Source organism: Bufo bufo, chromosome 6, assembly GCF_905171765.1.
Source record: "Bufo bufo chromosome 6, aBufBuf1.1, whole genome shotgun sequence".
NCBI classification, from domain to species: Eukaryota; Metazoa; Chordata; class Amphibia; order Anura; family Bufonidae; genus Bufo; species Bufo bufo.
In genome coordinates, this window is record NC_053394.1 from 51,289,275 (window position 1) to 51,577,632 (window position 288,358).

At 44.9% G+C, this 288,358-nt stretch overlaps 2 protein-coding genes across 2 annotated transcripts; one reads left to right on the plus strand and one right to left on the minus strand.

Moving 5' to 3' along the window:
* Window positions 1-26,961: 26,961 nt before the first annotated feature.
* Window positions 26,962-158,990, plus strand: CPXM2 (carboxypeptidase X, M14 family member 2). The gene is made up of 15 exons (XM_040436613.1): window positions 26,962-27,675; window positions 27,855-28,187; window positions 65,777-65,875; window positions 77,501-77,610; window positions 85,528-85,667; window positions 114,248-114,332; window positions 129,422-129,572; window positions 130,423-130,511; window positions 131,024-131,147; window positions 136,462-136,658; window positions 137,323-137,502; window positions 140,187-140,484; window positions 145,722-145,861; window positions 148,082-148,181; window positions 157,677-158,990. The coding sequence occupies exons 2-15, from the start codon at window positions 27,875-27,877 to the stop codon at window positions 157,925-157,927; spliced, it is 2,277 nt and encodes a 758-aa protein (XP_040292547.1). The 5' UTR covers window positions 26,962-27,675; window positions 27,855-27,874; the 3' UTR covers window positions 157,928-158,990.
* A 27,182-nt stretch (window positions 158,991-186,172) lies between these two features.
* GPR26 (G protein-coupled receptor 26) lies at window positions 186,173-207,668 on the minus strand. Its single transcript, XM_040438260.1, has 3 exons — window positions 207,001-207,668; window positions 186,925-187,038; window positions 186,173-186,404 (listed from the first exon to the last, which is right to left on the minus strand). Exons 1-3 carry the CDS (start codon window positions 207,666-207,668, stop codon window positions 186,173-186,175), a joined length of 1,014 nt encoding a protein of 337 aa, XP_040294194.1.
* Between the last annotated feature and the right edge of the window lie 80,690 nt (window positions 207,669-288,358).

A 288,358-nucleotide genomic window follows, 5' to 3' on the forward strand; every position in this document is an offset into this window, starting at 1 on the left:
TAATAGATTTTCAAATCATGAAATATCTCATGCATAACCTAAAGTATTAAAGGGGTTGTCCGAGTTATGTAAAAAAAAAAATGCACTGTAAATCTGATGGGCAGCAATATATACATAAGATAAGCAAGTTTTGTTCTGGCCCTTTTGTTTACATGCAGTTGTAGAGCTGTGGGGCGTGTAACAACAATGGCTGAGGTTTTCCTCATGAATATTTGTGGGTGTCAACAAGGACTGCCTTTTCCCCCTCCTGCTCTGCAAAGGGAATGAAAAAAACTGCTGCCCTGTCTGCAGTCTGACTGCTGGGATACTCATGTTGTATGTGTGGGACTACAAGTCCCAGCTGTACAGTACAATGACATTGCTGATACACACAGGATCTTCCCCCTAAATGTCCCTTTGCAATGCTCTACAGACACTTACTGTCACAGTCTCTCCCGTGACAGGGGTCAGAAGATCTAAGAGACTGGCTGCACGTGATGTGATCTGACAGCCTCTTTGGTTTCTGTGTTGTTGCTGGTTATGACCACACCTCTTGTTTCAGGTGTAGATTAAGTGGTCATTCCAACTCCTCTATTTAGTCTGGTCTCACCCATCATGCTATGCGGTTGATAGCTCCTTTCTGGTTGTGGAAGTGCTGGTGTTTGCTTCTCTTCTGAGTTCCTGCTCGTCCGCGTACTTCGAAGTTAAGAGTCTTTTCCCTATTTCTTGATTGTTGTATTCCCCTATCTTTTGGTATTAGGCCTGCAGAGCAGGGAAAGAAGCTGACAACACAGGTCATGTGACATCAACTAACTAGGAAAACGGGGCCACTGGACATAAAGAAAGTGAACTGAAAACCCCTTACATTTGGTTAGTTAGAAACATACAAAGAACAAAAAATAGCCTGGACAACCCCTTTATAGGAGATACAGGCACATATGCAGGAAACAAACATCAGGTTGATTTATGTGTAACCATGAAGATGATGACATTGTTCCATATTTTCCCCTGGTCCTTGGTACAGTCCACATTTCCGAAAATATGGTTCCCAGCTGATAACCAGCCAAAGGTGGCGTCATGGCTGGCAGGGAGTCCAGACAGTCAGTGTTTGGCAGGATTACAATATATATTACAGTGGAGGCATATAGTAACCCTCTAGGTCACAAAGTGCACTGTGACAGTGCAGCACAGAAAAGAAACGTATACTGATAACAAATACCAAGCACTATGTAAAATGAGAACAAAGTTACAATGCATTGGAAAAGTCTTCAGACCCTTTCACGTCTTTCACATTTTATGTTGCTCCTTGTGCTAAAATAACAAAATGTTTCCCCCATCATTCTGCACTCAGTCCCCTATAATGATAAAGTGAAAACAGAATGTTAGAAATGTTTGCTAATTTATTAAGGAAAAACAAAAATTTTACATGGACAGAAATATTCAGACCCTTTGCTACGTCACTTGAAATTTAGCACTGAGGCCTCTCATTTCTCTTGACCATCTTTGAGATGTTTCTACACCTTGATTAAAGTCGCTTGTGGTAAATTCAGTTCTTTAGACATGTTTTGGAAAGACACAGCCCTGTCTATATAAGGTCTCCCAGCTGAGAATGCATATCAGTACCAAAACCAAGCTATGAGGAGAAGAGAACTGCCTGTAGAGCCCAGAGACAGGATTCTATGGAGGCACAGATCTGGAGAAGCATACAAAAATTTCTGCTGGATTTAAAGTTCCCAAGAGCACAGTGACCTCAATAATTCTTAAATTGTAGGAGTTTGGAACAACCAGGACTCTTCCTAAAGCTGGCTGCCCCACCAAACTAAGTAATTTGGAGGAGTATGGCCTTGGTAAGAGAGGAGACCAAGAACCCAATGACCACTCTGGCTGAGCTCCAAAGATCCTGGGTGCAGATATGAGAAACTTCCAGAAGGCCAACCATCACTGCACCACCAATCTAAGCGTTATGTAAAATACACATGAAAGCCAGCCTGGAGTTTGGAATTAAAAGCGCCTAAAGGACACTCCGACTATGAGAAACAAAATTCCTTTGTCTGATAATAAAAAGAGAATGACAGTAGGCACACAGCCAAGACAACACAGGAGTGGCTTAGGGACAACTCTGTGAATATCCTTGAGTGGCCCAGCCAGAGCCCAGACCTGAACCCAATCAAACATCTCTGGAGAGACCTGAAAATGGCTGTCCACTGATGGTCCTCATCCAACCTGACAGAGCTTGAGAGGATCTGTGTCATCACACCCAAGAAGACTGAAGGCTGTAATCACTGCCAAAGGGGCTTCAACTAAGTCCTGAGTAAAGGGGCTGATTACTTATGTCAATGAGAGATTTTTGTTTCTACTTTTTAATAAATTAGCAAAGATTTCTAGCATTCTGTTTTCACTTTGTCATTATGGGGTACTGAGTGCAGAATCATAGGGGAAAATGTTTTCCCCAAGGTGTTTTTTTTTTCTTCTTCATTTTTTTTTACTCGTGTGATATTTTAAAGGGTTTCTATCACTTCGTATGACATAATTAGCTCTCAGACACTAGCGATCTGCTAGTGTCTGCTCTGGCCAACCATCCTAATATAACAGCTTTTGGGGCAGCCGTTTTGCTAAAAAAATAACTTTTATAAATATGCTAATGAGCCTCTAGGTGCTATGGGGGCGTCATTAGCACCTAGAGGCTCCGTCTACCTTCATACACAGCCACCGCCCAGCGCGTCCCTCCAGCCCGCCCATCTCCTGCTGAATGCGATCCTCCGTGTGACGCAGCGGACGAATTCTCGCGCATGCGCCGTGCGCGGCTGTATTCGGCGCATGCGCAGTGAATGTCTGACCGCTTCCCTGCTCAGACATCTCCACTGCGCCTGCGCCGATGATGTCATAGTGCTCCAAGGAACAGGCGCAGTGGAGATGTCTGAGCAGGGAAGCGGTCAGACATTCACTGCGCATGCGCCGAATACAGGCGCTCACAGGGAGGATCGCATTCAGGAGGAGATGGGCGGGCTGGAGGGACGCGCTGGGCGGTGGCAGTTTGTGAAGGTAGACAGAGCCTCTAGGTGCTAATGACGCCCACATAGCACCTAGAGGCTCATTAGCATATTTATAAAAGTTATTTTTTTAGCAAAACGGCTGCCCCAAAAGCTGTCATATTAGGATGGTTGGCCAGAGCAGACACTAGCGGATCGCTAGTGTCTGACAGCTAATTATGTCATACGAAGTGATAGAAACCCTTTAAGAAGAACTGGATGGACTTTTACACTTTCCAGCTACATGAAGCTTTTGAGATCTGATCATCTTTCCCAGGTGAAACAGAAGAGGTTGCGGCGGCCGCTTCTCACTGCTACTGTCTGCAGGATGAAAGGTCCCAGCTTCACTATATAATCCGGGGCAGGCCCAGCTCCCAACCCTGATTCAGAGAAGATGTGGAATTTAACCAGCGCTTTGCCACGTAGAACTTCCTAGAATAAACTGCCCGGAATGAATAAAACTAGGGAAATTTATCCCACTGACCATATATCCCCCCCCTCCCCAGTAAAGTAGTTCTGTACTTTTTCCATATCTCAGTTTTCCATTCTCCAAGTGTGACCTTCATTAGACTTGGCAGCGTGTTTCTACTGTATGTAGAGGGATACGGAGAAATAGGTTGGAGGCCTCTGTAAGAAGTAACAATATTGTATGGATGGTTGCTTCAGACGGCGAAGAAGACAAGAAAGGCAACAAGTCTTCTTCAATTAGTTTTTTGCTAAACTGTAGTTGTTTGCAGCAGGTTTAGGTGGGAGGTCTGCTTCTAAATTGATGCTCCGATGAATACTGTCAGAGCAAAGAACCACCCTATTCCTGTGAGCATATCCTTTAGGCCTTATGCACACGACCGTTGCTGTGTTCTGTTCCGCAAAATGGGGTTCCGTTGTTCCGTGATCTGTTTCCGTTTCCGTGTGTCTTCCTCTATTTTTGGAGGATCACCAGACATGAAGGAAAGTAAAAAAAAGTCTAAGTCAAGTTTGGCATGCAAATGATAGGAAAAAAACGGATGCGCGGACGCGGATGATAATCTTGTGTGCCTCCACGTTTTTTCACGGTCCCTTTGACTTGAATGGGTCCGCAAACCGTTTTCCGTGAAAAAAATAGGACAGGTTATATTTTTTTGACGGACTGGAACCACGGATCACGGACGCGGTGCATCAGCCGAGTTTTCAACGGACCCGCAGAAAATGGGTCCGCAGAAAATCACGAAAAACGGAAGAATGGACACGAAATAAAGCAACGGTCGTGTGCATGAGGCCTAAAATGTATCCTTGTATCCATGTTTAGCATACAGTTTTGTGCTGTTTACTTGCAGTTTATTACAGACGCAATCTTTTTACTTCCATTTACGCTGGCATTTCTGCTAGTAGATACGCCAAATTTATGACGGGACATACACCTTATCATAAATCAGGTCATGGTAGCCTGTTGGAAAAACTGGATGGCGTCGTTTTTCCCCCAACTTTTGCTTCTTTTCCCAGGAGTAACTCTAGTAAATTTGCTGGGGCCCTGCCCCTGCCACGACCCCGCTCCGGCTCGCCACTCTCTAAACACACATATATGTGTTGAATGCGGCGTAAAAAGTCGCAAAAAGGTGTCATCTGACAATTTTATGGCAAAAAATCATAAAAATGTTAGTAAATGACCCCCGGTGTCTTTAAATGTTAAACGTGATGCTTTGCACTGTGTTATGTGAGGAATGTGCCCTGTCCTGCAGTGTCGCACCTGTGTACATTCAGGTTGTTATATAGCTGAAGCCAATGGGTCAGGATCAAAGTGGAGAGGGTGAAGCAGTTGCAGAGAGAGCAGAGCCGCTAGGTGTAATGGTAACGCCCCCGTTGCTCCTAGAGGCTCATTTGCATATAATAAAACATCATGTTTCTCAGCAATGCGGATACATATGAACATGGGACCAACACAGATGCCTTCAGCTGCCAAGTGCACATGTAACAGGTCAGCCGGTGTCATAGGTGCAAAACTGCTGACAGATGGACTGCTATACACAGGAACGCTCACCAGACTAATAATAATCCGAACTTAGAAAATAAAAGATTTTAAGTCCGGCGTGGGTAAGAGCAAAGTACGCATGCGCGAAGATATCCCAGGCCGGCAACCTCAGGCAAGAGGGATGTATGCAAGGGAACGTTGAGACCGGTAGGAAATATCGTCTCCCGCTTACAGCAGGCGTCCATAAGCATGCCCTAAATGGGGACATATCAGGAGACTATTATAATATCTATGGTCCCTGTTGCTTATATTTGAAAACGCAGCATTGCACTCCCGATATAGTCCACAAATAGAGGATAGACTGTGGTGTGAACTGGTACTCTATATAACGTGCCGCAAAGCACGACATCAAAGAGCGGATAATATAAAGTGGATTGTCTAAACCCAGCCAAACATTGCAGGAATTAAGGGTACTTTCACACTAGCGTTTTTCTTTTCCGGCATACAGTTCCGTCCTAGGGGCTCAATACCGGAAAAGAACTGATCAGTTTTACCCTAATGCATTCTGAATGGAGAACATTCCGTTCAGGATGCATCAGTTCAGTCCCTCTTATGTTTTTTGGCCGGAGAAAATACCGCAGCATGCTGCAGTTTTCTCTGCGGCCAAAAATCCCTTGCCGGTAGGCCAGATTCGGCATTAATTTCTATTGAAATGCATTAATGCCGGATCCGGCCCCAAGTGTTCCAGAAAAACTGATCCGGTTTTGCTTTAAAAATGAGAAAGGAAAAAAAATACCAGATCTGTTTTTCCGGATGACAACCGGAAAGACTGATCCGGTATTGCAATGCATTTGTTCAGACAAATGCACCCGTTTGCGTCCGGATTGCCGGAACTGCCTGCCGGAATCCCCTGCCGCAAGTGTGAAAGTACACTAAGCCATAAAGACCGTCGTTATCATTGACACATGTGAGAGGGCCGCATGTGATTTTAAAAGGACCGTGATTGAGTTGTTGAGATTTACAATTATAATTATGGTATTTTATGGGGGGGTTAGGATTTATGAAATGTATGTATAATTTGTAGATGGTTATTAAATGTATCTACTGTGAGCAAACCAGACTTAATGTGAACAGAGCCTATGGTGTTAGTAGGCTGCCTGCCTCTCCAGTTTGTTCAGGGACAGGGTAGCAGTTTGGGGCTTCCACTTGTATAGTATTCATACCTTTTCCAGGTACGGTACTTTGGAAAGACAGTTGCACATGACCTTGCTGAAAAGACGCGTCCGTGATATTTTTGAGGTTGTGGTACCTGACTAGATTATTTTGGTGATAATTATCATAATTTTACTGCTCACAGTAAATGCTGTAACTAGAGACATTGGTTACAGCCAGTAGGCTCCCTTCTCGGTTTTATCTCATACCATTGCACACCCTTTATACTGGGAATGGTAGATCTGGCTCCTACTTTCTCTCTCCCTATTCCTTGCAATAATCACATACTGCAAGTACTGGTTGTAATGCCTGTAGAAAGCCCCACCCTGGAAATGTCCAACGCCCACCTAGGAACACCCACTTGTGGGTAGTGCCTACACAAGCCCCACCCATTTTAGCCTAGGATAGCCTGAGTTTGCCAGGACACTCTCTGAAAATTTGGGACAGTCTTTGCAAATTTAGGACTGTTGGCAACTATGCGGCCTGTGCCGGTTCTTTACTCTCTGCTGCTATGGTACATATAAGCCACTAGCCATGAAGCACCTGTTAAAGTATGTATCCAGCTATGAATGAAAACTCACCTGTGCTCCTGAATCCTTCCATCCCATTTCAGCTCCAGTACTCTCCTGCCTTCTGCTTCTGGCACAGGAAATGGAGTAGAAATCAGACAGCTACTTCCTGGCAGCCATATTGGCTAAATAATGAATTGGCTTAGTTGGGCTGGTGTTACACACAGTTTTTTATTTTTGGTGTCTTTTGTTTAACCCCTTTAGGAACCTGCGATTTTCTGTTTTATTTTCTCTCCCTCCCTTCCTGGAGCTTTTTTTTTTTTTCATTCACAATGCCGTATGAGGGTTTTATTTTTTGCAGGACAAGTTGTACTTTTTAATGGCACCATTTACTATTGCATAGGAATTAGTAGAAAGCTGGAAAAAAAAAATCTAAATGGGGTAGAATTGGCAAAAAAAGGAATTCCACCACGGTATTATGGGTTTTGTTTTCACAGCATTCCCTATGTGGTAAAACGGACCATTTATGATTACACCACATTTCTATTTATTTTTTTCTTGTGTTTTAATATTTAAAAAAAATGGGGAAAAATGTTTTTTTTTCTTTTCATCACTATATTCTGACCCCCATAACTTTTTATAGTTATGTCTATGGAGCTATATGAGAGCCCATTTTATGTGGGACGATCTGTAGGTTTATTAATACCATTTTGGAGTGTGTATAACTTTTTGATCACTTTTTATAAAAATAATTTGGGGAGTGATATTACGCTGTTTGCCATAAGGGAATAATATTTTTTTTATTTTAATGGTACAAGATGTTTTATTTTTTTATTGTTTATTTAATTTAATTTAATTTTTATTTTAGGGAAAAGAGGATGACTTGAATTTTGATTTTATTTTTATATTTTTGAAACCTTTTTTTACTTTTTTCTTTTACTTTTTTTTTATGTCACCCTAGGTGACTATAACATGCAGTTATTAAATTGCCTCTTGTTTTCTGTAATGAATATCTATTCATTAAATAATACAGGATTAAGTATATTGTAATGCAGTGCTGCCACCTGCAGGCCTGCATTGGAATATATAGTAATGAGCTTGGAAGCCTTGTACAGGCTCAGGTCTATTACTAGTATGGGACTACTTCCCCAGTCTTAGCCAGGGGATGGCAGTCCGGGCCGGGAAGTGTGGTGCCCTCAGCTCTATGTGGAGGAATAATGTTCACTGCGGTGCCGACCTAGTGTGGAATCAGCAGCGCCGCTGTAACTCCAAATGCACCACTACAAGTATCATGAAATGTTTCCATGTAATGCATCATTAAATGTATCACTATGTGTATTATGAAACTCACTGTTGAAACAATGTATGTAATCAGACCATGGAGCGCTTGACCCTGCGCATTACAGAAAGTGTCAGACACTTAACATCATTTTGCCACTGATCACTAAAAGATACCGTCAATTAGGTTCATTATACCAAACACGCCCACCCCACCCCTGAACCTCCCCCATTTTAACCCGCCAAAACAGCGTCCTAAATATCCCGATCACAAGTGTATCTTTATTCTGTATATTGTCCTGACGAAGGGGGCACTTTGCCCTTGAAACGCGTTGACTATAATAAAAAGAATCTTATTCATCTTAAGGACTGATTTCTATGCCTGCAGCGCCGGATAGTGGTCTGACATTTTTAAGAATTTCTTGGTCCTGGTTTCAGCACTCCTAGACGTCGTGGTCACATTTACCATGGCATCTGAATAGTTAAAAACTTCCAAAAATCACAATTTGACCAGCTAAGAGAGTCTATTGGCCTCACTAACTGGGACAGTGTTGTCTGCAATAAGAATGCAGCCACAAAATGGGATATTTTTAAGGACATTCTAAAATCTAATTGTGAGAGGTACATAGCTGATGGAAATAAAATGGTAAGGAACAAAAAAATAAAACCAATGTGGATAAATAGAAATTTAAAGGGAGCAATGAATGACAAAAAGAAAGCATTGAATAAAACAGGAAGGTAGCGAGGAAGCATTGAAAAGCTATAAGAAAAAAAATTTGAATATGTAAAAGACAGATAAAAGTATCCAAGCTGGAGACAGAGAGATTAATTGCCAAAGGAAATAAAACCAACCCTAAAACAGTTCTTCAATTAAAGAAATGGTAAAAAGTTTAAACCAGAGAGTGTTGGCTCTTTACAGAGTGATGAGGGGGGAGTTGCAGACAGCGATGAGGAAAAAACAAAGCTATTAATTTTTTTTCTGCACTGTATTCACTGAGGAAAATGAACTGTGAAATGAAATGCAGAATGTAAAAGTAAACTCCCCATTGAAAGTGCCCTGTCAGACCCAGGAAGAAGTACAGCGGGGTCTTAAAAACATTAAAATAGGGCCAGATGGCATAGACTCCTGTACCCTAAGAGAATTAAGTAGTGTAATAAACAAACCTTAATTTCTGATATTTAAGGACTCTATATTGACAGGGAGTGTTCCACAGGATTGGCGCTTAGAAAATGTGGTGCCAATATTCAAAAAGGGGTCAAAAACAGAGCCCGGAAACTATAGGCCGGTAAGTCTAACATGCTATCTTGGAGTACCTCAATGAAAATAAGCAAATAACGCCGTATCAGCATGACTTCATGAGGGATCGGTCATGTCAAACTAATTTAATCAGTTTCTATGAGGAGGTAAGTTCTAGACTTGACAGCGGCGAATCAATGGATGTCGTATATCTGGACTTCTCCAAAGCATTTGACACTGTACCACATAAAAGGTTAATATATAAACTGAGAATGCTTGGACTGGGGGAAAATGTCTGTATGTGGGTAACTGGCTCAGTGATAGAAAAGATTAACGGTACTGTCACCGCCAGTTCTGTGAGAAGGTCTGTTAGACATTCTTCTCTACCTCTTGCATGAGGTTCTTTGTTTTGGTTTCACTTTGTCATCTCCTTTTCTTCTCCCAGCTGTCACCTATTTACACTAATTGTCTCCCTTTATATTCCCTCCCATACTGTCTCACTTTGCGGTTTATACTTCTTCCTGGATGAATTGTTCACTGCTGGAGGTTGCTACTGCTGATTCCTCAGATAAGTCCTTTTCCTTTATTTGTGTTTCCATGCTGGCTTGATTCTAGGTGACCCTGACTCCGTCCATATTAAGTGCAGGGAGCCGGTGGTCATGTCCTCTCACTATAAAAGGGTTTTCAGGTGTCGCACAGTATAAGGTACGTGGGCATGCAATCGTCTACCATAAAGACCTTTGCATGGGCATAGCAGTCAGGGAGAGCTCTAGGGGTTTTATAGGGCTCACCCATATGCTCCTTAGTTTGTGATCAAGCCAGTCGGATGTTTATTTATAAGTTCCAGCTTTCTGCAACACCATCCGTGACATTATAAACCGCCATAACCGTCTTAAGCATGGATCCGGTTTCAGCCTTGATTGACCGCATGCAAGGTCTTTCGCTGGAGGTAGCAGATCTCCGTAAAACTGTGTCTCAGTTTCAGGTGACCGGTTCTGCTGGCGTTCATGGAGTTTGTTCCAAGCCTAAGATCTCGCTTCCAGATACGTTCTCCGGGGGTAGTGAAAATTTTGTTCGCTTTAGAGAGGCTTGCAAACTCCATTTTCGCCTACTTCCCCATTCCTCTGGTGATGAGGAGCAGAGGGTGGGGATCATCATCTTGCTGCTCGAGGATAATGCTCAGTCTTGGGCCTTTTCGCTGCCGGTGGGGGTACGGCCCCTCCGATCGGTGGATGAATTTTTTGTAGCCCTGGGGCAGATATATGATGACCCGGATCGTATTGCTCTGGCTGAATCTAAATTGCGTCTTTTATGCCAGGGTAAACAGTCTGCAGAGATACAGTACAGACCAAAAGTTTGGACAAACCTTCTCATTTAAAGAGTTTTCTTTATTTTCATGACTATGAAGGCATCAAAACTATGAATTAACACATGTGGAATTATATACATAACAAACAAGTGTGAAACAACTGAAAATATGTCATATTCTAGGTTCTTCAAAGTAGCCACCTTTTGCTTTGATTACTGCTTTGCACACTCTTGGCATTCTCTTGATGAGCTTCAAGAAGTAGTCACCTGAAATGGTCTTCCAACAGTCTTGAAGGAGTTCCCAGAGATGCTTAGCACTTGTTGGCCCTTTTGCCTTCACTCTGCGGTCCAGCTCACCCCAAACCATCTCGATTGGGTTCAGGTCCGGTGACTGTGGAGGCCAGGTCATCTGGCGCAGCACCCCATCACTCTCCTTCATGGTCAAATAGCCCTTACTTTCAAAGTTTTCCCAATTTTTCGGCTGACTGACTGACCTTCATTTCTTAAAGTAATGATGGCCACTCGTTTTTCTTTACTTAGCTGCTTTTTTCTTGCCATAAAACAAATTCTAACAGTCTATTCAGTAGGACTATCAGCTGTGTATCCACCTGACTTCTCCTCAACGCAACTGATGGTCCTAACCCCATTTATAAGGCAAGAAATCCCACTTATTAAACCTGACAGGGCACACCTGTGAAGTGAAAACCATTTCAGGGGACTACCTCTTGAAGCTCATCAAGAGAATGCCAAGAGTGTGCAAAGCAGTAATCAAAGCAAAAGATGGCTACTTTGAAGAACCTAGAATATGACATATTTTCAGTTGTTTCACACTTGTTTGTTATGTATATAATTCCACTTGTGTAATTCATAGTTTTGATGCCTTCAGTGTGAATCTACAATTTTCATAGTCATGAAAATAAAGAAAATTCTTTGAATGAGAAGGTGTGTCCAAACTTTTGGTCTGTACTGTATATTGTTCAGAATTTCGGAGATGGGCAGCTGATACTGGTTGGAATGATGCTGCACTTCGAAGTCAATTTTGCCATGGTCTTTCGGAAAGATTGAAAGATGCATTTGCTTTTCATGAGAGACCAGCATTGTTAGAATCTGCCATGTCTCTAGCTGTTCGTATTGACAGGCGTCTTAGAAAGAGAGAGAGGAGACTACTCCTTCCTGTCATATTCAGTCCAAGGACAGTGGGGCTATCTCATTCAGTGTGCAGGGGTCTCAGTCTCTCTCAATCCCCTCTGAGGAGGAGGCCATGCAGCTGGGTTTGCTTGCCTCTGATAGTAGAGGATTCAGCTCTCAGAGGAGGGTTTGTTTCTGTTGTGGGGGTATAAATCATTTGGCTAATGTTTGCCCCTCTAGGAGATTCTTGGAGTTTTCTGAGGGTAATAAAAGAAAAAGAAAAATAAAAAAACCCTCTAAAAACTTTCCATTTGCTACTATTGGCAAGGTTGATGCGGAAATTGAAGGTTTGACGTTTACTTGTAGTTCCCGTTTTCTCCTACCTGCCAGGGTGGCGCTAGACAGCAAGAATATTGTTTGTGAGATTTTTGTAGATAGTGGAGCAGCTGTCAATCTCATTGAGAATGAATTTGCAATAACGCATGGTTTCCAGGTATGCACTTTGGAAAAGGATATACCTGTTTTTGCTATCGATTCCGCTCCACTTTCTCAAAGATCGTTAAAGGGCATAGTTCACAATATCCGTTTGACTGTGGGTGACGCTCATGTTGAGGATATGTCATGTTTCGTCTTAAGCGGATTACCTACTCCTCTAGTGTTGGGGCTACCCTGGCTCACTAAACATAACCCCACCATTGATTGGCAAGCAAGGCAAATAAATGGTTGGAGTGAGTTTTGCAGAGAGAATTGCCTCACGGCGTCTCTTTCAGAGGTTTCTACCAAGACTGTGCCATCTTTTCTCTCTGAATTTTTGGATGTGTTTTCCGAGAGTGGTGTCCAGGAGTTGCCCCCGCACCAGGAGTACGACTGCCCTATTAATCTCATCCCAGGCGCCAAACTGCCAAAATCACGTTTATACAATCTCTCCCAACCTGAAAGAGTCGCTATGCGTACTTATATCTCTGAGAGCCTGAGAAAGGGACACATCCGACCTTCGAAGTCACCTGTTGCCGCAGTTTTTTTTTTTGTTAAGAAAAAAGATGGTTCTTTAAGACCTTGTCTGGATTTCAGGGAGCTGAACCATATCACGATTCGTGACCCTTATCCGCTTCCTCTGATCCCGGACCTGTTTAACCAGATTGTTGGGGCTAAGGTTTTTTCTAAGTTGGATTTAAGAGGGGCATACAACCTGGTCAGGGTCAGGGAAGGGGACGAATGGAAGACGGCCTTCAAATACCCCTGAGGGTCATTTCGAGAATTTGGTTATGAACTTTGGTTTGATGAATGCTCTGGCCGTCTTCGAACATTTTGTGAACAGCATTTTTTATCATTTAATGGGGAAATTTGTACTGGTGTATCTAGATGACATTTTGATTTTTTCTCCTGATTTCAAGACTCATCGAGACCACCTACGTCAGGTCTTGTTGATTCTGCGGGATAATAAATTGTACGCTAAACTGGAAAAATGTGTGTTTGCGGTTCCGGAGATTCAATTTCTTGGTTTTCTTCTCTCCGCTTCTGGTTTTCACATGGACCCTGAGAAGGTCAGCTGTGCTTGATTGGGAGCTTCCTGAGAATCAGAAGGCGCTGATGCGGTTTTTGGGTTTTGCCAATTATTACAGAAAGTTCATTTTGATTTATTCCTCTGTTGTTAAGCCACTCACTGATATGACTAAAAAGGGGGTAGATTTTTCTTCGCGGTCGGTAGATGCGCTTAAAGCCTTTTCTACTATCAAAGAGAGTTTTGCTTCCGCTCCCATTTTGGTACAACCTGATGTCTCTCTACCGTTTATTGTTGAGGTGGATGCTTCTGAGGTAGGTGTGGGTGCGGTCTTATCTCAGGGTCCCTCTCCTGCCAAATGGCGACCGTGTGCCTTTTTCTCTAGGAAACTCTCCTCTGCAGAGAGAAATTACGATGTGGGAGATAGGGAGTTGTTGGCCATCAAATTAGCTTTTGAGGAATGGCGCCATTGGTTAGAGGGAGCCAGACACCCTATTACCGTGTTTACAGACCATAAGAATCTGGCCTACTTGGAATCGGCCAAGCGTCTGAACCCGAGACAGGCCAGATGGACTTTGTTCTTTTCTAGGTTTAATTTTGTTGTTACGTTCCGCCCTGGAGTTAAAAATGTGAAGGCGGATGCCCTGTCACGTTGTTTTCCGGAAGGGGGGAACTTTGAAGACCCGGGTCTCATTTTGACTGAAGGGGTGGTCGTCTCTGCTCTTTATCCTGATTTGGAGGCAGAGGTTCAGGCAGCCCAGGCAGAGGCTCCTAATCTTTGTCCCCCTGGGAGGTTGTTTGTGCCTCTCGTTTTACGACACAAGGTTTTTAAGGAGCACCACAATACTGTCCTTGCTGGGCACCCGGGAAGTAGAGCCACAGTGGATCTCATTGCTCGGAGATTCTGGTGGCCGGCTCTTCGTAAGACGGTTGAGGGTTTTGTGGCAGCCTGCGAGACCTGCGCTCGTGCCAAGGTCCCTCATTCACAGCCATCGGGTTCTCTCCTCCCGTTACCCATTCCTTCCCGTCCTTGGATGCATCTGTCCATGGACTTCATTACGGACCTGCCTCCTTCCTCGGGGAAGACTGTGATTCTGGTAGTAGTGGACCGTTTTAGCAAAATGGCGCATTTCATTCCCTTTCCTGGGTTACCCAATGCTAAGACGCTGGCGCAAGCGTTTGTTGATCACATTGTTAAATTGCATGGCATTCCTTCAGACATAGTTTCTGATAGGGGCACGCAATTTGTTTCCAGGTTCTGGAAGGCCTTCTGTTCTCGCTTGGGGGTTCGGTTGTTGTTTTCTTCTGCTTTTCACCCGCAGTCGAATGGTCAGACCGAACGCGTCAATCAGAATCTGGAGACATATCTGCACTGTTTTGTGGCGGAGAATCAGGAGGATTGGTGTTCTTTTTTGTCCCTTGCTGAGTTTGCTTTAAATAACCGTCGTCAGGAGTCCTCTGATAAGTCAGCATTTTTTGGTGCATATGGGTTTCATCCGCAGTTTGGGACATTCTCTGGAGAGGGGTCTTCTGGTTTATCTGATGAGGAGAGATTTTCCTCGTCTTTGTCATTTATTTGGCAAAAGATTCAGGGTAATCTGAAGAGGATGAGTGAGAGATATAAGCGTGTGGCGGATAAGAGACGTGTGCCTGGTCCGGACCTGAATGTGGGTGATCTGGTGTGGTTGTCTACAAAAAATATCAAACTGAAGGTTCCCTCCTGGAAGTTGGGTCTTAAGTTTATTGGGCCTTACAAGATCCTGTCCGTCATCAATCCCGTTGCCTTCCGTCTTGATCTTCCTCAGACTTGGAAGATCCATAATGTTTTTCACAGGTCCCTATTAAAACCTTATGTCCAACCCACTGTACCCTCCTCTTTGCCTCCTCCTCCGATTGTTGTTGATGGTAATCTTGAATTTCAGGTCTCTAGGATTGTGGATTCTCGCATTATCCGCGGTTCTCTCCAGTACCTCGTTCATTGGGAGGGTTATGGTCCTGAGGAGAAGATGTGGGTCCCAGTGGCGGACATTAAGGCCACTCGTCTCATCAGGGCTTTCCATAGGTCTCATCCTGAGAAGGTGGGCTCTGAGTGTCCGGAGTCCACCCGTAGAGGGAGGGGTACTGTCACCGCCAGTTCTGTGAGAAGGTCTGTTAGACATTCTTCTCTACCTCTTGCATGAGGTTCTTTGTTTTGGTTTCACTTTGTCATCTCCTTTCCTTCTCCCAGCTGTCACCTATTTACACTAATTGTCTCCCTTTATATTCCCTCCCATACTGCCTCACTTTGTGGTTTATACTTCTTCCTGGATGAGTTGTTCACTGCTGGAGGTTGCTACTGCTGGTTCCTCAGATAAGTCCTTTTCCTTTATTTGTGTTTCCTTGCTGGCTTGATTCTAGGTGACCCTGACTCCGTCCATATTAAGTGCAGGGAGCCGGTGGTCGTGTCCTCTCACTATTATAGGGTTTTTAGGTGTCACACAGTATAAGGTACGTGGGCATGCAATAGTCTACCATAAAGACCTTTGCATGGGCATAGCAGTCAGGGAGAGCTCTAGGGGTTTTATAGGGCTCACCCATATGCTCCTTAGTTTGTGATCAAGCCAGTCGGATGTTTATTTATAAGTTCCAGCTTTCTGCAACACCATCCGTGACAGGTACACACTCAGATTGGGTCATTGTTACTAGTGGAGTACCTCAGGGGTCAGTATTGGGCCTATTCTCTTCAATATATTTATTAATAATCTTGCAGAAGGCTTGCACAGTAAAATATCAATTTTTGCAGATGACATTAAACTATTTAAAGTAATTGACACGGAAGAGGACAGTATACAGCTACAGAGGGATCTGGATAGAGAATCTGGCAGAGAAGTGGCAGATGAGGTTTAACACTGACAAATGTAAGGTTATGCACTTGGGAAGGAATAATGCAAGTCACCCGTACATACTAAATGGTAAAACGATGGGTAACACGGACATGGAAAAAGACTTAGGAATTTTAGTGGACAGCAAACTATAGAAACCAGTGTCGGGCAGCTGCTGCCGAAGCCAATAAGATAATGAATAGGTTGCATCAAAAAGGGCATAGATGCCCGTGATGAGATCAGACCACACATGGAGTACTGTGTACAGTTCTGGGCTCCTGTGAACAAAGCAGACATAGCAGAGCTGGAGAGGGTTCAGAGGAGGGCAACTAAAGTAATAACTGGAATTGGTGGACTACAGTACCCTGAAAGATTGTCAGAATTAGAGTTGTTCAGTTTAGATTGAGGGGAGATCGAATAACTATGTATATATCAGGGGTCAGTACAGAGATCTCTCCCATCATCTATTTATCCCCAGGACTGTGACTGTGACGAGGGGACATCCTCTGCGTCTGGAGGAAAGAAGGTTTGTACACAAACATAGAAGAGGATTCTTTACGGTAAGAGCAGCGAGACTATGGAACTCTCTGCCTGAGGAGGTGGTGATGGTGAGTTCAGTAAAAAAATTCAAGAGGGGCCTGGATGTATTTCTGGAGTGTAATAATATTACAGGCTATAGCTACTGGAGAGGGGTCGTTGATCCAGGGATTCAGGGTTCATTCACACGTCCGTAGTGCATTGCGGATCCGCATCCATCCTGCCCCATAGAGAATGAATGGGTCCGCCCCCTGTCTGCAATTTGCGGAACGGATGCGGACCCATTATTACGGACGTGTGAATGGAGCCTTATTCTGATTGCCTGATTGGAGTCGGGAAGGAATTTTTTTCACCCTAAAGTGAGGAAAATTGGCTTCTACCTCACAGTTTTTTTTTGCCTTCCTCTGGATCAACCTGCTGGATAAGAGGCTAAACTGGATGGACAAATGTCTTTTTTCAGCCTTAAAAAATATTACTGTTTAAAATATAGCAGAAAAATATATACTGCTGTGCTCCAATGTGTCACATGAAGAAATACATCAGGAATGTATCTAAACGGTCACACAGCTTGTGTCTTTCTTAAGGGACCAGATACAAATGTCTTACCTGGCAGCTCTCGCCTCCCTGCTTCCATACTGGCACGTGCACATTTTAACTTCTCTGCAGGAAATTTGTCTGGGGGAGTTTTTGTTTTATTTTTGAGAATCTGGGGAATTTTATTGTGATTGTATTTTTAATGGCTTTTAAAGCAGATGGCTTATCAAAGCCAGAGACTCCAGTCCGGTAAACATTTCTTTTGGCTGCTGGCTGGTTCTGGGGGGCTTGGAGCGGACCCCTCTGCCTAATAAACAGCAGCTGGAAGCAGTCTGCTGGCCGCTGTACGATTGCTGCTGTTGTCTACACGTGGTATGTGAGCTACAGATGTTTATGTTCTTTGGATCAGGCTCTTCTGCAGAATTATGTGTGTGGGTAGTCCACTCATCGCCACTGCAACAGCCAGAAAAGACATGAAGCCTCTCACGTGTAATGCATTTACTGCCACTTTTCAATACTGTAGCTTCTATCTATACGTGTAGACTAAAGCAGATGTTAAAGGGGTTTTCCAGGAATTTGATATTGATGACCTAACCTCACGATAGGTGATCAATATCAGATCGCTGGTGGTCTGACTCCTGGAACCCCTGCAGATCAGCTGTTTGAAGCACAAAACCCAAATTTTGAAATTCCCAGGAAGACAGGGTATTCATTTTAGGTTAGCCATGGGGTTTTTCAGTAATAGTATTATGTTAGAGAACAGCTATTTAAAGGGGTTTTGCCATCTCATACATATATCGCTGGAATATGTCCCCATTGTCTGATAGACCCGCACCTACAATGAGAACGGAGTGGGGAAATGAACGGAGGGCCCTCCATTCATTTCTATGGGTCCGCCGCCGTCTCCCCCATAGAAATGAATGGGAGCAGGGGCTGCACATGCGCGGTGCGCTCCCATTCACTTCTATGGGAGCAGCGCTTGGTGGTGGACGGACCCCGAGAAATTCTGGGTCCTCCAGCCACAGCTCTCCCCACTCCTTTCTTGTTGTAGGTACGGGTCCCAGAAGTCAGACCCGCACCTATCAAACAATGGGGGCATATCCTAGCGATATGCCCCCATTGTATGTGATGGAAATACCCCTTTAAATGCTATGGACACTTTGGGCTTTGGAACAGTTTTTTTATTTTAGATTTCATTATTTTAATTGAAAATTTTCTTATAAAGTATAACAGAGTATGACAATGCAAAGCGATTTGCAGTGGACGCAGCCACTGAAAAATTATATTGTACAAATCATCCAAGCGTTAATTAACATATAAGATTTTTTGCCATAATATCTGAAGAGTAGGGACCATATATAGTGAGATTGCATGTAGACTAACAACATTGGATTCTATAATAACATTACAGTTGATTACAGGTCACATTTGTTGTCTTCTTCAACCTGTATGTCCACAAGGTAGCTATATGACATCTTTAATAACCCAAACTGGGCACTTTGAAGACACTAACTAGGTGTTAAATTTCCAGTATTCTAACACGGGAACAACAGGTAACTGAAACTAATAAAGTTTTAATCAATTAAATTAAGGATCCGTCTAATAATGAGGCTTAGCAGCAGGAGGGACCTAGAAATGGAGACACCAAAAGGCATTCACGAACCTTTCCCATAGTAGGGGTTAGACTCATGAAGGTCAATCTAGTGGGAGAATCTCAGATGGACCATCCAGGGACTCCATGTGTGTTTATATTTCACCAGAGAGAGCATTGAGGGTGGAATCATCCTTTCATATCGACAAGTTGTGTTTAAGTCAGTTATTACTTCTGAGATATCTGGGGGAATCACTTTTTTCCAGTGGCGAGTTATAATTAGCTTAGCGCCGAGCAAAACATGCCCCATTATGGGTCTATATGCAGGGTGTATGTGCTGAATGCCCAAGAACAATAGAGCAAATTCTGGTGTTGGGGAGACTTTATGTCCAGATAATTCTTCTAGTAACTCGAATACTTGATTCCAGAAAGTAGTGATGATTGGGCACGACCACAAGACGTGGAGCAGTGAGCCTATCTTTCCACATCCCCTCCAGCATAAGGGAGAAGTAGAAGAGTATATAATGTGGAGTCTTTGGGGTGTGAAATAGCAATTTAGGAGCGTCTTAACTCCTGCCTCATGAGTGACACATTTAAAATTAGAGGTCAAGAAGCCAATGGCGAGGGACCAGTTTTCTTCAGAGTATACACTATCCAGTTCCTGTTCCCATTTCTTGAAAGGTTTGGATTTGACAAATTTAGTTTTATCACCCAAAAAATCATAGATACGTCCAGTTGCTCCTTTTTTCAGTAAGTTCTGTTAGCAGTATAATTGGAGGATTCCCACATGAGTTTTTTTATTTTAAGGGGTTGTTCCACTAATATACAGTAAATGTATCACACCCAACAGATATCACTGTTATATTACTTTCCTCAAATTCCACCATTTATTAAAACTGCCTTACTCTAACCTTATTAGCCGACTGTTGCACCCTGTGGCAAATCTGTTTTGATATTCAGTTGCTGTAGGTTACATCCTGCATTGGAGCCTTGTAATGTAGGAAGTGTCATTGGTAGTGGTTAGTGTCACATGATCTGTCAGGACACGCCTTACTGACCTAAGACATGATGGGACAGCAGACACATGACAAACCAGGAAGTAGGATTCAAGCATGGGGGATAAGAGAAAACTGCAAAAAAAATAAAAAATCTATGGAGGAATGGGAGCTAGACAGGGGCGCAGCTAAAGGCTCATGGGCCCTGGTGCAAGATTTCAGCTTGCACCCCCCCCCCCCCATGCCAAATTCTCAACCTAACCCATTCCATCCAGTCCTATTGTGAAAGGGGTTTTCCTCTTTTTACTACTGATGACCTACCTACCCTCGCCGATCAGCTGCTTCAAAAAAAGAGGGCAGCGCTCATATGAGAGCTGCTTTCTCTGTTCTGTTCACCTGCTCGCTGTAGCATTTGCAGTGATGAGCAGGTAAACAGAGCAGAGAAGGCAGCGCTCGTACAAAAAAAAAAACGGACCACTCCTTTAAAGACATACTTGGAAAACATTACATACAGCACTACAGAACATACAGGAGAATACAGCGCACATACCTCTTACATCCAGTGTCGTCTTCTCTGATGTAGATATTCTCTTTCCTCATCTTCTCCTTTCAGACCAGTCCGCCATGATGATTTCCTTTAGCCGCTCCTTGTCTCTGCAGAGTTTAACAAGCAGACCTCTTACTTTCCTACTTTTCCATCATCCTCACCTTCTCAACACCCCATCCTGCCACCCCCAATACTGTGTCTGCTGTGCTCTCCAATACTATCCTCCAGAAACAGTCACCCTGAAAATACTGGTACCTCACAGATACCAGTACAAAAACTACCCCCTTAGGCTACTTTCACACTAGCGGCAGGACGGATCCGACAGGCTGTTCACCCTGTCGGATCCGTCCTGCCGCTATTTCGTCGTGCCGCAGGACCGCCGCTCCATCCCCATTGACTATAATGGGGACGGGGGCGGAGCTCCGGCGCAGCACGGCAGTGCACAGAGAAAGGCCGCCGGACTAAAAGTACTGCATGTCCGACTTTTTAGTCCGGCGGCCTCTCACCGCGAACTGCCGTGCTGCGCCGGAGCTCCGCCCCCGTCCCATTATAGTCAATGGGGACGGAACAGCGGCACGGCGAAATAGCGGTAGGACGGATCCGACAGGGTGAACAGCCTGTCGGATCCGTCCTTCCGCTAATGTGAAAGTAGCCTTAACGTTCAGATCAGACCACCATATCAAACCCCAGATGAGACCTCCCCAACTCAGACCAGACCCCGTTTAGACCTCTATGTCAGACCCCATATCAGACCCCAGTTTTAGACCTCAGATCAGACCCCTATTAGACCTCTAGTCCCTCATATCTGACCCCCATTAGACCTCCAGACCCCGAATCAGACCCCCATTAGACCTTCAGACCCCCATTAGACCTCCACACCCCTAATCAGATCTCCAGACCCCCATTAGACCTCTCCAGACCCCTAATCAGACCTCTAATCAGACCCCCAATCAGACCCTTCAGACCCCCCAATCAGACCCTTCAGACCCCCCAATCAGACTCCTAATCAGACCTCCAATCAGACCCTTCAGACCTCAGATCAGACTATAAAATAAACAAGTAAAAAAAGAGATACTTAATCACCAGTCCGCAAAAATCTGCTGCAGGTCCGAGGAGTGTTGTGGGGTCGATCACACTTTCAAGGAATGTACAAAAAGGGTTCGGACCCAACGTCTTTTTCCTTGCCCGACCCAGGTTTTGCTCCTTGAGCTTCGTCAGGGGCACGACGGGGTCGGGCAAGGAAAAAGACGCTGGGATTTTTTAATGCGATTTTAAAGTGCATGTTTGTAAGTATGTACTGAATAAACCTTTTAAATAGTTATCGGAGCTTCACTATGGTGGGAGCCACTTGTATCCACAGAAATTTCTGAATCAAAAGAAGTTGGGAACATTAGCAGACCCATCTGGTGTGTGCTGTAATTAAGTCCGTGGTTGAGCCCTGTGTACTGGCGTGTGAACGTAGACCTTCCCCACGAAGAATTAAACAAGCTGCGGAGGATACCTTTGATACGCCTGGTGTTGGTGGAGTGCCGTGTAAGTACAATCTGTGCAGTACAGGGCAGCACAACCATACGGATTTACACTATTGTATTTTTTTACAAGTTGCAGGATATACATAAATAGGACATCTGCAGACCTCGGTACCTTTTTGAAGGGAGAAAGAGAAAAAAACTGTTTTATACCGTCTATTTACGATACGCGCGGTCCGAACCCTTTTTGTACATTCCTATAAAATAAACAAACTTACCTCTCCTGCTCTGCCGCTCCTCTCCTGGTCCGGCGGTCTCCCGTTCTCTTCTCAGGGCCCGCACTGCACAGTCACCTGACTGCCTACAGCATCAGGTCAGAGTGCGCTCTGTACGTCCTCATGCTGCAGGCAGGACACAGCAGCGCGGGCCCAGGGAAGAGCAAGCAGGAGGAGAGTGGTAAGTACAGTTCAGCGCTCACAGCGCTTCTCTCCCCCTCCTCCTGCATACTAGTGAGCTCTTCTATTATGGGAGCGCTCACTAGTATTCCTTTTAAAAGATGCACTGCATCTTATAAAGGGAAATATACAGCACGATTGGCAAGGGGGGGCCTCTGGGCCCCCCTGGCTTAGAGGCCCGGTCGCAACTGGGACCGCTGCGACCCCTATAGCTACGCCAGTGGAGCTAGAGAAACTGATGAAAATAAACTTTAGAATGAAAAGTAGTTTATGACACAACCCCTGTAATTTAAATTTAATTGCATTTATTTTGGTTTAAGAAAAATTTATGTACCATATTTTTCGCCCCATAAGACGGTGCAACTGGAGGAAAAATGCCCCTGCGTCTTTTTGGGCGAATACTAATGATCGCTTCCATTATGCAAGTGCTCATTAGTACCAGAGGACCGGGAAGCAGTGAAGGCTCTGTACTCACCGCTTCCTGGTCCTCGGCTGTCGACTGTGCAGTGGCTGCGCACAGCGTGAGGGCGCTCTCACACTGTGAGCGCCAGTTCAGAGAACAGCTGACAGCAGGAGGAAGAGGATCGCGATGTGAGGAGAGGAGCGGTGGCGTCCAGGAGCAGGAGAGGTAAGTGGTTTATTTATTTTGTAATCTGAGGCTGGGGGCTGATGATATATATATGGCTGGGGGATGATGATATATATGGCTGGGGGCTGATTATACATATGGCTGGGGGCTGATATGAGGCATGGGGGTCTGATCTGAGGTCTTATTAACATTGGGGGTCTAACTGGGGCTGTCAGCTGAGGTCTGATTAAAATTGGGGGTCTGATTGGTGGTCAGACCTGAGGTGTAATGAATTTTTTTTTTTCTTATTGTCTTACTCTAAAACCTAGGTGCGTTTTATGGGCCGGTGCGTCTTATAGGACGAAAAATACGGTAATTCGTTTTTATAAAAAATTCTGAACAGTCTTCATTCTGCAGCTTCACATGCTTTCCAATACATAGCAAGCTGCTGAATGCCAGTGACTGTGAAATCTGTCAGCTGTCTCAATTATGATCAAATCAAAGTTGTTTAGCTTGTATTTGATCATAATTGAGCTTAGATCAGCATTAAAAAGATCACAGAAAATCTAATCGTCGAGCTAGCCCAACTGATAGATTTTACAGTGAACAGCATATTGTATTGCAATACAGGCAGGCTGCAGAATGGAAACAGGTCATTCTGTTAAAAAAAAACTCTGGACAGCTGCCATACAGGCAGAAGTTTGGGGTTTAGAAGTCTGGGGTTTAAAATGTTTGAAAATGTTTTAAGCAGCAGACAACCAGATCTAATGTCTGCGAGCGGAGATATCACACGATCGCAGACATTTAACCTCTCATGCTATGGGAGCAAGGCATTTGAGAAATCTTTCCACAGGAGCACTGCACTCCTGGGGCATGATCGGCTTCGGAGAAACCATTTGTTCTCTGTAATAACTTGGATCTCTCTGAAATAACCTAGGCCAGTGGTGGCAAACCTATGGCACGGGTGCCAGAGGCGGCACTCAGAGCCCTCTCTGTGGGCACCCGCACCCTGGAAAAAGTCTATGGTGTATGAATATGCCTTAGACTTTTCCTGCCATTCATCAGCGCAGGGCACAGTATGAACAGCACAGGCAGCACACTGAATGTAGGCAGGCTATTTTAGCTAAATGGTAAAGTACATGGAAGATATACTATATTGGTATTCAGGTGAAATTGCCGCGTTGGCACTTTGCGATAAATAAGTGTGTTTTGTGTTGCATTTGGGCACCCGGTCTTTAAAAGGATCACCATCACTGACCTAGGCTGTTATAGCTGTAGTTGCTATGTAGGCCTGCAGGTGGCAGGGCTGCATAAGAACATAGAGAACCTCCCATACACTGCACTAGTAATTCATTATAGTGTAAGGGAGAAGCAACATCGCCAATGTTCCAAAACGCCCGTACTATTAAAATATAAATGTATTTATCCCATATTGCAATTGAGGGAATGGGAAAAAACATGAAAATAGGCCCTTCGCCATTTTTTCATTGCTTCACCTCCCCCAAATTTTTTTATAAATAGTGATCAAAAAGTCATGCAGATTCCAATATAGTATCATTGAAAACAACAGCTTGCCCCATGAAAAATGAGGGCTAACTCACCTCCGTAGCTGTAAGTATAAAAAAGTTATGGGGGGTCAGGATATGGCAATGCAAATAAAAAAAAAATTCCCAAAGAAAAAGTATACAAATTTGGTATTGCTGTAATCATGCTGACAGCCGTTAAAATGAAACCCATAAAACTATGACAGAATTGCGTTTTCCAACTTCCCACTACATTGTATGCAATATTAAAGGGGTTGTCCGGGCTTGATGACCTATCTTCAGTTTCGCTGCATATTGAAAGCCGTAAAAACGAAACCCATAAAACTATAACGGAATTGCATTTTTTTCCCAATTCCACCCCATTTGGAATTTCCAACTTCCCACTACATTATATGCAATATTAAAGGGGTTGTCCGGGCTTTTAATATTGATGACCTATCCTCTGGATAGGTCATCAATATCAGGTTGACTGTATTATCAGCTGTATGAGGAGACGGCGTGCACAGTGTGCACGTGCCGTCTCTTTTCTCCCTTCCTGCTGCTGCTATGTCTATGGGACAGCGTACAGGAAGCGAGATGGGAGACAGCACGTGCACGCCGTCTCCTCATACAGCTGATAATACAGCCAACCTGATATTGATGACCTATCCAGGGGATAGGTCATCAATATTAAAAGCCCGGACAACCCCTCTAATATTGCATACAATGTAGTGGGAAGTTGGAAATTCCAAATGGGGTGGAATTGGGAAAAAAAATGCAATTCCATCAAAGTTTTATGGGTTTCATTTTTACGGCTTTCAATATGCAGCGAAACTGAAGATAGGGCATCAATATTAAAAGCCCGGACATCCCCTTTTTAGGCCTCATGCACACGACCGTATTTTTTTGCGGTCCGCAAAAACGGGTCCTGTTTTTCCGTGATCCATGACCGTTTTTTCGTCCGTGGGTCTTCCTTGATTTTTGGAGGATGCACGGACATGAAAAAAAAGTCGTTTTGGTGTCCGCCTGGCCGTGCGGAGCCAAACTGATCCGTCCTGAATTACAATGCAAGTCAATGGGGACGGATCCGTTTGACGTTGACACAATATGGTGCAATTTCAAACGGATCCGTCCCCCATTGACTTTCAATGTAAAGTCAGGAGTTAATATACCATAGGATCAGAGTTTTCTCCAATCCGATGGTATATTTTAACTTGAAGCGTCCCCATCACCATGGGAACGCCTCTATGTTAGAATATACTGTCGGATATGAGTTAGATTGTGAAACTCAAATCCGACAGTATATTCTAACACAGAGGCGTTCCCATGGTGATGGTGCAGGTGCTGCCAGGCAGCAGGGGGCAGACCCCCCCCCTGTTTTTAACTCATTGGTGGCCAGTGCGGCCGGCCCCCCCTCCCCCCTGTAGTTAACTCTTTGTTGTCCAGTGCGGCCGGCCCCCCTCCCTCCCCTGTAGTTAACTCATTGGTGGCCAGTGCGGCCGGCCCCCCTCCCTCCCCTGTAGTTAACTCATTGGTGGCCAGTGGGCCCCCCTCCCTCCCCGGTAGTTAACTCTTTGATGTCCAGTGCGGCCGGCCCCCCCCCTCCCTCCCCTGTAGTTAACTCGTTGGTGGCCAGTGGGCCCTCCCCCCTCCCTCCCCCTCCTAATTAAAATCTCCCCCCTATCATTGGTGGCAGCGGAGAGTACCGATCGGAGTCCCAGTTTAATCGCTGGGGCTCCGAACGGTAACCATGGCAACCAGGACGCTACCGGGACGGTTGCCATGGTTACTTACCAATTTGTGGAAGCATTATACTTACCTGCGAGCTGCGATGTCTGTGTCCGGCCGGGAGCTCCTCCTACTGGTAAGTGACAGGTCTGTGCGGCGCATTGCTTAATGATCTGTCACTTACCAGTAGAAGGAGCTTCCGGCCGGACACAGACATCGCAGCTCGCAGGTAAGTATAATGCTGGTACAAATTGCTAAGTAACCATGGCAACCGGGACTGCAGTAGCGTCCTGGTTGCCATGGTTACCGATCGGAGCCCCAGCGATTAAACTGGGACTCCGATCGGTACTCTCCGCTGCCACCAATGATAGGGGGGGGGATTTTAATTAGGAGGGGGAGGGACCCATTCATTGACTTTATTTAGGAGGGAGAGGGACCCATTCATTGACTTGAATGGGTCCGTGAACCGTTGTCCGTCAAAAAAATAGGACAGGTCATTTTTTTTTGACGGACAGGATACACGGATCACGGTCTCGGCTGCAAAACGGTGCTTTTTCCGATTTTTCCACGGACCCATTGAAAGTCAATGGGTCCGCGAAAAAAAACGGAAAACGGCACAACAGCCACGGATGCACACAACGGTCGTGTGCATGAGGCCTTAAATGGTGCCATTAGAAAGTATAACTTGAAAAGCCCCCGTATGGCTGTGAACGTAAAAATAAAAGTGTTAGTAAAAAACTGAAACGCAAAAACAGAAAATCACCTGATCTTGAAAGGGTTAATGGAAAGCAAAAATGATTTTTAGCTCAAAGTGCATGCAATAAAATATTTTTTTTTTAAAAATGGCCCAAAGGTGTCCATAGCCCTTATTAAGCGATTAACCAATAATATGAGCAAAATAATAGAAATAAGAAAAAAAGTTCCTAAACTTTTGCAGAATTTGATTCCTTGCTCTGCTTACATTCTTGGAGCTGTTGCTCCTTCTTTCAACTTCTCCTCATTTCCTTATCTGTAGTAACAGAATCCAGTCAGTGAGTTGAGCCTCTCCCAGCCCCTGACACAGGAGGAGTAGCTCTCTTTCTCCATAATCAGAACCTGGCAAGCCTGCCTGCAAATATCTGCATCCTGTGCACCATTCACTAGCAGGACAGCCCCTGTGCACTGAGACTGGCACTTCTGGAGACCGCCTGTCTGGGATTTATCTGCCACTTTACAGTCAAGTCTCTGCACTCTTCAAGCAGTATCTTGCGGGCTTCACAAAGTCTCTTGCAAAGAGACAGAGTGAGAGTTAAACTGGGGGGTCTACTGGAAGATGCCGAAGTGTCCCATAAGAGACAGACTTTGTGTTTGTTCAGATTTTGGCCTCCTGAAAAGGAACCTACCTGTTCTAAGGAGCAGCTCTGAGTGTGTGACCTCTGAGGAGCAGCTCTGAGTGAGTGACCTCTGAGGACCAGCTCTGAGTGAGTGACCTCTGAGGACCAGCTCTGAGTGAGTGACCTCTGAGGACCAGCTCTGAGTGAGTGACCTCTGAGGACCAGCTCTGAGTGAGTGACCTCTGAGGACCAGCTCTGAGTGGGTGACCTCTGAAGACCAGCTCTGAGTGGGTGACCTCTGAAGACCAGCTCTGAGTGGGTGACCTCTGAGGACCAGCTCTGAATGAGTGACCTCTGAAGACCAGCTCTGAGTAAGTGACCTCTGAGGGCCAGCTCTGAGTGAGTGACCTCCCTGGATCCTGTAGTTGGTAAGTCCATCCATCTTTAATTATAGCTATTACCCTTCATTTATGAGGTTTCTTTCTTATACTATGTCTAATTTTCACCATTCACACCAGGTTGTCCCTCTGCAGGACGTCTATGTAATAAGTTTCACACACTTTTTATCTTCATGTCCAACCACAGACTTTACAATTTTATTTTTTAGAGAACTATCAAAATCAAGAGATGATACAAAATTCTGATTTCTTTGTCTGCTTTTTGGGGATCCTGCTGGTGCAATGTTCTCTGGCAAGACCATCGGATGGGCAGGATTATTATCAAGAGATTGTGTCGAGGGATCACTATTACTCATATCCGGTCCCTGAGGAGGTGCAGACCCCCCTGGAGCCAGAGGGAGAAATGGAGGTACCTCCAGAACCTATCATGGAGGTGATCCATGAGAGTCAGGACACTCGGGAAGACCTCTATCCGGTGCAAAAGAAAGATACCTTCAAACATAAGAAGATGAAAGGAAAAGAAGGGAAAACCCAGAAGACAGGTATCTATTTTATGGTGCTGACTGCTGACATAGATCACTGAACGGCATTGATGTATTCCAAGATTGCATGTCTTGACACCCTATGATGATAGTGATACTTATAATAGCAGGGTATAGTCCCAAATTATTGAGTACGGCCACACGGTCAGGTTTGTGCATGCAGTTTTGGAAGCCAAAACCAGGAGTGAATTAAAAAATGAGGAGAAGTTGTATCTGTCCTTTATACTTCACTTTTATGATCCACTCGTGATTTTGGCTTCCAAAACTGCATGCAGAAACCTGACCATTTAAAGCAGGCATGCTCAACCTGCATCCCTCCAGCTGTTGCAAAACTACAACTCCCATCATTCCCGGACAGCCTACAGCAGGTCATGGTGGGAGTTGTAGTTTTACAACAGCTGGAGGGCCGCAGATTGAGCATCCCTGATTTAAAGGATCTCATTACCTACCTGTCTTACACCTCAGGTAACATAGAAAGTGACCATGATAGTGACTTAAAAAATGTACAATGTAATGAAAGGGTTATTCCAGTTTATATTAGAGCAATGGAAGTTGCACGTATATATATTAGTGGAGTAACTTCCTTTCAGCAAGAAGTTTCAAGCTTGCTAATGGCACAGATTGTGGGGGCACTGCCAGATTTTGCCACCCAGGACAGAGGGTTCTGTTTTTTGTCTACCCTCTACATACCATTTTGCATGACCCTCAGGTCAACTCCCCATCACCTTGTTTTCAGTTCCTTCCGAAGTCTTGCACAGGTTCTTGCAGCCAGGGCCTGTGCAAGGATTTTTGCACACACAACTCGGTGGGGGTGATGTAAAAAGGAGGGCGTGATGTGACATGGAGGGGGATGAGAAATGTGACATGGAGGGGGATGAGAAATGTGACATGGAGGGGGTTGAAATGTGACACGAAGGGGGGAGAAATGTGACATGGAGAGGGGAGAAATGTGACATGGAGGGGGGAGAAATGTGACACGGAGGGGGGGAGAAATGTGACATAGGGGGGTGATGTGACATGGAGGGGGAGAAATGTGACATTTCTCCCCCTCCATGTCACATCACCCCCTGCTTTTTACATCACCCCCTTTGTGTTACATTTCTCCCCCCATGTCACATTTCTCCCCCTCTATTAATGTTGTGTAAAAATAAACATTATGCTCCTCACCTGGCCCTGGTCGTCTGCAGCAGCTCCCCTTCTCCTCTGTGTGGTCCTGGTATCTTCTCTCTGTGCTCCCGACAATACTTTGAGGACCTTTCCCATTCAGCCAATCAGTGGCTGCAGCTGTGTCATGTGTCAGACCAGTGATTGGCTCAGCAGGAAATCACTGCCCTGACACATGACACAGCTGTGGGAAAGGTCCTCAAACAACTTGTCAGGACTCAGGAGCCCAGAGAAAAGATATAAGGACCACCACACAGAGGAGAACAGCCGCTGGAGGCCGGCGGCATGCAAGTGATTAATGAAAAAAAAAATGTTTCATCTTTCCGCCCCCCCTTCTCAGCGCCCTAAGGCGGCCGCTTGGTCTGCCTTATTATAGCACCGGGCCTGCTTGCAGCCCCACTTCTAAGAGGGCTTACTGGAATAGCCAGCCTTGGCTATTTTCGGGGCTCCCATAAAAATGAATGGAGGGCAGCTGCGTGGTGCACCCTCTGGGACTTTGCAGCACGCTACCAACAACAGGTGCTCTCTAAACAGGTGATGGACATTCTGTAGAACCAGTACAGGTTCTATCCACATTTTTACGGGGAGCGAAAGATAAAGTACATCTGCATCCTTCTAGTCATACTGTAAAGATCTGCACCTGTTCAGTGTTTAGAGCTGCACCTGGTGTCGGCTCACAATCACTGACCAAACCCTGACCAAACCCTGACTGTGAAAGCGGCCTATGTCTGAGAAGTATTATTACTGTGCTGTCAGAAAGGGCCAAGGATGCATCTGCCCCACATTATAAAGAGACAGTCTTAATGAGTTGCCAAGTGAGTCCAGAGGTCCAGATGGTGAACACTCTTGGGAAGATGTCTACAAAGAATACTGGAAGCATTGCAAGCTCTTGTGGTCGGGGACCTGTTCCAATTCTTACATCTATTGAATTTGAATATTGTGAATGAATGATTGCGCAATAAATAGTTAATATGGTTCATCTGGAAAGCTTCATTCATTTGTATCGTATAAATGAATAGTGCCCAACATTAACCCTTTGAGGACTGGGTGATTTTTCATTTATGTGTTTCTACTTTTCCCTTTCTGCTTTCCTGGAGCCATACCTCTACCACTAGCAGAAGGACCCGGCTTTGCATGGGTATATTTCGTCGATATCATTTATTGTTTGTGTGTGTCATTACAAGATATCGACAGTATCCCCCTTAACAGTGGCCTCTACAGCAATCTACCCCTTAACACTGACCTCCATAGCGGACCGTCCACTTAACTGTGACCTCCACAGCAGCCTGCCCCTAGGGTGGCTAGAAGTCCGGTTTTAGGCTTTCAGACTCCCTGTAGTCCGTCCGACAGATGTGGACGGACACAGGGATGTTCTTTTGAACAGCTCACTCTCAGACAGCAGCACTGTGCCATCTGAGCGTCAGCTGCAGGGAGAAAGTCACCGTCCTTCAATCCCCTGCAGCTGACAGAAGTTGATTTTTACCTTCATTTTTTCAATCCCCATCAGCTGCGAAGTGGGAGGGGGCGTGGCTTAGTGGGAACTGGGGGCGGGGTTTTTATGTCCGTCTTTTGAGGGTGGCCTGAATGGCCAATTGCCTCTTTCACACTTGTCTTCAGATCACTCCTCACATACAGGCACACGCCACCACCTTTTCTATTGACCCTGTCTTTCCGAAATAGTGTAAAATCCTCAATATTTTACAGCCCAGTCATGCGAAGAGTCCAACCATGTCTCAGCCCCACCAACTACATCTATGTGTTCTTCTAGTACCATAGCCTCCATTTTGCTAGCTAGACTTCTGGCATTTGTGAAAATACATTTTAAATTACTATTACCTGTAAAGTGAATATCTGGGATATTTTTGTTACCTTTGTTGATGTTTGTATGTAACAGGTTCTTGTTACCAGCAGTTCTATTTTTCATAAGTGTATTGTTATGCCCAGTCTTCTCCCTACTTTCCCCCAATATTTTTTTGCTTTTTATTGCCAAACTCTGATCCCCATAAAAAATTTTATATTTATGTCTATGTTTGGCCATTTTTATTTGTTTTTCTAAGGTGGGGGGGGGAAGCTGTTACCAGAGCAGGAGCGCATGGCTCCTGCATTTTGACCACTCAGATGCGGTGGTCTCATTTGACCACGGCATCTGAGGGACTAAATGTCTGGTATTGGAAACAGCAGAAACCCGGCGGCTATGGCGCTCACTGCGCTCTCCAATGGGCGCAAGATTTAAAGTGGCAACTTCTGCCGTACATATACTGCGCTGTTTGTCAAGGGGTTAATAAGAAAATTGTCTTAGCTCTTATTGTTAATCTGCCACATTAAACAAAACGTTCAACCTGCAGGCAAAATTATATAGAGCAGGAGGACCTGAGCAGATGGATACATAGTATTGTGGGAAAAGATTCAGGAAAACTTTTTTCAACTTCCTAATGACTTTGGGCTTATGGGTCCAGTGGGCTGACCTAGGCACTGACTGACAGCCTCTCAGGATACAAAAAGGTGCACTGCTAAGTTCAGAATGAGCAGTGATTTTATTGAATAAAAAAACTAGTTTTTGTGAATCTTTTCCCTCAAAACTATCATACCAATACCAATCTGCTCAGCTCCTCATGCTCTATAATCTGCTATACTCAGGCAATGAATATGTGCAAAGTGACAAGTTCCCTTTACAGTTTGGAATTTCCCTAGGGTTGAAATTACCTACTGCTCATCTTCATGTGTGCATGTCCACTTACTAGACTGGCAATTTAAAGCGGTTGTCCACTTTTTTTAAATATTGATGACCTATCATTAAGATAGGCCATCAATATCAGATCAGATCTCTTGAATAGGAAGGAGCAAGGAATGGGATGGCTTAGGTGTAATTACACCTGCTCACCGCTGCAGTTGCAATGAAGGCAGCGCTTATACAAACAGCTGATCAACAGGGGTGTCTGAAGTCGGCCCACCACCAATCTAATATTGATGACCTATCCTGAGGATTTACAAAAGAAGACAACCACTTTAAGGTATCATAGATTTACTATACCTACAACAGGATTCGGGAGATACTATATCTCCTTATTGGCGTGAGGAGTCTTATAGGCCAGGCAATGCTCCTCTGGAATTCTGGGAAGAAGGTATGCAAATTAACTCTTAGCTAACTTTGCCTCTAATGCCACTAGATTTAAGGTAGATATCCTATAAGTCAATGTTCGTCCGTTTCAACAGGCCATGAGACATGACTCTGATATTAAATAAGCCAGCACCTCATCTGCCTGGCTTAGACTCCTCGCACCATTTCAGGTGCTCTCCATAAGGATATACTGTATAGTATCACCTGAATCCTGACTTAGACTACTTAAGCCAGTATTCTCTGCTGGGCGCTGATAAGAGGCAATCACCCCGAAACAGCTGTCTGCAGATGAGATGCTGGCTTATTTAATATCCAAGTCATGTCTCAAGGCCTGCTCAAAAGGTTGAACATTGACTTATAGAATAGATACCTTACATCTGGTGGCATCAGAGGCAGAGCTTCTTATACCTATAACATACATACTGCATATTCTGAATATTGTTTTATAATTATTTGGTAGTCTGGATTAGAGATGAGCGAATTGAAGCTGACGAAGTGGTATTCGATCCGAATTTCAGGAAAAAATTTGATTCGCACCGAAGCAGCTTCGTGGTAACGAATCAAATTTTTTCCTAAAATGGCTGCTGCACGTGTGAGGACATGGAGCAAGGAACTCTGGGAAGGCGGGATCACCCATAATTCCATGCATGCAGCCAATCAGCAGCCAGCCCTGTGATGTTACAGCCCTATAAATAGCGACAGCCATCTTAGATTCTGCCATTTACCAGTGTATTTAATGCAGGGAGAGACGTCTGCAGGCGCTAGGGACAGTGCTAGAAAAAAACATCATTGTGCTAAAAAAAAAAAAACGATTTGCAAGTGCAGGGAAAGGATAGGGAGGAATCATTCTGCAACATTTCTGTTGAAAAGGGTTCAGTAGGGGAGATTACAGCCTGGGTAATAGGAACAATCCTATTACACCTTGCTGCACTGACTGGGGATCCAAATTGCCATTATACAGCTCTGTAATTCCAGCAAATCGTTCTGATTAGGGTGCAAGTGCTGTTTGATACAGCCATTAACAATTATTACAAGGAAATATTTCTACATCTTATTTGCCCTTGTGCAGTGCAGTTATATGTTCTAAAGCATTTTTTGGCTTGTATTAGTGGGAAAAAGGGCTTATTAGTAGAGTTGAGCGGACACCTGGATGTTCGTGTTCGACAGGTTCGGCCGAATTTCGGAAAAAAGTTTGAGTTCGGGACCCGAACTTGACCCCGAACCCGAACCCCATTGAAGTCAATGGGGACCCGAACTTTTGAGCACTAAAATGGCTGTAAAAATGTAATGGAAAGGGCTAGAGGGCTGCAAATGGCGTCAAAATGTGGTTAAGAGCATGGCAAGTGCTCTGCAAACAAATGTGGATAGGGAAATTACTTTAACCTCCTCCCAACCGCCTAACGCAGGGATGCGTCCTGCGGGCGGTCGGTTTGTTCCTCCTTGACGCATCGGCGTGTCATCTCGCGAGATGCGAGATTTCCTGTGAACGCGTGCACACAGGAGCGCGCGTTCACAGGATCGGAAGGTAAACGAGCTGATCTACAGCCTGCCAGCGGCAATAATTAGCTGGCAGGCTGTAGATGCGATTTTTTTAACCCCTTAAAGGTATATCAGACGCTGTTTTGTTAACAGCGTCTGATATACCTGCTACCGGGTCCTCTGGTGGTCCCTTTTGCTTGGATCGACCACCAGAGGACACAGGCAGCTCTGTAAGTAGCACCAATCACCACACTACACCCCCCCTGTCACTTATTAACCCCTTATTAACCCCTGATCACCCCATATAGACTCCCTGATCACCCCCCTGTAAGGCTCCATTCAGACGTCCGTATGTGTTTTGCGGATCCGCGGAATAGGACATGTTCTATAGGCTCTACAAAAAACGCAGTGTTCGCCCAATCAGGCCTGATCTTGGGCGTACACTTGCGTTCAGTCCGCCCCACCGCAGTGGCAGAATTTCTTTTTCTTCTGATCACTGCAAAAACACTGTAAAATCGCTGCGGCGCTATAAAGATCACTTTTGAGGGGCATGGCGAGTTCATAGAAGATTTTTTTGGCACAAGTTAGCGGAAATAGTTTTTTTGTTTTTGTTTTTTCTTACAAAGTCTCATATTCCACTAACTTGTGACAAAAAATAAAATCTCACATGAACTCGCCATACCCCTCACGGAATCCAAATGCGTAAAATTTTTTAGACATTTAGATTCCAGACTTCTTCTCACGCTTTAGGGCCCCTAAAATGCCAGGGCAGTATAAATACCCCACATGTGACCCCATTTTGGAAAGAAGACACCCCAAGGTATTTCATGAGGGGCATGGCGAGTTCTTGTAAAATTTTATTTTTTGTCACAAGTTAGTGGAATATGAGACTTTGTAAGAGAAAAAAAAACAAAAAAAACAAAAAAAAAAACATTTTCCGCTAACTTGTGCCAAAAAAAATAATATTCTAGGAACTCGCCATGCCCCTCACGGAATACCTTGGGGTGTTTTCTTTCCAAAATGGGGTCACTTGTGGGGTATTTATACTGCCCTGGTATTTTAGGGGCCCTAAAGCGCGAGAAGCGTGGAATCCAAATGGGTAAAAAATGCCCTGTGAAATCCTAAAAGTACTCATTGGAATTTGGGCCCCTTTGCGCACCTAGGCTGCAAAAAAGTGTCACACATGTGGTGTCGCCGTACTCAGGAGAAGTAGGACAATGTGTTTTGGGGTGTATTTTTACATATACCCATAGTGTGTGTGAGAAATATCTCTGTAAATGACAACTTTTTAAAAAAAATTATACAACGTTGTCAATTTACAGAGATATTTCTCTCACCCAGCATGGGTATATGTAAAAGACATGTAGAACAATAAATTTAGAGAAAAATGTATATAGAAATGTAGTTTTATTTGATAAATTTTACAACAGAAAGTGAAAAATGTCATTTTTTTGCAAATCAATTTCGATTAATATAAAAAAAAGTTAAAATGTCAGCAGCAATGAAATACCACCAAATGAAATCTCTATTAGTGAGAAGAAAAGGAGGTAAAATTCATTTGGGTGGTAAGTTGTATGACCGAGCAATAAACCGTGAAAGTAGTGTAGTGCAGAAGTGTAAAAAGTGGTCTGGTCATTAAGGGGGTTTAAGCTAGGGGAGCTGAGGTGGTTAAATAACATAAAATATGTAAAAATAAAAAATTATAATCTTGATCTAGGAGGACCAGGTCCATATGGAGTAGGAGGTCAATGTGGCGGTGTAGGTGGAAGCGGCGGTGGAGGAGGAGGAGGTAGCCTACACTTGTTTTTTATTTTATTTTTAAAATTAGGGTACACCCCAAAACATTGGGAAATGTAACCTGTGATAACCCCCTCCAGTCGTGTTAAACACACGTTTAGACAATACACTGGCTGCAGGGCAGGCCAGCACCTCCAAGACGTAAAGGGCAAGCTCAGGCCATGTGCCCAATTTGGAGACCCAGAAGTTGCAGGGGCTGACCCCTGTCAGTCAGTTCGTGTAGGCATGTGCACACTTACTGCCCCACCATGTCGCACGTCCCCGTGATGTTCACGATCCAATTTGATATCTGCTCTATCAACTTTCGATGTTCTTTTATGCGCCTACCATGGTGATCACGGGTGGCGGGGAATCAGGGTTCCAGGCCAGAGAGGGAGTGTGAGAAAGAGAGACCACATCCAAGGGAGGATACTTTTTTTCAAATTTAAAATTAGAGTTGAAATATGGGAGAAATTATTAAAGCATAAAAGTGTGACAACTTTTCAAAGTTTAAGAATTGAATGAAAGGATGTGGTGCGCATTAATTACTGAATATTATATAAAATTTTATTCCCTGTCACCTATGCATAGCAGGTGTTTATTCACATCTAAAATTGTATAATGTCAACCCAAGAATGTAACAGAAAAATAATTGAAATTTATTAAGCTGTCAACTAGGTAGAGGAGGGGTATATTACAGCCAAAAATTGGTGAATTTCACCAAAAAATGTAACTGACAATTTTATTTTTTCCGGTCTACTAGGTATAGGAGTGGTACATAACACCCAAAAATTGGTGAATTTCACCAGAATATATAACTGACAATTTTTTTTTTGTTTAACCTATCTACTAAGTATAGCAGTGGTACTATACACCCAAAAATTTGTTAATTTCACCATAAAATGTAACTGACAATTTTATATATTTTTTTACCGGTCCTCTAGGTATAGCAGTGGTACTATACACACCAAAATTGGTGAATTTCACCCTAAAATGTAAATGACAAAGTAGTGAAATGATATAAAATAAAACACGTACAAAAAAAAAAAATGGATTTATGAGGTGGAGTTCCATATGGAGTAGGAGTTTGAGGAGGCGGTGGACATAGCGGAGTAGGTGGAATCGGCGGTGGAGGAGGACAAGATAGCCAACACAGGTTTTTGGCTTTAATTTAATTTTGTAAAATTAAGGTACACTCCAAAAGAGTGTGAAATATCCAAAATACAAACATGAGCAATTGCGCTGCAGTATAACAATGGCTGCTTAGTGCCGGTATACATGTCTATTCTGCACAAGGTACGGACAAGTCCTGAGGGATCCATACCTGGTTGATTTTAATGAACGTGAGCTTGTCCACATTGGCTGTGGACAGGCGGCTGCGCTTGTCTGTGATAACGCCCCCTGCCGTGCTAAATACACGTTCAGATAATACACTGGCTGCAGGGCAGGCCAGCACCTCCAAGGCGTAAAGGGCAAGCTCAGGCCATGTGCCCAATTTGGAAACCCAGAAGTTGAAGGGGGCAGACCCGTCATTCAGTATGTGTAGGCATGTGCACACATACTGCTCCACCATGTTGGTGAAATGCTGCCTCCTGCTAAGACGTTCCATATCAGCTGGTGGTGCTGGTTGTTGTGGCGTGCTGACAAAGCTTTTCCACATTTCGGCCATGCTAACCCTGCCTTCTGAGGTGCTGGCGGTGCCCCAGCTGCGTTGGCGACCTCTTCCTCGTCCTTTGCCTTTGCCTTGTGCTTTCACTGTGCCCCCGCTGTCAGGTGGGAATGCCACCAGCAGCGCGTCTACCAGCGTGCGCTTGTACTCGCGCATCTTACGATCACGCTCCAGTGAGGGAATTAAGGACGGTACGTTGTCCTTGTAACGGGGATCCAGCACCGTGGCCACCCAATAATCAGCACAAGTTAGAATGTGGGCAACTCAGCAGTCGTTGCGCATGCACTGCAGCATGTAATCGCTCATGTGTGCCAGGCTGCCCAGAGGCAACGAAAAGCTGTCCTCTGTGGGAGGTGTATCGTCTGTGTCCTCTGTATCCCCCCATCCACGTACCAGTGATGGCCATGAGCTGGTCTGGGTGCCACCCTGCTGTGAACATGGTTCCTCCTCCGCCATCTCCTCATCCTTCACCTCCTCATCCTCCAGAACTGTGCCCTGGCTGGACAATTGTGTACCTTGGGTTTGTGGGTGCAGGAACCCACCCTCGGAGCCACTTGGGAATGACTGGCCGGAAACCCTACGAAATGATCCCTCTTCCTCCTCCTGTGCCACATCCTCTTCGATCATCGCCAGGAGCGTTTTTTCAAGGAGGCATAGAAGTGGGATAGTAACACTGAGAACGGCGTTATCGGCACTGGCCATGTTGGTGGAGTACTCGAAACAGCGCAACAAGGAACACAGGTCTCGCATGGAGGCCCAGTCATTGGTGGTGAAGTGGTGCTGTTCTGCCGAGCGACTCACCCGTGCGTGCTGCAGCTGAAACTCCACTATGGCCTGCTGCTCGCACAGTCTGGCCAGCATGTGCAAGGTGGAGTTCCACCTTGTGGGCACGTCGCATATGAGGCTGTGAGCGGGAAGGCCGAAGTTACGCTGCAGCGCTGACAGACGAGCAGCAGCAGGGTGAGAACGCCAAAAGCGCGCACAGACGACCCGCACTTTATGCAGCAGCTCTGACATATCGGGGTAATTTTTAAGGAATCTCTGCACCACCAAATTCAGCACATGCGCCAGGCAAGGGATGTGCGTCAAACCGGCTACTCCCAGAGCTGCTACGAGATATCGCCCATTATCGCACACCACCAGGCCGGGCTTGAGGCTGACTGGCACAAACCACTCATCGGTCTGTTGTTCAAGGCCCGACCACAGCTCCTGCGCGGTGTGGGGTTTGTGCCCCAAACAGATAAGTTTTAAAACTGCCTGCTGTCGTTTAACCCTGGTTGTGCTGAAGTTGATGGTGAAGGTGTTACGCTGACCGGATGAGGAGCTGGTAGAGGATGAGGAAGCAGAGTAGGAGGAGGAAGCAACAGGAGGCAAGCTGAAGTGCCCTGCAATCCTCGATGGTGGAAAGACATGCGCCAAACTGCTATCCGCCTCAGGCCCAGCCGCCACTGCATTTACCCAGTGTGCTGTTATGGAGATATAACGGCCCTGACCGTGCTTACTGGTCCACGTATCCGTAGTTAGGTGGACCTTGCCACAGATGGCGTTGCGCAGTGCACACCTGATTTTGTCCCCTACTTGGTTGTGAAGGGAAGGGATGGCTCGCCTTGAAAAGTAGTGGCGGCTGGGCACGACGTACTGTGGGACAGCCACCGCCATAAGGCCTTTAAAACTATCCGTCTCCACCAGACGGAATGACAGCATTTCAAAGGCCAGTAATTTAGAAATGCTGGCATTCAGGGCTAGGGATCGCGGGTGGGTAGGGGGGGTACTTCCTCTTCCTCTCCAGCGTTTGGGATATGGAGAGCTGAACGCTTCCATGGGACATTGTGGAGATGCTTGGTGACGTTGGTGTTGCTGGCAGATCCTCTGTTTGCGGGGTGGCAGGTGGCACTGTCACTCCAGAGGTGGATGAAGAGGCCGCGATTGCAGCAGAAGAGGAAGCAGGAGGAGCCAGAGACCTTTCTTGGTTTTTGTGGTGTCTACTTCACTGCAGCTCGTGCTTTGCACTTAGATGCCTGGTCATGCAGGTTGTGCTCAGGTTGAGAACGTTTATGCCTCGCTTCAGTCTCTGATTGTACAGCGTGCAAACCACTCGTGTCTTGTCGTCAGCACATTGTCTGAAGAACTGCCACGCCAGGGAACTCCTTGGAGCTGGCTTTGGTGTGCTTGGTCCCTTGCTGCGGTGGGCAGTAGCAGGCGTACTGTCTAGAGGACGGCCGCTCCGCTTTTGCACCCTGCTCCCTTTTCTGCTGTACTGGCTCTGTGCGACCACCGCCTCTTCCTCTGAACTACATAGGTCACTAGCATGACCTTGATTCCATGTGGGGTCGAGGACCTCATCGTCAGCCACATCATCTTCCACCCAGTCTTCGCCCCTGCCTTCCTTGTCGGTCTACACACTTTCGAAAGCCCCAGCAGTTGGCACCTGTGTTTCGTCATCATCCGAGACGTGCTACGATGGTCCTCACATGTACTCATCTTGAAAGATAAGTGGTTGGGCATCGGTGCACTCAATCTCTTCCACTTCTGGGGCAGGGCTAGGTGGATGGCCCTGGGAAACCCTGCTAACAGAGTCATCAAAAAGCAGAAGAGACTGCTGCATGACTTGGAGCTCAGACTTCTTGGCTGATTTGCAAGGGGCTGAGGTGAAAGACTGATGGACATCGGCTGCAGGTGCCAACTGTGGTCTTTCAGCAGGAGACTGGGTGGGAGACAATGTGAAGGAACTGGATCCACTGTCAGCAACCCAATCTACTATCGCCTGTACTTGTTCAGGCCTCACCATTTGTAGAGCAGCATTAGGCCCGACCAAATACCGCTGCAGGTTTTATCGCCTACTCGCAACTGAGGAAGGGGTTTTACTTGTGCGTGTAGCTGGCACAGATCGACCACGTCCTCTCCCTGCAACAGGAGCTCCACCAGCAGCACCACGACCTGGGCCACGTTCCTTATTTGACGCTCTCCTCATATTTTTCGAATTTAGGATCTTGCCCTAAATAGGTGTTTAATTAATAGTAGAATAGAACGACAGTATGTAAAGGGTGTATCTCACATGGTCTGAACCACTGTAGGCCTGAAGTAAATATTTCTTTGCCCAAAATGGCTGTATTTCAAATGGCTGTATTTCAAATCCCTGATTCAAACCCCTGTATGTAGAGGGTGTATCTCACAGGGCCTGAACCAGTGTAGGCCTGAAGTAAATATTTCTTTGCCCAAAATGGCTGTATTTAAAATACCTGAATCAAACCCCTGTATGTAGAGGGGGTATCTCACACGGTCTGAACCAGTGTAGGCCTGAAGTAAGTATATCTTTGCACAAAATGGCTGTATTTCAAATGGCTGTATTTCAAATTCCTGATTCAAACCCCTGTATGTAGAGGGGGTATCTCACAGGGCCTGAACCAGTGTAGGCCTGAATTCAATATTGGTGCACCAAATGGCGGTATTTAAAATCTCTGAATGTAACCCAAATGTATTAAGGGTGTATCTCACAATGACATCTGCATCAAAGGCTGTCAACAAAATTTTTTGTGCCCAAACGAGTGTTTGTTTAACAACTGAATTTGACAGCAGTATATAAGCCTGTAATTTCACACGTGCTGATGCTGCAAGGCCTGAAAATAGTGTTTTTGGTCAAAAAAGTGTATTTTTTAAACCCCAGAAAATGATGGGTGTATTTCTACCTTAAATTGCACACTGACTAATCCAGATGTTGTAGATTGGCAAAAAAGTCTTTTTTTGGTAACAGAATATGAAAGCTGTATATACACTGCTCAAAAAAATAAAGGGAACACTTAAACAACACAATGTAACTCCAAGTCAATCACACTTCTGTGAAATCAAACTGTCCACTTAGGAAGCAACACTGAGTGAGAATCAATTTCATATGCTGTTGTGCAAATGGGATAGACAACAGGTGGAAATTATAGGCAATTAGCAAGACACCCCCAATAAAGGAGTGGTTCTGCAGGTGGTGACCACAGACCACTTCTCAGTTCCTATGCTTCCTGGCTGATGTTTTGGTCACTTTTGAATGCTGGCGGTGCTTTCACTCTAGTGGTAGCATGAGACGGAGTCTACAACCCACACAAGTGGCTCAGGTAGTGCAGCTTATCCAGGATGGCACATCAATGCGAGCTGTGGCAAGAAGGTTTGCTGTGTCTGTCAGCGTAGTGTCCAGAGCATGGAGGCGCTACCAGGAGACAGGCCAGTACATCAGGAGACGTGGAGGAGGCCGTTGGAGGGCAACAACCCAGCAGCAGGACCGCTACCTCTGTCTTTGTGCAAGGAGGAACAGGAGGAGCACTGCCAGAGCCCTGCAAAATGACCTCCAGCAGGCCACAAATGTGCATGTGTCTGCTCAAACGGTCAGAAACAGACTCCATGAGGGTGATATGAGGGCCCGACGTCAACAGGTGGGGGTTGTGCTTACAGCCCAACACCGTGCAGGACGTTTGGCATTTGCCAGAGAACACCAAGATTGGCAAATTCACCACTGGCGCCCTGTGCTCTTCACAGATGAAAGCAGGTTCACACTGAGCACATGTGACAGACGTGACAGAGTCTGGAGACGCCGTGGAGAACGTTCTGCTGCCTGCAACATCCTCCAGCATGACTGGTTTGGCATTGGGTCAGTAATGGTGTGGGGTGGCATTTCTTTGGAGGGCCGCACAGCCCTCTATGTGCTCGCCAGAGGTAGCCTGACTGCCATTAGGTACCGAGATGAGATCCTCAGACCCCTTGTGAGACCATATGCTGGTGCGGTTGGCCATGGGTTCCTCCTAATGCAAGACAATGCTAGACCTCATGTGGCTGGAGTGTGTCAGCAGTTCCTGCAAGACGAAGGCATTGATGCTATGGACGGGCCCGCCCGTTCCCCAGACCTGAATCCAATTGAGCACATCTGGGACATTATGTCTCGCTCTATCCACCAACGTCACGTTGCACCACAGACTGTCCAGGAGTTGGCAGATGCTTTAGTCCAGGTCTGGGAGGAGATCCCTCAGGAGACCGTCCGCCACCTCATCAGGAGCATGCACAGGCATTGTAGGGAGGTCATACAGGCACGTGGAGGCCACACACACTACTGAGCCTCATTTTGACTTGTTTTAAGGACATTACATCAAAGTTGGATCAGCCTGTAGTGTGTTTTTCCACTTTAATTTTGAGTGTGACTCCAAATCCAGACCTCCATGGGTTGAAAAATTTGATTTCCATTTTTTTATTTTTATGTGATTTTGTTGTCAGCACATTCAACTATGTAAAGAACAAAGTATTTCAGAAGAATATTTATTTAACTCATATCTAGGATGTGTTATTTTTGTGTTCCCTTAATTTTTTTGAGCAGTGTATTAAACTTGAATTTAACACAGATAGAGACCGGGGGCAAGGTAATAAGAATGGGGGAGGAATGGAAGGAGGGACTAGAACAATTCAGAAGACAAGGTGTAGGGTAAAAAATATACATAAACCTCTCAAATGTATGTATACTAATGCCAGAAGCCTGACTAATAAAACTGGTGAACTGGAATTAGTGATGTGTGAGGAGGACTATGACATAGTGGGAATAACTGAGACATGGCTGGATGATAGCTATGACTGGGCAGTTAATGTACAAGGTTACAGTCTGTTTAGAAAGGATCGTCAAAACCGGAGAGGGGGAGGGGTCTGCCTTTATATAAAGTCCTGTCTAAAGCCCATAGTCCGAGAAGATATAAGTGAGGGACATGAACATGTGGAGTCACTATGGGTAGAGATACATGGAGCTAAAAACAACAATAAATTACTAATAGGAGTTTACTATAAACCACCTAATATACCAGAGTCCACAGAAAATCTACTACTAAATGAGATAGACGAGGCGGCAAATCATAATGAGGTGGTTATTATGGGGGACTTCAACTACCCAGATATAGACTGGGAAACTGAAACTTGTATATCTCATAAGGGAAACAGGTTCGTGGCTATAACCAAAGACAATTACCTCTCCCAACTGGTTCAGGACCCGACTAGAGGGACGGCCATACCTGGACTTAGTATTAACCAATAGACCTGACAGAACAACAGACGTGCAGGTCGGGGGACACCTGGGAAATAGTGACCATAAAGTAATAACCTTCCAATTATCATTCAAAAGAGCGTTTCTACAGGGAGGAACAAAACTACCAAACTTCAAAAAAGCTAAATTTAGCCAACTAAGAGAGGCCATAGGCCAAACTAACTGGGACAAAGTCCTCACAAATACAGACACAAAATGGGATATCTTTAAAAACATCCTAAAAACTCATTGTGAGAGGTACATACCGTATGGTAATAAAAGGTTAAGGAACAAAAAGAAACCAATGTGGATAAACAGAACTGTAAAGAAAGCAATAAATGACAAAAAGAAAGCATATAAAACACTAAAACAGGAGGGTTGCACGGAAGCACTGAAAAACTATAAGGAAAAAAATAGAACATGTAAAAAACAAATAAAAGCGGCCAAACTAGAGACCGAGAGATTAATTGCCAAAGAGAGTAAAACTAACCCTAAAATGTTCTTCAATTATATAAATGTTAAAAAGTATAAAGCTGAAGGTGTTGGCCCTTTAAAGAGTAATGAGGGGGGAGTCGCAGAGAGCGACGAGGAGAAAGCAAAGCTGTTAAATATTTTTTTCTCCAATGTATTCACTGAGGAAAATAAACTGTCAGATGACATGCAGAATGCAAAAATAAATTCCCCATTAAAAGTGTCCTGTCTGACCCAGGAAGAAGTACATCAGCGGCTTAAAAAGATTAAAATAGACAAATCGCCAGGACCGGATGGCATACACCCCCGTATCCTAAAGGAATTAAGTAATGTCATAGCCAGACCCTTATTTCTGATATTTGCAGACTCTATACTGACAGGGAATGTCCCACAGGATTGGCGCGTGGCATATGTGGTGCCAATATTCAAAAAGGGGCCAAAAACAGAGCCTGGAAACTATAGGCCGGTAAGTTTAACATCTGTTGTGGGTAAACTGTTTGAAGGTTTTCTGAGAGATGCTATATTAGAGCATCTCAACGGAAATAAGCAAATAACGCCATATCAGCATGGCTTTGTGAGGGATCGGTCATGTCAAACTAATTTAATCAGTTTCTATGAGGAGGTAAGTTCTAGACTTGACAGCGGCGAATCAATGGATGTCGTGTATCTGGACTTCTCCAAAGCATTTGACACTGTACCGCATAAAAGGTTAGTATATAAAATGAGAATGCTCGGACTGGGAGAAAACATCTGTATGTGGGTAAGTAACTGGCTGAGTGATAGAAAACAGAGGGTGGTTATTAACGGTACACACTCAGATTGGGTCACTGTCACTAGTGGGGTACCTCAGGGGTCAGTATTGAGCCCTATTCTCTTCAATATATTTATTAATGATCTTGTAGAAGGCTTACATAGTAAAGTATCAATTTTCGCAGATGACACTAAACTGTGTAAAGTAATTTACACTGATGAGGACAGTATACTGCTACAGAGGGATCTGGATAGATTGGAGGCTTGGGCAGATAAGTGGCAGATGAGGTTTAACACTGATAAATGTAAGGTTATGCACATGGGAAGGAAAAATGCAAGTCACCCGTACATACTAAATGGTAAAACACTCGGTAACACTGACATGGAAAAGGATCTAGGAATTTTAATAAACAGCAAACTAAGCAGCAAAAAACAGTGTCAGGCAGCTGCTGCCAAGGCCAACAAGATAATGGGTTGCATCAAAAGGGGCATAGATTCCCGTGATATGAACATAGTTCTACCACTTTACAAATCGCTAGTCAGACCACACATGGAGTACTGTGTACAGTTCTGGGCTCCTGTAAACAAGGCAGACATAGCAGAGCTAGAGAGGGTTCAGAGGAGGGCAACTAAAGTAATAACTGGAATGGGGCAACTACAGTACCCTGAAAGATTATCAAAATTAGGGTTATTCACTTTAGAAAAAAGACGACTTAGGGGAGATCTAATTAATATGTATAAATATATCAGGGGTCAGTACAGAGATCTATCCCATCAGCTATTTATCCCCAGGACTGTGACTGTGACGAGGGGACATCCTCTGCGTCTGGAGGAAAGAAGGTTTGTACACAAACATAGAAGAGGATTCTTTACGGTAAGAGCAGTGAGACTATGGAACTCTCTGCCTGAGGAGGTGGTGATGGTGAGTACAATAAAGGAATTCAAGAGGGGCCTGGATGTGTTTCTAGAGCGTAATAATATTACAGGCTATAGCTACTAGAGAGGGGTCGTTGATCCAGGGAGTTATTCTGATTGGAGTCGGGAAGGAATTTTTTATTCCACTAAAGTGGAGAAAATTGGCTTCTACCTCACAGGGTTTTTTGCCTTCCTCTGGATCAACTTGCAGGATAACAGGCCGAACTGGATGGACAAATGTCTTTTTTCGGCCTTATGTACTATGTTACTATGTTACTATGTTACTTGCAGATATGGAAAATACAATTTTTTGAAAAACCACAGAAAATGATGGGTGTATTTCTAGCTGTAAAAGTGGCAAAAAATAAGGGCCTAATTGCCGTTCAGTGGTGCAGTTATATATTCTAAAGCCCTTTTTGTGGTATGGACCGAATTACGTAGTGGTTAAATTTTTTATGTGAGACAGGCTTTTTTGGGGAAAATTGATGGGCGATTGTAGACTTTGTTCTGTATGAACTGATGTTATATGTTGAAAAGCCTTTAGTGTAGTGTAGCCTTTAGTGTGACTCAGTTCACACAGGAAAACCAGGTGTAAAACAGCGTGAGAGTGATTAGAGGGGTCACACATGGCTTGCATACACTACATGCCTTCAACATAATTCTTTGATCTCTACATGAAAATAATGTATTTGCTGTAAATTGCGAGAGGGGCATAGTTGGAAACATTGACTTCACAAGAGATACAGAGCAGCAGAGTTCACCCACCTCTATTTGCTTCCCGCTGTTTACTGCTCCTAAATTAAAATTGAGGCAACCAGCTTCAGCTTCCTCTGATGTGTATGCCTACGGAATCCTTTTGTTATGGCTTTGCACAGGGAGCAAGAATGTTACGCACAATTCTGATGGAACTCCTGATCTTAAGAAACTGGACTTGGACTCCAAAGCAGAGGCTCTCCTGTCACGTCTTGTGTGCTGTGGAGATCAAATGCAGATAGAGCAGAAAAAAAAATATTTTCATCTTACTGAAGCTGCTTGATTTAACTCCTTAAAGGGAACCTGTCATCAACTTTATGCTGACCTCACTGAGGGCAGCATAAAATAGTGACAGAAATGCTGATTTCAGCAATGTGTCGCTCATGAGCTAAAAGTAAGTGGTTGCTGAGAACCAGCATCATAATCATTGCAGCACAGACCTGGACAAGAGTCAAATCTACCTGAGAAGAGTCATGGCTATTCATAATCTCCTGCTCTCTCACCCATCTGCTGATGATTGGCAGTTCTCTCCTAGGGAGAAAACTAGGTAGAAGACTGTCAGTCATCGGCAGGGAGAGCAGGAGATTATGAATAACCAGGACTCTTCTCAGGTGGCCGGGACTCTTTTCCAGGCCCAGTCTGCAATGATTGTGATGTTGGTTCTCGGCAACCACTTACTTTTAAATGAAAGACCGCTGAAATCAACTCATTTTAGCTCTACTTTATGCTGCCGTTAGTATGGACAGCATAAGTTTGATGACAGGTTCCCTTTAAGGACCAGCGCCGTACATGTACGGCGAGCTGATCGGGCGAAAGCACGAGCTGCGCCTGCCCGATCAGCACAGGGGCCCGGCAGCCACAGATAACATTAATATTTTCAACTTGCTAAAGCTGCTTGATTTAATTGTGAATAAATGGTAAAGGCAAAGCCTGTTTCACATAAAAAAAATTCAACAATGAAAGGATAATGGAATTCGGTTCATTCGGTTATTGTTCTGACGGATCAGAGGAAGGGCAAAATAATCAGTGACGTCAACACAAACTTACTACTGACACCCTCTCCACTCTGTCGGGGGCTCTACTTGTATAAGCATTTAATAGAACAGGTTCTGTAGACATCTATGTGGAATCAGCTAACAACGGTGTAAAAGGAGTGCGCTTCTTCTTGGCGCTAACATCGACCTGTAAGGCTGAGTTCATACTTAGTCAGTTTTGGCCCCGTGACTGCCCTAATAAGTGAAGTGTGCAGTGATTCTAAGAGCGACGCCTGTCATCTGCATGTCATACGGACTCACAGTATTGTTTCACTACCAAAGTAGACTCCCTATGCGTGCAACTGCAAGGCACAGTGTCCTACACCACTATACAGGCTCTCTGCAGCCAGGAAATAGCTGTTTTTTAATGTAATTCGCCGCAAATTTATTCTGATCGAACCAAATTTTTCGAAAAATATTTAGCGAACCGGCGAATCGAATTTTTTTAAACGTCGCTCATCTCAGTCTAAATATCCACATATGTAATGGTCGCCTCATAAAGACAATACCTGCCTATTGGCCCTAATTGGACATTTGGGACTTATACATGTGGTCTCCAACTCAGGACCCCACTCGGGACCTCCTTGTTTTACATGGATGGCCATTCTTCTAAATGGTGTCCATTCAATACTAAATTTCACCTGCAGAGGCCACTACAGAGGGAATGCCTGGCTGTGGCTTCCCCAGGCAAAATAAGCTCTTTACTGGGAGAGCTGGAAACGGGACTAGCAGTGATCAACTGATCGCCACGTCATCTAGTTAATCTGTATATTTTATTTGAAACTGACGTATATTGTTCAATGGCAGCAAATGGGAGGTAACAACTTAATTTATAGGATTTTGGCAGCAGAAAATGAATATATAGAGAAATGAATAAATGGGCAAGAAATGAAATTTCTGTGCTCATTCTGTTCTCTATTGAAAAAATTACATTACGTATTCCAAAGAGGATGATGTGTACATATGGACATGCTGGGCCCATCAAAAGGCCAACATGCTTTTACTCAGTACCAGAGGATCTTTTGGTGGGCCCAGGCTCTGATACCATGGTGGGCTTCAAAGGTCCAGGAGAAAAATAAACATTTGGTTACCTTTTGGAGCTAATCACTTGCAACTAGGGTGTATTTCTTTGTTTTAAAACCTATTAGAATTTATTGATGATAGAAGGATTAGTCCTTGAGAATAATTTCCTCTGGTGGGCCCAAGGAACCCCAGTCCGGCACTGGTTTTACTTACTGACTCTCCACTCTGGTTCCTATACTTGCCAAACTTTAGGCAGAGTTACGTTATATTACAATTGGCCATGAAGGCATTATTACTGTGTGAAAGTAGCCATGGGTCGGGGAAACCCAGCATGTTAGCACTCTGGACACTACCGACTGGCAAAAACTGGCAAGGGAAGTAAAGTTAGCTGCCATATGTACATATTAGACACCGTAGGTGTCACTGCATAGTGATCTAAAATACTGAGTACAGTAGCAGGTCTAGGTCTATGTGGCATTTTGTAAATGTAATGGTTTTTTGGATATCTGTTGAGCTCCATAAAGTGAGAACCTTGGTTTCTATACATGTAGTTGGATAGAAAGTCTTTCCTACAGCCTTGGCAAAGTTGCAATCAGCTGCCCTAGCTCCATATCTAAAACCTTGGTCAAGACAGAGGGACTTATTGGTGCCACACCAGCTCTAGTTATGTCTCTCACGTCTTATATAGTCATAGGTGACCACAAGTAGAACTATTCCACAGCATCCTCTGTGCATTACCTAATAGATTATGCCCGTAGAAACAACAGGCCAGGCCTGAGGAAGAGCCAAGATACACTTATCTAGATAAAATGGGCTCCCTGTAAATAATGGGTTCAGAATGTCAAGCTTCTTGTTCTGTCATCCTCCAGATTACAATTCTGGTCGGAGACTGAGCTAGAGTCAACTAGATCCCACGTGTTTCCCAGATACGCTTCGCTCTTACATAAAACACCTGAGTCCATTTAATGAAATACAGATGAGCAAGTCAAACATATTACTTATATAATCCCATCAGCATAAGAGGAATGTTCACTGAAGAACAGTAAATCAGCGTGCTGCAGTATCGTTACTCAGTCAGCCTAGTGCCTACAAGCGTACGAGTGGAGTCAGTTTTATCAGTACGATTGATGGAGATTGGGTTTGTGAAATCTGACATTAGTTTGAGCAATGCCTGCAACATATTTTTGTAAAATGTTGACTGGCCCCTGGTAAAGGCTCCCATACACATTAGAATATTGTCAGATGAGCTTGCTACTTTCAGCAGCATCAGTCAACAATCTAATGTGTATACCGATGCTCGGGGGAAAGAAGGATTGAGCATATCCTGTCAAAAGAAAGGATGCACATATTGAAATCCTTCTTTCTCATGACATCATCTTTAGGAGGAGTTTTGGGAGGTCCCCATACATAAAAAATAGATGACTGGTCCTGCCGAGAGTAGGTTTTCAAATCTCAAGTTTCAAATCTTTTCAGTCATATTATTTCCTGTGTTCAGCTGCACAGCTAGATGCATTTCATTTAGAAGCAGATATTCTAAATTCCCTACTGGGGTTATCTCTACAACAAGTGGTTGAGGAGCCAACCCGGAGGGAGGCCATTTTGGATTTGGTATTCACAAACGGGGATTCGGTATATGATGTCATTGTAGGCGAAACCTTGGGATCTAGTGATCACCAGTCAGTGTGGTTTAATATAAGAACTGTGAAAGAGTCCCACCACACAAAAACAAAAGTTTTAGATTTTAGAAAAACAGACTTTTCAAAAATGAAATTAGTCATAAATGAGTCCTTATCAGACTGGAACGGATTACATGGAGTCCAGGAGAAATGGGACTACTTAAAAGGTGCATTATTGAAGGCAACAGAAAATTGCATTAGACTTGTCAGTAAAAGCAAAAAAAGGAGGAGACCACTGTGGTACTCAGCAGAAGTGGCCCAAATCATTAAAAATAAAAAGCTAGCATTTTGTAATTATAAAAAAACCCAGAGCAATGAAGATAATGAAATCTACAAGATTAGGCAGAGAGAGGCCAAGCAAGTTATAAGAACTTCTAAAGCGCAGGCAGAAGAAAAACTAGCTCAGTCTATGAAAAAAGGGGATAAGACATTCTTCAGATATATAAATGAAAAAAGGAAATTAAAACAAGGAATAACTAAATTAAAAACAAAGGACGGAAGGTATGTAGAAGAGAATAAAGGGCTAGCCGACTGCCTTAATGAATACTTCTGTTCAGTTTTTACAAAAGAAAAAGGAGAAGGACCTCCACTAGAAAGAATGACTAATAAATCGTTTGATGCATGTATCTTTACAGAGGAAGATGTTCTAAGTTTGCTGTCTAAGGTGAAGACAAATAAGTCACAGGGGCCTGATGAGATACACCCAAAATTATTAAAAGAGCTTAGTGGTGAGCTGGCAAAACCGTTAACAGATTTATTTAACCAATCATTAGTAACAGGAGTCGTCCCGGAAGATTGGAAATTGGCAAATGTCGTGCCCATTCACAAGAAAGGTAGTAGGGAGGAATCGAGCAACTATAGACCAGTGAGTCTGACATCAATAGTAGGCAAATTAATGGAAACCCTATTAAAGGATAGGATTGTGGAACATCTAAAATCCCATGGATTGCAAGATGAAAAACAACATGGGTTTACTTCAGGGAGATCATGTCAAACAAATCTTATAGATTTTTTTGACTGGGTGAATAAAATAATAGACGGTGGAGGTGCAGTAGACATCGCATATCTAGATTTTAGTAAGGCTTTTGACACTGTCCCACATAGAAGACTTATCAATAAACTGCAGTCATTGAGCATGGACTCCCATATTGTTGAGTGGATTAGGCAGTGGCTGAGTGACAGACAACAGAGGGTTGTAGTCAATGGAGAACATTCAAAACAAGGTCATGTTACCAGTGGGGTTCCACAGGGATCTGTACTGGGACCGATTTTGTTTAATATCTTCATAAGTGATATTGCAAAAGGCCTCGCTGGTAAGGTTTGTCTTTTTGCTGATGACACAAAGATATGTAACAGGGTTGATGTTCCTGGAGGGAAACGCCAAATGGAAAAGGATTTAGGAAAACTAGAAGAATGGTCAGAACTCTGGCAACTGAAATTTAATGTGGATAAGTGCAAGATAATGCACCTGGGGCGTAAAAACCCAAGGGCAGAATATAGAATATTTGACACAGTCCTGACCTCAGTATCTGAGGAAAGGGATTTAGGAGTAATTATTTCAGAAGATTTAAAGGTGGGAAGACAATGTAATAGAGCAGCACGAAATGCCAGCAGAATGCTTGGATGTATAGGGAGAGGTATAAGCAGTAGAAAGAGTGAAGTGCTTATGCCGCTGTACAGAACACTGGTGAGACCTCACTTGGAGTATTGTGCGCAGTACTGGAGGCCATATCTCCAGAAGGATATAGATACTCTAGAGAGAGTTCAGAGAAGAGCTACTAAACTAGTACATGGATTGCAGGATAAAACTTACCAGGAAAGGTTAAAGGACCTTAATATGTATAGCTTGGAAGAAAGAAGAGACAGAGGGGATATGATAGAAACTTTTAAATACATAAAGGGAATCAACTCGGTAAAGGAAGAGAGCATATTTAAAAGAAGAAAAACTACCACAAGAGGACACAGTTTTAAATTAGAGGGGCAAAGGTTTAAAAGTAATATAAGGAAGTATTACTTTACTGAGAGAGTAGTGGATGCATGGAATAGCCTTCCTGCAGAAGTGGTAGCTGCAAATACAGTGAAGGGGTTTAAGCATGCATGGGATAGGCATAAGGCCATCCTTCATATAAGATAGGGCCGGGGGCTATCCATAGTATTCAGTATATTGGGCAGACTAGATGGGCCAAATGGTTCTTATCTGCCGACACATTCTATGTTTCTATGGTGCTGTTTTGTCAGGAAAGCAGTCATGTGTTTCTAATACTAGACAGCCCCTTTCATTTTCTTCTAAGGACCCTAAAAGTTTTGATTGATTTTAACCCATTAAATATGCAGACTAAGTGCTTTAAAAAAAATGTATTCAACTGGATTTTTTATTTTTTTTTAACTTGCAATCATTTGGTTGCTTGTACCATATACATTGAAGAGCAGTACTTTTGGCACTAGTACAGGTGCAGTACCCCAGAATAGGGTACTTGCAAATTGTTTCATGTTGTATAATGTTTTGATGTGTTGATATGTTGCAACTCGAATAGCTCTGTATGGATCAGTTAGGGTTAACTGTCCTGACTCTGCCCTTTTCAGGAAGTTAGGTGATGGATTTTGGTCCACCCCTCATTCACTCTAATGTTAGCTGAGAAAGTGAAAGTGTGCTATCTCCTTGTTTCTTTGCATCAAGAAAGCCATCTACTTTATAGTAGTACAGAAAGAGAGAGAAAGAAAGAACCATGAAGATCCATAGGCTGCATGACTGAGCATTGGAGTCAGTCAGTGAGGTACTCCCTGTTTAAAGGGTATCTGTCAGCAGTTTTGTACCTATGACACTGGCTGACCTGTTACACGTGCACTTGGCAGCTGAAGACATCTGTGTTGGCCCCATATGCATATGTGCCCACATTGCTGAGAAAAATTATGTTTTAATATATGCAAATAAGCCTCTAGGAGCAACGGGGGTGTTGCCATTACACCTAGAGGCTCTGCTCTCTCTCTGCAACTGACCCGCTATTTGCACTTTGATTGACAGGACCAGGCAGTGTAAACGTCATCTTAACAGCTTTTGGTAGCAGGTTACCTTACTGACACCAATGCTGGACCATGCAGCCTATAGGTTCTCTAGTTCTCTCCTTTGTCTTACTCCTTCTCTCCTTCTGTAGATCACACATCTGTAAATCGGTGAGTCTTTGCAGTATTTTTGGGCCTAAGAAGAGGGAGCATAAATCACTGCTTCCTCTCCCTTCCAAACTCTCCCTAACACTGCCCAGAACTAGGGGTGGAGCCAGTCCACACCTAACCTCCTACAAGAGCTGAGCCAGGGTTGTTAACCCTGACTGTGTCATCCATACATTCTTATACTGGGTGCAGTACATAGCATGACATAACATAAAGAAATGAACAATTTGCAGATACTCCTGAACTGAGGTACTGCATCTCCCTGCCTCCTGTATGTAATAATTGACAGGGGACAGAGAGTACAGACAGGCTCAGACTGCATCACATAGAAGAATATGGAGACCCTGCAGTATGAGGGGTCAGCAGCTGTATCACTAATCTGTCATGGCTGCCCTCAAAAGACACAGAGCAGAAAACCATATCTGAGGGGAGAGACAATCAAGATGACTGCCAAACCCACAAATGACACGTCAAATAAAACAGGCATACACCAGAGCCTCTATCTTATTCTTTTTTTAAACGCTTATCCTGCACTATATAGGCAAAGAAAAGAAAAATCTCGGAGTGCTTCTGCAGCATACTCAAGTTAGTTTTAGAAATGTTCCTGGGTGTTGTAGTGCAATAGACACTAACCTGGGACGGCTGACTCTCTGCAAGGGCAGGTGATGATGAGAAATGTTCGTGACGCCAGTGCCAATTAAACGGTGGCACGCCGTTTGCTGACAGCAGGAATAACTGAGGAACCACGTGATGTTAAAACAGAATTCAAACTTTAGTAGTCATCATATAGGGACATTGACGGAAGCGCAGTTCCTTTGAAGACAGTTGATTTTCAATACAGTTGATGCAGGCAATATATATGTATATAGCAAGGTGACTTTAGAGTGTTAAACACAGGACTTGCAGTACAGGCGGCTTGCACTCTATTCCTGACTGATCCTGGAACATAGAAACTCTTCTCCAAGGTCCAATGCCCTAGCTCTGGCGTATATCCTTGGTTTTATAATTATTAAGTACCTCCTCTGTTGTCTTGAGTACCTCTTGCTTTTCTGAGCTTTGCCTCTCTCTCTCTCTCAGCTTCCTCAGGCTCTTTAACTGAGGTGTTCCTGCTTCTGCATATGTGAACTCAGGAGGGGAACCTTCTCCTTGAATCTGGAACCCGGTTACAGGGACTGCAATACCCTCTCCTGGTCTGCAGGCTTCCGGCCTGGACTTGACTCTGACATAGTCTAAACTCCAACTACCAACAACTCCCTCTCCTTTCCCTGACTGGGCCTTATATAGTCTAGGGCTCCCTAGCTCCCTCTAATGACTAGGAGCTGGAATGACACCCCTAACAGGCCTGTGTATGCACATTTCACAGTGACAGGGAAATACATAGCATTACATTCAATTACATTTTATGACCAACCTCCCCATAAATAAGGGAACACGACAGCACAACAAGTGACCCTTTTGTAGTGACGGGCATTACAGTCCCCGTACACTACATACCCCACTGCTTTAAGCTGAGTACGACCTCGTACTCCATCAGGGCTCGTCCAACTGGAATCTCTACCTGAAACAGAAAAGACACATGCAGGCATACATATATGTAGTTCATCTGCATTCACATTCCTATCAGGTCCAATTGATAAAGGTGAAGGGTGGTGACAAGGGGCGTCGTTCTCTTCTCTCAGGATAGTGAATGGAACTGGGGCGCTGACCTGGCACAGCGTAACATTATTACCAGGATAGTCCATAGGTGCAAATTGTCCTTAATAGAACAGCAAGAAACGGTAAAACAGTATAAAAGTTCTTGGAGGCTCAAATAACAAATATGAGTCCGTACCCGGGTTATTTTCCTATTAAATCACAGAGGCTCTCGTGCGGTGGAGTCCATCTCTGGGCACATTTCCTTTAAAAAGAGTAAGAATCTCAGAGGCCTAAGGTTCTTTTGAGTCTATCTCCGGGCACAGTTCCTTAACATCAAGTTGCACAATATAAAACAAGTGCTGTAATACCCCTGATCAACCTGAAAAGGGGTTAAGGGTAAAAGGTGCAACTAAGGAACAGGCACAACTTGGCGTGGGATAGCAAAAGCAGGCAGGAGGTCCTGGAAACAAACTTGGCTTTGTTGACCTTATGATTTCAGTGGTTAACACCTACCACTGAGCCGTGGATAAACTGGCAGCAGCAACAAACGACCAGGAAACATAGGACTCCTGTCCTGGAAGGGTTAAGCGTTCAACATCATTCTTTAGCAAAATAAATCAAAGGCCTAGCAGGCTGATTCATAGTGGCATGTCATAATCACCTGGCTCTGCTGGCAAATACGGCCTGTAGTAGTCCTCTACAGGAGGATGTGCCCACATCACAGTGTTAGGGGGCAGCTGCAAAGTGAAAGGGCCCCTGATGGGTATTGGTCCCATAGGCCTAGGGATAAACCCTCTTGTGGACCGTACCGGTCCCGGCATAATGATCGTGGGTTGTAGTGAACTTGGTACCGCCGCCGCAAGCGGTCCGTTGGGCTCTGGGCAGCAATTCACAGGAATAGTGGGTCTTCTTTGGGGCCTTGACGGAGCAACATTAGCAGACGGTGGGTTACGGGTGGTGACAGGCACCCTTACCTTGTCCTTCTTCGGCGGCGCCTGGATCCTGGCGGTGGCAATCTTGCGCAGCTCCCGCAACTTTTCCTCCAGCCGGACAATCTGGTCACCGATACTTTCCGTGTCGGAGTCGCTGTCATCTGCTGGCGCCGCCGGCGCAGGTACAGGCAACGATACCTCTGACGCGGCCTCTGCAGGTTCTGGTGGCGCATCGGGTCTCCTACCCTTCCGGATATTCTCGAAGGTACCGCTAAGTCTTTTTAAGTTCTCCATGTCCTGGATGGTTTTCTCCCGGCGAGGCAGCTCGGGGGAAGGGTAGGGGCTCACCCATTTTTCCAACACGGTTGGCTGCCAGAAGACATTAGGCCCAATGAAGGAGCTCCGCTCCTGGAAGGCGTGATGGGCCGGCCCTGGAGAGCGTTCAGGTTCCCGCTCGCAGCCAGAGTAGTCTTCTTCTGCCTCCCAGTCCTCAGGTTCTCGCTTGGGACGGGTCACGGCAGTTGCATATGGGCCTCTCAGGCTCTCGGCAGGGGTGAACTCCACTTCCTCTCCCTCGCGGAGGCTATGTTGATACGAAGGGAGGTAGTCTCGCTTGACAGATCTCCTGTTGACATATAAGTCTCTGCCAGTTAGGTAATCTTGTATGAACCCGTAGCCACAGGCTTTGTCAAAGGACACCACCAACCCCTTTCTCCTTTCCAGGCGGGGTTGGGTGTTGGTGTGTCGTTCATGGATAGTCTTGGTCAGTTCCTCATAATATATTTTAGTCTTTGTATTCCGCTTTATAGCGGCCTCCCGGATCTCTGCCATTAATGAAGACCACTTGAAAGAGGGCTGAAAGAAGTCTCTCCAAGAGCCATAGCAGGGCTCTGGTTCTTTCTCCCGTGGCGGGCAGGCGGGTCTCTCCGGTCCCGGAGAGTAGGCCGGTGGAGCCTCTTCTGGCTCTACACCAATATCCATGTTCGGTATTTCAGGCGCGGACGTGGCAGCAAAGCAGGGCTCACTCTCCAACATGCTCGATCCTTCTCTGGAGAGCGACAGGGTGGCGCCAATAAGTTCAGCCAGATCCTCCCATTGCACTGGGAGGCCGCCCCCCAGGTATTCCAGTATATGGAAGGCGGAGTCCATGCTGGCAGACATGCAAATGTCCAGGCAGGCTGTGGCGCCTGACCTTGAACCCTTTCCCGCTTTTTCATCAAAAGGGCGCCAATTTTTCCCGCTTTTTCGGGATGAAGATGACGCAGCAGTAAATTCAGCAAGCTCAGCGGCCATCTTTAGCAAAAACCGCTGTATATTCACTGATAGCAAGCAGGATGTTGAAAAGTCCATAAAACCACACTCCGGTGTGGCGATTTCCTTCCTCTTGATAGCGCAACACTGCACAGCGCTTTTTGGAGGTTTTAGGCACACTTTGGGTATGTTTTTCAGTCCACAAAGTCCACTTTAATAAAACAGGCAATTTGTCACTTTGGTCACAGGGCAACTGTATAAGGCACAAAGTTCACGCTTCTTGCACTATAAAGCGTGCGTATCCTGTTCGTGACGCCAAAAGAGAGGTGCAGCGTACTCAAGTTAGTTTTAGAAATGTTCCTGGGTGTTGTAGTGCAATAGACACTAACCTGGGACGGCTGACTCTCTGCAAGGGCAGATGATGATGAGAAATGTTTGTGACGCCAGTGCCAATTAAACTGTGGCACGCCGTTTGCTGACAGCAGGAATAACTGAGGAACCACGTGATGTTAAAACAGAATTCAAACTTTAGTAGTCATCATATAGGGACATTGACGGAAGCGCAGTTCCTTTGAAGACAGTTGATTTTCAATACAGTTGATGCAGGCAATATATATGTATATAGCAAGGTGACTTTAGAGTGTTAAACACAGGACTTGCAGTACAGGCGGCTTGCACTCTATTCCTGACTGATCCTGGAACATAGAAACTCTTCTCCAAGGTCAAATGCTCTAGCTCTGGCGTATATCCTTGGTTTTATAATTATTAAGTACCTCCTCTGTTGTCTTGAGTACCTCTTGCTTTTCTGAGCTTTGCCTCTCTCTCTCTCTCAGCTTCCTCAGGCTCTTTAACTGAGGTGTTCCTGCTTCTGCATATGTGAACTCAGGAGGGGAACCTTCTCCTTGAATCTGGAACCCGGTTACAGGGACTGCAATACCCTCTCCTGGTCTGCAGGCTTCCGGCCTGGACTTGACTCTGACATAGTCTAAACTCCAACTACCAACAACTCCCTCTCCTTTCCCTGACTGGGCCTTATATAGTCTAGGGCTCCCTAGCTCCCTCTAATGACTAGGAGCTGGAATGACACCCCTAACAGGCCTGTGTATGCACATTTCACAGTGACAGGGAAATACATAGCATTACATTCAATTACATTTTATGACCAACCTCCCCATAAATAAGGGAACACGACAGCACAACAAGTGACCCTTTTGTAGTGACGGGCATTACAGTCCCCGTACACTACACTTCTTTAAGCAGTAGTCTGATGAAATGCATACTGGCTATGATAGTAGTACTGGCACTATGCACATGGGTGAATAAAGAGAACATCATTCATCTCTGAGGTTGAGTTAGATGATATAATAAAATACTTTGTTTGATAGGTACAGTAAAGCTCAAGAGGCTCCATCAGCTGGTCATAGCTCGGAGGGAGAGGGTGTATGATGGAGCCTGGGGCTGACAATTACGTTTACAGCTAACAATGCTCTGATTAATGTATACTGTCATAGAATAAATAATATAATCTCCTTTATGACTCTGAGCAAATACGTGTGGGAAGTCATCAGCTCGATAGTACTGAGCGCCCATACAGGTTCTTCCATGTGTGCAGAGTGACGGCCAATGCTTCTTACTAACTGGTGCTATAGTGAAGGTGATATAGCCGGGTCACAAATGATGACCAGTCATATATAAAGCAATATCTATCTATCTGTCTATCTATCTATCTGTCTATCTAATATCTACAGTTGCAAGAAAAAGTATGTGAACCCTTTGGAATGATATGGATTTCTGCACAAATTGGTCATAAAATGTGATCTGATCTTCATCTAAGTCACAACAATAGACAATCACAGTCTGCTTAAACTAATAACACACAAAGAATTAGATGTTACCATGTTTTTATTGAACACAGCATGTAAACATTCACAGTGCAGGTGGCAAAAGTATATGAACCCCTAGACTAGTGATATCTCCAAGAGCTAATTGGAGTGAGGTGTCAGCCAACTGGAGTCCAATCAATGAGATGAGATTGGAGGTGTTGGCTACAGCTGCGCTGCCCTATAAAAAAACACACTCCAGTTGTGGGTTTGCTTTTCACAAGAAGCATTGCCTTATGTGAATGATGCATCGCACAAAAGAGCTCTCAGAAGACCTACGATTAAGAATTGTTGACTTGCATAAAGCTGGAAAGGTGTCACGGGGCGCCAAAGGCGCACTCGGTCTCCCATCAGCCGCAGACCTGCTGCTTAGCTTCAGGAGCGAGGATCTGTGTTTGGCCTCGTTACCAGGGCGGCTTTGCTAGCTGGGAGGCTCCCTGCTCCTAGGTCTGCCTTGAGCGCCGAGCTGTCTGTCGGTCATGTGACGCTGGCCATGTCACATGACCTTTAGACCCCACTATAAATACAGGCAGCCTGCTGGCCACAGGTTGCCTGTTAATTCTAGGTTCCTGGCTATTTGTTGGACTACTGAATACTCACCTGATCCTGTTCCCTGACAATCCTTTGCCTGCTCCTCCTGTACTGCGCATCCCTCCTGGTATTGTGACCTTGGCTCCCACCTGACTACTCTTTGCGGACTCCTCTGGTACTTCTCTACTCTCCTGGTATTTGACCCCGGCTTCTCCTGACCATTCTTTGCTTAACCCTTTGTACTGCGTAGCTCTCTTGGTTCTGACCCGGTCCGTTCACGTTCCGTATTTTGTCTTGTCTGTCTTCCCTGCACATATCCTAAGTAAGGGACTGTCGTCCAGTTGTCCCCTGTCATCAGGACTCGTGAGGCAAGTAGGCAGGGCAGGGGTGAGGGTGGAGCGCAGTGGTCACTATCCTTCCCCCTGTGTGTGTGTGTGTGTGGACGTGACCATTACAAAAGGGTTATAAAAGGATCTCCAAAAGCCTTGCTGTTCATCAGTCCACGGTAAGACAAATTGTCTATAAATGGAGAAAGTTCAGCACTGCTGCTACTCTCCCTAGGAGTGGCCGTCCTGTAAAGATGACTGCAAGAGCACAGCGCAGACTGCTCAATGAGGTGAAGAAGAATCCTAGAGTGTCAGCTAAAGACTTACAAAAGTCTCTGGCATATGCTAACATCCCTGTTAGCGAATCTACGATACGTAAAACACTAAACAAGAATTGATTTCATGGGAGGATACCACAGAGGAAGCCACTGCTGTCCAAAAAAAACATTGCTGCACGTTTACAGTTTGCACAAGAGCACCTGGATGTTCCACATCAGTACTGGGAAAATATTCTGTGGACAGATGAAACCAAAGTTGAGTTGTTTGGAAGAAACACACAACACTATGTGGAGAAAAAGATGCACAGCACACCAACATCAAAACCTCATCCCAACTGTGAAGTATGGTGGTGGGGGCATCATGGTTTGGGGCTGCTTTGATGCGTCAGGGCCTGGAAGGATTGCTATCATCGAAGGAAAAATGAATTCCCAAGTTTTTCAAGACATTTTGCAGGAGAACTTAAGGCCATCTGTCCACCAGCTGAAGCTCAACAGAAGATGGGTGTTGCAAGAGGACAACGACCCAAAGCATAGAAGTAAATCAACAACAGACTGGCTTAAACAGAAGAAAATACACCTTCTGGCCCAGTCAGAGTCCTGACCTCAACCCGATTGAGACACTGTGGCATGACCTCAAGAAAGCGATTCACACTAGACATCCCAAGAATATTGCTGAACTGAAACAGTTCTGTAAAGAAGAATGGTCAAGAATTACTCCTGACCGTTGTGCACGTCTGATCTGCAACTACAGGAAACGTTTGGTTGAAGTTATTGCTGCCAAAGGAGGTTCAACCAGTTATTAAATCCAAGGGTTCACATACTTTTCCCACCTGCACTGTGAATGTTTACATGGTGTGCTCAATAAAAGCATGGTAACGTTTACTTCTTTGTGTGTTATTAGTTTAAGCAGACTGTGATTGTCTATTGTTGTGACTTAGATGAAGATCAGATCACATTTTATGACCAATTTGTGCAGAAATCCATATCATTCCAAAGGGTTCACATACTTTTTCTTGCAACTGTATCTCTATCTATCTATCTATCTATCTATCTATCTATCTATCTATCTAATATCTATCTCTATCTATCAGTTTATCTAATATCTATCTATCTATCTATCTATCTATCTAATATCTATCTCTATCTATCAGTTTATCTAATATCTATCTATCTCTAATCTATATCTATCTGTCCCTCTAGGCCGTGTTTTCAAGGCTGATGAATACTTGAAAATAAGAGGCAGCACTCAAAATGTGAAGAAATGGAAATGAGCCCGCTTTATTCACCCCAACCGCAACATTTCAGCCAAACACAATGAGGTCTTACTCAATGAGTCTATCTATTATCTATCTATCTATCTATCTATCTATCTATTTATTATCTATCTATCTATCTATCTATCTATCTACAAGATGAGGCAGCACTCCAATTTAGTGAAAAGAGACGGTGGACCACTTTATTTCACCCAAAAGCAATGTTTCAGCCTAACATAGTGAGGCCTTTCTCAAGCCTCATTGTGTTGGGCTGAAACATTGCTTTTGGGTGAAATAAAGTGGTCCACCGTCTCTTTTCACTAAATTGGAGTGCTGCCTCATCTTGTACTTAGGTATGCTTAGGCTGAATGACCTACAGCCTGGAGGAATTGCACCCACATCAATTATGACAAGTGCTGCTGTTTGTTTTTTTTGTTCTATATATATCTATCAAATCCTATTAAAATATATATTCCTTCCTCCCTTCCTTCCTTCCGCCCGCCCCTGAGGACCTGGAGTGGTAGTGGCTTTGGCTGTCACAGTCAATCATGACGGCTTTCCTAGGGCCGTGCAGTGAAATGAAGGTGCACCCATTCTTGCCCCAGGGCACACCCTGGTTCTGGGGCTCCTGCCTGATGGTAGTTGGGGTGCCCGTAATGTTAAGTGTCTGTATGGGGTGCAAGTCAGGGCGTGCTGAGTGCAATGGCCAGAGTATGGTGTAGGAGTCAGGAGACTAAGCAGGGATAGAAAAATAAACGTCTCTCTTTACTGTAGTGCAAAATGGAAGTTGTAGTACATTCAACTATAGCAGTCACAATCCCCAGATTGTGCCTTGTGAGGACCAGGAGTGAGGAACTGGACTGTAGACATTTCTATTTGAGTAGGTTATAAGGTGGCACTAAACCCTACTTTACATGCTGAGTTGTAGGTTACAATCAGGGGCGGATTGAGAACTTAAAGTGGCCCTGGAAAAAATACTAAAAGTGGCTCTGTTTAGTAGTTGGGTCCAAATTGATGGAAAGCAGGGCCAGCAATATCATATTGCAGCACATTTTACCACCCCAACAGAGCCAAATACCACAGTACATCACAAAATACTGCCAGCAGCACAAAATGGCCGGCCGTGAGAAGGTAGACCCCTGGGCATCGGCCCACCGGGAAATTTCCCTGTAAGGTCTATGGACAGTCCGCCCCCCTGGTTACAATTACTTGGGGTCAGTGGAGTGAGACATTTTTGGAGTAAAGGTGCTTTGACTATCATGGTACAAATATTGGAGTAGATTGATTTCAATAGTGAGAAATCAAATCATGACAGCGATTCAGGCCCAAAGGTAATCTCATATTTAACAGAAAAAAATCCAAAAAACCTCCTATTTAACAATTTTCTTCTGTGATCCCCTTCCTTTACTGGTCTGAATACCCTCTCTATTCCTCTAAGGGTGCATTCACACAAGCTTTCCATGTGCATCTGCAAAATGGACCGTGTGCTGTCTGCATTTTTTTGTATCCCCATAGAAATGCATGTCCACAAGCGATCTGCAAAAAAAATGAGGATCAGACGCAGACTAAAAATACGGTTGTGTGAATGCACCCTAAAATGGCTGGAGTCTCCCCATGTGCCTCTTTAAAATGTCTGGGTAGCATGGAGATACTGGAAGTTTTATTCCCCCCAGCCCTTTTAGGGGGGGCTGTGGTGCGTCTAACGTATTGTTTATGACAACCAGAACAAGAGGCAAGATACAGCACATTAGCAGCGTCACAATTGATGTAACCCTTGATATCAAATGAGGAAAAATAGCTGCGCTCACCTGTGTCCACATAATGGAGGCACGGACCAAAAACCCGGATCAGGCAAGATTAGAGTCCATAAAAAAAGTGAAAAACTTCAGCTTCCAATAAAAAGCGTTACATCTTTATTCTTCGAAAATCATGAATAATAAAATCCAAGTCTGACATCATACAGACAGGATAGCGTTATAGTCTACACGTTCCGAAATGCGTAGACTATAACGCTATCCTGTCTGTATGATGTCAGACTTGGATTTTATTATTCATGATTTTTGAAGAATAAAGATGCAACACTTTTTATTGTAAGCTGGACTTTTTTTTAAAGTTTTTTTGGACTCTAACCCTTCATATTGTGTGATTTCTGGATGATAAAAGATGAAAACTACTTTTCCACTTCTATTAAGGGGCAACTTTGACATTTTTTGTGGCCACACTTGTAACTACTCATATTGGAAAGCATTTTTTATTTTTTTTGCTGGTTAGAAACGTCTAGAAAAAGACATGGAGATAAAATAGAACCCAATGTGGGGGACACTTCTTCGAGCAGCAAATTTTACCACTTCTGATAAAATGGTTCCCAAGCTATCATCCTGATATAATAGAGGAATATATTTTTACTTGATCCCTTTCACTTCATAATATTGCCTGCTGTAACCTGCAACAAAACCATTGGTGCGTTTGTATTTTTAGAGGGGGCGTCACCGCATTTTTATCCTTGATAAAATCCTCCCTGTCCAGAGATTCTGCCCTGCGATACGCAGCATTAAGAATTTCACTAGAATACCCCCGAGCTAGTAACCTGTTATATAAACCGGGGTTGTCCAGTTTATAAAACCATCTTCAACTACTTATTACGCTGGGTTCAGACCTGAGCGTACTCTGTATGCGCTCTGTATGCGCGATTTTATCGGGCGTTTACATACGCGGGAGGGAAACAGGCAAACGCCCATTGTCGCGCGTTCCCGGAAGTCTATGTGCGGGAACGCGCGACCATACGCCCCAAAGAAGCTCCTGTACTTCTTGGGGCATAGGGCGTTTTACAGCGCGTTCGAACGCGCTGTAAAACGCTCAGGTGAGAACCATGCCCATAGGGGATCATTGGTTTTTGCCTGTCGAGCGTTTTACAGCGCGTAGGAACGCGCTGTAAACCCAGCCTTAGGGAATTCTACGTTAGGCCTCATGCACACGAGCGTATATTCTTTCTGTCTCCGTTCTGGTTTTTTTGCGGACCGTATACGGAGCCATTCATTTCAATGGGTCCGCAAAAAAAAAATGAAAGCTACTCCGTGAGCATTCCATTTCCGTAAATCCGTATTTCCGTTCTGCAAAAAAATAGAACATGTCCTATTATTGACCGCATTATGGACAAGGATAGTACTGTTCTATCAGCGGCCAGTTGTTCTGTTCCGCAAAAAACGGAATGCACACGGACGTCATTTGTATTTTTTGCGGATCCGTTTTTTGCGGACCACAAAATACATACAGTCGTGTGTATGAGACCTTAATAGAAGGGTGTTCCCTCGTCGGGATCCTCTTCTCTCGAACAGCATGGATAGCAGCTACAAAGAATGCCTTTTTCACTCTGGAGGACCTATCCTGTCCTGCATTACACAGACACCCCATTCATTTGAATAGGAGCTGTGCAATTCTTCATTTATTCCATTAGGTGGCACTGCAGGGAAAATTGAATATTTACTGCGAGGTTTCCCCACAGATTACAGGTGATCACTGGGGGTCCTAGAATGGGGACACCTTGTAATGTTTTTATTATCAAAGGAGGTTTCTAACATGTAGAGACTGTTCAAAGTGGAGAACTCCTTTAATACCATTGCAACTCTGTACAGAATAATTCTGTCCATTTTTAAAATTCCTAATGTTGGAAGGTATTATTACACATAGAGGTGGGTATTTATGGAGTGTAGGTTCCCTGTGTTCCTCCACATGGTGTCTGCACAGTACTGATTTCCAGAAGGCAATGTTTGTAGGGTACCATACCTCTGTAATATGGCATCTAATGAAACCTACTACAGTTTTTTTGTCTTTGTCTCTCAGGTTCATGCAGAATCTACTCCCTTTCCTCCGCATAATAACAGATACATACAGAGTTCTGGTACGGCACTACCGACGTCTATGGGTGCCATATTAGGGCTTAATACAACTTGGAGGTTGTATAGAGCTGTAATTTTTGCAATATGTACAGGAGGCGGACTGGGAACTTAAAGTGGCCCTGGAAACCTAATAGTCGCCCTATGTTGTAGGCGAGTCCAAATTGACAGAAGGCAGGGAAACACAAGTAAGCAGTGCCAGCAATATTGTAGTACAGTACAAAATACCGCCCCTGCAGAACCAAATGCCACAGTGCAGCACAAAGTACCACCACCCTCGCTGCAGTATTCAAGTGTATCGCTGTACTGAGGACGGCGATGCCGTTGAATTGAGGAGATCATCAGATTATTATGTACCTGGCAAACGGCCGTGAGAATGGCACAGTCGGCCCCCCTGGGCATCGCCCCACTGGGAAATTTCCTTGTGGGGCCTATGACCAGTCCGCCCCTGAATGTGTATGAGCCAGTCCCTGTCTATACAGATGTGCAGAGTACGTGACTGTTCTCAGCCTTGGTTAATGCGATTATCATCTGACAACATTGTAATAAGACAACTGTCTCTTTTTTTTCTCAGCCAAAAACAGCAGCAAGAAGGCAGAGAAAAACAAGAAAGAGTCAGAAAAATTTGATTTTGGAACAGGAGCGGAGAAGATAACCCAAGACGTCAGAGAAAGTTCGTGAGAATATATTTTTTTAAAGTTTGGTGGTATTTAGAGTGTGTTTATTTTTTTCGCTTTGTCTGTATCTGTCGTATGTTTTCCTGCCTCTGTAACATCATCGTGAGCACAGCAGAAACCTTCAATATCTAAATCCACAATCTACACGGTCCAAAAGTATGGAGGCACCTGAATAAATGGAAGACTGTGGTTGGGAACGCCATTCTGTGTGTGGCATGTTGGTAAGAGGAAGGGGGCAAATCTGTGAGGGGCGGTGTCCACAAGGTGGCCGTGCACTCTACGTTTAAAGAGTAACTACACTTTTTTAAAAAAATTTTGGATATGTCATAGTGAGACCCCCACCGACAGGGCCAGTGCAACGATTTTTGCCGCCCTAGGCAAGATAAAAATTGCCCCCCCCCCCCCCCCCAATCAGATGATCTGCCCATATCATGACATCACATATGATCCACCCCTTTCTCACCATTTAAATTAAAAGAACTGCTATGTTTCCCTTAGGGTTAATCAAGCTTCTTGTAGCTGCCTCCCTGACAGCCGCTAGAGGCGCTTCCGCGATTCTCACTGTGAAAATTACAGTGGGAAGACGCGGAACATAGTTTTGAATGCGTGCGCATGCGCATTCGCAGCTGAGAGGAGGATCGGGGAGAAGAGTTCCCAGTGCCGGCGCTGGAGAAAGGTAAGTGGCTGAAGGGGTTTTAACCCCTTCAGCCCAGTGGGAGGGGGACACGAGGGTGCCCCACTCCTAACAACTATATAGTGCCAGGAATATGAGTTTGTTTTCCTGGCACTATAGTGCTCCTTTACCACCAGTACTGCACAGTGTCTTTTCTCTGCAGGAACAGGCTATAGACACCAGTACCACTACATTAACTGTACTGGTTCTGGGACTATAGTGTCCCTTTAGGCTCCATTTACACGTCTGCAATTTCGTTCTGCATTTTGCGGAACGGAATTGCGGACCCATTCATTCCTATGGGGCAGCATGATGTGCTGCCCGGACACGGACTTGCGGATCCGCAATTCCGTTCCGCAAAAAAATAGAACATGTCCTATTCTTGTCCGCAATTGCGGACAAGAACAGGCATATTCTAATAGTGCCGGCAATGTGCGGTCCGCAAAATGCGGAACGCACATTGCTGCTTTCCATGTTTTGCAGATCCGCGGCTCCGTGTATCCGCAAAACACGTTGCAGACGTGTGAATGGAGCCTTAATGTGAGGTAAATTAGTTTCCAATGTAGTATTAATAACTAAACAATTACATAATAAACATATTGCATTGTCTACTTACCACCAGGACAATAAGGTGATCTGGTCTCTGGCTGCAGTCTGGCTCTGGGGACTCCCTTGTCACTCTCTCCCCCCCCCCTTCCTCCCTTGTCACTCTCATTCTACCCCCCCTCCCTTGTCTCTCTCATTCTACCCCCCCTCCCTTGTCACTCTCCCCCCTCCCTCCCTTGTCACTCTCCCCCCCCTCCCTTGTCACTCTCTTCCCCCCCCTCCCTTGTCACTCTCTTCCCCCCCCCTCCCTTGTCACTCCCATTTACTCCCCCCCTCCCTTGTCACTCTCATTTACTCCCCCCCTCCCTTGTCACTCTCATTTACTCCCCCCCTCCCTTGTCACTCTCATTACCCCCCCTTTGTCACTCTCATTTACTCCCCCCCTCTCTTGTCACTCTCATTTCCCCCCTCCCTTGTCACTCTCATTTACTCCCCCCCCTCCCTTGTCACTCTCATCCCCCCCCCTTGTCACTCTCATTTACTCCCCCCCTCTCTTGTCACTCTCATTTCCCCCCTCCCTTGTCACTCTCATTTCCCCCCTCCTTTGTCACTCTCATTTCCCCCCCTCCCTTGTCACTCTCATTCCCCCCCTCCCTTGTCACTCTCATTCTTCCCTCCACTCCCTTGTCACTCTCATCATTCCCCCCCTCCCTTGTCACTCTCATTCTTCCCCCCACTCCCTTGTCACTCTCATCATTCCCCCCCTCCCTTGTCACTCTCATTCCCCCTTCCTTTGTCACTCTCACCCCCCCCCACTCCCTTGTCACTCTCATTCTTCCCCCCACTCCCTTGTCACTCTCATTCTTCCCCCCACTCTCTTGTCACTCTCATTCTTCCCCCCACTCTCTTGTCACTCTCATCATTTCCTCCCCCCCACTCCCTTGTCACTCTCATCATTTCCTCCCCCCCTCCCTTGTCACTCTCATTTCCCCCCCACTCCCTTGTCACTCTCATTTCCCCCCCACTCCCTTGTCACTCTCATTTCCCCCCCTCCATTGTCACTCTCATTCCCCCCCTCCCTTGTCACTCTCATCCCCCCCTCCCTTGTCACTCTCATTTCCCCCCCCACTCCCTTGTCACTCTCATTTCCTCCCCCCCCCACTCCCTTGTCACTCTCATTCCCCCCCTCTCTTGTCACTCTTATTTCCCCCCCCCACTCCCTTGTCACTCTCATTTCCCCCCCCCCGTTGTCACTCTCATTCCCCCCTCCCTTGTCACTCTCATCCCCCCCTCCCTTGTCACTCTCATTCTTCCCCCCACTCCCTTGTCACTCTCATCATTCCCCCCCCCCCCACTCCCTTGTCACTCTCATTCCATTTCCCCCCTCAACCTCTAGTGTAGCGTGGCCGAGCTCTGTTCGGTCCGCGGTACAGGAGCATTTGTTTCCTGTACCCGGCCGGACTGAAAGGAAGTGCACACTAAGTGAGCACTTCCTGTCAGTCCGGCCGGGTACAGGAAACAAAAGCTCCTGTACTGCGGACCGAACAGAGCTCGGCCACGCTACATTAGAGGCGCTTTCCTCCTGTCAGTCCCTCTCTTCAGGCTGCGCCCGGGCGGTGCACAATCATAGACGCACCAGCCCGGGCAGTGCGGCAGCCGCCTGGTGCGGGGGAGGGCCCGCCGCCGTACTTAAAAAAAAAAACTTGCGGCAACGCTCTTTTTTTCAAACCGCACCTGCTAAATTGCGCCCTAGGCGGCTGCCTAGGTCACCTTACGGGTGGCGCCGGCCCTGGAAGGAAGCCACTGAGAGTTCTCTACGGCTGATGCGCCTCCTTTTTACAGAGGAGAAAAATAACCTAGAAAACTTAAATAAGAAGTTAACTGCAGGCATTGAGGCTGCTCAAACCTTTTCACAAGAGGCGGAATTTGCAAATAAAGAGAAGCAGTTACACAATTTCCTTGAGAAATATCAGTATCATCTCAAGAAGCGCAAGCACCGCCAATTTGTGAGAGATTTAGCAGATTTCAAAGAAAACAGGATTTACTCCTCTATTGCTAATAGGAGAGATATTGTGATTGGCAATATGGATTTATCCTCGACGGAAACAGATTGTTCTGACTCTGATAGTGTACCCAAGGGAATTAGATTGTCACCTTGGGGAGGTAATCGCGGGCGACAGAGAGGAGGCTCACGGGGGAGAGATAGACGTTTTTTAGGGGGACTAGCCAATATCAGAGCCAACCCAACCCTCCGCAGACCTATCCATTGCGGAATCGCACCCAACCACCTCTAAACCCCTAGGGCCTCAGACAGGGGCGTAGCTAAAGGCTCATGGGCCCTGGTGCAAGAGTTAGGCTTGGGCCCCCCCTTCCCTCAGTGCTTAGTGTGTCTTCTTATGCAGCACAAGGGTCTTTGGGCCCCCTCAGGCTCCTGGGCCCGGTAGCGACTGCTACCTCTGCACCCCCTATAGCTACGCCCCTGGCCTCAGATTGTTAACCTTTCCTCCCGTCCCCTTAGTCTGATAGAGACTGAAGTTCTTCAACTTGGTCTCTCTTTTGTACCAACTCCCTCCTTTAATCAATTTGATATCATTAAAGACCTCAATCTGTTTGTTCGCAAGCTTCGCTGGCATAAATTCCATAAATTACAGGAGAAGAAACAGTGCCGCGAACTTGGCATTCCAGTAGACATCCTATCGGACGTGCGTCTCCTGTATGGTCTTGATAGGGAGTTTGAACAGCAGGAAGGTCTGGGACCTTTCACCAGTCTCAAGCTTAAAAGCAATAAAATGCCACCTAATTCTGGCGAGTTGTCATGTGTGGATGTTTTCCTCAGCACGGTTTCGCAACAGATTGAGGAGTTACGTCCCTCGCACTGTTATAATATTTACCGGGCTCAGGCCAATGTCATTTCTAATCTTGAGAATGATCACTCTATAGTGATCAAACCCTCAGATAAAGGGGGAAACACAGTGGTCATGGACCACGGTCAATACAGTACTATGTGCGAGACCTTGCTGAGGGACTCATCCACATATGAGGTTCTGGCACATAACCCCTTGGAAGAGTTCAGAGCAAAATTGAAGACCATTTTGGACGAGGCTAAACTATCACAGATTATTACGGATGATGAATATAAATTCATGCTACCCACCCATCCCCGTTTGGCAACTTTTTATTGTCTTCCAAAGTTACACAAGGGGACGCACCCTCTTAAGGGGTGTCCCATTGTGTCGGGGGTGGGCAGCCTCTGCCAAAATGTGGGGATTTATGTGGATCGAGTTTTGGCGCCCTTCGTCACTGCACTCCCCTCCTATACCCGAGACACCACGCATCTGTTGAAACAGTTAGAAGGGATCCACATCGAGGAGGAGAGTATGCTAGCTAGCATCGATGTGGAAGCTTTGTATTCCAGCATTCCCCACACCTTGGGTATTAGGGCAGTTGAACATTTTTTGAGCACTCGTGGATGTCAGTACCGCGCCCACAGCCTTTTTCTCCTCTCGCTATTGGAATTCACTCTGACCAGTAATGTGTTCTCTTTCAATGGGAGGATCTACCACCAGCTCAGGGGCACAGCGATGGGGAGTTCATTTGCCCCATCGTATGCAAATTTGTTCCTGGGCTGGTGGGAAGAGACCTTGGTTTTCAGTGAGGACCGGTCTGTACTTATGGACCAGGTAGGCTTGTGGGCGCGGTACATTGATGACATCTTCATCATATGGAGCGGAAGCGTATCTTCGTTCCGTTCATTGGTGGAGATGCTCAACGATAATAGCATTGGTATGCACTTTACTTGTGAGGTGGACGATAAACAGCTGCCCTTTCTTGATGTCCTTGTTTCTAAGACAGATACTGGCGAACTCGAGACATCTGTATATAGAAAACCAACATCTACCAATACCCTACTTAGGTGGGAGAGTAGTCGCCCTCTCCCGCTTAAGCGGGGAATCCCTAAGGGACAGTACCTCCGTCTCAGGAGGTACTGTTCCACTAAGCGTGAGTTCATCAAGCAGGCGGCTGACCTACGTGTTAGGTTTCGCCAGCGAGGATATTCAGACAAAGTTCTGAGGAGAGCGTTTGGGTCCGCACTTCATGTGGATAGAACGACTCTTTTAACCCCTAAACCGAGTTCATTGCAGACCTCAAAACTCATCCGTCCAATTACCACTTATGACAGGGCGTCACGTGAAATCAGAGAGATTTTCCCAAAAAATTGGGGTATTCTCATGCTGGACCCCGACTTGAGAGGTGGTGGGTGAGTATCCACACCTCACTTATCGTCGCGGCTGCAGTCTCCGTGACAGACTGGTTTCCAGTGAGTTTATACCCCCTTCCCCATCCGGTTCCACATGGTTAAAATCTAATGTGAAAGGCTGCTATAGGTGCAGTGGTTGTATCGCCTGCACCTATCTGAAAACTGGGAAGGTTTTCAGCAGTGCAGTCACAGGCAAAGAGTACTCTACTCACCATTTCATTAACTGTCGAACGCGCGGAGTGATATATCTTCTGACATGTGAATGTGGTAGAGGATATGTGGACAAGAGCATCCGCTAGTTTCGCAGAAGAATTGGGGAACATCTAAATGATATATCTAAGGCCAAAGACACACCTGTGGCTAATCACATTCATAATTACCACAAAGGGAAAGCCCGTATTTAGGTTATGGGCATAGATTGTGTCTTCCCCCCAAGGCGTGGGGGGGATTGGGACCGTGCTATCCTTCAGCGCGAGACCCGTTGGATTTATTACCTAAAAACTATGGCCCCAATGGGCTTAAATGAGCAACTGAATTTTAGTTGTTATATTTGAATCCTTCCCCCCCCTTCCCCTTTTATTTCATCATCTTTAGATCTTACTGGCGATTAGCTAGTTAACTCCTCCTGAGATCGGTGTCTCTTTAAGCTGGCCATTTTTAGCTCTGTACACTATGTATTTGTATTGTTACTAGAGGTTCCTTTCATTATGGGCCCCATTTGCTTGTTGTCCGTATCAACATTCAGACGCATTGATTGCTAAGTGCATTGTCCCGCCTCCTGAGTATACATTAACCGTCCTCGCTATGGTCCGTGCGGTTGTGGGCGAGGCACATCTTCGGTGCCGCCCTCCAGGGGTGATCTTGTGGCTTGCTACTTGATTTGCGACATCATACCTTGGTGCCGCGGGCTCTGGGGCGCGTCGCCGGTGAGACCGCCGGCCTACTTCCGTGCGTTCCACCGGTCACGTGACTTCCTGTAATTGGCGTCACGTGACCGGAAGTAGGGCGGATCGGGAACACTGGCGCGCGACTTGGTACTTTTAAAAGGCGCTGACAGGTAGGCACTCCTTGCCGACAGCCATTCTGGATAGCACGTATCCTAGGGTCACACCTGGACTCTGGCAGGCATCACCCACTGGTGCGACCTGCAATCAAGCTAATTGGGTCGTTTATTCTAGGTGGTTTGGATCCGTCTGACCAACCCCCTGTTTTTCTGGAATATACTTAACCATTAGCCTGTACTCATTCCCCCCTCACTATTTTTTGTTTTGTAATACAAGCCCCATCCATTGCTTGTTATTACATATGTACATCTCCCCTGATGAGTTCGCTGAATGAAACGTGACACGTCGGGAGTTACCTGAATAGGGTGTACTAGGGATTCCGCCCCACACAGGGATAGGTATCCGGACGGGGACGCCCCTTGCGGGGCAAGTACCTCGTATAGACAGGGTAGGGTGTTATAGCCCCTGCCCCTCTAGTAGGGTATTCTAGGGCCTGCTGCTCCCGATTCCTGTCTATGCTGTGGTAATGATAATGATTCGGTGTGGTGACACATTAATAATGTCTACTGTCTGACATCCGCAACACGGAAGAGAATTCAACATCCAGTTCTACTGCATACATGGGCGAGAACGTTCCTGTTTTTCCATTTTTCTCTTTTTCTGTCACCATACTGCGTATGTCTCGTTTAGGCCCTATTCGGCTGTCTGGTAGCATGAGACGGAGTCTACAACCCACACAAGTGGCTCAGGTAGTGCAGCTTATCCAGGATGGCACATCAATGCGAGCTGTGGCAAGAAGGTTTGCTGTGTCTGTCAGCGTAGTGTCCAGAGCATGGAGGCGCTACCAGGAGACAGGCCAGTACATCAGGAGACGTGGAGGAGGCCGTAGGAGGGCAACAACCCAGCAGCAGGACCGCTACCTCCGCCTTTGTGCAAGGAGGAACAGGAGGAGCACTGCCAGAGCCCTGCAAAATGACCTCCAGCAGGCCACAAATGTGCATGTGTCTGCCCAAATGGTCAGAAACAGACTCCATGAGGGTGATATGAGGGCCCGACGTCCACAGGTGGGGGTTGTGCTTACAGCCCAACACCGTGCAGGACGTTTGGCATTTGCCAGAGAACACCAAGATTGGCAAATTCGCCACTGGCGCCCTGTGCTCTTCACAGATGAAAGCAGGTTCACGCTGAGCACATGTGATAGATGTGACAGAGTCTGGAGATGCCGTGGAGAACGTTCTGCTGCCTGCAACATCCTCCAGCATGACCGGTTTGGCATTGGGTCAGTAATGGTGTGGGGTGGCATTTCTTTGGAGGGCCGCACAGCCCTCCATGTGCTCGCCAGAGGTAGCCTGACTGCCATTAGGTACCGAGATGAGATCCTCAGACCCCTTGTGAGACCATATGCTGGTGCAGTTGGCCCTGGGTTCCTCCTAATGCAAGACAATGCTAGACCTCATGTGGCTGGAGTGTGTCAGCAGTTCCTGCAAGACGAAGGCATTGATGCTATGGACTGGCCCGCCCGTTCCCCAGACCTGAATCCAATTGAGCACATCTGGGACATCATGTCTCGCTCTATCCACCAACGTCACGTTGCACCACAGACTGTCCAGGAGTTGGCAGATGCTTTAGTCCAGGTCTGTGAGGAGATCCCTCAGGAGACCGTCCGCCACCTCATCAGGAGCATGCACAGGCATTGTAGGGAGGTCATACAGGCACGTGGAGGCCATACACACTACTGAGCCTCATTTTGACTTGTTTTAAGGACATTACATCAAAGTTGGATCAGCCTGTAGTGTGTTTTTCCACCTCCATGGGTTAAAAAATTTGATTTCCATTTTTTTATTTTTGTGTGATTTTGTTGTCAGCACATTCAACTATGTAACGAACAAAGTATTTCAGAAGAATATTTAATTAATTCAGATCTAGGATGTGTTATTTTTGTGTTCCCTTTATTTTTTTGAGCAGTGTATTTGTTTGTTCTAGAGGCTCCTCCTGTTAGCGCTCATTTATTTTAGGAGCATTCACAATAAATGTTACGTTTTAACCCTTTGTCCCCTAGGGGATCAGTATATTTGCCAATTACCAGTTATCCCCTTCATGCACTGGGGAAGTGATGCCTTGAAGGAGGCTGAGACTAATGACCCCGCCATATCATGAATCTACCACACACTCTCGTTTTACTTACGAAAGTCACAGATTATGTAAATATATCTTCTGGATCTGGCCGCAGAATGGCTGAATCCTTTCTAAAGTTTACCTTACATAGAAGCCGGGATCAGAAGTAGTGCGAATGGAAAATTTTACTGTCTCCTAAAAAAATGCCTGTGTCCATACACAACATGAATGAGCATGACGGCTGTTTTGTGCACTAGCGTTGCCTAGAGGATTTTGTATTGTAATGCTGGTTTAGCTCCATTATACATTACTTTGTGATAATGCCTTGAAATCTCCAGTGCTGCAGGAATCCTATGAATCTTTTATATATACCTTCCGCTTGGAAATATATAGTGATGCCATATATTACAAATTGTTACTGCCAAATAGTGTAAAAGGTACGTCAATTAAGTATTTCAGTTTAGCTGATAAAGTAATATTAATATTGATGACCTATCCTCATAGATATTGATAGGTCATCAATATCAGATCGGCCGGGGTCTGACACCTGGCACCCCGCCGATCAGCTGGTTGAAGAGAAGGCCGCGCTCCATGAGAGCGTGGCCTTCTCTTTATTGTTTACCTGCTCGCCGTCGACATGGCAGCAGTGAGCAAGTGTAATTACAAGCCGTCCCATCCACTTCAATGGGACGGCTCCTTACTATACACTTGAATGGGAACCAGCTGATCAGCTGAAGTGCCAGGTGTCGGACCCCCGCCATATGATACTGAGGACCTATCCTGAGGAAAACTCCTTGCCAACGTTTTGTAAGTGCCTTCTGGTAGAGTAGTGGGTGCATCTCGTGAATGTTTGGGCTAGACATGCCCTGTTTTAGCAAGCCATGTCTTTTTTAAGATTCACCATGTCTCTTTTTCTATGTAGGCTAATGCCTCATCAAAATTACCATATAAATTCATAGCAAGGATCAAACCAGCCCCCCACACAGGACAGAAGGGTTTCTGCCTAAACCCTTTTCAATGACCCTTGGGCCATTTTTCCACTGCCTCATTTGCTAAAAGTTGTTCCTTTAGAGGGTGGAGTCCTGACCAAGTTTTCACCCCCGTAGAAGAGGAGATGATCCTAACTAAGACTGGCCCCCTGCCCCATAGCAGTTGCATAGTCTGCCACTATGGTAGTTACGCCTATGCTTGTCATAGTATGTCACCCTTAGACATCTATGGGCCAAGATTGTATCTCCATATCGTTTTTTCACACAAATTTATAAAAGAAAATAACAACATGGTCCATCACAAGCCGTATCCCAGTGCTTCTAGAGATTTATGCCTCTGTAATAAAATGCCATAATGGGGCACCATATGGCGGCAGGTAGAATGCCTATTTTATTGCTATTTGGAACAGTAGGTACTACCAATAGATAAATTAAAGAGACTTTAATAAGATTATAAGGGCTGCATTAAATCTGATTTACTACAAATGTAAAAAAAGAATTATGTTTTTTTGAGGATGACCTAGCATTGTTGTTTTGTTTCATGTTGTTACTGCCAAGGTCTTGATGTGATGCACCGCATAGATACCTGGTTCAATGTTGTATTGTATGGAGTCCAATTGTTAGGTGGCCATTGTCGTCTGTCTATCCTCAGACCTGTCTTGACCTCAGACCGCTCCTGTGTTTTGCCCTGTTACTGTCTGACTACATGGTTTAGGCTCCTGCACTTAGTCAAGTTAGGGACCGTCACCAAGTTGCGGGCCACCATTTAGAACGTATTGTGAAAGTAGGTAGGGACAGTGGTGCGGGTTGAGTACGGGGCTGCACTGTTCCATACACAAAGTGGCATAAGGTAGTAGACACCATTTTTCCTTTGATATTGAGAACTTCTTATATCTCCAACAAACTTGGCTAAATTATTAGCTCAGTTGGCATATAGGTCCATAAAATAGATTTCATTCCGGGTGAATGATGGCCCAAGTGTTCAATATTTAGGGAACCACAAGATTTTTTCTTGTATATATAGCTAGATATATATATGTTCTACAAATAAACCTATTGATTGCCCAGGTCCTTACAATGTTAAAATGTCCTTACACCTTCAACAGCTGCCACTTGAATGCTCGTTCATGTGGTTTTGGTGGGAAGAAGGAAGAACAGCCTACCAGACATCTGCAGTGGTGGCTTATTTCCCAGGAAAATTCAATGTGCCCAATCCTTTTCTTGCCTGACATCACCTGTTAGTGGAGAGTCAGGAGCTCCCCATAAGCATTAGGTTGTCTGCTGGCCCTACGCAAATGGTGGGCTTGGCTACCAATACTCTAATGTGTATAGAAGCTATAGTAGATAATCACAGATGATATGGTTTATAATAGAGACCTGAACACAAAGCTGGCCTCCTGGTGACTGTGGCATCCGCCCCCATGTGTTATCTGCACCTTAAATTAGACATGCACAAGACCTGCGATAATCAGTGAGGTCCTCAGAGTGTACTCTTGAGGAACAAAAGAAAGTGACACCAGAATTCATAAGAGCGATGCCTGCAGCAACAGGTGCTTACATGTTCATTATTTTACTTGATAGAAAAGACTAATTATTTAAGATGTATTTACTTCAGGCAAAGTGAAGATATCTGCCTCAAGGACTAATCTACCTTATACATGTGTGGGGGCTTTGACACCACTAGGAATTATTAGTAGGCATATACTGTCCCGAAGCAAGTGACAGAGACCACATTGAGTTCTCTTAGTGATATCGAAAACCTTACAATTTATAAAATCTATAAAGATCTTTTTTCCCCTACATGATGACAAGTATGGTGTAAATAACTGTATATGTACCTAGAAATGGAAAACCATTATATTTAAAGGAGTTGTCCACTTTTTACAATCCCCTTTGTTCAAAGGGTTCTCCAAGAATGTGCTGATGGCAGGGTAATCTGCAGAGGACATGGTAACGAGGTGCAGTCTGAGTACTGGTTATGGATGTATACATATTCTTTGGCTAGTTGTCACTTCTTTGGTTCCTTCATCCAACAGGTTGCCCCCCTCTAGGGCTGGAGACATTAAAAGCAACAGATTTCCAGCTTCACGCTTCAACAGTGAAACGTTACGGATTGGGAGCACACAGAGGCCGCCTCAATATCCAGGTGAATTAAAAATTATCCTTATTTCTGCATTCCACAGTCAGCAGGTACCTGTTGCATTTGCAAGCCCAATGGCCTTAAAGGGAACAGGGCAGCATAAAATAGTGACAGAAATGCGGATCTCAGCGGTGTGTCACTTATGAGCTAAAAGTAAGTGGTTGCTGAGAACCAGCATCATAATAATTGCAGCACAGACCTCGAGAAGAGTCAAATCTACCTGAGAAGAGTCCTGGTTATTCCTAATCTCCTGCTCTCTCGCCCATCTGCTGATGATTGGCAGTTCTCTCCTAGAGAGAAAGGGAGACAACTCGGTAGAAGACGGTCAGTCATCAGCAGGTGGGCAGGAGAGCAGGACTTCATGAATAACCATGACTCTTCTCAGGTGGCCGGGACTCTTATCCAGGTCCAGTCTGCAATGATTGTGATGTCGGTTCCCGGCAACCACTTACTTTTAACTTATAAATGACAGACCGCTGAAATCAACTCACCTGTCTCTACTTTATACTGCTGTTAATATGGGCAGCATAAAGTTGATGACAGGTTCTTTTAAAGGTCACACCACTATGCTGAAGCAAACCACTGCAAACCTCCTCCTCCCAAAAAAGTTAACTTTGTATTAGGGCTTTTTAATATTATTATAACATTCAACAATGCTGTTCTATACAGCGTAAATCAATCAGCTCTAGAGATGAGCAAAGTATTGAAAAATAAAATTCGGCTGCTTTGCCAAATTTTACCAAAAAATCGCTTTGTGATGAATTACTTCGTCACGAAGTGCATTTCTTTGTATGTAGTGAGTGCAATGACAGGGAGCGGCAATTACACCGCACCCCTTCATTGTACCGCTCAGATGCCGCGTTCATAGCTGATCTCAGCATCTGACATTAACATTAAAGTTTTAAAATAAAAAAATAAAAAATGAAATCATACTTACCCCATTCATTTGATCTCGAAGAGCCATCCGTCGGCACCTGGATTTACCTAAGCAAATAGTTATGAGCCTCCTATTGGATAAATACTGCATGGGCGATTATCTTTCAGCTGGCAACAAGTTATTTAACCCCAACTGGTGCAATAATTTGCTTCTCATTTCCTAACCTCTTGGGGACACTGGGTGTACAGGTATGCCCTGATGTCCTGGTACTTAAGGACACAGGGCGTACCTGTACATCCTGTGTATTTCCGATCAGCGCTGCGCTGCGGGCAGTGATCGGAACAGAGTGCCTGCTGAAATAATTCAGCAGGCACTCTGTGACAATGCTAAGGGGGGGTCCCCCCATATCGGCGATCGCTGCAAACCACAGGTCAATTCAGACCTGCGGTTTGCAGCGCTTTCGGAAGTTTTTGATCCGCGGGGATCAGAAACTTCAAAATGAGAGATCTTTAGATTTTTAACCCCCCCTGCAGCCCTCATTGTTATGTGCTGGCGGGCTGTGCAGGGGGATGCGCGATCATCTGCCCGCCCCCTCTCTCAGGATGGCCGAGCAGTTAGAGTGTCAGCACATTGCTGACACTCTGCTTGAAATGGCCGTTTGACCCCTCCATGCCGCGGTGCAGCTGTATGGAAGGGGTTAACAGGGAGGGAGCTCCCTCCCTCTCCCATCAGGGGGCTGCTGTGCCGTTTTAGCCCCCGATTCTTGACGGGATCACAGAGGGAGGGGGCCCCCCCTCCCTGCCCATCACCCGCTGCTCTATTGTGGCAGCAGGTTATAGTTACCATGGCAACCAGACGCCTTCACAGGCTTCCGGCTTGCCATGGTAAGGCTAAGTCTGATCAGACTTCTGCTAAAGGCAAAAGTCTGATCAGACTAAGTGTAAAGTGAAAATACAGTACAGTACACTATATACTGTATTGTATTATACAGACATCAGACCCACTGGATCTTCAAGAACCAAGTGGGTCTGGGTAAAAAAAAAGTAAAAAAAAGTGAAAAAAAAAAAAAAAAAAAAAATACATTTATCACTGATTAAAAATAATTAAAAAAATAAAATACACTACACAAATTTGATATCACCACGTCCGTAATGACCTGATCTATGAAACGGTCATGTTACTTTCCCCGCACGGTGAACGCCATAAAAATAAAAAAATAAAAACTATGATGAAATAGAAATTTTGCCCACCTTACTTCACAAAAAAGGTAATAAAAGTGATAAAAAAGTTGTATGTACGCCAAAATGGTACCAATCAAATCGGCACCTCATCCCGCAATAAATTAGCCCCTACATGAGACAATCGCCTAAAAAGCTGTCAGATGAATGTTGTAAATAAAAAAAAAACGTGCCAAAACAGCTATTTCTTGTAAACTTGCCTCACAAAAAGTGTAATATAGAGCAACCAAAAATCATATGTACAGTGAAATAGTACCAACAAAACTGCAACACTATCACGTAGTTTCCAAAATGGGGTCACTTTATTGGAGTTTCTACTCTAGGGGTGCATCAGGGGGGCTTCAAATGGAACATGGTGTCAAAAAACCAGTCCAGCAAAATTTGCCTTCCAAAAACCGTATGGCATTCCTTTCCTTCTGCGCCCTGCCGTGTGCCCGTACAGCAGTTTATGACCACATATGGGGTGTTTCTGTAAACTACAGAATCAGGGCCATAAATATTGAGTTTTGTTTGGCTGTTAACCCTTGCTTTGTAACTGGAAAAATGTATTAAAATGGAAAACCTGCCAAAAAAGTGAAATTCGGAAATTTTTCCATTAATTCTTGTGGAACACCTAAAGGGTTAACAAAGTTTGTAAAATCAGTTTTGAATACCTTGAGGGGTGTAGTTTCTAAAATGGGGTCATTTTTGGGTGGTTTCTATTATGTAACCCTCACAAAGTGACTTCAGACCTCAACTGGTCCTGAAAAAGTGGGTTTTAGAAATTTTCTGAAAAATTTTAAGATTTGCTTCTAAACTTCTAAACCTTCTAACTTCTAACGTCCCCAAAAAATAAAATGGCATTCTCAAAATGATCCAAACATAAAGTAGACATATGATGAATGTAAAATAATAACTATTTTTGGAGGTATTACTATCTATTATAAAAGTAGAGAAATTGAAATTTGGAAATTAGCAAATTTTTCAAAATTTTGGGTAAATTTTGCATTTTTTTATAAATAAAAAATATATATTTTTACTCCATTTTACCAGTGTCATGAAGTACAATATGTGACGAAAAAACTGTCTCAGAATGGCATGGATAAGTAAATGCGTTTAAAGTTATTCACACAAAGTGACACTGGTCAGATTTGCAAAAAAGGTCCTGGTCCTTAAGGTGAAAATGAGCCCGGTCCTTAAGGGGTTAAACAACCACGTCGAAAGACACATCTCGGGGTCGTGGAAAAGATGTTAGTCTGTTTGAGCAGAGAAAACATCTATCAAGCAGAGAAAACATCTATGGAGATTGCAGAAACTACTAAAATTGGGTTAAGAACTGTCCAACGCATTATTAAAAACTGGAAGGATAGTGGGGAGCCATCGTATTCGAGGAAAAAATGTGGCGGGAAAAAAATCCTGAATGATCGTGATTGGTGATCACTTAAACGTTTGGTGAAATCAAATCGAAGAAAAACAACAGTAGAACTCAGGGCTATGTTTAATAGTGAAAGTAAGAGCATTTCCACACGCACAATGCGAAGGGAACTCAAGCGATTTGGGACTGAACAGCTGTGTAGCCGTAAGAAAACCACTAATCAGTGAGGCAAAACAGAAAAAAGGCTTCACTTTGCTAGGGAGCATAAAGATTGGACTCTGGAGCAATGGGAAAAAGGTCATGTGGTCTGATGAGTCCAGATTTACCCTGTTCCAGAGTGATGGGCGCATCAGGGTAAGAAGAGAGGCAAATGAAGTGATGCCCCCATCATACCTAGTGCCTACTGTATAAGCCTTGGGGGGCAGTGCTATGATCCTGGGTTGCTGCAGTTGGTCAGGTCTAGGTTCAGCAACAGTATGTGCTCCAAGAATGAGGTCGGCTGACTACCTGAACATACTGAGTGACCAGGTTATTCCATCAATGGATTTTTTCTTCCCTGATGGCACGGGCATATTCCAAGATGGGCTCAAATTTTGAAAGAGTGGTTCAGGGATCATGAGACATCATTTTCACACATGGATTGGCCACCACAGAGTCCAGACCTTAACCCCATTGAGAATCTTTGGGATGTGCTGGAGAAGGCTTTGCGCAGCGGTCAGACTCTACCATCATCAATGCAATATCTTGGTGAAAAATTAATGCAACACTGGATGGAAATAAATCTTGTGACATTGCAGAAGCTTATAGAAACAATGCCACAGCGAATAGGTGCCGTAATCAAAGCTAAAGGCGGTCCAACAAAATATTTTTGGTGGCGACTTTTTTTTGGACAGGCAGTATGATTTTTTTTTTATTTTTTTACTGCCATTCAGGAAAAATCAATTCGCTACCACGAAGTACCAGGAAATTCGGTTTCTTGAATTTTCTCAGAAATTCTGAACTTTGTGAACTTCGATTTGCGCAACACTAATCAGCGCCTTTAGAGTACAGCCACATGGAGTAGATTTTCCGCTATGGAATTTAAGCTACTGATTTGCTGTGCTTTCTGCAGTGGAAATTTTCTGCCGTGGATTTGTGCAGATTTAGCTGTGGATTTGCCACAGATTTCACCATGTACATTGCAAAGGAAGTAGAATGCGCCACATAAATCGCACGCTGTGGAATGTGGATTTAAAATTGGATGAGGTTGGTTCATATCTGATCCACATTGCCGGCACTGTAAATTGCTGCAGATTTGGTGCACGCACAATTACGGCATCGAAGCCCGAGCATAAAAGTACATTAGGGCACGGCCACAATAGTGAAATCCTAAAATATTAGTAGTTAAGACAAAATGAGCTGGCATAAATTATTTTATGTCTAATTTTTAAGCAGTTCAGCTTGCATTTACTTTTGTATCATCTCGTTATATTATATATTTCTTGTTTCCTTTTTCTTCTAATGGCAGTGATGTTCATTAAGAGTTTACACCAGACCAAGGCAAAGTGTTGTATTCAGTGTAAAAATACTAAAAGATAGGATTTACGCTTAGTTTTCCCAAGTGGCATACAACAACTACACTACTCAGCCACAGCATTAAATCCACTTGCCTAATATTGTGTACTATGCAGCTACACAACCTCGTACACTACAAACTGCGTGTGTTCTTGGTAGGTCTAACCACTGAATAGCAAGAACCTCCAACAAGACCTGCCATTTTGGAGATGCCCTAACCCCACACAGGTACTCATCACAATGTGGTCCTTTAATGTACAATGGGTAAGATGTCGCACTAGGAAAAATGGACACCAACAGGTGCACCTGTAAATTGAGACCACTCACTCAATACAATAGAAAAACGTATAATATAGAAGAACAGGGCACTCAAAAGAAACCGCGACCATGTGGTTTGAGCAAATCTTTTATTTAATGCTAAAACAGATATATAAACAATTTATTATAATGTGATCATAAAACTAAATTAGGCACCAGTTCATCTTATGTTGTCTTATTAACAATATATAATTGGGTGTTCAATCCACAACAATAGACAATCAATGGCAATATTCCATATAATGGTAATAGCTAATTTACAAGCTAGTTGGATGTAGAATAAAAAACGGACTAGATATTCGATATTGTAAGAAGCAAAATATTTGATATTCTTCGATATAACGCCAAGAAATAAATAATCGGTCGAATGGTTATGAGCAGCCCAGGAATGTCACTGAGTATCGATAAAATATATTCCACTTATTATCGAGACCAAGAACAGATGTCCCACACTTGATTACAGCGGCGTCCCGCCGAAGCAGAGTGGGTAGCGGCGTCCCGCTACTAAATTACTTGCAAGTAAGAATATAAAAAAATATAGTATGGGTAAATATTATATAGGTAAAAATATTATATAGTATAAAAAAATATTATATAGGTAAAAAAACCTTATAATCGGCCAAAGTTTTCATCAAGACCTTGAGGTGTTCTCACTCCCCGGATATGCCTTTGTTAGTGCAGCACTATTTAATCGGGAGGTTGAAGACGGCTCTGTGAATGGATTTAGCGTCACTGCTTGGGCCAATGGATCCCGGCCTTCTGATGAAAATTCCGCAGTGGTATAATGCCAGAGACTTTCGTCGATCAAGAGCCCACCTCTGGTCAAATAGTGGTCTATTATTGGTACTGGGTCTTTCGGTGCAAAGATGGGGGTGTAGCACCAGACGCGTTTCGGGGTCCAACGTTCACCCCTTCCTCAGTGGTATGCATCACCCCTTTCAAAGCCCCTCTTTTATACTGAATCTTCCATGGTCTCATTGGTCAATACTCAAACGTCAGATCCTGTTCGTCGATTTACTCAGGTGTCCTTCATTATTGCTCAATCACAGTCATAGTATCATGGTGAAAAAACTAAAAAGGTACTTTTCCAACCTTTAGCAATACATCATATTTCTACAATTTCATCCATTTATATATTTTGAGCTTGTTCATCTCTTAAAGCAAAAAACTCACCTGTGCACTCTGCGTTGTGCACTCTGCGTTTTTAGTGCGGCATCTGTGCGTTTTCTGCTTTCTCCGCTAAACAAGGACAAAAATAACACTTGCCCAACATTCAGCTAATAAATAATATAGTTAAGACAATAGAATTCAATAGAAGTGGAATTCAATAAAAACAAAATAAAAATAAAAAATCTTACTTGTGACATTCAAAAAGAGATATTAATGTGTAAATACGCTAATGACAGAAAGGGATATTGCCCCTTATGGTATTTAAACCAGATGCTTACAATTTCAAGCTTTTTTTAAAAAAGGAGAAAAGACCCATCTTTCCTCAAAGAGGAAAATACGCTCCTGTGGCAGTCTCGTTATTGCTGCCATGCATGTGCGTTTTTGGTCATGTATAAAATTACTCTAACAAACGTAAAGCACAGTAAAATCAGTGAGTGATGAAATATCTATTTGGTAATAAAATATGGCATAGATCAATTAAAAAGGCATAATTCACTTTAAAACCTAGCTAGATCAGATTAAAACTATAAAAACTGTAAAAAGAGTATTATCTTGAGGGTCGCAGGACGCCGCTGTAATCAAGTGTGGGACATCTGGTCTTGGTCTTGATAATAAGTGGAATATATTTTATCGATACTCAGTGACATTCCTGGGCTGCTCATAACCATTCGACCGATTATTTATTGGCGTTATATCGAAGAATATTGAATATTTTGCTTCTTACAATATCGAATATCTAGTCCGTTTTTTATTTTACATCCAACTAGCTTGTAAATTAGCGATTACCATTATATGGAATATTGCCATTGATTGTCTATTGTTGTGGATTGAACACCCAATTATATATTGTTAATAAGACAACATAAGATGAACTGGTGCCAAATTTAGTTTTATGATCACATTATAATAAATTGTTTATATATCTGTTTTAGCATTAAATAAAAGATTTGCACAAGCCACATGGTCACGGTTTCTTTTGAGTGCCCTGTTCTTCTATATTATACAATGTGGTCCTTGTCATAGTCACTCAGATCCTTACATTTGCCCATATTTCCTGCTTTCAACGCATCAACTTCAGGAACTAAAGTTCACATGCTGCCTAATTAGTAGGCCAAAGTGTCAAAAGACGACAAATGTTATCCGCTTCATGTCTGTGGTGTTGGACTGGGATTTTTCGCTCAGGTTTTTTAAGCCAAAGTCAAGAATGGATCATAAATCGAGGACAAATATAAAAGAAAAAGTAAGACTTCTCCTTTTTTGAATCCGTTCCTGCCATTGACTTCAAAAACTACATAAAAAAAAACAGAATGTAGAGATGTTAAGGCTGATCGGAGTTTACATGATGGTTGAAGAGTTTATGGTCTTTGAACATGCCTTAGACACTTCACTGATCTGGGCTCATTGTATCACAGGCAGGGGTGAACGAGAACGACCTGTATGACGGGGCTTGGTGTGCTGGAAGAAGTGACCTGCAGCAGTGGCTGGAGGTAGATGCTCGAAGACTCACCAAATTCACAGGGGTCATTACACAAGGCAGGAACTCGCTCTGGCTGTAAGTATTATATTTCATTCCTATTACATCCTTGTGTACTTGATAACCAGGCACCAAGGATAGACTACTGCACATCATATCCTCCTACATCCAACATCAGTTTCCATAGTGACTGTGCTAATTATTATTTGTAATTATTCAGTTTGCAGGTTGAAGTCCAAAACATTTTTATCTCTTCTCATTCTGCTAAAAATATATACTAATACCTTTTACAAAACTGGCTCCGGCTGTGCAATGGGCTTGAGGTATTAGCTAGCGCGTGCATGCATTCGTCTACTCCTTGATTTAGGATGCCACTTCCCTGATCTTATTCGTAAAAAGTGCAGTGGCCGGGTTTGGGGTTTCCTCAATACTATGATGGGTCCCCCAGACACCGTTGAGGTGTCACCATGTGTTGCTGCTGTCTGGAGGGGATGGTAAGGCGTGGTGCATTCTAATGGGAAATAAGTCCAGAGACTCAGGGTCTGCAGTACATCACTGTGTTTCTACAATGAAGGAACTGAAGTGTGTAACAATATAGGCAATGTACTGAGCTGGCTTCTCCAGTCTCCTCCCTGGTTTCATGCTGAGGAAAGACCTGAGCTCACTGTCCCTCTGAGCTTGCTGCCCCAGGCTTGAGCTCGCGTTCTTAGGGCCTGTGGCTAAGTCATCCTGTTGACTCCCTGGTCACTGGGCTGGTGACCCAGAATCTGTGGCAGAGTATTCCCATCTCAGCGTCTTCTTCTGGTCACTCATGCAGTCTAGAAGACTCTCTCTGCAGAGAACTAGGGTCTCTGACTGCTCTCATTATATACAGTTTCTAGCTAGAGCCTTCTAGTAGGATCTGTGAAGTGGAGAAGCACAGCCTAAACAGAAACATTATGGCTGAGTTGTCTAGCTGGCTCCTTAATCACAGGGCTGGTGACCCAGAGTCTGTAGCTCAACATCCCCATCTCAACTTCAATGGTCCCTTTGTGCAGATTAGCAGAGTCTCTTGTACTATACACTGGTCCTTATCTACAGACAACTAGAGGCTCTGATTGCTTTCTCTATATACAGTTTCTAGCTGAATTAAAATCTTCTAGTGGAAGGGCTGGAGTGGAGATACACAGCTTAAACAGATATAATGTTACAATTTCAGTCTGTCATAGACCAGTATAGAGATTCAGAGCAAGTCTATGAGAGGCCTCTTTCACACTTGCGTTGTCCGGATCCGGCGTGCACTCCATTTGCCGGAGGTTATCCGGAAAAACGCAAGTGTACTGAAAGCATTTGAAGACGGAGCCGTCTTCAAAATGCGTTCAGTGTTACTATGGCACCCAGGATGCTATTAAAGTCCTGGTTGCCATAGTAGGAGCGGGGAGCGGGGGAGCGGTATGCTTACAGTCCGTGCGGCTCCCGGGGCGCTCCAGAATGACGTCAGAGCGCCCCATGCGCATGGATGACGTGATCCATGCGATCACGTGATCCATGCGCTTGGGGCGCCCTGACGTCACTCTGGAGCGCCCCGCACGGATGGTAAGTATACTGCTCCCCCGCTCCCCGCTACACTTTACCATGGCTGCCAGGACTTTAGCGTCCCGGCAGCCATGGTAACCATTCAGAAAAAGCTAAACGTCGGGTCCGGCAATGCGCCGAAACGACGTTTAGCTTAAGGCCGGATCCGGATCAATGCCTTTCAATGGGCATTAATTCCGGATCCGGCCTTGCGGCAAGTCTTCAGGATTTTTGGCCGGAGCAAAAAGCGCAGCATGCTGCGGTATTTTCTCCGGCCAAAAAACGTTCCGTTCCGGAACTGAAGACATCTGATGCATCCTGAACGGATTTCTCTCCATTCAGAATGCATTAGGATAAAACTGATCAGGATTCTTCCGGCATAGAGCCCCGACGACGGAACTCTATGCCGGAAGAAAAGAACGCAGGTGTGAAAGAGCCAAGAAGTTTTTCCAGACATAAACAAATCTTCAGTCATAAAAAACAGAGCTAAACAGACAATCAGAAGGTCAATGTGTCTGTTTTTCCCTCCAAAGCTTTGCATAGGTAGAAAGTCGCAAAGTCTCTCAGTATTAGCTGTGCATTAACCCATTCCACAGTGCAGTGCAAGTACACTGTATTAACAATGAACAGGATATATTACAATACACATATACAATGCAGTTAAACAATATTAAGCAGTATAAGTGAACACAACAGCATACATCAAAGTGTAAGCCAACCTTTTAAAGTGCAATAAAGTAATGAGATGATGGGTTTGCATAGTAGCAATAGGGGCAAATGTCCACAGTCCAATGTACCCTTGCTCCAGGGCACTACAAAAGGACTCATCATCACTCAGTGAAACCATAAAAGTTTAAAGTCACTGTACTTTCACACAGTTTTGCTTAATTTAATAGAGAATAGTGTAGGTAGCACATTTCTAAATCATTTAATTTTACAAACATGCCTACATTCACCGAAAAAAGCTGTTATGTCATAGATACTAGGGGTCTCACTTCCACCTAAGTTGCAGTACACTTCCTGTTTTCAGTGAAGATCCATCCTTGGTAACAGAGCCAGAAGACGGCTGAGAGAAAGTGGAGGCGTGTCCTGCTTTTCTTTAAGTGTGATTTATATTCCTTATCAGCTTTCTAAACTCTCTAGAAGAAAATAAACATAGAGAGAAGTAGAGGAAGTGAGACTACTGCATACAGTACTGACAGATGGGAGACACCTCCTGCTTCTGAGAGAAATGCATCAAGCTTAGCAGCTGAAACAGGGAATAATATGGCTTAAAGAGACTTTAGTGAAGCCCAACTGCTTCTTCACAATTATGATTGTCATGATTCCAGAAATACCATTTTTGTGGATAAATGGTATTTCTGGGATCATGACAACCTGTATTATATAGATAACATGTTATTCTGGGGTTTTCTGGGATTATTATGGTTTCTAACAGATATGCTCATGTAACTGCATAGTCATGTGACCACGACCCCAAACTGGAAATAGGGGCAATAAAGATAAAAGAAATACATTACAAAACTACAGCTAGCTTCATAAATGATTGATTTACAGGATGTCGATGCAAACAGGAAAACACCTTTAAACTGCAAGAACGGTGAAAAAAGAAAATGCCCAAAAAAACATTGGAATTGGTATTTTTCCATTCCCCCACCCCATCCTAAAGATAAAAATTAATCAATAATTTATATATACCCTATGACTCATTCCACAATGCAAAGCCCATGTACAGCAACATTGATAGAAAAATAAAACAAAGTATGGCTATTGAAATGCAGAAACATAAAAACGATGGGGCACATTTATTAAAGACCGGCGTTTTAGACGCAGGACTTAATAAGCCCTATACCTGGTGGTGGATCCGCCGGAGTTATGAAGAGGCGTAGGCCTCTACATAACTTCGGGGGAACCTTTATAACTTCTAAATGTAAGACAGCTTCCGAGCTGTCTTTAAATATTTTAGACCATTTTTACACCTAAAACAAGCGTAGAAAATTATAAATGAGACAAGTCTACCGGCCCGTTCCCTTCCCCGCCCACACCATGCCTACTTTTTTAGACCTGGCGTGAGCGGAGAGAAGTCACAGATTGCGGCACAAAAGACGTTTGCGCCGCAATCTGCATCAGAAATACGCCTAAATTAGATAAATGACCCCCTATTTTTCTCCCAAGATGTGCAGTATTATTATGCAGAAGTAATAAAACAGAAAAAACAATGCTCGTTTGGTATCACTACCCATACTATACTGACCCATAGAATAAAGAAATGCAGCCTTCCTTGTGCTCCTCCCGTAGAGAAAACTAGCCTTTCTATTCATCTCCATAAGGCTACAGTCACACGACCATGCCATATTTTGCAGTCCGCAAATTGCGGATCCGCAAAACCTGGATACCGGCCACGGACATTCCGCATTTTGCGGAACGCACAGGCATGGCGCTATATATAGAAAATGCTTATTCTTGTCCGTGATTGCAGACAAGAATAGGACATGCCCTATATTTTTCGTGGGGCCACGAAACGGAACGGAACTACGGATGCAGACAGCACACTGTGTGCTATATGCATCTTTTGCGGCCCCTTTGAAGTGAATGGGTCCGCACCCGTTCCACAAAATTGTGGAATGGATGCGGACCCATTTATACAGTCATCTGATTGTAGCCTGAGACTTGAGAAGGGAGTTCTTTACTCCGAAACACATTTTCACCATAAGAGATCCCAATAAAGAAGGTACACCTATCTTTGATCTGGTTGTGTTTTGTGCCACATGATGTCTCCGGTACCTTGTCAACTTCACCTATCTGGTTTACAATACAATAAAGGTAACGTTATTTATACCGCATGGTGAATCAATGCTGATTTTTTTTTTTCAGTTCCCCCAGAAATAGTTAATAAAACTTAATCAATAAGTTACATTAAAGTGTAACTGTCATTCTTTTTTTTATTTTTGTAATGTATAGGGGCAGTGATACTGACCATTTTTGCAATATACTTTATTTGCTGAAATTGTACATTTCTATTAGAAAAATAGCTGTAAAGTGGCCCATTTCAAACCTTAGCAACGCTCCTCTGTCTTCTGTTTACATAACAGTCAATGCTGAGCAAGTCTCCACAGTTCTGTAAACAGAAGACAGAGGAGCATTGCTAAGGCTCTAAATGAGCCACTCTACAGCTATTTTTCTAATAGAAATGTACGATTTCAGTAAATAAAGTATATTGCAAAAATAGTCAGTATCACTGCCCCTATACATTACACAAATAAAAAAAAGAATGACAGTTACACTTTAATGTAACTTATTGATTAAGTTTTATTAACTGTTTCTGGGGGAACTGAAAAAAAAATAATCCAGCATTGATTTTTTCTGTTATCAATTTTGCACTGTTCACGTTACGCTTTAAGTACAAGAAAAATGTATTAGTATTAAAAATTCAACGTTTCCTGAAAAAAAAAAAAAACTGATTCTTATACTGATACACCGACAAAAAAGTAAATGCTCTTGGAAAGTGACAATAAAGAAAAATGAAGAAAAGATACCCCATGTGTCCTAAGACCCACATAGGTCCTGTCCTGTAGGGGTTAAACACCTGTTGTCATGTTCCCCCAAAGATCAGTCATCAGTGAAATTGTGAATGTAAAGATTATCAATAAAATGATATAAAAGCATAGTGATAGTAATTTGCCAGTGGTTATAGTAGAGAAGTTATGTGGTTGAGCTTATGAGGAGTTGACTTGAAGTGCCGCCGCCTCCTGCCTGGCTCCTCACTTGTGAAATAAGACTCCGTTAGTATTTTATAGAAAACTTTCCAGCATTACTTCTCTTTATAACTGTCCCGACTCTTTCCCCTTGGTGAGTGGATTTCACCGCATATGGTTTTGAGCTCTGCTCACATGAGATCTTCAGGGCTGTGATTTATAGACTTGTCTCCACGTCCCATGCTTTGGGTACAATAAAAGTTCCTAAAGATTTATAGAACTTCAGCTGAGAACCGTAAATGTCTGTGACCAAAGTGGATAACTGGAAACACATACTGAGATTTCCTGGTGAATGCTTTAAAAGCTTCAGCTTCCTCCTTCGCGGCTTTACCAGCTGTAAGGCTGTACTGATTCTTGGACCGTCAACAAGCCAGTCCACACCGTGTTGAACTTGTTTGTGATAGTCCTGCCCAGATGTCTTGTGGTGGTAGTCATCATCCTCATCATCCTCTGTCTACAGATAGAGCTCATATCAATTCAATGGTCCTCGAGCTGTGAGTAAAGGGAAAAGGCTGTAGGACTATGTTTCATTGCTTACACACATATCTATACATTATAGCACGGTGATGGCTAACCTCTGGCACGCCAGCTGTGGTGAAACTACGACTCCCAGCATGCTCCATTCATTTCTATGGCGTTCTGAGAACAGCCAAGCAAGTTGTCATTTTACCACAGCTGGACTGCCGGAGGTTAGCCATCACTGTTATAGCACAAATATATGTTGAAACACATATTGATACAGTAAATGAGCTATATTTTTAAATACTATATAACACCTAACGCTACTTTCACACTAGCGTTGTTTTAATTCGGCGTTCAATTCCGACACCGGAACTGCCCGCCGGATCTGGAAAAACGCGTGAAAACTTATTACATTTGAATCCTGATCAGGATTTTGATCACAATGAAAAAATGCATTGGAAAAAGCGGATCCGCCATTTATGGACTTTAACTTTTTTTTTCTCATTTTTCGGGTTTAACATGCAAAAGCCGGATCCGGTTTGACTGAACACACGGCGCCGGATCCGGCGTTAATGCAAGTCAATGGGAAAAAGACCGGATCCGGCGTTCAGTCAAAGTGTTCAGGATTTTTGGCGGGAGGTAAAAATACTGCATGCTACGTTTTTCTGAAAAGCCTGATCAGTCAAAAAGACTGAAGTGAAGACGTCCTGATGCATCCTGAAGGACGGACTCTCCATTCAGAATGCATGGGGATAAAACTGATCAGTTCTTTTCCGGATTTGAGCCCCTAGGACGGAACTCAGCGCCGGAAAAGAAAAACGCTAGTGTGAAAGTACCCTAAAGCGGTATTCTGGATTCACAATATTGATGGTCTACTCTTAGGCTACTTTCACATCAGCCTAAGCAGGGTCCAGCAGGCTGTTCTGGCATGGGGACGGGACGGAGATTCGGCAGCAGCACGGCAAACATGCCGAGAGGCAGCCGGACAAGAACTGCAGCATGTCCGGCCGCCTCTCGATATGTTTGCCGTGCTGCAGCCGCATCTCTTAGTACGGATCCGGCAGGCTGTTCCCCTGTCGGACCCTGCTAACGCTGATGTGAAAGTAGCCTAAGAATAGACCATCAATAATATGAATCCAGAATACCACGAACGGTAGCCACACATGGGCTAGCGTTAGTACGGTTTCGGCAGGCTGTTCCCCTGACGGAACAGCCTGCTAGACCCTGCTAACGCTAATGTGAAAGTAGCCTTAGGCCCCTTTCAGACGCTCTTATGCATTGTGTAAGTGGTTTGACATGACACGTACAGGAAGAAACGTCAGTAAGTGTGGAGTGTGTTCAGTAAGTGATGGCACAAGAAAGATACTGAATTTAAAGGTAAACTACTTCTGGTTCATGAAATCATTCCCATACCTAGCCAACATTACAACAGTGCCCCCCCCCCCCTCCCTATAATCTCTTATATCATTCTAGAGGAGAATAATAAAGATGGTCACCAACCTGATTGCAGAAATCACTGTATGCAAACATTAGCTCTCGACACTTCTTAAGCCTCATGCAGACGTCCGTGGAACACGGTCCGTGAGATACCGGACTGGCATTGCAGGAGCGCACAGCGTCATTGGTTGCTATGACGCCGTGCGCTCCTGCAATGCCAGTCCGGTATCTCACGGACCGTGTTCCACAGACGTCTGCATGAGGATTTACCAAAGCTCAAATAGCAAGATGGGGCCTGATCACAATTAACAAGAGTTAATTACTGTATATAATATTCACAATCGTTGACTAGAACTCAGTAAAGACCTAGATGCACAGGAGATGCAGCAGGCTGTGCCTTGAGCAGCAGCCAGGGCTGGTGCAAGGATTTTTGCCACCCTAGGCAAAAGCTAATTTTGACGCCCCCTTGACTCCGCCCATTGACCACACCCCTTTCCCCGCCTCTTTTCCAGCCACCTATTGCATGCAACATTTAACTATGGTCGTGTACCCTGTGCCAGTCTATGGTCATGTACCCTGTGCCAGTCTGACTATGGTCGCGTACCCTGTGCCAGTCTGACTATGGTCATGTATATATAATATCTAGCCATTGTCTGCCACCTAGTACCATCCCAGTGATGCCAATCACTCTGCGCTGTTCAGCAGGTTGGCACACCAAACACGAGCAGTGCCACCTATTCACTGCCAGGCGCCATTCAGCCACTGTCTGAAATCCTGTGCCACCAGGGCAACATAAAACAGTATGCTGCCTTGTGCCCTCTGCCAGTCTGGCACTGTCCTGCACCCTGTACCATTCATAGCCCTTTAGACAGTCTGTGCCACCTATTAGGCTCCATGTGCCACTGCTGGGCACCCTGTGCCAGTCAGAATCTATGGCCCCTAATTAAGCAGCAGGTGTGCCCTGACCCCTGTACACAAGTGTGTGCCACCCTGCTGCCAGTCACTGTCCTGCAGCCTCTGACACCCTAGTGCAGGTTGTCAGAGTGTGGTTGCCAGGGGTGCTCACCAGGTTCTGCTCCTCGCTGTGCTCCAGGTCCACATTGCCTTGGCTCTTGCCAAGATCATGTGTCTTTGGCGCGTGATCCCGTGAGACCCACCTCTGGAGGTCACTGGTCTCGCGGGATTGCGCGCCCGAAGTCAGGGCCGGTGCAAGGATTTTTGTCAACAGAAGTAAATCTACATTTTGCCCCCCCCCCCCCCCCATCATTTCACATTTCTGCCCCTCATGATTCATGTCCATTTCTTGCCCCCCCCCCATCATTTCACATTTTTGCCCCTCATGATTCATGTCCATTTCTTGCCCCCCCATCATTTCACATTTCTGCCCCTCATGATTCATGTCCATTTCTTGCCCCCCCATGTGCTAATATCATAGTGCCATCCTCTCCCCCTGCCCCCTAATGTGCCATTATCAAGTGCCTCTCTCCTCCCCCCTCCATGTGCCAGTATCATGGCGCCAATAGCCCCCCCCCCCCTCCCTCGTGGCAGTAAAGTAACAGCCGGTATTTAAAAAAAAAAGTTTCTCCTGGGATTCGAATTCACAATCTTTCACATCAGAGGCAAGGCATTTACACATGAGAGCTGTATAGACAGTTACTTAAAAAAAAAAAATAGATATAAGACTTCTACTGTAGATAACTTTGATACTTAGTGTACATCCATACACTGGCACATGACAGCTGCCCCAGTACACTGTGTATGGATGTAGCAGAGCTGGGTGTGTTGGGGCAGCTGACATGTGTATGGATGTACACTAGGTATCAAAGTTACCTACTCATATCTCGTATTTAGGCACTGTAATTTCTTCCCAACCACACATGATGTATAAACTAAACTATATCCCATTATATCGTACAATTAGGGAAGATCTCAAAATTTTGAGTCTTTTGCCGGTCTCTTGGATTGGTAGGATACACATAATAAGAATGAGTTTGTTCACTTCGGGCAGAGAGAGCGGCAGGCAGCTGACACACAGCTACGAGACCCTGGTGTATTTAAATCTCATTTAGGCTTTCTTTCAGAAAAGTTTCTCCTGGGATTCGAACTCATGAGTCATGACCTTTACACATCAAAGGCAAGGCATTTACCCTCACAGCTATGAAAGCTGTATTACCAGTTGCTTAAAAAAATAAATATATATAAGACTTCTACTGTAGATAACTTTGATACTTAGTGTACATCCATACACATGACAGCTGCCCCAGTACACTGTGTATAGATGTAGCAGAGCTGGGTGTGTTGGGGCAGCTGACATGTGTATGGATGTACACTAGGTATCAAAGTTACCTACAGTAGAAGATATATATATATATATATATATTTTTTTTTTTTTTAAAGCAACTGGTAATATAGCTTTCGTAGCTGTGAGGGTAAATGCCTTGCCTTTGATGTGTAAAGGTCGTGAGTTTGAATCCCAGGAGAAACTTTTCTGAAAGAAAGCCTAAATGAGTTTTAAATACACCAGGGTCTCGTAGCTGTGTGTCAGCTGCGTGCCGCTCTCTCTGCCCGAAGTGAACAAACTCAGCGGAGCGCATCCGGCCGGCAAGTACAGGAACAGAAGGAGATGATGACAAGTAGGGGGCGGGGCGCAGGCAGCTGCGGCGCCCCCAGGCAGAGTGAGTTCTGCTTATGGGTGGCGCCGGCCCTGGCAGCAGCATGTCATGGGCAGTGTGCAAACTTCAGTCCACTGTGGCGAGGAGCAGAGGTGATCATTTGGCAATAGCCTTACATCATCTACAGGAAAGAGGAGGCAGCCTGTTGGAAATTCAGGGTTAAGAAAATTTGGGCAAGTTACCAGTGCATTCCTGGATTGCTATGCAATGACTCATTGTGTCTGATATTTGGTTACTTAGACACCTAAGTAACAGTTGTGACAATCTTAATTACAGATGAGTTTCCCTTTAAAAAAGTTATAATTATATATTTTTTTTAAATAGTGAGACTGTAGGAACCTATATTTAAGAACTGGAAAACATATTAACATTCTCATTGATGGGGTCTTTCTGATGGCAAGCCCATGAATCGGATCCATTTAAACCCTTCAGGTCCTTTTTCTTTTTGCATTTTTCTTTTTTACTCCCATCTTTCGCAGAACCATAACTTTTCTATTTTTCCATTCACATAGCCAAATAAGGCCATTTTTCAAGTTTTAGTTTCCAGTGGCACCCTTCAATGGGTCTGCAATACTGATGATATGGTGCGGAATGGAGTCATGGATCGGAAGCCCACAGCTTTCTGTCCGTGCCTTCGCACCTCAAAAAAGTAGTGCATGCACTACTTTTTTGCGGCGCAGCTGTCGGATGCAAATCCTGAACCCCATTCAAGTGAATGGGTCCTCGCCCGCAGACGCCAGGCACACGGTCGCTGCCCGTGCATTGCGGACCTCTATTTGCGGTCCACAGCACGGTCGTGTCCATGAGGCCTTAGCCTGGAACTCTTCAGCTAGATCTAGCCTAAGGGTACATTCGCACAACCGTATTTATCGGTCAGCATTTATGAGTCCGCAAAATTGTGGAACGGATGCGGACCCATTCACTTCAATGGGGCCCCAAAAGATGCAGACAGCACACTGTGTGCTGTCCGCATCCATGCTTCCGTTCTGCTGCCCGGAAACAAGCATGTCCTATTCTTGCCCGAAATTGCAAACAAGAATAGGCTTTTCTATTATAGGGCTGGCCATGTGTGTTCCACAAAATGCTCAACAGACACGGCCGGTATTTGCAGACCGACATACTGTCATGTGAATGGACCCTAATAGAAAGAACAAAAAGCTTCCCTGATCTCCACTTGGGGAAGGTGTTCAGCCCCGGGAGTGAAGCACTCCTGGGGAAAGTCGTCACAACTGACAACGGTATCTGAGGGGTAAAATGTCTGTGTTTGCCGATCGCAGACATTAGCCCCAAGTGTCTGCTGCAAGTGCAGCGGGTACCATTTTTAAAAACCAGACTTTTTTTTTTTTTTTTTTTTTAGAAAGTGAGGGTATTCAAATAATACAAAAAATTATACTCCCTGTTCCCAACCCAATCCATTCCAGCCCTGCTGCTCTTCTCCGCTGCAGCCATAACTTATTGTTTTGGCAGTAGTGATGACCGCAGTTTTTGGCTGCAGCGGTCAAATACCATATACGGCTATGTCACCCCAGCATCATTGTACATAAACACTGTGAGGGGGACTGGAGCTGCAGTGTAAAATGGGTTCACTGTTTATTTTATGACATTTAATGTTTTTTGGGAAGTTTTAAACAGAGGGGTAACATATAACCATGGGGCCTCATGGCAAAACTTTGAATGTGGCCCCATTCCACCATGACCACCTTTAGCAGCAAGTTCAGCAATGATATGGAAAGTTTAATGATTATTATGGTTTCCCTAATGCACAGAAATATGCACACAGTTATGTGACAGGAGATAATACACACAGTGATGTCACAGTACAGGGATAATACACACAGTGATGTCACAGTACAGAGATAATAAACACAGTGATGTCACAGTACAGGGATAATAAACACAGTGATGTCACAGTACAGGGATAATAAACACAGTGATGTCACAGTACAGAGATAATAAACACAGTGATGTCACAGTACAGGGATAATAAACACAGTGATGTCACAGTACAGGGATAATGCACACAGTGATGTCACAGTACAGGGATAATGCACACAGTGATGTCACAGTACAGGGATAATACACACAGTGATGTCATGGCACAGGATAATAAACACAGTGATGTCACAGTACAGGGATAATAAACAGTGATGTCACAGTACAGGGATAATATACACAGTGATGTCATGGCACAGGATAATAAACACAGTGATGTCATGGCACAGGATAATATACACAGTGATGTCACAGTACAGGGATAATACACACAGTGATGTCATTGCACAGGATAATATACACAGTGATGTCACAGTACAGGGATAATATACACAGTGATGTCACAGTACAGGGATAATATACACAGTGATGTTACAGTACAGGGATAATACACACAATGATGTCACAGTACAGGGATAATACACACAATGATGTCACAGTACAGGGATAATACACACAATGATGTCACAGTACAGGGATAATGCTCACAGTGATGTCACAGTACAAGGATGATGTACATAATGATGTCACAGTATAGGAGTAAAGCTCAGAATGATGTCACAATGTTGTGATTATGCTCACTGTGATGTCACAATAGTAAAATAATGCTCATAGTGATGTCACAAGAAAGGGATAGTGGACGCAGTGATGTCACAATAGCGAGGTAATGTGTACAGTGGTTATCTACTCAGTGATGTCACAGCACAAGAGGAATAAACAACATGATACAGTGCTGAGATAATGCAAACAAAAAAGGTCAACCATGTAAGACCATTAAGGGTCTCTGTGTCAGAAAGTGAAAGGGTCTGTGTCAGGCGAGCGTGATGTGGGTCTTCATGGGTTTTATGCACTATTAATCCAGCATAATATTGTGCTCGTAACACACATGAATGAAGCAAACAAATAGCCATAAGATTAGCATACATTGCTTATTAACAGCAGAATGCATCTGTTCCACGAGCCGCTCCTCATCTGCAGTTTTGCACCTTGTCATTCCTTTCACACCTCCTTGTATTTTTTCAGCAGATAACACTTTATATATCTTTCTGGGTTTAACTCGCACCGAACAGATTGACTGCCAGAAATGAGATCTAACGCAGGTTTGACTGGGAGAAGATTTCAAAATGTTTCAATCATCAATTTGTTTTGTAAAGTCATGTAAAAGGCGTCTTCGTGGACTGCAGTTCTGATGCCTTCTTAGACGTCCTGCACACGATCGTTTTTTTTTCCCGTTTACAGGCAGTTTTTCCCAATACGTTCAAAGATAGAACATAATGGACAAGGATAGGACTGTTCTATCAGGGGCCAGATGTTCCATTCTGCAAAATACGGAATGCACATGGATGTCATCTGTATTTTTTAAGGATCCGTTTTTTTTGCGGACCGCAAAATACTGAAAAAGCCGTACGGTCGTGTGCAAGAACCTTAGGATAGGACATCAATATTTTCTTGTAGGGGGTCAAACTCACAGTTCCCCCACCGATCAACTGAACAAGGTTGTTGCGGCTCTCTAGAAATTATAGCATCCACTTCATATCAGTGTCTTCACTGCTGAACATAAGTATTTGAACACCTGAGAAAATCAGTGTTAATATTTGGTACAGAAGCCATTGTTTGCAATTACAGAGGTCAAACGTTTCCTGTAGTTCTTGACCAGGTTTGCACACACTGCAGCAGGGATTTTGGCCCACTCCTCCACATAGATCTCCTCTAGATCTGTCAGGTTTCGGGGCTGTCGCTCAGCAACACAGAGTTTCCGCTCCTTCCAAAGATGTTCTATTGGATTTAGGTCTGGAGACTGGCTAGGCCACTCCAGAACCTTGATATGCTTCTTATGGAGCCACTCCTTGGTTATCCTGGCTGTGTGCTTCGAGTTGTTATCATGTGGGAAGACCCAGCCACGACCCATATTCAATGCTCTGACTGAGGGAAGGAGGTTGTTGCTCAAAAATCTCACAATAAATTGCCCCATTCATCCTCTCCTTAATACAGTGCAGTCATCCTGACCCCTTCGCAGAAAAGCACCCCCAAAGCATGATGTTACCACCCCCATGCTTCACAGTAGGGATGGTGTTCTTGGGATGCAACTCATCCTTCTTTTTCCTCCAAACACGACGAGTGAGGTTTAGACCAAAAAGTTCTGCTTTGGTCTCATCTGACCACATGACTTTCTCCCATGCTTCCTCTGGATCATCCAGATGGTCATTGGCAAACTTCAGACGGGCCTGGACATGTGATGACTTGAGCAGGGGAACCTTCCGTGCAATGCATGATTTGAAACCATGACGGCGTAGTGTTCTACCGACAGTGACCTTTGAAACTGTGGTCCCAGCTCTCTTCATGTCATTGACCAGCTCCTCCCTTGTAGTTCTGGGCTGATTCCTGACCTTTCTTATCATCAGTGATAGCCCACGAGGTGAGATCTTGCATGGAGCCCCAGTCCGAGGGAGACTGACAGCCGTCTTTAGCCTCTTCCATTTTCTAACAATTGCTCCAACAGTTGATCTATTTTCACCAAGCTGCTTGGCAGTTGCCCCGTAGCCCCTTCCAGCCTTGTGGAGGTCCACAATTTTATCTCTGGTGTCTGGTCTTTGGTCTTGCCCATGGTAGTAGTTGGCGTCTGACTGACTGTGGGGTGGACAGGGGTCTTTAAAGAGTTTAGACAGGTGCTACTAAGTTAGATTAATGAGTGGAGTAGAGGTGGACTTATTAAATGCACAGTAACAGTTCTTTGAGAGCCAGAATTCTTGCTCAAATACTTATGTTCAACAGTGCAAGACAAATAAATTCTTTAAAAATCATACAATGGGATTTCCAGAATTTTTTTAAAAAATTCTGTCGCTCAGAGTGGGAATGCACCTACAATGTGAATTTCAGACTCCTCTATGATTTCTAAGTGGGAGAACTTGCAAAATCGCAGGGTGTTCAAATACTTCTGTTCCTCACTGTACCTATGGCCTGCAATTCAGGCCTCTTGCACACAAACGTTTTTTTTTTTCCGTTTACGTTCCGTTTTTTGCATTCCGTATACTGTCCGTATATGGAAACATTCATTTCAATGGGTTCGCAAAAAAAAAAAACGGAATGTACTACGTATGCATTCCGTTTCCGTATTTCCGTTTTTCCGTTCCGTTTAAAGATAGAACATGTCCTATTATTGCCCGCAAATCACGTTCCGTGGCTCCATTCAAGTCAATGGGTCCGCAAAAAAACGGAACACATACGGAAATGCATCTGTATGTCTTCCGTTTCCGTTCTGTTTTTTGCAGAACCATCTATTGAAAATGTTATGCCCAGCCCAATTTTATCTATGTAATTACTGTATACTGTATGTGGCATACAGAAAAACGGAACAGAAAAACTGAACAAAACGGAAACACTACTGAAACAAAAAATGGAACAACTGATCCGTGAAAAACTGACCGCAAAACACTGAAAAAGCCATACGGTCATGTGCAGGAGGCCTATGTCTTCCATATCCGTTCTGTTTTTTGCTGAACCATCTATTGAAAATTTTATGCCCAGCCCAAATTTTCTATGTAATTACTGTACAGTCGTGGCCAAAAGTTTTGAGAATTACATAAATATTGGAAATTGGAAAAGTTGCTGCTTAAGTTTTTATAATAGCAATTTGCATATACTCCAGGATGTTATGAAGAGTGATCAGATGAATTGCATAGTCCTTCTTTGCCATGAAAATTAACTTAATCCAAAAAAAAACTTTCCACTGCATTTCATTGCTGTCATTAAAGGACCTGCTGAGATCATTTCAGTAATCGTCTTGTTAACTCAGGTGAGAATGTTGACGAGCACAAGGCTGGAGATCATTATGTCAGGCTGATTGGGTTAAAATGGCAGACTTGACATGTTAAAAGGAGGGTGATGCTTGAAATTATTGTTCTTCCATTGTTAACCATGGTGACCTGCAAAGAAACGCGTGCAGCCATCATTGCGTTGCATAAAAATGGCTTCACAGGCAAGGATATTGTGGCTACTAAGATTGCACCTCAATCAACAATTTATAGGATCATCAAGAACTTCAAGGAAAGAGGTTCAATTCTTGTTAAGAAGGCTTCAGGGCGTCCAAGAAAGTCCAGCAAGTGCCAGGATCGTCTCCTAAAGAGGATTCAGCTGTGGGATCGGAGTGCGACCAGTGCAGAGCTTGCTCAGGAATGGCAGCAGGCAGGTGTGAGCGCATCTGCACCCATAGTGAGGCGAAGACTTTTGGAAGATGGCCTGGTGTCAAGAAGGGCAGCAAAGAAGCCACTTCTCTCCAAAAAAAACATCAGAGACAGATTGATCTTCTGCAGAAAGTATGGTGAATGGACTGCTGAGGATTGGGGCAAAGTCATATTCTCCGATGAAGCCTCTTTCCGATTGTTTGGGGCATCTGGAAAAAGGCTTGTCCGGAGAAGAAAAGGTGAGTGCTACCATCAGTCCTGTGTCATGCCAACAGTAAAGCATCCTGAGACCATTCATGTGTGGGGTTGCTTCTCATCCAACGGAGTGGGCTCACTCACAATTTTTCCCCAAAACACAGCCATGAATAAAGAATGGAACCAAAACACCCTCCAACAGCAACTTCTTCCAACAATCCAACAACAGTTTGGTGAAGAACAATGCATTTTCCAGCACGATGGAGCACCGTGCCATAAGGCAAAAACGATAACTAAGTGGCTCGGGGACCAAAACGTTGACATATTGGGTCCATGGGCTGGAAACTCCCCAGATCTTAATCCCATTGAGAACTTGTGGTCAATCCTCAAGAGGCGGGTGGACAAACAAAAACCCACTAATTCTGACAAACTCCAAGAAGTGATTATGAAAGAATGGGTTGCTATCAGTCAGGAATTGGCCCAGAAGTTGATTGAGAGCATGCCCAGTCGAATTGCAGAGGTCCTGAAAAAGAAGGGCCAACACTGCAAATACTGACTCTGCATAAATGTCATGTAATTGTCGATAAAAGCCTTTGAAACGTATGAAGTGCGTGTAATTATATTTCACTACATCACAGAAACAACTGAAACAAAGATCTAAAAGCAGTTTAGCAGCAAACTTTGTGAAAACTAATATTTGTGTCATTCTCAAAACTTTTGGCCACGACTGTATACTGTATATGCCATGCTTCAGTTTCCGTTTGCGATCCGCAAAAAACGGAAACCAAACGGAAACACTACTGAAACAAAAAACTGAAAAACGGATCTGTTTAAAACTTACCGCAAAACACTGAAAAAGCCATAGGGTCGTGTGCAAAAGGCCTCAAGTGCATGATCTGCAGTATCGGGGGCGCAGCCATAATCAGCAATGAAGTCAATTCTGTGGAGGCTATGGATATGAAAGGGCTTTTCTGGTTCTTTAAAACTGAGATTAGGTTAAACCATCAACATTAGACTGGTGCTGAGAGTCAGACTCCCACCAATTAGCTGTTCGAAAGTCACGGTGCTCCGGTGAGCCCCATGTCCCATCCATAGATCACCAGGCACTGTTCTGTATTGTGGCGGCTGTACTTTGTTAGGCTACTTTCACATCTGCGTTTTCGTTTCTGGTGTTGAGATCCGTCAGAGGATCTCAAAACCGGAGGAAAACGCTTCAGTCTTGTCCCCTTTCATTGTCAGTGGAGACAGAACTGAACAGAATAGAGTGCCCCAGAATGCATTCCGTTCTGTTTTGTTGCTTTCCCATGCCGGACACAAAAATGCTGCAAACAGCGTTTTTGTGTGCGTCATGGGAAACTAAACATGCCGGATCAAAAACCTTGTAAGTCTATGGGCGTCAGATCATTTTTTTTCACGGCGCTCAACGGCATGTTCATTTTCGATAAAATACAACCGGATCTGTTCTAAACGGATACAGCCGGTTGCATTATTCAAATGGATGCGTTTTCCTGTGGTTTTGAGATCCTCAAAACCGGAAAGGAAAACGCAGATGTGAAAGTCGGCTTTTATGGGTTCAAGTGAATGGAAGTGAACTGCAATTTCACGCACAGCTGCTACTAAGTGTGGCAGTGTAAGCAATAAAGGGTGTGCAGCGTTCCACTTGCGGCTCCTTCCAACAGCTGATTGGCTGAGAGCTAAATCTCCACAGATCTGGTATCGATGACCTATCGTGAGGATAGGCCATCAATTTTAAAGAACCGTAAATCCCTTGTGATCTCCTGCATAACATGCTAGTGGTTGCGAAAGCGGCATCAGCTTGGGTCCAAGAAGGCTCGATGGGAAAATTCTCAAGTCCTAAAAAATTAAGTGGAGTAGAAGGTTGTTTTCTTTGTGTGATGGAATGACAATGTTTCTCATCTTCACTCCCCCGTGACTAGTTGGACAGAAGGGTGGCATGACCCTGAGGCCAAGTCTTTAATTGCTCATGTATCCTTGCCTTGTGCAGGTTCATCACGCCAGGGGCGGACTGGGAACTTAAAGTGGCCCTGGAAAAAAATACTAAAAGTGGCCCTGTTTTGTAGTCGGGTCCAAATCGATAGAAGGCAGGGCCAGCAATACCGTATTGTGGCACATTATACCACAGCCAAATACCACAGTCCTGGGCATCAGTCCACTGGGATATTTTCCTGTAAGGTCCATGGCCAATCCGCCCCTGCATCACATTCATTAGGTCAATTGAAGTTGGGGTCCCTCTTTGTTTAGTAACTGTAGGGGCTACCATAGAGAGGGCTCATGAGAGATGAAGACACCAGTGGTCACATGCTAAGTGTTGTCAATGCAGTCATGTGATTTTGACTCCTTTGTCCCTTGCCTTTCATACACATGGAAAATTTCATATCTTGTGTAGGTCGCTTACTGGGGCACATTTATACAGCTCGCCTGTTTTTGGCTAAAAAATTAGACAGGTGTATTTCATTAAAATTTGTTAAAAAATCTAAATAGTTGAACAAGACTCCAAAACAATCACAATTTCAGTAATAAAAGTGACAAAAAATCTGATCAAGCGCAAAAGGATAAAAACTTCTGAATTAGTCAAAAAAAATCTAAATAGTCAAAAAAATGAAACTGGCTGACCTGTTACATGTGCACTTGGCAGCTGAAGGCATCTGTGTTGGTCCCATGTTCATATGTGCCCGCATTGCTGAGAAAAATGATGTTTTAGTATATGCAAATGAGCCTCTAGGAGCAACAGGGGCGTTACCATTACACCTAGAGGCTCTGCTCTCTCTGCAACTGCTGCGCCCTCTGCACTTTGATTGAGAGGGCCAGCCAGTATAAATCTGATCATGTCAGGATAGGTCCGGAAAAAAGGCGCAAAAGTAAAAAAAGAACTTCTGAACTAGTCTAAAAAAAATCAAAATAGTTGAACGAAACACAAAAGCCTCCAAAACAATAACTATTTCATTAGCAAAAGTGAAAAAAAAAAAAAAGACTGTCTAAAACAGAATTTTTTTTACTAAAAACGGGCTCAAACGCTTTTGTAAATGTGCCCCACTGAATGAAGCTATTTCAGATAGACAGTATGTTTCCTCATTTGTAATTCTCGGCTTGCAGTCTATGGGCTTTGAAGCTACAGTACAAAGAAAGTAATAGAAATGCATCTGAGAAAAGTGTCAGCCTCCAGCTGGATGACTGTGGTGATATTCACAAAGCTCTAGAGGGAGATCAGGGTCCTGATCTGATTCTGCTACGTAACAAGCTACACCTGGAGACCCTTCAGCATCGCTCAGGTTTTTATGTGCAATACTTGGAAAGTCTGATGTGCTGCCAGATATAATGAACCTCTGCTGATTACCTACTTTACTTTACCTTACTAAATTGACTGGATACATCTTGAGTTGGGATACACCCTTGAGGGTACGGCAAAATGTGGTGTGAACTTTGCAGATTTTTCGCGGTGGAATGGCATTTAGAAAATCGGAAGTGTTTTTACAGTAGCAGCAGAGTAAGAAATCTGCTGGGCCTATTTTTACCCTTTGTAAATTCTTCTGCAGATTATCCGCCCCATGTCGCGTCGCCATACCCTAAGGCCCCTTTCACACGAGCGAGTTTTCCACGTGGGTGCAAAGCTTGATGCGAACTCAGTGCGCCCGTGCGGAATCCGGACCTATTCACTTCAATGGGTCAATGAGCGTTGGTTTTCACGCATCACTTGTGCGTTGCGTAAAAATCGCAACATGTTCTATATTCTGCGATTTTCACGCAACGCAGGCCCCATAGAAGTGAATGGGGCTGCGTGAAAAACTCATCGCATCCGCAAGCAAGATTTTCACGGATGGGAGCTAAGAGATGGTGTTTGTAAACATTCAGTTTTTTTATCACGCGCGTGAAAAACGCATCAATGCGCATTTCACCCGCGCGATAAAAACTGAACAACTGAACGCGATCGCAAACAAAACTGAATGAACTTGTCTGCGAAATCGTGCAGTTTTCACTGAACGCATCCGGACCTAATCCGTATCGCTCGTCTGCAAGGGGCCTAAGGCTTCGTACACATGAGTGATACAAAATTTGTCTGAGAGCTTTGAGTGAAAAACTGATTTTTAGCCATTACTTTTGCTTCATAGTTTTCTGCAAAACTGTTAAAGGGTCCATTCACACGTCCGTTGTTTCTTTCCTGATCTGTTCCGTTTTTTGCGGAACAGATCTGGACCAGTTCTGTACCCATTCATTTTCTATGGGTCCTGAAAAAAAATCAGACATTGAGCTGTCCGATTTTTTTCAGGACCCATTGAAAATGAATGGGTACAGATCTGGTCCAGATCTGTTCCGCAAAAAACGGAACAGATCAGGAAAGAAACAACGGACGTGTGAATGAACCCTAAAAGGGGGTTTCCAGGCTTCTGATATTGATTACCTATCCTCAGGATATGTCATTAAAGGGGTTGTCTCATCTCAGACATTGGGGGCATATCGTTAGGATATGCTCCCAATGTCTGATTAATGTGGGTCCCACCTCTGGGACAAGCACCTATACTTAGAACAGAGCCCGCAAAGTGAAGGAGGGCGCACTATGCGGCTGCCCTCCATTCATTCCTATGGGAGCGCCGAAAATAACTGAGCGCTGGCTCGGCTATTTCTGTCAGACCCATAGAAGCGAATGGAACAGTGGCGCTTGCGCATGCGCTTCCCATTCATTTCAACAAGAGTGTCGAAAATAGCTGAGCGTGCCGCTCGGCTTTTTTTGGCACTTCCATAGGAATGAATGGAAGGCGGCCACGCATGCGCAGTGCACCCTCCTTCACTTTGTGGGCTCCGTTCTTTCAGGCATTGGGGGCATATTCTAACGATATGCCCACAATGTCTGAGGTGAGACAATCCCTTTTAATATCCAATCATTCATGTTCTGATACTTCACTTCTCCACCAATAAGCAGTTCTCTGGCACTGGAACAGGAAGCAGACAGCGCCGTTGAAAGTGTAGTGGCCATGCCGGGTCACTACAGCTTAGCTTCCATTCACTTCAATGAGAAACGAGCTGCAGTAACTAAGCACGGCCACTACACTTTGAACGGCGCTGTTTGCTTCATTCATGAGCTAGTTCCAGCACTTGAGGCTGCAGGGAACAGCTGATCGGCGGGGTGCCGGTTGTCAGACTCTTACCGATCAGATATTCATGACCTATCCTGAGTGTAGGTCCTTCATTTTAGGATCCCTTTAAGTTCTTGCTTTTTTCTGCAAGGATATCTTCAGTTGATACTTGATATGTTTTTTTACCTGTGTAAAGAAAAACTGAAGAATAACCTGAAGAATAACTCAAGGCAATCATCAGTGAAAAACAGACCTCACACAGATGCTGTCCATGTGCTCTGTTTTTTTTTCACTGCGCCATTGATTTGAGTGCAGCAGTCCTGCCTGAAAAACGGAACATGCTGCGATTTTTCCTGAACGGACAGATGGTCGATGAAAAACAATGATCATGTGCACATGCCTAGGGATGAGCGACTCGAATCAAACAAATCGATTTGTCTCATTAGCAAGAGCTCTTCACCGGTGAGGGTCTGGCCCCGCAGGTGAAGAAGCGTCCACCTGCCTGTTGATTGATAGGGTCGCACAATATGGGCCCTGCGCCACTGCTCCAAGTAGAAATGCAGGCGCCGAAGCTCAAATGTGGCTCAGGAGCAGACTGCACAAGCGCCACTACATTTCTGGGTGCATCGCTACACGGAGCAGCAGCACAGGGCCCAGATTGTCAGGGCTAGACGTCAATCAACAGGCAGGTGAGTGCTCATTCACCTGTGGGCACAGGAGGCATGAATTTCCATGCATTGTGCACCATATTCTTCAATGCTGCGCCCAACGTGGCGATCAAGCCTTCATAGGGTACTGAGTTGCGTCAGGTTTCTCTGCTATGCCTCACACAGCAGAGGAGGTATTTTTTGATCATCAATCTTTTCAATGCAACTGCACCAGAAATCCGGTGTAATTGCACTGAAAAATCAGCTTCGGTGCACATTTGACATGAGTTTCCCATGCACTCATGCCATAACAAGCAGATAACAGACATCCTATTCATTGAATAAATACTGTTCAGTAGAGATGAGCGAATCGAAGTTGACGAAGTGGAATTCGATCCGAATTTTAGGAAAAATTTGATTCGCACCGAATCCGAATTTCCTTGCGATTCGTGGTAACGAATCACATTTTTTCCTAAAATGGCTGCTGCATGTGTGAGGACATGGAGAAAGGAACTCTGGTTAGGCAGAATTACCCATAATGCCATGCATGCAGCCAATCAGCAGCCAGCCCTGTGATGTCACAGCCCTATAAACAGCATCAGCATCTTAGATTCTGCCATTTACCAGTGTACTTAGTGCAGGGAGAGACGTCTGCAGGCGCTAGGGACAGTGATAAGAAAGACTTGATTGTGGTGAAAAAGCGATTTATGAGTGCAGGGAAAGGATAGGGAGGAATCGTTCCACGGCATTTATGTAGGGTTCAGTAGGGGAGGTTACAGCCTGGGTAATAGGAACAATACTATTACACCTTGCTGCACTAACTAGGGATCCAAATTGCCATTATACAGCTCTGTAATTCCAGCAAACCATTCTTATTAGGGTGCAAGTGCTGTTTGAAGCAGCCATTAACAAGGTTTATTAAAAGGAAATATTTCTACTTATTTGCCCTTGTGCAGTGCAGTTATAGGTTCTAAAGCATTTTTTGGCTTGTATTAGTGGGACAAAAAGGGCTTATTAGCCGTCGTGTGGTGAAGTGTGAAAATTCCAGCCCTTTTTGTCATGTATTAGTGGCAAAAGTAAAATTATATTGGCCGTTCAGCAGTGCAGTTATATGTTCTAAAGCCTTTTGTGGCGCGTATTACAGAGTTTTTTGGGGTGTTTTAATTTCTTTTTTATTTATTTATTTATTTGATCTAACAGAATGTCAGGCAGAGAAGTGCCAGGCCATGCACAGATTAGTGGCAGAGGCCTAAATGTTTCTGGTGCTGGCACAGGTCGCAGCAGAGTAAGGGGGCATGGCAGCAGGGGTCACTTCCAGAGGACTGAGCTCCCAGTGTCAGCTAGCGTTCGTGTCTTGACCAGCAACCCAGCGGTTCTTGAATGGTTGATTCGGTCATCCACTTCGTCCCAAGTGACATCAGACACCCCCAGCAAAGAATCGGGGGGTTCGTCAGACACAACCCTTAGTTGGCATGGCCTGGGAGCAGGCCCTGTACCCTCTCCTGTCCTCAACTTGCCTCTGTCCTTTTCTGTTCCCTCAGCCAGAGAAGTATTGTATGCTGTAGGCTCAGCCCCACTGTACAGCGAGGACGAGCTACTAGATGGCAGTAAGCAGCTACTGGCCAGCCAACATGTGGAGGAGACATCCGCCGCTTCCTCCGCTAGGCGGGCAAGTAATATTCAGTATATTGGGCAGACTAGATGGGCCAAATGGTTCTTATCTGCCCACACATTCTATGTTTCTATGTTTATTTGATGAGGAGAGTGGCGTGGGAGCTGGTGTTGCGAGCGGTGAGGCTCCTGACCCAGAGACCGTTGAGGAGAACATCAGTGACGTACAGACAGTACTCAATGATGATGATGATGTAGCTGATCGCACTTGGGAGCCAGGTAACGAAGGGGCTTCATCATCAGGAGAAGAGGGTGGCAGCTTGCCTGTGAGGCAGCGGCGGAGCCAGCAAGTTGCTAGCGTGGCTGGGTCAGCAGGGTGGTAGTAGTGGGAGGTCGGTAGCTAAACGTGCCAGGGGAAGACCACCCACTTCGCAGGAGCATACCTGCCCGGAAGGTAGTGGTGCACGGGTTCACGGAAGCAGCGGCAATAGCAGTCAGTCAGTGCGTAGTTTTTTGTGAAGCCACCGGAGGAGGTGAACATGGCCGTATGTAGAATCTGTGGGCAGAAGGTGAAGCATGGCCAGGGTGCCAATGTTGGCACCACGGCCCTGTGTCAACATATGCAGCGTCGCCATAAAGTGACCTGGGAGAACCGTGGCTCCGATGCGGTGGTCCAGCCTGCGGCAGCAACCGCTGCATCACCCAGTGCCACGCACCTGGTTTCAGGCAGTCAAGGCTCCACCACCTCAGCCGAAGGGAGCTGTCTGTCCTTCCCATCATCTGCTGGTCCTGATGCTCCTGCTCCTCCTCCTACTCCTCGTCAGTCATTCCGCCAGCAATTGATCACCGAAGCGATTGCCAAGAGACAATAGTATGCGTGCACTCATCCAACGGCGCAGAAGCTGAATGTACTCCTGGCCAAGTTGCTGGTGCTGCAGTCCCTCCCTTTCCAAGTGGTGGACTCTGCACATTTCAGAGAACTGATGGCTTGTGCTGAGCCGAGGTGGAGAGTCCCAAGCCGTCATTTCTTTGCCAAAAAGGCAGTACCAGCCCTGCACACACATGTAGAACAGAAGGTGGGCCAGTCCTGGAGCCTGTCGGTGTCTGTCAAAGTGCACGGCAGCGCCGACGTGTGGAGCTGTAACTTAGGTGAGGGACAATTCATGTCCTTTACGGCCCACTGGGTGAATGTGGTACCTGCACAGCCACACCAGCAACTTGGCCAGGTTAGGCCGCTTCCACCTCCACGTTGTCACTCCGTTGGTCCTGCGACAATGTCCGCCTCTGCCTCCTCATCCTCCACCGTGTCCTCAGTGTCCTCCACTGCAGGGACAATTCACAGTGCCCCTCCAGCATACTACATGTGCAGGGCACGGCGGTGTCACGCTGTTCTGCACCTTGTTTGCCTAGGCGAACGGAGTCACACAGGGGAGGAACTGCTCCGTGTCCTTCATCAAGAAATCGTATCCTGGCTTACACCTCAACAACTGAAAATCGGAACCATGGTGACCGACAACGGGAAGAACATGGTGTCGGCGCTGCATCAAGGAGGGCTGAGCCATGTGCCCTGCATGATACACGTGTTCAATCTGGTTGTCAAGCCATTTCTGAAGTCTTCCACCCATCTGCAAGACATCCTAAAAATGGCCAGGAAACTTTGCATGCACTTTACACTCCACTCGTACACCGCAAAGCACACAATACTTGAGCTGCAGCGGCAAAACGGCATCCCCTAACATAGGCTGATATGCGACGTTTCCACCCGTTGGAATTCCACCCTCCATATGTTGGACGAACAGAGAAAGGCCATAAATGATTTATTGATGATCCAAGTGGACAGGAGTACTCCTGTGTGTAACTTCAGTGTCAGCCAGTGGCAGCTCATGCGTGACACCTGCCGTTTGCTCAGGCCCTTTGAGGATGCCATGTTATTTGTCAGTCGCCAGGACTACGGGATGAACAACGTCATTCCACTGCTTCATGTCCTGGAACAGATACTGGTAAATCTGGCTGGTCAGGGGATTGGAGATGTGGCACCTAGATCTCACAGCCACATAAGCCCTTTGGGGGCTGAACTGGAGGAGGAGGAGGAGGACATTGGAGCAAAAGCAATGTGTAGCGAAATGGGTGGTTTTTACACACAGGTGACAGGAGAGGAGGCGCAGAAACAGCCAGAGGAGCTACAGGGCGATGAGGAAGACGAGGCAGAGGACCCAGACACACTGTGGCAGTATGCAGTGGAGATGGAGGCAGGGAGTCCCTCCGAGTCACTCGCACAAATGGCCCGATGCATGCTCACTTGCTTGCGTAGTGACAGCCGAATTGTCACCATTCGGCAGAGGGATGACTTGTCTCACCTACTATTCTAATGCTGCCACCTGCCTGATGCCACACATCTGATGCCAAGTGCTCCTTATTTCACCCACCATCTTCAGATGGTGCTCGTATTGCCTCCCACCTCCCCACTCTGTCACCGGGTCACTCCGTGGTCTCCTGATGCTGCTGCCACCTCCACACTATGTCACCTTGCCACTCTGTGGTCTCCTCATGCTGCTGCCACCTCCACACTATGTCACCTTGCTACTCTGTGGTCTCCTCATGCTGCTGCCACCTCCACACTATGTCACCTTGCCAATCTGTGGTCTCCTCGTGCTTCTGCCACCTCCACACCGCAAAACACGGATGGCGTCCGTGCGCGTTCCGCAATTTGCGGAATGGCACGGACAGCCTGTAATATCACTGCCTATTCTTGTCCGCAAAGCCCGGACAAGAATAGGACACGTTATATTTTTTTTGCTGTCCACGGAACGGAGCAACGGATGCGAAAAGCACACAGAGTGCTGTCCACATCTTTTGGCCCCATTGAAGTGAATGGGCTCGGATGCAGACCAAAACAACGGCCGTGTGCATGTAGTAAGGAAGAGTTCATACTTGAGTTATTTGGTCAGTTTTGGCCCCATACCTGCCCAAATAAGTGAAGTGTGCAGTGATTGTAAGAGCGACGCCTGTCATCTGCATGTCATAAGGACTCACAGTATTATTTCACTACCAAAGCAGACTCCCTATGCGTGTTACTGCAAGGCACAGTGTTCTACACCACTATAAAGGCTCTCTGCAGCCAGGAAATAGAAGTTTTTTAATGAGATTCACCGCAAATAAATTGGATCAAACCAAATTTTTTCCACAAAATTCGGCGAACAGGCGAATCAAATTTTTAAAAAATTTGCTAATCTCTACTGTTCAGTATCTGAACCCTCCTGTTTTTGCCTCATTATTTAACTATGTTTTCTATTGAAATGCTCTGCTGCGCTCTGCACAGGAAAAGTGATGCAAGGGGGAGAACAGGTGTCGCGGAGGAGGAATCTGTCTCTCTCACATTTTCTATTTACAAGGCACCGGCTGTTTCTGTACAACAGACTGGATACGTGACACACAAATGAGAAAACACACACCTGACCCTGGTCGTGGGCTTGTGTCTAACTGCCATGACACCGGGAAGAAGAAAGGAAAAGCTTCCTCTGTAATTTCTATAAAGAGAATGTATCATCAGAAAATGACCTATGTGCCTGTAGAGCTGCACATGGAGGCAGAGACTCAGAGTGCCGCCATATGATGTCTCTGTGCAGCACCATATTACAAAGATATTCTTTCTGAGACGCACCGCTTATAGGGCATCTGTCAGCAGTTTTGTACCTATGACACTGGCTGACCTGTTCCATGTGCACTTGGCAGCTGAAGGCATCTGTGTTGGTCCCATGTTCATATGTGTCCGCATTGCTGAGAAAAATTATGTTTTAGTATATGTAAATGAGCCTGTAGGAGCAACGGGGGCGTTACCATTACACCTGTAGGCTATTATCTCTCTGCACCTGCAGCACCCTCTGCACTTTGATTGACAGGACCAAGCAGTGTAAGGCCTCTTTCACACTACCATTTTTTTTTTTTCGTTTTTCGGGATGTTTTTTGTGTTCCGTATACGGTCCGTATACGGAACCATTCATTTCAATGGTTCCGCAAAAAAAAAGGAATATATTCTGTATGCATTCCGTTTCCGTATTTCCGTTTTTCCGTTCCTTTGAAAGATAGAACATGTCCTATTATTGCCCGCAAATCACGTTCCGTAGCTCCATTCAAGTTAATGGGTCCGCAAAAAAAACGGAACACATACAGAAATGCATCCGTTCCGTTTTTTCGGAACCATCTATGGAAAATGTTATGCCCAGCCCAATTTTTTCTATGTAATTACCGTATACTATATATGCCATACGGAAAAACGTAACGGAAAAACGTAACGGAAACGGAAACACAACGGAAACAAAAAACGGAACAACGTATCCGTGAAAAACGGACTGCAAAACACTGAAATAGCCATACGGTAGTGTGAAAAAGGCCTAAATGTGATCACACCTGGTCCTGTTAATCCAAGTGCAAAAGTTGCAGAAAAAGTGGATCTCAAGGTGTAATAGTAACGCCCCCGTTGCTCTTAGAGGCTCATTTGCATATATTAAAACATCGTTTTTCTCAGCAATACGGACACATATGAACATGGGACCAACACAGATGCCTTCAGCTGCCAAGTGCACATATAACAGGTCAGCCGGTGTCATAGGTACAAAACTGCTGACAGATGCCCTTTAAGAATACCTCCATAATACCACAGCCGGTAGGGTACACTTCTGTATACCTCAGACAGACAGAGCAGCAGTATGTCCCAGAGATTTCTATCAGTGCTGTATTATTACTTCATAAAACGTAAAACTTACGGAGCCGTAAGACAGTTGTGTGAATGAGGTGAAGTCCATGGCTGCGACAATACCTTGTGGACCATGCGCAGCCGTACAGTGCTGTGATATGGCCCCATAGAAATCTCAGTCTCAACTGTATCAGTATATGCGATTGATAAACATTTCACACGGTGTGAAAATATCAACAAAGCCTCCTGCTACAATGTATATTGTATTATATTATGTATCCTGTGTGACTTGAGTTATCCAACTTGAAGCTTTATAATCTGCCTTGGATCCATTGTTTTATGCCCATGTCATGAATGTTCCCCTCCTAGGAGTGACTGGGTCACATCTTATCGAGTCATGGTCAGTAATGACAGTCACAGCTGGGTCTTTGCAAGAAATGAAACTGGAGATCTGGTAAGAAAAGCTTCTTATTCCTTAAATTTATAGTGGTATTATATCTATCTATCTATCTATCTATCTTCTATCTATCATCTACCCCATATCTATCTCCTATCTATCTATCTATCTATCTATCTATCTATCTATCTATCTATCTATTATCTATCTATCTATCTATCTATCTTCTATCTATCTTCTATCTATCTATCTATCTATCTATCTATCTATCTATCTATCTATCTATCTATCTTCTATCTATCTTCTATCTATCTATCTATCTATCTATCTATCTGCAGTGTACTCAAGTTGTGCGTAGTAGGTGTTTCTGAGTGTAGTAGTGCAATATACACTAACCTGGTACAGCTGACTCTCTGCAAGGGCAGGTATAGGTAGGAATAGTTCGTGACGCCAGTGCCAAGTAAACGGTGGCACGCCGTTTGCGGATGCAGGAATAATTTGAGGAAACGTGGTGTTAAAACAGAACTTCAACTTTAGTAGTTTGCAGGCAGAGACAATATTGGAAACGCAGTTCCTCAGCATACAGTCGATTTTGCAATTCGGTCGATGCAGGCAATTCAGTACAGCAGGGTAATTACAGAGTGTTGAACACAGGATTTGCAGCAAAGGAGCTTGCACTCTAACTCTGTCTGATCCTGGAATGTAGCAATTCTTCACCAAGGCCCATTAACCTAAGTCTGGCTTTATATCCTTGATTATGGCTTAAATAAGTACCTCCTCTGTTTCTCTCAGTACCTCTGGCTCCTCTGATATTTGCCTCAGTCTCTCCTAGCTTCCTCAGGCTCTAGAAACTTCTGAGCTCTGGTCTAGACTGCCTTTTACTTCCTTGTCTGTGCCTTATATAAACTAGGGCTCTCTAGCTCCCTCTATTGACTAGAAGCTGGAATGACACCCCTAGCAGGCCTCTGCATGCAAGTTTCAGTAACAGGAAAATACATACATTACATGACATCTTATAAAACTGACATATAGCAACTTCCCATAATTAGGAGGGACGACAGCACACCAAGTGACACTTTGGTAGTGACGGGTATTACAACTCCCGTACACTACATATCTATTATCTATCTATCTATCTATCTATCTATCTATCTATCTATCTATCTATCTATTATCTATCTATCTATCTATCTATCTATCTATTATCTATCTATCTATCTATCTATCTATCTATCTATCTATCTATCTATCTAAACAGTGTCCGTCTGGGGTGCCTAGGGCCCACCAGTAAAATGTATTTTGGGGGCCCACCATACGGATACATTCAAATATTACCTGCAAGATGCTACCAGATGATTGAATATGGGGATCCCTGCAGCAACTGTGAGAAGGTAGGTCCTGGGGAGAAGAGGACCCTGGCAGCTTTCCTCTAGACCTAGAAGTCATCTCAGCTCTGATTGTGTCCATAATAATAAACTGGGGAGTTTCTAGAATAATCTATCAGGTTTCTTTATGTGAACATCGGCTGGTTGAGGTTCTGTACACTGAATATATGTATTTAGTGCAGTAAGTCTACTGTGTTATGTGCCACTTGTGCAGGGGGTGGGAGACTAGGGGCCAATCTTGCTCAGGGGCCCACCGGGGGATTCATCTATACTCCCGTGGGCCAGGCCGAGCCTATATCTAAAATAGAAGAATGAGGCAGCACTCCAAGGTAAGGTGAATAGGTGGCGGAGCTGCTATATTTACCCCTAAGCGCAATGTTTCAGCCCAACACAATGAGGCCTTTCTCTAGGCTGGAGAACTCCTTGGAGTGCTGCTTCATTCTTCTACTTTATATCCATTGGCTTATAACCCGCGGCCTGGAGGGATTGCGCCCATTATACACACATTTTGACAAGTTCTGCTGCTTTGTTATAGTATCTATACACTGTGTGCACAATTATTAGGCAGGTTGTATTTTTGAGGATTCATTTTAATATTGAACAACTGCAGTGCTGTCGGTCAATCCAAAATGTTAATAAAACTCAAACCTGAATATTTAAAGTAAAAGTGACATTTCGGCTTTCTTAGGAGAATATCTATGTGTGCAGAATTATTATGTAACTTAAAGGGAACCTGTCATCACTGAGGGCAGTATAAAACAGTGCCAGAAATGCTGATCTCAGCGGTGTGTCACTCATCAGCTAAAAGTAAGCGGTTGCCGAGAACCAGCATCATAACCATTGCAGCCCAGGCCTCGAAAAGAGTCACATCTACCGGAGAAGAGTCCTGGTTATTCATAATCTCCTGCTCTCTCACCCATCTGCTGATGATTGGCAGTTCTCTCCTAGAGAGAAAGGGAGAAAACCCGGTAGAAGCCTGTCAGTCATCAGCAGGAGAGCAGGAATTCATGAATATCCAGGACTCTTCTCAGGCGGCCGGGACTCTTTTCCAGGCCCAGTCTGCAATGACTGATGTTGGTTCTCGGCAACCACTTACTTTTAACTTATCAATGACAGATCGCTGAAATCAACTCACCTGTCTCTACTTTATTCTGCCGTTAGTATGGGCAACATAAAGTTGTTGACAGGTTCCTTTTAAGGTCCCTTTACATGGGACAACAGAGCAGCAGATTGTCGGGACGGAAACGTCCCGCCAGATAATCACTAATGATTGTTAACTATGAACGCTTGTTAGGGATTATCTTTAGGATTTTTAGCCCGTGTAAAGGGGTCTTAAAGGGGTTGTGTCACTTCAGAAAATAGCATTTATTATTTAGAAGACGTTAATACAAGGCACTTACTAATGTATTGTGATTCTCCATATTGCCTCCTTTGCTGGCTGGATTTATTTTTTCATCACATTATACGCTGTTCATTTCCATGGTTATGACCAGCCATGAAAGCCATATATATTTTTTGCCGATAGTCTTATTTAGGCTGCGTTCACACGGGCGAGATTTCCGCGCGGGTGCAATGCGGTAGGTGAACGTATTGCACCCGCACTGAATCCCGACCCATTCATTTCTATGAGCCTGTGCACATGAGCGGTGATTTTCACGCATCACTAATGCGTTGCGTGAAAATCGCAGCATGTTCTATATTCTGCGTTTTTCACGCAACGCAGGCCCCATAGAAGTGAATGGGGTTGCATGAAAATCGCAAGCATCCGCAAGCAAGTGCGGATGCGGTGCGATTTTCACGCACGGTTGCTAGGAGACGATCGGGATGGAGACCCGATCATTATTATTTTCCCTTATAACATAAGGGAAAATAATAGCATTCTGAATACAGAATGCATAGTAAACTAGCGCTGGAGGGGTTAAAAAAAAATAAAAAATTTAACTCACCTTAGTCTACTTGATCGCGGCCCGGCATCTCCTTCTGTCTCCTTTGCTGAACAGGACCTGTGGTGAGCATTAATTACAGGTAAAGGACCTTTGGTGACGTCACTCCGGTCATCACATGATCCATCACATGATCTTTTACCATGGTGATCGATCATGTGATACCTGTAATTAATGCTCACCACAGGTCCTGAAGGAGATGTCGGGCTACGCGATCAAGTGGACTAAGGTGAGTTAAATTATTATTATTATTTTTTAACCCCTCCAGCGCCATTTTAGTATGCATTCTGTATTCAGAATGCTATTATTTTCCCTTATAACCATGTTATAAGGGGAAATAATACAATCTACAGAACACCTAACCCAAGCCCGAACTTCTGTGAAGAAGTTCGGGTTTGGGTACCAAACATGCGCGATTTTTCTCACGCGAGTGCAAAACGCATTACAATGTTTTGCACTCGCGGAGAAAAATCGCGGGTGTTCCTGCAACGCACCCGCACATTTTCCCGCAACGCCCTGTGTGAACCCAGCCTCAGGGACTCGTTTTTTGCGGGAAGAGTTGAAGTTTTTATTGGTACCATCTTTGGGTACATAAGATTTTTTGATCGTTCAATATTACACTTTTTGGGGCAAGTGAGCAAAAAATGGCTGTTTTAGCACAATTTTTTTTTTTTTATGGCATTCACCTGAGGTTTAGATCATGTGATACCGTGTGCTGTCCACATCAGTATGTCCGTTCCGTTGCCCCGCAAAAAAAATAGTGCATGTCCTATTTTTTTCTAGTTTGCAGACAAGGATAGACATTATTACAATGGATCCGCAAAAAAACGGATCTGCAAGAAAAACGGATGCCATACGGAATGTCATCCTTTTTTTTGCGGATCCGATATTTGCGGACCGCAAAACACATATGTTCGTGTGCATGTAGCCTAAAAAGAATTTTTTTTAAATGTTTTTGTGTCTCCATTTTCTGAAAGCCATATTTATTTTTTCTGCTGCTCGTCTAATGTATGGGCTCGTTTTTTGCGGGAAGAGTTGACGTTTTTATTAGTACCATTTTTGGGTACATAAGATTTTTTGATCGTTCAATATTACACTTTTTTAGGGCAAGGTGACCAAAAAATGGCTGTTTTGGCACAGTTTTTATTATTTTTTTACAGTGTTCAGTGAGGTGGTAGGTCATGTGATATTTTTATAGAGCCGCTCATTATGGACGTGGCAATATCTAATATGTCTATTTTTATAACATTTTTAATTTTTTTTTTTTTATTAAAAATTGCTTGATGAAGTTAAAGGGGCACTTTTTTACTACAAACTTTTATTTTTCTTATTTTTTTAAAACACTTTTTATTTATTTATTTATTTTTATCTTTTTTCCCTTTTTTTATTTTCGTACAGGGATTTCAACATTTCAGGGTCTGATCCTTGTTTCAATGGAGTACAATACATGCTGTATTGTACTACATTTAAACTGTCAGTTTCACACTGACAGTGTGCCTGTGAGACCCAACCTGAGGGACAGTATTGATTGTGGCATATAAGGGGTTAATCCGCCGGCGTCTGAGTTTACAGCAATACAGGCGGATACAGCAGGTGCCCGGCTGTCAGTCACATACGAGCCCCTGCATTGATAAGGCATACACCGCTCCCATCATCATGATATACTAGTACTTCAGTTTGCGTGGTCACTTCCCGCTGTGATGCACCAATACATGATGTGTCACCAAGGGGTTAAATGAAAAAGGAAAATGTTCCCATCTCTCTTGTTTATTTTAATCTGTTAATGTGAGAATAATAAACAAACAACTCAACATTTACAAATAAACATTTTTCAAAAAATATAATCAGTGACCAATATAGCCGTCCTTTTCAATACCAGTCTATGGAGTCTGTTAGTTTCTTAATCTGTTGACAATCAACTTTTTGTGCAGCAGCAACCACAAACTCCCAGACACTGTTCAGAAAGGTGGACTGTTTTCCTTCACAGTAAATTTCCCTTAAAGAAGCCCACAAGCTCTCAGTAGGGTTTTGCTCAGGTGTGGAAGGGGCCATGTCATTATTCTTTCATCTTTAGGGCCGTAACTGGCTAGCCATGCGGTGGAGTACTTCGATGCATACAATAGGCAGGGGTCTGCAACCTTTGGCACTCCAGCTGTTGTGAAACTACAATTCCCAGCATGCTCCATTAATTTCTATAGGATTTCTGAGAAGAGCAGAGCAATTATGCATGCTGGGAGCTGTAGTTTCACAACAGCTGGAGTGCCGGAAGTTGCCAATCCCCGGGATAGAGTATTGTCATGCATAAAAATCATGGTTTTCTTGAAAGATGCAGTGTCTTCTAAAAACAGGCTGTAAATTTGGGAGTTGATTTTGAGCCCATCTTCAACATGAAAAGGTTCAACATGCTCATCTTTAACCCCTTAAGGACCCCCCCTGCCATTTTTCACCTTAAGGACCCTGCCATTTTTCACCTTAAAGGGACACTGACAGGCCAAATCAGCATATATAGTTAGATATATGACATTACAGGTCTTATACAGTCTTTTAAAAGCATATAAGTATCCCCCCTGTCCACCTTATAAAGAGCGAAATATAAAGTTTTATAACCTGCCTGTCTCGTCACCAATCTGCCCAAGGGGCGGCGTTTCATGTGAAAATGCGCCCAGCCAGCCGCTCCCAACTGCAGTCTGAAGCCCCGCCCAGCTCATCAATATTCACTTCGCTGGGCGGCGGCTAGAACTCTCCCCAGTCCCGATCCTGCGCATGGGCAATTCAATCCTCCGGGCATCGGACGCACTATAATTAACCCGTTTGACTATGTGAGTGAGCAGCGCTCTGAAGCGCTGCTCTGAACAGTGCATGGCTGAGGCTGCAGCTGCCTCGAAGACGCAGGCTGGTGTGTGTACGCAGGCACGATCTAACCACGGCGGGGCGCAGGCGCAGAAGATTGGGCATGAACGATGCCCACAGGATTGAATTGCCCATGCGCAGGAACGGGACTGGGGAGAGTTCTAGCCGCCGCCCAGCGAAGTGAATATTGATGAGCTGGGCGGGGCTTCAGACGGCAGTTGGGAGCGGCTGGCTGGGCGCATTTTCACATGAAACGCCGCCCCTTGGGCAGATTGGTGACGAGACAGGCAGGTTATAAAACTTTATATTTCGCTCTTTATAAGGTGGACAGGGGGGATACTTATATGCTTTTAAAAGACTGTATAAGACCTGTAATGTCATATATCTAACTATATATGCTGATTTGGCCTGTCAGTGTCCCTTTAAGGACCAGGCCATTTTTGGCAAATCTGACATGTGTCACTTTATTTGGTAATAACTTTAAAACGCTTTTACTTATCTAGACCATTCTTAGATTGTTTACTCGTCACATATTGTACTTCATGACAGTGGTAAATTTGAGTCCGAATATTTCATTTTTATTTATAAAAATGGCAGTTTTGTTGGTACTATTTTAGGGTACATATGATTTTTGGTTGCTCTATATTACACTTTGTGAGGCAAGGTAACAAAAAATAGCTGTTTTGGCACCGTTTTCATTTTTTGTTATTTACAATGTTCATCTGAGAGGTTAGATCATGTGGTATTTTTATAGAGCAGGTTGTTACGGATGCGACAATACCAAATATGACTACTTTTTTAGTTGTTTGTTTGAGTTTTACATAATAAAGTATTTTTGAAAAAAAATATTTTTTAGTGTCTCCATATTCTGAAAGCCATAGTGTTATTTATTTTTTGGGCGACTGTCTTATGTAGGGGCTCATTTCTTTTGGTATGAGATGACGGTTTGATTGGTACTATTTTAGGGTGCGTATGACTTTTTGATCGCTTGGTATTACACTTTTAGTGATGTAATGTGACACTTTTAATTTTTAAATGTTTTTACGGTGCTCATCTGAGGGGTTAGGTCATGTGATATTTTTATACAGCAGGTTCTTATGGACGTGGTGATACCTAATATGTATACTGTTTTTTATTTATTTAAGTTTTACACAATAACAGCATTTTTGAAACAAAAAAAAAATCATGTTTTAGTGGCTCCATATTCTGAGAGCCTCATTTTTTGCGGGATGAGATGATTGATTAGTATGATTTTGGGGTGCGTATTACTTTTTAAATGCTTGGTATTGCTTTTTGTGTGATGTAAGGTGACAAAAAATGGCTTTTTGACACAGTTTTTTTTTTTTTTTTACGGTGTTCACCTGAGGGGTTCGGTCATGTGATATTTTTGTAGAGCAGGTCCTTACGGACGTGGAAATATCTAATATATATACGTTTTATTTTTTAGGTAATTGTCTTAGGTAGGGTATCATTTTTGCAGGATGAGATGACAGTTTTATTGGCACTATTTTGGGGTGCATATGACTTTTTGATTGCTTGGTATTGCTTTTTTGTAATGTACGGTGACAAAAAATGGCTTTTTGACACCGTTTTTATTTTATCATTTTAACAGTGTTCACCTGAGGGGTTAGGCCATGTGGTATTTTTATAGAGCAGTATGTTACAGACGCGGTGAAACCTAATGTCTACTTTTAATTTTTTTTTTACATTTAACACAATAAAAGCATTTTTAAAACAAAAAAAAATTATGTTTTAGTGTCTCTATAGTTTGAGAGCCATATTTTTTTTATTTTTTGGGAAATTGTCTTAGGTAGGGGCTCATTTTTTGCGGGAAAAGGACGCTTTCTTTTTTTTACTGGAAACTTTTAATTTTTTTGTAACACTTTCTTTTTTTTACTTCTTTTTTCACTTTATTTTTTGTCCCACTCTGGGACTTCAACTTTTGTGGGTCTGATCCCCTTTACAATGCATTACAATACTTCTGTCTCTGAGCACTGAACACCTTTTACTTCTGGGCACTCCAGGGAGGTTGCAGTTCTGGAATATGACAGCACTGGAGGATAATGGCTTCCTGGTCACGTCATGTTTGATTCTTCTCAAATCTTTGCTAGTTAATTTGTATCTTTTTTTCTCACCGCGTTTCTTGTGACCCTGGTGACTATTTGCAACAAAATGTTTAATGGTTCTGTGATCACGCCCCAATATCTTAGCAGCTTCAAGAATGCTGCGTCCGTCTTAAGGACTTTTAACAATTTTTGACTTCTCAGAGTCAGCTAAATCTCTTTTTTGTCCAGTTTTTTCCTCCAGAAAAATCTACAGTATCTATCCTATCTATCTATCTATCTACAGATGCAGCTAAGCTAAACATGATGGTTAACGTGTTAAGTAAAGAACGGCATGAAAAATATTTTTCAGAGTCAAGTTTGTTATCAGAGTCAAGTTTAGCTCGGCTACATCTGTATCTATCCTTCTACTAGTAATCTATAACACATCGTATTCTTTTATTCTATATATTACCTACAGAATAATTTTACTACTCGCCTTTACACTGAAGTGGTTAATGTTATTTCATCTTAAATGCTGAATGGAATTTAGAAAAAGCCCTCAGAAAAACCACAATCCCCGCCAAGTTTCATTTGGAAGCAAGACTATTTCCATAAACCTTCAATTTCTGTGGTTTTACTAGAAATGGTTGAGTTCAGAAAATCTTATATCCTGAAAGATTTACAGATGGGATAAACAGGGTTGTCATGTCAGCCATTAAAAAAATCCCTCAACACATATGAAATACATAAACCGGACTGAAATTAGCCGAGATGCATGATCCATGCTTCACTGCAGCTAATTACTGGGGAACTTCTGAAGAACATTGCTGAAAGAAGTAGTAATTGCTTTTTCTCCCAGCAGTATTTGATCATAAGATGAAGGAAGAGATTAATCAGAATTTTACTGCCATACTACTGGATGGCCAATGGATGTTTTTTCACTTCACTGTTGGGTGCACACACCATAATTTTGCCTTACATTCCTAAGGCATCTAAGGGCTCATTCACACTTGTACGGAGCCTATTGAGCAGTGCAAGGAGCCTGTATGTCTTCTTAGTATGGAAACACCTGCAACGTGCCACCTAACCAGGGCCAATTGTGTCCCAAGTTTTTAGTAATGCGAAGTGGTGGTGCGGTTGTCTTAGTTTTGTGTGTCACGGTGCTCCTACCTGGATACCGTCACTCCCCATGGTTAGGCTTCATAGCAATAAAGGGGGCATAGGCGTGCGCACGGGGTGTGCCGGGTGTGCCTGGGCACACCCTAATCACACCCCTGTGCTCCGCCTCCTGCACTGCCGCCCTGCACTAGTGTCCGTCCGACCGCACAGCTTCATGTCATGTATGAGAGTGACATACATACATACTGCGTGCTGGTCTGTAGTTTAATCCAGACTCCACCCCCACTGCTCCGCTGTGCTGCTTGTCTCAGTCTCCTGGCAGGTGTAACGTCACTCACTCCGACGTCACGTGCCGGCTCCGCCTGCTTCATTAATAAAGTGGGAGGAGCATGCGCGTGCGGCGTGACGGAGTGAGTGACGTCACGTTACGCTGCCGCCGGCTGCCAGTGCCTATTTTGAATGTTTGAAGAGCGGGAGCCTGCCTGCCCGCGCCCAGTGTGCCTAACTGCCCCAGTGAATGGATTCTGATCTTGTCCCAGTAAGTTAGTGAAGTGATAGATAAGGATTATTAGATAGTAGTAATACTAGTACATACTTTGCACAAGTTTATTATTTACAACTTAAGCTCACTTATATAATGTCAGGGACACTGTTATGGGAAGGGGGGGGTAGATATCTGTGGATGATCATGACACATATAGCACAAGATGCTGGCGCTGCTATATATGTGTGTCATCCACAGATCCCCCCGGCCCCCCATAACAGTGTCATCCACAGCCCCCCCCCCCCCCGCATCTGTGTCAGATTCCACACAAATGATCATGCCCTCATAACAGTGCCATCCACAGATATCCCCTTAACAGTCTATTAAGGGGATATCTGTGGATCACTGTTATGGGGGGATCTGTGGATGACGCACTGTTAATAACAATGCATCATCCACAGATGCCCCCATAACCGTGTGTCATCCACTGATGCCCATAACCGTGTGTCATCCACTGATGCCCATAACCGTGTGTCATCCACTGATGCCCATAACAGTGCGTCATCCACAGATGCCCCCATAACAGTGCGTCATCCACAGATGCCCCCATAACAGTTCGTCATCCACAGATGCCCCCTAACAGTTCGTCATCCACAGATGCCCATAACAGTTCGTCATCCACAGATGCCCCATAATAGTGTCATCCACAGATGCCCCCATGACAGTGCGTCATCCATAGATGCCCCCATATTAGTGTCATCCACAGATGCCCATAACAGTGCATCATCCACAGATGCCCCCATAATAGTGTCATCCACAGATGCCCATAACAGTGCATCATCCACAGATGCCCCCATAATAGTGTCATCCACAGATGCCCATAACAGTGCATCATCCACAGATGCCCCCATAATAGTGTCATCCACAGATGCCCCCATAATAGTGTCATCCACAGATGCCCATAACAGTGCATCATCCGCAGATGCCCCCATAATAGTGTCATCCACTGATGCCCATAACAGTGCGTCATCCACAGATGCCCCCATAATAGTGTCATCCACTGATGCCCATAACAGTGCGTCATCCACAGATGCCCATATGTCACGCCCTGCCCTGTGGGTGTTCTGAGACGATCTGTCAGAGTTGCTGACTCGATCTGACTGTTTTGGGTTTGAACAGAATCCCACCTCCCATCAGGTGTGGTTCGTTTGGTAATTGGTGAGGCAATTTATTCCTCCCGCTCCCTGTAGCCTTTGCGGGTTATAGTGCTGGCGGTTTTGGTGGAGTGTCTGCGCCAGCTCATCTAAAGATAAGTCCTTTTTCCTTTTGTGTCTGTTTTTACTAGGCCCCCAGAGTGATGCTAGCTCCTTTGGTTGAAGGAGCTGGTAGTCTTTTTCCCTTTTCCCTACTGAGGGTTTGGTCCAGTGTGTTTCAGCTTAGGTATGTGGGCATGTACAGTATATGTGTATATATATATATATATTTACACACGCGCGGCGTGTGTTAGTGCTTTAGGGTGCACACCCTAATGCAATAGGCTGCGCACGCCTATGAAAGGGGGGAGTGATAGTTGGTGGGTAAGAGTCCAGACTTGGTGAAAGTTCAACAGCTTTACTTGAGTAAACTTGCATCCAGACAATATTTGATCTTTCTCTGGCTCCAGCAGGTTTTGGGTTAAACTGGCAGGCAAACTTGGATACCTTGCTTTATCTTTCTCTGCTGGGCTAATCTCTGGTTTCAGTCTGGTTACTGGACAGTATGACAATTCTGGTACCCTCTGAGCGGGCTGCCTTTGGCTGTTGACCCCTGTAAACTGTCAGGAGTCATGGTGCTCTATGAGCTGCTTCCCTTGGGAGACTCCTGCTGCTGGAGTGGGGGGGCATTCCCCTCACTGCCATATCTTGACTCATCTGATTCCCAATCTAGACTTGACTAGACTAGAACCTAGAATGACTATAGCTTCCTGCAACCCCTCCCTTGGTAGGAAGCAGGACAAGCCCACTTCAATGGAATGGTAAGTTCCATTCTATTTAAAGATCTGTCTCTGCCAGATACACTGCCGCCTGCTGGATAACCAGACACAGTGCATGTAATACAATACATAAGTTACATAGCAATGTTATTAAGGCACAATATCAAAGGACATGGAATTAAATACAACAATGACATTATTGTTAGCCATTAGAGACAGTAGCAGGGTGAAGGATAAAGCTCTGGGGTACTACACACCCATTTATGGGAAGACTGACATAAGTCCTGTCTATTATCGGCCCAGGACAGCCACTGTCTGTTGGCTACTGTGCTTTATGGTAGCCCTATTCCGGCTCTGTGCAGAACATTCTTATAATATGGCCATGTGCATTTATAATCATTACTGGATATGAATGGCCCTAAAGTAATACGTTTAGAACATTTATAGAAGTTTTTTTCAGCCACATTTGATTGTGGTCAGATGTTTGCCGGTACTCAATACCTAGTAATTATGACTCAATTACTCAATTTGCACCCCAAAAATTGGTGTACATGCTTGCACTACATGTATGTGCAGTTTGATACCATTTTTTTTGCCAAATCCAGGAGTGAATCCAGCAGAAAGGATAAGTACTGTATAAGTCCTTCCATTATAAGTTCTTCCATTATATTTCTTATTCTTTCTGACTTTTGCTCTAAAAACTGCATCAAAAATTGGCGCAAAACTAGCCTTTTTCCAAAAAATGCAGTAAGTGAAAACACCTGTAGACCAAAGACGTAGCATAAGGAAAATACATATCTAACATATATAGCAAAATGCAGCAAATCTATGTGAGCCACTATGATAAATCGGAAGCCCCTTCCATCTACCTAGTCTAATTTAAAGCTACAGCTGCACATCAACATGATGAAAGAGAATGTGGTCACATTGTGACTTGCAAGTTGTCACGTCTGACAGCAGGTTTGGGTTTCTGGTGATGCATGGTGCTGAAAAGAGTTCTTAAGCTGGTCAGACCTACAGTATATCGGTCCTGGATGCCTGAGAATCAGTGGCACATTATAATTGGGGCGTTTGGGTCTGTAGCCCCGGGCCCGGCATCGCTGGGGGCCCAACGCTGACCCAAATGCCCACAAACTACGGCGGGGCACAGGAGCGCAGAGTTCCATGCCTCCTGATCACCGCTATAGGCTTCAGGCCTAGTAGGCCTGAAGTCTATGCGGTAGTAGAATCCCGGCGCAGGCGGGCATGATGACGTCATTGCGCGCTTTTGCCCGGACGCAGCACACTGACGTGTGTGTGCGCAGCGCGCCTGCCTACCATCTACGAGTGAGCGCCGACTGGGACACAGGTAAGTATTAGCTTTTATTTTTATTTTTGTGTGCCAACTTTGGGGGACATTACTGGGGGGCACAGGAGAATATTTCCGAAGGGACAGTGGGGGGCACACTACTATATGGGGAGCAAACTACTACATGGGGGCAAATTACTAGTGTGGGGGAAATTAATACTGTGGGGGCAGTGTGGGGGACAATTAATACTGTGGGGGCAGTGTGGAGATATTAATACTGTGGGGGCAAACTACTATATGGGGTAGTGTGGGGGATGTTGATATTGGGTAGGAACTATAGGGGCATTTCTTTTACAAGGACATATTAGGGAAGATTATTTTTCAGGGACACTATACAGGCATTATTACCTGGAGCACAATATAGGATGTTATTATTACTGGGGGCACTCTAGGGGACATTATAATTGCTGTAGACACTATAGGAACATTTGGGGGTCATTTATCAAACTGGTGTAACATAGAACTGGCTTAGTTGCCCATAGCAACCAGATTCCACTTTTAATTTTAGACAGCTCCTTTTGAAAATGAAAGGTGGAATCTGATTAGTTGCTATGGGCACCTAAACCAGTTGTACTTTACACCAGTTTGATAAATGACCCCAATTATGAGAAATCTAACGTGTCTGTGTAACAAACTCTATAGAGACAAGATGAGGCTGAAAGAATTAGTCATGGCGTTCTGGAGCAAACGGAGGAGAAGAGGAAAGAGAAGATCTACATGACAGGAGATGTCACTGGAAGTAAGAGGTATGTGGTGCTGTATTCTATTATATGTAGAGCGGGCTCACTACTGTGAGCTGCGTCTCCTCCAAGTCTTTTTTTTATTTGCGGGTCCGCAACACACCACGGACGTGTGAATGGAGCCTTAGGATGAGGGGGGTTATAGTCACATTTAATATAAACACTGTCCAGCAGCTGTACTATTATTGGCCTAAGTGTTTGCATTAAATGTGACTATAACCCCCCTCATTCATAGGAATACACCCATGTGCAGCAGTGCATGGGTAAATTTCTATGGATGAGGGGGTTATAGTCACATTTAATATTAACACTGTCCAGAGATTGTACCATAATTGACCTGTGTATATTAAATGTGACCATAAGCCCCCTCATCTATAGGAACACACCTATATACTGCAGTACATGGGTGCATTCCTATGGATGAGGGGGGTTATAACACAGGTGAATTATATGACTATAACTCCCTTCATCCATAGGTATTCACCCATGTACTGTACATGTTTTAGCCTACCTTTTGGTTGAATTTTTTTTCTTCCTCCTCTAAACCTCTTACATTCAGGTGCGTCTTATAAAGCGAAAAATACAGTATGTATTTTAAATTTGGCAACTAAAAATTTTATTTGGCTCCTACATTTTTCAGTTTAGGAGCCAATGGCTCCTGGGTATTTTTGCAATCCTATATAACACTACATATAGCATAAGGTAAAAGGGCTCTCTGGGATTTATATATTGATGGCCTATCCTCAGGATAGGTCATCAATATGAGATTGGGGGGGTCCGACTCCTGGCACCCTAGCCAATAAGCTGTTTGAGGAGACCGCGATGTTCCAGTAAGCGTCGCAGCCTCTTTGCTCAGCGCTGTCATTTGATAGCACTGTGCTTGGTATTTCAGCTCAGCCCCAATCACTCGGATGGAACTGAGCTGCACCGAGGCCACGTGAACGATGAATGTGATGTCATATGGCCTAGGAAGAGACTGTGGCGCTCACGAAGCATATAGAAAAAAAGACTAAACAAAAATGGAGGGAGGGGCCCGAGTTGGGTAGACAGCCCCAGGCCCATCATGCACATAATCCGCCCCTGCTGAGAATAACTGGTTCAGGTGGACCACACATTGATGACAAGTGGGTTTCCTTCTGATACGATATGTGTGTGATGATCAACCATGTGTCAAGCATATGAAACAAACTACGGCAATTATGTTCAGCCTTTCCTGCCTTCGTATTCTGCATTATAATTCCATATTTTCTATGTTTATAGATTTTTTCAGGGAATAGCGAGAAGGAAATTCCAGTCCTGAATGAGTTCCTAGAGCCCTTAGTGGGCCGCTATATTCGGATCAATCCACGCTCGTGGTACGAAGAAGGCGGCATATGTATGAGGATGGAAATACTTGGATGTCCTTTGCCAGGTTAGTCAACACTAGAGAATACAATCCTTTACATTGTCTATGTACTGTAATTTGCAAAAATATATTTTCAGACTTTTGAGAATTATTACTATTCTTCTGTAATAAGATAGATTGAATTTAAAAACTGTGATTCACACCATATAAAATGTGATAGTCCATGTCTACTTTAAATATCTGATTTATCTGATTGGTGGGAGTCCGACACCCGGGACACCCACGATCAGCTGATTGAGAAGCCATTGGCGCTTGGAGCTTTGCCTAAGCCATGTGACGTCACGTTCATCATTCACATGGCCTAGGTCCAGCTCAGCCCCACTGAAGTGAATAGGGCTGAGTTGCAATACCAAGCACATCCACTATACAATGTACGGCGCTGTGCTTGGTGGGCTGAGAGAAGGCCAAATCGCTACTGCCTTCTCAAACAGCTGTCGGACCCCCACCGATCAGATGCTGATGACCTATCCAGAGGATAGGTCATCATTTAAAAAATCTCAGAAAAACCCCTTTAATATTGACAGCTCTGTTTTCCCTCTCAGCCATGACCCCCTGCATTGTGGTCCAAGTGAAAGAGGAAGCTGCTAAAATGGAGAAGAGCTCTCAGTAATATCAGTATTATGTGAAAACTGGGCAGGGTGGGCAGAACAGGAAGTCAGTGCATTGGGGATTCAGCCAATAGCTGCAGAGCAGGAAGTGATGTCAGAGGAGGCGTCATCATATTGACAACTTCTGCTGTACAGAGCAGTAAAATCAGCAGCAGCAGTTATTGTTGCCTGAAATTCATATATGAGGAAGCACCATGATATGTCATATTTTTTTGCAGTTAATAACAATATCTCTGTTTTTTACCTAGACCCCAATAATTATTATTACAGAAGGAATGAGCTGACAACATCCGACAACCTGGATTTCCAACATCACAATTACAAGGAAATGAGACAGGTATGGGCAGGAAGAATTGCTATTTTTATTTATTTATATTTAGTTACTGTATGCTTTATGCACATTGGAGCAGAGTTATTAAGACTGGGATTTAAGACTGGGATTGCTGGAGTGACTTGCGCCATATTTTTTAAAAGGGGCACATCTCTTAATAAATTGGTGCATGTTGGACTGTCAGAAAATGAAATCCATGCTTGCTTCGAGCAGACATAGATTTGTTCCATCATCTTTACTATTTGTTGGCTTTAGAATAAAGAATTCTAAAAAATTTTAGTCCATGCCCCTCCTGGTAACCCATGCCCACTTGTTTCTACTTTTTGTGAGCAAGGTATAAAAAGTAAGATTTTTGGTGGAATATGTTACTTTTATTACACCAAATGATATAAAAAAAACAAAAAATTGGTGAAATATCGCAACTTTGAAACAGGTAAATCTTTGTTCTAAAGGATTGAGTGTTTTAGGGACGATCTATGTGTTTTGCTGATTTTTTTCATTCTCATTTTTTGTTTCAGCTGATGAAAGTGGTGAACGAGATGTGCCCTGATATCACGCGTGTGTATAACATTGGTCGCAGCCATGAGGGACTGAAGCTGTACGCCATGGAGATGTCTGATAAACCCGGGGAGCACGAAGTTGGTTAGGAGAATAAACACCCTCTATGTATGTCCTGCAGCTTCCTGCCTGTCTCTTCTAAGACTGCTTTCAGTCTGGTCATCTGGTTTGGCTTTGAAGTTTCGATTTCGATAGGGGAGACTTGGCAATAGGGGTCATGATTGAGTTCAATTTTTAAAAACAATCTCCTACAATATACATAAACTTTTATCACAATACACATTAGATAAATCTGATGATTTGGTGGAATCGGCAAACCATCAAATGTGTAGGGTGGTCTTCTGACTCTCGCTTGACGACAGATGTCAAGGGAAAGAATGGTCAGGCACGCTGAATTATAACATGACCGATTCTTTGTTCTCAATGGAGATAAACCACTGCCAGAGGAGTCTGGTAGAAGCTTCTCCTGTTGACAGCATATGCATGCTTGGGGTGGGGATAGACAAGCTGAATGGGTATCATAATACCTATTATATGGTCTGCAGATTCCAAGAGCGGTTTCAATCTGTCAGCAAAGTTTTATGTGGATGATGGTTTTATAGGGGTTTTCCAGTTTGCATCAACATCCTTTAAAGTAATCATTTATGAAGGTAGCTGTAATTTTGTAATGTATTTCTTCTAACTTTATTGCTCCTATCTTCCGTTCTGGGCTGTGGTCACATGACCATGTCCATGCAGCTCTTTCTTATTTCCTGTGATGTTATGTCCATGGGCGGGACAGTCATAGGGGAGTGTCTATGTGACTAGATGGGTGGGAGGATCTATAAACTAGCTGGGTGTTGTTAGGGGCAGAGCTGGAGCTGGGGTAGAGGAAGGAGAAGTGCATCATGGGTTTGGTTGACTACAGAAACAGGAAGTTCTACCCACAGGATGTAACCAACCAGAGGGATTGGTTTGCATGCTGAAAATTGATCAGGAGAGTCCAAACTGAAAAAAAAAGCACAGGGAAGATGTAAATTAGCATATCTGTTAAAAGCCATACCAATCCCGGAAAACACCTTTAAGCCGGCCATACAATCTTTCAGGTGAGCATGTATGTGTTCTGAATGGACAGAGCCATCACTAGAAACCTCTGGTGGTGGCTTACCTGATGAGAAATAAAGGCTTGGACATGTTGAAAGATAACTGCCCAATCCTTATGACCCTGAAGTAAGACTATAATCTAATGTGTGTGGCCAACTTTACACAGAGCATAAACATTAGATTGTCGGCAGATTCTGGTGATGTCATCAGCATTGGATGACACTCAGTGTGAAAGAGTCCGACTGTCGCCCGGTGTCTGACAGAGAAAATACTTTTGCATTTAATATACCTGATCCTCCATTTAAGGGTCCATCCAGACGACCGTAGGGCTCGGTGCCCGTATTGCAGCTCGCAAAAGGACAGCAGCCGCGTGCACTCCGTCATGTGGATGACGACCCATTGACTTGAATGGATCCACAATCTCCAAGATACGAGAACAGATAGGACATCTCTTATCTTTTGCAGAATGGAGGCACAGTTCGGAACCCACAGAAACACTTGGAAGCGCTTCTGTGAACTTTCAGGTCCGTGCCTCCGCCGTATTTTTCAGATCGCAGACCCATTCAAGTCAATGGGTCCGCATCAGCAACCAGAGTGCAATGGATTACAAATTGCGGTCCGCAGCACGGGCACAAGCACTTACGTTCGTCTGAATGGACCCATAACCAGTTACATATACCAATCACCCAATGGCAATAGCCATGCCAATCCCTAGATTTCTTCTAGCTAGAATAGAGGCAGTTGCACTGTGCCTGGACACATAAGGTTAGAAAAAGCAATAAACCCTCTTCTGCTGCATATTGCATTTTAGATTTTAGAGGTACAATTTTAATATATTATCCCAGCTACTGTGAGTGCCTTTTTTAGGACTTAAGGGAACTGGGTGATGGAGTTCAATAGGCAAATGCCCCTATGACCCACCCCTGAGGTCCGTCGCTGTGGTTTACCCATGTGACACGGCCCCTAAAGATCTCTACAGACAAGATAATGACAATAATCCTTTCGTTGACGGTTGGTCAGAATTATCATCAATCACTACTTTCAAAAAAAATCGCCAATTCTCCCCTGGATCTGATTTATTTTTCACGTGGTTCCTTCATACTTTATCTGTGCTGTTACATCCTCTTCTCTTTGCTTATGTCTGTGTTATCATTTTCTGACCTGACATGTGCCAGTCTAAGGCCTGTTTCACACTGGCATTTACTCATTCTGGCAGGCTGCTCCGCAGCAATTTTTGTCCGGCCTCCTCTCAGCATATTTGCCGTGCTGCGGCCGGATCTACGCCGCTCCCCATTATAGTGAATGGGGCTGGGCGGACTTCTGGCAGCTCGCGGATGTACACTGTAGTTACGGATCCGGCAGGGGAACGAGTAACGCCAGTGTGAAAGTAGCCTAAGAAAATGATGTGTAGCTTCTTTAGGATGGGACACCAGTGTAATGAACTCAGCATTTTCTTCATTATGTCATGTTTTTGATGCCAGTTAAAAAGTTTGTATGAGATTAGAACGAGTCTCTGCTTTAGGCCTCATGCACACGGCCATTGTTTTGGTCCGCATCCGAGCCGAGTTTTGCTGTCCGCATCCGTTGCTCTGTTCCGTGGCCCCGCAAAAAAAAATAACATGTTCTATTCTTGTCCGTTTTGCGGACAAGAATAGGCATTTCTACAATGGGCCGCCCGTTCCGTTCCGCAGATTGCTGAAGGCACACGGGCATCTTCCGTTTTTTGCGGACCGCAAAAAATGGCACGGCCTTATCCTCAAGAACAGCACCACTTTTGCCCATGGGATGTGCCTGGTATTGCAAAATATGACAGTGGACAAAAACACCCTTCTTTGTCTTCTAGTCTCATAAACCCCTTATGAAGAGGCATCAGTATAGCTTTTCTATGAACTATTTTTGGTGGAAGAAAATAGAAATTAATGGAATAATTGTGCTTCTCCTTCTTGTAATTACTTATCAGTCGGTGAAGGCAGCACGACCTCCGAATTGATAAAAGCAGCATGTTTTTATCAGAGTCGTGCCTGCGCTTGCACAGCTTCACCGCTTCAGCTGATTACCGCGGTGGGTGCTATTGCATGTAGCATTTTTGTAAATGCCTTTGAAAAAAACTACCGTACATGTACAGATGTAGCAAACACCAGTGCATACTAACTCAATACCATAGAAACATAGAAACATAGAATGTGTCGGCAGATAAGAACCATTTGGCCCATCTAGTCTGCCCAATATACTGAATACTATGGATAGCCCCCGGCCCTTATCTTATATGAAGGATGGCCTTATGCCTATCCCATGCATGCTTAAACCCCTTCACTGTATTTGCAGCTACCACTTCTGCAGGAAGGCTATTCCATGCATCCACTACTCTCTCAGTAAAGTAATACTTCCTGATATTACTTTTAAACCTTTGCCCCTCTAATTTAAAACTGTGTCCTCTTGTGGTAGTTTTTATTCTTTTAAATATGCTCTCCTCCTTTACCGAGTTGATTCCCTTTATGTATTTAAAAGTTTCTATCATATCCCCTCTGTCTCTTCTTTCTTCCAAGCTATACATGTTAAGGTCCTTTAACCTTTCCTGGTAAGTTTTATCCTGCAATCCATGTACTAGTTTAGTAGCTCTTCTCTGAACTCTCTCCAAAGTATCGATATCCTCTCACAATACTCCAAGTGAGGTCTCACCAGTGTTCTGTACAGCGGCATAAGCACTTCACTCTTTCTACTGCTTATACCTCTCCCTATACATCCAAGCATTCTGCTGGCATTTCGTGTTGCTCTATTACATTGTCTTCCCACCTTTAAGTCTTCTGAAATAATTACTCCTAAATCCCTTTCCTCAGATACTGAGGTCAGGACTGTGTCAAATATTCCGACATTAAGCTTTAGAAACTTTGCACATAGTTAAACTCCGCCAGTGCAATAAGCTTGTGTGATAACGCGCCAGGTATGACTTTAATGCTGGATGTAAAAATGCCGGAATTTTCAACCATTCTCACACTTTTACATGCAGTTTCCTTAAAAAAAAAGTTTTCAAATGCATTAAAAAATGCTAGGTGTCTTAGCACCCTAAAGCCCCCTTTAGGCTCAGGATCCTTCCGGTGTGGTGCACAAAAACCTGGGGGGAGGGAACTGAAGTTAGAACTGATCCCATAGTTCTCTATGGGATTGTTCATATTGATCCGGTGCATCACTTGTGATGCCAATGTCAAATAGCACAGGACAGAAAAACGCTGCATTATCCTGTTTGGTGCTATCAGCTGGGAGATGCCGGATCTGTGCACCAAGTGCCCATACATCTCCTAAAAAAAATAAAAAAAATACTGTCCAGACACAACTGATGTATGACAGAGCCGATGAAGAGATGACTATGCAGGAACGTGACCCTGTCAATCAAGGATTGGGAGGGGCTGGCAGAGGAGCAGGGGTGCACAGAGTGGCTTGGGCCCACCCTCAGTGCACTTAACTGGTCATTTACATATGGATTACAAGTAATTTTTCTCCAGAGTGAAGCAACAGATCACTCAGTGAAACGCGTTCAGCTGAGCTAGCCCCACGAGATATTGACGGGCATTTACTAGAGTGTTTACACCACTATTGTGGAGTGAAAAAGTTGCAGATTACAAACTCCCTTTAAGGGCCTTTACCGAAGGGAGATGATTGCCCCGTCTAAACACCCCTTCAATAGACGCTTGTTTATTAACTGATAGGATTATTTTTATGGAAGCTTAAAAATGTTGTGATGTCAGCGGTACGTCTTCCGTGTAAACACAGGATGTGCTGCTGACATAATGTAAAGTGTATGGGGGATGCCTCATCATAGTAATGCAACAAGAGAAAGGAAAGCAAGGGGGCGGTTTGGATTTTAATTTTTTTTAAACCAGTTTGTCCTTTTTCTAAAAGGTACGACCACAGGGCGCAGTCCTGATCCTTTCGGGCTGCAGCCAGTTGCGGTCAAGAACTTAGGCCGCAGCTGCTTAAAATTTGTCCAATGAAGACCACACTGTATAGCTGTTCTAAATTCTTAATGGTCGTGTGGTATTAAAGGTGTGAGTCTTCATTAATTAAACATCAGGTTCTTGACCGCAGCTGGCCAGGACCTGAACGGATCGCAACCATGCCATGTGGTCATACTCTTATCCTTCTAGACAACACCTCTAACCAGCAAACACATAGTAGAGTAAGAAGAATCACTAATTATTACTGAAACATAATGCTTGCTCCAGTCTGTACGAGGTGGTCCGGTACACCTCCATATATCTTCTTGTGTTGTGTGTAATCATGGACCGCTGTTGCGGTGTCTCTCTTTCCATCGACCCAGGAGAACCTGAATTCCGATACATGGCTGGAGCCCATGGAAATGAAGTCTTAGGACGTGAACTTATTCTCTTGCTGATGCAGTTCCTGTGTCAGGAGTACCTGGCAGGCAACAAACGTATCAGACATCTGATCACCAATACACGTCTCCATTTCCTTCCATCTGTCAACCCAGATGGGTACGAGAAGGCTGCTGAACTGGTGAGCGGTAATATCTGGGTACACAATGAATTAAAGGGAAACTTCAATCTTTGGGTGGACTTCACCATGATCTTCCTACCATGAAAGTTGGAGTTATTGGCATTCACAGTCACTAAGGTTTTGTTTTTTTGGGGTGCACTTTTTTGGGGTCAGTTTCTCCTATTGCAAGAATGTTGCAAGACATTACTCCACCATTCTGATGGGAGTCAAGAAAATGAGAGTTGTAGCTTTGCAACAGCTGGAGCGCCACAGTTTAGGAAACACTGTTGTAATGGGACATTTATCAAATGTTTTATGCTAGTTTTTTGGCCTAAAAATGTTGCAATTGATGGCAAAATTTTGCAACATTTGGCTGCCTGTGCCACTTTCCGAAGTGGAGTAAGAAATCTGTTGAGTTTTCCTTATAGATCACTTTTTTGTCTCCTTTATTATTTTCAACTTTTTAAAAAGTCATAACTCCAAGCCAGGCATCACCTAGGTGCACTTTTACTGAAATAGGCACAACCACTAATTCCCCCTGTGTTCTTGCTATAGGCATAGGGAATAGACTAGTGGAGCTACCACGAGGTACACAGTCGTTTCCGGGAAAGGACTTTCCTCGAGCCTGTTCTTTACATTGTGGTGTTGATATCATATTTTAATTTAAGTTTTTTATTAATTTTAGGGCTCTGAACTGGGAGGCTGGTCTTTGGGCCGCTGGACAGCTGATGGGATTGACATAAATAACAATTTTCCAGACTTGAATTCATTGTTGTGGGAGTCAGAGGATCATCCTAGGAATATGCGCAGAGTCCCGAACAACCACATCCCAATCCCTGACTGGTATCAGTACGAGAATGCCACAGTGAGTCAAGCTGCCCGCAATCGTAGAATACCTGCTGGGCAACCGCTTCTCTTCCCGACTCCCCTGTATACATGCACACTTGGCATGACTGAGAGTGCATGTGTTATCAGTGGGAAGGGGGGAATTAGCTAATGGCTCTGGCTAATGGCTTAGGTTGCATGGGAAAAAAGTATCAGGCATGTGGAACGCTAATACTGAATTGATTTACGTTAAAATCCCACCGGAGGGCTGACATTTTAGGGTGCATTCAGACGACTGTATTTTCGGTCTGCATCTGATCTGCATTTTTTGCAGATTGGATGAGGACCCATTAATTTCAATGGGGTCGCAAAAGATGCGAACAGCAAACTGTGTGCTGTCCACATCCGTATGTCTGTTCCGTGGCCCAGCAAAAAAAAAAGAACATTTCCTATTCTTCTCCTTTTTCAGGCAAGAATAGGCATTTCTAACAAAGGGTGGGACATGCTGATTCAAAAAAATTGGAACGCACGTGGACGGTATCCGTGTTTTGCAGATCGGTAATTTGCAGACCGCAAAACGGATACAGTCCTGTGAATGCCACCTTAAAAAACGTCCTTTATCATACCTTGGGAGACATGTCTGCTCTGCCTATGGTTCCAAGGACATAGTATTACCAATGGCATAGACCATCTATGGTGGTACATGAAGTCCTTATGGCTATGTATTATGGACCTGTAGGCCTTCATTTGCCTCTATGTGGTGTCTCCTTCAGGCATGGGCTTGTAGCTGTGTGCATGAGGCCTATATAAAAATGTAACTACTATCAAATATTTAGAAAAGGCTCAACCAGCAAGCTACTGGAGCTCAGCCTTTCAGTTACCAGCTGAAAAAGGGAATAAATCAATAATAATATAGGCTGGCTCACAGTATTTTTGCATAAAATTTTTATTAATACACTAAGTCAAAGAAACAAACTAACTTTGTGCCATCATATCAGCATACATACATGAATAAATGTATAAAGATAGGTAAATATGTGCGGAGCTCACGCACAAACCTAAATAGCTGGAGTACTCCTAAGCATAGGACCAAATGGCTAGAGTGAGGCTGCAAGAGATATTCAATTAAACCGCTTGAATGTCCAGGACATAAATATCAATTTGCCGGATAGTTGAAACGAAGTTGCAACAAAGATTCCAGTACGTCCTTGCTATAATTCTCACAAGAAAGGTTCTCTATTCAAGTGTCCTGTAACAGATCGTGACCGCACTTATTTGGCAATATTCCACTTACCTTTTACTTTTTACTTGCAAAGCAAGACCTCAGACCCGCTTGCTTAGCGTCTCGCTCACTCAGCGTCCCACGTGTCCAGCCAGGTAGTTGATCGCTGGTTAATGACGTAGGCGCCTGAAGCCGTCAAGCACACGGAAGCTGGTTAAGCTGAGCTGAGCTGGTGGTTGCCTGAGCCTGTCAGGCCAGCGGTAGTGGATGCAACAAGATTTAAATTTGCGGTAATGTTGAATGTAGCAACACAGGTTTAGTCCACTTTATGAGTAGTTGGTGAATGCAAAAACCTTTCAAGCGGTATGGGACGTCTTCAGATGCTTATGGAAGTTGAAAAGGTTGAAAATTGAAGAAAGTCCTCTTCTTGCGTATTTTGTAAAAAAACGCACCGGTAGCCTTGGTCTCTATACACACTAGACGCGTTTCGGAAACAAGTTCCTTCCTCAGTAGACAATCATAAAACGCATTCTATGATTGTCTACTGAGGAAGGAACTTGTTTCCGAAACGCGTCTAGTGTGTATAGAGACCAAGGCTACCGGTGCGGTTTTTTACAAAATACGCAAGAAGAGGACTTTCTTCAATTTTCAACCTTTTCAACTTCCATAAGCATCTGAAGACGTCCCATACCGCTTGAAAGGTTTTTGCATTCACCAACTACTCATAAAGTGGACTAAACCTGTGTTGCTACATTCAACATTACCGCAAATTTAAATCTTGTTGCATCCACTACCGCTGGCCTGACAGGCTCAGGCAACCACCAGCTCAGCTCAGCTTAACCAGCTTCCGTGTGCTTGACGGCTTCAGGCGCCTACGTCATTAACCAGCGATCAACTACCTGGCTGGACACGTGGGACGCTGAGTGAGCGAGACGCTGAGCAAGCGGGTCTGAGGTCTTGCTTTGCAAGTAAAAAGTAAAAAGTAAGTGGAATATTGCCAAATAAGTGCGGTCACGATCTGTTACAGGACACTTGAATAGAGAACCTTTCTTGTGAGAATTATAGCAAGGACGTACTGGAATCTTTGTTGCAACTTCGTTTCAACTATCCGGCAAATTGATATTTATGTCCTGGACATTCAAGCGGTTTAATTGAATATCTCTTGCAGCCTCACTCTAGCCATTTGGTCCTATGCTTAGGAGTACTCCAGCTATTTAGGTTTGTGCGTGAGCTCCGCACATATTTACCTATCTTTATACATTTATTCATGTATGTATGCTGATATGATGGCACAAAGTTAGTTTGTTTCTTTGACTTAGTGTATTAATAAAAATTTTATGCAAAAATACTGTGAGCCAGCCTATATTATTATTGATCTATATAAAAATGTGTTCTTGCTTTCAAGATATGCAACTTGTTCTTAATTCCTGAATACCATAAAAAATTGTTTCTCCTCGCATTGCCAAGATTATTAATAAAATGGCTAAAAATGGTGCCTACAGGTTGCTATTGAAACCCGTGCCCTAATTACATGGATGGAAAAGATTCCTTTTGTTCTCGGTGGAAACCTCCAAGGAGGAGAGCTGGTGGTGTCTTATCCTTTCGACATGGTGCGGTCACTGTGGAAGACCCAGGAGTATACAGCAACACCGGATGACCATGTGTTTCGCTGGTTGGCATACTCCTATGCATCCACCCATCGGCATATGACAGACTCAAGTCGGAGGCCATGCCACACTGATGATTTTAACAAGGAGGAGGGAAGTGTGAATGGAGCCTCTTGGCATACAGTGGCTGGAAGTAAGTTGTTCTATTGCTGTAAAATAATAACCAGTGCCATGAGTAGTCTTGAGCGAATTGAGCTTCGGATCATAGATCCAAAGTCAATTTGTTCAATAACTTCTTTTTAAATGCTGTTTCTAGACATCATTAAGATGTATGGTCTCCATGTAGGTCAACTTGCGCGTGACTTCGGAGAATTAGTCTGGTATTCCTATCTGCGTATTTAAAAATATTTTAAATTAGGAATTTTCGAAGTGGGCTTTGTACCAAAGCCCACTTTGAATTCCTTACTTAAAATGTTTTTAAATACGCAGATAGGAACAACAGACTAATTCACCGAAGTCACGTGCAACTTTGGGCGATATGAAATTGGCCTACACGGAGCCAATACATTTTAATGCTGCACGGAAACAGCATTAAAAACTTTTTAAAAGTTTTTGAACGAATCGACTTCGGATCTATGATCTGAAGCTCGATTCACTCAAGCCTAGTCACAGGAATCACACATTAAGGTATTTATGTGTAGATCTGTAAAAACACACTTGTCATAAGGATATATATAAGGTAGTCTATAGGTATTTTTGCCCCCGAAGGTGTTTTTGTACCTGCCCCTCCCTAATCTACTACTAACTGTTATGGGAGGTATCTTCAGTCCTGTCATACTTATCTGATCAGTTTCTATGAGGAGGTAAGTTCTAGACTTGACAGCGGCGAATCAATGGATGTCGTATATCTGGACTTCTCCAAAGCATTTGACACTGTACCGCATGAAAGGTTAGTATATAAAATTAGAATGCTCGGACTGGGAGAAAACGTCTGTATGTGGGTAAGTAACTGGCTGAGTGATAGAAAACAGAGGGTGGTTATTAACGGTACACACTCAGATTGGGTCACTGTCACTAGTGGGAAACCACAGTGGTCAGTATTGGGCCCTATTCTCTTCAATATATGTATTAATGATCTCATAGAAGGCTTGCACAGTAAAACATAAATTTTGCAGATGACACTAAACTGTGTATACTACAGAGGAGAGTATACTGTATATATTGTGACACAGTAAAAGGTTTGGTCTAGGAAAACAGGTATTTTCCTCCCAGCATGTGCTGCTGGGATGATTTACAGCCAGGTGAGGTCAAATACCGGACTGGATTTTAAGTGCCGGTCCAGGTTTTGGCAGCACCTGGCTGTCCTTAAATAGGCAGCTGGGCTCAGAAGCCATGCCTCTGTGTTGGGATCTGGGAGCCTTGTGTCTGGATGAAGGCTTGCTACCTGTTTGACTAATAACACGACCAAATTGTGCATTGGTCACTGCCTGATAAAAGGTTGGTATCGTATTCCACAATTATATATATATATATATAGTCTGATATACCATAAAACATAACATTTATTTTGATCAGTAAAATCCCTAAATATATGCGATATACACCATAACGCTGCGCGATTGGTGACCCTGAGCTGGGGATGGGGGAGACTAATACTGGGTCTCTGAAATCTAGTCTCATCATGCTGTGGTGGAGGGCCCTGTTTGGCCTGAAAACAGGTTTGTGCTGCAATCAGCAAGGACTATTTGAGGCAGAATTACCGCATGGTGTGAATTACCACCAACACCACAAGGTGACTTTTTGTTTGATTATGACCGCTTGTTTTGTCACTTGCCTAAAGTGTGAATAAAACACTGAACTGTTTGATCCAAAGAACTTGTTGTTGCCTCTATACGGCGTCCGCTAATCCTGTCTACCAGAGCGAGTCCCCACAATATTTACTACAGAGGACAGTATACTGTATATATACTATAGAGGACAATATACTGTATATATACTATAGAGGACAGTATACTGTATATATACTACAAAGAAAAGTATACCGTATATATATTACTGAGGACAGTATACTGTATATACTGTGTGTATATATATATACTACAGGGGACAGTATACTGCATATACTACAGAGGACAGTATACTACTACAGAGGGATCTGGATAGATTGGAGGCTTGGGCAGAGAAGTGGCAGATGAGGTTTAACACTGACAAATGTGAGGTTATGCACATGGGAAGGAATAATACAAGTCACCCGTACATACTAAATGGTAAAATAATGGGTAAGGGTCCGTTCACACGTCCGCAAAATGGGTCTGCATCCGTTCTGCAATTTAGCGAAACATGTGCGGACCCATTCATTTTCAATGTGGCCGGAATGTGCCATCCGCATCCGCATTTGCGGATCCGCACTTCCGTTCCGCAAAAAAATAGAACAGAGCGATTGCGGACAAGAAAAGGCATTTTCTATGAGAGTGCCGGCGAAGTGTGGTCCGCAAAATGCGTAACGCACATTGCTGGTGTCCGTGTTTTGCGGATCCGCAAAACACATACGGACGTGTGAATAGACCTAGGAATTTTAGTGGAAAGTAAACTAAACTATAGAAACCAGTGTCAGGCAGCTGCTGCCAAGGCCAATAAGATAATTGGTTGCATCAAAAAGGGCATAGATGCCGGTGATGAGAACATAGTCCTACCACTTTACTAATTAATGGTTAGATCCTGGGGCGAAGCTAAAAGCTCATGGGTCCTGGTGCAGGAGTTCATCTTGGGGGCCCCCTTCCCTCAGTGCTTTGTAGCAAAGGGCAGTGGTGCACCTAGCCTTTCTGCTGCCTGAGTTAAAAATTGAAATGGCAAACCCCCATACCAAATTCTCAACCTAACCCCTTCCCTCCAGCATTACTGTTTAAGACACACTTGGAAAATATTACATACAGCGCTACAAAACATACAGGGTAATACAGCGCCACATACCTCTTACATCCAGGGACGTCCATGATGACTTCTTTCACCCATCTCTTGTGTCTGCAGAGTTTCACAAACAGACATCTTAGTTTCCTACTTTTCCATCATCCTCACATCTTCTCAACTCCCCATCCTGCCACCCCCAATACTGTGCCCGCTGTGTTCCCCAAACTATACTGCAGAAACAGTCCACCTGAAAATACTAGTACCATGCAGATAGTGCCCCTTCAATAATTACTGGCACGCGGAGCCCTAAAAGTTAACTGCGCCCAGCAAATAGTGTCCCTGACACTAATAGTGTAAACATAATTGTGATAAACTGATACTGTGCCAGGGTGCCCCCCACAGTAGAAATAATTATCTACCAGAGTCCACTTAGGCTACTTTCACACTAGCGTTTTGGTTTCCGTTTGTTTGATCCGTTCCGGGCTCCAAAACGGATCATTCTGAATGGAAAAGGATCCGCTCAGAATGCATCAGTTTGCCTCCGATCCGTCTCCATTCCGCTCTGGAGGCGGACACCAAAACACTGCCTGCAGCTTGACGAAACTGACACAAACTGGCACAATAGAAAACGGATCCGTCTCCCATTGACTTTCAGTGGAGTTCATGACGGATCCGTCTTGGCTATGTTACAGATAATACAAACGGATGCATGCGGTTGTATTATTGTAACGGATCCGTTTTTGCAGATCCATGACGGATCCTCCCAAAACGCGAGTGTGAAAGTAGCCTTAGTGTTAACAGTGCCTCCAATAGTAATAAAGTCCCCCATTGTGCCCCAGAAGTAATAATACTCTCATAGTGTCCATTCTAGCAATCATGTCCGCAATTGTGGACAAGAATAGGCGTTTTCTAGGATGGCGGTGTCCATGTGTGTCCATGGGAACATGAATGTAGCCTTAGTATGATTGAATACCTGTTTAACTAGACCTGCACCCTGTGATGACCTGAGTGGCTTGAAATATAATTGATATTTAATATCAAATGTAATATCATTGATATCATTATTAACAGCCCGCCGTAGACAATATCCCGGCAGAATCCTCTTGATTCTGTTGAAATATTACTTCCACTTAATTCCTTTTTACAGATGATTATTATTTATGTTCTTAGTTTTCATTTTCCATCTTTTTTGGGATGTCTCCCAGTTAATTAGTGGTTTTATAGACAGCAGGGCTCACAGTCAATGAATTCCACGCACTACAATGAGGCAAATAGAAAAGAAACAGAGTAAGACAAAGAAATGCTGTACTTTACAGGACCACCTGGTGAGTCAATGAATTGAGTTGCTTTCTAGAATCCGGGCAGAGAACTGACAAAACGGAATTTACATCTAACGATAAACATATGCCCCGCAGAGGCAACAAAGAGCCAATAAAATGGCAACAATTGGACTGGGTTGAATTAAGCATCATCTGCATTACATATGTTTGTAAAATGTTTGTGAAAGTAACTAATAAATTGCTTCACTGCTGCAAAAATTCTGCTTAAAGGGGTCAAACCAGCACCTGGATCTGAATACTTTTGAAACTCCTACTTACTCATTGAAATCTATCTGTATAGCGCCACCTGCTGTTTGCTCTTTTTCTAATTTTCTCTGTCCTGCTCACTGAGACGGAAGCACGTGCTCCGTTCCATCCTTCAACTGCCGCCAGCTGTAGTAGAAAGCACATGTCCCTTGAGAAAGTGCACGTCCCCTGAGCTGACCGCTTGAAATAAATCTAGCAGAGCAATTGGAGCAATAAATGGGGAGATCTCTGGATCCATGTTGGTGGCATGTGCTGGTTTTAAGGTACTGCATGATATCGGATTTTCATTTTTTACATTAATCATAGGATAACGCTTTTAAGGCCTCACGCACACGGCCGTATGTATTTTGCGGTCCGCAAATTGAGGATCCTCAAAAAACGGATACCGCCTGCGCTGCATCTGCCTTTTTCGCGGACCAATCGGCTTCAAAAGGTCCGTCGTCCACATAGAAAGTGTTCTAGCTACTATCTGAAGTCAGTGGGTCCGCAAAAAAATGCGGACGGCACATGGACCACATCCGTATTTTGCGGATTCGCTATTTGCAGACCACAAATCGGATACGGTCGCATATATGAGCCCTAATTGTGAGCCTCAATATGTGTTTCTAGCTTGTTGTCACTTTATCATATTGCTAAGCCTACACTAGTGATGGCAATATCCTCTCATTATCAGTATCACATCTACACGCGGGAGAGATCCGACAATAGAAAGGGCGGCGGACTCAGCCATCTTCTGATGAGAATATATTAGGAATGTCTATTTATAAGATCCCTGCTACATGATTATACATTAACAACGTTTTTTCTGGACTTTCAATGACACATCGAGTTGAAACGACTTTCCTAATTGTCTTTATTCTTCACAAATTGTCCAATTTTTCCCCTCTAATTGTATTTCATCACACTGTTTCCTATATTTTTTTATTCCTATTATTAGGTATTAATGATTTTAGCTATTTGCACACCAACTGCTTTGAGATCTCCATATACTTGGATTGCGACAAGTATCCGCACGGAAGTGAACTGGCAGAACAGTGGGAAAACAACAGAGAGTCCTTGATTGTCTTCATGGAGCAGGTCAGTGTCTGGTCTTATAGAACAGTAAATTCTTAAAGGGAATCTGTCAGCTCTGAACCCCCCCCAAACTAGAGTCAGGGGTGTATGTGTAAGTGCTGCTGAGTACGGTAATGCATTTTTATCTTCACAATCACTAGCTTTCTGATACTGTACTCCAACAGGCCAGCATTAAAATGTATTGAGAGGACTCCTTCTTGAGTCCTTTCTATTATGTGCCGGAGCTTGGGAGTCCTCACTTCGGCTGGTTTGTTGGATCACAGCATCAGAATACAAGTATGACGATAAAAATTACAATACCGTACTCAGCTCCACTTCCACTATACACCACTCACTATAGTTTGGGGTTTGTTTTGGAGCTGACAGATTCCCTTTAAAGGGCATCTGTCAGCAGTTTTGACCATGGTAAACTGCTGACAGCACTAGATAGAGCCTGGGGAGAGCACTACAAAAAATACCTTTTGTGGAGCTTTATTATCAGGGGTAGCGTAAATGATGTATTAGTGGGGGCTGATGGCCCTGCCCTCTCAACGTCCTCCCTCATCTCGCCGACTTTTTGTAGACTTGGCGAGGGCGACGTATAATGCAGATTTTTGATCCAATGGATTTGCAACTTTTCTACGCCAAAAAGAGGTGTAAGGGGAATGAGAAATTCCCCCCCAATGTCTTAAAAATAGAAAAAGAAAGGACTTCTAGGAAATAATAAGGATTAGGTAGTAAGTAGGGTTGAAAAAAGATGAAAGTCCATCCAGTTCAGCCAATTATTCTGTTGATCCAGAGGAAGACAAAGAAAGCCCATGAGGCTGAAACTAATGTTCCTCATCTTAGGCTACTTTCACAGCAGCATTTCAGCAAAAATGCTGCCGTCATGATAATATAACCGGCTGTATCTGTTATGAACGGATCCGGTTGTATTATCTCTTAAATGGCCATGACGGCACTAAAACCATTGTAAGTCAATGGGCGCCGGATCCGTTTTCTTTTGTGTCCGAGAGAACGGATTCAGCATCATTAAAGGGTTTCTGTCACCCCACAAAACTCTTTTTTTTTTTTTTGGATAGTTAGATTCCTCATAGTGCGATATAGGAGAATATAATGCTCTTACTTACTTTCATGCGGCCGATTCTTTATAAAACGAAGTTTTATAATATGTAAATGAGGGCTCTACCAGCAAGTAGGGCGTCTACTTGCTGGTAGCCGCAGCAGCAATCCGCCCCCTCGCCGTGTTGATTGACAGGGCCGGCCGTGATCTCCTCCTCCGGCCGGCCCTGTCAGTAATTCAAAAATCGCGCGCCTCTGGTCATTCGGCGCAGGCGCTCTGAGATGAGGAGGCTCGTCTCCTCAGTGCGCCTGCGCCGATGACATCACCGAAAAAGGAGACGTCATCGGCGCAGGCGCACTGAGGGAGTTCTGAGGAGACGAGCCTTCTCATCTCAGAGCGCCTGCGCAGATTCAACACGGGCGCGCGATTTTTGAAACGCCGACAGGGCTGGCCGGAGGAGGAGATCCCGGCTGGCCCTGTCAATCAACACGGCGAGGGGGCGGATTGCTGCTGCGGCTACCATCAAGTAGACGCCCTACTTGCTGGTAGAGCCCTCATTTACATATTATAAAACTTCGTTTTATAAAGAATCGGCCGCATGAAAGTAAGTAAGAGCATTATATTCTGCTATATCGCCCTATAAGGAATGTAACTATCCAAAAAAAAAAAAATGAGTTTTGTGGGGTGACAGAAACCCTTTAACTTACATTGTGTTTCATGCCGGATCTGTCTTGCTCTGCATCCCATGCCGGACAGAAAAACTGTCTGGCATGGTAACGCAACCAAACGGAACAAAGTGCTTTCTGGTGCACTCCGTTCCGTTCAGTTTTGTCCCCATTGACATTGATTGGGGACAAAACTGAAGCGTTTTTCTCCAGTATTGAGATCCTTTGACGGATCTCAATACCGGAAAGTAAAACCGCAGATATGAAAGTAGCCTTAGGAGAAAAATTCCCCCCAAACTCCACGTGTATGCGGAAGATGGGAGGGAGTCGGCCGAATGTTTATGGGCAGTTTTGGTCCTGCAAGAATGATGTTCTGCAGGAGCCTGAGATAAAAAATAAAAAAGAGATAAGATTGTGATGACGCTTCCCCGGTAAATAAATTCAGGATAATAGTCGTATAATTTAAACACTTGTTGCATAGAATAATAAAAGCAATCATTCCTTCTTTTTTATTAGGTTCACCGCGGAATTAAAGGAGTTGTGAGAGACATATACGGACGCGGGATAGGAAATGCAGTTATATCTGTGGAAGGAATCAATCATGATATTCGTACAGGTTGGTTGTTTTCTCCTGAGGGATTACCGAGTTTGCACTTTGTGGCCAGGACACATTTAGTGGATCAAATAGTGTGCTGCCATGAGAGGTTCCATGGGACAGATTCATGGTGGATTTAGGCTCAGTATTACAAATTCTATATTTATTATGCACATAGGTGGCGTAGATTAGATTTTCTGGTGCATGGATTTCCAGGAAATGTTCCAAATTCCACTTAGTAAATTCAGCGCATTTTACTCCAACGGACTGAAACGTCAGTCGTAGTAAATGTGCCCCATGTAAGAGATCTCCATAATATAGCTCACTAATGATGTCTCCTTAGTGCTATTCACTAATAGGATACGTGTTGTATTGTTCATGGCCACAGAAGAAGGACACATTCTGACCATTAGACTGATATCTAAAACCAGTATTTATCCCTCACTTTCCACTCTGGGAACCCCATCAGATGATTCCTTTACTTTTACCACCTGAATTTATTCATATCTACATGACCATCTCATGATTCTGGTAGTAGACTTGGGACTGGCAGTTTTAGGGTCACCATGACTATTATTTAGTATGACCAAAAAATATAAAAAGGACAAAAACAATATTTTACCGAAACTCTGAGTTCTTGCAGTCAGCTGGTAAAATCTTTCCCTACTGAGCACTTACTCATTGTGGACGTTCTCCAGTGTTGGCCCATATTGTGGAGGTCAGCTGGAGAGATTCCCAGGAAAATCATATGCTAGGAGGCACGCCTCGATCTCAAGTGCCCATTAATTAATTTCTAGGGAAACCTCCAGTATTTGCAGGATAATGCTCCTACCTGGATATTCTGCTATCCGTCTTGACATTTATCTGGATAAGTCTGCATTATTAGGGAATTATCCGCGAAACATTGCTGCATCGTCATAATCCTGCACCCACCCCTGTAACTTACACTTTAGATTGGTTTGCAGTGCCAGTAACTATAGGGGAAGCAGTGGAAGCGGCTGCTTTGGGGCCCTGACCTAGAAGGGGGCCCATCCAGGAGGAGGAGGACTAAAAGATTTGGTCAGGGCCCCCTCAACAGTATTACACAATGGAATGATATACAGTGACAGTATAGACAGTGTAGGAAACGGATGGAACAGCTGCCGGGCCTGGTCTGAGAGAGCGATCTTTACTAGCCACAGGAATGGGGGCGGCATGAAAAGAAGGGGTTGCAAAACAATTACTGGGGGAGGGGGGGCCCCATTCAAAAATTTGCTGTGGGGCCCAGTCATTTCTAGCTACGCCACTGAGGGTAGGCTAATAGTAGGTAACCTATCCTCCAAATCAGTGATGTAACTAGAACTGACTGGGCCCCACGGCAAATTTTTGAATGGGTCACCCCCTTACAAACTTCTTCGCAACCCCCTGTTTCCCTGCAACCCCCACTCCTGCGGCTAGTCAAGATCGCTCTCTCAGACCAGGCACGACAGCCAATCCGTCCATTTTCTATTGTCACTGTATATAATGACATTGTGCAATACTGTTGAGGGGGCCCTGACAATAAATTATTTTAGTCCTCCTCCCGGATGGGCCCCTTCTGAGTTTGGGTCCCATAACAGGCAAGCGCTGGCTCCCCTATTTCTGTAAGCCCCATAGAAGTGAATGGAGCGGTGCCTGCACTTGCACGGTGCACTTCCTATTCATTTCAATGGGACGTCCAAAAATAGCCAACCACTCTACTTGACTATTTTTGGCACTCCCATAGGAATGAATGGGTGGCAGCCGCGCATGCGTGAGGCCCTCCATTACTTTGCATTCTCCTTTCTAAAGATATGTGCAGGTTCTAGAGGTGGGACCCGCACCTATCAGACATTGGGGGCCATATCCTAGCAATATGCCCCCATGTCCAAGATGAGACAACCCCTTTGAGGTATGCACATTCATTCAATAACTGTCTTGGCGGACAGCCTCCCTATATATATGTCGCTCGGCCGAACATGCATGTGTTCTGAATGGGGAGAGGGGAGTACGCCGCTGTCAGATGCTTATTATCTTTCTTGAGAACAAAGGACCGGACATGTTTAAAGTCAACATGTCCAATCCTTTTTTTTCCTGACAGGTGGTTGATTAGATGGTTGGCCGGACCTGCTGAAATAAGTGGGTTTGGCCAACCATAGTCTAATGGGTACAGTGACCTTTAGAGTATTTTTTAGAAGCAACACTTCCCTTTTTTGTGTTGGTTTTGATATCTTTCTCCACAGTTTGTAGTCACTTAGCCTCCTACCAGTGTCTAAGGTATAAGTCCTATCTCTTTTTCGTCCACACGGTGTGTCCCAGGTATCCACACAGCCGCACACCTGTTAGAACAGCCTTCTCTGTGAACTCTTCTCCAGGTCTTCCTTCCATTCCTGTTTCCTTATCTGTGCCTCATGCAATAGCTGAACATCCCAGTTTCCAAGCGACACCTATTAATATTTGCTAGGATACATAACTGGAGCCCTGTTAGGCCTGTGCTGGCACGCGAAAGCATTTCTTACAGCTTATTACCCCTCCGACCTTCAGAGCTCCTGGGACCTGGAGTTACAACTTCTCTCACATTTTAATGACTTTGCCTTATGGAAAGCTATCCTCTCCCAGTCTGTACCCCACCTCTGGCACAGACGGCTTCCTTTACAGCACACTCCTCTTGAAGACCCTTTTGATGCATAATAACACCACCAGGCATAGTACGTTCCCTTCTTTGCTTTCTGTCCGTAAAAACCTTTTTAATGTCAGAGAATGAAGACGATAAAAGAATAAAAAGCCACGTGAGAAAATGCTTACACACCAAGAAAACCTTCTGCATTTTTCCAGATCTTTCCTCTATGGGGCCTTCAAATTATCCTTCTGTTATGTACATGTTTTCTTATTTGCTGACTTATCCTGAGGATAGCTCATCAATATCAGGTTGGTGGAGCATGAATGCCAGCACCCTGCTGATCACTTATACGAAGCTCTTTAAATTAGAAATGAAGTAAAAAAAATAAAAAAAAAGGCATATATTGATAAAACAGTATATAATATATATAACTCATGAAAGCATTGTGTTAGGCTAATGATGGAAAAGGAATAATGAGCAGCGCTGCCCAGGATTGGACCTGTCCCACCCCTGACATGTCTATTTTAGTAACTACTTGCTTTCCCCGTGTAATAACAATTCTGGAGGATCAATTCTTTTTACTCTATGATGTGCCATTCCTTAATTATTCCTTCTAGAAGTTATGAATGAACTACTAGCAGTTTGCAATGAAGGTCCAGATGGGTGCTACTAGCTGGGAGTGTGTCCCTGCACAGTTGTACAGTATTCAATCAGTGCTGCCATGGTCAGACTGTGCAGGGACCCCCCCCCCCCCCCCAATCTGGTAACACCCATCCAGACCTTCATTGCAGACTGCTATCAATTCATTCATACATTCTAGAAGGAATAATAAAGGAATGGCACATCACAGAGTCATAAAGAATGATGCTCCACAATTGTTATTACATGAGGAGTGCGAGTAGTTACTAAAACAGAGATGTCGGGAGAGGGGACACATTTTCTTTAAAGGGAAACTGTCATGTTAAAAGGGTTGTCCACTTTTCTTATTTGCTGACTTATCCTGAGGATAGCTCATCAATATCAGGTTGGTGGAGCATGAATGCCAGCACCCTGCTGATCACAGCGCTCGTACCATCCCTCCTAAGGACACGACCAAGGCGGCATTTGAATTCCGTAAACCCTTTAACCAGAGGGCTATCTCATTGACCTGTTTTGGCCACTAGGCTGTTTAATGGCCCTCAAAGAGGCTTTCTCCCTTTTAGATATTGAAGATCTATCCTCCGAGGAGGTCATCCATATTAGGTCTGTAGGGGTCTGACACCCAGCACCCCCCACCCATCAGCTGTTTGTGTCAGCCGCAGATGCCGGAAACATGACAGTAGACCGAACTGGGAGCAGTCAGGTGTCGGAGTACTGCAGTTCAGCTCCCATTCACTTGAAAGGGACCCCGCTCCACCAATCTGACATCGATGACCTGTCCGGAGGATAGTAGTAGTAATGAAGGACCGCCACTTACTTGTAGTCTTCTTGCATATATCGTTTACTAACACATATTAGTTAAATGTGACACGTTTCGGCACAAACTTGTGCCTTCCTCAGAAGGCACAGATTTGCACCGAAACGCGTCACATTTAACTAATATGTGATTTATGCAAGAAGACTACGAGTGAGTGCTGGTCCTTCATTACTATTGTCTATACGGGACGCCTTCCCTAGGACACGTGCAACAAACCGCCATGACCAGAGTGCCGACTGATACACATTGCAACTGTCCGGAGGATAGGTCGTCAGTTTCTAAAAGGTGGAAACCCCCTTTAAAATAAAGATACTTTAGGGTCCTTACACTTCAATAGCTTTTAAGTCTAACTTTGAAACAACTGAATGTGATATAAAGCCACTGGATACCAATTTTAGTGATGTCCTAAGCCAGCATATTTTCCTGGTGTACCTGCGTATCTCCACAACTGGAACGGGGACGTGTGTCATTAAATTGCTGCTTTCTTCCTATACGTTAAAGCACCGGACTCCTATGGAGCTCAGGATTAAGTATATATATTTCCCTATGTAATTAACAGCTCGGTAATTAGAAACTTACAGTAATACTGGGACTAGTTCCAGACACCACATGCTGAGTGTATCCGCTCCCGGGATTAATTTAACCCTCCCACGCTCTCTTCTGCTTTTTTCTTTTTGAAATATAAAAGTGGAGAACGATATCTTATTCATGGCTCCTCTGAAATCTCGGATGATGAAAAGATCTGTTGTTTTCCCCCAGCTTTTCCTTCCCATCCCCAGATGTCATATTCTCCGTCCCCAGATCTGTTTGTTTTAGTGTTTTATGTAGTTGTGCTTTTTCGTGTTTATGATTATTTGGACAGATTGAGCCTAGACTATGCTGACGCGTTAGGCTCGGCTGGGTATATTCTTCCAAGAGACATGGAGGCTGGGAGCTTTCTTGGCTCCTTTTAAAATCCCCATGGACTTCACTGGAGAGAGCCGTCACATGTGCTCCATGTAGTCTGCAGTTGGATGAAGCCACCTGAGATTTCTACCTAAGAGACCTATATACCTATATCAGTTAAGTCATATCCAGGAAATCTCCTCTAATAAAACTAGGATAAAATATTTCCACTACCACATAGGGAGGACCAATCAAAACGTCTTGCTCCTGGTCTGTTCCATCCTTGTTGCAAGGTGTGTATAGAAAAAAGAAGGGGATCGTGGCAAAGATGAAACTGGGACCCCTATGAATGTGCCGGGTTTTGCCACCCACAAAATAAGGACCTGGCGTTCGATTTTGCCTCCTTTTTATGATCCATGAGTCCTTTTCCTTCCTCTTGTCTTCTTGTCTTCTGGGGAGGGGGTCCTACACACCCAGTAGTAAAGTGAATGATATCAACCAAGGATCAGAATCTTCCCTCCAAGTACATAAAACAACAAGTTTTATTAATACGTTGAAAAAACTAAATAAAACTAATTGTTTTATGTGTATTTCACACCATTTCAAGTCCTAATTTGGCAGTGCCGCTGAAATCCACAGGCCTGGCCTCATTTCTCACAATGAATTTTTGATTGCACTTTCTTTGAATGATGTCAGAAAGGCCAAGTGGCAGCAGACAAGCTACATATTGGTCCTTGATGTGTGCCCAACACAAAACTATAGAAGTGAGCAGACCTTAAAGGGATTCTGTCACCTCTCATAACCCAAATTCGGATTTTAAACCAGTCATGCTCCACAGCTTACCTTGAATCGGCTGTGCTGTTCTATATTGTAATCCGTCCAGTAGTTTTTCAGAAAAACGACTTTTATAATTATGCAAATTAACCCTGAAGGTGCCCAGAGGGGCGTTATGTTCCCCTTTGTGTGCCCAGTAACGCCCCTCTTACAGTGCCCAAAACGCCTTCCTCCAGAATCCCTAACCGCCCACAGCGTCTCATCCCTCTCCTCCCCCTCCCTGACGGCTGAGCGAAGTCTCGCGCAGACGCAGTACCCACTGAGGGCTGCGCCAGTGCGATTTGCTGGAGACTGAGGGCAGCAGCTTCATCGTCGTCACTGGGCTCGGCGCATGCCCAGTGACGTCCGATGCTCGCTCTTCCCTCAGTCTCCAGCAAATCGCACTGGCGCAGCCCTCAGTGGGTACTGCGTCTGCGCGAGACTTCGCTCAGCCGTCAGGGAGGGGGAGGAGAGGGATGAGACGCTGTGGGCGGTTAGGGATTCTGGAGGAAGGCGTTTTGGGCACTGTAAGAGGGGCGTTACTGGGCACACAAAGGGGAACATAACGCCCCTCTGGGCACCTTCAGGGTTAATTTGCATAATTATAAAAGTCGTTTTTCTGCAAAACTACTGGACGGATTACAATATAGAACAGCACAGCTGATTCAAGGAGCATGACTGGTTTAAAATCTGAATTTGTGTTATGAGAGGTGACAGAATCCCTTTAAAGAGGACCTTTTATCGGTCCAAACATTGTGAACTACGTATCATGACATATACAGCGGCGCCCAGGGATCTCACTGCACTTACTATTATCCCTGGGCACCGCTCCGTTCTCCCGTTATGTCCTCTGGTATGTTCGGGGACTTGGTTATAGTAGGCGGAGACTTAGGACTCTTGGTTATAGTAGGCGGAGACTTAGGACTCTTGGTTATAGTAGGCGGAGACTTAGGACTCTTGGTTATAGTAGGCGGAGACTTAGGACTCTTGGTTATAGTAGGCGGAGACTTAGGACTCTTGGTTATAGTAGGCGGAGACTGCCCTTGTTCTGCTGGGCGTCTCCTTCTCTTAGGCTGTAGCGCTGGCCAATCGCAGCGCAGAGCTCACAGCCTGGGAGAAAAAAACTCCCAGGCTGTGATCTCTGTGCTGCGATTGGCCAGCGCTACAGCCTAGGAGAGGGAGATGCCCAGCAGAACAAGGGCAGACTCTGCCTACTATAACCAAGAGTCCTAAGTCTCCGCCTACTATAACCAAGAGTCCTAAGTCTCCGCCTACTATAACCAAGAGTCCTAAGTCTCCGCCTACTATAACCAAGTCCCCGAACATACCAGAGGACATAACGGGAGAACGGAGCGGCGCCCAGGGATAATAGTAAGTGCAGTGAGATCCCTGGGCGCCGCTGTATATGTCATGATACTTAGTTCACAATGTTTGGACCAATGAAAGGTCCTCTTTAAACTTTGTTTAATCCCTTTGCATCTTAATGTAATTCCCCATTTCCCTTCCTTTTCTTTGTTCTTCTTCCTTCCAAGGGCCCCAGAGCATCCACAACCTCTTAGATACTTACAATTTTGATGTTTTATGTATCTATTCTTAAAGGGCATCTTTCAGCAGATTTGTACCTATGACACTGGCTGACCTGTTACATGTGCACTTGGCAGCTGAAGGCATCTATGTCGGTCTCATGTTCATATGTGTCCGTATTGCTGAGAAAATCGATGTGATAATATATGCAAATGAGCCTCTAGGAGCAACCGGTGCATTATATTTACATGTTGTCACGGCCACGGCTATGGCCGTGACTCCTTGGGAGCCGCATACAGTTGCCCGCGGTTTTGGGTTGTAGTGTCAACCGCAGCTTGCGACATAAGGTCGTCAGCCTCAAGTGCGGTTGCCGCGGACAACAGCTATGTGTGCGGTTCCCTCGGAGTTGTGTGCGCGTTTGTAAGCACTTTTGTATGTCTGTGTGCACTTTGTTTATGTTTGGTGTGCACTGACATTTTCCCTGCACTGTGGCTGTCCGTGGCAACGTTTGTTGGTATGATGTACATGTGGTGGCAGTGTCCCGGCCTTTGGGCTGACTCCCAGGACACGCTGGCCACCCATGCCGTTGCCTGCGGCAACAGCCACTGTGTGTTTGTTGTTTGGACACTTCCCCTTTAAGTTATGTTTTCCCTTCTGTGGTTTTGGAAGGGTTAACTCCCTTTCAGTGTGTGTGAATCACGGGGTGTGTCTGATTGTTGGGTGTGGCCTCTTGGCCCTATATAGCCTCAGTTGCAGGCAGTAGCCAGAGAGGGTGTTTCAGCTATGCTGGCTGTAGACATCCTCCTGGTTACTTACCAACTGCCAGTGGGTGCCAACCTTCTGGTCATAAGCTAAATATATATGTCCTTTGGTGTCTGGAAGATGTGTTTGCTTTTATGTTTCTTTATTGCACCTGTGGTCCTGGGTTCCCGTGTGTTGTGTGTTTGTATGCTGAGTCCTGCAGTCTGTGGGCAGTACATCCACATGGGTTCCAGGCTTGGTTGTCTGTGGTAGGTCTCTGCTATGTTTGTGGCAAGTACCTGCCATTGCCATAGGTTGCATTTGTTTCCCCTTGCTTGCAGCTTGGCCAGTGAGACTCCTGTTCCTCCGGATCCAGAAGGAACAGGATGTCTTACTCTGACTCCTAGCCTAGGGACCGGCGGAGGGCGAGTAGGGATCCGAGGTTCCTGCGCATGGGTCCTCCTACCTTCAAGGTCGGCCCATGCAGGTAGGAGTTAGGGTCAGGTTAGGGACGCTGTAGGAGGTGACCTGCTCCCTAATCCTGTTTGTCCTGGTCAAGCAGCGACCATCTTCCTGTGGCACACGGCTGAGGGTTTCCCCCATCCTCAGCCGTGACACATGTAGAGGCTCTGCTCTCTCTGCAAATGCTGCACCCTCTGCACTTTGATTGACAGTGCAGGGCAGTCCAGGCCTTGTCAATCGAAATACAAAGGGCGCTGCAGTTGCAGAGAGAGCAGAGCCTCTAGGTGTAATGGCAACACCCCCGTTGCTCCTAGAGGCTCATTTGCATATATCAAAACATCACTTTTCTCAGCAATGCGGGCACATATGAACATGAGACCGACACAGATGTCTTCAGCTGCCAAGTGCACATGTAACAGGTCAGCCAGTGGCATAGGTACAAATCTGCTGACAGATGCCCTTTAAAGGGGTTGTGTCACTTCAGCAAATAGCATTTATTATATAGAGGAAGAAAATACAAGACACTTACTAATGTATTGTGATTGTCCATATTGCTTCCTTTGCTGGCTGGATTCATTTTTCCACCACGCTATGCACTGCTCATTTCCATGGTTACAGACCACCCTGCAATCCAGCAGCGGTGGTCGTGCTTGCAAACTATAGAAAAAAGCACCAGCCCATGTGCGCTCCCACGGTCCCAGCCACCAGAGACCAGCACTTTTTTCCTACAGTGTGCAAGCACGGCCATCGCTGCTGGATTGCAGGGTGGTCATAACCAAGGAAGCAAGCAGTGTATAATGTGATGGAAAAATGAATCAAGACAGCAAAGGAGGCGATATGGACAATCACAATACATTAATTTTATCTACATGATAAATGGCACTTGCTGAAGTGACACAATCCCTTTAAGGTGGCGATCACATTGTACATTTATGTAGGAATTCTGAAAATTTATCTTTATCATGATATTTTGTGACTGTGAAGTTAATAAAAAAAATTCAACTCTTTTTGATCATAGCAAGTGATGGCGATTATTGGCGACTTCTGAATCCAGGAGAATATGCGGTAACAGCTCGAGCTGAAGGCTTTACACCCTCCACCAAAAACTGTGCTGTTGGATATGAAATGGGAGCCACACGATGTGACTTCACCTTAGCCAAGTCCAACCTGGCACGGATCAGGGAGATCATGGAGAGGTTTGGGAAGCAGCCAGTCAGCATGTCTCTGCGACGCAGGAGAGTCCGAGTCAGAGCAGGTCGTCATACCTAGAGTTTGTCTTGACACAAAATTCAAGCTAACGAAAAGTCAAGTTGGAAACGACATAAATTGACCACTTAATTGAAGGAACGGCGGTTGAGGATTCGGTCTCCAGTCATCTTGCTAATAAGATAGGATCCTCCGAGAAGCTCTTCTAATTATGGCACCTTATGACAATCGCTAGCCTAAAGTCTACAGATATGGAACGCTCCTTTCTCTTAGAGCTGTAGGAATCTCTCAAGGACCCTTAGATCTTGAGTTTGTCATATTATAGACTCATCCTAACTCTATGACAAGAGTAACGTACAGGTTATAGGAAGTCTGGGAATAGATATTCAGATGTTACATCTTTGAATTATGGTTGTGTTATAAAAGACAAGAACTTTAGATCGCTACTTTGTGCTGTTGAAGACCATAGTTTTTTCTACTATTTGCCTCAATATATTGCTTCTTGCATGCTTCAGTTCACTCCTAGCACCAAGAAACGCTGGCATCAAACAGTGACGACGGGGGACAAGATATTTCCTCCAATAACATTAGCATTCTCCTGTCCTACAATATTCTGAGATGCTTCGAAGATTGGACTGGATACACATTCTATGTTGGGATGTTGGAATATGCCAAAATGTATGGAACTATGGCCACTAAACCTAATCAAAAGCACCTTAAACCATTGCCAACATTACTTCTACGTTAAAAAAATTGCCGTTCTGGATTTTAGGTTGTGCAAATAGCAAATGTCAAATTTAATGAGAAAATTGAAAATTAAAAAAAAATACAAGTTCCGGCAATTCCTTTAACATCCGCGCAATAAAAGAGTCATTGTATCTGGACTCAACCGCTATGCTTCAAATCATATAATTGGCTTTCTGTTGTTTCTGTCAAGTGACTGTTCCTAATTTACATGATATTTAATCAGTTTTGCTCTCATGCTAGATAATAGTGCACATGGCAATAATCTGCTAACTGGTGGCAATACCTTACAGCATTTCTTGATTGAAAACCTTAAATTCTTGTTTTTAATATAAAATTTGTGTCTAACATCTGATATCTTAGAAATAAAGGCAATGCAACTTTCTAAAACAGAGAACATGGACTTCAAGTGTATTTTGTAAAGAAAATGTATGTGCTGTAGTTTTTCTATACCGTTACATACAGGGAGTGCAGAATTATTAGGCAAGTTGTATTTTTGAGGATTAATTTTATTATTGAACAACAACCATGTTCTCAATGAACCCAAAAAACTCATTAATATCAAAGCTGAATATTTTTGGAAGTAGTTTTTAGTTTGTTTTTAGTTTTAGCTATTTTAGGGGGATATCTGTGTGTGCAGGTGACTATTACTGTGCATAATTATTAGGCAACTTAACAAAAAACAAATATATACCCATTTCAATTATTTATTTTTACCAGTGAAACCAATATAACATCTCAACATTCACAAATATACATTTCTGACATTCAAAAACAAAACAAAAACAAATCAGTGACCAATATAGCCACCTTTCTTTGCAAGGACACTCAAAAGCCTGCCATCCATGGATTCTGTCAGTGTTTTGATCTGTTCACCATCAACATTGCGTGCAGCAGCAACCACAGCCTCCCAGACACTGTTCAGAGAGGTGTACTGTTTTCCCTCCTTGTAAATCTCACATTTGATGATGGACCACAGGTTCTCAATGGGGTTCAGATCAGGTGAACAAGGAGGCCATGTCATTAGATTTTCTTCTTTTATACCCTTTCTTGCCAGCCACGCTGTGGAGTACTTGGACACGTGTGATGGAGCATTGTCCTGCATGAAAATCATGTTTTTCTTGAAGGATGCAGACTTCTTCCTGTACCACTGCTTGAAGAAGGTGTCTTCCAGAAACTGGCAGTAGGACTGGGAGTTGAGCTTGACTCCATCCTCAACCCGAAAAGGCCCCACAAGCTCATCTTTGATGATACCAGCCCAAACCAGTACTCCACCTCCACCTTGCTGGCGTCTGAGTCGGACTGGAGCTCTCTGCCCTTTACCAATCCAGCCACGGGCCCATCCATCTGGCCCATCAAGACTCACTCTCATTTCATCAGTCCATAAAACCTTAGAAAAATCAGTCTTGAGATATTTCTTGGCCCAGTCTTGACGTTTCAGCTTGTGTGTCTTGTTCAGTGGTGGTCGTCTTTCAGCCTTTCTTACCTTGGCCATGTCTCTGAGTATTGCACACCTTGTGCTTTTGGGCACTCCAGTGATGTTGCAGCTCTGAAATATGGCCAAACTGGTGGCAAGTGGCATCTTGGCAGCTGCACGCTTGACTTTTCTCAGTTCATGGGCAGTTATTTAGCGCCTTGGTTTTTCCACACGCTTCTTGCGACCCTGTTGACTATTTTGAATGAAACGCTTGATTGTTCGATGATCACGCTTCAGAAGCTTTGCAATTTTAAGAGTGCTGCATCCCTCTGCAAGATATCTCACTATTTTTGACTTTTCTGAGCCTGTCAAGTCCTTCTTTTGACCCATTTTGCCAAAGGAAAGGAAGTTGCCTAATAATTATGCACACCTAATATAGGGTGTTGATGTCATTAGACCACACCCCTTTTCATTACAGAGATGCACATCACCTAATATGCTTAATTGGTAGTAGGCTTTCGAGCCTATACAGCTTGGAGTAAGACAACATGCATAAAGAGGATGATGTGGTCAAAATACTCATTTGCCTAATAATTCTGCACGCAGTGTACACAAGAATCTCCATATAATATTATACCTTGGTCCAACATTCTATGCTGAGTAATTTTTAAGTATATCCTTATAGACGTTTGGACATAGAGTATTCCCAAAGTCATCCTTTTTTTTTTTAAAGAAAAGCTCTGTAGCCTATCAGTCCACAAAGAGCAATGCAATCATGCTATCATATACTCCCCATCTGGCTTACTTCCAATTTTTCTGCCACCTGGCCATCCAGGTCTTGGTAGCGCAATGTGGGTGGTCCTTCATCGTTGGTCATGTCACCTCTGCTTGTGGAAAATTACATTTCCCACAAGCTTGCCTCTCCTACTCTGCCAGTGCTAGCCATACACAGGCCCACATATACAAATGTGTTGATGCCTAAAAGTTGGGGTAAAATGTGCCAAAATTTGGCACAATTATGGAGCATAATCTTGCATTATGTTTTACTCCTATTCATAATGCAAATGCACCAGAAATGATCCACTGTGCATCAATCAATGAAGGGCATGGCTAAGGGGTAAAAGGGAACATGGCTTAACTGAAAGGGGCATGGCTTATTATAATAAAAAATGTGCCAAATCGTTCAACATTTTGGCACCAAATGTTGGCACAAATTAGGCCAATAGTTGGTGAAAAGTTACCAAATTTATAATGAGACACTTTGGGACAACTTTTTAGCTCACGTTGTCTACATGCTTGACCATGGCGAATAAAACTACAGAAAAAATGGATCCATGGGTAACAAGATACAAACAAACTTGGATGATGAACATTCGTGGGGGGTTGAATTCTCAGACACCATTGACTGTAGATACAGTGCATTCGGAAAGTTTTTATAACCTTTTTTCACATTTTATGTTGCAAATTTCCCCATCATTCTACACTCAATACCTTATAACGAGAAAATGAAAACAGAATTTTAAAACTGTTAGCAAATTTATTAAAAAGGAAAAAATAAAATTACTAGGACAATTGAAAATCTTTGAGATGTTTCTCCACTTTGATTAGAGTCACCTGTGGTAAATTTAGTTGATTGGACATGATTTGGAAAGATACACCACTGTCTATATAATTTCTCGCAGCTGATAATGCATAGCAGAGTAAAAAAAACATGGCATGAGGAGGAATTAACTGCCTGTAGAGCCCAGAGACAGGATTGTGTGGAGGCACAGATCTGCAGAAGGGTACAAAAAATGCTGCACAGAAAGTTCCTAAGAGCACAGTGGCCTCCATAATTCTTAAATGAAAGAAATCTGGAACAACCAGGACTTTTCCTAAAGGTGGTCTCCACCCAACTAGTAATCGGGTGCAAAGGGCCTTGGTAAGAGAGATAGAGATGGCCTTGCGGTTCGCCCGGCGGTCGTTTCGCGGCAAACTTTGCGTGTTCGCGTTTCGTCAAACATGCGAACATATGGAGAAATTCGCGCCCGCCATATTCTTTTACATTATGAAAAACTTTGACCCATGACACAGCCATCAGGTGGTACAGGACAGCCAATTGAGACATTTCAGCACATGGACATACCCCCTACCTTATAAATAAACCTGATCTGGTCGCCATTTTACAGTCAGTGTTTTGCCATAGTAGGGAGAGGTTGCTGTGTGGAGCAGGGACAGACTGTTAGGGACACCAAACGCTAGCTAATAAGGCCACAAAAGTCATTTTAAGCACTAGTATAAGTGTGCTATCTACACTCACCTAAAGAATTATTAGGAACACCTGTTCTATTTCTCATTAATGCAATTATCTAGTCAACCAATCACATGGCAGTTGCTTCAATGCATTTAGGGGGGTGGTCCTGGTCAAGACAATCTCCTGAACTCCAAACTGAATGTCAGAATGGGAAAAAAAAGGGGATTTAAGCAATTTTGAGCGTGGCATGGTTGTTGGTGCCAGACGGGCCGGTCTGAGTATTTCACAATCTGCTCAGTTACTGGGATTTTCACGCACAACCATTTCTAGGGTTTACAAAGAATGGTGTGAAAAGGGAAAAACGTCCAGTATGCGGCAGTCCTGTGGGCAAAAATGCCTTGTGGATGCTAGAGGTCAGAGGAGAATGGGCCGACTGATTCAAGCTGATAGAAGAGCAACGTTGACTGAAATAACCACTCGTTACAACCGAGGTATGCAGCAAAGCATTTGTGAAGCCACAACACGCACAACCTTGAGGCGGATGGGCTACAACAGCAGAAGACCCCACCGGGTACCACTCATCTCCACTACAAATAGGAAAAAGAGGCTACAATTTGCACGAGCTCACCAAAATTGGACTGTTGAAGACTGGAAAAATGTTGCCTGGTCTGATGAGTCTCGATTTCTGTTGAGACATTCAAATGGTAGAGTCCGAATTTGGCGTAAACAGAATGAGAACATGTATACATCATGCCTTGTTACCACTGTGCAGGCTGGTGGTGGTGGTGTAATGGTGTGGGGGATGTTTTCTGGGCACACTTTAGGCCCCTTAGTGCCAATTGGGCATCGTTTAAATGCCACGGGCTACCTGAGCATTGTTTATGACCATGTCCATCTCTTCATGACCACCATGTACCCATCCTCTGATGGCTACTTCCAGCAGGATAATGCACCATGTCACAAAGCTCCAATCATTTCAAATTGGTTTCTTGAACATGACAATGAGTTCACTGTACTAAAATGGCCCCCACAGTCACCAGATCTCAACCCAATAGAGCATCTTTGGGATGTGGTGGAACGGGAGCTTCGTGCCCTGGATGTGCATCCCTCAAATCTCCATCAACTGCAAGATGCTATCCTATCAATATGGGCCAACATTTCTAAAGAATGCTATCAGCACCTTGTTGAATCAATGCCACGTAGAATTAAGGCAGTTCTGAAGGCAAAAGGGGGTCCAACACCGTATTAGTATGGTGTTCCTAATAATTCTTTAGGTGAGTGTATATGTGTGATACACAGAGCGGTGCGATATACTTATACTTTTATAATGAGTCAAAAACACATAGATCTATATAGTGATCACCTAGAAGTCAGGGGCCTAGGGGCTTACTAGGGCCATTTTTATATAGGGTAAGGTTCCGGATGGGGTCGCTCTTATCAGGGCAAGTGGTCTGTGGTTAGGCTATCAGGGCCAAGAATAACACCCCCCTGTAGGGCAATATCAGGGACAGTTCTTTGCCCACCCTGTCCTTCAATACCACATCATCATCTAGCCCAGGGATAGATGTTTTTTGCTTTCCCTCCGGGATTCATGGATGTGTAGTGTCCCCACTAGATAAGCGTGGGCACTACACAAGGGTCAATTGGTGTGTGCGTTACTCCTCCTCACTTGGGACAGGAATGTTATCTCTAATTGTGCATTTTATGTAATTTATAAGGTATTGTTTGCATGCAATGTTCCCCTGTAATATATAACATCAGGCCTAGTTAGCTGCAGTTAGTCATCCCAGACGTTAGAGGGAGTTAGAGAACCCCTGATATATATATTCAGGCCCAGACAGGGAAGGGTGGTTGAAGGTCAGGAGGCTGCAGAAACAAGTCAGAAGGCACAAGGCAGAGCCTTCTCCTGACATGCAACTAGACAGCCCAGGCTTCTAGCTGCTACCAGGAGACTAGTAGAGGGATCCTAGTCTACCTGCTGTTCAAGAGAGCCATGGTTAGCTCAGAAGATCTACCCCAAGGGAAGAGTTTACCTCCTGGGAGAGCAACCCTGTAGTTCCCATCAAGCCAAGCAGAGTCAACATGTCCAGCTAAAACAAGTAAGCTGAAGGGCAGAAAGAGTAGAAATGTAAGGCAAGAAGGAGTACCTGAGGAGGATTATTTACCAAGGATAAAAGCCTACAATAAGGTATCTGGGCCTTGGGATCAAAGCCAGACAGGAGTTCTAATGAACGTTGTGCACTATCTCCGAGGAGTCTGTACAGCCTGATTCTGCGCATGTGGATGTTTACCCTCTGTGTATCTTGTCAAGAAACAGTATACCTGCCATAATTGTGAAACCCTGCTTGCGAAGTGTACTTGATATGTGGAACTGAGTTTGACATCTAACTCTATAAAGTTGAATTGATCGCAGTAAAGCAAAGTTTGGTTCACCATACCATGTGTGTACCTCACTTATTAATACTACCAATCGGTGTGCCACCGTTACAGGCACTGGCGTCACGAACCTTAACCACTTACCGTCAAGCTAACGCCGAAAGGCATCATTTCTGCGGTGCTCCCAGGTCACATCTATCAGTGGATCCGTAAAAATCATGCGGACGTCTGAATGAAGCCTTACAGGGGCGTGATCAATGACTGTGGTGATCACCCCATATAGACTCCCTGATCACCCCCCTGTCATTGATTACCCCCCTGTCATTGATTACCCCCCTGTAAAGCTCCATTCAGACGTCCGCATGATTTTTACGGATCCACTGATAGATGGATCGGATCCGCAAAACGCATCCGGACGTCTGAATGAAGCCTTACAGGGGCATGATCAATGACTTTGGTGATCACCCCATAGAGACTCCCTGATCACCCCCCTGTCATTGATTACCCCCCTGTAAAGCTCCATTCAGATGTCCGCATGATTTTTACGGATGCACTGATAGATGGATCGGATCCGCAAAACGCATCCGGACGTCTGAATGAAGCCTTACAGGGGGGTGATCAATGACTGTGGTGATCACCCCATATAGACTCCCTGATCACCCCCCTGTCATTGATTACCCCCCTGTCATTGATCACCCCTCTGTAAAGCTCCATTCAGATGTCCGCATGATTTTTACGGATGCACTGAAAGATGGATCGGATCCGCAAAACGCATCCGGACGTCTGAATGAAGCCTTACAGGGGCATGATCAATGACTGTGGTGATCACCCCATATAGACTCCCTGATCACACCCCTGTCATTGATCACCCCCCCTGTCATTGATCACCCCCCCTGTCATTGATTACCCCCCTGTAAAGCTGCATTCAGATGTCCGCATGATTTTTACGGATCCACTGATAGATGGATCGGATCCGCAAAACGCATACGGACGTCTGAATGAAGCCTTACAGGGGCATGATCAATGACTGTGGTGATCACCCCATATAGACTCCCTGATCACCCCCCTGTCATTGATTACCCCCCTGTCATTGATCACCCCCCTGTAAAGCTCCATTAAGACGTCCGCATGATTTTTACGGATCCACTGATAGATGGATCGGATCCGCAAAACACATACAGGCGTCTCCCTGGAGCCTTCCAGGGGGGGTGATCACCCCATATAGACTCCCTGATCACCCCCTGTCATTGATCACCCCCCCTGTCAGGCTGCATTCAGATGTCTGTATGATTTTTACGGATCCACGGATACATGGATCGGATCCGCAAAACACATACGGACATCTGAATGGAGCCTTATAGGGGGGTGATCAATGACAGTGGGGTGATCACCCCATATAGACTCCCTGATCACCCCCCTGTCATTGATCACCCCCCTGTCATTGATCACCCCCCTGTAAGGCTCCATTCAGACATTTTTTTGGCCCAAGTTAGCGGAATTTTTTTATTTTTTTCTTACAAAGTCTCATATTCCACTAACTTGTGTCAAAAAATAAAATCGCACATGAACTCACCATACCCCTCACGGAATCCAAATGCGTAAAATTTTTTAGACATTTATATTCCAGACTTCTTCTCACGCTTTAGGGCCCCTAGAATGCCAGGGCAGTATAAATACCCCACATGTGACCCCATTTCGGAAAGAAGACACCCCAAGGTATTCGCGGAGGGGCATATTGAGTCCATGAAAGATTGAAATTTTTGTCCCAAGTTAGCGGAAAGGGAGACTTTGTGAGAAAAAAAAAAAATATATAAATTTCCGCTAACTTGTGCCAAAAAAAAAAAATTTCTATGAACTCGCCATGCCCCTCATTGAATACCTTGGGGTGTCTTCTTTCCAAAATGGGGTCACATGTGGGGTATTTATACTGCCCTGGCATTCTAGGGGCCCCAAAGCGTGAGAAGAAGTCTGGTATCCAAATGTCTAAAAATGCCCTCCTAAAAGGAATTTGGGCACCTTTGCGCATCTAGGCTGCAAAAAAGTGTCACACATCTGGTATCGCCGTACTCAGGAGAAGTTGGGGAATGTGTTTTGGTGTGTCATTTTACATATACCCATGCTGGGTGAGAGAAATATCTTGGTCAAATGCCAACTTTGTATAAAAAAATGGGAAAAGTTGTCTTTTGCCAAGATATTTCTCTCACCCAGCATGGGTATATGTAAAATGACACCCCAAAACACATTGCCCAACTTCTCCTGAGTACGGAGATACCAGATGTGTGACACTTTTTTGCAGCCTAGGTGGGCAAAGGGGCCCATATTCCAAAGAGCACCTTTCGGATTTCACTGGTCATTTACCTACTTACCACACATTAGGGCCCCTGGAAAATGCCAGAGCAGTATAACTACCCCACAAGTGACCCCATTTTGGAAAGAAGACACCCCAAGGTATTCCGTGAGGGGCATGGCGAGTTCCTAGAATTTTTTATTTTTTGTCACAAGTTAGTGGAAAATGATGATTTTTTTTTTCCTTACAAAGTCTCATATTCCACTAACTTGTGACAAAAAATAAAAACTTCCATGAACTCACTATGCCCATCAGCGAATACCTTGGGGTCTCTTCTTTCCAAAATGGGGTCACTTGTGGGGTAGTTATACTGCCCTGGCATTCTAGGGGCCCAAATGTGTGGTAAGGAGTTTGAAATCAAATTCTGTAAAAAATGACCAGTGAAATCCGAAAGGTGCTCTTTGGAATATGGGCCCCTTTGCCCACCTAGGCTGCAAAAAAGTGTCACACATCTGGTATCTCTGTATTCAGGGGAAGTTGAGGAATGTGTTTTGGGGTGTCTTTTTACATATACCCATGCTGGGTGAGATAAATATCTTGGTCAAATGCCAACTTTGTATAAAAAAATGGGAAAAGTTGTCTTTTGCCAAGATATTTCTCTCACCCAGCATGGGTATATGTAAAATGACACCCCAAAACACATTCCCCAACTTCTCCTGAGTACGGAGATACCAGATGTGTGACACTTTTTTGCAGCCTAGGTGGGCAAAGGGGCCCATATTCCAAAGAGCACCTTTCGGATTTCACAGGTCATTTACCTACTTACCACACATTAGGGCCCCTGGAAAATGCCAGGGCAGTATAACTACCCCACAAATGACCCCATTTTGGAAAGAAGACACCCCAAGGTATTCCGTGAGGGGCATGGCGAGTTCCTAGAATTTTTTATTTTTTGTCACAAGTTAGTGGAAAATGATGATTTATTTATTTATTTATTTTTTTCATACAAAGTCTCATATTCCACTAACTTGTGACAAAAAATAAAAACTTCCATGAACTCACTATGCCCATCAGCGAATACCTTGGGGTCTCTTCTTTCCAAAATGGGGTCACTTGTGGGGTAGTTATACTGCCCTGGCATTCTAGGGGCCCAAATGTGTGGTAAGGAGTTTGAAATCAAATTCTGTAAAAAATGACCAGGGAAATCCGAAAGGTGCTCTTTGGAATATGGGCCCCTTTGCCCACCTAGGCTGCAAAAAAGTGTCACACATCTGGTATCTCCGTACTCAGGAGAAGTTGGGGAATGTGTTTTGGGGTGTCATTTTACATATACCCATGCTGGGTGAGAGAAATATCTTGGCAAATGACAACTTTTCCCATTTTTTTTATACAAAGTTGGCATTTGACCAAGATATTTATCTCACCCAGCATGGGTATATGTAAAAAGACACCCCAAAACACATTCCTCAACTTCTCCTGAATACAGAGATACCAGATGTGTGACACTTTTTTGCAGCCTAGGTGGGCAAAGGGGCCCATATTCCAAAGAGCACCTTTCGGATTTCACAGGTCATTTTTTACAGAATTTGATTTCAAACTCCTTACCACACATTTGGGCCCCTAGAATGCCAGGGAAGTAGAACTACCCCACAAGTGACCCCATTTTGGAAAGAAGAGACCCCAAGGTATTTCGTGATGGGCATAGTGAGTTCATAGAACTTTTTATTTTTTGTCACAAGTTAGTGGAATATGAGACTTTGTAAGAAAAAAAATCAAAAAAAAAAAATCATCATTTTCCGCTAACTTGTGACAAAAAATAAAAAGTTCTATGAACTCACTATGCCCATCAGCGAATACCTTAGGGTGTGTACTTTCCGAAATGGGGTCATTTGTGGGGTGTTTGTACTGTCTGGGCATTGTAGAACCTCAGGAAACATGACAGGTGCTCAGAAAGTCAGAGCTGCTTCAAAAAGCGGAAATTCACATTTTTGTACCATAGTTTGTAAACGCTATAACTTTTACCCAAACCATTTTTTTTTTACCCAAACATTTTTTTTTTATCAAAGACATGTAGAACAATAAATTTAGAGCAAAATTTATATATGGATCTCGTTTTTTTTTGCAAAATTTTACAACTGAAAGTGAAAAATGTCATTTTTTTGCAAAAAAATCGTTAAATTTCGATTAATAACAAAAAAAGTAAAAATGTCAGCAGCAATGAAATACCACCAAATGAAAGCTCTATTAGTGAGAAGAAAAGGAGGTAAAATTCATTTGGGTGGTAAGTTGCATGACCGAGCAATAAACCGCTAAAGTTGTGGAGTGCCGATTTGTAAAAAAGGGCCTGGTCTTTAGGGGGGTATAAACCTGTGGTCCTTAAGTGGTTAAAGGGACCTTGCCCCAGGCACATAAAACACCTGCAACATCCAGGGCACCTCATCCACCACCAGGCCTGGTCCCTAGATACAGAGTGTGCCCCAGAGGACTCCTGTGCCAGCCTCTCCTTCACTGCTGCATGCCTGCCCAGGGTTTCCTTATAGAACTGTGAGTGACCCTCGCTTGCCACTAACCGTGACCTCACAATCGCATTACCCTGCAGGTCTGGCGTACTGCAGATGTGCACTGGAACCCCCCGGATTGTGGTAGGACATATGGTTTCTGATTTGGTGCCGCCGAGCACCTGATTTAGTGCCGCCGAGCACTTGTTATTGCCTACCACATCTATGCTTTTTGCTTAAAGGGGTTCTGCACTTTGTTTTAACTCATGATCGACGGGGGTCCCGGGTGATTCATTCAGTCAATTTTGTTGTCATTTCATCATCGACTTATTTGCAGCTAATCCCATTCATTGTTTAATTATGTCTGTATATAATATTGCATATATTCATGCCTTTATAATCTGTCTTATCCTTTCAATGAATAATATACGTATAGGATTTTATCATCACACTGGCTGGTCCAGTCAGGGCTCTGGCCGGGCCACTTAAGTACATTCACAGAGTTGTCCCTAAGTCACTGTGTTGTGTCCTTAGGGTCATTCTCTTGTATGAAGGTGAACCTTCAGCCTAGTCTGAGGTCCAGAGCACTCTGGATCAGGTTTTCTGTACTTTTCCCCATTCAGATTTCCTTTAATCCTGACCAGTCTGCCTATCCCAGCCTCTGAAAAACACCCCCACAGCACGATGCTGATACCACCATCCTTCACTGTAGGGATGGTATTGGGCAGTGCCTGGTTTTCTCCAAATTTGATGCCTAGAATTGGGGCCACAAAGTTCAATCTTGGTTTCATCAGGCCATAGAATCTTGTTTCTCACAGTCTAAGAGTCCTTTAGGTGCTTTTCTGCAAACTCCAGGTGGACTTTCATGTGTCTTTTATTGAGAAGAGGCTTCTTTCTGGCCACTCTGCCAGAAAGCCCAGATTGGTGGAGTGCTGCAGTGATGGTTGACCTTCTGAAAGTTTCTCCCATCTGCACACAGGATCTTCGGAGCTCAGTGATTGGCTTCTTGGTCGCCCCTCTTTAGTGATGGACGAACATCTGCCGGGACTGTTCGCAAACGCGATCAAATGTTCGCGAACCGCAAGTTCGCGGCGGGTCCCATTCATTTTAATGGCAGGCGAACCTGAAAAACCTTCAGCTCATATTTGCAGCCAAGAAATAATTACTAAAAGTGCACAAATAGATCATCAGCATCTGATCGGCGGGGGTCCGACACCCAGGACCCCCGCCGATCAGCTGTTTGAGAAGGCAGCGGCGCGGCCTTCTTGCTGTTTACCGCCGGCCCAGTGACGTCACGACTAGTATCAACTAGCGTGGGCGGGGCTAAGCTTCATTCAAGTGAACAGAGCTTAGCCCCGCCCACGCTAGTTGATACTAGTCGTGACGTCACTGGGCCGGTGGTAAACAGCGAGAAGGCCACGGCGCTGCTGGAGCGCCGCTGCCTTCTCAAACAGCTGATCGGCGGGGGTCCTGGGTGTCGGACCCCCGCCGATCAGATGCTGATGATCTATTTGTGCACTTCTAGTAATTATTTCTTGGCTGCAAATATGAGCTGAAGGTTTTTCAGGTTCACCTGCCATTAAAATGAATGGGACCCGCCGCGAACTTGCGGTTCACGAACATTTGATCGCGTTCGCGAACAGTCCCGGCAGATGTTCGTCCATCACTAAAGAGGGGCGACCAAGAAGCCAATCACTGAGCTCCGAAGATCCTGTGTGCAGATGGGAGAAACTTTCAGAAGGTCAACCATCACTGCAGCACTCCACCAATCTGGGCTTTCTGGCAGAGTGGCCAGAAAGAAGCCTCTTCTCAATAAAAGACACATGAAAGTCCACCTGGAGTTTGCAGAAAAGCACCTAAAGGGCTCTTAGACTGTGAGAAACAAGATTCTATGGCCTGAAGAAACCAAGATTGAACTTTGTGGCCCCAATTCTAGGCATCAAATTTGGAGAAAACCAGGCACTGCCCAATACCATCCCTACAGTGAAGGATGGTGGTATCAGCATCGTGCTGTGGGGGTGTTTTTCAGAGGCTGGGATAGGCAGACTGGTCAGGATTAAAGGAAATCTGAATGGGGAAAAGTACAGAAAACCTGATCCAGAGTGCTCTGGACCTCAGACTAGGCTGAAGGTTCACCTTCATACAAGAGAATGACCCTAAGGACACAACACAGTGACTTAGGGACAACTCTGTGAATGTACTTAAGTGGCCCGGCCAGAGCCCTGACTGGACCCAATCAAACATCTCTGGAGAGAACTGCAAATGTCTGTCCACCGACAGTCCCCATCCAACCTGACAGAGCTTGAGAGGATCTGCAGTGAAGAATGGCAGAAAATCCCCAAATCCAGATGTACAAACCTTGTGTCATCACACCCAAGAAGACTGGAGGCTGTAATCACTGCCAAAGGGACTTCAACTAAGTCCTGAGTAAAAGAATCTGAGTCTGAAGACTAAGGCTACTTTCACACTCGCGTTTTGGGCGGATCCGTCATGGATCTGCATAAATGGATCCGTTACAATAACACAACCGCATGCATCCGCCATGAACAAATCAGTTTGTATTATCTGTAACATAGCTAAGACGGATCCGTCATGAACTGCATTAAAAGTCAATGGGAGACTGATACGTTTTCTATTGTGCCAGATTGTGTCAGAGAAAATGGATCCATCCCCATTGACTTACATTGTGTGCCAGGACGGTTTGGCTCAGTTTTGTCAAGCGGACAGCAAAACGCTGCAGACAGCCTCCAGAGCGTAATGGAGACTGAACGGAGGCAAACTGATGCCTTCTGAGCAGATCCTTTTCCATTCAGAATGCATTAGGGCAAAACTGATCCGTTTGGACCGCTTGTGAGAGTCCTGAACGGATCTCGCAAACGGAAACCAAAACGCCAGTGTGAAAGTAGCCTTATGTCAATGCAATATTGTAGTTGTTTCTTATCAATAAATTAGAAAACATTTCTAACATTCTGTTTTCACTTTCTCATTATGGGGTACTGAGAGCAGAAACCCATTTGTTTAAATTTTAGCACAAGGCCTCAAAATAACAAAATGTAAAAAAAAGTGAAAGGGTTGGACGACTTTTCGATTGCACCTTAATTGTTCGTATTTTATACTGTTAGTTGTTTCTTTTCTGCAGCGAAGGACACGAAACCTACAGTAAGATTCTGACCATCCCCCTTTATATGATGAAATTCTTGCTGTCTGTATACGGCTTTATTATTGAGTTCGCTGTATAATAGCCGTATACAGTAAGCTAACAAGCACCAACTGCTATAAGCGTAACTGATTAACACTCTAGTAATTAATCTATTGTTACAAAAAAGGCATTCAATGGTATAATAGTAGACATTCACTTTACAGGGAAGGAGCTTAATTAAAGATTCTAGTACAGAAATACACGGGAAAGTAAGAAGTGGTACATACACATTCCCTGCAATTATAGTGTAGAACATAACAAGGCCATCTGATGAACGTCTACAAGATTTGTTGCTTTCATTCGAGGATGTACCACTGAGGCAGAAACAAGTTTGTTTCGAAACGCGTCTGGGGAAAGAATGCTAACAGAAAGATAGTGTGGACGGAGATCTACCTTTTCATATAAATCGCAATATCATCAGACTGATATACAGCGTTCTGGGCAGAATCTGTAGGAGTGCGCTAGTGTGCTGAGACGGCGGGGACTGCAGCCGTATGGCTTAGGGTTTTCTTTTCCGGCATAGAGTACCGTCACAGGGGCTCTATACCGGAAAATAACTGATCAGGCATATCCCCGTGCATTCTGAGTGGAGAGCAATCCGTTCAGGATGCATCAGGATGTTTTCAGTTCAGTCATTTTGACTGATCAGGCAAAAGAGAAAACCGTAGCATGCTAGGGTTTTATCTCCGGCGAAAAAAACTTGCCTGAATGCCGGATCCGGCATTTTTTTCCATAGGAATGTATTAGTGCCGGATCCGGCATTCAAAATACCGGAATGACAAGCGGAGAGACGGATCCGTCCTTGCAATGCATTTGTGAGACGGATCCGGATCCGTCTCACAAATGCTTTCAGTCAGCGGCAGATCGGCGGATCCGGCGGCCAGTTCCGACGACGGAACTGCCCGCCGGATCACACTGCCGCAAGTGTGAAAGTAGCCTAACCACAAGCCGATTGGAAACCACGGAGACCCGATAAGGAGAGAGACACAACGGGCAGAGACACGTGTGGTGCGAAATCCTGTATAGCACACCGTGGTCGTGAGTAACCCAACAATTCATCTGGCTTAATGTGAATATATCCTAACAACACAGGCACAAAGCGCACGTATAACCTCGCCATCTACACTGGAATTCACGCTGTAAAATTACCAGCCAGTGTGATGATAAAATCCTATACGTATATTATTCATTGAAAGGATAAGACAGATTATAAAGGCAATATATTATATACGGACATAATTAAACAATGAATGGGATTAGCTGCAAATAAGTCGATGATGAAAAGACAACAAAATTGACTGAATGAATCACCGTCCAGTAACATAACTTCAGCAAATCTTCTGGGCCATTATATATATATATATTTTAGTTTTTATGCGTGAGCTCCGCAAAATTTATATCTGGGTCAATAATTGATGCATATTTTTGTGATGTATTTTTAATAATATTTCAATGAATGTTTATATGTATGGTGAGTAACTAAAGTGCGGGTGATTTGTCGAGAGCCAGTCCTATTAGTACATTACTTGCACGTGGTTTGATGCCGTTGGGTGAGCGCCCTCCAATTAGTAATAATCTACATTATTTATTAGCTTGTATAAAGGATATTGACAAATGTTACATGTAACATGTAGAACATAATGTGGCTTCGCCTCTTGGGTCCTTGGGATTCACTGGTAAATTGAACGGTTCTACCCTAGCTGTAGAAAGCAGCAGCTGGAATATTCCCCAGAACGTGCTCCGCTTCCTGGGAAATAACGCTCAGCAGATGTGTTGGCATTGGCTTGCCCCAGTGTGGAACTAATCTGGTTTCCCATTCTGAAGAAAGAACAGACTTTTTTAGCGTCTCGAGTTAACCTCTTTTTGCTAGAAAAGCCTGACGGATGAAGGAGAATGGAGGGATATTTGACAAAGCAATACCATATTTCTCAGGACCGAAGCAAACATCATTATATGAGCTGAAATATTGTAAAATAGATTCAAGCAACACCTCCTCCTCTTGGAGATGGGAACTGCAAAGTTCATGGAAAATAGTGGTTTTAATGAAATGACTGAACTGATTATTTTTCGTTCGGGTTATTTTAAGGAAATCTTAAAGGCATCAGGATGGGTCCATGTCGGACCATCTTAAAGGGGTTATCTGGTAATAAATATTGATGACCTATCCACAGCGGCTCCCCGAAACAGCTGATCTGCGGGGGTGCCCGGACTTGGACCCCCACTGATGTGATAATGATGCGCGGCACAGCAGTCTGAACTGTGCATTTTGGTGCAAGTCTTGGTGCTGACAGTGTGAAAAACTTGAAGCTAAAACCATCTGATCTGAACTCCTTATGTGCAGTACTACTTCAGATAATCATGTAGAATCATGGAGACCCCCTATAGTGTAAGCAGGGGAAGCGGTTGTACGAGACCTGAGCACAGAAGGGGCCCACCCAGGAGGAGGACTGAAGGATTTTATTGTCAGGGCCCCCTCGACAGTATTATACAATGACATTATATACAGTGACATGACATACAGCAGTGGTCCCCAACCTTTTTTGCACCAAGGACCAGTTTCATGCAAGACAATTTTCCCAGGGACCGGGTGGGGGGGGGGGGGGGGGGGAAGGGGGCAGCTGTTCTGGGGGGGGGACTTAGGGGTGGGGGGGGTTTAGGGGGCGCTGGTCGGACGCTGGTGACTGATTCACGCGCATAACAAAACACAAGGTGCATATTAAAATATATATAACGATTACATTTATTATTTAAATGTGACTCAACTCACCATAATGCAGAATCAGTGTGAAATAAGCCTTACTATTACATTGATATCTCCCTGTCTTTATTTCAGGCAGACATGGTAACTATACCGGAATTGGCTGCACAAAACTGACCAGGGTCTAGTGGTCACTGGTCTCTTCTGCACTGGTCTCTGCTGCACTGGGCTCTGTTGCACTGGGCTCTGTTGCACTGGGCTCTGTTGCACTGGTCTCTGCTGCACTGGTCTCTGTTGCACTGGTCTCTGCTGCACTGGTCTCTGTTGCACTGGTCTCTGCTGCACTGGGCTCTGTTGCACTGGTCTCTGTTGCACTGGTCTCTGCTGCACTGGTCTCTGTTGCACTGGTCTCTGCTGCACTGGTCTCTGTTGCACTGGTCTCTGCTGCACTGGTCTCTGTTGCACTGGTCTCTGCTGCACTGGTCTCTGTTGCACTGGTCTCTGCTGCACTGGTCTCTGTTGCACTGGTCTCTGCTGCACTGGTCTCTGCTGCACAGGACTCTGCTGCACTGGTCTCTGCTGCACTGGTCTCTGCTGCACTGGGCTCTGTTGCACTGGTCTCTGTTGCACTGGTCTCTGTTGCACTGGTCTCTGCTGCACTGGTCTCTGTTGCACTGGTCTCTGCTGCACTGGGCTCTGTTGCACTGGGCTCTGTTGCACTGGGCTCTGCTGCACTGGTCTCTGTTGCACTGGTCTCTGCTGCACTGGTCTCTGTTGCACTGGTCTCTGCTGCACTGGTCTCTGTTGCACTGGTCTCTGCTGCACTGGTCTCTGCTGCACAGGACTCTGCTGCACTGGTCTCTGCTGCACTGGTCTCTGCTGCACTGGTCTCTGCTGCACAGGACTCTGCTGCACTGGTCTCTGCTGCACAGGACTCTGCTGCACTGGTCTCTGATGCACTGGTCTCTGCTGCACTGGTCTCTGTTGCACTGGTCTCTGCTGCACTGGGCTCTGTTGCACTGGTCTCTGTTGCACTGGTCTCTGCTGCACTGGTCTCTGCTGCACTGGGCTCTGTTGCACTGGTCTATGTTGCACTGGTCTCTGTTGCACTGGTCTCTGCTGCACTTGTCTCTGCTGCACTGGGCTCTGCTGCACAGGACTCTGCTGCACTGGTCTCTGCTGCACAGGACTCTGCTGCACAGGACTCTGCTGCACAGGACTCTGTTGCACTGGTCTCTGCTGCACTGGGCTCTGTTGCACTGGGCTCTGTTGCACTGGTCTCTGCTGCACTTGTCTCTGCTGCACTGGGCTCTGTTGCACTGGTCTCTGTTGCACTGGTCTCTGCTGCACTGGTCTCTGCTGCACTGGTCTCTGCTGCACAGGACTCTGCTGCACAGGACTCTGCTGCACAGGGCTCTGCTGCACAGGACTCTGCTGCACAGGACTCTGCTGCACAGGACTCTGCTGCACAGGACTCTGCTGCACAGGGCTCTGCTGCACTGCTGATATTTTCAAGGTGACATGGAAGAAGAACTGCAGGTCATTCTCCCGCTCACTCCCTCAGATACTAGCTGAAACTGGATGCCGACAACCCCCCTCCCCCCTTGGGCGGTCATGTTTATTTCCATTGGCAGTGAGACCTAACCAATCCCTCCCTCACTAGCCCTTTTCAAGCATTTTCATTGGTGGCAGTGGCTGGCCGGCATCACAGTGGGAAGGAAGGAACACTCTCCTTCCTTCCCACTGTTCGGCCGCGCGCTGTGTGTGATGGGCGCATCGGGAGCGCAAGCGCCTGGTGTCTCCACTCCTCTGTATTGCCGCGGCCCGGCAAACAATCTTCCAGGGCCCGGTCCTGGGCTGGTGACATACAGTGTATACATGTAGGAAACGGAGGGAGCGGCTGCTGGGCCTGACCTGAGAGAGCGATCTTGACTAGCAGCAGGAGTGGGGGTTGCATGAGAGGAGGATGGTTCATAAATTTGCCGTGAGACCCAGTCAATTCTAGTCACGCCACTGCCAAGGGGCAGCATACTGTATGCCTTGCACTGTGCCAGCAAGATCAGATAAAGATCTGCACATGAAGAGGAAGCTACATGTACCCAGGGGCGGACACCGGTACCATAGGACCCCTGTTACAGAAGCCACATACAAGACGCATACCACACATAGGACTAATGCCCCATGTCTCCAACTCATAGAGCACATGTCGCCTACACACTACTCACATGTAGGACACTTTCTGCACATACTCCACTTATAAATAGGACACATGCCATACATGCCACTCACATATATGTGTGCAAACACAATGGCACTGACATCTGCAGCATAACCCCTAAGTACTGGAAGACACACATACACTGATGAGCAAAGGGGTAACAATGTTTTGAACGTTTGACTTTCAGGCTCCATATCTCACCATCCACTACAGCTCTGAACATGAGACTACCATCATTTTATAGACCATCATCTTGGCTATCTGCAGCGTACTCAAGTTAGGTTTAAAAGTGTTCCTGGGTGTTGTAGTGCAATCATGACACTAACCTGAGACAGCTGACGCTCTACAAGGGCAGGTGATGATAAGTAATGTTCGTGACGCCAGTGCCAATTAAACGGTGGCACGCCGTTTGCTGATAGCAGGAATAACTGAGGAACCACGTGATGTTAAAACAGAACTCAAACTTTAGTAGTCATCATACATGAACATCCATGGAAGCACAGTTCCCTTGAAGACAGTTGATCTCAATACGGTTGATACAGGCAATATATATATAGCAAGGTGACTTCAGAGTGTTAAACACAGGACTTGCAGTACAGGCGGCTTGCACTCTATTCCTGACTGATCCTGGAACATAAAAACTCTTCTCCAAGGCCCAATGCCCTAGCTCTGGCGGATATCCTTGGCTTTTTAATCCTCAAGTACCTCCTCTGTTGTCCTTAGTACCTCTTGCTTTTCTGGTCTTGCCTCTGTCTCTCTTTCAGTCTCCTTAGGCTGATTAACGGTGGTGTTCCTGCTTCTGCATATTTACGCTCAGGAGGGGAACCTTCTCCTTGGATCTGGAACCCGGTTACAGGGACTACAATACCCTCTCCTGGTCTGCAGGCTCCAGGCCTGGACTTAACTCAGGCATAGTCTGATCTTCAACACCGTCTAAACCTCTCTCCCTATTACTTCCCCTGACTGGGCCTTATATAAACTAGGGCTCCCTAGCTCCCTCTAATGACTAAGAGCTGGAATGACACTCCTATCAGGCCTGCACATGCAAGTTTGACAGTAACAGGAAGTACATAGCATTACATTACATGAAGATGACTTATACCAACCTCCCCATAAATAAGGGGGAACGACAGCACAACAAGTGACCCTTCTGTAGTGACGGGCATTACTGCTCCCGTACACTACATATCTCATACATAAAGTGGACTTGCAACTATTTAGCATATGATTAGTTTTGCAGATTTTTGTCATGTAACTGCATTGTTACTGTTTTGCTCCAGATGATGAAACAATCTTTTTCTTCTTGTCTACTACAAATTACCACCTGATCTCACATTCCCTAATAGTTCAGTGTGTTATTAGGTTGATTCCCAAGCAAAAGGTTACTGGTTTGAATTCAGGAGCAGCCATGAAGACGATTTCCCAAGAAAAGAGAAACAGCATTAACCAGCTCATCGATAGCGGTATCTCGGCCAAGAAAATTGCCAGACTGCATCATGTGAGCGCCATGGGAGCTGGAAGAGTACGAAACGAAGTCCCCCCCATCCATTCCAAAGCCAAGAGGTGGACGTCCAGGCAAAATATCAGAATCAACAAGTTGACCCATGACAAGGTCTATCAGTTCTGGCTCATATGCTTTATAATAGTGAGATCACAGACGTCCATGTAAGCACCGTACGATACGCATTACACAAGTCTGGAATGGTGGCCCGAAAAAAGGTGAAGAAACCTTGACTTCACAATCGTCATAAAAAGGGTTGGCCCGAGTTTGCGAAAACGTATGAACAGTAGAAGATTGGAAATGGGTGATTTGGAGCGATGAGACTAAAGCCAATAGACTGGGCTCTGCTGGGTTTGGAAGAAACAAGGGAAAAGGGGGCTAACGGATCAAGAAATTGAAGAAACTGTCAAGTTCGGTGGAGGAAGCCTGATGATATGGGGTTGTTTCACAGCCAAAGGCATTGGATACTTGACCAGGATCGATGTTGGTGGTCTCAATGCTGAGCTTTGTGTGAGTATCCTACAAGAGTACTATGGGTATGAAAAGGACGACATAGTGTTCCAGCAGGACAAGGACCCGGAGCATACGTCGAGATTGGTAAAGAAATGGTTCAATGACAATGAAGCAGAGGTGCTGGATTGACCCCACAGTCCCCAGACCTCAACCCAATCGAACACTTGTGGGTAGAGATAAAGAAAAAGCTGTATTCGTACCCAAGTCAGTCGACCAGTATGCACCAACATTGGGGACGTGTAGAAGAGACCTGGGAACAGATTTCAGTCGAGACATGCTTGAATCTGATTTAGAGCATATCCAGAAGGATTTTACAAAATAATGAAAACTTTGAATTTTAGGAGCAAAACAGTAGCAACGAAGTTACATGACAAGAATCTGCATAACTAATCATGCGCTAAATAGTTGCAAGTCCAATTTATGTATGAGATAGCCAAGATGATTGTCTATAAAATGATGGTAGTCTCACGTTCGAAGCTGTAGTGGGTGGTGAGATATGGAGCCTGAAAGTCAAACGTTCAAAACATTGTTACCCCTTTGCTTGTCAGTGTACTTCTGGTGTCAATCAGTAAAGAAAAAAACAAACCTGACTGAAGAATACAGGTAACCACCAAAGCGGACATTGTTTGTCCGTTAAATCCCCTGCTGCTTCAGTATCGGTGCGCCTGTGGTCCCTGCTGGTTTTTATTACAAGTGACTTCTGCAGCCAATCACTGACTGCAACAGACGCGTTCTATGGAGCAATTGTATGTAGTGGTCCTGTGCCACCATATGACTGTCAGGAAGCAATGAGAGCATCATTGCTAGAGAGATGGTGGGTCTAACAGTATTGTTCATTTTATTATTCTGTATTATTATTATTTTTTTATAAACCTGGGCAATCCCTTTAATCAAAAGTACCTAGAACAACCTAAAGCACCTTGCCCCATAACCTCACAGTGCACAGCGGTCTTATGTTCCACTATGTCCCCTGACCTGCAGCGCAGACCCTCCAGCAGCCCGCCTTTCCTGGTTGTAAGGGGTGGGAATGCTAAACACTTCCCCTCCTTTCTCTTCTTCCCCCAGCTCTTCCAGCGTTTCATACCAGCAGAAGGCAGAATCATTGTGTGATGCTGCCACCTACTGGAGACAATAATTATGTCTCCTCTAAACTAGAGGAGACATAATTATTACAGCCTTCACATTGCCAGCCATGTAACAACCCCCTCCCCTTCCTCCAGTCCCCTGTGCTGCTTTACTTCCTGGAATCCATGAAAAACACTCCAAACAATTAGAGCAAAAAGTTGCTTGTTAATATTTTTAGTAAAAATTTTTTTGTCCAAATGTTGCAATGATAAATCTTCCTAAAAATGCATCCCACCCACAAAACATCTGGCTGCCCCTTGCCAGCATTATGGAAACCACACCAAAATACTGAGCGACAAAGTCATGAATTTGTTGAAAATGCCTACTCCACTGACAAAACAGGCAAAACGACTCCACTTTTCTGGTGCAGTCCATTTGGTTTATCACCCCCTCGATCTTCAGTGCACTGGAGTGACATGCACCGAATTTATAAGGAGGTACATGCCTCTTAAAGGGCTTCTGTCACCCCCCAAAACTCATTTTTCATTTTTGGGCATATGATAATCCTTATTGGACGACTATTCCCTATATAGGGCTCTTGTTCTGTGGCTTCGTTTAATTAAAAATAGATCTTTTAAAATATGCAAATGACTTCACTACCAGCAAGTAGGGCGTCTACTTGCTGGTAGCCGCCGCATCACCTCTAAACCCGAAAGAGAAGACGTCATCGGCGCAGGCGCACTGAGGGAGTGCTGAGGAAGCGAGCGTCCTTCTCTCAGAGCGCCTGCGCCGAATGAAGACACGTAAGGCGCAGGCGCAGGATTTGAAATGCTGACAGGGCCAGCCGGAGGAGGAGAGCGCTCGCTGGCCCTGTCAATCAACTGGAGGAGGGGGCGATTTATTAAAAGGAGGATGCGGCGGCTACCAGCAAGTAACCGCCCTACTTGCTGGTAGTGAAGTCATTTGCATATTTTAAAAGATCGATTTTTAATTAAACGAAGCCACAGAACAAGGTAAGAGCCCTATATAGGGAATAGTCGTCCAATAAGGATTATCATATGCCCAAAAATGAGTTTTGGGGGGTGACAGAAGCCCTTTAATAAATAAGGTGCATCCTGGCTCTCCTTGCAAAAGAAACTCGAATCGACGCTAGTTAGCGGCTATCGTAGTCTTGATCTATAATTTATGTCAGTTTCTGGCTTAAATTCTAGTAAATCCAGGGATGTGGAGGCTCAGCCCTTCCACCAAGCCCCGCTCTTTTCTTAGCACTTGAAAAACGGTGAGATGCACAACAAGTTTCGAATGATGGCACAGTTTGCAACTTTTAATGGCATTTTTGTGGAGTAAGGGCTGTTTCACATGAGCGGATGCCGTGCGTGACATCCGCCGCGTGAATGACAGCCGAGACCCGCTGCGGACAGAAGAAGCACGGAGCATTGACATGATTGATAACGCTCCGCGCCTCTCTGTGATCTTTTTACTACAAAATCACGGTGACAACTTTATCTCACTGGGATTTTGTAGTACAAAGGTCAGAGAGGCACGGAGCATTATCAATCATGTCAATGCTCCGTGCTTCTTCTGTCCGCAGCGGGTCTCGGCTGTCATTCACGTGGCGGATGTCACGCACGGCATCCGCTCGTGTGAAACAGCCCTAAAAGCCTTGATAAACCTCCCCAGTAACGTTCGAAAATTCACAGGCTACTTTCAAGTTCCTCCATGTGGTTTGTGACATTCTACATTTCTGAATAAGGCCTCATGCACATAACCGCGAATTGTAGAACACGTCCTATTCTGCTCTGTATTGTGGATGAAAATAGTCATTTCTAGTGACAGGACTGAGAAACATTGCACACGGAAGATAGCTGTACTTTGTTGATCCGTTGTTTACGGACTGAAACACGGACATAGCCGCACAGTGTCGGACTGAAGTCCCTTGGACCCACCAGAGGAAATGATTCTGAGGGGCAACCCTCCGATTGTATAGGACCTTAAGGTCCCTGTTTTATTAGTGTCCATTCTTGTCAGAGCTTGGACCCACCAGAGGATCCTCACTTTGGTGCATGAAGCCTAAGTGAAGCATTTAAAGGGTTTCTGTCACTAGAATTTTCAGTATTAAACTGGCTGACGTTATCGATGTGCTAATGTCCGCTGCACCTAACTCTGCTATTCTAATGATTATCTGTGCCCCCGTTACTGTAGAATTCTTACTTTTATGATATGTAAATGAGCCTCTAGGAGCCGGGGGGGGGGGGGGCATTGCTCCTGCATATAGAGGCTCCCGTCTCCCACCTCAAGTCACGCCTTCCAAGTGTTGATTGACAGGGCCAGGCATGGTTCTGACCGCGCCATTCGGTATTCTGCGCAGGCGCGGTGAGGGGTGGACGCTCGCAGGCTGACAGCTTCCTCTCGCGCCGTTCGGTATTTTGCGCAGGCACGGTGAGGAAGCTGGCAGCCTGCGAGCGTCCACCCCTCACCGCGCCTGCGCAGAATACCGAATGGCGCGAGATTTCTCCAGGGCACAGGGCAGGCGGAAGGATGAGAAGCTAGTTTAATACTGAAAATTCTAGTGACAGAAACTCTTTAAGGTAATGCTGAAATTATTTGGTACTTGATTCTTTTAATAAAGACCCAAAAATGTTGGCATGAGAAAAGAAACAAGGTTCTGCTTCCCCCCAGATATAGCGCCTCTCTTATCCATGGGGTTATATCTGGTATTGCAGTTCAGCCCTATTTAAATGAATGGCTCTAGGCTGCTATACCTGATGAAGCCCACTGACAAAACTGGTGCCCGGGAAGAAGGTACGCCTGTAATGTTAATCTATTGAATGGTATTTCACTATGACCTACTGTATTACAGTACCACTTAGATTCTTCTTCTCCTGCTAAATGAGAGCAGCTCGCTTTTTGGAGGACTTGAGCCAGCCTTGTATCACATAGACGTCCATTCATATGAATGGAAGGTATGTAATGTCCTACCTGCATTAGAAGTAGGACTGTCTATGATAACCCCATTAAATGTAGAGTGCCAGCACTTACAAGAAACCTTTAACATCTCATAGTAACATATCAAATGTTTTTGTCTGGTGGGGGTCCGAGACCAATACTTTGATATGTCACTATGATATACCGTAATTTCTTAAAAAATTGAATTTACTCTTTAAAGAGTACTCCATCAATCTCCAAACTGGCTGTCCATGTTATACCCAGTAGTAGCTTGGAAATAGGGTTATCAGGCAAAAGGTTTTTCCACCAGGTTTTGCAGGAGAAAACCATGTCCAGCACAACTGGTCATTTATTTATAAACTGGGAATAGGTTGAGGTTCTAATAGTTTTGTGGGAGTCAGATGGAGCATCCCATAAGACCTCATGCACGCGGCCGTTGTTTTGGTCCGCATCGGCTTTGTTCCGTGGCCCCGCTAAAAAAATATAACATGTCTTATTCTTGATCGTGCTTTGCGGACAAGAATAGGCATTTATATTGAAGGCTGTCCGTGCCGTTCTGCAAATTGCGCAACGCGCACGGACGCCATCCGTGTTTTGCGGATCCACGATTTGGGGACCGTAAAACACACCACGGTCGTGTGCATGCGGCCTAAGAAAAAATTGCGTATCCACAAACTACTGATACCGTCCATGTTACATTTTGCGGCCAAGAATTAAACATGTTCTATATTTTTGCAGTTGAACAGCACACCGACCGCTAAATGGATACGGTCTTGTGCATGAGGCCTAAGGCCCCTTGCAGACGAGCATTTGTCATGCTTCGAGTCCGCAGCGCAGCCTGACCTCCCAGCACTGACGGGGTCACATAGCATTATATTGATTTATGATGCTATGTAACCCTTAGGCCCCTTTCACACGGGCGAGTATTCCGCGCGGATGCGATGCGTGAGGTGAACGCATTGCACCCGCACTGAATACCGACCCATTCATTTCTATGAGGCTGTTCACATGAGCGGTGACTTTCACGCATCACTTGTGCGTTGCGTGAAAATCGCAGCATGTTCTATATTCTGCGTCTTTCACGCAACGCAGGCCCCATAGAAGTGAATGAGGCTGCGTGAAAATCGCAAGCAAGTGCAGATGCGGTGCGATTTTCACGCACGGTTGGTAGGTGACGATCGGGATGGGGACCCGATCATTATTATTTTCCCTTATAACATGGTTATAAGGGAAATAATAGCATTCTTAATACAGAATGCATAGTACAATAGTGCTGGAGGGGTTAAAAAAAAATATTAAAAAATTTAACTCACCTTAATCCACTTGCTCGCGCAGCCGGCATCTCTTCTGTCTTCATCTTTGCTGTGCACAGGAAAAAGACCTGTGGTGACTTCACTGCGCTCATCACATGGTCCGTCACATGATCCATCACCATGGTGATGGATCATGTGATGGGTGCAGTGACGTCACCAAAGGTCCTTTTCCTCACAGATGAAGACAGAAGAGATGCCGACTGCGCGAACAAGTGGATTAAGGTGAGTTAAATTTATTTTTATTTTTTTAACCCCTCCAGCGCTATTGTACTATGCATTCTGTATTCAGAATGCTATTATTTTCCCTTCTAACCATGTTATAAGGGAAAATAATACAATCTACACAACACCGATCCCAAACCCGAACTTCTGTGAAGAAGTTCGGTTTGGGTACCAAACATGCCGATTTTTCTCACGCGCGTGCAAAACTCATTACAATGTTTTGCACTCGCGCGGAAAAATCGTGCATGTTCTGCAATGCACCCGCATCTTTTCCCGCAACGCCCGTGTGAAACCAGCCTTACAGTTCTGGAATGTATTGGATAACACTGGCAGCATTATGTCAGTGTCATCTAATGCATACCTGAACTGTAAGGGTTACATAGCATCATAAATCAATATACGGTAATGCTATGTGACTTGATCAGAGCTGGGAGGTCAGGCCGGGAGCTGCGCTGCGGACTCGCAGAGTGACGCACACTCGTCTGCAAGGGGCCTAAGTCATCAGGGGTGCCTTTGTTGTTTGTAGGTGACATGCATAGTCATACAAGGCTGATTTACGTTAGAACACTGGTCGGATACATTTTATTTTTTTTCTTAAAAATAAAAGTGAAACAATATATCTTTCTCTGAAGAGTTGAGATTCGAATAGTAAAATTTATAATGACACGTTCCAAATATGTGACATCTATCTATATACATGATTGTCAAAAAGATCATCAGATCAACATCTACTGAGCAGCAATAGTTCTGATCTCCTCATGGTCCACTGACCTCCGGCTGACAGATGTGGCTCGCTTACATTGTGTTCAGTGATTCAATTTGATATGTTTATCTTTCTTGTCCTGCAAATCTGGAAATGCATTTCGAGTTGGAAGGGTACAGTTCTCAGGAAATATGATTCAAGCCCCTCTTGAATAGTCCAAAGAGCCATCCTGAGGCTTTAAGGGCAATCCAAAAACCCTGATAATAAGTTAAGGCAATACATTACAGCAGCTGTCTTTTCTTCCTATAGATCTCATCTTTGTAGATAGACATTGGTCCATGGACATTTTGGTTTTTCATAGTTCTTCTAGTGCCATTAATCAGAGGTTGTTGGCACCATGTGTCCTACGTAAGAATTGGCCCTTTGGACAGTGTTGCCAGAACTACGTTTGAGGAGTTTGTTGAGCATGTCCCGGCAGCAGCTTTTATACTGATTGCGTGTCAGACAGTATACAAATGGGTCTGACAATGCTTTGCTGTAGGCCAAACACCGACTGATGATGCCCCACTGGGAACTGATGGTGGCGGATGAAGAGATGTCAACCAACCTAAAATACGAACAAAACACATGGGCACAGTAGGTTATTAGGACTGGAATTTCAGAAATGGGAACTGCTGGGATTGGAACAACGGACTGACTTCATTGTATAAATAAGTGGTTTTGATTAGACAACTTCTTTAATCTGACCCCTCGATACCTAGGCCGGCCCTATACTTTAGACAGTTATTGGGCAGACTAGATGGGCCAAATGGTTCTTATCTGCCGACACATTCTATGTTTCTATCTCTCCTGATAACCCTGCACACATGTGCTCTCGACTTTGCCCAGCGTGCATATGTCCTAAGTGGCCGGAGGTCAGAAATCCTGGGGCAGCAGGTTATATAACTTGAGAACCAAAAGATCAGGGATGTTGAAATCAACAGACGGATCTTTTACTCCCCATCATCTGTTTAGGTAGCTGGCTGGTTCTGCAAAAATAAATAAATAAATATATATATACTGTATATATAACAAAAACAATAAAATGCAGAAGCTCTTGGATTAGTTATGCTGCTTCTCACACCTACCTAGTGATTACATATGGAGTGAAACAAAGCAGAAATGTCCCAATGAATGTGATGATTTTTGTGGTTGCTCGCTGCCTTCTCCTTTTCTGCTCCTCCAGGCATCTCTGTCTGACACTAGAAGAAAAAACACATCTGTGAGAATTCTATATATAGAAGAAGAGGAAAAAGCAAACATAAATTATAGAAAGATAGAGTTGTGTTACATTGACAGTCTGTGCCTGCTGCTCCCCTCCTTCTGCAGCATTGATAAAGTTTATTCCCCCCCCCTTTGTATTCTGATATTCTCTGCAGCACTGCAAGGGTTAATGTTTTTGATTTGTTTCTCTGTGCACCTGCTTGACTATGCCCTGCTATATATTCTGTGCGGTGGGTCCCACCCCTCGCTTGTGCACAAGGTTCTGTCTGGTTTTTCTAGTCTGCTGAATCCTGTGAAGGAGCTATAGTCCATTTGTCTGTATGTGGACCGTGTTCTGCCTGACTCCTTAGTCTATCTGTCTGCTGTCTGACCTGGTCTGTGCCTGTTTCCTTGGTCTGCTCATCTGCCTGTATTTTTCTTCTGCCTCTTCCCTGGATCCTGACTCTGTGCCACCTGCTCTGGTCCTGGGACTGTTTCTCACATTTGCATGTACTCTGTCTGCCTGGTTTTGATTATGTGTATTGCCTGATCCCTCGGTGTTTGGCATAGGTGGCTCTAACCCCAATGAGTCAGCTGCCAACAACACTGGGACTGTTCCAAGAGATAGCAGCCTGGTGGTTCCCCTGCGGCAAAGACCGGATCCCTGTACATAGGGTTAAAGTGTGAAAACCAGGGTATCGCCAGGACAAAAACCCTCAGGAACAGCTCAAAGTCCAGTGGTTCCACAACCATGGTCTGTAGCACTTTTACTAAAGAGATACAGCGGGTCATTTATTAACCTCAAATACGTCCATATTGGGCGTATTTCAGGCGCAGATTGTGGCAGAATGGTTAGTTGCGCCACAATCTGCGACTTTTTCCCGCTCACGCCAGGTCTAAAAAAGTGGGCATGGTGTGTACTCCTGTTTAAGGTGTAGAAAATGGTCTAAATGTAAGACAGCAAGGAAGCTGGCTTACATTTAGACTGGCGCTGGATGTGCCAAAGTTATGTAGAGGCCGGCACCTCTACATAACTTCAGCGATCCACCGCTAGAGCAGGAGCTTTATTAAGACCGGCGTCTAAAACGCCAGTCTTAATAAATGACCCCCACAGAGTTTCACAGATTGGTTGTACAATGATAAGGTCTCCAATCAGGGATCAAGATAAACTTTGATCTAGAAGCCACTTTAAGCATGTCCTGTGGGTCGACCACCCAATGGAGATGTTGCTTCCTATTTTTGTCAACTTCAATGTAAATAAAAAAGCACGAAAAGTTAGAAAAGTTAGAGAGCCGAGTCCGGGGGTTAGAAACATCAGAATCTTATACCAGGATAGGTCCACAAGAAAAAGTGAGAGTCCATCAGGTGCATGATGATAGAGACCAACATTTGGTATATAGTTGGAAGAAAGTCTCAGCTGTTTATATAAAATAATGCAGTTCTGATTAACGTAGAAAATGTGTTTAAAGCAAAATCAGACTACTTTCTGCATTCAAAAATACCATTCCTTCCTGTGTGAGATGGAGTGGGTATGGGGTAAGGGAAGGGGCAAAGGGACAACCCTCTGGGTAACGCACGTATATGAAAGGAGTCTGGTTTCTGAAACAACCAGAGTGGGAACCTGCGCTGATTACGGTGTAGTCAAGGGTTTAGAAACACAAATAAAAAGTTGTATGGATTGGTACCTTATAGGAGAGCGATCTATGCGTGGAAGATCCTCCTTGTTATTGCAGGGAAGCTGGTGTCCGGATGGCTTCTGGTTCAACCTTCTAGCGTGAGTGATGCTCCGGCCGGCAGCAAATCACTCGTGCGAGGGAACCACCAGTTTGAAGTCCGGGAATTTCGGCGTGTGACGTCACCGCACTCTGTATGGATGCCTTCAGGGGACAAAAACGACCCTACGCGTTTCTGAGCCAGTCGGGCTCCTTCGTCAGGGATGGTGAGATTTGTCAGTCCTGAGAATAAATAGGCACTCGTTCCCATGACAACCACTGGTTTAATATAACAAGGAGTGTTTGACCCCGTTCGGTTTATGGGTTAGTATTATGCATTAATCAAAGGCAAATAGTTCGATCTCCTGATTTAAGCCATATGGGGCTAAACTGTTTAATTAAAAAATCCATTTACTTTCTTTCCGTGACATTTCCTTAATATAATTGCCACCTCTTTTGTTGGTGGGCACCTTTTCAATGCCTCCAAATGTGGATCCCGCAAAGTTGCCCGCATGATTTTGGGCATAATGGCGGGATAGTGGGTGTCCCTCAAATTTTTTGTGTATATTATTGATGTGCTGATGATTCAGTTTTTTAGCTGTCTTTTTGTTCTCCCCACGTATATATTTTTTGGCAGGGACATCTTATATAGTATATGACTCCTGTGGTATTGCATGTCATGTAATGGTTGATTTTAAAAACAGAGTTCTTTTCTTTTATTTCCATTATTGGTCCTTTTGTGAATTTTTTTGTCAGTTTACAGTTAGCACATAATTTACAGGGATAAAAACCCTTCTTCATCGCTTGTTTATATATGCAGGGCCGGCGCTTCCATAGAGGCAAGGGGGGCAATTGCCCCTGGGCCCCCGAGTTCTTAGGGGCCCGCAAGCCCACCACCTGACACTGGCAGGTCACAGGGAGATGAACGCTTCCATCTCCATAGTCATCTGTATCGCCATCCTCAGGACAGCGATACAGATGGCTGTGCTGTGGGGCAGGGGAGGGAGAGGCGTCTCCCTTCCCTGTTCCTCTGTTAGGCTGCTGGCACAAGGCCCGCAGCCTATCAGAGGCCGGTGCAGGCGGCGCAACCTGAGCCATACAGCGTGGGACACAGGCCGGAAGAGGCCTGCATCGCATCGCTGTGTGATGGAGGTAAGTATAAGTGTTTATTTTATTTTTTTATACCGGACTTTTACTGCCATATGGGGGGAGTGAAAGGCACTTTATCCTGGCACATGGGGGGGTTGGCACTTGATCCTGGCACATAGGGTGGGAGTTTGGCACTTGATACTGGTACACGGGGGGGTTGACACTTGATACTGGCACATGGGGTGGGGGTTTGGCACTTGATACTGGCACATGGGAGGGTTTGGCACTTGATACTGGCACATGGGGGGTTGGCACTTGATACTGGCACATGGGGGGATTTGGCACTTGATACTGGCACATGGGTTTGGCACTTGATACTGGCACATGGGGGGGAAGAGAGGCACTTGTTACTGGCACATGGGGAGTTGGCACTTGATACTGGCACATGGGGGGTGGAAGAGAGGCACTTGATACTGGAAAATTATTATGGGGCACTATGGGGGCTTCTACTGAGGCCACAAAGAAGGGGTATTTTATATGGGGGGCTCTGTGTGGTACTAGTATTATGAGGGGTATTATCTGTTTCTGCAGTATAGTATTGGGGAGCACAGCGGCACAGCATTGGGGGTAGTAGGATGACTTGTCCAGAAGATGGGAGGATGATGGAAAAGTAGTAAACTAAGATTTTTTTTTTGTTGTTAAACTGCAGAGATGGAAAATGGCGACAAAATTGTAGTCTGGTCTGAAAGGAGAAGACGAGGACAGAGAACATCAACATCAAAGGAGATGTCACTGGATGTAAGAGGTATGTGACACTGTATTTCTGTAGTGATGGGGGGGACGTTAAAGTCAGCAGGTGTCGTGTGTGAGGGGGGCCCCTTATTTTTTTTTGCCACAGGGCCCCATTTCACCTAGAATCGGCCCTGTATGTATGGGTGGTTTATTGATTGTGATAGAAGGTGCCACCAGGTTAGAAAGGTTTGGGGCCTTCTTAAATATGAATTTTGGATATTCTGTGATCATTTCACCAATTTGCTTGTCCTGTTTTAATATTTCCCAATGCCGTCTTACAGTTTTTTTGAAAATTGAGGTGCCTTCACTATATCTGCTGATGATAGGGATTTCAATGGTTTGCGGTCCTACGTGTTTGTCATCTTTTGGTAATTTTACTTTATCTTGTCTTGTGTCTTTCTGTAGTAACGCGGATTGATCAAGTCTAATAACTTGATCTGCGATTGGTACCAGATTCTTTATATCGTATCCCTTTTCCATGAATTTTTTATTTAATTTTTGGGATTCTTCTCTGTAATCCCTATCATTGGTGCAGTTTCTCCTTGCTCATATATATTGGCTACGTGGGATGTTATTTAACCAAATTGGTAGGTGACAGCTATTGAGGGGTATTGGTGTCCGTGGGTTTGTGGTACATCTTCGTATGGATGGACCCATCTACAATCGAAATCGTTAAGTCTAAAAAATGTATCTGTTTTTTACTCCAAGTAGGGCTAAAATTAAGATAAAAATAATTTTTATTTAAGCCAATTAAAAATTCTTCCAATAAAAGTTCATTTCCCTTCCATATAAAAATCACGTCGTCAATAAAACGTTTCCAGAGGACCAGATTCGTACCAATCTCACCCGAGGTGCGGTAGGTAAGCTCCTCCCATCGACCCATATACAGGTTTACGAAACTCGGTGCGAATCTCGTCCCCATCGCGGTCCCCCACGTCTGAAAGTAAAAATCGGATCCATGTTTAAAATAGTTATGTTTCAAAATGAACGTAATACATTCTCCAATAAAATGGATCTGTTCCTCTGGCATCACGCCATCTTTCTTTAAAAAATATTCTGTGGCTTCTCTTCCTTTTTCATATTCAATAACAGTGTAAAGTGATGCTACATCTAGGGTACCTAGAATGTAATTATCCTTCCAATCTATCTCTTTTAATATCTGTAAAATGTGTTTTGTGTCTTTGAGATATGCGGGTAGCTTTTGTACATATGGCTGTAGCAATACATCAATATACTTTGATAGATTGGATGTTAATCCGTCAATTCCCGAGATTATGGGTCTTCTGGGGGAGGGTTAGTTTTACATTTATGGATCTTGGGCAAGTAGTAAAATATTGGGATCCTTGGATTCTGGTTGTTAATATGAGATGCTTCCTCTGTTGATATGATTCCTTTTATTTTTCAATTTTTTACCAGGATTTTTAGTCTTTTCTTATAGGAATCTGTCGGATTCGTCGGGAGTTTCCTATAGATTTTATTTGTGCTCGGATCGGCTCATGCTGAGAGGGTACCCTACCTAAGCCTATACTCCACCCCCCCAACCTAGAAGCAGCAGAGTTATGCCGGAACTGCTTATCGAAGGGTAGCCTAAAGGGGGCTACCCCAATGATGAGACCTGAAAGAAGGGAGGGCTCCTGGGTGGGTTGAAATCGTTCGAACCGACAAGTGGGGGGAGGAGGGCCAGGTTTAAATAGTGAACGCCCCGCCTCCCCTCACACAAATGCGGCACTCTTAATTGCCTACCACTTGTGCTCGGATCGGCTCATGCTGAGAGGGTACCCTACCTAAGCCTATACTCCACCCCCCCAACCTAGAAGCAGCAGAGTTATGCCGGAACTGCTTATCGAAGGGTAGCCTAAAGGGGCCAAAAGAACCATGCATAGGAGTTAGAAAACTTGATAACAGAAACTACAGACCAAAACTCGAAAGCCAATAATATTTCGTATAAGGATCCGGGATATTACGCATGGAATACGCGGAACTGCGACGACCCAACCGTTTGATGACATGTACTGGCACCTAATGCATGGACGCCGCCGCTGCCGCGCCCATGCGGAAGGAATGTCCTGTGATCCAGCGAGGACCGACCCCTGAACCTGTCAACTAACCTGAATGTACGTAAGAAAGGCCGCGGTGGTTAGCCGGGCATTGCCTAGTTCGAGTACGGGAGAACATGCCGCTTGGACTAAATACTACGCAGCCAAGCCTCCAAGGCCTGCACCGGACACCATCTGCTGTCCGTGGGAAAGTATCTGACCGCCACTGGTTGCCCCGGCCGTGACGTCTTGGACGAGGCCAAGGTGAGGACATAGATGGACCCGCGCCGGATGAGCTGACCTTTCCGCAGGCACCCAGCCAGCGTATTGGTGCCCATGAGCTCGCCTGACCTGAGGAATCCATGGAAGGCCAGGTACAAGGCTGTTTCTACCAGAGCGCTAACCTGTGGCCCGAACGGTTTGCCCCTGAAGTTTGCCTGTCACGGCCTGAACAAGCTACCGGTAAATGGCTGACGCCCATGTCGTTTCACAACAGACATCTTGCGCAAACCCTTCAACGCCGCTTTGATCGGGTGGGCGGAGAAGAGTGACGGTAGGTCCGGATGTAGGATGTACCAATGGTGCTGAATACCTGCCAGGTATAGTTAACAATGCTATAGGACAGGTTTAATTGAGAGTGGCAAAAACCCCGACAAAGCCCAATAGGTGAGTGATAGGCCCCCCTTTTTTTCTTTTTTTTTTTTTTTTTTTTTTTTTTTATCTCCCTTCGTGAGAGACTCTAATGGCGGAGTCCTGTGTGTAAACCTAAAGTGGAGAAGCCATGCGTGAGAGACTAATGGCGGAGCCATGCGTGAGAGACTAATGGCGGAGTCATATGTGTAAAACTAAAACGGAGAAGCTCTGCGTGAGGGACTCTAATGGCGGAGTCATATGTGTAACCTAAAACGGAGAAGCTCTGCGTGAGAGACTCTAATGGCGGAGTCATATGTGTAACCTAAAACGGAGAAGCCATGCATGAGAGACTCTAATGGCGGAGTCATTTGTGTAACCTAAAACGGGGAAGCCATGCGTGAGAGATTCTAATGACGGAGTCATATGTGTAAACCTAAAACGGAGAAGCCATGCGTGAGACTCAGATGGCGGAGTCATATGTGTAACCTAAAACGGGGAAGCCATGCGTGAGAGACTCTAATGGCGGAGTCATATGTGTAGCCTAAAACGGAGAAGCCATGCGTGAGAGACTCTAATGGCGGAGTCATATGTGTAACCTAAAACGGAGAAGCCATGCGTGAGAGACTCTAATGGCGGAGTCATATGTGTAAACCTAAAACGGAGAAGCCATGCGTGAGACTCAGATGGCGGAGACATATGTGTAAACCTAAAACGGAGCAGCCATGCGTGAGAGATTCTAATGGCGGAGTCATATGTGTAAACCTAAAACGGAGCAGCCATGCGTGAGAGATTCTAATGACGGAGTCACATGTGTAACCTAAAACGGAGAAGCCATGCGTGAGAGACTCTAATGGCGGAGTCATAAGTGTAAACCTAAAACGGAGAAGCCATGCGTGAGAGACTCTAATGGCGGAGTCATATGTGTAACCTAAAACGGAGAAGCCATGCGCGAGAGACTCTAATGGCGGAGTCATATGTGTAACCTAAAACGGGGAAGCCATGCGTGAGAGACTCTAATGGCGGAGTCATATGTGTAACCTAAAACGGAGAAGCCATGCGTGAGAGACTCTAATGGCGGAGTCATATGTGTAACCTAAAACAGGGAAGCCATGCGTGAGACTCTAATGGCAGAGACATATGTGTAAACCTAAAACGGAGCAGCCATGCGTGAGAGACTCTAATGGCGGAGTCATAAGTGTAAACCTAAAACGGAGAAGCCATGCGTGAGAGACTCTAATGGCAGATCCGTATGTGTAAAACTAACACGGAGAAGCCATGCGTGAGAGACTCAGATGGCGGAGTCATATGTGTAAACCTAAAACGGAGAAGCTCTGCGTGAGAGACTCAAAAATGTTTTGTTTTTTTTTTTTTTTTTTTTTTTCACTATCAACCACTTAAGCAGCTCCCGTATGGGCACAGCTCTGAGTACGAGCATGAATAGCATGGTATAACGCAGATCACCTGCACGGACTAACTAACATCCTGTGCCTAAATAACCCCCTTGGAACCTAATGTACGGCCGGCAGCAGGAAGCCACCGCCTATGATCTGCTCCCTCTGACCGAGCCAAGTACTCCTTCCCCTGATCCCTGCCTACCTAACGGCACGGCGGCCCGTGCCAGACTTTATTGAAGATGAGGAGCCTTTACCCCCAGCCGCGTGGGGAGCTCACGCTGCTCCCTGGCAGAATGCACCAGTGCGGGGGAGCCCCCCTCCTCAGCTAGGGCCGACCCACCGCCGGCTGGACACTCGTACCGCGTGGGGAGCAGCGCCACTCCCTGGCAATGTGCACCGGATCAGAGGGAGCCCTTCCTTTACCGTGGGCCCCGGCCCCCGCTGGTTTGATCCGTGTGCCGCGTGAGGAGCCGCACAGCTCCCTGGCATTGTGCGCCGGTGCGGGAGTGCCCCCCCTCACCTAGGGGCTGGTTATTGTGACTGGAACCCGCTGGGAGACTGAAGCCTAACTGGACCTACCTGTGACCGTGAAGGCTGACCTCCCAGGCCGTGGCTGACCCACGTGCGTAGTCGTGACGCAACTACCCGTAGATGCCCACCCAGTGCCTGTAGTTAACGGGAGTGCGACCGAGTCTGTGGATGTGACCGACTAGCCCCTGTAGTCGTGAGGGGACCCTACATCGAGAGTAGCGGTAACGGACCATCGCCTGTAGACGTGGTAGTATTACCTCATGAGTCTGTTGACATGAGACTAATGCCTGCAGTCGTGGCCGGTCTTAATAATGAGTCTGTAGTCGTAACGGATTTGTGCCTGCAGTCGTGGCAGGGCTTTAGAGCGGGTCTGTAGTCGTGACAGACTGATGCCTGCAGTCGTGGCAGGACTTTATAACGAGTCTGTAGTCGTGACAGACTGATGCCTGCAGTCGTGGCAGGGCTTTATAACGGGTCTGTAGTCGTGACAGACTGATGCCTGCAGTCGTGGCAGGACTTTATAACGAGTCTGTAGTCGTGACAGACTGATGCCTGCAGTCGTGGCAGGGCTTTATAACGGGTCTGTAGTCGTGACAGACTGTTGCCTGCAGTCGTGGCAGGGCTTTAGAGCGGGTCTGTAGTCGTGACAGACTGATGCCTGCAGTCGTGGCAGGGCTTTATAAGGAGTCTGTAGTCGTGACAGACCTGGCAAAGCAACATTCCTATCTATACCATTATTATTATTATTATTATTTTTTTTTTTTTCTTCCCCCCCCACCAAAGGCCACGACTGTAGGCGCCACCCTGTAAGAGATGCGCCAGAGGCCTGGACATAATAGTCCACCATCCCCCGTCCCCCAAGCCTATGCAGGAGAAAAGAGGGGGTTGGCCCCCGCATGCACCACCCCTGACTCACCTGGCGGCCATGACAGCCACGAACCCCACAGTATCGTAAGTTAGCCCACCACCTGTGGACCTGAACAACCAAGAACAGACGTGTGAGTGAGCGCACGCCAGCTGGGCGACACTTCACTCATGCCACCGCTCCCTAGCTAACCACCGGATTATTGTGACTGCGCCCGAACCAACCCCTTGACTGACCGTATGGGCTTACGGGCGGCCCGGCTGCGTGCGCAAAGTGACGTGGCCAGCCCCCCTCCTTGAAGCCCTCTTTATATTTGATCCTTGAACATATTCCAAATTTTATTTAAATCTTTTTTTTTTTCTTTTTTTTTTTTTAATTATTATTTTTTTTTAATTTTTTTTCTTTTTTATACTCCTGCCTTAGTACCTAGCCACTGTGCCTGAGCAGAGGAGCCCTGCACCTGGACTGCAGTACCAGTATGGGCCTGTAGGTGTCGACCATCCCCCGCCCTCTCTCAAGCCAGGACCTGCTGGAGCGCAGCAAGCCAGTGATTCCCTTCTAGGTTAGAATTAACCATTGAAATCATAACTTGTTATACAGTGCACATGTCTGAGTATCTGCTTATCTTGTCTTGCCTGAGTTTGGCGCAGTAAAGAAGACGAGTTTATTCTGCAGCGGATTCCTAGACATGACTGAAAGTCACATAAGCATGTCCACCTTAACAGCCTCGCTAATTGTAATTACCAGGAGAACGTGCATCAGGATCGGCTGTGAGGGATTTGCGCTCCGCCATGTGGAACATTGCATCCCGTGCCCACCGCTATCGACTATTTGTACAGGGAAAGCCGCAGCGTATTAATCGCCTATAGGTTTCGGCTTCCGTCCCCTGATCCTGCAGCTGGACCTCCGCTTACTGATTGCAGCTAATGAATAGATCCCTGTGTGAGCGGACGGCGTTTTCCTCTACGGCGGAACGTTCTGATACGGGAGTGAGTGATATATAACGCTGTGTCGTGGAGCCGACGGCCGGCGTGACCGATGCTCAGGGTATGCGAGCGGACGTCGTGACCCGTCGCTGCTGAGCCACAGGTGAGGGGTGCCTGCCTGGGCGACGCTGCATGTGGGAGCGGGGGTGCTTAGCGCAGGGCCTGGAGCGGATCGGGGTGCCGGAAGCGATCGGGAGTGCGGGCAGTCTCCAGCGCAGCTGGGGACCGGCGGCACGCTCGGCAGCCCCACATGTTATACATAGCGAGACGGGTGTGCAAGCCACCCTGCCTACCTAATCACCGTAGCGACGAGCTCGACGCAGCCGATCCCCCGATCCTCCAGTGACGCATGCCCTTCTCTGGCACCAACCCACAAGCCGATTCGAAATCGTTCGAACCGACAAGTGGGGGGAGGAGGGCCAGGTTTAAATAGTGAACGCCCCGCCTCCCCTCACACAAATGCGGCACTCTTAATTGCCTACCACTTATTAAGGAAATGTCACGGAAAGAAAGTAAATGGATTTTTAAATTAAACAGTTTAGCCCCATATGGCTTAAATCAGGAGATCAAACTATTTGCCTTTGATTAATGCATAATACTAACCCATAAACCGAACGGGGTCAAACACTCCTTGTTATATTAAACCAGTGGTTGTCATGGGAACGAGTGCCTATTTATTCTCAGGACTGACAAATCTCACCATCCCTGACGAAGGAGCCCGACTGGCTCAGAAACGCGTAGGGTAGTTTTTGTCCCCTGAAGGCATCCATACAGAGTGCGGTGACGTCACACGCCGAAATTCCCGGACTTCAAACTGGTGGTTCCCTCGCACGAGTGATTTGCTGCCGGCCGGAGCATCACTCACGCTAGAAGGTTGAACCAGAAGCCATCCGGACACCAGCTTCCCTGCAATAACAAGGAGGATCTTCCACGCATAGATCGCTCTCCTATAAGGTACCAATCCATACAACTTTTTATTTGTGTCTCTAAACCCTTGACTACACCGTAATCAGCGCAGGTTCCCACTCTGGTTGTTTCAGAAACCAGACTCCTTTCATATACGTGGGTTCAGATTTCACCAGTCCAAGCAGCAGACTGTGTTTGGGAACCTAGCAGCGATTCCCTTACGGGTGAGGAGTGTCAAGTGGCCACGGTAGCATTGAGTGGGCAGATACATTTTATATACATTTTAAACCTCTGGGTAACTCAATGCAGTTAAATGCACATGAGTATATACCCAAACAATCCATAGGGATATTGAATGCTGCCTCCTGTAACTCTGACCTACTGGGATAAACTGGGATAAAAAGATGATAGATAGATAGATAGCTATTAGATAGATATGAGATAGATAGATAGATAGATAGATAGATAGATAATACTTTAGATAGATAATACATTACTATTGACCCAGTGTCATCCTGAATTATTTCTGTGGCCGTCATATACACACATTCCTGTATGTGGTTCTACAGTTCACCTGGCACAAATATATTTACTACCTGTTAGTGACTTTGTAATAGTGCATACACACACAGCACAGATTTTCCAATATTTAATAAACATGCATTATATAATTTATAATAAATAAAATAATACATAAAACTTAGAACATGCAACAACTTTAGAATGTACTTAATGCTGAGCCTCTGTGATTGACAAACAATATTTCTACTATATGATATCATGCAGCAAACATGCAACCCTTAGGCCCCTTTCACACGTGTATTCCGCGCGGATGTGATGTGTGAGTTGAACACATTGCACCCGCACTGAATACCGACCCATTCATTTCTATGGGGCTGTTCACACGAGCGGTGATTTTCACGCATCACTTGTGCGTTGCGTGAAAATCGCAGCATGCTCTATTTTGTGCGTTTTCCACGTAACGCAGGCCCCATAGAAATGAATGGGGTTGCGTGAAAATCGCAAGCATCCGCAAGCAAGTGCGGATGCGGTGCGATTTTCATGCACGGTTGCTAGGAGACGATCGGGATGGAGACCCGATCATTATTATTTTCCCTTATAACATGGTTATAAGGGAAAATAATAGCATTCTGAATACAGAATGCATAGTAAAATAGCGCTGATCTTTTACCATGGTGATGGATCATGTGATGGACCATGTGATGACCGGAGTGACGTCACCACAGGTCCTGTTCCTGCACACAGCAAAGAAAGAACACAGAAGCGATGCCGGCTGCGTGATCAAGTGGATTAAGGTGAGTTAAATTATTTTTAATTTTTTTTAACCCCTCCAGCGCTATTTTACTATGCATTCTGTATTCAGAATGCTATTATTTTCCCTTATAACCATGTTATAAGGGAAAATAATACAATCTACAGAACACCGATCCCAAGCCCGAACTTCTGTGAAGAAGTTCGGGTTTGGGTACCAAACATGCACGATTTTTCTCACGCGCATGCAAAACGCATTACAATGTTTTGCACTCGCGCGGAAAAATCGTGCATGTTCCTGCAACATACCCGCACCTTTTCCCGCAACGCCCGTCTGCAAGAGGCCTAACATAACCCAGAACATCATCAAAAACCCAGTACATCTGCTTTCCTTCCCAAGATGACGTTATTGTGATGGGATTTATACCTTTCAATCTTTATCTTATTGCCTTATGATCTGAACCAACAGCCACTTATATCTGAAATAATGTATCCTAGACACATTGCCATCTACTTGTATTGTTAATGTCATGCAGGGCCAATGTATCCAGAAAACAATGTGGTCTGCTAATTCTTTCCTACTGTACTTCAATCATTTCTAGCCATGCTTAGTCGCAGTACAACTGGAATCACTCATGCAGGTTTTAATTCAGTTTTTGATGGAGTTTGCTTAAGGCTCCATTCACACGTCCGTATTATGGGTCTGCGTCTGTTCCGCAAATTGCGGAACGTATGCGGACCCATTTATTCTCTACGGGAACGGAATGGATGCGGAGAGCACACTATGTGCTCTCCGCATCCGCATTTCCGCAGCGTGCCCCCGAACTTCCGGTCCGCGGCTCTAGAAAAAAAATAGAACATGCGGACAAGAATAGGCATGGGAGTGCCGACCGGGTGTATTGTGGATCCGCAATGCACTACGGACGTCTGAATCTAGCCTGAGCCTGGCCCAGCAAGAAGAAGTCCTTCCTTTATATTTACACATACAAACTGAAAAGAATGGCGTGGCAATAACCAAGCAGGAGCTGCTCAAACCCACATGCAGTTGTGCATATATATAGGGGAGCAAATCCTGCACTTGTGGCCCGTTGCTAATGACGATCCCAAGCAAAAATGCATACAGTGGAGGATGCCCGCAGCGAACCACAAGTACCACAATAGACATCCTACACAAGATAGCAATTATGTGGATGTGGTAATCAATATAGCAATATAACAAAATAATAGCAAAGACAGGTGCACTCTGCGGTCTTACTAAACCCTCAAAATGATGTTAAAATTGAGAGATTAGCCAACATATCCTACGGTGTAGGACATGTCTGAGCCCGAGCACCGTGCCAAGGTTTCTCAAGTAGCTCGGGGACCTAACACTCACTTACCTGCGCCGTATGGGCAATACCAGGAGCCAGTGGGCAAATTACAGGAGCATGAGGCCGACTCACAAACAACTCACCAGTTACCTCCAGCATGTAATCATGCTTGCAATGGGAGGAGGGAGGAGTCTGCGAGTCCCACTCAAGACTGGCTGATGCTGGAGGTAACTGGTGAGTTGTTTGTGAGTCGGCCTCATGCTCCTGTAATTTGCCCACTGGCTCCTGGTATTGCCCATACGGCGCAGGTAGGTGAGTGTTAGGTCCCCGAGCTACTTGAGAAACCTTGTCGTGGTGTCCGGGCTTAGACATGTTCTACACCGTAGGATATGTTGGCTAATCTCTCAATTTTAACATCAGTTTGAGGGTTTAGTGAGACTGCAGAGTGCACCTGTGTTTGTTATTGTTTTGTTATATTGTTATATTAATTATCACATCCGCACTTGTTACCTTGTGTAGGATGTCTATTGTGGTACTTGTGGTTCGCCGCGGGCATCCTCCACCGTATGCATTTTGCTGGGGATTGCCATTAGCAACAGGCCACAAGTGCAGGATTTGCTCCCCTATATATATGCACGACTGCATGTGGGTTTGAGCAGCTCCTGCTTGGTTAATGCCACGCCATTCTTTTCAGTTTGTATTTATAGAGATGCCTGGAGATGTATAAACTCCAATTTAAATGTGCCTGTTTTCCTTCCACATGTTACATTTAGGTGCACCTGCGAGGCCTGGGACATATCAGCCAGTCTTGAGTGGAACTCGCAGACTCCTCCCTCCTCCCATTGCAAGCATGGCTACATGCTGGAGGTAACTGGTGAGTTGTCTGTGAGTCGGCATCATGCTCCTGTAATTTGCCCACTGGCTCCTGGTATCGCCCATACGGCTCAGGTAGGAGAGTGTAGGGTCCCGGGCTACTTGAGAAACCTTGGTGCGGTGCTCGGGCTCAGACATGTCCTCCACAGTAGGATATGTTGGCTAATCTCTCAATTTTAACATCAGTTTGAGGGTTTAGTAAGACCGCAGAGTGCACCTGTCTTTGCTATTATTTTGTTATCTTGCTTTATATTTCCCATTCATTTTTAATACACTCCTGGCTTTGCCATGGGAAAAAAAATACTTTCACAAAAACTAAGTGTGTGATTCAGGACAAGGAGCAAACAGGTGGAACTCCTTCATCTGCTAAGGAATTCTCCACACCAGACTGTACAGCAAATACTGTTATATATGATACATGGGGAGTAAGTATTATATCAGATAGTAAGTAATACCTGGGGAATATGGACTTTAGTAGAAGATACTGAGTAGTACCTAGAATGTAAAGATTACATTAATATGTAGTATCTGGAATGTAGGGACTATAACAGCAGATATTAAATAATACCTGGGCTGTAGGGAGTATAACAACATATGATAAGTAATGCCTGAGGAGTAGAAACTATAACCGCATATAATAAGTAATATCTGGGGTGTATGGATTATAACAGCAGATATTAAGTAATTCAAGGGGTTTATAACAGCAGATACTGAATAATACCTGGGGAGTAGAGACTATAACAGCATAAAATAAGTAATACCTGGGTTGTAGGGACTATAAAAAAAGATACTGAGTAGTATCTCAGGGGTAAAGAATATAACAGTGGGGTGTAGGGACTATAACAGCAGATACTGTGCAATCCCTTGGGTGTAGGGAGTATAACGACATATAATAAGTAATGCCTGGCATGTGGGGACTATAACTATATCAGCTAATTAATCCATACCCCCTGAGCAAAGGGTACCTGAGATTGTGATTTGGGGGTTTCATAAACTGTAAGCCATAACCATCCAATCATTATAACAAATAAAGGCTTGAAATATCCATATAAAGAAAAACGCAGTCGGCACTGCCTAATGTGGTTAATGTCCAACAGGATCCACACCTGCACCATAAACATGCGTGTGCTGTCCGCATTTTTTGTGGACCCATTGAAATAAATGGGTCTGCATCCTATCCGCAAAAAAAAGTAACGGACACAGAAACAAATAGTGCATGCAGCCTTATTGTAAGTAAAATAATTAGTAGATGCGGGGCACCGCACAGATACAGCAGGCAACAGACGTTTCGCGCTGGATTGTGCTTTGTCAAGGGAAGCTTGACCAAGCGCAATCCAGCACGAAACAGCTGTTGCCTGCTGTATCTGTGCGGTGCCCCGCATCTACCGTGATTTTACTTACGAATAAAGCTGCAAAAAGGAAGTTGATGGTGAGTGCCGCGCTTTTTCTTCTTTTAACTAGTTAAAGGCTTGAAATATCTCTCTTTGCATGTAATGAGTCTATCTCATATGTTAGTTTCACCTTTCAAATTGAAATAAATGAACTTTGCACGATAATTTTTCGAGTTTCACCTGTATAACAGCAGATACCAAGTAATTCCTGGGGTGTAGGGACTATAACAGCTGATACTGAGCAATACCTGGGGTGTAGAGACTATAGCAGCTGATACTGAGCAATACCTGGGGTGTAGAGACTATAACAGCTGATACTGAGCAATACCTGGGGTGTAGAGACTATAGCAGCTGATACTGAGCAATACCTGGGGTGTAGGGACTATAACAGCTGATACTGAGTAGTACTTTGGGTGTGAAGATTATAACAGTGGGGTGTAGGGATTATAACAGATGATACTGAGTAATTCCTGGGGTGTAGGGACTTTAACAGCATATAATAAGTAATATCTGGGGTGCAGGGACTTTAACAGCATATAATAAGTAATATCTGGGGTGCAGGGACTATAACAGATGATACTGAGTAATACCTGGGGTGCAGGGACTATAACAGATGATACTGGGTAATACCTGGGGTGCAGGGACTATAACAGATGACACTGAGTAATACCTGGGGTGCAGGGACTATAATAGATGACATTGAGTAATACCTGGGGTGCAGGGACTATAACAGATGATACTGAGTAATACCTGGGGTGCAGGGACTATAACAGATGATACTGGGTAATACCTGGGGTGCAGGGACTATAACAGATGACACTGAGTAATACCTGGGGTGCAGGGACTATAACAGATGACACTGAGTAATACCTGGGGTGCAAGGACTATAACAGATGATACTGAGTAATACCTGGGGTGCAGGGACTATAACAGATGACACTGAGTAATACCTGTGGTGCAGGGACTATGACAGATGACACTGAGTAATACCTGTGGTGAAGGGACTATAACAGATGACACTGAGCAATACCTGGGGTTCAGGGACTATAATAGATGGCACTGAGTAATACCTGGGGTGTAGGGACTATAACAGATGACACTGAGTAATACCTGGGGTGCAGGGACTATAACAGAGGATACTGAGTAATACCTGGGGTGCAGGGACTATAACAGATGATACTGAGTAATACCTGGGGTGCAGGGACTATAACAGATGACACTGAGTAATACCTGGGGTGCAGGGACTATAACAGATGACACTGAGTAATACCTGTGGTGCAGGGACTATGACAGATGACACTGAGTAATACCTGTGGTGGAGGGACTATAACAGATGACACTGAGTAATACCTGGGGTGAAGGGACTATAACAGATGACACTGAGTAATACCTGGGGTGCAGGGACTATAACAGATGACAGAGTAATACCTGGGGTGCAGGGACTATAACAGATAACACTGAGCAATACCTGGGGTGCAGGGACTATAACAGATGATACTGAGTAATACCTGGGGTGCAGGGACTATAACAGATGACACTGAGTAATACCTGGGGTGCAGGGACTATAACAGATGACACTGAGTAATATCTGGGGTGCAGGGACTATAACAGATGACACTGAGTAATACCTGGGGTGCAGGGATTAAAGCAGATGACATTGAGTAATACCTGGGGTGCAGGGACTATAACAGATGATACTGAGTAATACCTGGGGTGCAGGGACTATAACAGATGATACTGGGTAATACCTGGGGTGCAGGGACTATAACAGATGACACTGAGCAATACCTGTGGTGCAGGGACTATAACAGATGACACTGAGCAATACCTGGGGTTCAGGGACTATAATAGATGGCACTGAGTAATACCTGGGGTGTAGGGACTATAACAGATGACACTGAGTAATACCTGGGGTGCAGGGACTATAACAGAGGATACTGAGTAATACCTGGGGTGCAGGGACTATAACAGATGATACTGAGTAATGCCTGGGGTGCAGGGACTATAACAGATGACACTGAGTAATACCTGGGGTGCAGGGACTTTAACAGATGACACTGAGTAATACCTGTGGTGCAGGGACTATGACAGATGACACTGAGTAATACCTGTGGTGCAGGGACTATAACAGATGACACTGAGTAATACCTGGGGTGCAGGGACTATAACAGATGACACTGAGTAATACCTGGGGTGCAGGGACTATAACAGATGACACTGAGTAATACCTGGGGTGCAGGGACTATAACAGATGACACTGAGCAATACCTGGGGTGCAGGGACTATAACAGATGACACTGAGTAATACCTGGGGAGCAGGGACTATAACAGATAATACTGAGCAATACCTGAGGTGCAGGGACTATAACAGATGACACTGAGTAATACCTGGGGTGCAGGGACTATAACAGATGACACTGAGTAATACCTGGGGTGCAGGGACTATAACAGATGACACTGAGTAATACCTGGGGTGCAGGGACTATAACAGATGACACTGAGTAATACCTGGGGTGCAGGGACTATAACAGATGACACTGAGTAATACCTGGGGTGCAGGGACTATAACAGATGATACTGGGTAATACCTGTGGTGCAGGGACTATAACAGATGACACTGAGTAATACCTGGGGTGCAGGGATTAAAGCAGATGACATTGAGTAATACCTGGGGTGCAGGGACTATAACAGATGATACTGAGTAATACCTGGGGTGCAGGGACTATAACAGATGATACTGGGTAATACCTGGGGTGCAGGGACTATAACAGATGACACTGAGCAATACCTGGGGTGCAGGGACTATAACAGATGACACTGAGCAATACCTGGGGTGCAGGGACTATAACAGATGATACTGGGTAATACCTGTGGTGCAGGGACTATAACAGATGACACTGAGTAATACCTGGGGTGCAGGGACTATAACAGATGACACTGAGCAATACCTGGGGTGCAGGGACTATAACAGATGATACTGAGTAGTACTTTGGGTGTGAAGATTATAACAGTGGGGTGTAGGGATTATAACAGCAGATACTGAGTAATTCCTGGGGTGTAGGGACTTTAACAGCATATAATACGTAATATCTGGGGTGCAGGGACTTTAACAGCATATAATAAGTAATATCTGGGGTGCAGGGACTATAACAGATGATACTGAGTAATACCTGGGGTTCAGGTACTATAACAGATGACACTGAGTAATACCTGGGGTGCAGGGACTATAATAGATGACATTGAGTAATGCCTGGGGTGCAGGGACTATAACAGATGATACTGAGTAATACCTGGGGTGCAGGGACTATAACAGATGATACTGGGTAATAGCTGGGGTGCAGGGACTATAACAGATGACACTGAGTAATACCTGGGGTGCAGGGACTATAACAGATGACACTGAGTAATACCTGGGGTGCAGGGACTATAACAGATGATACTGAGTAATACCTGGGGTGCAGGGACTATAACAGATGACACTGAGTAATACCTGTAATGCAGGGACTATAACAGATGACACTGAGTTATACCTGGTGTGCAGGGACTATAACAGATGACACTGAGTAATACCTGGGGTGCAGGGACTATAACAGATGACACTGAGCAATACCTGGGGTGCAGGGACTATAACAGATGACACTGAGTAATACCTGGGGTGCAGGGACTAAAACAGATGACACTGAGTAATACCTGGGGTGCAGGGACTATAACAGATGACACTGAGTAATACCTGGGGTGCAGGGACTATAACAGATGACACTGAGTAATACCTGGGGTGCAGGGACTATAACAGATGATACTGGGTAATACCTGGGGTGCAGGGACTATAACAGATGATACTGAGTAATACCTGGGGTGCAGGGACTATAACAGATGATACTGAGTAATACCTGGGGTGCAGGGACTATAACAGATGATACTGGGTAATACCTGGGGTGCAGGGACTATAACAGATGATACTCGGTAATACCTGGGGTGCAGGGACTATAACAGATGATGCTGGGTAATACCTGGGGGGCAGGGACTATAACAGATGATACTGGGTAATACCTGGGGTTTCTGGGACTATAACAGATGATACTGGGTAATACCTGGGGTGCAGGGACAATAACAGATGATACTGGGTAATACCTGGGGTGCAGGGACTATAACAGATGATACTGGGTAATACCTGGGGTGCAGATCTACCAGCAGGACCAGAGTTTGCATTGTGATCACATCAATCCTTCTGCAGTGGGATCGAGCAACCTTCAGCACCTGCAGGTAGGTGACACACAGCACCAGGAGGGTCAGGAAGAAGCTGAGCAGGTGAAACAGGACCATAAAAGCCAAGAAGGAGGTCCCCTCTTCGTGGTTCTTGCTGTGGAGGGTGCAGGAGCCATAGGTGTGGTGGAAGCCCACCCAGGAGAGGCAGAGGGCCACTATGGGGAAGGACAAGGAGTGGATCCAGGAGTAGAGGAGGATGACAGCAGCGTCCTGATACCTCATCTTTGAGTGGTAGCTGAGAGGGAACACCACGGCCACCCAGCGGTCAATGCTCAGGGCAGCCATGCTCAGCATGGAGTTACTGGTCAAGAAAGTTTCCAAAAAGCCCACAGCCCTGCAGAGCCCCTCACCCCCGGGCTGGTGACCCCGCACAGCGCCCACCAGGGTCAGGGGCATGTTGATGGCAGTGAGCAGCAGGTTGCACAGGGTGAGGTTGAGGGTGAACAAGCCGGGCACCTGCCCCCGGAGGTCCGCGCAGCCCAGGAAGCAGATCAGCACCATCCCGTTGGACAGCGCAGCAGCCACTATGAGCACAACCTGAAGGGAGAAGCCAAAAACCCCCCACAGCTCCATTGCTGGAGCCCCCCGGATCAGGCATGCTGCTGTTCAGAGCCTGACCCCATCCTGCCTCCTGTCCTCTGCTCCTGCAGATGAAGACACTGAGGAGGCTCCAGCTCAGGTGAGGAAGCAGCAGCTCAGGTGAGGAGGTTTATGTAACAGGCATCTCTTCTGACTCCCTCCCAGCAGAACGAGAGCCTATTGTGTAAAAAGAATTGCTGGCAAGGATAGGGGAGGGTTTAAGATGCTTCTCCCTGTGAGCATCCATCCTCCAGAGGAGGCAGGGGGACCTTCCCCACCTCAAAGTGCATGGACCACTAAGACCATCAGACTCAATGCCATCACAATAAGAGTATCTACAGATCCTGCAAGTGCAATGTCTTATTCAATAATAAGCAACCCCCCCACCAAGGATAATAAGTAACCCCCCCTCCCCCCCCACCAAGGCTCCTGATTGTTTCATTCTATGTAATCTGCACAGCTATAGTGTTACATGTTAGTTAGGAAATGCCAGGGAAATCTAAGAATTGTAGTAGAAAGTGCAAATAGTCAGACTTTTATAAATAAATAAATAAATACATACATATTGTTTGCATTGTCCCTTGTTGAAACACCTAATTTAATATTTGACTACGTTTTATTATTGGGCTCCTTCATTCATACCTCTTTCTACCCCAGGGATCTCCAGCTGCTGTGAAACTATAATTCCCAGCATTACACAGTTACTCTTGCAGCTCACATAGAAGTGAATGAAGCACTCTGGGAGTTGTAGTTTCAGAACAGCTGGAGTGCCGGAGGTTGCTGACCCCTGATCTACCCCAATAAGCATTGCATCAGAATTTTAAATAAGTGAAGCATTGTTTACACTACTCATCTTATGAGATAAGGACGTTAAAGGTCAGCAGTTGATTTCTGTTAGAAGGTTCCTAATGATAGGGTTTCTTGATGTGTGAACCTCCAAACCATCCATGGAATGTGGAGGGGAGTTCAGCAGCAAAGAGTTAAATGGTTATTCCCACCCAGCTCTTCTATTTTCGGTGGCCCCATAGACATGAATGGAGGGCGGATGCACATGCGCAGTGCGCCCTCCGCCACCTTCCCTGCTCCATTCTCGGTGTAGGTGCGGGTCCCAGAGGTGGGACCCGCACCTATCAGACAACGCGGGCTTATCATAGCGATATGCCCCCATTGTCTGTGATGGGAATACCCCTTAAGCTCACTGCAGGGGTAATAAGCAGTTCTCATTGTCATCAGTGTAGTGTTTGTGTAACTCACGCATGTGCTGGGTTTTTCAGCTGCCCTCTGTCCAGTAAATAAAAAAATAAAGGTTCACACAAGGGATTCTGACTGTGGATTTTGACCGTTTTGAATTCTGCAGTCCCGCTTTAGGTTTAGCGCCATTGAATGGAGCTAAATCACGAGCAGCTCCTGCTCCGGCTTTCGAGCTGTAACATTGTTGGTGTGGTCTGGAAAATCGTACGTAAAAAATCCTCGGATGTATGAACTGTGACACAGTTTCTCATTGAAAACAATGGGAGGTGATTTCAGCACAGATTTGGCACGGTTTTCGCCGTTCAGTATTCGGCGCAGGCGCAGTGAGGTGAAGACGCTAGGTGGCTGCTGGCTTCCTCACTGCGCCTGCGCCGAATACTGAAGGGCGCGGGATTTACACTGCAGACACGGCCGGTGGGAGGAGAGCGGCGCTGCCCTGGCCCTGTCAATCAAGAGAAGAAGGGCATGAAAAGAGGTGGGAGAACGGAGCCTCTAGTCTAGGAGAAGGTGCAATGCCCCCCCCCCCTTCCTGCTCCTAGAGGCTAATTAGCATATTATAAAAGTTTGTTTTTTACCAATAAAGGCTTCAGGCAGTGAGATGGCACTAATATAGTTATGTTCAGCTGACACTAGCACATCGCTAATGTCAGCCAGCTTAATACCCATTTTTCAGGTGACAGAAACCCTTTAAATAGGGATCTGTGTTAAAGGGGTTTTCTGAGCAGACAATAAAAAAAGTGGTCCAGAAAGGGTTAAAAGTGACAAAGAAACATTACTCATCCTAATTGACCTCCTACCCCCATTGCTGCCCTTCTGGTTCTGTTTCGGTCTCCTTCCGCTCTGCACTTCCTGTCCTGGCCCGATACATGGGAAATGCCAGGATAAGCCCACTTCTGTCAATCACTGGCCTTAGAGGTGAGCTGCCACAGACGGTGATTGGCTGTCAAGCCTTTATTGGCATTTTCAGGACAGCGGGTATCGGAGCAGCATTGGAACGGCAGTGGTGGGGGATCTGTGCAGGTGATTAATCCTAGATTGTCAAATTATTCATACATTTCTAAGATGAATAATAGAAGAATGGCACAATGCAGAGCTCTAAAGAAAATATGCTCCCAAATATAAAGGGAAATACAAGAATGGACTAAAACAGACATGTCTGGGACATTGACCAGCCCTCATTTAAGGATTTTCACCTGCATTGTTTTATAGAAATGCTGAATGGCTTCATAAAAGAAAAAATTTTTGAGAGAAAATTCGACCTCACATGGATCCAGAGATCTCTCCATTCATTGCTCTGCTGGATTTACATCGAGCTGGTAACTCAAGGGGAGTGTCTTTTCTGCTGCAGATCAGGGGGCGTGTCTCAGCTCTCCCTATCACAGCTCAAGGGGAGTGTCTTTTCTGCTGCAGATCAGGGGGCGTGTCTCAGCTCTCCCTATCACAGCTCAAAGGGAGTGTCTTTTCTGCTGCAGATAAGGGGGCGTGTCTCAGCTCTCCATATCACAGCTCAGGAGGCAGTTGAAGGATGAAACTGAGCATGTGCGACCTTCTCAGTGAGCAGGACTAAGAAATAAAAAAATAAAAAAACAGCAGGTGGTGCTATACAGAAAGATTTTATTGAATAACTCAGTAGCTATACAAAATTTTAAATTACAATTACAAAATAATTCAAATCCAGGTGCTGGTTTAAAAACTGTAGAATATTTTTCGTGGGACAACCCCTTTAATGCCCAACATAATCAAGCAATTTGCAGTACTCAATAGGACCAGAATTCTTCAGCAGTAATATGTGGGACAATATTACACGGAAGGCTCTCATGAGGTGGTATAAAATTCTCTCTTGTCCTCCGTCACTGCTCTTTTCATGTCCAGAGGCGGCTCTTCCATTAGACCACTTAGGCCGCCGCCTAAGGCCTCGCGCTGGTGGGGCCTCGCTCTGGCTCCCATCCGCACCCGAAACCACCGCAACCGCAATTTTATTGGCTTCCGGGTGGCCTGCAGACCAGTGCGCAAAGTGCTAAGTGGACTAATAGGATAAGATAAGAGGAGCCGCCGCGGCCAGGCCACTCTGAGCCCCTCTGCTCTCTGCCTCTATAAAAGAGCAGTGGCTGCTGGGGCTCGGAGCGTGCCGCCGCACAGGCACGTCTCTGACTGAACGCAACGCCCGCCCCGCCCTCAGAGCGCTGCACAGCCAGGGAGAAGGAGCCAGGGCCCTGCCTCACCTCACTCAGTGTCCATTTCCGTGTCTGGCTGCCGCCGGCGCCGCCCCAAAGACAGTGGACTGTGGACTGGTGCCCGAAGAAGAATCCCAAGGTCAGGTCACTGCCCCCCCCCCCCCTTGGCTAGCCTGATGATAAAAACTTACAGTAATGTGCCCATGGAGGGGGAGAAATGTGCAATTGGGGGAGGTTAACATGTGCTGCTGCTAGACCCATGGAGGGGGAGAAATGTGCTATTGATGGGGGTGGGGGGGGGGTAAGATGTGCTGCTGCGCTGCCAGGCCCATGGAGGGGGAGAAATGTGCCATGGGGGGGGGTAAGATGTACTGATGCTCTGCCAGGCCCTTGGAGGGGGAGAAATGTGCCATTGGCGGGAGGGTACGGGGGTAAGATGTGCTGATGCTCTGCCAGGCCCATGGAGGGGGAGAAATGTGCCATGGGGGGGTAAGATGTGCCGATGCTCTGCCAGTCCCATGGAGGGGGAGAAATGTGCCATTGGGTGGGGGGTAAGATGTGCTGATGCTCTGCCAGGCCCATGGAGGGGGAGAAATGTTCCATTGAGGGAGGGGGGGGGGGGGAGAAATGTGACACGAAGGGGGTGATGTAAAAAGGAGGGGGTGATGTGACATGGAGGGGAAGTAATGTGACATTAAGGCCGGAGGGCATCATTGGGGGCACTTTTTACTGGCACTTTATTAGGTGGCACTATAGGGGCATCTACATATAGCCTACACTGTGCCACACAATATACAGTATACCTCTACACTGTGTAGTCTGTTCTATATGCACCACAATATTTTCTGTCTGCCACCACAAAACAATATGGAAGTGTTTAGTGGGGTGACAGAAGCCCTTTAAGGACCAGGCCATTTTTTGCAAATCTGAGTCACTTTAAGTGGTGATAACTTTAAAACGCTTTGACTTATCCAGGCCATTCTGAGTTTGTTTTTTTCGTCACATATTGTACTTCATGACACTGGTAAAATGGAGTAAAAAAAATAATTGTTATTTATAAAAAAAATACCAAATTTGCCAAAAATTTGGAAAAATTAGCAAATTTCCAAGTTTCAATTTCTCTACTTCTATAATACATAGTAATACCTACAAAAGTAGTTATTACTTTACATTCCCCATATGTCTACTTCATGTTAGGATCATTTTGGGAATGACATTTTATTTTTAGGGGACGTTACAAGGCTTAGAAGTTTAGAAGTAAATCTTGAAATTTCTCAGGTCTGAAATCAATTTGTGAGGCTTACATAATAGAAACCACCCAAAAATTACCCCATTCTAGAAACTACACCCCTCATGCGGTTTTTGGAAGGCAGATTTTGCTAGACTGGTTTTTTTGACACCATGTCCCATTTGAAGCCCCCCTGATGCACCCCTAGAGTAGAAACTCCATAAAAGTGACCCCATTTAAGAAACTACACCCCTCAAGGTATTCAAAACAGATTTTACAAACGTTGTTAACCCTTTAGGTGTTCCACAAGAATTAACGGAAAATAGAGATACAATTTCAAAATGTCACTTTTTTGCCAGATTTTTCATTTTAATATTTTTTTTCCAGTTATAAAGCAAGGGTTAACAGCCAAACAAAACTCAATATTTATGGCCCTGATTCTGTAGTTTACAGAAACACCCCATATGTGGTCGTAAAATGCTGTACGGACACACGGCAGGGCGCAGAAGGAAAGGAATGCCACGCGGTTTTTGAAAGATTTTGCTAGACTGTTTTTTTTTACACCATGTCCCATTTGAAGCCCCCCTGATGCACCCCTAGAGTAGAAACTCCAAAAAAGTGACCCCATTTTAGAAACTACGGGATAGGGTGGAAGTTTTGTTGGTACTAGTTTAGGGTACATATGATTTTTGGTTGCTCTATCTTACACTTTTTGTGAGGCAAGGTAACAAGAAATAGCTGTTTTGGCAGCGTTTTTTTTTTTTGTTTTATCTGACAGGATAGATCATGTGGTATTTTTATAGAGCAGGGTTTCACGGACGCGGCGATACCTAATATGTATACAATTTTTTTTATTTATGTAAGTTTTACACAATGATTTCATTTTTGAAACAAAAAAAAAACATGTTTTAGTGTCTCCATAGTCTGAGAGCCATGATCTTGGGTAGGGTATGATTTTTGCAGGATGAGATGATGGTTTGATTGGCACTATTTTGGGGTGCATATGACTTTTTGACTGCTTGCTATTACACTTTTTGTGATGTAAGGTGACAAAAAAATGGTTTGTTTAGCACAGTTTTTATTTTTTATTTTTTACGGTGTTCATCTGAGGGGTTAGGTCATGTGATATTTTTATAGAGCCGGTCGATACGGACGCGGCGATACCTAACATGTATACTTTTTTTTTTATTTATGTAAGTTTTACACAATAATATCATTTTTGAAACAAAAAACAAAATCATGTTTTAGTGTCTTCATATTCTGAGAGCCATAGTTTTTTCAGTTTTTGGGCGATTATCTTAGGTAGGGTCTCATTTTTTGAGGGATGAGATGACGGTTTGATTGGCACTATTTTGGGGTGCATATGACTTTTTGATCGCTTGCTATTACACTTTTTGTGATGTAAGGTGACAAAAAATTGGTTTATTTAGCACAGTTTTATTTTTTTATTTTTTACGGTGTTCATCTGAGGGGTTAGGTCATGTGATATTTTTATATAGCCGGTCGATACGCATGCAGCGATACCTAATATGTATACTTTTTTTTATTTATGTAAGTTTTACACAATAATATCATTTTTGAAACAAAAAAAAAATCATGTTTTAGTGTCTCCATATTCTGAGAGCCATAGTTTTTTCAGTTTTTGGGCGATTATCTTAGGTAGGGTCTCATTTTTTGCGGCACTATTTTGGGGTGCATATGACTTTTTGATCGCTTGCTATTACACTTTTTGTGATGTAAGGTGACAAAAAATGGTTTATTTAGCACAGTTTTTATTTTTTACGATGTTCATCTGAGGGGTTAGGTCATGTGATATTTTTATATAGCCGTGGGGGCTGGATCTCACAGGCACGTCACAGGAAGGCAGCGGCGATGCCTCAGGAAGGCATCGTGCTGCCTTCCATGCCATCGGGTCCCCCCTACAGCCCCATGGGGACCCGATGGCACCGCCGCCTCCCGCACAATAAAAAGCCGCAAACCGCAGGTCTGATTGCCGACATGGGGGGGGTCACGGGACCCCCCCACGCATTTAGCCGAGGTGCCTGCTCAATGATTTGAGCAGGCACCGGCTTCCGATTACCGCCCGCCGCGCAGCAGTGATCGGAAATAATACCAGGACATCAGGGCGTACCTGAAGAGGTTAAGCCCCTGCCCTTCAAAATGTCTGTGCACGTCTCTGCCCTGTACTATGTGCTGCAAGCATGCAGCTGCTTAACCCTGACTGTGACATCACTGTGTATACCCTGTACTGTGATGTCACTCACTGCGCATGTTAACCCTGTACTGTTAGTCACAGTACAGGGTTAATATGCACAGTGATGTCACATACAGTACAGCCAGGGTTAATCTTTATTATCGCTTGCATATCTTGTGTTCGTGGGGGCCTCATGTTCGAGTTTCGCCTAAGGCCTCACAATGTCTAGAGCCGCCTCTGTTCATGTCTATCTGTCTTCTTTATGTAACACCGATCCCCTCTCTGCTCACTTTTAACAGTAAAGTAGGAGGAAGGATTCCTCACTGAATTAGGACTGCGGAGAAGACAGCACATACATATCCCTGGAACTAGCTGCTGCACATAACTCAGAAAGGCTTGATGAAGCGCTCCTAGCGTGAGCCGTACCTCCATTTGACCTATGTGCACAGACCTGCCTGTACCCTATTTTATAGAAGCCTAATAAACTGGACGTTTTATCTTGGAATTGGTGAGTGCCGCTGTCTCCTTTGCATCTCTCTTCTGAATATACCTCTAGCTTTAAAAATTATTTCGTTTTTAGGCTTCAAATTTTGTCCTGGTAATTCCAGAATATATTTATTTGTTTATTTTTATATTTTTTTTGTTTTTTGTTAAGGAGCTCTAAATTCCTTGCCTCTTAGCTGAGTTAAAATTATGCTTGCTGGAAGTCACCACTTGGGGGCGCTTTACTGAAGGATTCCACTGCTCCTTTTGAACATAATAATAAACTTGTACTCTGTAATTCCCAAGTTCCCCCTAATAGTCGCTGCAGGAAGCCACAATTTTATTATCTACGGTAGCTGGCTGAATGAAGGAGAATTGGGGATTTCTAACTCCAACCTATGGCCATAACTACCAGGGCGCCAGTCATAGCAGGAACTATGGGTCCTAATAGGTAAAGGGGCCCATCTGCTCTCATACAGAAGGTGCATTTAGGGATGACTATGGGTGATAGAAAGGGGTGTTACTTTTTGCATTACTCTCATTCTGTTACATAAATTAATTGTCCCTATACTGTGACATCATGAGTTGCATTAGGGTGCAGCCACACCATTAGGTTTCCTGATGCAGTTTTGGAAGCCAAAATCAGGAGTGGATCATAAAAGGAGAGAAATGATAAAGGACGGATATGACTTCACTTTTTTAATTCACTCTTGATTTTGGTTTCCAAAACTGCATCAGAAAACCTGACCATGTGGCTGTAGCCTTATACTTGTACAGTGACATCATTATATTTCACTTTCTTGTGCTGTGTTGTCACTGTATAATCCCTGTAATATGGCATGGTTTGTATCATGCTAATGCTGTAATGTCACTAAGTACTGTACATTTGTGCATCACTGTGTGCATGATGGCTACATGATGACCTTTTATTTGTGTGTTATTCCTGTACTGGGATATCATTGTGTTTATTATTCCTGTACTGTGACATCACTATTTTTATTATCCCTGTACTGTGACATCATTGTGTTTATTATTCCTGTACTGTGACATCACTGTCTTTGTTATCCCTGTAATGTGACATCACTGTGTTTATTATCCCTGTACTGTGACATCACTGTGTTTATTATCCCTGTACTGTGAGATCACTGTGTCTATTATCCCTGTAATGTGACATCACTGTGTCTATTATCCCTGCACTGTGACATCACTGTGTTTATTATCCCTGTACTGTGACATCACTGTGTTTATTAGCCATGTACTGTGACATCACTGTGTTTATTATCCCTGTACTGTGACATCACTGTGTTTATTATCCTGTACTGTGACATCACTGTGTTTATTATCCCTGTACTGTGACATCACTGTGTTTATTATCCCTGTACTGTGACATCACTGTGTTTATTATCCCTCTACTGTGTCATCACTGTGTTTATTATCTCTGTACTGTGACTTTATTGTGTTTATTTTCTCTATACTGTGACATCACTGTGTTTATTATTCCTGTACTGTGTCATCACTGTGTTTATTATCCCTGTACTGTGACATCACTGTGTTTATTATCCCTGTACTGTGACATCACTGTGTTTATTATCTCTGTACTGAGACATCACTGTGTTTATTAGCCATGTACTGTGACATCACTGTGTTTATTATCCCTGTACTGTGACATCATTGTGTGTATTATCCCTGTACTGTGACATCACTGTGTTTATTATCCCTGTACTGTGACATCACTGTGTTTATTAGCCATGTACTGTGACATCACTGTGTTTATTATCCCTGTACTGTGACATCACTGTGTTTATTATCCCTGTACAGAGTCATCACTGTGTTTATTATCCCTGTACTGTGACATCACTGTGTTTATTATCCCTGTACTGTGACATCACTGTGTTTATTATCTCTGTACTGTGACTTTATTGTGTTTATTTTCTCTATACTGTGACATCACTGTGTTTATTATTCCTGTACTGTGACATCACTGTGTTTAATATTCCTGTACTGTGACATAATTGTGTTTATTATCCCTGTACTGTGTCATAACTGTGTTTATTATCCCTGTACTGTGTCATAACTGTGTTTATTACCCCTGTACTGTGACATCACTGTGTTTATTTTTACTGCACTATGACATCACTGTCTTTATTATCTCTGTATCGTGACATCATTGTCCTTATTATCCCTGTACTGTGACATCACTGTCTTTATTATTCCTGTATTGTGACATCACTGTGTTTATTATCCCTGTACTGTGACATAATTGTGTTTATTATTCCTGTACTGTGACATCACTGTGTGTATTATCCCTGTACTGTGACATCACTGTCTTTATTATCCCTGTACTGTGACATAATTGTGTTTATTATTCCTGTGCTGTGACATCACTGTGTGTATTATCCCTGTACTGTGACATCACTGTCTTTATTATCCCTGTACTGTGACATCACTGTGTTTATTATCCCTGTACTGTGACATCACTATGTTTATTATCCCTGTACTGTGACATCACTGTGTTTATTATCCCTGTACTGTGACATCACTGTGTGTATTATCCCTGTACTGTGACATCACTATGTTTATTATCCCTGTACTGTGACATCACTGTGTTTATTATCCCTGTACTGTGACATCACTGTGTGTATTATCCCTGTACTGTGACATCACTGTGTTTATTATCCCTGTACTGTGATATCACTGTGTGCATTACCCCACTATTGTAACATCCCTGTGTGCATTATACCTATGCATTAGAGATTAGACAAAGCAAAATAATTGCAATCATGTATTAAACTTGCTGCAGAATATGGTCGTAGAAAGTGAGACCCCATTCCATACTTTGCTCGGAGGCCCCATGGTTACATTTCTTATGCCCACAAAGACATATAATGAAATGAGTCAGATTTTGGATCTCAATTCGATAAATGGAGCAATACAGCGGCTTCCCTCAGAAATTTAGGTCAGTCAGGAGTTTGCTTTCTACAAGATAAATGATTGTCACAATCAGGTTCCCCTTATTCGATCTGAAACTAATCACTTTAATGTCGTGCTGCCTTATCACACAGAGTGGCACCGTGGATCTCACTCAGTACAGCTATTTGTTGATTTTGCTAACATTTAACAACATGCAGAGGCAATTTGGAGCCATGCTGCCAATATAATGCCAACTGTGTGATGCAGATGGTAGAGAGCAAGAAATAAAAAGTACGAATCCCCGCACTGATGAAGCAGATTGAATGATGCATGTCTGTCTCTGGGGTGAAGGTTTCCTGTCACATCCTAATTAGTTGACTTTGCAGACTTGCATTTCCAATAAATAACTGGTGTAAATGTTATAATCATTAATCTCTGCCATGCCATCATATTCCAGAACACTATGGAAACATTTCATTTATCGACAGAGCTAGCAGAAATGAATCATCATGTGAGCAGTTTTTATCAGCTGGTTTTACATAGGACTGCTGGTAAATCTGCCGTATATTAAAGGGGTTGTCTCAGGAGAAGCAATGAAGGCATCTCACTAGGGTAGGCTGCCAATGTCCAATCAGTGGGGATCCTATCACTGTGACCTTCCACAGATCCTGGAATGAGGTGGCAGCAATTTTAAGAACATGCTGGACTATTTATGGTAGGTTAAAGAGGTTTTCTGGGGGTAAAATCTTAATGGTCTATCCTTAGGATAGGTCATCAATGTCTGATTGGTGGGGGTCCAACTCTGGGAACAGCATCTGATCAGCTGTTTGAAGAGACAGCTGAGTTCCTGGGAGAACTGTGTCCCCCTCAAGACGTACCATGCACAGCACCACACATTGTATAGTAACTGTGCTTTGAGCTCATGCCCATTCAGCACCTAGGCTATGTGAGTGATTAACGTGATGTCACTGGCCTAGTTGGAGGCCACAGCAGCGTCTTCATACAGCGTATCGGTGAGCGTGCCAGGAGTCGGACCTCCACCGATTAGATATTGATGACTTATCCCGAGGATAGGTCATCACTATTCTACAACTGGAAAACTGCTTTTCTGTTCCACCATCAAATTTAAGCCTTGGATGTAGATGTAAACTTAGCCATAGTCTTCTGTGGGTTCTGCTTGGATTTCTCTGAAGGCAGTACAGTTAGCCCATTCCAATCAATGAGTAACCATGCAGCCTGAAGAGAAGGTTGAGCCGAGCCAACAAGAGACAAATGGGCACAGCACTTTTCTCCTACCACAGCCACTTCACTTAAGCGATTAGTAGGGGTCTCAGTGGTCGGACCACCACAAACTGAACATTATTGCCATAGTTCAGTGGTATGTCGTCAATGTATCTCCTCGGCCAGTCTTTTTAAAGGAGTTTCTCTCACGATGGAGTTGTGTCCCAGTTCTCTGGATGGAAGCTCTGCTGTGAGTGGATGCACAGACAATGTGTTAGTCTTAGATAACCATTTTAAGAATTTTGTAATGTTTAATTAAGGCAAGAAGAACCTCTTTAAAGAGGTTTTCCTAGCTCCACATGTTGATGACCTATCTGTGAATTTCCCCATGGTGGGACTATAAAAGGATTATCTTATCCTCAGGATAGGAAATCAATAACGGACAGATCATCAATATGTAGAGCCTGAAAACCTCCTTTAAAGGTCAGTGAAATGCAAAACCTTAATTACATTCCCCTGCTTTGTACTGTAGATGTTATTTCTGTAGTCCTTTTAACGTTGCTGTACATTTGGCAATAGACACTACATAATTTATCCCCTTTTTCTGTCTTTAGTCTTTTCAGTAATGTTTCTTACTCTTCTAAACTTTTAATAATTATACATTAAAGTGTCAGATATTCACTTCAGTTCGGGTCTGGGCTCGCTATAATACCCCCTTCGTTTTCTAGAGCAAAGCTGTAAAAGGGCATCTGTCAGCAGTTTTGTACCTATGACACTGGCTGACCTGTTACATGTGCGCTTGGCAGCTGAAGGCATCTGTGTTGGTCCCATGTTCATACGTTCCTGCATTGCTGAGAAAACTGATGTTTTAATATATGCAAATGAGCCTCTAGGAGCAACGGGGGCGTTAGTAACCATCATCACACCTACCTTGTCCTGTCAATCAAAGTGCAGAGGGTGCGGCAGTTGCAGAGAGAGCAGAGCCTCTAGGTGTAATGGTAACGCCCCCGTTGCTCCTAGAGGTTAATTTGCATATATTAAAGCATCATTTTTCTCAGCAGTGCGGGCACATATGAACATGGGACCAACACAGATGCCTTCAGCTGCCAAGTGCACATGTAACAGGTCAGCCAGTGTCATAGGTACAAAACTGCTGACAGATGCCCTTTAACAGCTTTGCAAAGATAAAAGAAGGACAGGAGGCAGCGCCTCATGTGTGGTGTCGTTTCATTTAAATAATAAAATTAATAGTAAGTTGCTCTTACCAGAATATGTTGTGAGAAGTCACAACATCTCTTTGTAGCCTTGCTGATTTTCCCGATCAGCGTGCGGGGTGCCTGTGCTGCTTCCTGGGTTCCAGCCTGTGCCATGAAGGCAGTCGTCGGGATGAGATATACAATAGAAGACAGGAAAAAACTGAACCTTTATGGTGGAGCTATCAGCAGGAGTCAGATGCATGTATCTGTAAAACAATACTATTTATTTACAGTCTACGCGTTTCAGGGGCGGAGGGCCCCCTTCATCAGGACAATATACAACATCATACAGGCCTCCGCCCCTGAAATGCGTCAACTGTAAATAAATAGTATTGTTTTACCGATACTTACCTGCATCTGACTCCTGCTGACAGCGCCACCACAAAGTATTAATAGAGCCCAGACCCCCACTGAAGTAAATGTCTGACACTTTAAGGGTGGGTTCACACTAGCGTTATGGAGTCCGTTATAACATGGTTATAAAAAAATAGAACATGTCCTATTCTTGTCCACAGCCACGGACAAGAAAAAGCATTTCTATCATAGTGCCAGCCATGTGCGGTCCTCAAAATGCGGAACGCACATGGGCGGTGTCTGTGTTTTGAGGATCCGCAATTTGCGGACCGGAAAACAGTTGTGGACGTGTGAATTGACCCTAATGGGGACGGGACGGAGACGGCCGCAGCAGGGAGGTGGCTGGACAAAAAACGCATCTCTGGTCCGTCCCCATTATAGTAAATGGAGCTGGGGCGGACTTCTGGCAGCACACGTGTGCGAACGTTAATACGGGTCCGGCAGGCTGTTTTCCTGCTGGAACAGCCTGCGGGACAATCCTAATACCAGTGTAAAAGAAGCCTAAAACGTAACTGGTCTGAAAGATTTAGGTCAGAGTTGGTAGATTTTAGGAATACACCGGTATATATATTTACGTATACAGATCTGTAATGGTCTGTATAAAACAAGCGTGAACTCACAGCCCCTTCGCCTCCATACACCTGACATTGTTGTTTCAAAATTCCACTATTTTCGTCAGGATCCAACAACCAAAAAATTTGCATTAAGGATGCCGGACATATTCTGGGGTCCTTTGTACCATAGATAAGAGGCATCTGTGTTGTCCGGCAGCCGCCCTCCCATCCTGCCTACATAGGAATTGAAATGGACGCTCTAGTAAACCACACAAGCAAGTGGATGGGAGGTTGGAGGACATCATTCCTGGATGTGAGGTCTTTTGGTTGATGATTACAGTTCCTCGTGTGTATGGCAGGCATCAGAGACTGGAGACGTGAGGTTCTTCAGCACAGCATCTCACCCTGTCCAGATCTTCACTACCTCCATATTGGACATAAAAGGAAGAAACACAGTTTTAAACTCTTCATACAAATGTGAATTATCTTCTTCGCTTAACATTGTACTGGGATCGTGTGACTCATTATTACATACATGTGTGTTTGTTGCTGGTTCTACTGGAGTCCAGTAAGGGATATCAGACCAGTCACCGGAACTGGTGGTATCACGTCTGAGATGGCAGGTAACAGACGTGTGGCACAGAGGGGAGGGAAGGAGGGGACCTCTAGCTCACCTGGCACTGGCACCTGGCGTCCCTAGACGGGCTACTAACCCGTACGCTGATCACGTGCCTCGTCCCTGGCTTACCCTGGCTAGGTAGGACGGTGGGAGCACAAGTCCTCACCACTGATGTAGCGCCCCAGAGTGGCATTACCACTTTCTCACCCCACTACTGTCTCTAATTGGCTAACAAAATGTCATCTTAGGTATTTTGTTCAGGTCCTATACACTGTGCATTTCTAATGTTTGTAACTGTTATGTTTATATGTAATGTGCCTGCTTTACCAGCAGGTGGCAGCAAACATGGCAGAGATGCAGTTTGATAGAATGGAACCTTCCATTCCATTCTAACGCCCACTCTGTGGAGCAGTGGGCGAGTCCCATTTCCTGCAGGAAGGGTGGGGGATCAGTTTTAGTTAGTCGAGCCCAGTGATAGGCAAACTACGGCTCTCCAGCTGTTGTAAAACGACAAATCCCATCATGCCCTGCTGTAGGCTGATCTGATGCTGGGCACGTCTCTGCTGGAGCCAAGCCAAGCCAGCCAGAGCACCCTCAGCTCTGCTGGATGTGGAGGCCATAGCTTAAAGCTTCAGGAGCCAGGAGGAGAGTTCCCTGGCATAATTAAGAGGCAGACTACAAAGAGAGAAGATATACAGCAAACCTGTCAGCACAGCAGAGCCAGAGAGTAACAGATGTAGCAGAGTTGAGTTTGCCTGCCAGAGTTTTAATGCTAAAGCCTGCTAGGACCAAGACAAAGTTGCAAGATTGTGTCTGATGAAAGTTTATCAAAGTAAAGCTTCTATTAAACTTCATCACAAGGTCTGGACTCAATTATTTCTTCAAATTCCTCAACTATTCCCCCCTATTTCTCTGCTTCGGAGCCAACGCCTGGGGTCCAGCCATATCCAGGTAGGAGCACCGTGACACTCACACTAGAAGGGACATTTTAGGCCACCCTATTCCACTCGGCCATTCCTACACCTGGGCATCAACCCTCTAATAGGGCCCCGGGGGGGATGGGGGCACGCTGCCCTGACACCTAGGGTAACAACAAGGAAAGGACAAACAACACAAACAATCGCCGAAGGGAGACAACAACAGGAGAGAACCGGAGATCCAACAGCTCCAGTTCCAATGGCTACACAGCAACAGTTGTCCACCTCAGGTCAGAATAGAAGATCTGGAAAGAAGGTCTATATCTGGCAACAAGGGAAGCAGAAAGGGAGAATATATAGTAACTGGGAGTGGCTGACAGAGAACAGCTGGAAGGAAAAGCTACAGATTCCTAACTGGGACAAAAAAGATTGCAAACCTAAGCAGGAAAACCTGGACCGGAATTCATTCTCACCATTATGGAGCGATCTCTTGAGAAACCGTGCACGTAGTCATCCGCTGCGACCTTCTTCTGACCCCAGGCACAACAGGGTCAGCGATAGGTCGTGACACCCTTGTAACAGGTAGTCCACCATGTATTTCTGATTAGGTTTCACATTTACTTCAACAGAAGAAAAGTTAAACATGAAAGGAAGTCACGTGTGTAGCCGCTATTTTACGTGTGTCATATTAATACATGGTTTTCTGTCAATGATGCAAATAAAAATATTGAATTTTTTTTTTTACGTCTTCAGTAATTAAATCCTTAAAGGTGTGTTCTCAGCATTACACCATAGGATAGGTGATACATTTATTCTAGAAATACCACTAAAGGGGTTCTCCAGGATTTTCATATTGATGGCTTATCCTCAAAATAGGTCATCAATATTAAATCGGAAGGGGTCCGATTCCCAGCACCCGCACCGAACAGCTGTATGAAGAGGCTGTGCTGTTCTGTGGCCTCTTCCTAGGCCGATGACGTCACATTCATTAGTCACGTTGACTAGGCGCAGTTCAATCCCATTCAAGTGAATGGGCTTGAGCTGCAGTATCAAACACAGCCATTATCTAACGGACAGCGCTGTGCTTGGTAAGCTGTGAGGAGGCCTTGGCGCTTACTGGAGTGCCGGTGAGCACCACTGATTCATTAAACAGCTGATCGCTGAGGGTGTCGGGAGTTTGAACTCCACCGATCTCATATTGATGATCTATCCTGAGAATAGGCCATCAATATGAAAAGCCCAGAGAATCCTGTTAAAGGGACTGTCACCTCAAAAATCAGTTTCAAAGTAAGTATACCGTCAAGTTGGGTAGGTGCCCCAAAACATAACCATACCTTTATTGTGACAATTCCGTCCTCTAGTCCAGAGAAAAGCGTCTTTTCATATAAATAAGGTTTTTGCTGCACTTTGGACAGGGGCATGGGCATGCCGTTCGGTACGCCTGGCTTCTCCTTCATTGTTACATGCTCTGAAATCTCAGTGGACCTATCTCTTATGGACAGAGGAGTTGTATAGAGCGATGGCCGGGCTTGCCAACATATTCATTATCTCTACACATAGATGGTGAATACTCCCCACACCCTAGTGGGGCTCACAAAACAAAGCAGAGTACAGAGATACAAACACATTGGTTAGCAGTAACCAGAAAGTGGCCAACCCCTTTAATGAAAATCTGATCCAGAAGGCTCTGGACCTTAGACGGGGCTGAAGCTTCACCTTCCAACAAGACAATGACCCTAAGCACACGGCCAAGATAACACAGGAGCAGCTTAGGCACAACTCTGTGAATGTCCTTGAGTGGTCCAGTCAGAGCCCTGACTCAGGGCCGTCTTTAATATTGATTGGACCCTGGGCAAAAATTTACTTGGGCCCCCTGGATCCCGCCTTTCCACACTCTAGCATGCAATCACGCCCTCCACCACAACACACACACAAAAAATCCACACATCTGGTAGAGTCCAGTGAATGACTGTAAATACTTCCAGTTCTGAAGACTCCAGCAGCTCAGGATCAATGCTCTGGGTAGCTGGGCTCAGGCTGGAAGTGGGCACCGCTCTGCAGGAAGGAGACCGGGGCTCGGCTTACCATAGTGTTACAGTGCACCCCAGCACCCCACAGTATGCAGTATAGCACCCTATAGTATACAGCAACCCACAGTATGCAGTATAGCACCCTATAGTATACAGCACCACACAGTATGCAGTATAGTACCCCACAGTATATAGTAGAGCAGTATAGCAGCCCACAGTATACAGCACCCCCAGTATACAACACCTCACAGTATACAGTAGAGCAGTATAGCACCCCAAACTATACACAATACAGCACCCCACAGTATACAGTACAGCAGTATAGCACTCCACACTATACAGCACCCACAGTATACAGTCCCCCACACTATACAGGCCCCCCCACACAGTATACAGGCCCCCCACACAGTATACAGCACCCCACACAGTATACAGCACCCCACTATACAGTAGTTTACAGTATATTAGTATAACAGGCCCTGTCACCTTTTTCTGATGCAACACTCCTGATAGGACCTGTGATGACCTCATAGCCATGTGACCAGTAATATTGCTAGGTTACTGGTCACATGGTGATGATGTCATCTAAGGTCCTAGATCACACTCACAGCTCTCACAGACACAGTTTGCTGGCTGGACTCAGTGCCGACAGGCATTGCATAGTATGGCAGCACCCCCTGTGTAGCTGACAGACTGACACCCGGGGCAGTGGCTAGCAGGGCTCAAGAGGCAGCTGCCTTGGGCCCCCCAGGAGCAACTGGGCCCGGGGCAGCTGCCCCTTTTGCCCCTTGGTAAAGACGGCCCTGCCCTGACTGGACCCAATCAAATATATCTGGAGAGATCTGAAAATTGCTGCCCACTGGCAGTCCCCATCCAACCTGAGAGAGCTTGAGAGGATCTGCAGTGAAGAATGGTAGAAAATACCCAAATCCAGATGTACAAACCTTGTGTCATGACACCCAAGAAGACTGGAGGCTGTAATCAGTGTCGGACTGGGGTACCTAGGGCCCACCTGTAAAATGTATTTTAGGGGCACACCGTATGGATACATTCAAATATAATAAATAATCGAACAAGTTTTTTTTATAGAAACATAGGATGATGGAGGTGCTGTACTGTACATTGAATATACACTCACCTAAAGAATTATTAGGAACACCATACTAATACGGTGTTGGACCCCCTTTTGCCTTCAGAACGACCTTAATTCTACGTGGCATTGATTCCACAAGGTGCTGATAGCATTCTTTAGAAATGTTGGCCCATATTGATAGGATAGCATCTTGCAGTTGATGGAGATTTGAGGGATGCACATCCAGGGCACGAAGCTCCCGTTCCACCACATCCCAAAGATGCTCTATTGGGTTGAGATCTGGTGACTGTGGGGGCCATTTTAGTACAGTGAACTCATTGTCATGTTCAAGAAACCAATTTGAAATGATTCGAGCTTTGTGACATGGTGCATTATCCTGCTGGAAGTAGCCATCAGAGGATGGATACATGTTCTCATTCTGTTTACGCCAAATTCGGACTCTACCATTTGAATGTCTCAACAGAAATCGAGACTCATCAGACCAGGCAACATTTTTCCAGTCTTCAACAGTCCAATTTTGGTGAGCTCGTGCAAATTGTAGCCTCTTTTTCCTATTTGTAGTGGAGATGAGTGGTACCCGGTGGGGTCTTCTGCTGTTGTAGCCCATCCGCCTCAAGGTTGTGCATGTTGTGGCTTCACAAATGCTTTGCTGCATACCTCGGTTGTAACGAGTGGTTATTTCAGTCAACGTTGCTCTTCTATCAGCTTGAATCAGTCCCATTCTCCTCTGACCTCTAGCATCCACAAGGCATTTTTGCCCACAGGACTGCCGCATACTGGATGTTTTTCCCTTTTCACACCATTCTTTGTAAACCCTAGAAATGGTTGTGCGTGAAAATCCCAGTAACTGAGCAGATTGTGAAATACTCAGACCGGCCCGTCTGGCACCAACAACCATGCCACGCTCAAAATTGCTTAAATCACCTTTCTTTCCCATTCTGACTTTCAGTTTGGAGTTCAGGAGATTGTCTTGACCAGGACCACCCCCCTAAATGCATTGAAGCAACTGCCATGTGATTGGTTGACTAGATAATTGCATTAATGAGAAATAGAACAGGTGTTCCTAATAATTCTTTAGGTGAGTGTATGTATGTAGTGCAGTAAGTCTAATGTGTTATGTGCCACTTGTGCAGGGGGTGGGAGACTAGGGGCCCACCTTGCTCAGGGGCCCACCGGGGGAATCCCCTGTAACCCTGTGGGCCAGTGCGAGCCTGGCTGTAATCACTGCCAAAGAGGCTTCAACTAAGTCCCGAGTAAAGGGTCTGAATACTTATGTCAATACGAGATTTTAGTTTTTCCTTTTCAATAAATTAGCAAAGATTTCTAACATTCTGTTTTCACCTTGTCAATATGGGGTACTGAGTGCAGAATAATGGAGAAAAACTTGATTATTTTTTATTTTAGCACAAGGCTGCAACATGACAAAATGTGAAAGGGTCTGAAGACTTTCTGAATGTACTGTAACTACAAGGGGCATTGCAGCAGGGTTTATAAATCCCAGGGCTACTACACAAGACATTATAAATACTGAAGCTACTACAGGGATCATTATAACTACTGGGACCACTATAAGGGGCCTCATGGGGGCATAATTAATACTGCATACATTCTTGCTATTGGGGGTATTGTAGGGGGCACTATTACTATTGAGGGCTTTGGGGTTGCAGCAGGATAACAATGTTGGGGCACCAGAAGGGGGAGGATGAGGAAAAAGTGAGGTATCTAAGATGTTTGTGTGCCAAACTTTGCTAAGACAAGATGCAGCTGAACAAAGTCGTCATGGTGGTCTGGTCCGAATGGAGAAGATAAGAAAAGAGAAGATCTAAATCAGAGGAGACCTCAGGTATGGATATAACAGGTATGTAGTGCTGTATTAACCTGTATGTTTCGTAGCACTGTATATAATGCCCATCCACCAATGTCTTCAACAGTAGGGCTGTGACGGGTTGGATTGAAAATTTGGCATTTGGCATGGGGGAGGGGGGTGGTAAAGTGCCATTTCAATTTTTGCCTCAGGTAGCAGAAAGGCTGGGTGCACTCCTGAGAAAAGGTGGGATATATTAGGCACCAAGAGAACAGTCAGTACAGAAATTGATGTGTGGGAAGCAGGAATAATGGGCAGATGTAAGGATCTGAGTTATTTAGTTGAACTTGATGGACTTATGTCTTTTTTTAACCGCATTAGCTATGTAACTATGTAATTTTTAAAGGACCAAGTTGTGATGGATAGATGACCTGGTCACAGCATCTCCAAAATGGCAGGTCTTCTCGGGTGTTGCTGGTATGCGGTGGTGGGTACCTATTGTAAAAGTGATTCAGCAAAGGAGAAATAGTGAATGGGCGACAAGGTCAAGGTGGCAGACGCTTATTGATGAGGAGTGAAGGCCAATCTATCTTATACTACAAAAAAGCTATCGGAGCACAAATTGCTGAAAACGTTGATGCTGGCCACCTTCAGAGGTCTTGAGGAGTCCATGCCTTGACAGGTCAGAGCTGTTTTGATGACATGAGGTGAACCTACAAAATTTGACGTACATAGGAGGTAACTGTCTGTGGAGCGCTGACATATACTGTATGTATGCATATGTAGTGAATGGGCTGATGGGAGAAAGTCACTGCTATTCTCTTCTGGCAGTGGCTTCTCTCTCCAAAAGAAAATGGATTGAGTAGTTGAAATCCAACATGCCCCATCCTAATCTCCCATAAATCATCCATTAGCAGAGAGTTGAGTGGTGTCATACTAGTGATGAGCAAGTTTCTTAAAATTCGATTCAGGTCAGATTTGGCAGAATCGACCATCCGATTAATATCGGGTCTGAATTAATTCTACCCGAACTGAAAGCGCTCTTATTGGATGGATCAGGCAGTTGAAATCCAACATGCCCTATCCTTATCTCCCCCGACATCAGTTGTTAGGGGAGAGTTGAGATGCTCCATACTAGTGACGAGCGAATTTCTAAAAATGTGACTGCTAATTCGACCATCTCTTACAATTTGGGTCCAAATAAATTCTAACTGAATTGAAACTGCTATTATTGCTTTCTCTCTACGGAATCAAATTGCGCAAAACTTGATACATTAAAAAAAAAAAAATTGAATCGAATTTCGGCACGTTACAATTGATTGGCCCATCTCTACTCCATACACAGGTGGGCTTTGGCCGACATAGGTCTAATGCGCATGGCCAGCTTTCGGCAGGTGGTTTTCAATGCTACGGTCAATCGGTGCATATAGAAATGTACCTTCTATAGGTGCCTTCACACGCAGCAGATTTTCACGCAGAAATTTCTACGATAGAAAATCAGTTCCAGTCATCGGAATGTCTTCAAAAAAGAGGAACTAGATCACTGTAGGAACAGAAAACAGCACAACATAGGGTAAATACGTTCTGGGCAGTGGACCAGGCGTAAATAATCTCCAAATTGGAGTCTAACCTTATAGATTTGTGCTATTAATAGGCACAACGCTATTGAAGACTTGTAGAAATCAATATCCGATCGCCAGGTATGCTGCCGCAGGTAAAATACCTTTGTTGGAGAGGCCCAATGTTTCAAATAAATCAATATATCGGAAAGGATAACTGCTAGGAGCAAGAAACAGGAGCATCGAACGGATGGATAAAAGATGAATCTTCTTTATTGGTAAGATGTCAGCATTACAGAAACAACGCGTTTCGGGGATACTCCAGTCCCCTTCATCAGGTTAAGACTTACTGGTTATATTATGGAACCATGAGGTTTAAATACATGTAAAAAAACACCAGAAAAGCGCACCTGGGAGCCGTCCTTAAAAACAAGACACACCCCGATAGGTGCCTCTCCCGGGGGCACAACAATACACACATTTAGGGTCCATTCACACGTCCGTGGTGTATTGCGGACCCGCAATACACCCGGCTGGCACCCCCCATAGAACTGCCTATTCTTGTCCGCAAAAGTTCGGGGCCGCGCTCTGGAAATGCGGATGCGGAGAGAACATAGTGTGCTCTCCGCATCCCTTTCTGCCCTATTGAGAATAAATGGGTCCGCACCAATTCCCGATATTGTGGAACCGATGCGGACCCGTTTGCGGACCCGTTTGCAAACGTCTGAATCGATCCTTATTATTATCACGTGACTGCGCCATGTGTGATTACGCATCCCAACCGCCTCCCCTGGCGTCTGTACATCCTAGTAAGGCCTCATGCACACGACCGTTGTTGTGTTCCGTGTCCGTTGTTCCGTTTTCCGTGATTTTCTGCGGACCCATTGACTTTCAAAACTTGGATAGTGCACCGTTTGTCATCCGCGTCCGTGATCCGTGTTTCCAGTCCGTCAAAAAAATATGACCTGTCCTATTTTTTTCACGGACAATGGTTTGCGGACTTATTCAAGTCAATGGGTCTGTGAAAAAACACGGAGGCACACAAGATTGTCATCCGCGTCCCCGCGTCCGTTTTTTTCCTATCATTTGCAAGGAGAACTTGACTTAGATTTTTTTTTCACTTTCCTTCATGTCTGGTGATCCTCCAAAAATAAAGGAAGACACACGGAAACAAAAACGGAAACGGATCATGGAACAACGGAACCCCGTTTTGCGGACCGTGAAAAAACTGTCGTGTGCATGAGGCCTAACAGGTCATCTGACCGCACACCATTCGTTCACGTGACCGCCACCCGTTAGTAGCTGTACCAATTTTTCCTTCTCTAATAAACAGCTTTTCATACTGTACTTACGGCGAAACATCTGGTTGCGTTTTACATTTGAGCGACAGGTAGTTTTATGTTATAATAAATGTGTGTATTGTTGTGCCCCCAGGCAAGGCATCTATGGGGCGCGTCTTGTCTTTAAAGGGTTTCTATCACTTCGTTTCACCTATTTAGCTTTCAGACACTAGCGATCCGCTAGTGTCTGCTCTAACAAACCACCCTAATATAAGAGCTTATTGTCCTGCCGTTTAGCTAAAAAAATAACTTATATAGATATGCAAATGAGCCTCTAGGTGCTATGGGGGCGTGATTAGCACCTAGAGGCTCCGTCTACCTTAACAAACTGCCGCCGCCCAGCGCGTCCCTCCAGCCCGCCCATCTCCTCCGGAATGCGATGCTCCTTGTGCGCGTCTGTATTCGGCGCATGCGCAGTGAATGTCTGACCGCTTCCCTGCTCAGACATCTCCACTGCGCCTGTTCCTCGGAGCACTATGACGTCATCGGCGCAGGCGCAGTGGAGATGTCTGAGCAGGGAAGCGATCAGACATTCACTGCGCATGCGCCGAATACGAGGAGCATCGCATTCCGGAGGAGATGGGCGGGCTGGAGGGACGCGCTGGGCGGCGGCAGTTTGTTAAGGTAGACGGAGCCTCTAGGTGCTAATCACGCCCCCATAGCACCTAGAGGCTCATTTGCATATCTATATAAGTTATTTTTTTAGCTAAACGGCAGGACAATAAGCTCTTATATTAGGATGGTTTGTTAGAGCAGACACTAGCGGATCGCTAGTGTCGGAAAGCTAAATAGGTGAAACGAAGTGATAGAAACCCTTTAAGGACGGCCCCCAGGTGCGCTTTTCTGGCGTTTTTTTCCCATGTATTTAAACCTCATGGTTCCATAATGTAACCAGTAAGTCTTAACCTGATGAAGGGGACTGGAATATCCCCGAAACGCGTTGTTTCTGTTATGCTGACATCTTACCAATAAAGAAGATCCATCTTTTATCCGTCCGTTTTATGCCAGTGTTTCTTGCGCCTATCAGTTACCTTTTTTGAGTCATTGCAGAAATGCGCGTGCTTGCCGCCTTCAGATACATGGCACGGATTTTCCGCAGCGCTATATGCTGTGTGTAGAGGCCCTCTTGGAAATGTCACTCTGCGAAGAGTTAAGCGTTCGTTACCCCGCGTATAAATATCTCAGTGTATGCACGTGTGTCGCCAGAGGAGGGGATGCCATCCGGTATATATCTGTCCGTCCCCCCGGTGTACCTGAACTGTGATTACATGATAAGATCTGTAATTCTGTGATGGCTGATCAGTCTGTGTAATGTTCCATTAACTCCATACATAAAGCGAAGCCTGCGGCCATGCATTATAGGAAGGGATTGTAAGTGACTGCTGAGGGAAGGAGGGGGGGGGGTAAGTGTCACTCCAGCCGAGGCGCTGTGTATCCTGAAGGATATGTTGGGGGGGGGGGTGAGCTGCGTGGGTGCACGGTTGCTAATTACAGCAGTTTCTGCTCTGTCTGTGCTTTCCTCAGACCTGTCAGAACGCCGCTGCTTCCAAGTTCCTGAAATCTCCCAATTACCCAGTGAAGAGAGAATAATGATCGCTCAGAGCAGAGCGGAAACCAAGCAGAACCCATCCAGGGAGAGAACAGAAGCGAAGCACTGGTATCACATAGACCGCGCCAGTGCCCCCGCGCTGTACGGGAGGTGAGGACGTCCTACTCACACACTGATGGGGAGGCCAGTCGTTTCCTCCAGGTGGCCTCACCAGAACGCTGTCATGCCTTCCCAGCGGTCCAATTATTATGTTCTAATGTGTCCCACACCTGCAGAGACTAAACCCTTCTGTGATAGCGAAGCCTGCGCACAATAAACGCGCTTAATTAATAACATCATTTCTATCTCCGTACAATGCAAACATGTCGTGCTGCGAAATCATCCGTGTGATGCGACTTTAAACATACAAACAGATATGTGACACGCCTGCTGTCGGGGACTTTATTTTCAGGGCAGCAAGAAAAATCTAATATATAAAGCTGAGTGTATGTACACTGAACAAAAATATAAACGCAACACTTTCGGTTTTGCTCCCATTTTGCATGATCTGAACTCAAAGATCTGAAACATTTTCTACATACACAAAAGACCCATTACTCTCAAATATTGTTCACAAATCTGTCTAAATCTGTGTTAGTGAGCACTTCTCCTTTGCCGAGATAAAACATCCCACCTCACAGGTGTGGCATATCAAGGTGCTGATTAGACATTATGAATATTGCACAGGTGTGCCTTAGACTGCCCACAATAAAAGTCCACTCTGAAATGTGCAGTTTGATCACACAGCACAATGCCACAGATGTCGCAACATTTGAAGGAGCGTGCAATTGGCATGCTGACTGCAGCAAAACCGAAAGTGTTGCGTTTATATTTTTGTTCAGTGTACATACACTCAGCTTTATATATTAGATTTTTCTTGCTGCCCTGAAAATAAAGTCCCCGACAGCAGGCGTGTCACATACCTGTTTGTATGTTTAAAGTCGCATCACACGGATGATTTCACAGCACGACATGTTTGCATTGTACAGAGATAGAAATTATGTTATTAATTAAATGCGTTTATTGTGCGCAGGCTTCGCTATCACAGAAGGGTTTATGTATGTCCGCTAAAGGAATCCACACCGTCGCATTTACAATCACGAAATTTGGCACACAGGTACATCAGGTGTCCGGGAAGGTTTTAGACTGGGTCTCAGCCGGACTTAAAAACCCTGCCCCCAGGTCCGCTAAGCCATGCCCATGGTCCAGTAAGGCCATGCCCCTCCCACCGCGCAGCCAACGGGGGTTGAAAAAAATTAAGGTAAAAATCAACTTCTGTCAGCTGCAGGGATTGGAGGGAGGGTGACTTTTTCCCTGCAGCTCACACTCAGACGGCACAGTGCTGCTGTCTGAGTGTGAGCTGTTCAAAATGACATCCCTGTGTCCATCCAGGCCCTGTGCCAGACAGAGGACAGGGAGTCTGAAAGCCAGACTGTCCGGCCTAAAACAGGACCTCTGGCCACCCTAGGGAGGCTGTTGTGGAGGTCACAGTTAAGGGGACGGTCCGCTATGGAGGTCAGTGTTAAGTGGCAGATTGCTGTAGAGGCCACTGTTAAGGAGATGGGGTACTGTGGAGGTCACAAATAAAGGGGCAGTCGCTGTGGAGGTCACTATTAAAGGGGCGGGCTGCTGTGGAGGTCACTCTTAAGGGGGCGGGATGCTGTGGAGGTCACTCTTAAAGGGGCGGGCGCTGTGGAGGTCTCTGTTAAGGGGACAGGGAACAGTGAAGGTCACAGTTAAGGGGACGGTCCACTATGGAGGTCAGTGTTAAGAGGGCAGGGTGCTGTGGAGATCACATTTTAAGGGAACGGAGCTCTGTGGAGGTCACTGTTATGAGGGCGGGTTATTGTGGAAATCACTGTTAACGAGACGGGGTACTGTGGAGGTCACTAATAAAGGGGCGGACGCAGTGAAGGTCACTGTTAAAGGGGAGGGCGTGGTGGATGTTACTGTTAAGGGGTCAGACCGCTGTGGAGGTCACTGTTAAAGGGGCGGGGTACTGTAGATGTCACTGTTACTCACGGTTTCGTTGTCCCTTGGGGCCGGCAGTGCAGTGGATGGGAAGACAGATCTTCCGGGGCACTCTCTGTTGCAGGCAACACCAACGAGATGTTGGTTCAGGTTCCCTTGATGGTGGTGATGTTTAGGGTGCTTGTGGCTGGGTCCCTGTGTTTGTGACGCCAGCACTGTTAGGTGCAAATGTGGAGAGTAGTGGTTGTAAGAATGAGGGGTCAGTAATTGTCAGTACTGCATGTCCGACTTTTTAGTCCGGCGGCCTCTCAGCGTGAACTGCTGTGCTGCGCTGGAGCTCCTTCCCCGTCCCCATTACAGTCAATAGGAACGGAGCGGTGGTCCGGCGGCACGGCGAAATAGCGGCAGGACGGATCTGACAGGGTGAACATATATACTATGCCAGGGATGGCCAACCTGAGGCTCTCCAGCTGTTGCAAAACTACATCTCCCAGCATGCCTACAGGTATCAGCCTACAGCAGGGCATAGTGGGAGTTGTAGTTTTACAACAGCTGGAGAGCCGCAGGTTGGCCATCCCTGTACTATGCGGTGCCAGCACCACCTAGGGGCGAATGGATGTAAATGACATTGCCAGCCAGATAATAAAGAATACCATACATTGCAATTCAATACATATATATATTCAGATGTTTGAAGTGTCCCATTTACACACATATGTGGGACGCTTCACAAACATTAAATGAAATAGAGGAAATATACCCGTACGAAGCCGGGTCCATCTGCTAGTAAAAAATACAATTATTCAACGACCTCGTGCATGTGTACCGATCCCCACGTGCTGTGAACCGATATGATAAGTCCGTAGGGTATTGGATTATCAGTTCTCTCCTAGAAATGATACTTCTAATAATATGGCAACCAAAGGAACATGACTTAAAGGGGTTGTTCACCCGTGGAGCCCTTTTGGGCTGACCCTCCCCAGCGTGGCTTACCTGTTCCCCATTGCTAGGTTCCAGCTACTTTGCTCCCCGCCACTGCTGCAACTCCCCGCGTCAACATCTGGTTTGACATGGGTCATGTGTCCGCTGCAGGCGATGACTGGCTGCAGCGGTGACATGTTCTCCACGCGTCACATGACCCATTGACACGATGAATGGGGGACACGTCACCAATGTGGCCAGTCATTGGCTGCAGGGGCCCACATCAAACCTGAAACTGACGTGGCAAATCCGGAGCATGTAGGTTCCAAAGCGCTATAGACAGCCTGAACGTCAGGTACCGATTTTGTCTGTAAAGTGGTAAAAAATAAAGTAAATTAATTTTAGGGCATTTAGTTTTAAATAAAGTTGGACAAACATTTAGCTAGCCTTTAAAGTCTAACTTTTCTATTTTTGTAATGTGTAGGGGCAGTGATGCTGACCATTTTTGTAATATACTTTAATTAATGAAATCATACATTTCTATTAGAAAAATTGCTCTAAAGTGGCCCATTTTGAGCCTTAGCGACGCTCTTCTGTCTTCTGTTTACATAACAGTGGAGACTTGCTCAGCATTGACTGTGGCAACAGAGCGTTTCAGTGTGCAAGTGAGGGATGGGTGAGATTTCGAGGGATAAAAATAAAGTTCGGCATGCTCAGATGGACTTGGAAAGAAAGCAAGGCACAAGAAATAGAAGTTTTTTTGGGAACAGGTATGGCACCATTTTTGGAAGGTATCATGTTTTTCTAACCATAGAGAACCCCTTTAAAAGAGAGATAAATAAGAAGTCTCTTTGAAGAGGCTCATGCAAAGCCTGACAATATTCTGTGTCTGCAAACTCCATGCTCCAATAAGGTCAGCCTGGCACTGGCGATCCCCAGTGAGATATACTAAGTGCTAATTCAGACATTAGTCATGGTTAGTAATGCAGGCTTTTTAGGCAGATGAAAGTAAAAATGTCATCCTGACACCACTCGGAGAACAGCAGCGCAGGCCAATATTCAGCCGATCCGCAGACTGTACAGATTTCTGACTGTGTTTTGTTCAACCGTATCAATCAAAAGTTATATACAATAAACTTACCAAAGAACAGTCATAACGTGGGAATGCTTCCGCATAAGCAGGGGCGTGCACAGGGATCATAAGCCCCACTCACCCCACCCAGTTTTCAGTTTTTCAGGAAATGCGGAATGCAAAGTGCAATGGGGTTATGCCATGTTTGATGTTAAAAATGAAAATCAGACATCATATAGGACGTGACAATCTCTTTCTAACAAAGCTAGAACCGGCCCTGTGTCTCACATGGATCCGGAGATCTCCCCATTCATCGCTCCAGTTGTTCTGTTAGATTTATTTCAGGCTGGCAGATCAGGGAGCGTGTCCTTTCTGCTGCAACTCACTCCCTGTAACTGCCACAGCTTCTAACAGAAGATACGGCTGGTGGCAGTTGACGATTTAAAGTGAGCACGTGCGACCACCTTCGTGGGGTGGACAAGAAATAAGGAAAGGAACAAACAGCAGGTGGCGCTATACAGATACATTTTATTGAATAACTCAGTGTCTATACTAAATTTTTACTTACATTCAATTACAAAAGTATTCAGATCCAGGTGCTGAAAAATGTAGAATATTTGTCATGGAACAGCCCCTATAAGTTGTCTTCTGTCTAAGGCTACTTTCACACTTGCGCTTGATCGGATCCGTTCTGAACGGATCCGATCATATTAATGCAGACGGAGGCTCCGTTCAGTACGGATCCGTCTGCATTAATAACTTAGAAAAATTTCTAAGTGCGAAATTAGCCTGAGCGGATCCGTTCAGACTTTCAATGTAAAGTCAATGGGGGACGGATCCGCTTGAAGATTGAGCCATATGGTGTCATCTTCAAGCGGATCCGTTCCCATTGACTTACATTGTAAGTCTGGACGGATCCGCACGCCTCCGCACGGCCAGGCGGACACCCGAACGCTGCAAGCAGCGTTCAGCTGTCCGCCTGGCCGTGCGGAGGCGAGCGGAGCGGAGGCTGAACGCCGCCAGACTGATGCAGTCTGAGCGGATCCGCATCCATTCAGACTGCATCAGGGCTGGACGGAAGCGTTCTGCTCCGCTCGTGAGCCCCTTCAAACGGAGCTCACGAGCGGACAGCAGAACGCTAGTGTGAAAGTAGCCTAACCCACTTTATCTAACTTCTGTGACAGAAAGTGGAACCGGTGCTTCATCAATATGGCGCTCATTCTGAAAATCATATTTTTAAATGTACTTACACCTGTCGATCTCCCGCTCCCCTCACACAGTATATAATAAAATGCTGTGCATAGGAATGTATATACTGTCATTACCATTGATATCAATGGAAATGGTAAATATTTTCTTTGCATTCAGCACCTCCTAGTGGTAGTGGCTGGAAAATGCAGGAGAAGCAGTTTACTGCTGAGCCCGCCCCCAGGACTAAGACTACATTCACATCACATTTGGACAGTATCATTTGAAAAAGTCCATCAAAGTTATGCCCCAGACATATCTAGTCAGAGGGTAATTGAAGCTCCTAGGCTCCTATGTAAAATCTGTACAGGGTCCTTTAGGCCACCTGCACATGTTCCGGAATACATGCATTTATTCCACACGGATTCTCGTGCGGAAAAAACAAAGAGTAGTACAGTACCAGCAAAGTGGAGAGTGACAGCGACCTTGGGAACTCCAATCCAGTAGATATGTCCGAAATGTCCAGAGGGGAAAGCCCCCTATGCTTACGACCGTTGTTTTGGTCCGCATCTGAGCCGCAGTCTTTGCGGCTTGGATGCGGACCCATTCACTTCAATAGGGCTGCAAAAGATGTCTACAGCACTCCGTGTGCTGTCCGCATCCGTTGCTCCATTCCGTGGTCCACAAAAAAAATATAACCTGTCCTATTCTTGTCCGTTTTGCGGACAAGAATAGGCAGCTATATCAATGTCTGTCCGTTGCGTTCCGCAAATTGCGGAACGCACAGAGAAGCCATCCGTGTTTTGCGGATCCGCAATTTGCGGACTGCAAAACACACAGCGGTCGTGTGCATGAGGCCTAAGGCTGAGTTCACACTTCAGTTATTTGGTCAGTTATTTCCATCAGTCATTGTGAGACAAAATCAGGTGCGGGTCAAAAAACACAGAACTGGGGCAGATCTTTCCATTACACCTGATCTCTGTGGAGTCTTCACTACTGGATGCGGCTCACAGTGACTGATGGAAATAACTGATCAAATAACTGCAGTGTGAACTCAGTCTTAGGCCTCATGCACACGACCGTAGTTCTGGTCCGCATCCGAGCCGCAGTTTTTGCGGCTCGAGTGCGGACCCATTCACTTCAATGGGGCCGCAAAAGATGCGGACAGCACTCCGTGAGGCGCTCCGTTCCGAGGCCCCGCAAAAAAAAATATAGCATGTCCTATTCTTGCCCGTTTTGCGGAAGGCAAGTTGCGGAAGGCACGCGGGCGGCTTCCTTTTTTTGCAGATCCGCGGTTTGCGGACCGCAAAAAAAGGCACGGTCGTGTGCATGTAGCCTTATATTGATAAATCATAATAGAAGGTAATGGGAGCAGGTTCAAAGCCTTTACACTTTGGGTCGCTTTCACTAGATGCTGTCAATGGTAACTCTACATCCCCATACCTTACAACCTAGGAGGTACGTGGATGGCAGAGGGTCCATGCCATGCGTATACAGGGTACCCTCATGCCTATGGGCAGCACAGCGTATAATCATGGGTGATGGTGACAGTATTGCAGGTGTAGCCTCTCTGCTTGTTCGGCTTCTGAAGCGACTGTATAAACTTTGTGAGCAGTGATATATCATTAAAATTCTATTTCATTTGGATGAAATTTAGACTTTGTCTTAAAAGCTGGAGCCTTTGAAGCTAAACATGTTGTTAGGTTTGGCAGCTTATGAAATTTTGCTATATTCATCCTCTGAGAAGTCTGACAGTCTTTCCCTTGTTCCCAGGAGAGCGTTTATTTCAGGAGGTTTAACCGTGATCAGAGATTTATCCTCCTCTGAGGACCCGGGGGTAGGGAGCTGTATAGATCGTTACTGACCGAATACAAGGAAAATCCTAGGACTTTGGCTACATTCACAAGACCGTATGTGTTTTGCGGTCCGCAAATTGTGGCTACGAAAAAGACTTATACTGGCCGTGTGCTTTCCGCATTTTGCGGAACGCACATGGCCGGCCCTATGATAGAAATGCCTATTCTTGTCCGCAATTGGACAAGAATAGGACACGCTCTATCTTTATTGCAGGGTCGCAGAACGGAACTACAGATGTGTACAGCACACGGTGTGATGTCCGCATCTTTTGCGGCCCCATTGAAATGAAAAGGTCCAGACCCGTTGCGCAAAATTGTGGAATGGATGCGAGCACCGGCCGTGTGCACCCCGCATCATGGATGCGGACCTATCATGGTTCCGGAAGGTTGGAACGGGGGCACGAAACTCCACGGAAGCACTATGTAGTGATTTTGTGGGGTTTCTCTCCGTGCCTCCACACCGCAAAAAAATTAAAAATTTTTTTGCGGTGCAGACGAATCACAGAGCCATTCAAGTTGAATGGGCCTGGAGCCATCTGCAGAATCCACACGCATGTTGCCCGTGCATTGGGGAACAAAAAATTGCGGTGCCTAATGCACAGAACGGCCGACCAACGGCCTTGTGCATGAGGCCTTAGTTGTATCTTCCTTGGATTAAATGTTCCCCAGTTTTGCACAATCGTTCAGTATGATGTGTATAAGAATATGCTCACAAACAGGAGAACATCCCTCGGCGCAAGGAACCAGCCAGAGGATCCAGGTTGATGCAGGTTATTGATGATTTATTGAGCAGAATAAAACAACGCGTTTCGGGGAGTTATCTCCCCTTCATCAGGTAAAAACGACATACTGTATAACCTATTGGTAATTGAAGCAGATATATATATACACATAGTAATACATGAAGAAAAAAACACCAAAAAGAAGGGGGTCAAAGGTCAATAGGAGGGGGGTCCAGGGGTGTAAAGGACATTCCCCCAAGACAAACACAAAATAAAAATTAAACTAATAAAACTGACATCCGGGTAGATAAAATCCAAATAGACATTGGTGGTACAAGTTGAAAACCACAGAATTAAAGCATATTAGAATAATATCAATATAGAAAATGCTGTGGAGAGTCACATGATCACTGCCGAGATCATGTGACTGCAGAGAAGATCATGTGACGTCTGGTTGTCTAAGTAACCAGACACTGAGTGCACATACTCATTCAGACAGATAAAATGTACCATCGGATATGAGGACCTAGGAGGAGGAGATGCCAGGGAGCGGAGTGCTGCGATCATGTGACCGAAAAGGCGGTCACGTGGGGGGCACTTTACTAGGTATTCAAACGCTGATGCCCGAGGCAATATCTCTGGTGGATCATAGAAAAATGTCACATATGACAGAGCTAAAACCCTTTCACAGAGTGGTTGTCTAAAAACAACAGTGAAGAGAAATCGCTCAAGAACACGACAGGAAGCGTCAACAGCAAAAAGGATGCAGTCACCATAATGACATCAGGGCCATACTCTCCAAACATTGGCATATTCTCAAGTTAGACCCTCAACTAGCCAAAATCCTGCCTACCCAACCCCCACCGACATTCAGGAGGGCCAAGACCCTCAAGAACATTCTGGCCCCTAGCACCTTACAACCTGACAGACAGGACACCCCGTCTTCAGCACTAACAGTGCAACCGTTGGGCGGCGCCAAATGCCATCTTCATAAGGGCCTCTGTTGCCCTTCTATTTGTACATCCACTGTTTTCTGTAGCAACGTAAACGGTGATCTATTTCCGATCAAAAGTCATCTACATTGTGGATCAGCCAATGTCTTCTACTTATTGGAATGCCCGTGTGGCTTGCAGTATATCGGACAGACTATCCAAACCCTACGTAATAGACTCAACAAACACAGGTCCAACATCAATAAAAAGTATCTCCCACATAGTGTCTCCAGACATGCAGCAGAACACCATCGGGGCCTTTTTTCCGGTTTCAAAATTACACCAATAGAGCAAGTTACCCCCGGCTGCCAAAACGCCATCCAAACACTACGAAGAAGAGAGATGTTTTGGATGTGTGAACTCAATTGCCTCAACCCACACGGTTTGAATGAGGCTTTTGAAATTAATCTGTAAACCACGGTCTCCATTCCTGAACATTGCTCATTTTGTTTATCCGTTATATTTACTTATTTCAATATGGTTATTTATTAATTATTAATCATTTATATTTATATTACATTATATATATTTTATATTACCATCGGCAACTTTCCCAGCCTTGCCCATTATTAAGTTTATATGTATATGTGGGTATGTGTATGCATCTGTGTATACATATGCATGGGTATATATATTTATATCTATATCTATATTTTTAGTCATATTTATGGTTTATATATCATATTTTTACTGCCAGCAGCATTTTTTCTAGTCTTATATTATACTAATCCCTTGATTGTCACCCTCCTTCCTACTTAAGTAATACCTTTTATCACATCAAATTATGTAACTATCCAATCACATATTTGTGATCCTTCGTCCCCACCCTTTCATTTAGGCTAAATCGTAAGGACCAATAATTGTTTAATCCATTGCCATTCATTAATTTTTATATTTTTATTTTTACTAATAACGACCATCCATGTTTCTCCCATTTAATGGACACATGCAGTGTCCTGAAACACACTGCTTAAGGCCTCTTTCACACGACCGTATGGCTATTTCAGTGTTTTGCGGTCCGTTTTTCACGTATCCGTTGTTCCGTTTTTTTGTTTCCGTTGTGTTTCCGCTCCGTTTTTCCGTATGCCATATACAGTATACAGTAATTACATAGAAAAAATTGGGCTGGGCATAACATTTTCAATAGATGGTTCCGCAAAAACGGAACGGATACGGAAGACATACGGATGCATTTCCGTATGTGTTCCGTTTTTTTTGCGGACCTATTGACTTGAATGGAGCCACGGAACGTGATTTGCGGGCAATAATAGGACATGTTCTATCTTTCAACGGAACGGAAAAACGGAAACGGAATGCATACGGAGTGCATTCCGGTTTTTTTTTGCGGAACCATTGAAATGAATGGTTCCGTATACGGACTGTATACGGAATGCAAAAAACGGCCCGCAAAACGGAAAAAAAACCTGTAGTGTAATATTGTGATTGTGTTTCATGAAAATGTGCATTTACCTGAGTTTCCATAAAGTTGCACTGGAAGGGGGAGGTTCTAACAAACCTCCCAGGGCTGACTCTGCCCTGCTCTCTGAGGAGAGAAGAGAAGAGTAGAAGGAGGAGAGTGTGAGGTCTGTAGGAAAAGCTGCACCTCAGCAGCCATTTTGGAGAGTTATCTAAACTCCATAGTTAGTTCCATGCACCAGCCCATAGAAGGGAAAGATTGCAGAAGAACCAGGCAACTCAGAGAGGGAGTGAGAATTTTGGCAAAGGAAGGTAATTGTTGTTTATCAGGCTCTAGTCTCCTTTGCATTAGGTGGAGAGATTACAAGCTACCAGCTGCCCACCATAACCAAAGACAGAAAGGCCACCTGTTAGGAGATAGTGTTCCTAGAGAGGATATAGAAATATATGACTATACAGTACAGCAGAGATAGTCCATCCCTCCAGCCTGGAACTGGTGCTGTCCTTCTATTCACTGCACGCCGGCCCAGGGAGCGCTGCTAACATTGAGTAAAACTGCTACTACCCCCATCGGCCCACCATAACTCACACATATGTCACAACCAGAACCACAGCGTCTTCTGACATTTCTCTATGATCAACCCGAGATATTGCCTCGGGCATCAGTGTCTGAATACCTAGCAACGTGCCCCCCACGTGACCGCCTTTTTGGTCACGTGATCGCAGCACTCCGCTCCCTGGCATCTTCTCCTCCTAGGTCCTCATATCCGATGGTACATTTTATCCGTCTGGGTGAGTATGTGCACTCAGTGTCTGGTTACTTAGGCAACCAGACATCACATGATCTTCTCTGCAGTCACATGATCTCGGCAGTTATCATGTGACTCTCCACAGCATTTTTTATATTGATATTATTCTAATATGCTTTAATAAATTCTGTGGTTATCCACTTGTACCACCAATGTCTATTTGGATGTTATCTACCCGGATGTCAGTTTGATTTTTATTTTTTGTTTGTCGTGGGGGAATGTCCTTTACACCCCTGGACCACCCCCTTGACCTTTGACCCCTTCTTTTGGCATTTTTTTTTTATGTGTTACTATGTGTTTATTTATCTGCTTCAATTACCAATAGGTTATATGTAGTTTTTACCTGATGAAGGGGAGATAACTCCCCGAAACGCGTTGTTTTATTCTGCTCAATAAATCACCAATAACCTGCATCAACCTGGACCCTCTGGCTGGTTCCTTGCGCCGAGGGATGTTCTCCTGTTTGTGAGCACTTCCGAATCTTCTTAGGGAATCAGGCATCCCCGTTAAGAAGAACGACATCCGTGGCTGCATACCACCTTTCCTGGGATCCACCCTACACCATTGACACAAGTTTCTTTTAGAGTTGTGCCTAAGGTTTGCACAACCCCTCAAGGTGAGCCTCCCATTTTGGAGCACAATACTTACCTTTATAGAACGTTATCACCCTATGGTGCGCCTCTTTTCTTCTGTTTACTAACAGACGACGCCTGTACTACTGTGTATAACAATAATAGGTCAGGAGACTGGCCTGATCCGAGGTCTGTGAAAAGGAGGAAAATCAAATTTCGGATCCTTTTGCGATTGCGATACGGAATTGAACTGGTTCAAAGCGGAAGACAATGTAATGATGAGTGGTGTTGATTTGATCCAATATTGCAAATCCTTGAGCTCACATTTCCTGACATTCTCTGCTTGTGCGGTGTCTGTGCTCTTTATTACTATTCTTCACCTTTCAGATGGGGGTGATGTTTGGCAAACCTCCCTTCCTGGGCCTGAATTTCAGCACCCTATCCTTATGTTTTCCCATGAGTTAAGGCACCGTCAGAGGTGTCTGGCAGCAGCTTTCTGTGATCTCCCCATTGAAACACATACAAACTCTGAGCCAAGTGTGTATGTGTATAAGGGCTCATGCACACAAACATACTTTTTTCCGTGTCCGTTCTGGTTTTTTTTGTGGCCCATATGTGGAACCTTTCACTTTAATGGGTCCGCAAAAAAATGGAAATGACTCATTGTACATTCCGTTTCCGTATGTCCGTATGGCAGTTCTGCAAAAAAGATAGAACATGTCCTATTATTGTCCATTTTGCTAACAATTACAGGCATTGTTACAATGGATACGCAAAAAAAAAAAAGGATGCAATACGGATGTCACACAGACGTCATCTGTATTTTTTGTGGGTCCGAGTTTTGCGGACCGCAAACTACATACGGTCATGTGCACGAGCCTTAAGGGAGATAGCTCAAAGGATTGTACAGGACCTGTCACCATGTAAATACAGTCTAATCTGCCGGTAGTATGTTATACAGCAGGAGGAGCGGAGCAGATTGATATATAGTTTTATGGGAAAAGATTTTGTAAAATTTGTAATTTGTTCATTTCTGCACTCTTACTGCTCTGGTACACACTTGATCTCTGCACACATGTGCACACACAGGAGCAGTACTCCCTTCCCTGGCTGTCTTCAGCAAGGATCTGGCGCCCTCAGCTGCAATTACATGTTACAGCAATGTCTCTGTGTTACAGCTAGATAAACATAGAATATATTTATTATACTCACTTATATAGCGCTACTATACTATTCAGCAGCGCTTTACAGACATTAGCATCCGACTGTCCCCAGTGGGGCTCACCATCTAAGTTCCCTATCAGTAAGTCTTTGTGTGGGAGGAAACCGGAGAACCCGGAGAAAACCGACTCAAACACTGGGAGAACATACAAACGCCCTGCAGATGTTGTCCTTGGTCTTATACGAACCTAGGACCCCAGTGCTGACCACTGAGCCACCGAGCTGCCCATTGAATGGCATACATGATGGCCTAGTCTGTCCTGGAAAGCCAGCTAGTTATAAACCGATGTGTCTCACTGACCCCCATGTCTTTTGTTCTAGGAAGTGAATAGCTCCAGGCTGCAATACCAAGCACAGTCACTATACATTCTGTGGCGCTGTGCTTGGCATGCTGTGAGGAGGCCTCGGCGCATCGTTGAGAGCCGCAGTCTCCTTCAAAAAGCTGATTGCCAGGCGTGCCGGGAGATAGGTCATCAATATCGAACTGGAAATCCCCTTTAAGTGCTACAAGGTATTTTATAATGACCTATGAAGTGTCACGTATGTTTGATGTTTGAATGTTTGAATTTCCACTTTTAGGCCTCATGCACATGAACGTATTTTCTTTCCGTGTCCGTTCCTTTTTTTTTTACGGATCGTATGCGGAACCATTCATTTCAATGAATGACTTGGATTGCCTTTGGTTTTTATTGCACTGAATTATTAAAGATACCACGAAATTTGGAAGCTGAACTTTCTCCTCTTTTTGTCACTTATTTCCATGGGTCCACAAAAAAAACGGAAGTTACTCCATGTGCATTCAGTTTCCGTATGTCTGTTCCTCAAAAAAAAAAAAAATAGAACATGTCCTATTATTGTCCGCATTATGGACAAGGATAGGACTGATCTATTAGAGACCAGCTGTTCCGTTCCGCAAAATACGGAATGCACATGGACGTCATCCGTATTTTTTGCGGATCCGTGTTTTGCGGACCACAAAATACATACGGTTGTGTGCATGAGGCCTTAGAGAGCGTAGGCATTTCTTCAGATACAGGGATGATTCTGCCTTCTCGGTGAACCCTGATTTCCCTACTTCTGAGTGTCTGTATGGAGCAGGAGGAATTTCCAAGGCTGCAGGGTCCGGGCAAGTCCCGGCCGCGTACAAACAGTATGTGGATAACAGAAGCAGCATGGCTGAGGAGGAGGAATGTCGGAGATGAGATGAAGCTGTCTCTATTCCCAGCCAGAAGTCAATCACAAATGTGACTGCTCTGGCGCAAGATCCGCGAGGCTGTTAACCTGTCACGTACCGTAACAGTTACATACAGGTGTTTAGTTAGCGGCAGACATCACTTAACACTTTAATGCCTGGGGTATTTTGGGACCTTTGGATCTGACTAGCTCCAAGGGCTGCCCTCGGTGATCGTAAACCATGTACCCCAGGGGCGTAACTATAGGGGAAGCGGCTGCAGTCATTTCTAGCTACGCCACTGATGTCCCCTATATAAAGATCAACCATAACGGGAAAAAAAAAAAGTATTTTAGTTGAACTTTGTTATTTAAAAACAATGAAAAAAAAGAAAAACAGACTATTATCCGCCCCATTTTATTTATTTTTTTACCATTTTCCCAGGATTAAAAAATAAATAAGCAGAGCAGACCCATATAGCAGACTTGTGGGAAAAGACTCTGGAAAACTTGAATTTTTTTAATTTATATTCCTGCTCGTTCTGTGCTTTGTAGTCCAAGAGGCGGTCCTATCAGTGATTGACAGCCTTCCCTCTATGACTGTGTTTACACAGATAGCTGTCAATCACTGATAGGACCGCCTCCTGGACTACAAAGCCCAGAAAGAGCAGGAAATGAAATGTATAAATGACAAGTTATACAGTAGTAAATTATTTCTCATACAATTATTAATCTGCTCAGCTCGTCCTGCTCTATAACATGCTGCCTGAGCTACGACAGGTTCCCTGTAAGGGTACCTTCACACTTGCGGCAGAGGATTCCGGCAGGCAAATCCGTCGCCGGAACTTCCTGCTGGATCCGTCAAAACGTGTGCCAACCGATGGCATTTGTCAGACGGATCAGGATCAGGATCCGTATGACAAATGCATTGAGATGCCGGATCCGTCTCTCCGGTGTCATTGGGAAAAACGGATCTAGCATTTATTTTTTTAAAAATTTTTGGGGTCTGAGCATGCGCAGACCGCAACGCCGGACCCGTTTTGCCGGATCACTCGGGTCCGGATCCGGCAGTAATGCATTTCAATGGGAAAAAATCCCGGATCTGGCATTCCGGCAAGTGTTCTGGATTTTTGGACGGAGATAAAACCGTAGCATGCTGCGGTATTATCTCCGTCCTGAAAAGGCAAAAAGACTGAACTGAAGACGTCCTGATGCATCCTGAACGGATTGCTCTCCATTCAGAATGCATGGGGATAAAACCGATCAGTTCTTATCCGGTATAGAGCCCCTAGGACGGAACTCTGTGCCGGAAAAGAATAACGCTACTGTGAAAGTAGCCTTAGTGATAAAACAGGCCTCTGAATATGAGATAATTGATACAGTTAGCACTAGAATTGTAGTACAATGATAATAATAAAACACCAGCTATGCTAACTGTGCAGCCCCTTTAAAAGGAATTGCGAGGGGGCCCTGCGGATCATCACAGGCCTGGAGGAGAAGGAACATCGGGAAGCATAGAGATAATCTTTACAGGTCCTGCCAAGTGATGGGGTTCTCTAATTTCTGCACAACCCCTTTAAAGGGGTCCTCTCACTTCAGCAAATAGCATTTATTATGTAGGGGAAGTTAATACAAGCCCATTACTAATGTATTGTGATTCTCCATATTGCTTCCTTTGCTGTCTGGATTCATTTTTCCATCACATTATACACTGCTCGTTTCCATGGTTGCGACCACCCTGTAATCCATCAATGGTGGTCGTGCTTGCATATTATAGGAAAAAGCACTAGACTATGTGAGCTCCCATGGTCCCGGCCACCAAATAGGCTGGAGCTTTTTCCTACAGTTTGCAAACACGACCACCACTGATGGATTACAGGGTGTTCGTAACCATGGAAACGAGCAGTGTATAATAATGTGATGTAAAAATGAATCCAGAAAGCAAAGGAAGCGATATGGATAATCACAATACATTAGTAATGGGCTTGTATTAACTTCCCCTACATAATAAATGCCATTTGCTGAAGTGAGAGGACCCCTTTAAGATTTGCCAATACTTTGCTGGTTTAGGAAATGTAGTTATAACTGCTCCTATAGAGAATCTTGTTTTGTTCAGTTCATGTTTTCCCTCTAAATATCTGATTGCGGGAGGTCCGACCGATGGGATCCCCAGGAATCATGAGGACAGAGGTCCCAAAATGCCCCAGAGAATGGAGTAGTGGTGCACATGTATAAAAGCTACTCCATTCACATACCTCCCAACTTTTTGGAAGGTCAAATAGGGACAGTTATGGTTCATGGTGTGAAAGATCCGTTTTTTCCTGCAAATATGTGCACTTCAATAGTTTTCTTTAAGGCTCCATTCACACGTCCATGGAATGGGTCTGCAACCATTCCGCAATATCCGGAATGGGTGCGGACCCATTTATTCTCAATGGGGCAGAAATGGATGCGGAGAGCACACAGTATACGGAACCATTCATTTCAATGGATCCGCAAAAAAAACTGAAAACACTCCATATGCCTTCCGTTTCCGTATTTCCGTTCCGTTCAAAGATAGAACATGTCCTATTATTGTCCACATAACGGACAAGGATAGTAATGTCCTATCAGGGGCCAGCTGTAAAAAATGCAATGCACACGGACGTCATCTGTATTTTTTGCGGATCTGTTTTTTGCGAACCGCAAAATACTGAAAAATCCATACGGTCATGTGCAAGAGGCCTTACACAGTAGCGCAACAATTATCTGAATATAGAAATTTCTACAATTCAAATGTAAAATAATGAAACAGTATAGAAGGCGACCAAACACCTTCTGCATCAATACTTTAATGTAATAATGCAAATCTACACCTTATATTAAAAAGAGGGACATTTAAAGGGGTTGTCTAAACCCAAAAGTGTTCCCCCCCTAAATGCCCGGACCCCTCACACATATTGTACTTACCTCACTCGAGCCCTGCCGCTGCATCTCCCCGCGCAGATCAAAACCTCAGATGCCGGAGTGGGTGTTTCTCAGCCAATAGCATGCCGTGATGGGAACGAGCCTCTCTAGCGTCACCCGCGATGCTAGAGAGACTCGTTCCGTCACGGCCTACTATTGGCTGCCCCCCCATCGCCGGATGTTTTGATCCGCGCAACGGAGAGATGCAGCAGCGGCCTTGCTGGCATAAAAAATTACCCAGGTGCTGGGGGAGCGAGGTAAGTACAATCTGTGTGAGGAGACCCGGCATTTGGGGAGGGGGTATTTTGGGGTTTGGATAACCCCTTTAAGGAGCAAAGAGGGATTTGGGTCCAAAGTAGAGACTGTCCCTCCACAAGAGCCGTAATCAGCAGTCCCATAGGAGTAAATAGAGTGGGGATCAGACACGCCGGACCGCCGTTCTGGTAATCACTGGGGATCCCAGCAGTCAGGACCCCCTGCGATCGTACACAACTACTGATAAGCAAAAGCTGCCACTTTAAAAAAGACAGATGTCCTGCACACCGCGTGCACCGCGTGTGATTTTTATTAAGACCCATAGTGTAACATCTGGCTGCTGCGGTCATTTAGGCCTCATGCACACGACCGTTGTGTGCATCCGTGGCCGTTGTGCCGTTTTCCGTTGTGCCGTTGTGAGGGGTTAATTGTGCATATCATAGCCCCCTATAAGAGATCATGGGCTGCCAGGCAGCAGGGGGCAGACCCCCCTCCCTCCCCAGTTTGAATATCATTGGTGGCCAGTGTGCGCCCCCCCCCCCCCGCCCCCCCTCTATTGTAATTTAATTGGTGGCCAGTGTGCGGCCTCCGTCGGCCCCCCTCCCCCCCTCTATTGTAATATCATTGGTGGCCAGTGTGCGGCCTCCGTCGGCCCCCCTCCCCCCCTCTATTGTAATATCATAGGTGGCCAGTGTGCGCCTCCCCCCCCCTCAATTGTAATATCATTGGTGGCCAGTGTGCGGCCTCCGTCGGCCCCCCTCCCCCCCTCTATTGTAATTTCACCAGTGTGCGGCCTCCCCGCTCCCCCCCCCTTGATCATTGGTGGCAGCGGAGAGTTCCGATCGGAGTCCCAGTTTAATCGCACTGGGGCTCCGATCGGTAACCATGGCAAACAGGACGCTACTGCAGGCCTGGTTGCCATGGTTACTTAGCAATATTACAATATTAGAAGCATCATACTTACCTGCTGCGATGTCTGTGACCGGCCGGGAGCTCCTCCTACTGGTAAGTGACAGATCATTAAGCAATGCGCCGCACAGACCTGTCACTTACCAGTAGGAGGAGCTCCCGGCCGGTCACAGACAGCGCAGCAGGTAAGTATGATGCTTCTAATATTGTAATATTGCTAAGTAACCATGGCAACCAGGCCTGCAGTAGCGTCCTGGTTGCCATGGTTACCGATCGGAGCCCCAGCGATTAAACTGGGACTCCGATCGGAACTCTCCGCTGCCACCAATGATCGGGCGGGGGGGGGGAGAGAGGGGAGGCCGCACACTGGCCACCAATGAAATTACAATAGAGGGGGGGAGGGGGGCCGATGGAGGCCGCACACTGGCCACTAATGATATTACAATAGGGCGGGGGGAAGGGGCCGCACACTGGCCACCAATGATATTCAAACTGGGGAGGGGGGTCTGCCCCTGCTGCCTGGCAGCCCCTGATCTCTTACAGGGGGCTATGATTCGCACAATTAACCCCTTCAGGTGCGGCACCTGAAGGGTTAATTGTGCTGATCACAGCCCCCTGTAAAAGATCGGGTGCTGCTAGGCAGCAGGGGGCAGTCATGTACACAGTTCGTAGTATATTCTAACTAGAAGCGTCCCCATCACTATGGGAACGCCTCTGTTTTAGAATATACTGTCGGATCTGAGTTTCACGATGTAACTCAAATCCGATGGTATATTCTAACATAGAGGCGTTCCCATGGTGATGGGGACGCTTCAAGTTAAAATATACCATCGGATTGGAGAAAACTCTGATCCTATGGTATATTAACTCCTTCCTGACTTTACATTGAAAGTCAATGGGGGACGGATCCGTTTGAAATTGCACCATATTGTGTCAACGTCAAACGGATCCGTCCCCATTGACTTGCATTGTAATTCAGGACGGATCCGTTTGGCTCCGCACGGCCAGGCGGACACTAAAACGCCTTTTTTTTCATGTCCGTGGATCCTCCAAAAATCAAGGAAGACCCACGGACGAAAAAACGGTCACGGATCACGGACCAACGGAACCCCATTTTGCGGACCGTGAAAAAATACGGTCGTGTGCATGAGGCCTTACTGGAGAGGTCTGTAGGCCCTTTTTACTCTGATTTCGAGTGAAAGCTCAGAGTTTCTTCCCCTCTGTACAACTATTTTGATGCTTGCGAATCCTCAGCTTTATGAAAATAACAATAAGGGCTCATGCACACGACCATATGTAACATACGGAAACGGAATGCACGGAGTAACTTTAGTTTTTTTTGCAGACCTATTGAAATGAATGGTTCCGCATATGTTCCGCAAAAAAAAACGGAACGGACACGGAAAGAAAATACGTTTGTGTGCACGAGCTCTTATAATGATAATAATAGTAAAGGTTTTGTTTTACACCTGAGTAACGGATGTTTGGTGGCACCCAGTAATAGGACTGCGGCACTCAGGTGACTTATTTATTATTTATTTATGTTATGCACTTATATAGCGCTACTATATTCCGCAGCGCTTTACAGACGTTAGCATCCAACTGTCCCCAATGGGGCTCACAATCTAAGTTCCCTATCAGGATGTCTTTGGAGTGTGGGAGGAAACCCCCGCAAACACGGGGAGAACATACAAACTCCATGCAGATGTTGTCCTTGGTCGGATTTGAACCCGGGACCCCAGTACTAACTGTGAACACTTAAAGTGATTCGGGCCTTATTTACCCATTTTACATGGTAGGGCGGTTGCAGCGTACTCAAGTTGTGTTATAGATGTCTCTGGGTGTTGTAGTGCAATGGACACTAACCTGAGACGGCGGACTCTCTGCAAGGGTAGGGGATGATAGGAAATGTTCGTGACGCCAGTGCCAATTAAACGGTGGCACGCCGTTTGCTGATAGCAGGAATAACTGAGGAACACGTGAGGTTAAAGCAGAACTCCAACTTTAGTAGTTATCATAGATATAGGGACATTAACGGAAACGCAGTTCCTTTGCATACAGTCGATTTTGCAATACGGTTGATGCAGGCAATACAGTTACAGCAAGGTGACTTCAGAGTGTTTAACTCAGGACTTGCAGTACAGGCAGCTTGCACTCTATTCCTGACTGATCCTGGAACATAGAGACTCTTCTCCAAGGTCCAATGCCCTAGCTCTGGCGTATATCCTTGGTTTTATCTTTATAAAGTACCTCCTCTGTGGTCTTAAGTACCTCTTGCTTTCTTTGGCTTGCCTCTGCCCCTCTCAGCTTCCTCAGGCTCCAGAAACTTCTGAACTGCACTCTGGACTGACTTTCCCTCCCCTGACTGGGCCTTATATAAACTAGGGCTCCCTAGCTCCCTCTAATGACCAGAAGCTGGAATGACACCCCTAGCAGGCCTGTACATGCAAGTTTCACAGTAACAGGGAAATACATAGCATTACATTACATGACATTTTATAAAGATGACATATACCAACTTCCCCATAAGTAAGGGGGGACGACAGCACACCAAGTGACCCTTTTGTAGTGACGGGCATTACAGTCCCCGTACACTACATACCCCACTGCTTTAAGCTGAGTACGACCTCGTACTCCATCAGGGCTCGCCCAACTGGAATCTCTACCTGAAACAGAAAAAGAAACATGCAGGCATACATTTATGTAATTCATCTGCATTTACATTCCTATCAGGTCCAATTGGCAAAAGTGCAGGGTAGTGACAAGGGGCGTCGTTCTCTTCTCTCAGGATAAGGAATGGAACTGGGGCGCTGACCTGGCACAGCGTAATATTATAACCAGGATAGTCCATTGTCTCTGGTGACAGCATAATAACGGAACTACCCAGGAGTTTCCTGTGGGTGTATCACAGGCAAGGGCTCACGTGGGGGAGTCCATTCTTGCGCACAAATGTCCAACAAGGTATTACCAGTGGCAACTGTTTGGGAGGAGACACCACCAGAATAGTCAAAGTCTCCTAAACGGACTGGCGGGCGTCCCCTGGTCATCCGGGTAGACCTTCTCAATACAGGGGTCTCCTCTTCCCTTAGCAACGAGGTAGAAGAGAGAGGAGCAACAGGAGGGTCTCCATCAGTGAGACCTTGGTCAGGAACAACTGGAACAACAGGAACAACTGGAACAACAATATCCACGAGAGGGGGAACTGGATCTGGGGCAGCTTGAACCGGCTCTTCTGGAGGTGAAGAGACAGTAGGTGCCGGAGCAGGCACCAGCAAGTTCAACCATGGTGTCAGAAGCCAATGCATGGGATCAGCGTCATACCTTAGATGATTGACAGCCTGCATAGGATCCTCGGGCTGTATTGCTGACTCTGACACAGGGAATTCAGATCCAGAACTCTCGGCACTGGGTTCTGGTGTCAGGCAGAGCTTTAACCGGTTTCGGTGTACAATTTGGGATCCCTTGCCTTCCCGGGTGATCTCATAAGTATGAGTCCCAACATTTGGGATTGCAGTGACAACATAGGGACTTTGCTCCCATTTACTGTCCAGTTTGCTTGTACGGCGGTTATTCTTTAACCATACCACGGCCCCTATCGTCAAGGGTTCTGCATGGGCCGCCTGATCATAGTCTCTCTGCTGTCGGTCTCTAGCAAAGTCCATACGTTCCTGAACAATGGCTTTGGCTGCATTCAATCGCCTTTGGTGCTCAGCAACCCAGTCGGTGTTAGGTAATGGGTTAATGCAATCAGGTACGTGTATGTCCAATGAATGATCAGCAGGCAATGTCCCTTGGCGCCCAAACATCAAGTAAAAAGGGGTATACCCAGTGGAACAATGTATGGTATGATTGTACGTGTACATGAGCTGTGGCAACAGACTAGGCCAACCTCCTCTGTTTTCAGGAGGTACGGCCCTCAGCATCTCTATCAAGGTCTGATTCATCTTTTCACATAATCCATTACCTTGAGGATGATAGGCCGTTGTCCGGATCTTCTTGCAGTTGTGTAAGCGGCACAGTTCATGGAACAGATGGGACTCAAAAGCAGGTCCTTGATCGGTGAGGATCTTTTCTGGACATCCGTAGGGCAGGAGGAAGTGCTTCCAGAACAGTTCGGCTGTAGTCTTGGCTGTCTGGTCTCTCACAGGCACCGCTACAACAAACTTAGTGAAATGGTCAATAATAGTCATGGCATAAGCATACCCTGAGCGACTAAGCTCCAGTTTCACATGGTCGATGGCGACAAGTTCAAGAGGACGGGTACTTACAATGGGTCTCAGTGGTGCCCTCTGATCATGGTGCTCGCTTCGTTTTAAGGCACAGGCTACACACTCCCGACACCATTTCTCAATGTCTTCTCTCATGCCCACCCAGTAAAACCGCTGGCGGATATTAGCCTCAGTCTTTTGGACCCCAAAGTGACCGGATTGATTGTGGTACATCTCCAACACCATACCTGCATCTCGTCGGGGTATGAGAATCTGGTGCACTCTCTCGTTGGACACTGGGTCTAGGCTTCTCCGTAGCAACAGGCCCTTTTGTATGAAGAGTTGATGGCGCTGTCTCCACAGTTTGATGAGCTCAGGATCTGCACTCTTACGCCGAATCCTCTCAGGGGCTCTGCCACTAGTAATGAAGTCCAACAACTCACCCAGCACTCTACTTTCAGACTGTAGTTTCACCCACCTTTCTTCTTTAGGTTCAGGCCTATTGGAGGATGAAGGAACTGCAGCTATGTTATTGGTAGCTCGAGCCTGATCCTGTTGAGCAAATTTGTTATAGAAAGCCGGCATCTCTACATCTTCCCAATCATCTCGCACATCATCAGGAGCTGTCTCTGTGGGAAGCCTGGATAAAGCATCAGCATTATCATTAGTACGTCCAGCACGATATTTTACAGAGAAATTATAGTTGGCAAGGCGAGAGGCCCATCTCTGCTCCAAGGCCCCCAATTTAGCTGTATTTAGATGCGCCAGAGGGTTATTGTCAGTGAATGCAATGAACGGGGTGGCGGCTAGATAATCCTTGAATTTTTCTGTCACCGCCCACACTAATGCCAGGAACTCTAGTTTGAAGGAACTATAATTCTGGTCATTTTTCTCAGCTCCTTTCAGGGAGCGGCTTGCATATGCTATCACTCTCTCTTTCCCCTCTTGGATTTGGGCTAACACAGCTCCCAGGCCTCGCTTGCTAGCATCGGTATAAAGATGGAAAGGCTTGCTATAATCTGGGTAACCTAACACAGGAGGCTCGGTCAGTTTCTTTTTTAGCAATTGGAACGCTATCTCTCTTTCCTCATTCCACTCAATGGGCACAGGAGTTCTAGGACTCTTTTTGGGTTGCCCCCTCAAGAGTTCCTGGATAGGATCAGCTATTTGAGCAAAATGGGGGATAAAACGTCTATAGTAGCCGGCAAAACCAAGGAAACTCCTCACCTCTTTGACGGTAGTAGGAACCGGCCAATTACGGACAGCTGCTAACTTATCAGGGTCAGGTTGCACTCCCTCTCCGCTTACCACATGCCCCAGGTATCTTACTGCAGGTTTGAGCAGGTGACACTTGGATGGCTTTACCTTCAAGCCATATTTGATAAGGATTTCAAATACTTCTGCCAAATGCTCCAGATGGTCTTCATATGTTTTTGAGTACACAATGACATCATCTAGATACAGCAGCACTGTTTCGAAGTTTTTGTGACCCAAACACCGTTCCATTAGTCTCTGGAAAGTTCCTGGGGCATTACATAGCCCGAACGGCATACAATTGAATTCGAACAGGCCCATGGGAGTGGTGAAAGCAGTCTTTTCCCTATCTGCAGGGGCCATGGGTACTTGCCAGTAGCCACTGGTCAAGTCCAATGTGGAGAAATAGGCAGAAGAACCCAAAGCAGTTAGTGACTCCTCAATGCGGGGCAGTGGGTATGCATCTTTGTGGGTTATTTGATTAATTTTCCTATAATCCACACAAAAACGGATACCACCGTCCTTCTTCTTTACAAGGACCAGGGGTGCCGCCCACGGACTACGGCTGTCCCGGATTACATTAGAGTCTTTCATCTCTTGGATCATTTCCTTTACAGTCTGATATGAAGTAGGCGGTAAAGGTCTGTACCTCTCCTTGATAGGAGGATGAGAGCCAGTAGGTATGGTGTGTTGTATGGCACTCACCTCTCCATAATCAGTGGCATGCTTACTGAAGGCCTGGTGGTGCTCCTTGACAAGGTGTATAATCCCTTCTTGTTGTTGTTGGGGGGTAGTCTCGTCCCCTACATGGAGCTCCTCCCACCAGGGCACTTGTGGCTGGGTCACCGGCGAGCATCCGCTGACTGTAGCTGGCGGCTTTTCTGTCACTGGAAGACGAATGATGTCTTGGAAGGATACCTGAGAAAGCTGGGCAACACGGCAATGCTTACTAAGCGCCACAGGATGATCACTCAGGTTAATCAGACGGACAGGTACTTTACCTTGGGAGACGTTCACCAGGGACTTGGCAGCTCTCACATAAGGGTAATCCTCCATCTGGATTGGTTCCACCAGGGCTGGATAATCTCGGCCTTGGACTCCCAGGACAGCACGACACCATAAAAGAGTTTGAGAATTAGGAGGCAAAGTCACAGGCTTAATATCACTAATCCTGGCAGTACAAATTTCTCCTTTCCCATTAGCAAACCTCTGCTGGGCACTTAACACAGTGATAGTCTTTTGAATCACCCTCCTGGATGCAGAGGAAGCAGTGGGCAAAGTCTGATGTAATACGGCAAGTATTTCTGAATAACAGTTTCTGAAGACATTGGTGCCTAGGATGACAGGATGTCCTCCTCTGTCGCCGGCCTGCACTACTATCACCCCCTGTTGTGGTAAGGTTACTTCTCCCACCTGCAGGGTGGGTTCCCAGTATCCGTGAATCTTTACTGGTTTGCCATTGCTGGCGATAATCTCCACCCAGGATTCAGGCGGCTGGGTTAACTGGTTGGTGTCCCAGAACTTTTCAAATGCAGGCAGCTGAATAGTAGTGACTTGAGACCCAGTATCTAATAGGGCTTCAAAGGGGACCCCGTTGATCTCTATATTGATTTTAGGATGGGATCCTACATACCGTGGCATCCAATTTGGATCCTCTGGACCTAGTGTTCTACCTCCCGAGGGGTGGTCCTCAGCCTCAGGGGTTGCCCGTTTAACTGCCAGCACGTGGATTCTGTGTGTCCCAGCTTTTTGCAGTATGTACACACGGGCCGCTTACGATCTCTATTACGCCTCCCAGGATCCCTGGGGTGAGTCTCTTGGTAAGGAGGTGGAAACGGCCTAGGAGGTGACAGGAACTCTTCCTCTGACATTATGGGTTTTTCCCATTCCTCTATTTTTCTGCACACTCTCTCTAGGCTTTTAGTGAGGTGATTTACTTGCTCTGTCAGCATGGCAATAGTATCGGTAGCTGAAGCTTGAACAGCTTGACCGGCCTGAGCTTGGTTAGTGATAATCGGTTTTGACCTGCAGGCTGATGACTCAGTTGGGGTGTTTAACTCCGTAGATACTGCTGACCCCAGAATTTTTATAGCCAGTTCTTTAAAGTCCAGAAAGGCACTGTTAGGGTGCTGGGCGGACAGCATCTTTAATTGGGTCCTTATTTGCTCACTAGACACCCCGGTTATAAATTGTTCCCTTAGGGTCTGGTCCCGGTTTTTAGCCTCTTTGGGATCTATCTGAATTACAGCCCCTAAAGCCTCCTGAAGTGATAGGGCATAGTCACGGAGGGACTCACCGGCCTTCTGTTTCTTGCCAAAGAAGTGCATCTTTATCTCTGAGGCAGTCCTAGTTTCAAAAGTGGCTCTGAGGCGGGTGAAGATCTGTTCTAGAGTACTTCGCTCAGTAGCAGGCCAGGATAACACTTCCCTGCGGGCAGCTCCCTCCAGTTGCGCCAGCAGGATTTCCATTTGCTGGTCGGCATTTATAGGGTACAGTCGGAATAGTGCCAGCAACTTTTCTTTAAAGTCCCTTAGGGTATGGGTCTCTCCCCTGTAGCGGGGAAACCACGGGGCCACGAAATAGTAAGGCATGGTAAAGGGCATCATGCCGGGGGCTGTAGGGTGATTAGGAGCCGCAAGCTCTCCCGGGGCCGGCTGCTCAGGCACTCCCGGTTCTGACATGGTAGTCTATTGAGAGGTGGCCGCTGGCGACTAAAGGGGCCGGAACACTCCCCTTCCCTCCGGTTACAAGTGCTTACCGGTATCGCCGGGCTTGCGCAGGCCAAGTCTCGCGAGATCCCGGACGTCCTGAGAACGCGGTGACGTAGGAGAAGCAGGGCCGCGGCGGTGCGATGATGACGAGGGGCGGGACTCTCTGTGTCTTTGCAGGGATCCGCCCACGAAGGTCCTCAGCAGCGCGGGAAACTTTACTCCAGGCAGCCGGTGGCCATCTTGGACACCATTCCCTGACAGCAAGCAGGGTTGTTGAAAAGTCCATAAAACCACACTCCAATGTGGCGATTTTCTTCCTCTTGATAGCGCAACACTGCACAGCGCTTTTTGGAGGTTTTAGGTACACTTTGGGTACGCTTTTCAGTCCACAAAGTCCACTTTAATAAAACAGGCAAATTGTCACTTTGGTCACAGGGCAACGGTATAAGGCACAAAGTTCACGCTTCTTGCACTAGAAAGCGTGCGTATCCTGTTCGTGACGCCAAAAGAGAAAGGTGCAGCGTACTCAAGTTGTGTTATAGATGTCTCTGGGTGTTGTAGTGCAATGGACACTAACCTGAGACGGCTGACTCTCTGCAAGGGTAGGGGATGATAGGAAATGTTCGTGACGCCAGTGCCAATTAAACGGTGGCACGCCGTTTGCTGATAGCAGGAATAACTGAGGAACACGTGAGGTTAAAGCAGAACTCCAACTTTAGTAGTTATCATAGATATAGGGACATTAACGGAAACGCAGTTCCTTTGCATACAGTCGATTTTGCAATACGGTTGATGCAGGCAATACAGTTACAGCAAGGTGACTTCAGAGTGTTTAACTCAGGACTTGCAGTACAGGCAGCTTGCACTCTATTCCTGACTGATCCTGGAACATAGAGACTCTTCTCCAAGGTCCAATGCCCTAGCTCTGGCGTATATCCTTGGTTTTATCTTTATAAAGTACCTCCTCTGTGGTCTTAAGTACCTCTTGCTTTCTTTGGCTTGCCTCTGCCCCTCTCAGCTTCCTCAGGCTCCAGAAACTTCTGAACTGCACTCTGGACTGACTTTCCCTCCCCTGACTGGGCCTTATATAAACTAGGGCTCCCTAGCTCCCTCTAATGACCAGAAGCTGGAATGACACCCCTAGCAGGCCTGTACATGCAAGTTTCACAGTAACAGGGAAATACATAGCATTACATTACATGACATTTTATAAAGATGACATATACCAACTTCCCCATAAGTAAGGGGGGACGACAGCACACCAAGTGACCCTTTTGTAGTGACGGGCATTACAGTCCCCGTACACTACACGGTATGAGTCTTTAATGATGAGTAAAAGCAAAAATCCCACCGTTACATGGGTGAATGAAGCAGCTGTCACTTGAAGTCTTGGAGTCCTGTAGTTAGGCCTGGACTAAGTGGCGTGCCATGTGTATGGTGACATGGAGTATATTGTCATCTGATATGCCTGGCACCTGATACTTTCTACCATCGCTAATCCTAAAATTAAATGTATAGCAGCAATAACATTGTGTTATTACATAACCTTATCTATGGAGATTTGGTCACTGTATGGCGGTATTTTCTGTAGCGCTGCTGCTACGGTATATTATTTTTGCAGTGCATGGTGCTATCTCCACTGTTTAGCGCTGTTATTTACTGTAGGTAACTGTATGGTAGTGTTCAGGGGTGTAACTAGAGTCTCATGGGCTCCAGGACAAATTTTGGACCTGGGCTTCCAGACGCTATCACCACCGGCATGTTCACAGCTTTTCATCCACAATAATGGGACAGCACTCGTGATTCAGATGCAATTATGGACTCTTTTATTGTTAGTCCGCCATTATTATGTATTTATATCAAGAAATACATGAAGCAATTTCTCAGGTCAATAGAGAGATAGGGGTTTGTCAAGCTGGCAAGTGGTCCACAAGGGCATGGCCCGAAACATTGTGGATTTAAAAAAGCACCAATAATTGCATCCAGGGGGTGCCCCACCAATGAGGCCAGGTGAGGCGATCGCTTCAGGAGGGGGACAGCGGAAGGCCCATGGGCAATGAACGCATTCATTGTGGCAAAGGAGTTAGGTTAAGAAATTGGCATTGTGGGGGGGGGAGGGGTGGCACCGTTTCAGTTTTCGCCTCAGGCAGCAGAAAGGGTAGGTGTTATCAAGGATGAATAGTTAAAGATATCAATCCGGTTGCAGGAAAGATTACACTGGGACATGCACCGAAGAGGATAATCATTGCACTTGTATGATTTGACCACCAGCATGTTGGTCAGACACGCGAGACCCACTTTTCTACATATGATAATAGACCACTAAATAATACAGAAATAGAGTTAACAAATACAGTAACACTCTACACACATGATAGCACCGTACTGTTAGTGAACAAAACCCGGCATACCAAGACCAACTTTACCAATAATAACACTATATAAGGGCCAAATCATACTGCCGGACCATGAACACAAACTGCCACCATCTAGTGACTGAATAATACCACCCTACTGAATAAAAACCACTGTACCTAAGCCAAAATTACCATCATATAGTGGTAAATACCAGTTCTACAAGTAAAAACTGCACATTTATATCCAGTGACTTACAGGCGACTTACTCTCTAAGGGCTCATGCACACGACCGTATGTATTTTGCAGTCCTCAAAACACGGATCCGCCCAAAAAACGGATGACATCCGCGTGACATCCGGATTGCATCCGTTTTTTGCGGATCCATTGTAATAATGTGGGTGATTGAGTCAGCACAACCTGTATGTAGGTGCACATCACTATGGCGAAATACATATACAAACGGAAAATACAAATGTGATAGCACTCTACAACCAGCATTCTGCCCTGCCTCCATGCTGGATGAGGCATTGGTGTACATTTTGGCCAAAGCGTAATAAGCCACTCACCACGTCAAGGTCGCCTCTATTGAGTGGTCCCTAACACTAGTTCCAACCTGTTTGTGGGCCAGGACAGCCACACAAAGTCCAGGGAATGCAGGTCAGCGTGCACGCCAAGCACACTCTGCTTTTAACCCCGTCCGGTGCCATTACAGCTTTCATCGGATCCAGGGATGCAAGTACCAACATGCACGCTGAGCCCACCATATACAGTCAGGTCCATAAATATTGGGACATCGACACAATTCTAACATTTTTGGCTCAATACACCACCACAATGGATTTGAAATGAAACGAACAAGATGAGCTTTAACTGCAGACTGTCAGGTTTAATTTGAGGGTATTTACATCCAAATCAGGTGAACGGTGTAGGAATTACAGCAGTTTGCATATGTGCCTCCCACTTGTTAAGGGACCAAAAGTAATGGGACAGAATAATCATAAATCAAACTTTCACTTTTTAATACTTGGTTGCAAATCCTTTGCAGTCAATTACAGCCTGAAGTCTGGAACGCATAGACATCACCAGACGCTGGGTTTCATCCCTGGTGATGCTCTGCCAGGCCTCTACTGCAACTGTTTTCAGTTCCTGCTTGTTCTTGGGGCATTTTCCCTTCAGTTTTGTCTTCAGCAAGTGAAATGCATGCTCAATCGGATTCAGGTCAGGTGATTGACTTGGCCATTGCATAACATTCCACTTCTTTCCCTTAAAAAACTCTTTGGTTGCTTTTGCAGTATGCTTTGGGTCATTGTCCATCTGCACTGTGAAGCGCCGTCCAATAAGTTCTGAAGCATTTGGCTGAATATGAGCAGAAAATATTGCCCGAAACACTTCAGAATTCATCCTGCTGCTTTTGTCAGCAGTCACATCATCAATAAATACAAGAGAACCAGTTCCATTGGCAGCCATACATGCCCACGCCATGACACTACCACCACCATGCTTCACTGATGAGGTGCTATGCTTAGGATGATGAGCAGTTCCTTTCCTTCTCCATACTCTTCTCTTCCCATCACTCTGGTACAATGATCTTGGTCTCATCTGTCCATAGGATGTTGTTCCAGAACTGTGAAGGCTTTTTTAGATTTTGTTTGGCAAACTCTAATCTGGCCTTCCTGTTATGAGGCTGACCAATAGTTTACATCTTGTGGTGAACCCTCTGTATTCACTCTGGTGAAGTCTAATCTTGATTGTGACTTTGACACACATACACCTACCTCCTGGAGAGTGTTCTTTATCTGGCCAACTGTTGTGAAGGGTGTTTTCTTCACCAGGGAAAGAATTCTTCCGTCATCCACCACAGTTGTTTTCCATGGTCTTCCGGGTCTTTTGGTGTTGCTGAGCTCACCGATGCGTTCCTTCTTTTTAAGAATGTTCCAAACAGTTGTTTTGGCTACGCCTAATGTTTTTGCTATCTTTCTGATGGGTTTGTTTTGTTTTTTCAGCCTAATGATGGCTTGCTTCACTGATAGTGACAGCTCTTTGGATCTCATCTTGAGAGTTGACAGCAACAGATTCCAAATGCAAATAGCAGACTGGAAATGACCTCTGGACCTTTTATCTGCTCATTGTAATTGGGATAATGAGGGAATAACACACACCTGGCCATGGAACAGCTGAAAAGCCAATTGTACCATTACTTTTGGTGCCTTAACAAGTGGGAGGCACATATGCAAACTGTTGTAATTCCTACACCGTTCACCTGATTTGGATGTAAATACCCTCAAATTAAAGCTGACAGCCGGCAGTTAAAGCACATCTTGTTCGTTACATTTAAAATCCATTGTGGTGATGTATAGAGCCAAAAAATTTACAATTGTTTCGATGTCCCAATATTTATGGACCTGACTGTACTTCTCCTGGAGCCAAATGGCTGCTGGTAGGTTCTATATAAGCAGACTCAGTTTTATACTGACTTTAAAACCAGCCTCTAGGACAGATTGACTGGTCAGGTGTGCATGACTCCAAGGAGATCGCCACGCCTCCAATATATACTACAAAGAAAAAATGTGGGGGATTGAGTCAGCACAACCTGTATGTAGGTGCACATCACTATGGTGAAATACATATACAAACAGAAAATACAAATGTGATAGCACTCTGCATCCAGCATTCTGCCCTGCCTCCATGCTGGATGAGGCATTGGTGTACATTTTGGCCAAAGCGTAATAAGCCACTCACCACGTCAAGGTCGCCTCTATTGAGTGGTCCCTAACACACTAGTTCCTACCTGTTTATGGGCCATGACAGCCACACAAAGTCCAGGGAATGCAGGTCAGCATGCACGCCAAGCACACTCTGCTTTTAACCCCGTCCGGTGCCATTACAGCTTTCATCAGATCCAGGGATGCAAGTACCAACATGCACGCTGAGCTCACCATATACTTCTCCTGGAGCCAAATGGCTGCTGGTAGGTTCTATATAAGCAGACTCAGTTTTATACTGACTTTAAAACCAGCCTCCAGGACAGATTGACTGGTCAGGTGTGCATGACTCCAAGGAGATCGCCACACGTCCAATATATACTACAAAGAAAAAATGTGGGGGATTGAGTCAGCACAACCTGTGTGTAGGTGCACATCACTATGGCGAAATACATATACAAACGGAAAATACAAATGTGATAGCACTCTGCATCCAGTATTCTGCCCTGCCTCCATGCTGGATGAGGCATTGGTGTACATTTTGGCCAAAATGTACACCAATGCCTCATCCAGCATGGAGGGAGGGCAGAATGCTGGATGCAGAGTGCTATCACATTTGTATTTTCCATTGTAATAATGCTTGTCCTTGTCTGCACAAGAATAGGACATGTTCTTTTTTTTGCAGAACGGACATATGGAAACGGAATGCACACGGACTCATTTCGGTTTTTTTGCAGACCCTTTGAAGTGAATGGCTCTGCATATGGACCAGTAAAAAAACGGAACGGAAACAGAAAAAAAAAAATGTTCGTGTGCATGAGCCCTAGTAGGAATCGTTCACTTTCCCTTTTCTTCTCCATTTGGCCCAGGACCCATGAAGATTTCTTCCAGACACAACTTGTGTCTGCAGAGTGTATCACACAGACATCTTTGGCTCCTCGTTCTCCAGCACCCTTCCCACATCTACAAGTAGCATTCATAGTGCCCCCACGCAGTAATAATGCTCTAATATACTGTACAGTTTCTCCGCAGCAGTGCTACAGAAAATACCGTCTTACAGTGACCAAATCTCCATATATAAAGTTATGTAATAACAAAATGTTATTGCTGCTATACATTTAATATTAGGATTAGCGATGGTAGAAAGTATTGGGTGCCAGGCATATCAGACGACAATACGCCCCATGTCACCATACACATGGCTCACCACTTAGGCCGGCCCTAACTACAGGACTCCAAGACTTCAAGTAGGATCCCTATGTGGCAGTACCCCCTTTCCCTTTTCCCTCACACAGCAGTAATGTCCCCCTTTGTGCCCCAGAAAATAATGTCCCCCTTTGTGCCCCAGAAAATAATGCCCCCATACAATAGTAATGTCCCACATTGTGCTGCCATATAATAGTAATACCCTGCAGTAGTATAAAACAGGCCAGGTCCAGCATCCTCCTCCTGCTCGTCCTATGGAATCATGCTCCATCATTTTACTTCTCTTCTGCTTTCCGCTTGTGAGTTTTGCAGACGAAGGAAATAAAGATGAAGCCGTCACCAGATCACTTGATTAAAATCCACTAAACTCTCTTTTTACGCCGCACAAAAACATTAACACATGTTCTGTGAAGTCTTAATTGGTGAATAAATCATCCTGCCGCCAAGCCTTACTTCTACGGACCACTGGGCCCTGTCAGCTGGAAGACTGCACTACTCCTAGCCTGCATCTCATGCATATTCATGACCCATATAATTAGCCTAGTTATAAATCAAGAGAAGATTTGCATAAGTATTTGTGGAGAACCTAGACAAGTAAACTTGCTCCCGTTCCTGCAATCCTGTCCACTCACTTACCCGTCAAATGAGACGGGCTAAGTGCCATCTGTGGGCTGTCAGTGCTTCGGAGGGTCGTAACGGTAATTATTCCACCAACATGGCAGCCTCACCGGACCGAATCTGCATCTGTCAGCGATTAATTAAAATAAATGTATTCTAAAGATGTTTACTTTGTAAAAAATTTACCAAGCCTTCCCTATGCTGCGGCACACAGACGTGCAGGAATATAGTGCCGGCACCATGTGTATTGGTTAAAGCAAGAGAAGGAAAAAAATAGTCATTGAAGTGTAAAATGTAGCTTTAAAAGGGCCGTCCAGGATTGGAAAAACATGGCTGCTTCCTTCCTTCCCGAAAACAGCACCACCACTGTCCATGAGTTGTGTCGGATATTGCAGTTCAGCTCCTTTGAAGTGCATTGGGCTGAGGTGCAATACCACATACAACCTGTGGACAGGTGTGGTGCTGTTTCTGGAATAAAGCAGCCGTGTTGTTCTAATCGTGGACAACCCCTTTAAAGGGAACCTGTCATCAACGTTATGCTAACCTCACTGAGGGCAGCATAAATTAGTGACAGAAATGCTGATGTCAGCGGTGTGTGACTCATCAGCTAAAAGTAAGTGGTTGCCGAGAACCAGCATCATAATCATTGCAGCCCAGGCCTCGAGAAGAGTCAAATCTACCTGAGAAGAGTCCTGGTTATAATCTCCGGCTCTCTCACCCATCTGCTGATGATTGGCAGTTCTCTCCTAAAGAGATGGGGAGAAAACTAGGTAGAAGACTGTCAGACATCAGCAGGAGAGCAGGAATTCATGAATAACCAGGACTCTTCTCAGGCCCAGTCTGCAATGATTGTGATGTTGGTTCCCGGCAACCACTTACTTTTAACTTATAAATGACAGACCGCTGAAATCATCTCCCCTGTCTCTACTTTATACTGCCGTTAGTATGGGCAACATAACGTTGATGACAGGTTCCCTTTAAGCTCCTAGCTTACAATGCAAGATCTGCTTTAGGACCCCCACCATGTATACTACTACTGTCTACCTATGTGGCAGAGGGGTCTTTGGGACCTCTGTACCACTTATAGCTATGCCCCTAAACCTAGGTAATTAAAGAGATTTTCAGGGCGGTACATTTTTTTTAATAACAACAAAAAAGCAAAGTGATGATCACCCATTCTGCCACTTCCAGGGTCCCAGCGGGTCTCTGCTTTCTGGTCCCCTTCATACATAAGAAATGACCACTTAGCCAATCGCTGGTTGGATCGGTAACCTGCTTGAGGAAGTGATTGTCTGGGCTTTCATTTCCTGTTAATGGGGTTTTCCAACTGTTTTAGGGCCAATGTACACAACCGTATGTATTTTGCAGTCTGTGTGCATTACGTATTTTGCGGAACGGAACAGCTGGCCCCTTATAGAACAGTCCTATCCTTGTCTGTAACGAGGACAATAATAGGACATGCTCTATTCCGGACATACGGAAACGGAATGCACACAAAGTAACTTCCGTTTTTTTTGAGGACCCATTGAAATGAATGGTTCCACATGCGGTCAGCAAAAAAAACGGAACTGACACGGAAAGAAAATACGTTTGTGTGCATGACCCTTATGCTAATGGATTCCTGAGGATCGGCCATCAGTAGTGTTGAGCGAATCAAAGTCCATAAATTTCAGGATAAATTCGATTCCCTGCGAAGCTGAATTTCCTCGTGCTTCGTGGTAGCGAATCGATTTTACCTGAAATAGTGTAAAAAACTAAAAAAAGAGATCATACTTACCTCATCCATTCGCTTGCAATGGGCCGGCCGCCGCCAACTAGCTTGAAGATCTCGCATGAAATCCCGTGCACGGTGACATATAACGTCACCAGGCCGGACGGCGCGATGACCGCATCACGGGCCTGGCGAAATTTTGCGCTAGATCTTCAATTGAGATATTGTTGCGATCAAATGGATGAGGTAAGTATGATATTTTTTTACACTCTGTTATTACTATCAGATACTGTGGTCAGCTATGAACGCTGCATCTGAGGGGTACAATGACGGGGGGCAGCGCAATTGCCGCTCCCTGTCATTGCACCCGCTACTTACAAAGAAATGCGCTTCGTGACTAAGTAAGCACATTTTTTGTATAATTCAGTGAAGCAGCTGAATCGAAAATTTGGAATACTTTGCTCATCACTAGTAACATAGTATATAAGGCCGAAAAAAGACATCTGTCCATCCAGTTCGGCCTGTCATCCTGCAAGTTGATCCAGAGGAAGGAAAAAAAAAATGTGAGGTAGAAGCCAATTTTCCTCATTTTAGGGGGAAAAAATTCCTTCCCGACTCCAATCATGCAATCAGAATAACTCCCTGGATCAACGACCCCTCTCTAGTAGCTATAGCCTGAAATATTATTACGCTCCAGAAATACATCCAGGCCCCTCTTGAATTCCTTTATTGTACTCACCATCACCACCTCCTCAGGCAGAGAGTTCCATAGTCTCACTGCTCTTACCGTAAAGAATCCTCTTCTATGTTTGTGTACAAACCTTCTTTCCTCCAGACGCAGAGGATGTCCCCTCGTCACAGTCACAGTCCTGGGGATAAATAGATGATGGGAGAGATCTCTGTACTGACCCCTGATATATTTATACATAGTAATTAGATCTCCCTTCAGTCGTCTTTTTTCTAAAGTGAATAACCCTGATGCTGATAATCTTTCAGGGTACTGTAGTTGCCCCATTCCAGTTATTACCTTAGTTGCCCTCCTCTGGACCCTCTCCAGCTCTGCTATGTCTGCCTTGTTCACAGGAGCCCAGAACTGTACACAGTATTCCATGTGTGGTCTGACTAGTGATTTGGAAAGTGGTAGGACTATGTTCTCATCACGGGCATCTATGCCCCTTTTGATGTAACCCATTATCTTATTGGCCTTGGCAGCAGCTGCCTGACACTGGTTTCTACAGCTTAATTTGCTATTTATTAAAATTCATAGAGCCTTTTTTATGTCAGTGTTACCTAGTGTTTTACCATTTAGTATGTACGGGTGATTTGCATTATTCCTTCCCATGTGCATAACTTTACATTTGTCAGTGTTAAACGTCATCTGCCACTTATCTGCCCAAGCCTCCAATCTATTCAGATCCCTCTGTAGTAGTATACGGTCCTCTTCAGTGTTAATTACTTTACACAGTTTAGTGTCATCTGCAAAAACTGATATTTTACTGTGCAAGCCTTCTACAAGATCATTAATAAATATATTGAAGAGAATAGGGCCCAATACTGACCCCTGAGGTACTCCACTAGTGACAGTGACCCAATCTGAGTATGTACCGTTAATAACCACCCTCTGTTTTCTATTACTGAGCCAGTTACTTACCCACATACAGACGTTTTCTCCCAGTCCGAGCATTCTCATTTTATATACTAACCTTTTATGTGGTACAGTGTAAAATGCTTTGGAGAAGTCCAGATACACGACATCCATTGATTCGCCGCTGTCAAGTCTAGAACTTACCTCCTCATAGAAACTGATTAAATTAGTTTGACATGACCGATCCCTCACGAAGCCATGCTGATATGGCGTTATTTGCTTGTTTTCATTGAGATCCTCCAAGATAGCATCTCGTAGAAAACCTTCAAACAGTTTACCCACAACAGATGTTAAACTTTCCGGCCTATAGTCTGTTTTTGGCCCCTTTTTGAATATTGGCACCACATTTGCTATTCGCCAATCCTGTGGAACACTCCCTGTCAGTATAGAGTCTGTAAATATCAGAAATAAGCGTCTGGCTATGACATTACTTAATTCTCTTAGGATACGGGGGTGTATGCCATCTGGCCCTGGCGATTTTGTCTATTTTAAAAGTCGCTGTTGTACTTCTTCCTGGGTCAGACAGGGCACTTTTAATGGAGAATTTACTTTTACATTCTGCATTTTATCTGACAGTTTATTTTCCTCAGTGCATACAGTGGAAAAAATATTTTTTTATAGCTTTGCTTTCTCCTCGTTGCTCTCTGCAACTCCCCCCTCATTGCTCTGTAGAGGGCCGACACCTTCAGATTTATACTTTTTACCATTTATATAATTGAAGAACATTTTAGGGTTAGTTTTGTTTTCTTTTGCAATTAATCTCTCGGTCTCTAGTTTGGCCGCTTTTATTTCTTTTCTACATATTCTATTTTTTTCCTTATAGTTTTTCAGTGCTTCCTCGCTACCCTCCTGTTTTAGTGATTTAAATGCTTTATTTTTGTCATTTATTGCCTTCTTTACAGTTCTATTTATCCACATTGGTTTCTTTTTGTTCCTTAACCTTTTATTCCCATAAGGTATTTACTTCTCACAATTAGATTTTAGGATGCTTTTAAAAATATCTTATTTTGTGGCTGTATTTTTTATTTTTGAGGACTTTGTTCCAGTTAGTTAGGCCTATGGCCTCTCTTAGTTGGCTAAATTTAGCTTTTTTGAAGTTTGGTATTTTTGTTCCTCCCTGTAGAAACGCTCGTTTGAAGGATAATTGGAAGGTTATTACTTTATGGTCACTATTTCCCAGGTGTCCCCCAACCTGCACGTCTGTTGTTCTGTCAGGCCTATTGGTTAATACTAAGTCCAGTATGGCCGTCCCTCTAGTCGGGTCCTGAACCAGTTAGGAAAGGTAATTGTCTTTGGTTATTGCCAAGAACCTGTTTCCTTTATGAGATGTACAGCTTTCAGTTTCCCTGTCTACTTAGTATATTAGGTGGTTTATAGTAAACTCCTATTAGTAATTTATTATAACTTTTGCCTCCATGCATTTCTACCTACAGTGACTCCACATGTTCATGTCCCTCACTTATATCTGGTCAGTAGGGGTCTGACACCCGGGACCCCCACTGATCAGTTGTTTGCTGGTGTTGGACCCCCACCTCTCAGATATTGATGACCTATCCTGAGCACAGGCCTTTAAGATGGAACGTCTGGGAAACCCCTTTAAGTGGTAATAATTCTGGCGCATCTTTAGGAGTTCTGTGTGTCGGAAAACGAAATGTCCCCCAGTAATGGCGCTGGCGCAGGTGCAATCAGTTTTCTGTCTCACATACTGGCCTGCCCCCTCCTGCCCATGCCCAGATCACTTGATGTAAAAGTGACATGGGTTGCAGAAAAATAAATTTGGTGCAAAACGGCACTTGTTTACACCAGGAAGATTGGCATATAAGAATGATACATTCCTCCCTAAGTTTACTAGGATTAGTAAATATGTTTTATTTAGCAATGTTATGGTGCCCTTTTTTTTGGCATTTTCTGGGTCAAAAGCCTCGCATGAAGAGCTTTTTTTCTCTGCTAAAAAAGAGGAAACCGAACAGACCCCAATTATTGTCGTATGTGTGGCTTTGATCGGGTCAGGTATGTGCCGTTATTTAAATTGCTCTTCTCCTATAATAGAGCAGAACAACAGAAATCCATAGCAGTAATATGAGAGGCCTAATACTAATAATCTCTAATATTCAGAGCTATCACTCAAAAAATGGGAGTTAAAAGTATTAGACTAAAAGATGACATACGGTATAGCGAAAAATACTGAGACTTTTGATCAAAGAGCTCCCCCTTCTGGTCAAGCATAAGAATGCCTGTGTTGCTCACCTGTACTTCCTGAGACTTTGGAAAAGATTTATCAAGACTGGCATTTCATGCCCCAATTTTACTCCATACAGAGTAAAATACAGCAATTTATTAAGAACACATTTCATAATAAATTTGCTGCATCTTTGGCTGTCTTTATGCCAGAAATGAAATTCTACGCCTGCTAGGAGCGAACTTCTAGCATGACAGTAAATTGGTCATCAGTATCACATCAGCAACCGACTAGCTGTGCTGGAAGCTATACAGTGGATGGAAGGCTATGCCCAGGGTCCGCATACTGCAGCTCAGCTCCCATTCACTTAAATAGGATCCGAGCTGCCGTCCCTCGGCAGCAGTGGTGGAATTCAAATTTTTAACAACAGGTTCCGTACTCAAGGGCGGACACGACACATGTTTACATATACATACACCATATACAGTGCTGCCCATAATTATTCATACCCCTGGCAAATTTTGACTTAAAGTTACTTTTATTCAACCAGCAAGTAATTTTTTTGACGGGAAATGACATAGGTGTCTCCCAAAAGATAATAAGACGATGTACAAGAGGCATTATTGTGGGAAAAAAACATTTCTCAGCTTTTATTTACATTTGAGCAAAAAGTGTCCAGTCCAAAATTATTCCTACCCTTCTCAATAATCAATAGAAAAGCCTTTATTGGCTATTACAGCAATCAAACGCTTCCTATAATTGCAGACCAGCTTTTTGCAGGTCTCCACAGGTATTTTTGCCCAGTCATCTTTAGCAATGAGCTCCAGATCTTTCAGGTTGGAGAGTCTTCTTGCCATCACCCTGATCTTTAGCTCCCTCCACAGATTCTCAATTGGATTCAAGTCTGGACTCTGTCTGGGCCGCTCCAAAACGTTCATGTTGTTGTCCGCTAACCATTTCTTCACCACTTTTGCTGTGTGTTTTGGGTCATTGTCATGCTGACATGTCCACTGGTGCCCAAGGCCAAGTTCCTCTGCAGACTGCCTGATGTTGTCGTTGAGAATCCTCATGTATTGCTCTTCTTTCATGGTGCCGTTTACTGTGATTCGGTTCCCTGGTCCATTGGCTGAAAAACACCCCAAAGCATTAGGTTCCCACCACCATGTTTGACAGTGGGGATGGTGTTCTTTGGGTTGAAGGCTTCTCCTTTTTTTACGCTAACTGGACACTTTTTGCTTAAATGTAAATAAAAGCTGAGAAATGTTTTTTTCCCCCCACAATAATGCCTCTTGTACATCATCCTATTATCTTTTGGGAGACACCTATGTCATTTCCCATCAAAAAATTACTTGCTGGTTGAATTAAAGTAACTTTAAGTCAAAATTTCCCAGGGGTATGAATAATTACGGGCAGCACTGTATATGCAACACATATAAATACACCATATACATGGTACACACACATAAATACAACATATGTACACTACACACATACCACTCAACTTTTAAAAAGCCTAAGGAGCTAAACTATGGAATGGAAGCGCTCATCTCCAGCTGCCGCTGTAACAACCGGATCTGGAGAACCTGAGGGAACTGGCTGAATCCCATGCCTGCTCGGCAGTGTCGGTGACTACACAAAACCGCTGTTTTGGGGGTGCTGGGTGTCAGACCCCACTAATCTGATATTATTGACCTATCCTGATGAGTGTTCTTGGATTTTGCAAAGGCTTTTGATACTGTCCCTCATAGATGTTTAATAGGTAAAGTAAGGTCTATAGGCTTGGAAAGTATAGTTTATAATTGGATTGAAAACTAGGTGAAGGACCGTGTCCAGAGAGTTGTGGTCAATGATTCCTATTCAGAATGGTCCCGGGTTATAAGTGGTGTACCCCAAGGTTCAGTGCTGGGTTCTCTATTATTTAATGTATTTATTAATGATATTGAGGACGGGATTAGTAGCACCATTTCTAGTTTTGCAGATGATACTGAGCTGTGCAGTACTGTACGGTCTATGGAAGATGTCCATAAACTACAAGCTGACTTGGACACTAAGTGATTGGGCATCAACTTGGCAAATGAGGTTCAATGTGGATAAATGTAAAGTTATGTATCTTGGTAGTAATAATCTCTGTGCTTCATATGTCCTAGGGCAGTGAGGGTGAACCTTTTAGAGAGCGAGTGCCCAAACTGCAATCCAAAACGCACTGATCGCAAAGTGCCAACATGGCCACTTAACCTGAATACTACAGTCCAATACAGTATATATCCTCCATGTACTTTATTGTTTAGCTATAATAGCCGACCTACATTCAGTGCGCTGCCTTTGCTGTTCATAGCGCGCCCTGTGCTGATGAAGGGCAGAAAAAGTCTAAGGCATATTGGTACACCATAGACTTTTTCCAGGGCGTGGGTGACCACAGAGAGGGCTCTGAGTGCTGCCTCTGGCACAACTGTCCTAGGGGGTGTAACACTGGGGGAGTCAGTTATAGGGAAGGATTTGGGTGTCCTTGTAGATGGTAGATTAAATAACAGCATACAATGTCAATCAGCTGCTGCTAAGGCCACCAGGATATTGTCATGCAGTAATTGAGGCATGGACTCGCGGGGCAGGGATGAAATATTACCACTTTACAAAGCGTTGCGGCCTTAGGCTACTTTCACATCTGTGTTTTCCTATCAGGTTTTGAGATCCAGCATAAGATCTTAAAACCGGAAGAAAACACTTCAGTTTTGTCCCCATTAATTTTCAATAATGGCAAAACTGAACAATCCGGAATGGAGTGCACCAGAATGCGTTCTGTTGCGGTTTGTTGTGCTCCCATGCCAGAAAGGAAACCACTGCCAGCAGCGTTATTGTGTACGGCATAGGAAAATGAAAATGTAAGTCAATGGTGCTGGATCCGTTTTTTTTTATATTCAATATAATACAACCGGATCCGTTTTGAATGGATACAGCTGGTTGTATTATTCAAACGGACAGGACAGGAAAAACACATTTATGAAAGTAGCCTCATCTGGAATATGTAGTTCAGTTCTGGGCACCAGTCCATAGAAAGGATGCCCTGGAGCTGGAAAAAGTACAGAGGAGAGCGACTAAACTGATAAGGGGCATGGAGGGTCTTAGTTAAAAGAATCACATTTATTTAGTCTTGAGAAGAGACGTCTAAGGGGGGACATGAGTAACCTATACAAATATATAAATGGGCCATACTAAATATAAGGTGAAAAGCTGTTTTATGTAAAATCCCCTCAAAAGACAAGGGCTTCTTTACTGTAAGAACTGTGAATCTGTGGAATAGACTTCCTCAGGACGTGGTCACAGCAGGAACAGTGGACAGTTAGATAAATTCTTAAAAGTAAATGACATTAATGTTTCTAAAAAGGTGCAGAAATCTGTGTCTCACTCCCCTCTTCTAAAATTCACATCCCCACCTATCCCTCAGTTCAGGGGCAGATTGGCCATAGACCCTACAGGGAAATCTCTCAGTGGGCCAATGCCCAGGGGACCACTCAAGCCCGTTTGATGGCAGCAGGCCAGGTACATAATGATCTGATGCTCATTGGCCGCAGGTGCCCTCCTGGACTAAACTGTATTACTGTCCTCATGATGGTGATACAGTTGAATACTGTGGTGAGGGCAGCAGTATTTTGTGCTGTCCTGTGGTATTTAGTTCTGCTGGAGCGGTATTCTGCGCTGCACTACAGTATTGCACCCCCCGCCTACTTCAGTTGTCCCCGCCTACTTCAGTTGTCCCCGCCTACTTGTTTTGGTCCGTCTTCTGTCAGTTTGACAGACCCACCACTTTTATTTTTTTTCCCAGGGCCACTTTAAGTTCCCAATCCACCCCTGCCTCAGTTGAAGATAGACTTATGAATTTTTTCAACCGTATTAACTGTGTAACTATATCTAAGTCCTAGAAAGAAAATCAGGGGGTTTCTGAAGCTGGACCTGCTGTAATCAACATTGCTTCCTGAGTATGTTCCTCGTGTGACAGCCCTTTAACTGTCTCTTCAGGTGTGAATGCACTTACGGCTCTATATGCAGAATATAGGCCCATGATATTGACAGCACACTGAGCCATCGTCCCTCTCCGCTTGCAGTGAATTGCAGCAGGTCACTGAATAACATTCCACGCTCTTATCCTGTTACTTTCAGAGCTTTGGTTTTTCTGGAAATTCCAGAGGATGGATCTCTGCAATCCCCAATGAATTGCTTATTATGACAAAGTGAAGCAAAGTTTATATAATGTTACGGCAGTGCGCTGCTCTTTCCTGCTGAGACTGTGCGGCTGCGTTAACAATGGGGCAGATCCAGTGTAAACCCATCTCTAGTTATATTTATACCAGTACATGACAGACACAACTGAACCGTTATACGTCACGTTTAGTAAATTGCGATGCACAAGTAGATGAGGCGAAGCTGTGACACGTCATCTGGACAAGTCACCCATTACACAAGAAACTAGATTTTGTAATTAAAGGGGTTGTCTGCTTTTTTTTTTTTCCCAAAGTGATGGCGGACCTGGTAAAATTATAAAAATCTTCCCTTCTTTCCCATCCTGTGCCTGCTCCAATCTAGAGCCACCGCACTCTTTTTCCAAGCTGCAGCCGGTGACAGATTGTTTGGCTGCGACAGTGATGCCAATCAATAGCTTCAGCAGTGTACTGTGCCACACCACTGAGGCCGGTGATTGTCTGCAGCAGTTTATGTAATGTCATCTCTATAGCCAAACAGTATGTCCCTGGGAAGATGACAGAGCGGCACCGCTGGATCGGAGTAGACACAGAAAGGGAAGGGAAGTTTTTATTATTATCTTACCAGACTCCCATCAGTTTGGTGAAATTGAAAAATAAAATGAACAAACCTTTTAAGAATGCATACAGCGTGGAGAATTAATCAGGTCCTACACTGCAGGATTCTGGGGTTAAAGGACAAAAAGTCACCCTATTTGTCAACTTTAAATGGCACCTGTCAGCAGATTTGTACCTATGACACCGGCTGACCTGTTATATGTGCACTTGGCAGCTGAAGGCATCTGTGTTGGTCCCATGTTCATATGTGTCCGCACTGCTGAGAAAAATGATGTTTTAATATATGCAAATGAACCTCTAGGAGCAATGGGGGCGTTACCGTTACACCTAGAGGCTCAGCACTCTCTGCAACTGAGGCACCCTCTCCACTTTGATTGACAGGGCCAGGCAGTGAGGACATCATCACACCTGTCCCTGTCAATCAAAGTGCAGAGGGCGCAGCAGTTGCAGAGAGAACAGAATCTCTAGGTGTAATGGTAACGCCCCCGTTGCTCCTAGAGGTTCTTTTGCATACATTAAAACATAATTTTTCTCAGCAATTCGAGCACATATGAACCGTGGACCAACACAGACGTCTTCAGCTGCCAAGTGCACATGTAACAGGTCAGCCAGTGTCATAGGTACAAAACTGCTGACAGATGCCCTTTAAAATTGACAAATAGGGTGACTTTTTCTGCTTATTTATGCCACAATTTGCAACTTTTTGCATTATTACACCAGTTTTGAAAAGTGTGTGTGGTTAGCTACAGCTGCAAGAAAAAGTATGTGAACCCTTTGGAATGATATGGATTTCTGCACAAATTGGTCATAAAATGTGATCTGATCTTCATCTAAGTCACAACAATAGACAATCACAGTCTGCTTAAACTAATAACACACAAAGAATTAAATGTTACCATGTTTTTATTGAACACACCATGTAAACATTCACAGTGCAGGTGGAAAAAGTATGTGAACCCTTGGATTTAATAACTGGTTGAACCTGCTTTGGCAGCAATAACTTTAACCAAACGTTTCCTGTAGTTGCAGATCAGACGTGCACAACGGTCAGGAGTAATTCTTGACCATTCCTCTTTACAGAACTGTTTCAGTTCAGCAATATTCTTGGGATGTCTGGTGTGAATTGCTTTCTTGAGGTCATGCCACAGCATCTCAATCGGGTTGAGGTCAGGACTCTGACTGGGCCACTCCAGAAGGCGTATTTTCTTCTGTTTAAGCCATTCTGTTGTTGATTTACTTCTATGCTTTGGGTCGTTGTCCTGTTGCAACACCCATCTTCTGTTGAGCTTCAGCTGGTGGACAGGTGGCCTTAAGTTCTCCTGAAAAATGTCTTGATAAACTTGGGAATTCATTTTTCCTTCGATGATAGCAATCCGTCCAGGCCCTGACGCAGCAAAGCAGCCCCAAACCATGATGCCACCACCACCATACTTCACAGTTGGGATGAGGTTTTGATGTTGGTGTGCCTCTTTTTCCCCACACATAGTGTTGTGTGTTTCTTCACATACTTTTTCTTGCAACTGTATATAAATTAGTTTCACTCCAGATTGATCACTGTGACTTTTTCACAAAAAAGTAACAAACTCACTCCAATATTATACATGGCACTATAGAGGGGGGCATTATCTACTTGGGACACGAAGGAAGAGAGGGGGAGCATTATATATACCTGGCACTACAGGAGAGGCACTATTTATATACTAGCACTGTAGGGAGGGGCATGTGCTAGAAACTGTCTAGGACCTGGCAAAGACTTGAGTTTCTCGGAATTCCAGTCTTGATAAATGTCCTACAAACGGGGGCGTGGTTTGCCAGCCGAGAGAGATGGCCGCTTGAGCTGTGTGCTCCCGAGCCCTACCGAGCGACTTGCAAGCAATAACAGGCTGACACTTGATTTACCTGTTCGGCACTGGAGCAGAAGCCTCCCGCTTCACACCCATGATGACAAGGGGGAAAAGATCGGTCAAGAAGCAAGGGAAACTTGACTTCTTTGTGGAGAGACTCAGAGACCAAGATGGCGCGGGCTCACCTGCCTCCACGCGCTCCTCAAGCTCCGCGGAGCATGTCTCACCAGCGTCTACTCCACTTCACCAAAGAAACCTTCCTGCTCCCTTCCTGCTTCCCATCCCTTATCTACATACCCCACATCGCCGGATGAGTCCCACCTTACCAAGCCTGCGATGAAATCACCGGACCGACGCAGCCCGCCGGAACACCAGGCCCGCGCTTTTGAATCCCCAAGTCAGAGCCCGTTAAAGCAGAAACCTCGTCTTCAGGAGGATGAGCTGACACAAGCGGAGGTGAGCGATCAGGTTACCCCATCTCTTGCAAACTTTCCCACCACAGATGACCTAGCCACGGGCAACATGATAAAAGAGATGTTGGTGGTGTTTAGCCGCTCCATGCACAACGAGATTGCAGCCCTCCTAACTCCCTTGCAGGCCTCAATCACCGAGGCAGATAAACGGCTCACCCATGTTGAAACCAAAATGGGGGATTTCGCGGCATCACATAATCATCTGGTGGACGCGCATGAGGAATTATCCTCAGAAGTGGAGAGGCTCAAAAATAAAGTGATAGACCTAGAAGACAGGTCTCGCAGTAATAACATTAAACTACGGGGCATACCTGAAGAAATACCACCTAAGGAGCTGGAGGCTTACATAATGGACCTTATGCGTTCACTTTTACCAAACATGAATGACAGAGATCTCACCCTAGACAGGGCACACAGAGTGGCCAGACCGAAACACCTCCCAGATGCAATCCCCAGAGATGTACTGGCCAGAGTCCATTTTTTCCACATCAAAGAGCTGCTCATGAATGCCTCCAGGAAGAAGGACCCTTGCCGGCTCCACATGAGGGGGTTAAAATCTTTGCAGATCTGTCTGCCCCAACTCTCCAGCAAAGAAGAAACCTGGCCCCCTTTACTGCAGCCCTTCGGGACCATAATATCCCATATCGCTGGGGTTTCCCCACTAAAGTGTTAATCCAACACCAGGGCACTTTACATGCAGTTCATTCTCTGGACTCAGGGATAAAGCTGCTAGAAGATTGGAACATCCCCATCAAAGATATCCCTGATCCTCAAGCAAGAGGTCCGGTCCAGATGGCAACAGATTGGCAGACGGTTCCACCCAGGCGAAAACCTCCACGTTGACCGGTGAACTGTCAGAGTTCTTAGTTTAATTTTCACTTGTGTAGGGCTCGAGTGGTCAGTCGGGCAGAAACTGCCTCGTAAGCCCACACCATTGTGCCTGATGGCTATCAGGTGCCTTTTCAATGTGTTACCTGTACTGTTCTTTTTATGTTTATTCCTTATGTTTTTCTTTTGCCGTTACCTTAATATGTACTATATTTGTCCTCCTCATGTACCTTTAGGGGAAACTCCACAGAGATCTGATCTAGAGTTTAGATGTACTAAAACCTTAAAATGCCCTTCTAGCATACTTAGACTTGAGCTTACAGATTTGCCATTCCTCCCGCAGATATGGTTCTCAAGATCTCCGCTTTAAACGTTAAAGGGCTAAACAGTCCCTTTAAGAGATCCATGCTGTGGAAGGAAATTCATGAACTAAAATGTGACATTTTTTGCGCCACTGAAACTCATTTGCTCCAATCTGATGGTCACAGAATTCACCACCCCAAGTTCACACATATCTTTCAATCCCATCACGTTAAAAAACAGAGAGGGGTATTAGTGGCTATTAGCCATTCAGTAGCCTTTACTTTGAAATCCTCGGTCCTAGACCCCGGGGGTAGATATGTTATCCTTGTGTGCTCTATTAACAATGTTGATTATACGTTAGTTTTTATATATGCCCCTAATAAGCATCAGCTATCCTTCTTTAGGCGTCTCGCTTCTAAAGTACGAGGGTTGAGGTCTGGCCATGTGATCTGGAGCGGTGACTTCAATTCAATTATGGACCCAAGCGTAGACTCCACAAACCCCTCCAGAGATACTCCGGGAGCTATCTCCTCTCTCTTCTTACAAGAAGATTTGTATGACATCTGGAGGATCCAACATGGCACAGAAAGGGACTACTCTTTCTTCTCACCAACAGGCCAGTCCTATTCCAGAATCAACATGTTTTTAACTAGCAGGTCAGTGATTGCTAACGTGATTTCTTCGTCCATCCATACGATCACATGGTCAGATCACGCCCCGATTTCCCTTTCTTTAAAAGAGTCCCATTTTGCCAAGCCGTATTCTCCTTGGCGAAACAACAAATGTCATTGACCACCCTCAACTCTCTCAGGAACTTAAGCCGCATTGAAAGAGTTTTTTATGTTAAATGAAGGTTCTGTCTCCAACCCCTCCACCCTTTGGTGTGCCCATAAGGCCTATATTAGGGGAGTATTTATTAAAATAGGTAGTAGAATCCAGAGAGAACGTAAGGAGAAAATAGGAAAATTAATAGGCGAGATCCGGAGAATTGAGACCCTTAATAAAGCTTCTATATCCCCCTCCCACTCAGAGGACCTCAAGTCTCTCAGATCCCAATTATCCGCCTGCCTCTTGTATAAACACGAATTAAGACTCAAAAGGACACAGGCCTCTTTCTATTACCAAGATAACAAAGCAGGTAAACTGTTAGCTAACCGTTTAAAACGAAGTCCCCTTTCTCTGGGACTCTTCATCCGGGAAAAAACTAACATCCCCAACGGACATAGCAGACGCCTTCGGGGATTTCTATGCCTTCCTCTATAACCTGTCCCCAAACAAGGTGGTCACACCACCACAACCAGAACAAATTGATGCATTCTTGAGCAGATTAGGTCTCCCTCAGTTGACCACTGCACAATTACAAACCCTCAATGCCCCCCTGACAGTTGAAGAACTTCACGCCATCGTTAAAAAATTACCCCCAAATAAAGCTCCAGGTCCGGATGGCCTGTCCAATTCCTATTACAGGGCGTTCTTTGACCAGCTCTCCAGCTACATGCTACAATCCTTTAGATCTGCCAGAGAGACGGGTTCATTCCCCAGAGAAATGCTTGAAGCTTTAATAGTGACCATTCCCAAACCTAATAAGCCGACAGATGACCCGAAACATTTCCGCCCCATATCCCTTCTAAACACAGATATAAAGATATTTGCCAGAATCTTATCAACTAGACTAGCCCCCCTTATCCCCTCGCTTATACACTCCGACCAGGTCGGCTTTGTTAAAGGCCGGCAAATTCAGGAAAACTCTAGAAGGGTTTTGAACATTCTCTCATATATTCAGAGAAAGAAAACCCCAGCGCTTTTTGTGACGCTGGACGCCGAAAAAGCGTTCGACCGCATCTGCTGGTCCTTTTCCTTCGCGGTTCTCTCTAGATGGGAATAAGTGGTCCTGTACTAGCCTCTATCCAAGCTCTTTATGCAGATCCTTCAGCCAGAGTATGGGTCAATGGGTCCCTGTCCAAATCATTTGCCATATCCAACGGGACCAGACAGGGATGCCCCTTCTCCCCCCTTATGTTCATTTTGTCTATTGAACCCCTCGCCCAAGCCCTGCGTTTAGACAGTAAAGTATCGGGGGTCCAGATAGCTGATCGCACCCACACACTGAGCCTATATGCAGATGACGTGATACTCACGCTCACTGACCCTTCATCCTCTCTATCCTCAGCCCTAGACACTATCGCCCAATTTGGCCAACTCTCATATTACAAGCTAAATTCTGCTAAGTCCCAGGCCATGCCCCTAAACCTTGCCCCCTCAACTATTAAACCCCTCAAAGAAAAATTCATGTTAGACTGGCAAGCTGACCAAATCCAATATTTAGGCATAAACCTCACCTCCTCAATCCACAAGCTATATTTAGCCAATTACCCTCCTTTACTCTCAAATCTGAAGAAAGACCTGGAGCAATATAACAAGTTAGAAATTTCCTGGCTTGGTAGACTGGCTACATTCCAGATGTTTGCTCTACCTAAACTTCTTTACCTTTTTAGAGTTCTCCCTATAAAGCTTCCAGTGTCTTACTTTTCTCAGTGCAATAAAATATTGAACTCCTTTCTCTGGCAGGGGAAGAAGCCCAGAATTGCTAAAAAAAATTCTGCAGATCAGGAAACAATTAGGAGGTATCAGCTTACCAAATATCTATGATTATTATCTGGCGACACAAATAGCTCAGCTGGAGAGCTGGTGGAAGATGGACCTGTCCAAACAATGGACTCATATTGACTCCTCGGAAATCCCAGGAGGTAGTTTTAGAGCATTATTGATAGCCTCTCTAGAGAAGTCATTTATTAAACCAAGCTTATCCTTCCTGGCCTCCAATGCCCTAGAATGTTGGATTAAGTACCATACTCTCACGGTCAATGGAACGCTCCCTTCTCGGGGCCCTATCCCGCTAGCGGTACTGGATCACCTCATCCCGGACTTGGGAGTGGTGGCCTGGAGCAAATATGGTATCACAGAAATTGCACAACTATTTCAAAAAGATAGCTTGGTTACCTTTGAAAGCCTTCACCGTACCTTTAAAGTCCCCAATGTAGACTTCTATAAATATCTTAGAATAAGGCACTATTTAGGGGAGAACCCATCCTTTCCTGCAATTAACAGATTAACGGATATTAGAGATGTGGTCATCACCAAAACAGACCATCAAAACCCTTCGTCCCTTGTATTCTGCTGAACTGCAAAGACACCTTCACTCTGTCCGCACCGCTGCTATCTTGGGAACAAGATCTAAAAACAAAGATTACACCTTTACAATGGCAGTCAGCTTTTAAGTTTGTCTCAAAAAATATTACCTGTGTAACTCATTACGAATCATTTGTTAAAACCACACTAAGGTGGTATTTTACCCCTGAAAGGCTACATCTCATATACCCGTCAGTCTGCCCCCTTTGTTGGAGGAAATGCGGACACAAAGGCACGTTGTTCCATATCCTATGGGATTGCCCAATAGTCAAACCCTTTTGGATAGAAGTCTTCTCCCTAATCGAACAGGTCTTGGGTCCACAAACAACTATGTGCTCCCCCTCCCCCTCGCTGGCATTACTTATGATTGGAATTTCGGACATTCCTGTAACATGTAGGGGTTTGGTTTGTCATATCCTCCTATCAGCTAAACTAGCCATCACCTCAAAGTGGAAATCCCTCCACCCGCCCACGATATTGGAAGTAATCCAAAGGGTTAACAGAACCTGTCTCTTTGAACAAATTATGGCTTCTGCATCTAGTAATGCCATCTGCAATACCACAAAATATGAAAAAACATGGAGATTATGGAAATCCTCAAAACATATGTCCACCTCCTAATTCTTTCATAGCTAAAGCAAGGTTTGAAATACCTACAATCTATACCCTTATACTCCCCCCCTCCCCCCTCTCCTCCTTTCCCTCCCCTATTGGTACACTTTGAGGAATTGCTGATGCTTTTTGTTTTATTATTTGTCATTTTGCTTCACCAATTGCTTTGATTCTTGTTCTTTTAAACTCCCCTGTTTGGGAGATTTAATTCCAAGCATGTCTGTGCTCACCTGTGTGTGTTGTGCAGCATTATTTGCCTTTATGATATACTTCAATAAAAATGTATTGACTCTAAATGTCCTACAAACTTCCCCTAAAATGGGGCAGATTGATGAAAGCTGTCTAAAAGAAAACATGTCTTAGTTGCTCATGGCAACCAATCACGGCACAGCTTTCATTTCACAAGAGAGCTATGAGAAATTAAAGCTGTCATGTCATACAAAGAGCGCCACGTTCCCCTCTTAAGCCATAGTTATATAAAGTCAAGATTGACATCCGGCAGTGTGAAAATTAGGGGATCCAACATACAACTGAAATGTAATTCTTTTGGAGGGATAGTCCCTAATTTTGACTTAAAGTCTATATACACCTTTGGAGGCAATTTTGTTTATGATTGCATGTTACTCATTTTTGGCAAAAAATCATATTTTCAGTTGGCCTTTATTAAAAATATTGAGCCATTCTGGCACAAAGGGTTAACTATTTTTCTAGCTGTGTGACTATATTCTTAGGCCTCATGCACACAACCGTTTTTCGGTTCCGTATCCGAGCCGCAGTTTTTGCGGCTCGGGTGCAGACCCTTTCACTTCAATGGGGCCGCAAAAGATGTGGACAGCACTCCGTGTGCTGTCCGCATCCTTTGCTCCGTTCCGTGGCCACACAAAAAAAATATAGCATTTCCTATTCTTGTCCGTTTTGCGGACAAGAAAAGGCATTTCTACAATGGGCCGCCCGTTCCGTTCCGCAAATTGCGGAAGGCACATGGGCGGCTTCCGTTTTTTGCGGATCCGCAGTTTGCGGACCGCAAAAAACGGAACGGTCGTGTGCATGAGGCCTTATCAGTAAGATAAGAACTGAGCCATAATGAGTGTTTATAATGTCAGAGAGCAGAGATAAGGAGCCCGTCAGCTCCCCAGATGACGGAAAAGACAGAAAATCCACAGGCACCTAGTAGAGCATCTCAGTTATGTACAGAAAAAAAGGATTCCATATTGTTACTAAAGACCAGTTGAAAAAAATGATTTTTAGCTCAAAATAAGTACAATGCAATAATAATAAAAAAAATTACCCTCAAAGGTGTACATATGCAACCGAGGCGCGTTCCACAGATGAGATAAGTGTTTTGTGACGCCAGTTGCAACGAAAGCAACAACGAGACGGAGTCCCTTTAAGAAATGGTGTTGGTGGTACCCAGGTGTAGGAATGGCCAAGTGGCATAGGATGGCCTATAATGTCCCTTAATGTTTTGTGCACGTGTCACGGTGCTCCTACCTGGATACGCTGGAACCCCAGGTGTTGGCTCTGAAGCAGACAAAGGGGGTAGTTGAATTGTAGGATGAAGAATAAAGTAAGTCCAGACCTTGTAATGAAGTTGAGAAGCAGCTTTACTTTCAATAAATGTTTCTCCAAATGATTTACAGACTTTGTCTTGGTCCCAGCAGGCTTTAGCATTAAAACTGTGGCAGGCAAACTCCTCTCTGCTACATATGTTGCTCTCTGGCACTGCTGTACTAACAGACTTAAATGGAATCTTTGCTTCTGCAGGATACTGCAACTTCTCTCTGTAGTCTGACTCTAGATTAATCCAGGGAACTTTTCCTCCTGGCTCCTGAGGCTCCAAGCTGTGGCCTCTATAGCCAGCAGAGCTGAAGGTGCTCTAGTTGGCTCGCTTTGCTTGGCTGGGGCACGTCCAACAGGGACGTGCACCTGCTGCACAACCTTCCCCTAGCTGGGGGTGTACTAGACTTCTCCTAACTAACTAGTCTCCTCCCCTCCTTAGATGGAGTGTTAGAATGGAAAGAAGGGTTCCATTCTCTTTAACTGTAGCTCTGCCCTGCTTACTGCCACCTACTGGTGAACCAGGTAAATTACACTTGAATATAACAGTTTCTAACATAGGAATGCACATTGTGAAGAACCTGCAATAAATACACAGATGACATGATATTAGCCTATTAGAAATAGTAGCAGGGTGCAGGAGTGGTAATGCCACTCTGGGGTATTACACATAGCCTTTAAGTCCCTCTGGTCCTCCTTGGGAATGTGTTACCTATATTTTATTCTGCCTGATAGTGGCACATACAGTATACTTTATTTTCTATTCTGATTGTAGATTTTTCTTTATTCTGCTGTTGTTAACAGTATTTAGAAATATGCTTTACAGCAGCCACACTGGGTCATAGACACAATGGACCAGAGGGGATTCCGGGACCTCATTAACTTCTGTGGGAGAGTTTTTTCAAGGTATGCTGTGTAATCTGTGCAGAGGTCCTTGTACAAGTAGAGATAAACTGTGACATCATCTATTGAGGATAGTAGACCCTGTGTTATCTATATATAAGCAGGGCCGTCTTTAATATTGATCGGACCCTGGGCAAGAATTTACTTGGGCCCCCTGGATCCCGCCTTCACACACCCTAGCATGCAATCACGCCCTCCACCACAACACACATTGATCGGATGCGGACCCAAACAACGGCCGTGTGCATGAGGCCTAAGCACATGCAGTCTCAGGAGTGGTCCACACCACACCCCTGCCTTGCAGCCTCACAGCCTCACAGGAGTACAGGACCAGTATCTGCACACGTTTGTATGGCATAATTGGGATGCACATCACACATGACATGACACAGGTCTTTACCAGGCTGCAGGCCAGCAGACACATTATTATTGCCACATGTGTCACATGCCACTACTGACTGTACAGCCGTTCAGAGTTCAGACAGTTCACAGTTCCACTTCCTTCAGAAAAGCGAGCCTGCCGTGCACTCCAGCGACTTACAGATAGAGGCAGTGGCGTTGCTATGGCTGGTGTCACCCTTTGCTCAGGGGGGCCCTCATGGTGTGGTGTGGACTGGTCATTTTCACTAAGGAATATAGTTTAACCGTTTATGTCCAAAAGAGAAAAAAAGAAGTCAGCTCCAATCAGATATCTGCACATAGACCAAGAGTCTTGGTCTATGTGCAGATATCTGATTGGAGCTGACTTCTTATTTTCTCTTTTGCACATAAATGGTTAAACTATATTCCTTAGTGAAAATGACCAGTCCACACCACACCATGAGGGCCCCCCTGAGCAAAGATTAGTAAATGTGGCCAGTGGTGGCCCCAGCCCCCAGGCCTCAGTTCAGCAGCAGACAGAGAGACCTGAGCGGTCTAAATTTCTAATATAAAATAAAGCTTTTTGCTTTACCTACCGAGTCCTCCGCTCCTGGCGCGGCAGTGGCAGGTCTGGTCTGGCTGTGTAAGGTAAGTGAGTCACTGGTGGTCTGGTCACGTGAGGCCGTGACTCACCACCCAATCCATTTAGCTCCGTACCGGAGACTTAGTCCCTGCTGCTGGCTGCTCCGCCGTGGCGCCAGTCACCAGGCTGCGGTGAGTCACACACCCCCTTTTACCACGTGACGGTGGGGCGCTGACGTGCTTGCTAACTAAGCAGCGCAGTTGTAAGTTGTTCTGAAGACTGCTGCGCTGCTGCCTGCTGCATAAAATTAGTGAATGGATGGGAGTCGCGAGTCGGTACTCGGGAAACGGAGCTCCCCTGGGCCCCCAGGAGCAACTGGGCCCGGGGCAGCTGCCCCTTTTGCCCTGCGGCAAAGACGGCCCTGTATATAAGTGATGTCTGTCATTGTAATTCTGCATGTGATGATAATGAGATGACTCCTGAAAAGTGATCTGTGCAGACCAAGAAGTGGTGCCTATTATTAGGCTTAGTGGCCAGTGCAAAAACTGCAGGATTTTTGGATTACAATAAATAAATAAATAAATAAAACTAGGGACATGGAAAATTAAAAACAACCTCACCAAAAATTCTTAAAAGTATGGTTAACATAAAAACTTGATTTAAAGGGGTCGTGCCAGCACCTGGATCTTAATACTAAAAATTAAAAGTTTAGTATAGCCAGTGAGCTGTTCAATAAAATGTATCTGTATAGCGCCACCTGCTGTTTGTTCTTTTCCTTTTTTTTTGTCTGTCTCACTGAGCTGGTCGAAAGCGTTCAGTTTAAATCTTCGACTGCAACCAGCCATACGTTCTGTTAGAAGCCGTTACAGGGAGAGAGCTGCAGCAGAAAGGACAAGCCCCTTAAAGGGATTCTGTCACCACATTTTAACCCCTACAGTAAAACATAGCTACTTGTAGGTCTCCCTGAGCTGTATTAAATGATGCCCTTATTAGCTAATAGTCTTGATTTATTTCTTTATAAAAATCGATTTTTGTGATATGCTAATGACTTACATAAGGTGCCCAAGGGGATGTCCTTTCCTAACTTGGTGCCCAGCCGCACCCCTCGGTCCGGTGCCCAGCGCCGCCTTACTGAGTCCAGCGCCGCCTCTAATATAATATATTCAAGAGCCGGCGCTCTGATGTAATCCCTGAGCCTGTTTGAAATCCCGCACGTGCGCACTACACACTGTAGTCTGCCCCCGTGCGGACTACAGGCAATGGCATCGCCGAGCGAAGTGCGCAGTTTTTGTTTCATTTTTTTTTATTGTTTTATTTTATGTGCCACCTTTGGGGGACATGAGGGGGGTGCACAAAGGAGGACATATGGGGGGAAAATATGGTGGGATACTGTGTGGGAGCAAATTTTTTTATTTTATTTTATGTGCCAACTTTGGGGGACATGAGGGAGGTGCACACAGGAGGACATGTGGGGGGGGGGGATATGGTGGGATACTGTGTGGGGGCAAATTATCATGGGAGGGATTACTATGTGGGGGGGAAATTACTATATGGGCAATGTGGGGGAAACTACTGTGGGGGGGGCAGTGTGGGGGAAACTACTGTGTGGGGGACACTACTGTATGGGGGCAGTGTGGGGGAGACTACTGTATGGGGGCAGTGTGAGGGAGACTACTGTGTGGGGGCAGTGTGGGGGACACTACTGTATGGGGCAGTGTAGGGGACATTACTGTATGGGGGCAGTGTGGGGTAAATTACTGTATGGGGGTAGTGTCACGGGGGGTAGGATACAAGATACAATAAACTGGGAAGGGGCGTAATTTAAACTCACACAAACGACCCCTCCCAGTGCACCTGAAGGGAGGCGGATACAGCTCAACTCCAAACCCAAAACAAACAAAAAACTACGCACGTGTTGCTAACCTGGCAGACCTCCGCACATAACCTGAGCAGGGCATGACAGTACCCCCACTTCTACGGGTGACCTCTGGACACCCCGGCCCAACTTTATCCGGGTGGGCCCTGTGAAAGGGC

Bases quoted from the DNA above. Each gene is read 5' to 3' on its own strand.
- CPXM2 (XM_040436613.1), top strand. From the start codon at position 27,875: ATGATACAAAATTCTGATTTCTTTGTCTGCTTTTTGGGGATCCTGCTG. The intron at 65,876-77,500 runs GTTCGTGAGAAT...TTCATCCAACAG, and splicing joins AACCCAAGACGTCAGAGAAA to GTTGCCCCCCTCTAGGGCTG. The intron at 140,485-145,721 runs GTAAGTTGTTCT...TCCTATTATTAG, and splicing joins TTGGCATACAGTGGCTGGAA to GTATTAATGATTTTAGCTAT.
- GPR26 (XM_040438260.1), bottom strand. From the start codon at position 207,668: ATGGAGCTGTGGGGGGTTTTTGGCTTCTCCCTTCAGGTTGTGCTCATA. The intron at 187,039-207,000 runs GTATTACCCAGT...TTTTTCTTCTAG, and splicing joins CTGGTAGATCTGCACCCCAG to TGTCAGACAGAGATGCCTGG. The intron at 186,405-186,924 runs GTAGGTGTGAGA...TTCGTATTTTAG, and splicing joins ACTCCATATGTAATCACTAG to GTTGGTTGACATCTCTTCAT.